This window comes from Poecilia mexicana, unplaced genomic scaffold, assembly GCF_051168715.1.
Source record: "Poecilia mexicana isolate PSO_F unplaced genomic scaffold, ASM5116871v1 scaffold_14, whole genome shotgun sequence".
Classification (NCBI taxonomy): Eukaryota; Metazoa; Chordata; class Actinopteri; order Cyprinodontiformes; family Poeciliidae; genus Poecilia; species Poecilia mexicana.
The window spans coordinates 26,883,874-27,172,231 of NW_028263383.1; the positions used below are offsets into that span (position 1 = coordinate 26,883,874).

Consider the following 288,358-nt stretch of genomic DNA (forward strand, 5'->3'; position numbering starts at 1 on the left):
ACTGAAAAAAATCATTTAAATTATGTGTGCTAAACATTTTCTAAGTTAGCAAAAATGCTAAATCAATGAACAAAAAAGTATCTCTTCTATTAGCGGTCTAGCAAAAGTATGCCCACCACAGATCTAAGAGCTCAGTAGTACAGGATCTAAATATGTTGATATTTACCACAGTTCTCTTTATTTTTTTAACTTTAAACCAGACAAGTTGGGAAATACAGATTTGTTTTATCTTCACATGTTAAACCTCAGTATGTAAGCCAATCTACATCTGTCCAGACCCGGTTATGTCTTGTCTTTTGGTTGACTTGGAGTGGTTTGGAGTGGTTTGCACTGGTCAATTGAAAATCTCAAATTAACCAAAATAAATGTAACTCTGTCCATGATGATATCTAGTAGACATGCTGTCAGCTGAAGCCCTCTGCGATTACTCCAGAGCAGCAGTCTGCAACCTTTGCAAACCAAAGAACCATTTGTATTTTCAGTCCAGCCAAATAAAACTTGTTTTGAGCAAGGTTTTGACAAAAGAAAACTCAAATTCCAGTCCTCCAGAGCTCCTGTCCCTCAAATCTTGAAATTATCTTACTTTAATTGAGAAATATTGACAAAAAGAGAAAAAAAAAACACATGGATGTGTTATTTGTGAGATGATGTGAAACCAGAAACTCATTTTGATAGCTTGGTGGAAAACCAAGCTTGGAGTATTTAAAAGAGCTGTTAATGGAGTTGGGGTGGATGATGGACTTAGCTGGTCAAGGAGATGTAAATAAAGTTTTCCTTATAATCTGTAACAGTCTCAGGTCGGCTGTAGATTGACTGACAGTAAAATACCTATTTATAATGACTACTGCTTCCTGCTCTTGAAAATGTATATTTACAGAACAATTACTTCCAACTTGAGGAACTGTATGCTACATTTAAATTAAGTATTGTATTATTTAAATGCAATGAAAAGCATCTGTTGTGTGGGATCATTTTCAAACAACCTTTAAACATCATTTTCATGTGCTGTGAAAACCAACGCCACTCTTCATATCTAGATCAGCCAAATCTGATGAAAATTTGTTTCTCACATGCCTCAGGGAAGGCATAACAAGGTGAAATACACAGCAGATTGTCAGTAGAATAAGCGATAAACCTCACTCTCTATTACCACCGTGATTTGATTTCATGCTAATACTGTACACACACCCAGCAAACGTTCTGAAGCACTAATGTAATTTTGCTTTGTATGAAGATGAAAAGTGATGAAACTTGAAGCGAGACGTGTTTTGAAATATTCCAGCAGCAGCTTGTCTTTGGCTATGCAGGGCTAGTTGATATGAATACACAGAGGGGAACTAAAAAAAAAAAAACTGGGAGTCTAAGATGCTAGTAATGTTTTCATGTTCAGGCTTGTTTTATACTGTGTGCATTTCAGTCTGCTAATTGAGTGATAATACAAACCCTTTTGAGATGAAAGGCTTTGATTGTTATAGAGTTTGGATCTATTAAAAGTTTATAAGATAAGGAATGGGCAGACATTTTCTAAATTGCCTAAATATAAAGCAGAAATTGGCAATAAGCACCCAAAATGCCAATATTAAATGTCTCATATTGTGATGATTATGTTTGAAATTGCAAAACAAGATCATTTTGTCTAATATTGCAGCTTGTATATTTCAAAATGTATTGGTAGACAAAATAAAGGGTATTTTGAATGTTCTGTATGTAACAAATTGAGTTAAATGCCAAAAAGCCCTGAAAAAAATACTGAATATATCTAGAAAAACTATATATCAGGATACTGTATTATCACTGCACAACCTCAATTGCATTAAAGAAATTATTTTACATTATTTTAAATTATTTTGCTGTGGTGAGGTATCGTCAAGGTGCAGAAAGTTTGGGGGCAGTGAGTCAGTGGTGGGGTGTGCGGTAGGAGTGATGGTGTTTTAGGATGCTTTGAGTTTCATCTTATTTGAAACAATGAAGAAAAGATGACAGATGAGATCTCCATGAATTATGATGTTTGTTGTAGATTACATTTTAATGTTCAATGTTTAGCGATGGTAAAAATCTGCTGGTAGGAAGCCTGGAATGGTGCACAGTTGTGTTCAACTGTTGGCAAAAATGTATGAAAACTAGATTTACCTTTCCTTTTAACTGGAAAAAATTATTCAGTTATAAACTCTGCAAACCTGCACTGCATCACTATCAACGTCCCAATCCTTATGGCAAAGAGCGGCTCAGAAATCCCAGTCCAAATAACCCAGGCTGTGCTCAGACCAGAGCAAAAGCGGTTCTGTTTGGGAAAAATCCCTCTAAACCAAATCAAAATTTTTATCCTTACCTTTCACTTACAGATATATTTACCCTCTTTGTTCTAGAGATCAGATTTCTGCCCTCCTCCTCTCTGTAGTCCTCAGACTCGGCAGAATGCTTTTATGTTTGACAGCTTTTGCATGGGCAGAGAGACATACAGTTAGGTGTTTTATTTCACTACGCTACAAGGATTTTCTTTTTCACCTTATTCAGTCAAATCCCTCGGAAGAAAAAAAAAACACAGTAGCACAAAAGATACTTCAGAGTTGGAGTGTTTGAGCATACCTTGGTAAAGTGAACAGGGTGGCTGTGCTTTAAAAGGTTATTTGAGTTAAAAGCACAACTTTAATGCGCTTTGTCCCTGGAATATAAAATTTATTTAAAAGGTTTTCTTTTTCAAATGTTTCCCATCTAAAGGCAGTTATCTGTCAGCTTACTGCTGTCCTGTTTGGTTTTAAAGCCATTTTAATCAAAGAAATCATACATGTTGTATTGTTTACATTGTGTTTTTATTTTTGGGCATTTTATCACATTACAACCACAAAGTTTGATGCATTTTAGTGGGGTTTTATGTGAGATAGACCAAAATAAAGAAGTGGTTAATTGTGAAGTGGAAGTCAGAAATGTGTTCTGTCTTTATATTCAGCCTCTTTTAATCTGATGCTCCTCAAGAAAGCCAATTGTCTATAAGTCGCCTAGTTTGTGATTTATAGACAATTAAGTCCATTAATTAGACTTTGTTTAATCCAACTGTTCTCTGATTCTTGGAGAATATTACAAATCAAGCAGCATCATGAAAATCAAGGTACACAGCAGACGGGGCAGGGAAAAAGTTATGTAGACGTTTAGAGTAGAGTTAGATTAGAAAATAATACCCAAGCTTTAAACTCAGACTATGTTTACACAGCAGGCAAACTCAGTTCATATCTGACATTTTAATGGCAGCCTGAACGGTTCATCTCAGATTTTTTCACCCCTCCCAAAATGTCTGATTTGAGCCAAATCCATATTGTCACCTTTCTAAAATCATGGCCTAGGCAATTTTTTGCCAAAAGTTTCTTTCTTTTCTTTTTTTTTTTTTTTTGGATCTAAATCGTCTTTTGGCACTAATGGAATCTGATATTTTTTAAAGTGTCTCATGTCAGAACCGTCACGTCTTATGAACTTTATTTAGAAAAAGGAACAATATACAGATCAAACATAAATGTCACCATTTCATTTGCTGCACCAGGTTGTAGCAAAAGCTAATTCACATCTGCACCCCTTTAAATATTACTATTCAGATATATAAAGAACAGTAGAGAAAATGATTGATCAGATGTTTTCCATCAAGTCTGACTCAGTTTGCACTTTTTCTTTGCAATTTGTTTTGTGACAGGATCTGCAAAAAAACCCTGCTGCTACAATATGGTTCTACAAAATATCTCAGGGTGACGGATACAAATGCATGCCACACTTCTCAGATCTGTTTAATTTCATTCCCTTTCATAATTATCTTTCTAGGTAAAAAAAAAAATATCTGACAGAAAACCAACAAAGCATTTGTGTTGTAATGTGACATGTGAAGCAGTTCACACCTGATGAATTTACATCAGCTCCAATATTTAAATGTACTGAGTTCAGTCAAAGTAATGTGATGAAATGAAAGGACCTCTTATTCCCTGACCAAAGGCACACATAGACCCAGAGCAGATGTTTCCCGTAATGGGAGCACAACAGGAAGTGATTCAATTCAATTTGGCCTGAGGTCTAATAGAACCTCCACTAAAGAAGGAGGCGATAAGGTTTCACAATGTGAGCCCATCTGTGCCGCTACGCCTTTTCAAATCCAGCTGTCCACTGATGCCGTTAGTGTGAAATGAGAAGAGCACACCCTGATGCATCATAGGTTGTAATCACCTCCTCGAAAGGGGCCGTAAGACCCCTGGCGTCAGACGGAGAAGGGGTTAGGATCTGTTTTGCTTTATTACATTCATTGCATGCATTGTCGTAGCACATTTTCATCGGGATGAAAAGGGATTAGGAGGCTGGCGGTGATAGTCAGGTGACCTTCAGGTCTAATGTGCGAATGTCTGTGTTGGTTCACGGTCCTCAGCGGTTTGCCTGACGCCACTGACAAGGTGCTTTTGGTTTGATCAATATACAGCCCAGTTATAGATCATACTACTGCATAAAGAAGCTCAATGAAATTAAATAAGGTACCTGATGGTATACGGGAACTACTGCTAATACAAATATATATGTATTTTAATGGGATTTTGTGAGACTAATCTAAAGTGGTACATCATTTTCATTTTGATGAAGAAAATGCATCATTTTCAAAAATGCCTTTACAAATCTCAATGTGTGGTTTGGATTTGCATTGAGCTCTCTTGAGTCAGTACTTTGCAGATTATCACAGCTGTAAGTCTTTTGGGCTTTCTCAGATAATACAATATTTTTCAATTGATATACAGTTGATGAATATTCAACTGTATAAAATCTAATCTGTAGTTTATCTGGATACTATCATTGTTTCCTCTAAAAACCAACAGCTCAGGTTCATGCATTTATTTCAGGTTGCTTCTTTGAACAGGTTAGGGTGGGTCTATTAACTATACAAAACATGTTCATTGGATTTTTTCCCCAAGCTTTTTTTTTAAGGTTTTATTGGCTCTAGTGGCCTTTATTTGATAGTTAATTGACAGGAAAGTGGGTAATGAGAGAAGATTTTCTTTCATTACCCACTTTCTCCTCTGTCTTTGCCACAAAGTTTGCTAGGCTGGGAATTGAACCTGCAACAGCCGTGTTGAGGACTAAAGTCTCCATATGTGGGTTGTGCTTAACCCCTGCGCCACCACAGCACACCCAACCCCAAACATTCTTAAAGAATGTCTGGTCTGGTCAGTTCTGCCCATTTTGAGCCTTTTATATGAGCTCTTGTCATTGTAGTTCAAAATAAGCTGCTGGCCCTGACTCAACATTTACACTCACATGAAAATGGCTGCAAACCGTATATCTTTGAAAAGCATTAGTAGAGTCTCCTGCACAACAAACAAGAATGCAGCAAGTGGTTTCTGGATGGTAAGCCAACAACAAAACACTTGTCTTTTCCTTCAGCCATTGTACAGCGCATACAGCTGTAAACCTAGCTCACCAAACATGCTGGAGCTCTGCTTGGGTTGCTAGGTTACCCAAGCATTGGGGGTTCATTGGGGTTGCTAGGTGAAGGACAGTGCCTGCTGATTTGTAATGTTACATTTGGAAGATTTTTTTAAATGGATCATTTTCCAGATAGCAAAATATATTAACTTATTTCCAAAAATAATTGTTGTTTTGCTTTTGAGTGCTTGGGCTGTTTTTAGAAGCAGTAGAGACCGAAATGGAATTAGAAAAACATGCAAAATGTGAATTTTGCATAATACATACCCTTTGAGCTCCTTCCATTTTCAAACATCAGAATATTATATTAGAGTACTGCTACCAGATATACATTTAACGTATCAAAGCAGTCTTACATTTCTCTGTTTATCAACCAGAATATTTATTTTCCAAGGCAGGCAGTTTGAAAGTAAGGTAAGACGGAATTAAGCAATATTTTCTCTGGACTTATGTTCTCCTTGCCTCATAGACTCTTTTCTTACAGGGCTTAGTCTTCAAAATTCAGATGTAGTCATTTTAAAAGTTTCTTATAAATCCTCTGCAGAGAATTCAAGGTCCTGCTGTTTTCTACAAGCTCTCAGAGTATTTTGTTGTTTCTCTCCCCTGTCAGAGTTGGAGGACGGCATTGAAGGTGGCTCCTTAGTTCTTCTCTCATTAATCAGACTGGATTGTTTTTGCAAGCTGAAGATGTTAAAGTAGTGAAAGCAACTAGCCTGAATCTTACAGTTAAAGTACAAACTTGGCAAAAATATTTTATAGTATCAATGAATACTGTTAATAAAGAACATTCGGATGATACCCATCCCGTTAACACTGATTAGTCATAAAAGCAAATTTAATAAGAGAGTTCAACCCCTACACAAGGTAATCCAAACAGTTTTACACTTAAGCAAAGCATTGCATGAAACAAACAATTTTTTTTCAGTTTGTTAATCAGATTGTTTGAAACTGATGCAAACATAAATTTATTCAGTCTTGATTTGAAGAACAATTTCTGCAGATCTCAGGTTTTCAGGGAGTTTGTTCCAGAGCAGAGGAAAATGGAAAGTAAATTCTACCTCGGCCTATTTAGTTCTAGTCCTGGGAACACTGAGGGAGCAGTTCCCATAAAGACCTGAGGGGTCAAGTGCTTCATAATAGAGAAGCACTCTACTACCAGTCTAAGTTAATTTCTGAACTTTTCTATGTATGTACTTCTTGGGTTATTACCAACAACTCTGAATATTTAATGTCAACAGCATCTTTTGAAATGTGTTTAATATAGAAATTGTGACATGTTCAATATTTATTTTGCTTGCTGTAAAATAAATATTGCTCCTTCAGGGCAAAATTAACATTACTTTGATATTTTTACACAGTTACGCAGCACCCAGTAAGACATATTGTACCTAAATTAGAATAGAGAAATATCCTATTGTTTCTCTAATCCAATACAAGACAAACCACTACTACAAATATCCATACACAAAGACAAAAACAAATGTTGGTATTGTGCAAAATATAAGGCAAGTCACCGTCAAAATGATTTGCTAGAAATAAATAGATGTTTGCCATTGTGCCTGTCTCTTCTGCTAAGTATGAAAAAAAAATCTCACCAAATGTTGAGCAATATTAAGTATTGTTTTGACCAGCTACAATGTAAACCAAGAACTATTGCACCTACAACTACTAATTACTATTAAGCACATTAGAATGCAATGAACACTGGCCAAGTTTAAAGATGAGTTGGCCAGTTTAACACATTTTTTTGCCTAGTCACCAACCAACTGAACCCAGTCTGATTCACAGAGGTGTGATACACTTTATTCCTTTGTTACAACTTGCACTCGCAGTTTTTGCATCATTTTGCTTTTGTACCCTAGAAGACGAACCCAGCGGTGTACATAATCATAAGGGCTCTGGATAAGTACAAGGACTTGTAATGGTACAAAGATGGGCACAAAATCCAACTGTCATGACAAAACGGTAACACCTGGAAGAAAATAAGAGCCAAGCAAGTCAGAGCAGAGATTGCCACATACCTGTGGGTGTTTTGAATTTAGTTTGGGTTTCACTTGTTGAGTTCTTACTATAAGGAAACAGAATTTTGAAAACGTACCTCTAGTTAAATAGAGACTTGAACTGTTTTTTATTTTCAGATCTATGGTATCTGGACTGAGTAGCTCCCTTCCAATTTAGTCTTTACGTTAAACCAAACAAAATGAACATATTAGTTCTCTACATACCTTTGGGTGCATCCATGTGTACACCACCTGGTCGTTATTTCTACTGTTTACATTCTCTCCTGAGATTTCACATTGCTTCAATACAACTTAAAGGTGTTTTGCTGGGAAACCGAAACAATTCATGTGGTCATGAAGTCCCACTGCAGTTGGTCTGCAAGCACACTGAGATTCATGCTTCATAATTTTCCATCATGTGCAATGGCTAGATGTTACTGCACACTTTTGAGTAGTGTCTGGGTCTTGATGAGTATGGAATATTGAATTGAATATGGAATATGGAATATTTTAGTTTCTAGACTTCATTCTCTGTTCTGTTTTCCACATAATCCATATAACTAAAAAGAAATCCCAGGTGTGGCAGTGGCGCAGGGGTAAAGCACTCGACAGGGGTGCTCTGACAAAACCTGTCCTCCACATATGGAGGACTAAGGCCTCCATATATGTGACAGGGCCATCACAAGTTTCAGCCCAATGACCTTTGTTGCATGTCTTCCCCCTCTCTCACAACTCACTTTCCTGTCTGACAACTGTCAAAGGCCACCAGAGCAGACAAATCCTTAAAAAAAATGAAAAAACTTTTTCCCAATTGTAGATTTTGCAAACTGCATGTTGACCACCTTTCTTAAAGGTCGCACCCAATCTGGGTCTTCAGTCTCCAGGTCTGGATCTTCCAGATCATAGGGTCTTCTTCACAAATGAGGAAAAATTGGAGCAAGAGATTGATAGGTCAATTGGTGCTGCATCTGCAGTGATGGAGGCGATGTACTGGTCTGTCCTGGTGAAGAGAGAACATGAGTCAAAGGGCAAAAATATTGGTTGATCTACTTTCCTACTCTCATCTATGGTCAGAAACTTTTGGGTCGTGACAGAAAGAACGTAATCTCTGATACAAACTGTCTCAATGAGTTTTTTCTGCAGGGTGTGTGGGTTCTCCCTTTGAGATAGGGTGAAAAGCTCAGTCATCAGGGAGGTGACTCAGTACAGTAGTGGCTCCTATTCATCAAGAGAAGCCTTCTTGTATAGGTGTTCAAAGCTTGTCCCACTGGGAGGAGATCCACAGGAAGACTCAGTCCTTTCATTTCTCGACTGGCCTATAATCACCTTGAAGCTTCACCTGGAGGATCTGACCCAAGTGACAGGAGAATGGGAAGCCTGAGCCTCTCTGTTAAGGATGCTGCCTCTGCAACACAACCCTGGGTTAAATGGAATTAAATGGAAGATAATGTTCAGATGGAACTGGAGTGTGTGTTCCAACTATCAGGGAATGTCTTCCCTGGAAAGGTTTACTCTAGGGTTATTGGAAAGATGCTCAGGCTTATTTTGTCCTGACTGTGGAACAGTGGACCAAAATTGCAGAGAGATCATGGTTGTTTGGTGTATGTGTACTTGTGGGTCTGGAGAAGGGCTGAAAGACACTTTGTGAGGTTGTGGGAGTGTGGGTTGCAGGAGATGCTTTTAATGTATATCTGGTCCTTGTAGGACCAAATCAATTCTTAGCACAAAGTCTGAATTCTTAGCACAAAGTTGAAGTTGTTTCTGATGCACATTGAACTCTACCACAGATGTTTCTTGCCACAAGCATGTTTGCAGACTTCATAGACAAGATCTCAGCTAGTTCTGCTCTCAATAGTTATTGAGAACATGAAACATCAGGGTTTTAAATGTACTTTTTGCACATAATGCACATTATGTGGAAAAAGTAAATTTGTGAATGTTAAGTGAATGACCTTCAAAAACCTCAAATAATAATAATAAAAGTTGTGTATAGATGTTGTTGGCCGAGTAGGCACACCATATGCAGAGGCTTTGTCTTTGGTTTGATTCCCAGCCTTCCCCTTCTCTCTTCCTGTCAAATTACTGTTCAGTAAATGTCACTCGTACCAAAAGAGCTGTATAATGAGGTGCTAACTTGAGTTTCCTTTGCCCTCCCATTAAAAAAAAAAAAAAAAGATGCACCTGCAGCAGGTGTTTTTCAGCCTTTCAAAAATGCTCTCCCTGAAGTGCCTTGCTCAAGGGCACCTCACAGGTAGCTAAAGAGCCAGGAGATCTGGGGATTCAGGTTTTGTCAGAGCTGAAGGCTACATCCACCTCGAGACAGTGAGAGGAATAAAGCAAAGTAGCAACGCTGTTTAAACACGGCGGTGATATCATATAGACCTTTAGCAGCGGGTAGGTAAAAATACACCACTTTGATTATTGGAGTTGGCAGGCAGACAGTGTGTGTATCCTGAAACGTGAGGCACATATTTGATCCTTTCCTGAGGCACGGATTAGTGGTGGAGTCTGAGTTTTATGTTGTTGTGTGGCTTGTAAAGTATGCAGCAGCACTGGTGGGAGCTTTGTATGGCGGACCCCAAAGCACGACTCGGTGGGATGTCTTCTGGAGTGGGACGTTGTGGATTTGTCAGTCGACCGAGACGAGAGCACACATTCCTGTGATTTAGAGAGCTTTGAGGTAATAAGGAGACTGCCTCTGTCGGGTCTCCTCCATGGGTGTAAGTGTCCGTCTTTTGTTGCTCCCTTTCAGCGTATAGACCCCCCTCCAACACACACAGGTCCGCGGATTCCTCTTTCACTATGGGAATTCCAGGCACATGTGAGTGAGGCAGCATGGCAGTGTGTGCACCCCTCCCCCTGTGCCGGTAACCCCTTGTTCTCATGAGGCCGGAGCATTCTGAAGGGGGGTGGATATATGAGAAAGGAGGAGCATATCTAAGCTAATTCATCAATAACCTTTATCTAATCCCTGCTTTACCACTTCTCCTCCTCACTCCTTTCTCTCTCTCTGTTCCTCTCTCTCTCTTTGCCTTAAGGCATTCAAGCAAAACATCCATCCCCCACCTCTTTTTCTCTCTCTGGCTCACATGAGTCTGCCTGAACACGTTCAGAGAGCCAGAGAGGGAGAAGATAAATCGGGCAGGAGTGTGTTTCTTGTGTGTGGTGTAAGTTGAATCCTCAGAGGGCTGCGGGTCCTGACTATCACCCAGAGCTAACACAGTGATTATAGACTGGAGACTAGGTGTGGCGAGATGTGGGGATGTAGAGGGGGTGAGAGTTGGGAAGGGGGGTGGCTAGCGTCAGAGGCTTTGTCTATAGTCCTCGTACAGCCCACCAACCGGGAGGAGGCTCAGTTTGTCTGTCGGGGTCTGTCCCGGAGCCATGCACAGTCTGGGACTCGCCGCGCTGCCGTGTGGGGCTGAGCCACTCTTTAACAGAGAGTTAGCTTCAAGGCGTCAAGAGAAGCACAAGTTTAAGGAGCTCTGTGTAGCTGGCAGCAAGGACAGGAGCGAGTGAAGGACTGCCGGCGCTTCCAGCTGTTTTGTTCACTCATTCATTCTTTATTCTACAAGGATTTCTTATTTTTAAGAGAGCCAACAGATTTACATGGAGTAACACCGCTTTGGAAGAGGATTTACTTCAAAAGGACACCTTTGATTTGGTTTTAAATTTGAATTTAGATTTAAAGGATGAGATTTCAATGATAAAACCACTTGGAATATGGGACTTTTAATCTCTGATTTGGACTATGGGGACAGGCAACTGTGTGTTTGTGCTCAACTCTGGATAATTCTCATAAGTATGTCTCATTTTCTTTCTTTCACTCTTAAGTTTTTTTACCTTACTTTATTCGCTCAACAATTGTAGGGTAATGGTGTTTGAAAATGAAGGATTCTGACTTTGTGACTTAAGGCTAGTGTATTATGTACAGTTGGTTGAAAAAATAATATTTGTGTGTTTTTTTTAAAAAGTGAGTAAAGCTTAAAAACCTTCAAGGCTTTTGTTTCCGTACAATCCTTTTGGGGACACTGCCAAGTCTGTTCCAGATCAAAACATGGCTGAATTTAATAATGGGCTGCTTACAAATATTTGGCTTTGTCGTCACTCACCGAACTAATAATTCATTGTAAAAGCACAGTCTCTGAGGACTTCTTCGCATCTGTTGTCTGAAGTCGACCGACTTCTTGCACTTGTGAACAGGTTTCCTGATCCAGGACGATTGGACCACAGTGTCTGTGCATGTCCTGACTTCTCTTCAGAAACAGGATGTCTGATGTTACATCATGAATTATGTATTGGGTTAAGGTCGAGGGCTTCGGCTGGTCACTCCCTAACATCAATGTTGCTGGTCTGGAACCAAGATGCTGCTTGTTTACTGGTCTCTGTTGGGTGGTCGTCTTGTGAAAACACCCATTTGAAGAGCATTTCTTGCTTAGCAAAAGGTGATAACTTCATATAAGTCATGTATTCCTGGTAGAATAGCATTAGAAACATCTCTGTATCATGATGGCTAAACCACCATGCTTCAGACTACTTTAACTTAAACATGGTCACCTGTTGGACTGCCTACGTCCCCTAGAACCAGTTTTTCATTTGACCTGTCGATGAGTGTTTTGGAAAACTAAACCTTTTCAGCAAATGCTGCTGTTTAATTGATTGGGGCTTCTTGCTGATAGCTTGGCTAAGCAAAGGTGTTTTCAAATCATTACTGCACTCATAGGTAACCATGGAATTTCGATTATTGTACCACTTAGCAATAGTATAGAAATGAGAAATTCTAGTTTTATTGTGAAACTGATAAACTCCACATACTCATCTAGTTTGGCCTTTTTTCCCACTCTTTGAGAGTATCAAAATATACCTGTTTTAAATCATTGCTTGTTCTTCAGTGAGAAAATGTTTATTGTAATGGCCCTGTAGTTATCTGTAAGATGTTCTGTGCTGGTTTGTTTTTGATCTTTTTTTTTTTTCCAAAAACAGTACTTATGATTAAGTAATTAATTATCTATTAAAATGAAAACCCATTACTTTTATCCCCTTTTATCATTGCTTTTATCACTAAGGCAGTAAATACCACAAAATATTCTGTTAAACTTTAAGTCCATATGTCCCATCTGTGCTGTAGAACTTGTTTTGTTGACCTACAGCTGATGAATGGCTGAAGAAAAAAAGAAAAAAAGCCAAAATGGCAAGAAATCAAGGCTTAGTTTCTAGATTTTTTGTCCACAATATTCTGGTTTTAGTTTTGATTTTAAAGCATTTTGCTGAGCTCAGACTCTTTTCTGCATATCTTGATAGGTTTTTCCTAGTCGTGCACCAACTGATCATCCACAGTTTCTGATTTTGGGTGAAATCGATCTTATCTTCATTTAAACTGCTGTGTTTGGATACTTTCTTTTTGTACTACAAGGAAAACTTAAATCACCAGTCACCTTATTGGTGGTTTAAATTGTTTTGTTTGTTGTCAATGAATCTCAAGCTTTGTGATTTTGTAAAGGCAAAATGCTGCTTTTGAAGAGGCTCAAAATAGCTCTGTGATCCAACCTGTTGTGCAAGTTTAGCTTTTTTTTATAATGTATTTATTTTTTTGGTTAATATAGTAGTTTGGAAAGCAATGCTCTGACATTTCATTTATATTTGAGAGCACTAAGTATTGTGACCCTTCAACATCTGATGTTTATAAAAAATAAATCAGTATCGGCCGAAATCGGAAACATTCAAACATTTTAAAGATCTTGATTGGCCAGAAAATGGCAACTGGTGTACCCCAAAAGTTTATTATTTAGAAAACATCTGGGACCTCATAGAGGAATACGCTCACACCATCCTGTTTGTTGTTTTGCTAATATTTTGAATACAAATTTATATTAAATTTAATTATCCTTGTGTGACTTGTTGACAGTTCAGTAATATAAACCAGACTGTTTGTTGGACGTGTGACAGCAGTAGATTATTATCTGATTAGCATGTGTTGACCTGTTTGACTCTGTCACTCATCCAACACAACAAAGAGGTCTCTCTTCCTGATTCATTTTTGTCAACGATTCTCTATCTACATAGTAATTATTAAGCAAAATTCACATTTTGCATGTTATACTTTTGTGTCTCAGGTGCTTCCAGCAGCCCAATTGCTTAAAAAAGCAAACAAAAAAAACAAAAAAAACATAGTCATTTATTGCCAATAAGTTGATGCTATTTGGTGTCTGGAAAACAAGTTGTTTCAAGAACCTCCTGGTTGGGGTGCTGTCATGGTGGAGGGGTAAAGCAGAACCCACATATAGAGGCCTTAGTCCTTGACGCAGAGGTCACAGGTTCAGGTTCAAGTCCCAGCCAGATGACCTTTGCCACATGTCTTCCCCCTCTTTCATTACCTACTTATCACCACTCTCAAATAAAAATCACTAAAAATAAATAAATAAATAACCTCCTGGTGGTTAACTCGCACTGTGCTGTTACCTAGCAACCCAAATTGCACTCTGCCCGTTGCCTAGCAAACTAAATAAAGTTCCAGTATGTCTGGTCAGCTGGTTTTATTGATGTATTCGCTGCTTGAAAAGACAAGTGTTTTGTTCTTGACTTGTTATTCAGAAACCACTTGCTGCATCTTGTTGGTTGTGTAGCAGACTCCACTTCTGCTTTTCAAAGAAGTATGGTTGTATTATTTTGTATCTATTTAACATGTGAGTGTGAAGAATAGGTGCATGGTCAGCAGCATCTTATTTGGATTTAAAGCTAAAAAATAGACAGAACTGAGCAGACTAAAATCTCATCTGAAAATGAACTTTTTGTGCAAACAATGTAATGAACATGTTTTGTACAGCCCATTGACCTATCCCCAAGGAAGCACAAGAGGTCACCTTTAAAGAATCTGTTGAATAGTTTAATCACCCTTGTTTTTCTCTTCCCAGCTCTTGCAGGTAAACTCTCCCCAACCAGCTCGGATGTCCTGTTCAGCGCCTCAGCGATGACAGCCAGCCCTCCACCACCCAGTGTGTATCTGCCTGCCAGCTTCAAAATGTCCAATGCACAACTGGCTTTCTTCTTGCGGGAGGCCCAGATCACAGGACAAACGGTTGGCGGTGGCAGCAGGAGCAGCAGCAGCAGCTCCGGACATCCGCTGCAGCGCTCTGAGAGTTTTGTAGTTTTCCAGACAAAAGACCTCCCCGCCATCAACATAAGCTTTGGGCCTTTTGCCCAGGACCAGGCTTTATCCAAGGAGCTGCTGCAGCCAGCCAGCCCTCTGGACATCCCGGGCCAGCTGACAGTCGGCTGGAAGGTGCGGGCCTTCATTGTCCAGGCGAGGGTCTTCTCCAACAACCCCATCGTCCAGGTGTTCTTCTACATTGCAGGCCGTGACTGGGACGACTTCAAGGCTCAGGACAACCTGCCATGCATCCGACTGCACGGCTTCAGGGACGTCCGGGAAATCAAGACGTCCTGCCGCATGAGGGGCAATCTGGCCAAGTGCTTGGCGCAGCTGGAGCTGCCTCCGTCCTGGTTCAACACCAATGTGGCACCGCTGGGCCGCAGGAAAAGCTCCGGCAACGGGCTCCTGGATGGATTAACCAGTGAGACGCTGCAGGCTGAGCTGTACTACACGCTGCACGAGCCCAATCTGGACGGGGAGTGCAGCGAGGGTCACAGAGGGGGCGGCGGGACCAGGGGAGAACCTCTGTCACAGCACCCTCTGCTGCGCATCGGGAGTATCAGCCTCTACCAGGCCAGTCAGGAGCAGCTGCTGGTGGACAAACAGCTGGACAAGAACATGTTCCTCAGGCTGCCAGAGAAACCACTCAAACCTGGAGAAACGCTGAAGATCCTGCTCTACCTGATGCCCAACTCCACTGTGGAACAATTCACCCTCAAGTAAGACTCATTTCTTTGTTCACTGATGCTCTGGTGGCTTGATAACACACACTTTCCATCTCTGATAGCCCATTTTCTGCTTTTTTTATTGAGAAACTGGCAAGTAGAGATGCACAACAGAGGTTCATTTAGTTTGTTTTTTTCTTATTTTAATGCATCACTAACACATGAATCTAACACATGAACATGATTTATGTTTTTCCAACCTAAATCATGGAATCTATTATGAAATATGACTAAATCTTACAAAAAAAATTTTTTTCTTGCACATTTTCTACTCAAACAGTGTTGTCAACAAGTTATTGAGCAACAGTACAATCTGGTACAATCTGGCCAGTCGGCTGGACATTTACACCATAAAACCATGGTGTAAATGTTGACTGCTGTCATGTGACCTCGACTGTTCAGAATAACAGTTCTTCACAAAGTATTTGCTCTTTCAGATTCTTTCTAAAATGTTAGATAAAAAAGTTAAAATAAATTTTAAAAATGTTCTAGTTAAAAGAAAATAAATAGTAGGCAAATACAACCAGAATAAATACAACACATTTTCAAATGTTGATTTTATCCAACTTTTACAAACACTTATTTACAATAAATGCTCCCTCATATCTTGCGATTTTAGATGGCCATGAGTTTGTGTGAGAAAATCTTATTTTCAGATAATAAATCATGACTTTATTACCAGATAATAATTTTTTTCATCACAATCCCCTCTTTAGAGTATAAGAAAATATTGAATATTTTATGTTAATTACATCAGATTTTATTCTGATGTGTTTTTTGCAGCAGAGGTTCTTTGGCCTTGTTCTTGACAGAAAGATTTTCTTGCTTGCTTAATCTAGCCTGAGGAGATAAGCAAGTTGATGAATTTAACTGGCAGCCAGTCATAAAATGTAAGTTATTTTAACTGTTTTATTTTTTTAAAAATGATTGAAAAACATTAAAAATTATGATTAAAAGCTTAAGTTTTTTTTTTTTCCTGTTCCTCCCTCTAACTTTCTGAGGCCCCCACAGCGCCGCCTGGTGGCCCTCACTTTGAAAAACACTCACTTGTCCCAGTTAAGGTCAGAGTTCAAGATCCAACAGTCTGGAAGAGACTCCACAAATATTATGGATGTCACCATCATATTTTTCTGTGCAGTTCAACACAGAAAGATATGACAAAAAAAGACCAAAACCGAAATAAAATCCGTAAGGGAGCAAATACTTTTCCACAGTTCTGTGTCTAAATGTTTGCAATACTCATCCCTGCTACGGGTTTCCCCTCTTCAGGCTCAGTATTCACACCCAGATCAACATTTTTACGTTGCCTCAAGATGAATTCCTGCATTCTTTGACGGCATCAGTTCATGGAGTGAATTGGAGTGAATGCATGTGCAGCTAATGTTAAACAACTCCAATTCATGTAGTATTCGCCATTTTGGCCTCTTACCACACGAGCTGCTTCGCTGTTTCTGTTCATTATGGAAAGATGAGCATGTAATCACGTATTTCACCCTTCCCATTAATTTCCCCTTCACTGCTCAAAGTGGTGCGCCTGCAGTAATTAAAGTCAGGTAAGATAAAGAGGAAGAGATAGTGTTATAGTAAAGCAGCTCTCTTGGGTTACCTATTTGAAATGTTGGCGTATGACCAGAGATTTCTTCTTTTCTTTTTTCCTCCCATTAGAACAAGCTGCTGTTCAGAGTAGGTTGTGTTTAAAGGTCAAGTCATGGCTGGAGGTGACACACTGGAGCATGCTACCCCTCTACTGCAGGATATTTCTGGCTCATATTGTGGAGAAAAACAAACTGAATCCAGGAGAAGATTAGAAATATTATTTATTCATCTTGTTTAGCTCATTTTCCTTTTATCTGGAGCTGAATTCAAGATACTAACTCAAAATTTCTCATTACAATAAGTGTTTCTATTTTCAGTATTTATGACCCAATTTTTATTCAGTTACTTAAATGACTTTAGATGCTAACAATTAGTATTATCTAAGTCAGTGGTTCTTAACCTTTTTTGAGGTACTGAACCCACCAGTTTCATATGCGTATTCACTGAACCCTTCTGTAGTGATAAATAAAATTAAAATCAGATTTTTTTCCCCCCCAAATTCAAGACATAGAGGTGACCCAACTAGAGTCTAGTTGCTTCACCCCAAGATCACTAAGTCTTCTTAAAAGGTCAGTGACGTGCGGTCAGGGAAGGCAGGTGAGGCAGAGCCTCACCTGTCATCATGGAAAAATATTACAGTCAGTGATTCTTGAGAATAGGGACAAAATGGGTTTTAATTTTCCCATATTTTTTTTTTATTATTTCTCAACCTTATTTATGCAAATATGACAAATAATGTTTAGAAAATATGAAGATGCTAAGGTACAGGCTCCCAGTTGCGAATTTTTTTTTAAAAATTACATTTTTAATCGACCTGACCCAAAACTTTGTCATCACCATCTGACAAAAATAAATCTAAAATGATTTTTAAAATACCCCATTAGTGATATTTTTACTCAATTTACAGACAAATGCTTCTCAAGAAATAAAATAAATATTATTTAAAACAAAAAACAAGAAAAAGTCCATCTGATGGAGTTGACAGTGCATGACGGAGTTGACACAGAACTGAAGGTGGTGACAAACTAGTGAATAAAATGAAAAACTTGGTACATGTGAAGTAATGCAATTCATGTAAAATACATTAAAATGAATTAATTGCACAATTAAGTGAGATTTGACAACAATTTCACTGAAAGAGTCAGAAAAACTCTGATGGAGTTGACATCTGACGGAGTTGACGAAATGCCAAACTACCTCAATTTATATGATGTTATTCTGAAGGAGGCCATATTGTAGCTCGTCAGGTCCATTAAATCTTTACAGTTTACCAAAATTAAGCTTTTATTTCGCAAAATTTCATCAAAGTTTTGTAAATTGTCAGTTATGGAGGTGACACATCATGGTTGTGACAAACAACTTAGGAATAAAACAGAAGAAAAAACTAAAGAATAACTTAAGCTAACCGTAGCTAACTAGCCCTCCTAGCAAAGGAAGAGAAAAGACAACGTCATGGGGTCCTCAGAAGTTCTGGTGCCCCCCAATAATGCCTGATTTTTTTACATTCTTTTCATTTCTGACGGTGTTGACAAAAACTAAGGACAAATTTTAACGGAGTTGGAAAATATCTAAAAATTATTTTTAATTCAATTTATCGATACTTTTATAATTATTTATATGACTACTTATACTTAATTGTCATAATATATAATTTTAGTATTTCTTTAATTGTTTTAAACTATAAGAATGTATTGAGTTCTGCTCCTGGACAAGGGCTTTTACAGGCATCATCCACCGACTACAATGTTTAAAATAAAAAAATATTCAGCAAAAAAAAGAAAAATATACATTGTTGTGCTCACATGACCCAGGTTAGTTTAGTTAGATATTTGAAAAAAATATATTTTGTGTATATTTTATTCAAATTTCATGCTTTATCCATAGGACCTGTTTTGTCCCTATTCTCAAGAATCACTGACAGTATATAATAATAAAACCATTTACATTGCTATTTTCACCCTGTGGTTTGTACTATAAAGTATCTATTTTTTTCTTAGCTTAACCAATTATGATGATTTTTTCTTCAAAATCGCTGGATTTTCGCATTTTCCCATTCAAATGCTCAGTAGGAAGCTGAGCCTCACCTGGGATTGCGCAACCTCTCGCTAACTACACTGGCTGCCATTCTATGGGAGCATGTTCGCCCTGTCTGTACGCCGGCAATGAAATGGCTAAAAAACATTTAATATATGGACTGATTTTCCATAATTTTGCTTATGTATATAATGTACAGTGTTTTTTGTCACCAACTGTGTGTGTATCGTGTTTTGTGTGCGGAGGAGTGATCAGGAACGGCAGAAAACAGACTCCAGGGGAGGCAGGCAGTTCTCTTGCCTCATGGCAGGGGGCGCTCATGATCCCAGATATTGTGACTCCACAACTGCAGAGTAAGACACAGTGAGCTAGCCATACAGTAAATAAGTAAAGTACAGCGATATATTTGTTTCCTCCTCTCTTCCGACGTAAACATGAAAGACTACATTTCTACACTTAAACAGTTTTCTAAAGTGGATTTCCATTTGAAGCAGGAGATTATAACTAAAAGAAGACCAACACCAGAGCTGAAAGCTTTGCTTCGAGAGTTTGACGATTCTCAAACGGAGTAGAAAAGACATGCCGAGGATAGACTTGGCTTTGGATGAACGGATATTTTTGTGCAGAATTAGCGGTGCATGCATTTCATTGATAGATAAAGGTAAGACAGCATAAAGATGTTTTTTTTAATGAAACGTGCGTTTTTTGGGGTAGTTTGTATGTCTAAATAATTCAGTAAAGTAGAAGCGGTAGCTAATCTACCACAGCAATTATTTATTTATTAAACATTAAGCCTAAAACATACTACAACAACCGACTGAATGTTCTGTGTGCAAAATTCTTGAATGTTTTTTTTAGTGTTAAATCCTAAAACATGAAGTGGCATTGTTGTCAGTTGCTATGGCAACGAATCTGCGTAGCTTGGCGAATACACATCACTTTGCTGTGGATCATAGCACGAAATCAATACCTACATTTCTAAGGGCGGCTATGGATGACATGTAAATCATTAGTCTTTTTGCCCTCCACCGTTGTATGCATGCGTGAAATTTCCGTACGTCAAATAATATGTGTGGTGTCCAGTGTTGTGGTACTCGAGATCGGTCTTGGTCTCGAGTCCGGTCTTAAGACCGTTTTCTGATAGTCTCGGTCTCGTCTCGGACTCGACCGCATTTGGTCTCGGTCTTGTCTCGGTCTCGGGCTCTGAGGACTCGGCATTTTATTTCAAGACCAGTCGAGACCGCAACTGTGAAAATATCACTAAACGTGCAGCATACTGTCCAGTTTATTTGTTAACATCTTTGTTTTCAGTGGATGCAAAACGCACCAATTAAAATCCAAGCAACTACGTGTTTCTCTCCCTCCCCCTTCCCTCCCCACCTTTCACTCGCACGCGGCGCTCCAGGACATGCGCAGTGGTTTTCTCTCAGCGGCAGAAAATGTCTGTCTAATCGTCAGTAATATAATAGCGCTGCATAAATAGTAAGAAATCCGATGGCCAGAGCTAACTCAGCAGCGCTTCCTTTCAGAGACGATGGGGACAACGTCTAACTATTTTCGTCACTTAGAAAAGTAGCTCAAAGAAGGTAAGCTCCGTTAACGTGATGTTAGCAAAGCTAGCTGTACAGAGACACATAAGAATTTGTGATGAAAAAAGTCACTCACTGCCTGAATTATTGTGCGGAGATGTTGACTGACTTGTCGCATATATAGGACAACGCTGTGTCCAAAAGTCTGCAATATAGTGATGTGACATTCAGAAACAGTCGATTCTTCTCCACGGCTCTTTATTTATTAGATAGGACTGGAGTGTCACTCGCTGAGAGCCGTTGTTCTATCAGATTACCATACGCTGTCAGAATAGCATACGTGCAGAGTACCATGCCTGCGCATGCGCATTAAGAAGTCCGACCGTCAGAGGAGTTGTCAGTTCACCATATGCAGCAAGTTATGACGAAAATAAGTCATTAAATTGTTTTCAATGATAACTATATAGATATACATGTGTTGTCATGGTTGCAAAGTGTATTTAAAGCAGGTCTGGCTGCAGCTGGAGTCAGCTACAACACACGCCCGTGTAAAACTCACTTAACCGCTAAGTCAGGATGCCATACAACTGTTAATAACAGATCTACGTCATGATTCTATGTTCCTAGCATACATGCAGTGAGTACCGTGCTAGCGCATGCGCCTTAAGAAGTCCGACCGTCAGTGGAGTTGTCAGTTCAGCATATGCGACAAGTTATGACGAAAATAAGTCATTAAATTGTTTATAATATGACATAATATGATAACTAGATAGATATACATGCCTTGTCGTGGTTTCAAAGTGTATTTAAAGTAGGTCTGGCTGCAGCTGGATGCCATACAACTGTTAATAACCAAGTGTATGATGATCTACGTCATGATTCTATGTTGCTGATTAAATAAAATCATATGGTAATGACAGCTTATGCATGTCTGAGCTATCTGACAACGTATGCTGATCTGACAGAACACCGTGAGTTCGTGCTAAGCATGACGATCTGACCTGACAGAACACCCGTTCTTTGTTCTAGTAATGCTCTGTGTACACTGCATCATTATTTAATTATGTACGTTGATATTTAAATGAACAAATAACTAAAACACAAGAACGAAAGAGCACGCAGAGCATGCACATTGCTCTTTGTTTTTGTTCAAAGTGGCAGCTGTAATGTCTGCCATGGTGTCAGACTACCTGGCTTCATGTACTGGGATAGAGAGTGAAAACAGTCACGATGAGCGCCTTCTGTTTGGTTACTTCTTGCTTGTTGCTCCTTGGTCAGTGTTCATAGTTGAGTGTTATTTACCATCAGGGCATTGCCTCAATTGCTATGTTTAATGGTGCAACAGTGGTGGATTCTTATATGAGCAATATGGGCAAATTCCCAGGGTGTTATGTTTTTAGGGATGGCACGAGACCATCACACATTGTAACACAGAAATGGAATATTTAATATTGGTAAAATGTATTAAGTATTTAATATCTAGGTGTTTTTATGGGAATATGGATCTTTCAGATTATTCTGAGAAGCAATTTCGATCATATTTTACATTTTATTGTGTCATGTAGCACGGCCGCTGGTCTTGGTCTTGACTCGGTCTCGACTTTCCTCGGTCTTGGTCTTGACTTGGTCTCGGACCCTAAAAGTCTTGGTCTTGTCTCGGTCTCGATACACTCTGGTCTTGGTCTTGTCTTGGTCTCGGGTTAGGTGGTCTTGAACACAACACTGGTGGTGTCTAAGTCATAAGTCAGTGCCTCACCAGCAGAAGTGTGTCTTTACCTCCGCAGCAGAGGCTCCGCCAAACCCCTGAGACCGACTCATCGAACCTCTGGTGTTCGATCGAACCCAGGTTAAGAACCACTGGTCTAAGTACTGAATGCTCCTCATCCAGTCTGAAAAACAAAAGATTTTCTGTTTTAAATCGTAAATGTTGATGTTCTACTCTGTCTAAAGCCAGATTTATTTCTGATAGACAATTTGTTACCATCACCAGTTTGTTCATTTGTGTTACCATCTGGAATTAAATTTTCCTGTGAATAATGTAATTTACAGTATTTCTGGAAGCATTCAAGATAGTTTTCTCTTCTTTTTTCAAAGCAATTGTTGAATTTGTTAGGGTTTCTGATATATAGAATTTTCAGCTCAAGTTTTTGGATTTAAGATATATAAAAAAGCAATGTTTTTAATACATTTTATTAACATTCCAATACAGAACAAAGTTGTGCAATTGATAAATAGTTTTATAGCAACCCACACATAGTTCCCACAAGTCTGAACTGGAAGTGATCTGTGCTACTAAACTGCAGCACAAAGCATAGATGAACTTTGGCTTCAATACCAACAAAACCAAACTACAGTACTCAAAAACTGCCGTGGAGTAATAATTGTAGTGTACTTATTGTTTATAAATTAGATAGGAACAAAAAGAGAGTTAGTTCTAAGCTTGTGGCTAGCTTATTGTTGCCATAGGAATACCATAGCAACTGTCATGGCGGTTAGTTATGGATACCTACCAAGATGGCTGTGAGCTACAAAGTTCCTGGAAGTGTGATGTCACGTGAGAAATGTGTATTAATACTGGTAATTAGGGCTCCAACTAATGATTATTTGTGATCTATTATTCTATCAGTTACTCTGATGATTAATTGGATAAACATCTCTAAAACTGACATGCCACTTCTGTAAACAAATCGCTGCTGAGTGATGTCAACATTTTCTTCTGCACATGCGAGTTTCTTTGATGTTGTAAACCGTTCACACAGAAGTCTCCCTGCAGTCGCATTTAATTAGTAGCATGAACAACGCAAATAAAATTGGATTTAAAAGGAATAGAATTGATCATTGAAACATTCTATGTGAACACAAGATTAGCATCTTGATCGCTCTGCTTCTGTTAGTTTTTCCATCATGTGAACTTTTTTATTTAAATTATGCATCATGGGTTTCATTTTTTTATATCAAGGATGGACATTTATCATATTTTATATTCTTTATTTTGATAAATTTATTAAAAATAATATTGATTTATTGTTGTCACAATACATTTCACTTAATGGAATTTAATAGCTGTAATATTTTCTCTGATTAATGAAAGCATCAGTAAATATCAATACATTTGAAAATATAATTAAATGCAGCTACCAATTGCAGTTTAATAATACAAATCACATTTCTTAGTGACTGGCGTCCTAAAGAACTAATAGGAATGTTTTATATTTTAAGAATGTGTAGTCGCTGTGACACAATTGCAGCTATTTAGGTTACTTAAAAAAAGAAGTAATAAATAGCCCTTAGTCACTATTGCAGTAGTACCACAAAATATCTTGATAAAAGTTTAAGTCCATATCTTCCACCCCAAGTATCATCCAATATAAACCTGGAGTAAAGTTTTAATGATGCATTCAAGGACTATTTTTGGATACCTCATGTTTTGTCACTGTACTATTTCTACATTATTTACCCTGTTTAAGACTCATCCGTGCTTCTTAGCATAATAAAACTCTTAGAATAAATATCGATTTTAAAGATGACTTAAATGAGATGTTCTAGGTGATTTAGGTGAAAAGAGATAATGGATCATAATGCAAGCTTTTATAGAAATCTCTCTAATAGGTGTCCATTAGTGGCTATCAATTTACTCTTTTTAACATTTTCTTGGCAGAGCTTCTCTCATTTCAATTGAATCGCTTTTGTTGCCTCTGTATTTGAGTTTTAGGATGTTAACTACCTTTCTCAGAGCATTATGCTCATTTTCCGCTCTCTCTGATATTAGAATGTCGTCTCAGAGGGATTTTAATGGCTGTGACGGTAAACGGTACTACTCTGTGTTAAATTCGAGTTTGACCTGTTCTCGGGTTGAAAGATGCTGAGGGAACAGGAGGCCCCAAATAATTCCACTGCTCTTTTCCACACTGTATTTGAAAATGGAAAATTAAAGATTGTTTGCACTTAACAAAGCTTGAGGAAAGCCGTTTTTTTTCCCTTTTTGTTCACTTAAAAGCCTGAAGGAGAGAAGCAAAGGCAGGCCCTCATTAACTAATTCAGGACTGATGATGAAACGCTCTGTAAATACGCTTGTTCTAATATCTTACAGACCTAAACGTGGAGCTTTGCAGAGCCCTAATTAAGACCTAGTTACTCCTATAAACCCTTCCCAAAGCCAGTGCGCTTTCTGCCTGCAGGTAGTCTTATACAGTAAATCATTTTGCAGGTATAAAAACAGAAAAGATAAGAACTTGTACATATTGAATCATTAAATGTTGGCACTAGAAAGTAATTTTTTTATTAAGCCTTGAAATGTTGTGGGTGGATATGATTGTATTAGATGAAGGATGAGAACATGTTGCTGACCTAACAACGCAGATAGAAATCATGTTGTCAGTAAGCAGGACGTTATGATTCTTTGGTTGTATTAGACAAAGACTATCAGGAGTAAAATCTTGAGGACTGGAGTTACAGACTTCTGCTGTACAGTAGCTGCGTTTTCACTGACCATATAATTGCGCAAATTGGAATTATGCAAATAAATTTGCTTTATGGAACGCAACAATTTAATTTTTTTAATACTTTTTTACACTACGATGAGGTGGTTTCCTGCTGTGTTCAAATTACTGTATTAAAACTGCAAAGGAAACACTTTTTTCACGAGTCACATGATCAGCAGCTGGATGTGGTGAAAACAACAGACAAGGGGAAGCAATTGGAGGATGATGGCGTGGCATGGTTTTCATTGAATTATTGCATTGACAAACTTATTTATATGTGATTTTAATGACATTCCTTATTTAATGGAAATACCACAATTTCAAAATTGTTAGTTTTTTCACATTATTGGAATATGGACAAAGTTTTGTCCAAATTTATAATGGAAACACAGGTATTGTTGATAGGCAATATGAACTTAAAATATTTCGACAACAATTGCATAAAGTGGTGCCACTGAATCGCCAACATTACAAAATAATTGCAATGAGTTGTCTTTTAATCAATGTTCTTTTGAAACCAACATTTGAACTAGAGATCCTCCAAACAACTAAAGTAATAATATTGTGCAAACATAATCAATTAGCTGGTCAGGGTCCAGATAAATCTAAATTCTTACTATAATTTTTTTCCCCAAGATAAACAGTAGGATAATTATTCACAACAAAATAATTTTACTGTGTTGCTGTGTATATTTGTAGCTTAAATAATCTCTCAGAAGTGTGGATGAAGTCCCAAATAACCAACATGATGCTATATCACTAAGAATTACAACCTTGAAAGCAAGTCACTGATTTTAGAAAGCAAAACGCCACCTTTTGTAATTCACACCATTAACAGGAAGGGTTATAAAACACTTCAGTATGTGACCCATCAATAGGGACATATCAGAATAGAAATAACAGAACCACTGGTGACACTAGTACCACAGTTTGAGAAGCATCGACCCGGAGTGTTCTGCTGGTGAGGGATCCAAGCCACTCAAGTTCTGAAAAACCTGATCTCTGCCTGTCTTTTAAACAATGAAACTGAAATCCTTTCTTTAGTACAAGCCCCTGTAACCAAGCAACCGTGACTAAAAGATACAGCTAACTTTGTAATGTGCTTGATTATGGTTTACAGATAAAGAAAACTAAAAATTCAGTAACTCAGAAAATTACAATTCTTCTATAAGGTCAAAAGAAAAATGTTTAATGTGAAATGTTACACTGAACAGTCATGGGAAAGCCTGCCAACATGGCATTTCTCCAAGTAGATGGTTGCTGTCACTCTGCATAAGAGTGCAGCATCCTAGTATATAAAAGGACAGCTTGGTGGGAGGAAAATGTGGTGGACAACAAGTACATCAACAGAGATAACTGCAGCCATTATAGGACTGAGAGATTAATCCTATTCAAGAGTTTGGAGCAGAGTTACAAGGCATGTGGACTTTGGCCGAAGCCATTTCTGAACCAGAGATAACATCAGAAGTACCTTTTCTGTGATTTATCACATTGATCCAAATGCACCTCAGTTCTCTAAATCTTAGAGACATTTCTGCAGACTGCGTCCAAAGCAACATATGAATCTCCTGCAGCTTTGCAAACATGTTTGTTTTCTTTTTAGTTCAAGCTACGTTCTTGTTCTTCCTCTCGTCCCCTTTATTTAAGGAATCAAACAGCACCTGGAAAGCCCACCACTCATTAGGCGAGGTGCTTCTTTAGCCTGTTTGAAGGTGTGAGATGAACTTGGCGACGGCAGGATGTTTTCGTGAAATGAGCTGGGCCCTGGGGGTAGCTTCCATCTGAAATGTTTTATTCAGAACTTTGGAGGTGTTTTAGATGTGCACACAGGGTTTAAAGACATTCTCACACTTCTTGTTGCAGTAAGAGTTTAATCATTAAAGCTCAAACTTTCAAGCATCAGAGTATACATCTGGTATACTTTTACAGTGTTTTCATACCTGAACCAAACCCCTTGGAAAACCTGTTCCTCTCCTCGCCCCTGGTGTTGCTGCATCAAGAACCACTGAGGGAAATGACTCAAAAACCTCTGAAGTAGACACTAAGTGCAATTTCCTTCTTCGCAAAATGTAAACTAAAATTTCGTAGCCACAGATTTTCGTGGTTGTAGGATTTCTCTTTTGTCTTGGGCAAAAGACCAGGAGTTATTTCTCCCACTAGCGCTAGACACTCGCTCTTGTTTAGGTTCTATTTTCCCAGAATGCCCTGCACCTTTGCTGCTTATGCAGCGGTCTCTGGTGCGTTTAGTGTTCACATACCAAGCAAATGTGAATACCGCTTGGTTGAAACCAAACCGAGATCTAGGTTTGTAGGCGGACCAGAGTTTTTGGTCCTCATCTTGGAACAATCTGGACTTTCTTGGCAAACGGACGGAGTTCGATTAAAGTGGACTAAACCTGACTGGTGTGAATGCAACCTTAGTGACTTATCAGAGAGCCAGATTACAAAATATTTCCTTTAAATCAAAGTGACACGAGGGTACAGCCATCCGAATCTGCTGGGGCAAAAGCTACAGCTAGACTTGTAAAACATGAAAAATGTGTCCGGTCCCCTGCCTGCTGGAGCATTTAGCTGACCGAGTGAGGCATCTGCGTCTCTCAGCCTAAAAAAAAAGAGGGGCTATAAAACACTAGAGGAGAAGAAAAGGCCAGATTTGCCCCTCCAGAGAGCGAGTGGCCTCAGCAGGGTGTGAATTCACCGGCTCTCAAGGCCAACCATCAGGCCTCCCTGTGCTCCGAGGAAGATGATTAAAGACGCAATAAGTGTCTTTAAAGATGAATCAAAGTGCCTCTCCTCCAGCTCTCCTTTCATCTCCTCCATCCCTTCATTTTCTGACACGTTTGGAGACGTGGAGCGAAGCCCGCATGGCCACTTGTGGAGTGACCCTTTGTCTTTTGCGACGGTTACGCTGTCAGAAATGTACAGTGTGTGTCGACATGAGCATACATCATATAGAGAAAGAAGAATCAACGTGTTCGAATTTGGTTACCATGGCAATGCACTGATGTATGGCATGAAGCTGTGATGATGTTTGGTTTATATTGAACTTGCTTGGAACAAGATTGCGTCTTTATTATCTGAGGAGTTTTTCCCATCCGTCGCATTAAAGTGATTCTACGTTGTTTTGAAGAGTAATGTTCACAGATGTTAGTCTGACAGCATTACAGCAGTACAAAGGAAGCCATTGGCAGGTAACACAGCAGGACTGAGCTCTTTATTGTAGAAAAATAAACCAGATATTAGTCTTTTTGGAACATCTGTTATGAAATCCTGCTGTGTAGTTGACAAACGACGCTGATTTAAAACTAACAATATGATAAATGCCAATATGATAAACTATTTAAAACATCCAATAAAGTGTAATCATTTAACATGATTTTTTTTATAAGACTTTGATTCATTGTCTTGATGTTAAAGCTGTAGTATGCGACTTGTATAAGAAAAAGTTTTTACATATCTGTTCAAATTGTTTCCATGTCATGATGGTATAAAATGAGACACAGGAGCAGCACCACACGGAGAGTGATTGTCAACGCTAAGACCTACCTCCTGCCTCTGATTGATTGTTTCTTGTTAGTTCTGGGAGAAAGCAGGGGAATTAGATTTTTTTTTACAGATTATCACAATCTAGTGACAGTTTCAACAAGCATGTAAAAAATATTTTTTATAAAAGTTACATACTGCAACTTTGAATGAAGTTGCAGCATTATTGTAAAGTTATTTTTGCTCTTATCTCCTCTGTTTCTTCCAAAGAGCATCAATAAATATTGCTTTGATAATGTGATTAAATGTAGTTAGTGTGAGCAGCTTAGTGATATAAATCATCCTGAAGAAGTATATTTCAAATTGTCTAAGAACAGTGTTTATGTTTATAGTGCTGTCATACATTCAGTCATACAGTTTCCTAAAATACAATAGTTTTTTTCATTCTTTTTTATAACATTATAACATATCTTTCTTCAGATCTCTGTCTTGGCTCGTTGAGATTGAAAACACACAGGCAAAGTCTACAGTCTAAACTTTAGTTCTTTTCAGTTTCAGTGGCCTCATTCAGAGAGTAATAATCGGGTTAGTGATGCTCTGACACTTAAACTCATTCTATCTCAGGCTCATTCAACAACTAAATGTTGTTTTGGAGCAACATGTTCTCTGTCACCGTCTTCAAAACGGTAACAGAGGACATGTTGCTGGGAAATATTGTTAAAATCATGCCATATCCAAACACCCATGTGGGCGACTGCTCCAGCTCACAACATGTGTTCTGCAGATGCAGAGGCATCCTCCTGCAGCTCTGATTAAAGCAGCAGTCACAGGTTTAATGAGTTTATCACTTTGTGTTGGCTGTGCGGTGCATTCGTGGTAAATCTGTCCAACCACACAGAACCACTATTGATGTTTCTATGCTGCTATCTAACAGCACAGTTACACCCAAACAGGCCACTTAATGGTGCTCCTATTTAAACAAAGCACTCTCACCATACGAGTAAAAGGTGTGCAACTCTTTGCTACAACAAGACAACTGTTCATAAATCTGACTTTTATGGAAGATTGACAAATTGCTGAATTGCTGAAATGACCTCTGATTTAGAATGTTGCAAATTTTCAACTGTAGCTGAGACAAATGAACACATTTTAAAAATATATATATATTTTCAGGCATGAAATTTTCTTAAACAGAAAAAGTTTAGTATAACACAAAGCATTTTTCCTTTATGTCTCATGTCTTTTACTTTGATTTAATATCAATGAAGTCAACTTTTTACTAAACAAACTCAGGAAAAAGACATCAAGGATTTTAGAAGAAAGTTCTCATTTTTGTTGCCAAGATTACACAAAAATATTTTCTAAGCCAACAAAATCGAAAATATTCGACCAAAAAAGTTAGAAATGGGGCTGTTGTAAAAGCATATTTTAGTAATCGAGTACTCTACAGAATCAGATCTCTCTCTCTCTCTCTCTCTCTCTCTCTCTCTCTCTCTCTCTCTCTCTCTTTCTCTCTCTCTCTCTCTCTCTCTCAGCGCCATTCCTACTATTTGCTCCAAAACCATGACAACGCGATTCTGACGCCACAAAAAATTCTCCCCCAAACCCTGACAAAACGCCGCACAAGTCAACACCATGATGCTAGCACTTCACAACAACTCGTAGGCGGAAGTAAGAGTGCTGCCCACCACAAATAATGATCCGGCCGGAACACGGTGTGCTACATAATAAAACATAATTTAACAAAGCTTCGAGGCAGATCAATTTTCCTCGAGGAATTTTAATAATCGAGGCACTCGAATCATTTGAGGAATCATTTCAGCCCTAGTTAGAAACCTGTACTCCTGTCTTTTAACTTGAACATCTGAGACAATTTTCAGAATTTACAATATATTGTTCTTTTTTACGTTTTGTGAAAATATTACGTTTAAATCACAAAAATTAAGCCTTTTTAATTTTGGAAAAAAATAAATAAATAAATAACACCCCGAGTGCTTTCAGTTTGTTGATTTTGGCATTCCGTACCTAATCAATAACTCCATTATGTGAGCATGAAGGCGCAGAGACTCGCCACTGACAAATCTCCAACACTTTTAGAATCGATACAAAGTGTTTTTTATTCCCTGACATGTTTATGTTTACCATGCTTTACACATTTATATAGCTCTTTTCACCTCATTATTCATGGAACACACTTTCAGAAACGGTTTTCAGTTCTTCACAAAGAGGAATCTTTAGGATTTATCAGCCAAACTGCCAATTATTTTCCTTTTCAGAGGTTTTCTGGAACCTGAAGATACAGTAATGAGAAATTAGTTCCTCTAAAATCTTGTTTCTTCATATAAATTTCCAGGAAGCTAATTCCGACCCAGCGCAGGCTGATGGTGATGTGCCGTTTTAATGAGACCAAACTGCCCCTTCTGCTGTTTTTACAATCTGACAGATTATTAGAAAGTGACTGTGTTTAAAGCATGTGTGTTATCCAGCCATGTGGCACGACATTAGCTTTTATCCCCAGATTTGCTAGGTTTGCCATCTGTGAACACTCGAGGGTGTTTCACTTTATTCCTACCAACTATTACTATTGCCAAGGATAATATAATTATTTCCACTTTGTTTTGCCAAAGGGCTGCAGCTAATGGTTTGCTACGAATGTTTTGTTCCATGGTTTATTCATAGGCAGACTTGAGTCGCAGGATACAAAAAGGTTTATGTAAGAGTGTAAATAAGAGCTTTGGCACTGCATGCATTTCCAATGATGAGCTGCTGTTTTATACCCTGTTGACTCACAAGTAAACATATCTGCACTGCAGCCCTCACATACGGACTGTTCTCATTATCCTCATCCGTACATTGCTGTTGGAAAAGCGGCATAGTGCCAGAGTTTGGGTACAACACGCAGAATTCAAATGGCTCCAAGTAAAGGCTGGAGGAGAAGAAAGCCCGCTGGAATCCAGGCAAAGTGACCCACATTCTGCTTTACTGGCTTCAGCCCCACAGGCTGAATGAAGCCCTGGGAAATGGTTCAATGATTTCAAGGTTTGGAAAGTGCTTGATTTCTGCATAGTCCTTGAAAGTGCACAGTTTTCTAATACATGCAATCTAACGTTTGATCAAAGTCCTACAGATGAAACCAGATATTTTCAAAGAAAGACAGATTTTTTTTTCTCACAAAATTTAAGTCAGATTAAACATTCCCTATTTTAGGTTGGTTACCGTTCCAAAATTATTTCCATTTGCTAGGTGTCAGAAAACTTAGCGGGTACAATTTTTAAGAGATTAATTGTAGCTTTGTTTTTCAGCATCCAATTTGATACGTTAAACGTTAGTGAAATTGGGTTATTTTTTTAAGTGTTTAAAACTTTGTTGGTAACACTTTATTTGAAGGGGGTTGAATAAGACTGACATGACACTGTCATAAACATGACAGTGTTCATGTTCATGAACCTGTCATGAACATGAATAAGCCTTCATGAATATTTATGACTGTTGTCATTGTCAAGTTAAAACAGCAAGTGGTGTATTGGTGTGAGTGCAATACCATCTCCACCCAGCTGGCACGTGCCTCACAGAAAATCAAGCACACCCGTCTCACTCACTCAGGCCTTCAGGAGCCTATAAGACAACTCAGCACACCTGTGTTTGGAATAATCTCTACAAACAAAGACCTCATCTTCAAGCTCCTGCAGAAACACCACTGGTAGGAACTGTACTTTAAACCTGCATTTGGAGGACTTAGCTGGCTTTACAAAAATGGACTTAAAAGTAATTTGTAATTTGTTTGTTTGTAGGTTTTCAACCTGCTTGGGTGTCATGTATTGAAAAGTACAGTGATTCAAAGAAAAAAAGAGAAAAGATGACACTGATGACACTTAAAATAAAAAGATGACACTGAGAAGAGTTGGTCCTGGATTTCTTGATGGGAGCAAGCCCTTTTCAAGTTTGGGAAGAAGCTAAGGTGATTTGTAGAGGTCAAAAAACTTGACAGTTATAAAGCGTCATTCGGTAAATTATGACACTTTTAATACAAAGTTGACATTATTTAAAATGTCTTTATGACAACTTGACATTAACCAAGAAATCATTACTGATATAAATTTGTTATAAAAGTATTACTGATTGCACTTTAAAAATTAGGTAACTTTATGTTATTAAAGGTAAAGTTTAAACAGTAATGATTTATTGGTTAAGAAATAGCTTTTCTTATTCTCTAGAAGCAGCCTTTTTTTAAGTTAGTATTTTTTTTTCTCAAATTATGCCTCAGTGAACAATTTGAAAACTTACCTTAAAATGCTTGAAAGGTGCTTGAATTTTACTAAAAGAAAGGCTAGTTGCAATCGCCTTGACCCGAGTCTCTGCTTCCTGCCGGCTCGGTAGTCGCCTCCCGTCCCGCGTGTCAGCGCCGCCACCGGAGCCGTCTCGTCTTTTCGTTGGCATGTTGATGGGAGATGTCAGCACCTCTCGCCGTGGATCGTGAGCATGTTTGAATCGTATGACTGAAGCGGCCATGCCTGCACCGGGGGCCGCCATGTCAGGTCGCATCAAGCGACACAGAGAACGGCTGTTTAACAGCTCACGTCTCTGAGAGAAACGGGGACTTCCTGCTCACCTTCAGCTGCTCCCATTCTCAGTGCAAAAGTCTTAAATCTCCTCGTATTTCTGTCAGGCAAGGCAAGGCAAGGCAATTTTATTTATATAGCACCTTTCAGTCAAAGACAATTCAAAGTGCTTTTACAGAGAAACAATACCAATCAGACAAGAAACACAAAAAAAAAAAAAAAAATTCAAGAATAGGCAACTTCAAATAGAAATGTTTTTAACCTTGTTTTAAATAAACTCAAAGTTGGGGCAGACTTGCAGTGAGCCGGAAGCTTATTCCAGAGGGCTGGAGCATAAAAACTAAAAGCTGCTTCCCCGTATTTTGTTCTAACTCTCGGAATGACTAATAGGTTTGACTCAGTTGATCTTAAAGGTCTGGGAGGTATGTAGGGCTGGAGAAGATCCGTAATATAATCTGGGGTTTTGTTGTGTAGAGTTTTATACACCAATAAAGAGATTTTAAATTCTATTCTTTTAGCAACTGGGAGCCAGTGCAACGATCTCAGAACTGGACTGATATGTTGATCTCTTTTTGTTTTAGTCAGGACTCTTGCAGCTGCATTCTGAAGAAGCTGCAGCTGTTTTATTGCTTTTTTTGATAATCCAGTAAAAATGGCATTACAGTAATCGAGCCTGCTAAAGACAAAGGCATGAATTAGTTTTTCAGAATCTTGTAGGGACATCAGTCGTCTAATTTTGGAAATATTTTTTAAATGATAATATGCAGTTTTTATGATAGATTTGATGTGGCTGTCAAAGTTTAAATCTGGATCCATCATCACTCCCAAATTTTTGGCTTTATCAGAACATTTTAAGCCAATCGATTGAAGGTGGGTGATCATTTGTAATCTATGCTCTTTTGGTCCAAACACTAGCACTTCAGTTTTGTTTATATTTAATTGGAGGAAATTTTGGCACATCCAGACATTAATCTGCTCGATGCATTTAATAAGTATATGTACCTGACTGTAGTCCCCTGGCGATAGACTAATATATAACTGTGTGTCATCTGCATAATTATGGTAATCTATATTATTTTGTTGTATAATTTGAAGTAGTGGAGTCATGTAAATATTAAAGAGAAGTGGCCCCAAGATGGAACCTTGGGGAACTCCACAAATAATGTCAATAAGCTTAGATTTAAAATTGCCTATGGACACATGAAAAGTTCTGTTGGACAGGTAAGATTTAAGCCAGCTGAGCGCTGTACCTGAAATGCCAACCCAGTGTTCTAATCGGGATAGTAAAATATCATGGTCAACTGTATCGAACGCAGCACTCAAGTCAAGTAAGACTAGTACTGTGATTTTATTACGGTCTGTATTTAGACGGAGGTCATTAAATATCTTCACAAGAGCAGTTTCAGTGCTGTGATGTTGACGAAAACCAGATTGGTAGACATCAAAACAGTTGTTCAGGGCAAGAAACCCATTAATCTGTTGAAATACAATTTTTTCCAATATTTTGGCTAAAAATGGTAAGTTCGATATTGGTCGATAATTGCTTAAGTCCGATGAATCCAGATTATGTTTTTTTAGAAGTGGTTTAACTACTGTAGTCTTTATAGCCTGAGGGAAGACTCCAGAAGAGAGAGACTTATTAATTATTTGTAGCAGATCCGGAGCAAGAACATCTAAGACCTTTAAGAACAAACTGGTAGGTATGATGTCAAGGGAGCAAGTAGATGGTTTCATATGAAGTAATGTATGAGTCAAATCTTTCTGGCTAACCAAATTAAAGTGACTCATCCTATGTAATTTTTGATTAGAGAAAAATATAGGTAATTGTTCATTTGCAACTGACGTAACGGAATTTACTGTCTTTCTTATTTCCATCGTTTTGTTTATGAAAAAGTTGGCAAATTTGTCACAAGCCTCAGAGGAGAAGAATTCACGGTTAACAGAAGATGGTGGATTTGTTAACCTATCCAGAATAGAAAACAAAGCACGAGAGTTATTAACAGAGGTGGAAATGATGTTTGAAAAAAAGGTCTCTCTTGCATTTTGAAGTTCAAAATTGTAAATTTTAAGTCTGTCTTTATAGAGATCCAAATTGGGTTGTATTTTGGTTTTGCGCCATCGGCGTTCTGCTTTCCGGCACTCTTTTTTCCCCTGTCTAACTGATTCAAAATTTCTCCAAGGTGATTTACGTTTCCCAGAGGTTACTTTTGTAATAACAGGAGCAATTGTATCAATAACTTTCTCTACTTTAGAAATGAAATGATCGACTAGATCTGACAAAGAAGTACAAGAGTGTGTAATAGTTGACGGAAAGGCCTGAATAAATTGATCGGCAGTAGCTTCTGTAATGCATCTTTTTGAAGTGACTTGTGTGGCGTTATCTATTTTAGCAGGCAGAAAACTATCCCAAAAAATACAAAAGTGATCTGACAATGCTACATCACGCACTAGAATTGTAGATATAATCAGTCCTTTAGAAATAATAAGATCCAAAGTGTGTCCATGATTATGTGTGGGTTCCAAGACATGTTGGATCAATCCATAGTTATTCAGGATCTGACATAGCTCTTTACTGCCTCGATCCAACGGATTATCGATATGAAAATTGAAGTCACCAACAATAAGTACAGAGTCAAAATCAACCAGAATAAGAGACAGTAACTCAGCAAAATCATCAAAGAAGTTTGCACAAAATTTGGGAGGTCTATATACATTCAGCAGCAAGATACGAGAGCATGAGTTTAGCTGTAAAGAAACATACTCAAAAGATAAAAAATTTGGAAAGAATATTTGCTTACAAGTGAAGGCGGAATTGAACAAAACTGCAACTCCACCTCCTTTTTTGTCAGTTCTGGTCTGGCTTATAAAGCTAAAGTTTGAAGGACATGATTCAATAAGAGTAGATGAGCTGTTATTTTGATTCAGCCAAGTTTCGGTCAGGAACAAAAAATCCAAATGATGATCACAAATAAAATCTTGAATTAGAAATGATTTTCCTACCAGAGATCTGATGTTTAATAACGCCAGTTTTAATATACAGCTTGAGGCCTTCAGATTCCTGATTGGTGTCAACTTTGGTAAAAGTGGAATAGACACTAATTTTTGCGATCTATAAACTTTTTTATTTCTTCGTGGTTTTACTGATCGTAGTCTGTTATTCATCAGAATTGGTATTAATGAAGGCCCCTCATGAGTAGTAGCTGTTTTCACTAAACTTAGATCATCCAGTAGAATCTCGGTAACTTGTACAGTATCATTCTGTAGTCTCTCAGTTTCGTGATGGGAAAGCACACACATAGTAGGAGAAATAGTAGAGGGGCTTTGCCCAAAAGCAAGCTGTGTTGAAGCACATAGTCAATTTTGACTACTTAAAGTTGTTAAAATACAATAATTCAAATTAGTTTTTAGTATCCTGCTACCATTATTGTTGAGATGAACTCCGTCCCTCATGAAGAGGTAACCACGATTCCAGAATAAGTTAAAATTATCAATAAAAGCAAAGTCCTGAGTTCTACAAGTAAATTGAAGCCAAGTATGTAGGCTGAGGATTCTGCTAAAACGCCCAGAGCCACGTCCTGAGGTGGGAATGGGCCCAGAAATAAAAACAGTTCGATCACAAGTACCTAAAAAACTTAAAAGCTTCCTAAAATTATTTTTAGTTTTTTCTGATTGTTGCAGTATTGTATCATTAGTTCCGACATGAAGAATAATCCTTTTTATAGAAGAGGGCAAAGAGGGGTATAAGTCCTGTAGTTTATCCAGGATGATTAAAGCTGTAGCACCAGGAATACTGTGGGTAATTGCATTAAAGTATCGTACTTTCCTGATTATGGAGTCTCCGATGATCAGTGTTGTTGGTTGAAATAGCGGTTGTGGAGTAGAAGATATTCCCACAGCATGGAGGCTATTGGCATCAAGGGAGACCTCGACCTGCTCCTCTCTCACACGAGTACCCAAATCTCCATCTGAGATGATCTGCTGCTGACTAGTGACAGTTTCTTGAATAGAACCGGTTGATTTCACAGGGGGAACAGGGGGAACGGGGACTTTTGAATAGTTCCGTTTTACAGCCTCACTCACCAACTGGTGACGTGATGATGAAGCTGGTCCCCGAGTCAACTCCCGATTTCGGTTATCCAAGGAAAATAGGTGAGCTGCAGACAGAGCTCCATCTGATGAAGAAAGCGGCGTCTGTCCAGATGAAGTTGAGGCTGCAGCGTTGAGCAGTGGACGGTCATCGGTGTCAACACAGAGCGGTGAGAAGCGATTCTTGACTTCAAGTGGTTGACAAGGGTGTTCAGTTATTGTAGTTTTGCTATTTTTCCCTTTACGAACAACATCGGTCCAAGATGATTCTTTAGAATCTTGAATCAGGTTAGGAGTGGAGGTAAGAAGGGGGGCTTTAGGTCGGGCACCCAGTCGAGGCCAGTCGGTTGACAGCTGATCCATAATTGATTGATACCGGTCAATATCCTGATTCGTGTTGATGTTTTGTTTAAAGTCCACTGATTCGGGTTGCAAGTGTTGTTTTTTTATAATGATTTCAGAGCTCTTAGTAGATGAGTTCCGGTTGATTGTTCCACAGGTAGGGAACCAGGGTAAAGTTGAAGCGGAGTCGAAGTTGGAGGGTGGAGTATGAGAAGACGCCGAAGGAACACGGGATTTCGTAAAAGAAGAATGCAAAAGAGAAATTTGGCTAGATTGGGCTAACGCGACCGAAATCAGGTCATTCAGCAGTTCATCTTTGCCTTTAATTAATTCCCCAAGCTGGTGAATTTTGTTCTCCAGTGATTGATATGATATTGTGCATGGATCACACATTTCCGGGTGTAAGGCTAAGTCTCTTCAGACGAGATGGATTCTGTCTGTCTCGTTTTTCCCTTCCAATCCGTTTTGCCGTCCCGACTGCAAAACACTGGCTAGTTTAAGTGATGTCCGTGTCTCGGCGGAGAGGAATTACTCACTCTTGGGTTTGCAGGAAGTAACGGAGCACAACAGCAGGTTGTGGAATCGTTTAGCAACGCTAGAAAAGAGGGAAGGGACAGAGTTGTTCTGATTTCACAGAGAGACAGAAAACAATTGTCCTTCTACTGTCTTAAGCTATTGTCAGGGTTTTTTCTTAAAGTAACCAAACTTCCTTGATCAAAAGTTGTTCTGATTTTTTTCTCTCCAGAGTTTGCATGGATGGTTTATATCCTTGAAAATGCTTGAATTTCAATTAGGTCTTTTCAAGTCCTTGAAAGTGCATAATCTTCAAATTGCACAGTTTTGATGAGTAATTGAAATAATGGTAGTCTTATATTTTCTGTGTTAAATAACTTTATTGAAATTGGGAGACTTTTTTGTAAATTTAATGACTAGTCAGGGGTATAAGGAGAGATATTTCAAAACATAAAATGCAACCCCACAGGATAATACTACCACCAACATGTTTCACAAGTGAAGATGATGTTCCTCCAGTTATCATGGAGCTTCTTCTCTGAATCGGTTATGGAGGCCGACTAGTAATGCCTCTCTGTTCTGATTAGTTCTGAATTGTTTTGTAAACCGTTTATCTTTTCCCTTCTACTTCCTTTACTATTTTGTGTTTATTTATCTCATAAAATCCCAACAAAATACATAAAATGTTATAGTTGTATCATGAAAAGTTTAAAGCAATATAAAGTACTTTGCAGGGCACGTCTTGTCACAATTAAATTAACACTTGTGTTAAAATGGTCAGGCACTGGAGCAGAAATGAGTAAAACAAGCAAACAGTAGGTGTAACATTAACTTCCTCTTTTATTCTCCTCCTCCTCCACAATGAGACGATAATTTGAGGTGAAGCATCAGAGGGAAGAGTTGGAACCACTCCAGAATCCAGCCCCCGACTTCAGCGTCCTTAGAAAAATATAACGAGAATAAACACCCCTTCCATCTGAACAGTTTTTAATAAACTGAGCTTTTTTGAGTTTTTAAAGCTTCTAGAAAGTTGCATGTGTCAGCTCAAAGCTTGACAAAGTACAGATTTTTATTCAGGTTTTCTCCAGAGTCTGAGTATCTCCAAGGTGATTCAGCTCTTTCCTGGCATTGGATATACACACTAAGTAGCTTTGATTGGGAAATTCCTTTTTTTTGTGCATGAAAAACAATTTTTCACCCTTTATCTATTGAGTAATGCATTTTTGTGTTGTCAGCATGTTGAGGTGAGGTTGAGACAAAAACTAACCCAAGTACAACTAATTAAAGTACAGCTAATAAAGCCACAAGGTTCCTGTAGGTCTTGCATTAAGTTTGGGTGGGAGGGGGGAAGTCATTAGTGTGCTGCATGTGCATGCAGTGCATGCACTGCATGCAAACTAATTTCGATAGGAAATAGTTTTTTCCCATCTACCAGAAAAACCTTTTAATATTACATTTTCTTTGGCAGCTAATTATATTCATTGTGTTTTGATTTAATTAATATGTAATATGGTGCTTATATTTAAGATGTTCTACATTAACTGAAAATGAATAATATATAGATGGATGTTTGTAAATCTACTCAGTCAAAAACTAACAGCAATAATTTTGGTTAAGACCTTCTATAAGAAAAAAAAACAGGATTTATTTTTCAGTCATATTCTCACCTCATTTCATTTATTCATTCATTTATAAATGTCAGTTTCAAACTAAATATTTAATTAGGATGTTTAAATATGTAGCTCTAAGCTGCAAACTAAATATTTAGCTCACTAAATACATAGTTAAAAGTGACCTAAATACTTAATTTGAAGATAAATATTTAGTTAAAAAAACAAAATATTAACTAGCTAAATAGTTAGCCCCAATTTAAATATTTAGTTTGAAGCTAAATATTTCAAGATAAATATTCAATTCATGCAAAATAATTAACATGCTTAATAGTTAGCTCCAAGCTAAATATTTAGTTTGAGCTAGTTAGCTCCATGCTACATAATTAGCAAGATAAATATCTCAAATTTAAATATTTTGCAATATTAATATTTAACTTCAAACTAAATATTTACCTCGCTAACTAAATAATTAAATAATAATTTGAAGCTATATATTTAGAACATGTATAACCAAAATGTGGCCTGAGGCCCATTTGTGGACCACGGAGTAACTAAGCTAAATATTTAGTTAGCAGCTTACATATTTAGTTTAAGCTACATATTTAGCTGAAGCTAAATATTGTGCTAAATTTTGTTTTACATTATTTTTTTTGGGTTGCTGTGTCTGATCCAGTGGGAGCTATAGCAGACCTTTGCGCCCTGCTTGTCCTGTGGGGGGCTGAACAAAGTTACTCCATGGGCACCAAATGGCAACTTTCACATATTTATTTTGCTGATGGATTCCTGCAGAATGCACTGTGGTACTGGAAAAAGCTAAACGTGCTGCCCTGTTCTGCCAAACACTAAATTAGATTGTCATTTGTATGAATGTCACTAACACATGTGACCTGCATTGGCAGGACTTCAGAGAGCATGCTAGGAACATCACCTGGTTACAGTGGCCGCATTCAGCTGGATAATGGTTCTGCTGCTCTGTAGAAACGGTTCAGGGACGGTTTTGGTTCTGTGAAAACAAGGTCAAGATCTTAACTTGTCAACACGACTGAGGGTCTGTGTGATGTCCAGGAAAAATATATTTAAAATAAAGGATGTAATGCACCACAGTTTACAGAAATGTAATAGTTTGCTGGTGCTGGGTTCCATCATGAAATAAGACGTGTCAAAAACCATCCAGCCATTTTTTTATTTTACTTTTGGGGCTCAGAAAACACAACCTATTTGAATGCATACAAGAATATAAATTAATTTGCAAGAAATCTGCAGGAAAAAACTTGACTTTCGGTGCCATCGTTTGGTTTTTTTATCGTTGCATAGTTCGCTTTACATGAATTAAATTGTTTTCTACTAAATATCAATCATTTTCTGTATAGTTTTGCTTTTTTGAAGCATAATTGAACAGCAACCATCCTGCAAGACGCTAGTTTAAAGATAAAAACCTGGGACAAATTGACAAAAGCTCAGTCCTCCACATCTCCTCAATCTTCTAGGTAATCAAAGTCGCAGCTCACAGTGTTCATCTGTTACAGTAACTAGGGCTGAAACGATTCCTCGAATGATTCGAGTACCTCGATTACTAAAATTCCTCGAGGAAAATTTACCTGCCTCGAAGCTTCGTTAATTTATGTTTTATTAGTTAGCGCACCGTGTTCCGGCCGGGACTTCATTTGCGTTGCGCGGAGCTCTCACTTCCGCTTCTGAGTTGTTGACAAAAGCTAAGTCTCAGCGGCATAAAGTCCAATCTTCAAGATTGGCCCGTGGGGATTTTATTGATTGATGATAATGCCCGACTTTTTATCGTTTTTGGGGAACCGATAAGCATCCTTAAAATGACTGGGGGAATGCCTGGAGTACGGCAGCATTTCTCCTCCGGGGCTGCTGGTTGAAAGCGAACGGCGGGAAGAGCGCTGAGGTGAGCGGATAGACTGAACAGGGCGGGCGGCTGAGTAGCTGATGCTTACCGTGTAAATGTAGCTTTACCGACGAACCGCACAATAAATTTCATATCCCGGTCTGAAGAAACGGGTGGCGGAGCGCATCGTACATGGCTGGTAGATGAGTTTCTGAGTGTGACCAGTGAAGGTGTCGTAAATATCCCGTATTGCTTCCCCCCGTGTTCGTCCCCCGGTCTAACGGTTCGTCAGTCCGCTGGTCTATTTCCTCCCCTCCATCTTACGTTCGTTCATTCGCCCTCTCCTCCCACTCCAGGCGGCATTTCCCGTATTTTCAAACCCAAAGCGTGACAGGTTAGGTGGCAAGGTGAGTTTAATTAATCTATTAAACTCACTGAAGATGAATACATAAACTAAAAGCTGGATTGTAGACATTTTTTATAAGCATATTTGTGAGCCTGCCTCTTTGTTATTAAATTCAATATAATTTCAGATTTTTCTATAACTTTTCTTCTGGTTAACTTAGAAAGTGAGCTATTATTGTTACAGGTTAGTTTTCTAAACTACAAAAAAGCAACTGTTAGGGATGCTCAAATATGAAAAATTGGACTGATATTGATATCTGATAGTAACACCGACCGGTATTATGCCAGATTTACCAATATTTCATTTTATAATTTTTTTTATCCGATTACTCGATTAATCGTAAGAATAATCGATAGATTACTCGATTACTAAAATATTCGTTTACAACAGCCCTAGGAGTAACACTGTTACAGTGATACTTTATCCCTGAAAATGAATTTTCTGTCTCTTTAAGCGAAAGTGATTTTGAATATTTGAATGATCATAATATTTATCTCCCCAAGCTCATCTGGTTATTTTTTTTTGACAGGTTTCACCCTCAATCATGAAAAAAATATTAGATTAGCACCGACACAGACAGTGCATGTCTGTGTCGGTGCTGGGAAATATTTTTTGATGTTTTGTGAAATGTTAAAACAAGTAAAATTACAACAATTTAGTTTGTTTAATACAGTGAAGGAAGGTGAGACTGCTCCTTGTTATCGAGACAAGACAAAGATTAAAGTACAAGTTCATCTATATGAATTAGACAAAAAAAATCAATTTATAATGGAAATTCAAAAGTGAAACTAGAAACTATTAGTCTGAGAATACAATTTAAGCTTTTTATTTCTGTTATTTTGATTTTGGCCTACAGAGTCGATAAAAACTTAAAATTCTGTTTATTGGTTGGTGCTCCTTTTGCATCAATTACTGCATTAGCTCCCATTAACAGGGCTGCTGGGGCCATTTCTAGTGACTATTGTATAAAAATATAAACATGTAATGTGATCACCGCATTTTATCTAGTGTGTCTAGACAATCTAGTTAATCTGACAGGTCAGCCAGACTTTCACTTCAAGTAAAGCAAGTCCCACTTTTCCCACTTACACCGATGCATACTACATTGTCACCTTAAGGAACAATTAATATTTCCTGTGGTAGTTGCTAATTAAATGAGCACAAAAATTATTTTCAAAGTCAAATTTTTCAAGCCTTTACTTTTGATGACTATGGCTTAGAAATGATGAAAACCCACAATTCAGTGTCATAGAAAATGAAAATATCACATAAGATCAATAAAAATAAAATTGTATTTTAAGTAAATGTTAATTTGTTTACACTTCACTTTTGGTTGGACATCTTTTTAGGTTAAATAATACATTAAACTTTTTCAAGACATTCAAATTTTTTAAAATCTAATATGTCCCTCCTCTTGCGCCTGTTCTCCGTCTCACTCAGTCAAATAGCAAAGGAGGAATGAGTGACCGCTGACATTGAGTACTTCTGTAAAATTTTGAACTCTAATTACATTTTCAGTGTTTTTTTTGTCTGGGGATAGAAAACTTGTTTCAAAACTCATAATTGTCACAGTAAATATATGATAATCCTTCATTCATTCACTTGAACATCCAAAGCTACGTCATAGAGGCAAGTGCTATAACACAATTCACTCCATCTCATATTAGGTAGGAGAGCTGAATATGGCAAAAATAAGATCCAGCTTGATTGTTGGTCTGCAGATTTTTCAGATGGAAGCCCAAGGCAGAGTATTTCACAGTTAGCAGCAGGGATGAAGTCTGCAGGCGGCTGCAGTACTGGCAGATCTTTGTCCAAGTTGAACAAATTTGTAATTTGAACTCAGCTTGGTGCATTAAGTAGACTGACAAAACTCTGACAATAAGTGTAGAGCAGCTTATAGTAGATGTGAAGCTGGAAGAGTAGATTGATGAGCAGCATTAGCCCAGGAAACCATGTCTAGACATCCACTCAGAGGGAAAGGGAAAGTACACAGGAAGCAATGGGAGATGGAAAGTTAGAAACAATAAGATGAAGTTTGATAAGGACCACAACACCAACCAGCTTCTCATTAAATAGTTTCTCTTTTTATTGGGCAATAGATAAGCTCCCACTGACCTCCACAGGGCTGGATGTATTAGACTTATCATGCTTGACCGTGTTGCCTCGCTGCAGCAGCCCTAAAAAAAGACATTTTGAAAACTTGTTTTCATCTCACAAATTTGGAGGGTTTTTTGGAGTATGGGGGGAGTCTGTTTGGGGCTAAAGGTCAGTTTTGGAGTGGCGTTTACTGGTGAAGACAAGTTTATTGCAAGATGTACAGTAAAGAATATGTCTCACTTCAGTTTTTAGGTTTTGTTTGGTATTTGTTTTTTGTTTTTTTATTTCTGGGTGTTCTTTCCCATTGCACTAAAATTATAAGTTTATTTATTTTTTTTATTCACCATCTCAATTAAATTTAACTTTTGACTTTCATTAGATCACTCCAAAACCTTTACATAAACTTCTATACTTTCTTTTTAGTTATTCAGAGGTGGATTGTTGAAGTGCAGACTTCATGGTTTCATCAGTTACATTAAGTAGGATCAGCACCTGAAGTAACATCGTAAGGGAAGCTCCAGCACATTTGATCAGCTAGTTTTACCACTGTATGAACTGTACAAGTATTGACTTACCATCCACAAACCACTTGCTACGATCTTGTTAGTTGTGCGGGAGGCTCCACTTTTGCTTTTCAAAGATGTATGGTTGTGTAATTTTACACCGAGATTTTTATGTACGAGTTTAAACGTTGAGTTGGGGGGTGTGACCAGCAGCAGCTTGTTTGAATATGAAGTGACAGAGCTCCTGAAGCAGCTCACAAATCTCATTATCTAAGAATGATTTTGTGCAAAAGATATAATGAACATGTTTTATATAACCAGTAGATCTACCCTAACCTGGTCAAGCAAGCATAATAAGTCACTTTAAAAACAAAATACATCAGATACATATAGTTTTTTTGTTCTAGTGGCCTTTATTTGATAGTTAATTGACAGGAAAGTGGGTAATGAGAGACGGGGGAAGACATGCAGCAAAGGTCACCAAGGCTGGGAATCGAACCTGCGACAGCTGCCTCTCCATATGTGGGTTGTGCTTAACCCCTTCGCCACCACAGCACACCATAATAAGTCACATTTAAAGCCTTTTCTTATTGTATTCATATATATTTCATATCAATCTACAGTAGTCTTTGCAAGTCACCCAGACGGTCAATAATAGTCTGAAGAAAACTATTAGGGTCTTCCAGTTCTTCTCTACTGACCTCATGCTGGAAATATAACAAACTAAAACAGGAGTTAAAATTAAATTAGAAGAAAAAAAAGGAAAACATTGTCAATGCTTTAGAAAAAGTTCTGCATGACGAACGAAGCAAATTGCCCCACGCGTCTGGGAGGCTGATTAATCCATCAAGACGTGTTTAGCTGCAGCTAAATGTGCTGTAATCAGTTACTGAGCTCAACGGTACACTTGCTCTTTTGTGCAGCTTAAATAGGTGTTGCATAAGTCCAGTTTTTATTCAAGACATTAATGAGTGACTGACTTTTCTCATTGTCTTTACATTGAGACATATCATTTACCTTCCATATCAGAGGGGAATAAAGTAAGGGTGGATAAAAAAGCCAGTGAAGCGTTTACTGTAAGGTGTTTCACTTTTTTTGCCTTCTTTCACACATATTGGATCATTTTCCTCCTGCACAAAGCAGCACTTCTCCACCACATATTGCCTCATGTGGTTATCTTTAAAAACCGTTATGGGTTTAGTGAACAAAAAAAAGAGAGATAAGGTGTTTTCCACTGCAAGCAGCTTCCATTTACCTTCCCCTCCCTCTTTCATGTTGTCATAGAAAGAAATCGGTGGGGTTTTATTACTATCTCTCCCATCTTTCCTCCTTCCTGTTTTTTTATGATGGCCTGCCAAGAGATTTGCTGAGCCAATCTGCAGTAATGGACATGGCTCTGCACAGCATGAAGGACTGCACTGCCCAGTGGGCTACAGTTTCAAAGGAACATGTAGTGTGAAGCAGTTGTGTCTCCCCACAGCAATGAACTCTTGCTTTTAATGATGTGCTCTTCTGACTTCAGAGAGGGCTTCTCACAGCTGTTATTTGCAAAGCTGAACATCAAATCGGCAACACAAACATGAATAGGCACTTCGTTTACCGCTTCCTCTTCCCCTCTCTGGCTTGATGCAGCTAAACTTTTTAATGAGAGGACAATGGAAGCTACAGCCGTATAACCATATTTGATTGTGTGATTGGGTTTTGAACCGGTATAGAAGCTACCTTTCAGCCGTTCTGGGAATGCTAATAGCAGGGCTAAGTTTTATTTGGCTCTTTACCACTTTTTCTAACTTTGACATAGGACAATAAATCAATGACAATATATGTCACAATAGACGTATCTGATAAAATATTCAATATATAAAATATTCAGTGAATTCTGATCCATAACTGAACAGCATTCTGGGGGATGTAGACAGAGGAAAGGCTTTAGACCCTCAACTTCTCACGGTCAGCTAAGCTATGTGGGTGGTATCAACTAACTCCCTCACTCTTTAGTTACCTAGCAACCCCTGCTGAGTAACAAGCAGTGTCAAGTCCCCCCGCCCCCAAACTTTGGTTACCTAGCAACAACCTGTTGAGTGTCTTGTTGAGTGGTAGTTGAGGTTTCGCCACTATTTCTCATAACATCTAAAAAAAATTTAAACTGGAATGTTTACACCACTAATTTGGTAGTATTTACGATATTTAAAACACAAAAACGAATCAGTAATTGTCTATAGACTGATATGAAATGTTTATAGGTTTTTCAGTCATATCATCCTTACCAAGGTAACTTTTTACAAAATGTTGGTGTTTTTGGCTTTCAGAGTCCATAGTGACCATTCTTTAATTAACCCTTAAGGTTTAATATTCTGCTGTTTTATTTGTATACATTCTGCCTTCAATGTATCGCAGCTGTTTAGGTTTGAAAGCAAACACATTGTAAAGAATGCATCTCTGAGCTTTTATAATCTTGTTTCTGGCCCCGTAAAGCAGAAAGAGGAAAACAGCAGTGATATTTTTAAGTACAAAACTATACTGGGTAAACCTCCCTATTACTTGAGTGTGTTTTTCACACCTATGAGGAGTTGTTACTATTTACAGCCGTTTTTTTCTGAACCTGACAGAAACGCTGTTGCTGAGCGCTGCGACCATGGGATAATCTGCAGATGACACTGATGCTGAATGCTTTTGTATCTCTGGGAGAGTTTAATTGCCTTAAAGAGTGGTTCAGCTGTTGTAAAATTAGACCTTGTGCCTGTATATTGCTAACTGCATATTGTTCATTGACCTTGTAACTTGAAACCTGTGATGGTGTGCCTTTCTAGCCAGAAGTTTTTGATCGGAAGAGACTGGAATAAAATGTTATGCCATACAATTGTGACATTGTGTGGCAACATAAATTCACCTTGGAAGTATTTCTCATCCTTTTAGTGCGGCAGTAAAAATAATAAAACATTAATGGATAAAATAATGTAGTGTTAGCCCATTAGAAACTCTCAATGGGAAGAATTGGGACAAAGACATGATGCATATTCATAAAGCACGGCAGGCATCCAGGACCGCTAATCTAATAATTGTTAATGCATCAATTGTTTTTTTCCCCTTTCTGCTTCTAGTGGCTCAATCAGCTTTATGTGCCTCATCAATTTTTACTCTCACCACATTTCCATTTGAACCGGAGCAGTCATCATTCTTGGATTTGCAGTAATGTACTTCAGCGGAAGAGAGCTTTTAACTCATGTATGGCACTCTGCCTGCCAATACTGATTTGGCACATAATCATAAGAGAAGTCAGATTGCCTAACATGATTATTTGCCAACTCAGTGAAGCGCAGAGCTTTAATATTGCCTTTATGTCCAAAAAAAAAGTAAACTTTGACTTTGCCAATTGCTTAGTTCTGTTCCCTGAACTATCTCCACTTGGTGTATCGATGCCTTAATCCACATTGTCCATGTAGGACAATTCCAATCTTTTCACCATAAAAAAATCTGATTTGTGCCATCAGTGCTTTGTTGATTTTCTCCAAACTGTCCAATTTGCATTTTCAGTTTTTTTTTCTTTCTCTGTTATGAAATTTTTAAAGTTTGCTCAGAATTTGCAGGACAATTGGCGGAAACATACATGTGATCCAATTGTAGCTCCAGCATCCGTGGGTGGGTGGATGGATGGATGACAAGAGGCCCTAAAACATTTAATACTGAAAGGAACTTGAAATAGGCACAACTGACTAGACTAAAATCTCATAATCTAAGAATGATTTTGTGCCAAAATTGTAAAGAACATGTTTTGTGTAACCCATAGACCTATCCTAACTTGTTCAAGGAAACATATTGCTCACGTTAAAGGAACTTCAAAGGGTCTATAGTGTCGTGTTCAAAGCTCCAGGCTTCAATAAGGTGACACCTACCTACAAATTACATTTATATGAGGCCAGTGTTATTTAGGGGGCCATTTTGTTTGCATCTCAGGCTTCATACAGAACAGTCGTTTCAGCCTCCACCCACCTGTGTCCATCCTCCATCCACTGGAGTCTGGTTCCTCATACCTCCGTGTGAAGAAACCTTTTCTTCCTTCCCTTCTTTCATCTCATCTTTGTTCCTGAGTGGAAACTCCCACTGCTGGAAGGATGTTATGTTAGGCTGATTTAAATTAGACTCATTTGAACACACTCCTCCGAACTGATGTCTTCCAGCAAACTGGAGCAGATTTGTTATGGTCATTTGCTTTACCCTGCCTTCCTCTCATAACGGCTGTTTAGCTCTACCCCTCACAGCTCTGAACTCAGCCATGAACTCTCACGTTTGTTTTTACCTTCCTCTATATGGAGTGGGCTTGGAGTCATTTGGCAGATCAGAAAGCTGCTATAAACCACACAGCAAAGTTGGAGGCACATGAACCTGCTTTCCAGGCTCGTCTCCTCGAAGTGGGTTTGTCGCATACATTTCTAAGAAACTCTTGTGCGCAGTGATGAGGCTTTACGGATTCCAGTTGTCTTTGTTTATTCCTTTGTGGGACGTGTTTTGTCTGAGAAAGCTTTTCTTTTCACTGCAGCACTAGAAAGCATGTTGGAGCTGAGGGAGCCAGAGAAGCAGAGCAGTGCTGCTATTTCAGATTAATTTAAGAGCAAAATTCACATGTTTTCTCCATTCTAAGTACCAAGAAAAACAGCCAACTGCAGCCATTTATTTTAAGAGCTAAAGCCGTACTTATTTAATTGTCCACATTTCCATTTTTTTCTCTGCTTTTAAAATATTCAAAACTAAAATTTAGCTTCTAGCTCAACTGAACAGAATATATTCCCTTGTGAGATATTATTTCCATAAAATTTGATCACACAAACCAAGTTAAAACAAACAGCGTTGTTCGTTTTGGGTGTTTCACCCCACAGACGGGTATTGATCATTATCGTCTTCCTTCAGTGGGTCTGAGGGGTGTGAAGGAAAGTTGTTGCAGGAAAATTAAACTGCTGGGTATTTGCTCTGACTGCAGTTAATTATTCCATCACTGCAGCCCCCATTAGCTCTCTATCCACCCACAAAGCAACAGCTAAGGACCACAATAATCACTGAACATTACAGCCCACAGACTAAAGGCTATTTGAAACGAATATGGCTCCAAATCAACATTTCCAACAGGAGAGGTTCCTGAATATTTATGGAAATCCACAGAGGCCTTTCTAATGGAACATTTTAGAACAAATGTGATAAAACTTCACATCGTTTCAGTTTTTTATTATCGATATTCACAGCCGTGCGAGTCTCCAAAGTGCTGCGTTAACCCACATTAAAGGGTCGTTTCCACTGTCAGATGTATTCAGACGGGTTTGAAATGATATTTGTGGGATATTTTAAAGCAGACCTGCCAACACTGCTGCAGAATGACTTAGCAGATAAACCAAGCAGTTTCATGGAAGGTGTTTGGATAAAAGGGAAATATTTCATCCATGCAAGCCAATATGAATTTAATTTTTCTAATTAAAGAACCTAATATATTTGCCCTAAGAAGTCTAAAACTTCTAGTGAAGTTTTTGGTGAACTAAAAGCTTCACTAAACTGGTTGCATTAGGTCTGTAAAGCTGTCAGCTGAATTATTGTTTCCTGTGCTAACTCGTACTGTGCTAGCTAGGTTCATAACTGACGCGTTGAACTAAGCGCATCGCTGAAGCTTTGTAACGTGCTGCGGATATGATCTTGGTATGAGGGCTCAGTTTTGGAGAATACTCCACCAACATATGCGTTAAAAGCTACCTGCTTGTTTGGTTCAAGCACGCTCAACACAGACCTCTAAAAGTATGACTACTGACCATTTATCTCGTAATAACATAATCAGTATCCTTAAATACATTTTTTCCAGTATTGATTGTATTAAGATATATTTTATTTCAACAGTGCTATTTGGATTCCTTTTTCTTTATTTAGATAAATAAAACTTGCTTCTGCAGTTGCTGGCCACATTATTGGGCACACCCACACATCCCAAAGTTGCTCTATTGGAAACAACTTAATGTAGTGAAAGACTTGTCTTTCGGTATGTTTAATTTTTAATAAAGATCTTGTCATATTGCCAAGTTCCCTGTTTGAAAAGTTGATTCCTAGAGGGGAAAAAAAAGAAAAAATTCTGTCAAAATTACCCTTCAACTAATCCTGTTAAATCCGTGCAGATAATTTAACGTATGATCACACACAGGAGATGGACCCTTCTGTAGTCCTCTTATCAGATGCTATGGGATTATAAATAGAAGAAAAAAAAATCACAACCTTGAGATCAAATCAGGATTTGCTTTTCCTTTTAAAGCTTGTTACCAGGCAACAACTCAGCAAGGTGTTTGGATGCATTTGTTCAGAATATTAGCGCTTCATTTACTTAAGGAAATCACTGCATGTCACCAGAAGGGGAGATAATTATTCCCTCCTGCTGAGAGTTGATATTGAATTCAAAGCGAGTGCCAGAGGATTGTTTGGTTTCAGTCTTTTCTGGTCCTCCTCTGCCATCAACACAAAACGTTCAGTTTCAGCAAAATCTTTGCACTCCATTCAGGGGAAAAGCTGCATCATCTTTTACTCTTTCCCCAGCAGCCTTAAGCTTACATGTTCATTAACGTGAATGAGCCTCTTATCACATGCTGCTGTTAATTGAAGTCTGATGAAAGCAGAAGGCCGAGGTGCCAACAATGTGGAGGAGGCTCGGCCCCTCCAGCACTTCTGTGTCTCACATCCATCCTCAACCAAGTAGGTGTGTAATTCCTCTCCCTCAGCGGACCTCGGAGAGCTCGGTGTGGTAGCGAGAGCCAATTGGACCTGACAACAGGTTTCTAACGCCGCTCTCCACCTCATCGTGGTGCCCTCTCCCTCGGGGCTCGGTGTTTTCTGCTGTAGGGGAACAGGGTTGTGTTCACACGGCTGCCTTTCATATTGGGAAAGATGTCCTTGTGTGGAATTACACCAGTCAGCTGAAGTGGGACCAACTAATGGAACGCAATACAGAAAAACAGCCTCTCATTTCTGCTTTTTGGCGTATTATAGATCCAGCGAGTATCTGTTATGATGTTTATTTTCTTACGGCGCATTCACACAAGCCCTTTTTAGTCCGCTTTATTCTAACCCTAAACTAGTAAATTAGTCCAAAAAGACAGTTTTTTTAGGAGCTGTAAATACATAATCAAACTTTGGTCCACCTACAATCTTGGGTCTCGGTTTAATTGAAGTGAACTCTGGTTCGGTTTGAATGCAAATGTGAACACTAAGCGAACCGGAGACCGAGCCAAAAGCACTAAGCAAACTGTAGCTCAGGGCATTGTGGGTAAATACAACCAAAACAAATACACAAGTCTAGCGCTAGCGCGCGAAATGGCTTGTACACCTTTACCAAAAGCAAAAGAGAAATCCTGCAACTGCTAAAATCTGACACCATGTTTACATTTCGTAAACAAGGAAGTTGTAATAATGTTTTCTTGGGAAGTTTTTGTCATTTCCTTCAGTGGTTCTTGATGCAAAGCAAAGTATTTGTTTTGTTTGATAGTGTAACGTGAAAGTGAATTGCAGCAGCTGTAAATGACTTGGTTTAATTGACTACCAGACTATCAGTTGGGAAAACACCCTTAATCTGTATATCCTGCATATTCCTTCATATCTAGTCCAGTTTCAAGACTGAACAATTATACCATGCTAACTATTGTAAAACTCTGGCTAAGGTGAAGGTACACCTTCCAGCTAAAGTCAGTTGTTTTAGTTGGAAAAAGCTGGATTGCACTACTTCATTCATCTGCCAAAACAGTATAAAGACCCATCAAGGTACATATTAGTGTTAGCAAATCATGTTTAGTTGTGTATCCATCCAATCAAATACATCTCTGTAAAATGATAAGTTGTTGGCAGAGGTATCACAACCAAAGAGAAGGCAAGACCAGGTGTTGGCTTCTATGAGAGGAAAAACTGAGAAAATATAGGGTTAAAAGTTAAAATAACAGAAAGAGCAATTCCTGCTGAAGTTAAGGTGTTATTACCTCGACTTAGCAGTGTTTTATGATCTTTATTCTTTAAAGCAACCATCTTTGTTGGTGTGGTGTTTCCATGAGATTATCCACCTGCCAATTTGTTGTTTACTCTATTATTACAAAAGAACTGAGTTGCTGAAAAACAGTTGAGTATTTTCTCCTCTTTCTCAGGCTGCACTGCAGATGACAGCCAGGCACCAATAAACTAATATGTTGCTCACTGCACTTTCTAAAACTAAAAAAGCGGCTTGGAAAAATCACGTATCAAGTGTTGCCTTTATCTATAGTGCACCTTTCAGCGAGCCAGCCTTTTATGTGGCTCAGAAACCAGCGGGTTGTCGCAGCCCTTTTCATGCTTTAAAAAAAATGCCACGAGCAGTGCGTCGTGTTTCTGCACCATCATTCACAGCACAAAGCGCCTCAGATACAGGTGTCCGGGGGAACAATGAGCGCCAGCGTGTGGCTCTCTGCCTGGAAAACCCGGCTTTATCTCTGGCTTCCTTCACCTCAGCAGCTCAGAGGTAAGAAAAGAAAAAGGTGTGAACTTGGGTGCAACGCAAAGGTATAAAAGAAGATGGGATCTATTTTTCAAAACTATTTCTGAATACTTAAAATACAGCTGGTCGCATGAGAAGTAAATGTTTGCCTGCTTAGGAATGGTTCGAGATAACAGCATGAAAGGTACATGTTATGGTTCTGTAAGCCAATTCGTAACATTGTAGTTAAAGGGAGGCACAGCTGTGGATGTATTTTAAGGCAACTCTGCAAACAAACTTTTTCCTGGTGATGTCATGGAAAAATAAAACATATCAATCCCTTCTTAAATTAATGGCCCACGTAAAAGTGATTTTTGGCCCAAAAGAATGAAATAATAATAATAAATCATCACTTCTTTTTTGCAATGATATCTTAGGCAATAAATAAATAAATAAATGAATGAATAAATAAGTAACTTTTGGCCAAAAATGATAGGTCATTATTTAAGGAAAGTGATTATGTAGAACTTCACAAGTTTGGTTCCTCTTTTCCTCCACAAGTGGCTGTGTGGACTTTTCACAATGGCTCCTAACTGTCATGATTTGATGTGAATATGGACCCAAATGCAGCAGGCGAGGAACCAGGAAGTAAGACGAAGTTGAGTTTAATGGTGAATAGGAAGCTCATACAATCCAAGGAGCATGCAGCGGGGCAGAGCAGAAGCTAGGCTCAGCACCGGTAGCAACAGTACAGGAAAAAACTGACGAAGGGAGCCGACGCCGTCACAGGACTTAACCAGTTCAACTGAGACGATGCAACGACAGACTAATGACACGACAGGATTGACACGACTACGATCCGACAAGAGACAAAGACAACAGGTAGGATTAAATATACAGGGAGAGTAATCAGGGAATGAGACACACCTGGGAAGCAATCGACAGGGAAGACGGGACAGGGACAGGACTAAACACAGAAAACCTCAAAATAACTACAGAAACACAGAACACAATACAACTTTGGCTGTAATCATGAAAAGCGTTTATATATAGCAGAGCTTCCACATAGCCTTACAAAGTCTTAAATTCATACATCTAAAATAAAGACCCTAAAATGTTTTAAATTCATCTGTTTTTAAAGTGTGGTGTGGGGGCCATTATGGCCCTTGGAATAATTTCGTGTGGCCCTTACCACAGTTCCTCCAGCCCTTCAGCATATGGAGCTAATGCAGATAAACCTTTTTGCAAGTTTTTCTTTAGGATGAGATTTTTCATGGCAAGTTCATATCTTAAAAGTTTGGACACGATTGTTTTAGAGCTGCACTCATCTGTGTCAACTGTTCACACATATTGAGGCTTCAGGTTGCTCTGAAAACTCTGGTATCGTCCTAGCCTTATTGCACAGCCAACATGAATCTGACCTCCTCCATAACTCTTCAGATACCCACCCTTTAGCATGATTGAAATTCTGGCCTGGTCCCTCACTAAGCCCTCGGTTGTTACGGCGACGGCCTCGACCGATTCTGCTGAGCTTCTCGTTCCTGTCTGGGATTTATCATCTCCCCACCCTGGTTGGTGTTTTACTGTTTAATGACCAGCAATTGCTCCCATCATCAGGGTCAGTTACCCAGCGCCTGCACCGAAGCAATAGGAGTTTTGTTTGATGCCTCTGGGATCCGTTTTGGTTGTATTAATATTCCAGAACTCACTACAAGAACGATTAAGAAACTGAATATCAGAGTCCCTCTTTGTGAGCTGCTGTTGTTTGTGGCCTTCACTTTGAAGAAGTGGCTCCTGTGAATTAGGAACTGAAGCAAGTCAGCGTGTTGTCCGACAATAGAAAACAGTTTTTGACGTCTTACTGTTGGAATCATTTTTCTCTCTGATCAGATGAAATCTACAAAAAAAAGTATTAGGGCCATACTAAAAAAATTAAAAACTAAAATTATGGGAATGAAGTTATGCTTCATTCTTTACGACTTTAATGTATTATTTTGACTTTATTCTTATTTGACTTTACTCTTGTGATGCCATAACTTTATTTTTGTAAATGTATGACTTTATTCCTTTACTTAATTTGCAATGTTCTTTATTTTTATTTTAGACCCACTGTAGAGAACAGGTAAGCTCATCTTAGCTGAGTTTTAAGATGTCCAATATGGCAAGCTTATCTATTTCATAAGTAGGCTGCCGATCTGTCAGCAAAATGGTACCAACCATAAAGATGCCACAGTTTGAGTTTGCACTTTCCTCTCCATATTTAATATTTTCGCACTCTGAACCTCAGTTCTCTCATATTTGATTTATGAGCAGCAGCTGCCTGTTGGTTAACTATATCTGCACAGAGGCAGGTTTGCTTGAAATAAACCTTATTTTAATTTACAGTTTTAATTTAACAAAACGTTTTTGTTATATTCCCTTAAGTTTCCTTTAATCATTTAGAGTAGAACTTTTATTGTATTGATGCCATTAAAGCCTTAAAAAGACCCCATTTACTTATTGATTTCATTTCCAATATGTTGAAGACATTGGATAAAAACGGCACTAAATTCAACCATAAAATGCAAAATGAAACCCTGAACTTGTGGTTTTATATGAGGGTAGTTTATGGTTTCTGCCCAGGTTGGTACAAGCTGCGGGCGGCACAAAAATACCAAAAATCTAATGTTTGATGCAGCTTAAAGGAGATTTTGTTTGCTTATTTGCAAATCAAAAATAACTTAGTTAAAAATATACTTTTATTTAAAACATTTTAACTTTTTATTTTAAAATAAATCACTTAAGAAGAAACTTGTTGACAACTTGTTGACCTATTTCATGTCCTGTACATTGATCATACCCATCACTTCTATTTTCGATCAAAGACCTCATTATTTGGGTAAATCCTTATTTTTCCTGTATAATTTGAACATTAACAGTGAAAAAGTTTTCATGAACCATGAAAACTGTCTTTTTATAAAATATTAAATTTCTGTCTCAGATGCTTTAACTCAATAACTAAGTGGAGTTTCTTGTCATTTTTCCGATTAAAATTATCACAAGTATTCATTTATCAGATGCTGCAACCGCCACATTTATCGACCCAAGCTGCAATCTTCCAAATGGCAGAAATGACTGAAAACGTTTTCTTTTTTTTTTCTGATAAATCGTTGTGCTGCTCATCAGTTCTCAGCTGTTTCAACTTCAGTTTTTCTCTCTCCTCTAATCTGTCCCATAATTCCCCATTTTCCCACTTCAGTTATTTTGACATCAGTGTCCAACTCATATGAGGTCATTTTTATCATTCTGCTTAAAATACAAATGCAGGATTGTATAAAATAACTTAACTTGCATAACTTAATGTACTTCTCAGCAATAATGCTTCCAGATGCATGTGGATCCATACATTACCCAACCTTCCCCTGCTTAGCACCACAGACCAGCATGCATCAGAGGTTCTGATCCAGTTTTACTCCAGCTGAAGACTTTTTAAGAACTTCCCTAATTTTTTCAGCTCCGATCTCTGAAGCTTTATAGCATTCATTAAAACTGGCGCATTACGCATTAATGTGAGCTCTGATTTCATTTGAAGCCATTTTTAAATGAGCAGAGCTCAACCTTTTTTTCATTAAACACATCTTTTTGTTTTCTGGAGTCTGAGAAAATCAATATCAATTTTATCACTCCAGTTTCTTGCACAGACACGGCGTGTATGTCCACCAGGCTGTAAAAGCTTCCTGATGAGCTCAACACACCCTCAGGTGGTTTCTCAACTACCTGTCAGTTTTCAGGCCATACATTGTGATCAGCTTCTGCTGTTTATGAATGCATTTCCTGCTTAAATAAAACGCCACGGGGTCTTTGGATGGAACAAATAGTTTGCCACCTGCTGATGTAAAAGCTGAAACTCCAACAAATCTTTAAATATTTCACCAAAGGGGGCGGAGAAAAGCAATAAATAAAATGGAAATAAACACAGAACAGAAACTATAAGTATAACAGATTTGGACATTTCTGTAAGCAAAATTTCCAGTCAAAATTAATCATCAGGATGAAAATTATTAAGCTCATTTTAATTTATCAAGCAGTTAATTGCTTTTTGTGACAGGCTGACTCAAGCGATGTTTTCCCGTTATTCAAGAATTTTGATGACATGTGAAGCACCACATGTCAAGTAACTGTCCTGACTTCTGCCTTCAGGTCAGTGCTGCAGATTGCTGTTTGACAAAACCAGCCACCCAGACAGCTTCTTCTCCCATCCTGGCTCTCTGATGAACACTAAATCTATACCATGCATATCTGCTATAGATCTGGAATTGATCTGGTTCAATTACCTGCTTTTAACAAAGCTCACGGAAACGTTGAGAATGCTTTTAACTCCTCGGTTCATGTCAGTCAGTATCAATAAACATTTAAAGCAAAGTCAACAAATGCGTCATGAAGAGGAACAAAACATACACAAGTTGCAGGACCAGCAGAACTAAAAAAAAAAAGTGAGACTTATGGTCCAGAAACTATGGTGCTAAAAGCCCCGATTAACATGGAACCTGCTCTTTGTTTAAATTTACTGCATGAATGTAGATCAGTGAGTCACGCAGAACTGGAGTTACAACCACCAAGTTAAACACCGGTTGAAGTTCAGTTTTTAAAGACTAGCTGTGTTTTCATTCACCATAAATTAAATTGGAATTACAAATATAAATTTGCTCAATGAAAACATGCCAATTTTGAAAAAACAAATTTTTTGGAAAAAAATAAATCTTTACACAAGGATGAGGTGGTTTTTCGGTTGCATTAAAATTTTTGTATTTTTCAAAACTTTAATGGAAAAACTTTTTCCAAGTCATCAACATCTAGATGTAACTACTGGTGGAAAAGATGAAGAGGACTAAAGCAAGTGGTAGGAGGATGATGTGTGGTATGTTTTAATGCGTTTAGAAATCACACTTTTAACACTCCTGCACAGGAGCTGCTTTGAATATTATAATTTGCTTAATTGTTTATTTAGTTGTGCAGTCATGTATCAGTGATGTCTGTGTGGGTGCGACATCGCCGTGATGCTGTGTTTCCATATTGCACTGACACTAGAAGTCTGTGGTTTACCATTCGCTCTATGAATTTCTAGGCTTTAGCACGTACAGATTTTTGATGAACTCACACAGAGACTCCTGTGTTTCCTTTTTTGCGGTCGGTTGTTCGGGTGATTTCTACAAAACATGCCTGACATTTTTGAAGACGAATCCTCAAACTCCACCGAGGAGTCGGATCAGTATCAACAATGATCTGGTGTTTGCAAACGCTATGAAGTCTGTGGCAGGGGGGAGATATTTGTTGAAGCTGTCTTGTCTGGGTAAACCAAAGTTCCCCGTTCTGTATTTTTATCGTCCTGTTTTGAAAATGTGTCGGCACCTGCACAGGAGCTGCTCTGTAGCTGTAGGGTTGCCACCAGCATGACTCCATAAAGGAGGACAACTCAGCAGGAGCAACTGGATAAACAACACGATTCCAGCTGCCGCTTGTGAGCGTAGAAATATAGCGAGCTAACGCCACGTCTGCCTGGCTGCTGCAAACTCAGTCAATTACTTTGATTTTGAAGTATTTTTTCAAGACAGAGTTACTGAAAGTAGTGTAGGCCAGCGCACAGCGATTGTTTCTGCAAAAAGCAGAATCCCACCCTCATTTTGCCTTCGGTTTCATTTGATGTTTTGTGTGCCGCTGGAAAATTTCACACAAAAACAAATGCTGGATAGAAGATCACAGTAATGGGGAAAAAGACATTATACTGCAAAAATAATTTTCTATTTTTAGACAAAAAAGTAAAAATTACGTGAGTCAGGCAAATAATGCTTTTTAAGATGCCTCTCCCACTCAGGACAGGCATCCTGTCCTTAGATCTGGATCAGAGTTCTACTTAGATCCGGATCTAACTAGATCCAGATCTGGATACTTAGAATGGAGCTGATTTGACTGCATCATTACTCCAGGCCTGCAGCCGCGGTAAAGCAGCGGTTCCTAAACACAATGACACGGTCTGCTCAAATATTATGTTTTATGGAAGACTTTGAAAAAAAAAAGCTGTTTTTATTTAAGAAAACAAAATAAATATGCAATAAAAAAATTGATTTGTAAATATAAACATGAGTAAACATAAAATGCACTTGTTAAATAATGATTTTGGATTGTCTTTTATATAATTCCAAAAATATTTAAAAATTGTATAACCATCTTTAAAAAAAAAAATCATACCATCATACCATTATAAACAATACAACCCAACAAAAAATTTGAAAATCTATTCCGAAAACAGAAACCTCATTTTACAGGCTAGTATAAATATATATATTTTTGAAAAACAATCATCAAAACATTTGCTAAATATTAAATGGTCGTGATGTTATTCCCCTAATTAAAAAAAATTAATTAGGGAGCTCTACCCTTTTCTTTCACAAGATCATCTTGCAATTCTTCTTCTTTTTTCAAATTGCACATAGAAAAAAATATATATTAATGCATTTTTTGTCAATTTTTTTTATTAACCACTTCTAGACCAGTCCAAGGCATCTAATACACAATATATGTCCCTGAAATATAAAATTACCAGGTATGATTTGATGAAACTGAATATTTATTTACTTGAAGTACAACACAGAAATATTAAATATCCTAACATTTACAAGAACGTCTCCGTAAATCACACTTTGCATTCTGATGTGGTGTTTGTCAGATTAAAAGTATTTTTTGTAAATAACTTTTAAGCAGATATTAACCATTCTTTTACTCAACTCCTCATTTATGTATTAAAAATACATATTTTTATTGTTTTGATATATTACTCCTGTCTTGAATGTCATGTTTTCAATTAACTGTAAGCAGAAAATCATCACAAGAACAAAGGGTTCAAACATCAGTGCATGATGAATCTATATAATCCTTCACTTAGTGAGAGTCACTGAAATAAGTCATTTTTTAAAATAATATAAATGACTGAGATTCACCTGTGCCACTTGTTACAGGTGTCTCACTCTCAAAGTATAAGAAGCACAAACTTTTTTCCTACATGCTAACAAAGCAGCAAAATTTCAAATAAGATTTAATTAAACCACCACCAATCAGGGATCTAGAGCTGCAGTTCAGTTTTAGTTTGTGTTTTTAGGCGTTTTGCATGATTGATAGACTTTAGGTGTTGTCTCGAACATGTAAATGTGTTATTATGGGACATAAAAATGAAACTAAAAGCACTATGCTACCATCTTTCTTTAACTTCTGCCAAAGTTGCATGTGTGAACTAATAGCTTTTATCACTTTGATTCCTGACCTTGCAGTTTGATCACGACACTTTTTCAACAGATTCTTTTGCTCTGCATGCATGAACAGCATCTCCTTGGCTCCTCCACTGTTTATCCTCCAGCAAAAGTCTCAAGGCGCTGTTTGAGAATTTATTGTGAAGCTCCATTTTGAGTCAAAGCCAGACTGGGAAAGGGTTTGTTTCTTCCCTCCATCAGTTACCCAGCGTGCACATCAACTGATGTATGAGAATGACATTGACATGCCGCTAAAAGCAGCAAAAGACGCGGGGGTGCCAGAAAGGAAACTCTCCTGGGATATCAGGAAATGATTGTACAATGCATCTCAACTGAGCAGCGAGAGTCATTCGTCTCTCCCAAGTCTTTATTTTAGCCCAACGAGTCGGAGGGACCGGAAGAGGCTGGGATCCTCGTCAGCTTTTAACCCCAGGCACAAATGGCTGGCTCATTTGGCAATGGGCGGCAATTAGGATTGCAGATAGCAGGCGGAGGAAAAAAAAATAAAAAGAAGGGAAGAGGAAAGCATGTAAGACTAGGACAAAGAGAAGCGGAGGAAAAGTCTGCAGGGAAGTGGAGCGGAGTGATTTAAATGTTGCCTGGGGAAGTACATTAAGGCTGGGTTGACACAAGGACAGGTCGGCAAGCATTAAAGCCAGCCATAAAAAGGTCAAAGCAGTCCGGCTGCAGTGATTACATGCTCAGTGTAATGGGAGATTATTTACCTTACTCTGCTTTCTGAGCTTGGTTTGCCTTAAACGTGTGCAGCTAGACTAGATAAATACACCACCGACTGAAACGCTGCAGTAACGGGGTTATCAAGTCATTGTTTGTAGTTTTACATCCATCCATTCAATCTCTTCCATCCATACATCCATTCTATCTCTGGACTTCCCCACCAACCAGTAACCTCCTGACACTCATGTTTGGACCCCCAAGACAATGGTCAAGCAATCACCTACGTCTTAGGGAGCAGGTGAATAATTTTCCTTCAAACCTGAGGTATCACTCCTCATGACCCTGCAAGGATAAGTGTGTTCAGGTAATGGATGGACAGACGGATGGACCTGAGGTGTTAGAAACAGGATAGCTGTAAAGGATTTGCATAACTTGTGCCTGATTGGTGACTGGGTCAGAGTCAAACACTTAACTGCTTATTTTATTTGTTCAAACACCTAATATAACTCAATATGCATTAATTCTGACAGTAGAAATGGTCATGAAGTGGGTTTTGGTCCATTTGCAAATCATCCCCTGAACAACATTTTGTTCTGGAGTTATTGAGACCCTGAATGTTCTCACCAACAATAAGGTCATGGGGACATACTGTGTGTTGTACCCCAGCTCTTTATAGATTTAATCCTTGTAGCTCTACATGTGGTTTTCAACTACTTTTCAGATGAATTTTCTCTTGCTTTTCTACCTTTTCCTATCTCTTGTTTCTAAAGCTGCCACACCACTTTGACTCTAGCAGAACACTTCCTGATTGTACATTCCCCTTTCATTTTCCCATCACTCACGCTGGACAGAAAAGCCTTCCATCCAACACTGGCTTTTTTAGTACCAAACAACATAAAGACAAGTTTGTGCTTCGAGTTTCTAATGTCAGAGTAAGAAATGCAGTTTATTCCTGTCTTGATTTAGTTCTGCTGAAGTCTGAGTTGTTCTGCTGTCTGACTAGAATAAATATCTTTTCAGTCAGTGTTCAGTAGGTAGGTGGTTTGGCATTTCTTCAAGACATATGTGCTCTGTGTTATGAGAGAGTCGTTTAAAAATAACTTTCCTTCAATTATATACAGTCATACTGAAAAGTTCATTTATTTCAGTAACTTAATTATCAAAGTAAAACACACTATGTAGATTAATTACACACAAGACTTTTTGTTTAAATGATGGTTATGTGACTTAAGATCAGTAAGTCCTGCCAGGATTTCACAATTGTTTTTGTGATTTTTTTCTCTTTTTTGCGATTAGAATCACATATTTTCTAGTGATGTAGGAGTATCTGCAAGGAATTTAGCAATACTTGTGCTTATATGTGATGTTAAATGTGATTTGTTGTTGTTGTTGTTACTTGGATGGATCACAAATTACAACTTGACATCAAGAGTGCCACCTGCAGGTGGGAGTTAGCGGTCACTTATAGCAAAAGCTTTCACCATTTTCTGGAAAATTTACAATTAATTCAATTATGCATTACTAAAACAATGCAGCAATCAGTTGATTTTTCTTGAATTTTCAAGATTGTGGTATTGCGTAAAAACTGGCGGAACTGACTAATAACATTAGACAGAAATGTCTAATGAAAAGTATGACTAATATACTTTTGTTTTCAAAATATACTTTTAATCTGAAAGATTCTTTGTGGCAAGGGACAACAATCACCATGAACGGCTGAAAAACTTGAGATCTCTATAAACTCTTAGAATTGCCTATTTTAATAGTTCAAGGACTAAATATACTATAATATCCATTAAGCTGGTTATGCTTTAAAGTTTTTTTGTTCTGATGAGTCATTAGCTTGACTCTCCAGACAAAACTTCTTTTTCCCAACTAATGCTAATACTGTCATCTGCTACATGTATGAAACATACTGAAAGCTGATTATACATCCCCAGAAATAAAGCTAGAAAGATTTCAAGCATCTCTGTTTTGTTATCCATAAGCATCTTTAGACCTTAACTCCAGAAACGGCTCTCGCTAGAAAAATAAACCAGTGACTCAAGTTTGTAGCATTTACTTCTTGACTCATTAACATTTGCTACCAGCTAGCTTAGCTCTGCCATTTTTGTTTTTTTGTGGTACCATGCTCTCTACTTTTCTCACTTTTTATCATCTATAGAATATCTACAAAGAATCATGTGAGATTCGTTTTCATCTCTCTGTTTTCCACATTTAAGTGCTTGGGTTTTGCATTTGTGTGTTTCCTATATATTGCTAGGTGGCACTCAGAGCAGACTGTGAGCATTTTCATTTAAAGCCGGAGTTATTTTAAAGGCCGTGTTTTAACAGTTTGATGATCTGTATAAACCGCTGCGCTTATTGCTCAGAGAAGTAAAGGTTTAATTAAACTCCTGCAGGTTGGAGTTGACTGTGTACTGAAGCGAGGCTGTAAAGGTAAATGGGGGGTAAAAGTGAGTGTTTAGCGGCTGAAAAGATCATCAGAGTAATGGAGGCACACATCTATGTCTGCAGCAGAGGTTTATTTTTTAACTCTGTAATAGAAAACTTTAAACAAGATCCAGCAGAAAGTTGGTAGTAATAAATGATTTGAGTTTAATAAAAAAAAAAAAACTAAAACATATCAAAAGAATATGTTTGCTCTTCAGAAATGATCTTCCCACCTCTGTTTCAATATGAGTCCATGTTCAGTATGCAAAGGAGAGACACTGATATTTCATTGATTTTCTTTTTTTTTATTATTCTGAAAGTGCTCAACCTGACATTTATATCTTCTCGAAATTAATGTGGCATCACCGTCTCTGCTCTTTGGTAAAAGGGCAGAGAAGCAAGAGTGCACATAAAGATGGATTGAAAAGTTATGTAAGCTGAACAAAAATAATTCAATTTCCATCAGATTTAACCACTATGGAGAAGCATTGCACCACATGTCCCTACATGCTGACAGCAGTGACTGAATCAGGTGACTCAGTCCAGATAAGCGAGACAGAGTGAGCAGATTAAGAGGAAGTTGTTTGGACAAAAATCAAAACACAATCTTGGTCTATTAGGGTTTCATCAATGATCAAAAATGTGAAGCTAGACATCATAACAGCTGTTCCAAACTGTAACCAATGTTACAGTTAAAGGATATTTTGTTCAAGCAGGCAAAAACAACGTTACTTCTTTCTTTCTTTTTTTTCCCAGTGATTGCAACTAAATAAAAAACGTTTAAATTGAATCTTAATTGAAGCTGTTTACATGCAGGGTAACATTAGCACTGAGGCACAGCTAGCTCCTGCAAGATGTAGCCTATAAAAAATACTTTAAAACTTCCACAAGCAATTGATTTAAAAAAGCTTGATTGTAAGGACTGGGCTTTTCTGTGTATTTATTTAGATCTCTGTGTTGTCCTAGCTACCCCTTCATTGTTTACACCTGTCCCTTGTTCCCCTCGATTGTCTCCCTGTGTATTTAATCCCACCCGTGTTAACTGCTCCTGGTTGGATCCTCATGTCTGTCTGCCGTCATTTGTCATATGAGTTACCAGATGCTACCAGATTCAGAGCTTTTGCCACTGCTCATCTGTGCTGCCTGGATCATTGTTTATCATTAAATCATCATCACTACTCAAACACCTGGATCCTCTGCTTCATCTTCACCACCTACACCTACCACTTCATGACATTGATAGTGTACAATCTGTTAATTTATTATGTAGTGGAGAAAAAAAAGTTCCTAGAATAATAGCTGAAATCTTCACTTGTTGCTCCTGTTTACATTGCAGATTACATTGGGCCCTACAGTATCGCTAACTGCTGCAATAAGGTTTAAACCCTTTAAGACGGATATTTTATACACACTACAGATTAAGAAACAAGAGGCGCATAAATAACTAACCAAGTTAAAACAATGTATAATCTTTTTTATATAAGAACATTTGCATGATTTGTAGTTGCTCAGTTTTTAGAATTTGTATATATGAGGACTGAAAAAAATATATACATAGATTAGCTCAAACCACCTCACCTCTAGCGGCTCATAGCCAACTGACAGAAAATGTTAGTTTTTTGCAATTTTCATGGGCAATTGCTTTAAAATTTATTTTACATCTATTGTAAACAAAAAGCACAGAAATAAAAAATACAAAGTTAAAACTAAATGTCCAATTGTTCCTTTAAACGTACAGCTGCAGCAGAACTCCAGCAGAGCTAGTCAATACAGGAAGCTAAGCAATTAGCTTGAAACTAACAGGCTATCAGTCAGTCTCTCAGCATTTGCAATGATCTTTTTGTTACTTCATCTCAACCATTTAGCCAGGTAATTGAATTTTTATTATTTTTATTGCTAAGGACGTTTCTTTCATTTTGCTAATAAGGCTCCAGGATAAATTTCCCTGGCAATTGGCCATATGTTACCAGTGCTGATGAAATGGCCAAGTCCTTGAAAGGAAAAACACAATAACAACCAACTAATGAGGTATATGTAGAATGTATCGTCTGCTGTTCAATTAACAAACTCTCAGTTCTGACTTTGACCACAGAATGCCCCAGGAACTAATTGCTCTGTGTTCCTGACCATAAATTTCCACTAAATATATAAAATTCTTTATTGCACAGAGAATGGGAGATAAAAAGACTCACTGAATCACCTTGGAAAAATACCAAGGAGAAATTCAGATGTTCAGCCTATGAAAACTTTGTCTGTCATCTATAAAACACCACTGGTTATTTTAGCACTTGAATCAGTTTTAATGCATCAACAAATTATGTTAAATGTCCGTCACTGACAATGTTGTCAATAAATTCTTTAATAGCAATGCAATAGTAACAGTTTGATTCAAGAAGCGTGGATGTGGAGGAATGTCAGTTCAGTGTACCTTTCGGACACAAATATAGTTTTTATTTGGCATTTTAGATTCATTTTCTCTTAACATATAAACCTTCCAATATTCACCCAAAGTGTGACATCAACAGGGATTTAAAAAAAAGTTTGAGGCTGCAGCTTTATTGTGGTTCCCTCTGCCAACTCAACACACACAGGACAAATAGGCATAATGCAAAATCAGCTCCAATGAGAATCTATATTTTACACCTTGATTCCTGTCTCATATAAGCCAAATGCATTTTCTGTACATTTGTAGCATGAATCTCACCATCATCTAAATAATTTGTTCCATGGGGAGTTTGTGATGGCACAATGCAATAGAAGAGGAAAAGTGTGCTTGGAGTAGGCAATCACAATATTTGCATTTTAATGAGACACCCACAGGGAGTCTTCCAGAGAAGCCCATGTACTGTATGTGAGGGCTGCTTTGTCCCTAATTGACTTTAGAAGTTAGAAGTTATAGATTGCTGCTAACCTTTTAACAATCCATGAAACTAATTACCCAGGCAGCACTTGAGGTGGTTTTGTATCGTCTGGCTTTCTCATGGAAAATAACCTTTTTTCCCCCAACATGTGCTTGGCGCTTTGTGCTGCAATTAGGATTTCCTTATTATCTTTAGAGATGCACGGTTCCCCTCAGTTTTTCTTCACTTAATTGAAGGCTGTGTTTTTGGATCATTTAGTGCTCAGAGAACTCTTTAATTATGGATACTTGATTAGCCATTTGGATATATGTTAGCAGAATTTACTCTGAGGCATTGAGATGTAAACAGTGAAGATGTTTCAGACATGAGGAAAATGAGTTGATTTTAGTCTCATTTAATTGAACTCTAGTTCCTTTGCCTAGAAAATCCCCTTCATTTTGGGAGATGTGAACTCTGATGCGTCTATAAACCTTGGTCTTAGTTCATTTCAAGTGAACTTTGGTACAGTTCAAATCCATAAGTGAACACCAGCAGACTGGAGACTGCTTCAAAAGCAGAAAAGGGACAACAACGCAGGGCATTCTGGGTAAATACAAATGTGCTGGTCTAGCGCTAGCAGGAGAAATGGCTCCAAAAAGACAAATTTTCATAGACATCTTTCTCTACACTTACTATTCTGCAGATAAGACACCTGCTGCTTCTGACTAACCCTAACAACTCCAAGTTTAGTGGGGTTAAAATAGCACAATCTGGTAACGGTTGCTGGGTAATAATTCTTTTTCCGCTCTTCAGTTCATTTTAGAACCACAACCAATCAACTCTGAAATGCCAAGGGGTAGTTGCCATGTATCCAGCACATGGCTTCACGTTTGCTGGAATCAATTTCTCGGCTCTTTACGTTCCTTTAGGCCTGTGTTTGAACTGAAAAAAAAAATGTAAAAGCTGATTAAACTGTTGGGAAAGCCTTTTTCATGGGCTTTGGCTGGTAGATTTGACCTGGAGAAAGGAAGCAGCCGCCTGTGGAGCCGTCACTTTTAAATAAGACGTATGTACAGGTTTTTTCCATGCTGCTGATTAGAGCTTGGGAAAGAGTTTTATTTAAAGCTCTGAAACTCCACAGATTTCCTACATTGATGAAAAAAATGTCAGTAATGTTGTTTGGTTCAGTGCATTGGGAAATCTGAATGACACATTGATATCTCTTTATTAAAATTGGTGATATTTAAAGTGCTTGTTAGGCTTTTGATGTATTTTAAATAGGATTTTCTACACTTAAAATTCATTCAATAAACTGCAGGAATGCATGGATTTGTAAGACCTTAGAGGCCATGAGAATCACATCTGTGTTGGAATATGATCACTCTGTAATGGGATTTTTCTCAAGATAATAAAAATGTGTCATTTTTCATTTGGGAAAGATGACTGAAATGTTTCCCTGATCTTGTTAAATCCTGCTTACATCCTCCTGAGCGCTGAGACATTCCTGCACATCCAGCATCACAGTTTCATCTGTTTCCTCCTTGGTCATGATGCCTGTGCTGAGGTCCAAACTGAAGTATTTACACAAAAATTAACGTTTCACATTACAGCCACTAACGGTGATGTATTTTATTGGGATTTTATGTTTCACAACACAAACTAGTTCTTTATGGTGAAAGGAGGGGGGGATGCATGTTTTTTTGTTCAATTTTTTTTACATATTAATAAAAATCTGGAAAGTGAGCAACATGCTTACCCCCTCGCCTGTGTGTGGATGGTGTTGTGTGAGGGTTTCCAGGACGACTCACTAACTTTGTGCTATTGCAATTGTGTTGTAAAAACAGTAAAATTTCTGAAACTCACCCCACGAGAGTTTAAAAAGTTTTCCTTCAGACATGAATGCCTCCAAACATTGGACGTTTTTTTTATAACTGGTATCTTTCTGCAGGGCTTTGTCATCTCTGAAGTAAGGACCGTATGCCTGTTAGCTTCAAAATGTCTGATTATTGTCATGTCCTATCAGTTTGTGGCTTTGTGACAGTGTGGACAACTCTCTTCTCTCATAGCATTTAAAGTCAGTCTTATGGATTTTTTTTCATTTTGCTGTCTTCTTAGAACATTATGATGGTGATAAGTAGCCATGCGCTACTTTCAAATGTTTTGCCAAAACAAACATTTGAATGGAAATATAAAAGCCAAGCGTGTGGTTTCATTCTGTGTAAATGAAACCAGAGCAAACTCTCTAGTCTGGCACTAAAATCTGACACCACTCCGTTTTGTATGCATTTCATAAAGAAGGAAGTTGTGCTCATTGTCTTCTTCAGAGGATTTTGTGGTGTTTCCTTCAGTGTTTCTTGATGCAGCGCCCCCACAGGTGAGGATGAGAACAGGTTTTTCAAAAAGTTTGGCTTGTTCGAAACAGTGCAGCGTGAAAGTGACCTGCAGCAGCTGAAATGTAACAAATCTTGCAATTTTGGTATTAAATTGAATGAAAACACTGTAATGTTTGGTTTTCATGACTTAGACTAGTAAATTTGTCAAAAAACAAGACGTTTAATCTTTTTTTTTTGTGCCATTTCTGCTTGAGTGACTTGTTCCTGGTTTTGCCATGACACATCACTAATCTTTATTCATCATGTTTGTTCTGTTAATATTCTAAGCCTTATAGGAGGGGATGTTGCAGAACCTTCTTTGTAATCTTTTTATTTATTCATAGTTGATGCATCTGTGTGCTTGTGTGTGTGTGTGTGTGTGTGTGTGTGCGTGGGGGTGTGTGTGTGTGTGTGTCTCGGAGGAGGATGATATTTCTTTTACTCCTGCTTCTGTGTGGGTGAGGATCTCTGGGGTGAGCTAGTTTTACGCGAAGCTGTCCAAGTTGAAACAGGAGTTCCTCAGGGGGGAGAAGTTGAGAACATTAGGAGAACTGACATCACCAGCTCGCTTGAGAAGATCTTAGAATTTAATCTCTTATTGTCTGTAGCTTGGAAGGAAGCTCAGTTTCCAGTTTACGCTTTGTCCCAATCAGTGGTGCAAAGGAGCGGCAGCGCCTAGTAGTAGCCTTCACTTTCTGCTTGATCTCTCGGTCACTGCAGACAGCATCTATTGCACCCCAAACTTTGAATATCCACACTTAACCTTGGCTGAGATATTATTATAATCATGTTGCATAGTGATATAAAAATGTCAGCAACTTGGGTTGCAGCATGGCACCAATTTTCCTCCCCTCTGCATCTGTTGGCGAGTGTGAGCTCAGCTTGCCTTATCAAATAAATTGGACAGTGGCTTTTTCCCCGATTGCCTCCTCAGAAAGGTTCTGGCTCACCCGAGGGTCTTCTGCTCATGGCTGGAGCTGATGGGAAAACTACTTAGAATAATTGTCTTTCAAAAGAGCACTTCCAAGCCAGTGCTGTCACCTCAGCGCTCCCGCATGTGTATTCAGAAGGTGTGTGTGACTGAGATGCAGGGGCTCACAGAGAGAAGGGGGGAAAAAGTAGATGGTACCGCTGTGATTATGTGTTTAACATGTTTTCACCTCTGAAGGCCAGATCAATTTGTGCACCAACAGTTTTTTTTTTTTGTTTTTTGTTTTCTTTGTCTTGATTCCTGCAGCAAAGTATTGCTAACTGCGTTTCCAGTATAAATGTGCAAAAAAAAACAAAAAAACTTTGTCGATATTCCGCTAAAAACACAAATTGGCAATTGCGGTGTTTCCATGAAATAAACAGAATTAAAAGCATACGTGAATAAGTTTGTTCACACAATAAATTATTAAAACCATGATGCACCGTCATCCTCCAACTACTTCCTGTTGGCTTCTTCATGGTTCATTACAGTGGCAATATCTGATTGTTGATCATGTGACTCATACTCAAAAAAGTATTTCAATTGTAGTTTTGCCTGTGAAGACACTGTTGCAGTAATCAGTGAGCCTAAAGATAAATAAATAAATTTCTCTAGGTCTTGCCAGGTTAGTTCTCTAATCCTGGAAATGTTCTTCAGGTGATAGAAGCTTGACTTTGTAACCGTCTTTATGTAGCTCTGAAGGTTCAGGTCAGAGTTTCTCACCACACCCAGATTTCAGCCTGATCGCTGGTTTCTAGCTATAATATCTGAAGCTGTGTGCTGAGTCTAGATCATTCTTCTTTAGGTCCAAAGATAATAACTTCAGTTTTTTTTTTTCTGTTGAGTTGGAGAAAGTTATGGCACCTCCACACATTTTTTTTTCTAAGCATCTGTTCAGTGTTTAGGTACAGCCTGCAAATATCTAGTCTATTAAAGGAAAAAACAGAAACATGACCATATCTAAGGGCAATTTAGAGGAACCAATTAACCTAAAATGAGTGTCTTTGGGGTCTGTGAAGAAAACAGAGCACCACTTTGGATTTTCTTTCTGCTCTGCCTTGCAGCCACACAATAGAAGTATCATTTATTGCATAAATATTGGGCGAGTTGCTCAACAAGAGGGAAAAATCTTAATTTGTTGCAAACAGGAAACAGGTTTTTGTTGTTAATATGCTTTAAAGTTGTGATAAGTGATTTATTTTACTTTCCACTGCAGCTAAAGAGAAGAAGGGACATCACTAGAATGTGGTCAGTCAGCTTAATTAGAAATGCAGATGTAAGGCTTGCCTCCTGCGCTCTGCTCAGCTGAGTTCACACCCCAGACACCTGCCTCAGGGTTCAATTAAATATGCTTTGTTTCTCACAGACTGCCTGAGAGCTGCTGTTGAACGGCACAAGTTGGCCAACAACTACTAAGCATAAACAGTTTGTTTCCCCTCGTCGTTCTGTGTGGCTGTCATCAGATCCCCATTCAGTTCTGCATTTGGTTGCATGAACTGATATAAACCTGGTTCTATCTTCTCATTCTGAGTCTTTTCTTCATTTTTATTTCCCATATTAAGAATCAAAAAAGACAGATTTTTCTCTGGAGCTGAGAATCGGTGGTGACAGATGCTGCGAGTGATTACCCGCCCTGCTCACGGTCCACATGCACAGATTGCAAAGCCGCGTGGAATTTCCAGAGAAAGACTTTGTAAAACCATCCGCCGCTTTCAAGGGGGGAAAACGCAACACCCTCAGCAGGCCTTTTTTTTCTTTCTCTTCTTTTTTTCATCTGCTGAAGAGACAAACATCCCCTGTTTCAGTCCTGTAATTGAATTTTGCAGCCAGAATCCAGTCGACTCGAGCAGGAGCACGACTGGGTTTTAAACTTCTAAGATGTGAGATCCTGAAAGGAAGAAGATGAGCTTGTGCGCGTTGTAATTATACTGTCTAGATCTTCCCCATAAACTCCGTAATGAGAGATCTGCACCGCTCTTCAAACCACTGAGTTTTTCTGTCCTCAGGGTTTCCTGATTACATCAGTCCATAAATAAAAAAATAAAAAAACAAGTCTAAATAAAACCTTATTAACTCAGCGGTTCTGAATCAGACCGTGGAGTTCTAAGAAAGATGCTGAATTATTTCCTTTTTTTTTCTCCTCCAGTGAATTGTCAGATTAAGCCATATCGTGTCTTTGAGCTGCACATTGTTGCGCCCTCTTTCCATTTTTTCCGGAACGGGCCGATAACGTCCCTGTTGGCTCGGCCCTGTTGTTCGGCCCGGCCTCTTTGTTTGCTGCTGGAGGAGAGCAGCTCTTTTATCTGCCTCTCAGAATGAGTGTGAGGGTTTTCTGCAGCGTTGGGCCGCAGTCTGCCAAATGAACATCTGTGCAGATTGCAGCTCTGCTCCTGATGCTGACGCTGTTATGCAGCTGTCTTACCAACTGTGACACCTCTTCTCTCTGAGGGTCGTAACGAGAAGCCCATGGAGTCATTTTTGGCTCTAAGCCACATGTGTCAAACTCCAGGCCCCGGGGCCAAATCCGGCCCCCCATAGCTTCTTATGAAACTCTCTAGACTCCAGAAGGATGACGTGAGAGACCAAAGTTCAACAAGGACAAAAGGTTTTCAAAAAAATTGGGAAAAAAATCTATTTAATAATACCAAAAAGTAGTTAACAAAGAACCAAACTCTAACATAAAATAAGTCAAATGATGAGTAACATGGATTTGGGCCCGACTGAGGTCAACTGAACAATAACTGGACTCAAGCAAAACTGATCTGTAGACAAAGAACAAAAGCTGCTGAGTAACCTATACCTGCCACATGAGGGAGGTACAACATAACAAAGGAACAAAAAATACAAAATTAGCTAATGCAACATAAAGCAAACTATTTTTAACGTAGCACAAACTGTGACAAAAAAACCCCATTTACCCGCTGTCATCAGTGACCATGCTAACTAGCCTTAGCATTTGCAACAGGCTATCAGGAGAAGCTATAACATAGCAGAGAGCAAAGAGGGGAACAGCGTGCACAGGGGCATGATTGGCAGTGCTAAGGCCCGCCCTCTGGCTCTGATTGGTTGTTTCTAGTTAGTTCTTGAAGACGGCAGAGATAATTTTTTCCCAGATTATCTGTCTCATACTGTACTGTGTCAACAGATATGTAAAAGTATATTTCTTATAAATGCAACATTCTGTGGCCCCAAACGACTGCCAACTCTCACCTACAGGTGGCAGTATTTTTTTACTTCTGCTGCATCAGCCTTACTTGATGTAGTCTGTGGTCAATATGGTGGGTTAAAAAAGGCACATTTACTGTACTATATAAGCACAAACATTGCAAAAATATTTTAAATTATTTCTAAATCAGCACCACTAAAACAATAATTTTCATTGCAAAATAATAAATGAAACAATCACAAAATCCTGGAGGGTCTGATCAGCGTGAAAAAATTTTCAATATTATGCCATTTTAATATGACCTTTTCAGAGATAACTATTTATAAATATGTTAGTATATTTAACAATATTTTAATGCCACTCACGATCTTAATATGGCACAAAATCAAAACTTTTGAGTCCATTTCATGAGTGAATAAGTTATTTCAGCTCTGCAGGGATTTGGGAGTAGTAAAGAATTAAGCATGTAAAAAATGTTCACAACAGTAATCGATTTAAGCTACTTGCTTGTGTTTGTGCTTGTGAGTTTTGCACTATTTTGCATGTGTGTAGGTGTACAGGTTCACCTTGGATGTTGAGTTTGCAGGGGTCAACGTATGTAGAATATTAATAATTTTTTCATCCAGAAATAAGTATGTATTTTCTCATTATTTTGGTCAATTCTCTCTTGAAAATGACGTTTGGCTATTATATATTGCTCTTCCCAGTGTGGCAGGCAGCAGGAATTGCTTCTCTAAGGTCATTGCTGCCTTTTCACCTTGTCATTGTGTTTACACCTTAGATAACTGCCCCGCTAAAACCTGGTTGATATTTTTTTTCATCTTCATTTTGAAACTAGAAGACTTTTAGTTTGTCCTGAGAGGTAAAACCCTGTAAATCAAAGAGGGTGTACTTTCCTTCTACACATGACGGTATCTGTATGGGAGTCATAAAGAGTTGTGAGGTGCAAGACATGTTCATCAGAGAAGTTCACCACGTCAAATTGCGGAGCTTTACCACGCTAAAAAAAACCTCCTACTTGTAGGCGTCGGGTTCCTGAGCCTTCTGTCATTCGTGTAAAGCGCTCATTACACGCTGGATCTTCTCACCGCGTCACCCGTCACAGCTGTCAAAAAATGTCACAGCCCTGCGGCAATTACCTTGACGTCTGTATCTTCACCCTTTTCCATTGATCGTCTTTTTGTATTTACACATTTACTTCATATCTGGAGTTGACTCACAGGCAGTGTTTGCACTCTGCTGCAATTGTCTTGTTTTGCAGGTTAACAGAAAACACATTTTTCTGTGGATCTGTAGCTGCATTTTCATTGCAAGTTTACACAAATCTGTGACCATATTCTGCTGATGTAGAATAAACACAATTTGGCTGTTTTGGCATTTCCATTCAATTCAAAATTAAATTGAAATCACATATGAGTGAGCTTGTTTACTCTATAAGTCAATAAAAAACATGCCAGCAATTACATAAACTATATCCATATTTCATTTTGATATCTATATGCTCCCACTGGCTCAGGTTATAACAGGAAATAAGATTAGTTACCATAACTACGCTGATGATACACAGCTCTACATCACGCTATCACCAGGTGACCTTTGACCCCATCCAATCACTGAATAGATGCTTAGAACAGATAAATGTGTGGATGTGCCAAAACTTTCTCCAGCTGAACAGAAACAAAACTGAAGTTATTATCTTTGGACCTAAAGAGGAGCAAACTAGAATCAATGCACAGCTTCAGTTATTACAACTGAAAACCAGCGATCAGCCAGAAACCTGGGAGTAGTGATGGATTCTGACCTGAACCTTCAGAGCCACATTAAGACAGTCACAAAGTCGGCCTTCTATCACCTGAAGAATATTACCAGGTTTAGAGGACTAATGTCTCAGCACGATCTAGAGAAACTCATCCATGCGTTTATCTTTAGCTGCATTGATTACTGCAACAGCGTCTTCACAGGTCTGACTAATAAATCAATCCCCCAGCTGCAGCTGATCCAGAACGCTGCTGCTCGTGTTCTCACTAAAACCAGCACATAACACATAACAGCAGTTTTAAAGTTCCTACACTGGCTCCTGTAGCTCAGAGAATAGACTTTAAAATACTGTTGTTAGTTTATAAATCACTAAACGGTTTAGCACCACAATACCTTAAAGATCTGTTATTGCTGTACCAACCGTCTAGACCCCTCAGGTCTTCTGGTTCTGGTCTGCTCTGCATCCCCAGAACCAGAACCAAACGAAGAGAAGCAGCATTCAGTTTCTATGCACCACAGATTTAGAACAAACTTCCAGAAAACTGTAAAACAGCTGAAACACTGGGTGCCTTTAAATCTCAACTTAAAACCCACCTGTTTAGAGTTGCTTATGGCTAAATTAGGATTAGAGTGTGGGTTTTGATGTCTTCGATGTTTTTATCCTTTCTTTTTATCTATTTATTAATTTATTTTTATTTCTCTTTCTCACTGTTTACATTTTAATGATATACACGAAAACAACAGAAATGTAAGTGAATTTTAAAAGAGCTATATCTAGAGGTTAGAGTCCTGGTCAAACGGCGTTTTGACTAACGTCCGAAGGGTTGGAGTCCCAGTTGACGGCGTCTCAACTATAGTCTACAGTTTTTTATTTCTCTTTCTCACTGTTTACGTTTTAATGATGTAAAGCCCCCCGGAAAACGTGTTAGAGTCCCAGTTCAACGATGTTTAACTGAAGTCCTAAAAGGGGTGCGGGTTTTAATGTTTGTTTGTTTTTATCTCTTTCTCACTGTTTATTACATGCTGTTTTTATTTTAATTATGTAAAGCACTTTGAAATGCCTTGCTGCTGAAATGTGCTATACAAATAAAATTTGATTGATTGATTGATTTCATGGTGTTGGCGCTCATGGCTAATACTAAGGCCATCAGCCATCAGAGGAGATCAGTATCTTGTTCAGGCGTCATCCTGATGATCTCCTTATTCTTGAGAGTGGTTGCAGATATGGTGCTTTGGAGAAATTGAAGTCAGACGTTTTGAAGAGCTATGGATTCATCACATTTGAATGACACAGCTTTTTATTAACTATGTGATTCTGTCAGAGGTCTGGTGGAGCCAGATGCACATTGTCTGAAAAAAAACCCAAACACACCATCATCCTCCTACTACTTCCTGATGCCATTTTTGTTGTTTCTGACAGTAGTAACCTCCAGCTGTTGATCACGTGACTCATGTTTCTAGTGCAGTTTGTGAAACGCTGATAAACCACCTCATTGTCGAAAAACATGTTTTTTTTAATCGTCATGGTTCCATTAAGCAAATTTATTCTAGTAAATTCAATTTGCGCATTTCTATGGTTAATGGAATTGCATCTTCTCTTCTTTAGCTGGCTGAACAGGTGGCGTATTCGTCTGTAGGAAACTGCATGGTCAGGGGCAAATGGAAGCAGTTTGTTGGAGATGCATGGTTGATTAAATAGGTCCATAAAGTTTCCCAAACAAGTAAAAAACTGGTTCTGCTTTTAAAGTTGCTCCTGCAGATGTGAAAAAACACAACCCATGCTGAAAGTTTGTGCATTAGAGGAATCCGATGTCATTGCAGACATAAAAGCTCCTCAAATACAACACCAAGGACAGAAAGAAATCTGCACTTATTTTAAATAATGCATGCTTACAAGGAATGGAACTGGTTGCATCTGCAATAACACAAAGTGGCAAAAACAGTTTGTAAAGTGGCCCCTCATCGGAGCCACAGAAAGGCTTTGCTGGCCAAATTTAGCCTGTTATGTGGAAGGGGGCCGTCTCTTTTCTGCTGCAATGTAAAACCGAGTGCAGCTAATGCCTCTGAGACATCCGAGTGCTGACATTTCAGTTGTTTATTTACGTTTCTGCTTTCATCTGCTCATCACTTAAGGGACAGCGGTGACGCCCGACTCCATCCATCAGTGTTGCTTTCACCGGTGACGGCACGACAAGCGTTTGGTGAACCGTTGTCACAGCCATCCGCGATCAAACGTGTGTTTACGCTGCGTCCCGGTCGGCAGAGTAACAAGCCACTTGTGAACACCAGATACCACAGCTCAATCTGTCTGGGCTGACAGATTGGAAGGAGCTCCTGGTCCATTTGATGATCAAAAACCCCCATGAAACAAACACTGCAGTTGATTTTGGTGGGTCTGCAAACGCATATGATGGTTGCATCACATACCCAACACGGTGACAAATCTTTGTTTAATCTAAAAGCATTACAATCATTTTACCCTGTCAGACGTATTCCCTCACTTGCTCACTGCTATCAGTACAAATGATGATGCAATCCTTTAGCAGAGCCCCATAGTGGCATTCTGACTTTTCATTAGTTACCACTGAAAATTAGATTCAGCTGAGCAGCAGTGGAGCCAATCTGTGGGGATTCCATTGGGAAAGCAGTTCAGGCGAAAACAAACGCTAAACTTTCAGAGTGCAAATGTTTAAATACAACTGCTGCTGTAGTTTAATGCGGAAAATGTGCATTTATCTATGGCGCAATACTTCTGGAATCTGAGCCGCTCCTGAAATGATTTCTGGCTGGAAATGCATTCAGAAATTGGCTGATTTTGAGCTTGATCAGCCATATCTAGTAAAAAGAAGTTCTAGAAACTGAACATTTCTTCCTATGTCCAATCAGGAAACAGACTGGAATTCATATAACTGACTCTAAATCTGTCTGACTGCATATTGCTGTGAATAAAAGGGATCTGTTGTTTTTTTTTGTTTTGTTTTTTTTAGCAATGTGGTGTTTATCTACTGATTATGGCAGATTAACAGGTTTGGTCACTTCTCTGCCGTTAGCACAACTGCAGCAATATTGAGCTTGAACAACAGTAAAGTATACCGAGGCAAATTTATTTGTATTGCAAATTTCATGTACAAGATAATTAAAAGTGCTTTACAGTTTAAAAACAGAGGTTAAAAACATTCCACATTCCATTTCACAAGATAAAACAAGTGAAATGCAAGAGAAATATAATTAAATTAGTAAAGAACTATAGCTAAAGTATTTTCTCTTGCCATACATACAGCTAAAAAGAACCATTTTGTTTTTAGCTGGGTCTAAATATTTTGAGAGTCAAGGACCTTCTAACTAATTCACGAAGATGGTATGTGCTGTGTAGGGGAGGGTGTGAGCGGCGCTTACTTGAGAATAATAAACAGTGGAAAGATATTCATTCTATTGACTTTCTGTGACTGGGTCCGGTACATTTCTGCAGATGGCAGTAGGACCACATGTTCTTGTTTTTCACAGATTATCTGTCACCGCACAGTGATTATTTTAACAAATATGTAAAAAAAAACATACTTTTATAAAAGTTACCTGCTGCAGCTTTAAGACGGAGGTATGTGGACTTTGAGCACTGTGACTAAACACCAAACATACAGTAACAGTTGTGTGCCATTTGTGTGTTTTTTTTTTTAGTTTTCTTCACTTCTGGAAAGCTTTTCAAAATCTGAAACTTTTCTGCTGGAACAAGACATCATGTTTTACTGTAAACTAAACATCTTGGGTGAGATGTCACCACTGATGCCGTTTTCTTTTTTCCGTTTCTTCTTATCGTGAAGTTGGTCTTAAATCATATTTAAAATGTCAATAAAAATGTGCTAAAAAGTCTTGAGTTTATCTTTGCCTTATATCTTTCTGCAGACAAATAAGCCGTAGATTAATACAGATCCTTCATTAACCAGTCAGCTTTGGCCTCAACAGCCCACTCCCTTTTTTCAAGGACAGTTTTGTTTACAGAGACTTCAGTTTACATTTTATTTGTCATTTTGTTTTGGATATTTAAAATGTCTTCCAGTGTTGAGTGTTTGCAAGAAATTAAAGTTTATACAGCTTTGGCAGGGTGTAATTACATTATTATTATTATTATGACATCAAAATATTTCTTGAAAATAATCTCAAAATAACATTATCATTTATCATGATAACTTCTGTGAAAATTTATTGTCCAGCAACAGGGCTATGCATGGCAATATGATGTTTTTTTCAAGGGGAAAAAAAATTCCACATGGCCCACAAAATAAATAACCTAAAAGTAGTGAAAAACTGTCCAATGAAATTTGGACTTTATGTAAGTGATGACACTAAGGTTCTCTAATTACACTTGATGATCTCCATGGTAACCTCCAAACCCTGCTTCTGTATGAATCGTACTTCCTGCTGCAGAATAAAACTAAAACATTCATTGTAGTTCAGCTGTTTAATGTTGCTTTCCATTGGCAAAAATACATATTTAACATGTTACTGTTGGGGAAACATTATTTAATATGCCGAGAGTAACTCTGACCTTCAGCTGCTCAAAAAACCATCTCCCAAATCCCTCTCTCGCTTGTAACACACCTGGTACGTTCCCTTAGGAATTTCTCTGCAAAGCGAATCCCAACGGGCAAAGACGTTTTTGGCAGTTCTGGCGTTCTGGGAAGGAAATTAATAAAACATCTTGAAAGTTTAACGTTTGCAACTGCCACCTCACAGCAGGAAGCTTTAGATTAAATCTTTGCTGTGATCCGTCTTCACTGTTGTTCTGGGGCCTTGCAGCTTCCTAGCTGCACTGCAAAAATTCAAACTCTGACAAAATATTTTGGTTTAGCCTCTAGTGCAAATATCATGCTACATTTGAAATTAGCAAAACTACCTTTCAAATAATTTTTCAGCAAAATATAAAAGCTTGGTTTAAGTGAATTATTCCCTCATCAATATCAAGGAATTCTTGCTTTAAAACAAGCTCCTATATTGATGTAAAGATACTTGTTAATTAGTTTTTGTCTTATTTTAGGTATACAAAGATATTACTGAGATATACTTTGTTTTTGCAGTGTTCAAATGATACTATTTCCTTTTGTTTGTTTTTATGGGAAGAATCCAGCTGCTTGGTGAGTGCCAAGCCAGACGGACAGCAGCCTTTGAATAGACCATATGTTCAATTAGAAAAGCGGCTTGATATTTTAACTTGTTTTGGAATCTCTAAGGAAATTTTTACTATGTTCCTGCCTTGTCTATAAGACATCATGGCCAAATGAAAAGCAGAGCAGTAGATACTTTAATTAGCCACCTACAGTACACTTCATCCTTAAGTCGTTACATTTTCTGAAACGTCCACCGTTGCTAATAAAGCACAAAAGATTTGATTCTGAATTTTATATTCAGTGTTGAGGTGTTTCAGCTAAGATTTATAATTTAGTAGAGACATGGCTATACATCATAACTCGGCCCTGTGGGTTAGGGAGCCTGAGCTTTGCTCCAAGAGTGCAGAGGGAACATCTATGTAGTTCAAAGTCACAGTGAGGAAATGTTTGATAGCAGCTGGTGGTGAATCCAGAGGAAAAAAGAAGTCCTTCCCCGGTGTCTATCTGTCACACGTGGAGGCTGGCTGTGAAGCCTTGTGATGAAACAGAAAGATAATACCCATGTTTAGGCATGTAGCACTGAACTATACTGGACGTTCTGCTTTTATGGTCCTTATGACCGACTGAGGACTTTAACAAGCTGTAACATCAGCTGTTACTTGGCTTATTTAAAACAGCTTGTGGTATGCTTACAAGTGCTTGATTTTACATTCAAGGTCTCATTGGGCCAAAGTTTCGTGCTTGCAAAAAAATTACCATCTATGCACGTTGCTACTTTAGTGGATTATTAAATCACTGGCTGCTTTAATTGATACACCATGCCTGCAGAGACGCACTTATTAGTTCTGACATGAATTCATTAATTTAACAATGGTCCATGTTAACATGATGGGATTTAATCCTCTGTACTGGATTGAGATGTTGTGACTGTTGAGGCTATTGGAGTGCAGTGGACCCCTGGTATTCCCAGGAGTTAGAATATCCCCAAATAGTTGAGACACCCTCTAGAAAAAAAACTTTGAAACTGCCTTTTTTAATAGTTAAAACATCAAATTTACTTTATTATGCATTATTAGTTACAGTGGAAACAATCTTGGCGCTACCACAGAAGCCAACATCCACAGAAACAAGAATTTTGAAGTCTCCGTTCTTTGCCTTGACAAGATTGTTGGGCATGTAATGGTTTAGTTGATGAATAGCAGAGATGCGAAGGCGGAGCTTGCCTCATGCTTGGGTTATTGGCTGCTGAGAATTTGACTTTGAAAAATGTGAGCTATTGATATTCTGCTATGAAAAGATAAAACTTGCTCATGAAGCACATATTGTTTCTGTAGCTGCAGCTCTCAGACATTATTTCCCCATCAGACTGCTCTGTGGTTGAGAGACCATTACATAATGAATAAGGACATTATAATTTGTATGCAGATAAAACTAAATCTGCTGCTAGAAAACAGGACACACAGACCCAATAGAGGACCAACCCTCCCCTGGACATGTGTCCTCTTTGTCTTGAAATTTAAAAGAGCATTTCGTGTTTTACATTTGGACTGAAAGCCTAAGAGGTCTGCATAAAGAACTATTATCTGAGTTGGTTTTTGTCATCTATTCATTCTTCTGTATGATATTATCCTTCATTTAATTAGTTTTTATCTAACCTTTAGCATTTTATATTAAAATTGGTCATTTTTTTCCCACAGTGGCTCCAATCTCATTAGCATTTACAGCAGGGTTGTACAAAGTGCGGCTCAGGGGCCATTTGTGGACTTTGGACTGAGTTTTTGTGGCCCCCAACTACAGTTCAAAACTGATGTGACTTTGATCCATCCAATAGCTCAATTAAATTCAGTTGAGTTTATTTCTATAGTGCCACTTCGCAACAAATGTCATATCAATGCACTTTACCAAGAAACAAAAACAGGTGGTTGACTTCTTATTTTTAAATCCAAGAGAAATAATTATCGACATAATTTTCATATAATGGATAAAACTGAAGTACAAATCAAAGTATTTTTCTTTTGATATCCAATCATTTTATAAGTAGAGCCACATTCCTACTTATTGTAATTATGGTTACAGAAAAACCATCTTAAATGCACCCAAATTAGTTTTTATGTAATTCACAAAATTTGTCTAAATATAGCAAGCATTTTAAAAGAAAGTGAGAACATATAACTGAAAATAAATGTATTAAATCGAGCAAAAGAGAATTTGAAAACTAGACGCCTTTCTTTTAAGACATAAACCCTCCAAAATCCGTTTTATGTTTTGGATCTATGATGAATTACATTCCTTTCCTACAAAAAACTAACAATAAACGTTGGACTATAAAATGTGGTCCAGAACATTTGGACACACCTGATTTACAGAAATCTGGAAATAGTGACTTTTGTTGCTTTTTAATTACAGCTCCAAAGGCAAAGCACAACTTATTTAACTGAAAAACACAGATGTGAACTTTTGAACTTTGGCTTTTTGTTTCTGAACTTTTTTTTTTTTGCTGCTTTGGTCTCTTTTAATCACCAAGAACATTTAGCCCACTGAGTGAACACAATGAATTCTCCAGCTCCTATTTTTTTTAATCATAAATGAACAAATAAAGCTTGTTCTTGGCAGACTCCCTCATCTTGTTTGGCTTTCCAGCTGCATGTCTCTGTTATTTTGCCGAGAAAACCTCAAAGCTGTTCACCCATGAAGATGAACAGCACAGATATCAAAGTGTTTGAGATGATTGATAAAATTGCTGCTTGTGTTCCAAGGTGGAAGACATATTTGTCGCTGAAGAGTTGCCATCTGTGGTGAGTTACGGGTTTTGCAGGGCCAAGGAAACTGTGGACGCTTTTAGGAAGGACAAGTTTGATGTTGAGCCTTAAAACAGAAGATGGTAGAAAACAGATGCTTTGCTAATACTGGGATTCACTGAAAGGAGGTTAGAAATGGAGAGACTAAATCTCACTGATTAATCACTATATGTTCACCTTTTTTTGAAAAGAAACAACCTAAACACAAAATATCACGCAGCCGACTTAAAAGTGTAACTAACTCCTAAATCAATGGTTTCTTTTGCTGATAGACAGTCGAAATGTGTTCTTAAAGGTGTTATCTGTTTGTTTCTTTCCTAATTTTGACATTTTTCTTTGTAAATGTGTTTACTTCTGAAATATTTGGACAAAAGCTGTCTCAGTGCTGCCCTCTTTGGGTTGAATGGTGAGTACCACAGCTGAATTTTCTTGTTGGTTATAATGGCACAGCTTGATTGATGTCTGTGTCTCACGGTGCTGTGTTCGGATATAAAACCATCTCACACAGACACACTATGACAAATCAGGAGTTGGAATACAGGGCGTTGATTGGTCATGTTTCTCAGCTTTGCATGTGTAATTTATTTTCAGCATGGTAACAGAGAGGAATCCGTCCTCAGCAAACTACCTCTGACTGCAGGTAGTTTGCTGCAGGACAATGCCATAAAGTCTCCAATAACAGAAAAAAGTTGCTGGATTTGTCGATAGTTGCTTTTTTGGGGAAAAAAAAAAGTCACTTGAGAGGTTTGAATTAGGGGTCGGCATTTACTGCTTATTGTTTATCATTTATCATGATGAGACAAGAATTTTCATTTATCATTCTCACACTAAATTCCAATTAATATTTAAAACCCACCAAAACAGGCAGTGAAAATTAGTGCATGTGATGGGGAGGTCTCTGCTCGGTCTTCCTGTTTCTTGTGTGAACATGAATCAATGTCCAAAAAACCTGTAAAATATGAGATAATTTTGTTTTCCAGATGACTGAATGGAGATTTTCTTTCTAAATTGCAACCATGATCGAACATAATTTTTCCTTGCATGCAGCCAATGAGCTCACTGACAGTCACTTTGGTTTGAAGTTCTGTGTCTCTAATGGCCCTGTGAAAATGAACTTTCCAGTTAACAGATTATTAAACATGCGTACTATTTTTACAGAGTCAAAACGTTCTAAAGTGAACTTTTTTTTTTCTTTTCACAAAAAAAATGTCCAGTGTTCAACTTGTGTCCCACTTGAGTCATTATTTCTAAACGCCTTAGACGAGTGCTCTTTTAAAGGGCCATTAAGAAATAATTAAAGACTTAAAAGCTGTGATTTGATTTAATACTGGTTTGCATATTTTATTTATTAAAAGCTGCCAGTTAGATTAAATTGCAGGGTGGAAAGACAGTTGCCAGGATTTCCTGCAGCAAGTGTCAGAAATGGATTTACATGGAAGGCAACAGACTTCAAATGAGGGAAAATGGGGAACGCTTAGCAACGGAAAGCATGTTCATCCTGATGAGGAAGAACATCTTTTGTGTAAAAATAAGTTTAACTTAAGGGTAGTTTAATGTACATTCTAACCTTACCTATAGTCATGAGATATGAATCATAAACAGAAGAATAAGATTCTAAAAGACGAGAAGGGCAGACCCAGAAACACTGAAGAGGAATAAAATGTTATTTCTGGCCTGAAAAAACATGCAGAGTTCGTTGCTAAGGAGAAGGATTCCAGGGTTTCCATCCCAACCCTTAACCTCTGAAACAGATCTACAAAAAGACCAAGGATGGATGGATAAATGAAGGGATGGATGCTTGTTTCATTTTAGGATCAGATGGATGGACAGATTTAAGGATGGAAGGGAGGGATGGAAATGGTCTCATGAAAGAATGGATGGATGGAGAAACAGAAGGATAGGTGGATGAATGGATAAAAAGAAGGAATGATGGCTGGTTGGATATAGGGAAAGAAGAATGGATAAAAGAATGAAGGGTGATGGATGGATAAAAGGGAGGATGGATGGAGGGATAGCTGGATGGATGGATTGACAAATGGAAAGATGGATGAATAGTTTAAAAAATTCCTCCAGAATGCATCATGTTTGTTGACATTTTTCAGACCTTTCCTTGGCTAACAGAAAACTAAATAGCTTGAGCAGCAGCAGCAGCAGCAGCAGCTTCAATCAGGGATCAAGGTGTGTTGTGGTCAACAGAACAAAACAGAAAATCTTCTAACTCCAGGGGGATTCACGAGGCAGCTCAGAAATCCGGCCTGGAATGTCTGGTCCAGAAGCTCTGCTGTTTAGCAGTCCGTCAGCCGACTCGGGCCTAATGGCTGTTGCCATGGCAGAAGGCGTCTGCCTGGAATGAGTAAGTAACAGCTGAAGTGGCTCATGCTGCCTTTCCGCCCGGCAGGACTCGCCGAGCTTCTGAGAATCTGGGCGTGTGTTTTCGCCGCCCGCCGCTGCTCGGCTCGTACATTAGCCATGCTCTTTCATTAATCAGCATTAACGCAGTCCCGCGGGGAGCCTGGTTCACGTGGTGGTCCCACAGGGAGCGCTCCATCCCCTCTCATTTGTGGTTCAAAAGTGAAGCGGAGTCTGTGAAAAGGGCCGTCTGATTAAAAGCTTTGCTTCTCCGCAGCCGCTCTCAAAAGATGATGATGAATATGTAGTGGCTTTTATAAGCTGCTGATGAAAGCAGGTAATGAATACAAATACAACTATTATTCATTGGGGTAGCACCCTAACCCAGGAGCAGCGTAGGGAAATGGTTATGCCTTACAATAATGTGTAATTATCATCTTTTTTGATCTGTATTTTTTTTACAAGCTGCACTTATCAAGCAGCAAATGGGTCACCTCATTTAGCGATCGTCTGAGGGTATTACGTTTCTCCTTTTCAACCCACATCAAAGGCAACAGGCTTGATCAAGATTCTTGTGTAAACGTTACATATTTCTCTTTTATCTCCGCCTGACGTGCCGTATCAGATAATTACTGCATTTTCTAATGTGGAGGATTTGATGAAAGAACAAAACAAGGAGTGAAATAAAGCTTTGAAAGTATGATTTCTGCTTCACGAGCCTTTAAAGAGAAGAAACAAAGACTTTCTTAAAATTAACTGTGGATTTTGTTAATTTTGCAGTTGGTATGACTTTCTCTCTTGGAAGAACATGAATAACCTGATGTGAAGCGATTTATGTAGGGGATAATATGCAGAAGTAAAGAATATTATCTGGCTGAAACCTTAAAAAAAGGCTTAAAAAGAATTTAAGTAATGTTTTTTGGGGGCTGTGTTGAGACATTACGAGCAGCAAATATGTTAAGTGGAACTTAAAAAATTAAAACTAACATTTAGTTAACAAATTTACACTTAAAATATTGAGTAGATATACTGCTAAATATACTTTATCAATTGCATAACTACAACAAAAAATTAAAACAATTGTAGCTACATCAACAAACAAAATTAACTATAACTGAAAAGAACATAAATTATGAATGTTCCTGATTGCTGTTACTGATGTAAAGAAAGTTGATCAATATAAAAAGTTGTTTCGTTTACTTATTTTATATGCATATATATGGCGTACGACTCTCAAAGCATCTTCGCATCTTCGTTTCTATACAAGATTAGCTTTCAACTTATTTTTATAGAGAAATTCTAAAACTGAGTTTCATCCATGTGTGTTTCATGCAGCTATGCTCAAAATTATTCAAACCCGTCATAAATGTTAATTATACAAACATGTTTCTTCCAGCTGGTGATTAAATTGATGTTTTGGAGATTCCTATCTAAAGTCCAGACTTGAATGAGAAAGTGAATACGTGGAGGACGCTAAATATTTCACGCCCTTATACGTGTTGAGCACCAGAAATAAATACAGTACCACAGCACAGTCAAAATATCACTGGAAACCTGTAAAAAGATGGTCATAAATTATGGGTGTTTTCCCACCTGCTAATCCAGTCGACTCGGTTAGTGTAGGGACTAAAATTGCAACATTTGTTACATTTCCAGCTGCTCCGGTTTTCTTTCACTCTGAGTCTTTCACCGAGTCAAACAAACCAAACCCTTTGGAAAACCTTTTCACCTCCTTGTCTGTGGTGGCGTTGCATCAAGAACCACTGAAGGAAACTACCAAAACCTCTGAGGAAGACACTGAACACAGCTTCCTTCTTCACAAAATGTAGACAAACCGTGGTGGTGTCAGATTCTAGCTGTTGTCTTTGGTAAAAGACCACAAGCTCCTTCTCCAGCTGGTGCTAAAGCTGTGTGTTTTTCTTTTTTTTTTTTTTTTTTGTATCTACCCAGGATGGCCTGCGCTGTGTGTGTATGAACAGTCGATAGATACTTAGACAGAGAAATGAGGTGAAATAGTTTCTGTCACAATGAAATCAGCCACAACCAAATCCTTACAGAGTGAGGGTAGGTCCTGGAGTTCAGTCCATCAGTATGTATGCAGTGCAAGTCAGCAGCCCTGCTGGTATAACAGCCTGGCCAAAAGAAACAGCCAGTGATACAAGAAAAAAAACCTCAAGTTCTACATTCTGAGATTACATGCTAGTCAGTCAGACGACGAAACAGCAAAGATTCTGGAATACATCAGGAAGATGGCAACAATTTATGTTTAAGGCTAGAACTACTGACGGACTGAGGATGTGGCCGATACAAGGAAGTCTCACCAATGACTACAGAAGGCTAAACTAAAGGATGTTAAGAATAGCAGTAATCATGGGAGTACGAGAAAAACAGAAGTCCTCAAGTTAATATAAAAAAAAATCCAAACACGTTGCAATGTGACGTCACATGCAGAAGATCCCGCTCTCAAGCTCCCTGTTGGAGGGTAATAAACTGTTGACGATGACTACCATTGGTTTATGTTGTCAGGTTGACAACATAATGCATAATGCTCTTAAATGTTCGCATAGTGAATAAAAGATCATTTTTCTACCACTTATCAACAGTTGGTACCGGTCCCCAATCCCCGGGCCGCAGACCAGTACCAGTCCGTGGACCAATTGGTACTGGGCTGCACAAGAAATAATTAAATATTTCCATTTTATGTATTATTTGAATCTGGAGGATCTTTTCTTTTGAAAATCCGTTAACCGGATTCTCTCGGTTATTTACGTGCCAATGCTGAGCCCACAAGCAGCAAAATGAGTAAGAAACAGATCAGGTGTCTTTGGAAAGTTTCTTTGCCAAGGGGAAAAGGCCCAGAAAAGAGACAGGAGAATGGATTTATCCCGGACCGGTAGGTGAGTCCCACATTACAAGCCGCTCTGTGTAACATGCGGCGACCGGCTGCTAATGAGGCAATGAAGCTTCAAACTGCTTCGCCACTTAGAGACCAAGCAGTGGTTTAGATGGCAGGATTTATGAATTATCGGCCGATTCTCCAAACCTCTGTGACCACAGAGCTGATAAAAGTACAACAGGTTCGATCGGTTCGTGTTCAGCCACAAGGCAGGAGCAACACACCACACGAACCGATTTCAGTCACAAACATCGTGATTCCAGAGGACAATCCAGTAAAACCCCCAACATAGCATACAGGAATTTAAAGTAACCAAACACGGATGTAGAAGCAATAGTGATAGTTTGTGGAGTCATTTTAAGAGATAAAAGACGTAACAAAAAGAAAAGGTGGTGGATAAAGGACAACGGGAGCAGCCGCTTTATTTGCTGCACTATAATTTGGAGGTGACTATGTTTTTTCATACTTAACATTTTTAACTGAATAAACATAATAAACATATATAATAATGACCTTTACATATAATAATAAACATTTTCACATATCATCTCCGATATCCACCGGACTCTGTTGCACAACATGTCAGCTGTTTGGGATTCCCCTCTGTTCTTACGTCACCAGCTTTCAGGATGCAATTTAGCTGCTCCTAAATGTCAACCCCATGACAACCTGTGTAAAAGATAAACAAACAAACAAAGAAATAAAAATAACACCTTCCTGCTATGTTTATGGTGTGTGGTATTTGGTATTTAGGGTCTTAATAAGCCCCCAGTTCTTACTACCTAAAACAGAAGCAAAAACATCCCCAAAAAAATAGCTTGAGCCAAAATTATTCATCATCTACTGATGAAGTAAATTTACATGAAAAACAACTTTGTGACCTAGTAGAGTAAATCTGTAGAAGAAAACGAATTAAACATTGACACAAATAATTCACTAGTTAAATTAAATACTGAGGAGTGACACTATTCTCACAATTAAATAAATTACTCCTTAAGTAATTATTACAGAGTATCAGATAGACTAAATACTATATAACTACACACAAACAAACCTATTTAAGCATATGGTCAAATAATTCTTTTTGTACACAATTAAATATTTGAATGTTAAATTCGTTCATAGAAAAAAATGAAATCAGTTGTTTTAGTTTCCTGTTTTAGTTTCTTGTTTTAGTTCCCCGCCCCCCGAGCTACAGCAACATTTCCAAGTCGTGACCTGTCCACGGTAATAAAAAGGTTGGGGACCACTGATCTGGATAACAAGACCTGGAAAAGTTTTTAATTAAAAACGATAGCAAGGGAGAGGGAAGTAGGTCAAATATGCTAGCTTGACTTTGACTATCTTAACATGTAGGTGTGCTGCAGAATTAAATGTTTTGATTCAGTTAAAAAAAACAGAGGCAACCCACAAACCAACACTCTGGCAGATCATCAGTAGTGCAGATGTTTAAATTAGCTAGTTAACCACCGCTGTGTTCGGATGATTATTAATCGCAAAAATAAACATCAAGCCTGAACACATGATACTGTAACGGATTGATACATTTGTGGATGCAAGGCGTCTACTCCTTTTAATAAAAGTATTTACAAACATAGCATTCCCGCTCCACCTTTCAGTTCCCTTTCAGTGCAGGCTGATATAACATGTATAGTTTTTGGCGTCCATTTGAATTTCTGAAGGTTTTGCAGGTTAATGTGGTTACATAAAGCTTGTTTGTAAGTATGCGCTCTGTGGTTTTATGTTGTGTAAGAGGACTCTCCAGACACTGCAAACTACTGAATGTGCAGCATATGTTGGTTCTTATGTAAATTGGTGTGTGCATCCATGCATGCATGTCTTTGCTTGTATTTAGATTGGTAAGCATAATTATAGGTGGCGTGGAGATGCACAGTAACATACTGTTACTTTTCTGCACTTATTATCCTTAAACCAGGGCTGGCTATGTGCAAAAATAAAGTTTGTTTATTATTATTATTTCAAGTTGAAATATACGTTTCACATAAATCATGAATCTCCTCTTTACATAATATGTTTTAGCTGTACAGTGAAGCGAATTTGGTTTTAATTAAATAAAACAAGCGTCCCTTATGCCAGTAAAATATTCAGTGTTCAATCTGTTCCATTCAAGGTTTGGTCGATTTTAGTGTCAATTCTGGAAGTTTCAAACATTCTCACTTCTGTAGGATGTTTGAGGAAAAATATCAACCATGTCCTCTCTTTAACCTTGACTTCCCTCTACAGGAGATTCTCCCCATGGAGCCGAAGGTTAGAGAAGCAACATTTCCCAAGAACAGAATATCATATTTTAGCGTCAGAAACTCAAATGATTGAAATTGGAAAGAAAAAAAATTGCGATGCAGGTGCAATGACACACAAGTCCACCCGGCATATGAATAGAGCCTTCATATGTTGCTTGTTAATAATGTAGAAATGCCCAGTGGCTTCTGTTTGGGGGTTGTGGAAGCGTTGGCGAACAGCCTGACATGCACTGGTCCCAGCCCACCGGCCTCATGCATCACCGCTCTGCCGTCTCCATTCATCTCTACAGCTGATTCATCTGTGGAATTGCTTTTGCTGTGATGCAACACAAGGTGGAGGTCCGCTGCAAGCACAGGGGGCGCTCACCCTCGACCCGCCACATAAATCATACCCTGTAATAAAACTGACTGGTGCCGTTCTTTTTCCTCCCCTGCCGTTTCCTCGCAGGGTCAAAGCGAAGAAAGGGGTGAACCTGCTGCAGACCAAGTCCAAGCATGCTCAGTGGAAGGTAGACTGGGAGGTGCAGCCCGGCGCCAAGCATTCCATCACCACCATCAACGTGAGCAAGAACAAGGCAGTGAAGCAGGGGTAAGTCAAAGTGTCTGCACTCTCCCAAGCTCCTCTCACACAAATACACTCATATTTGTCCTAATAAGAGACTCAAGGTCAATAAATATGTCATAAACCATTGGTTATAGTGAAGTTGGGAAAGTTCCCACCATTTTTTTAGTAGTAAAATACTTCTTTAGGACCAGGCACTGGCTGACAAAGTGCAGACAGTATTTCATAGGGCAAAGCTAAAAACTAGGACTGTCAACATTAATGCGCTTACATGCAATTAATATAAAAATGTTATTCCGTTAATATGACATAGCGCAGATTAATTGAACTACTATCTTGACCTAACAGCCTTTCTCCATGGGAGGGTTACCCAGTTCAAGCAGCACGCTATGATTCGATACACGAGGAATGACAAACGACAGCAAAAGGTGAAGGTTTTCCATGACAGCAACATAAGTTGAAAATTTTTCAGTTTTCTTGTATTGCGTCACTAATCTGAGTGTAAACATCTATAGTATGAGCTTGACATTTCACATGCACAAATTACACCGGTCACTCGGCTGGATGAGGACAAGCCACTGTCGCCTCATTGCACGAGTTCCAAAGGAAATGAATGGAGAGAAACAAGAACAAAATGACTTCCTTTAAACCTTCCTGAATATTAAATAATGGAAAACTGAGGATCATCAGACATGCTAGTCTGAGACAATAACACATTTTCTTAAAAATTTTATAAAAACCTTCACACAGTGGCAGTTTTTGACATGGGTGCTATGGGCAGTTGCCCCGGGTGGCATTGGAAAGGGGTGGGGCACCCAAAACCTAGAAAATAAATGACATCTTATCTGTCAGTTCTCCTCTGAACAAGTTTGATACTACTTATATGGATGTGTAGTGGAGCAAGTTTCCCTTAGTAGATGTTGAGTACTGACAGACTACATTACCTGCTTTCTACTGCAGAAAAAAATCAGATAAGTTCTTCTTGCATTTTAATTGGTTGGAGTGCAGCAGAGAATGTGATCAGTCTGATTAAATAGTTTAATTTAACCCTAACCTGTAGATATTTTCTTGGATTCTTTAAATGTTATGTTAAATTATTTGTTCATGAGGGAAAGTGAAGTGAATTTGATTAAAAATTAACTTTTGCCAGAGAAACAAATAAAATCAGATTAGCTTTATTTTGGTAAATTTACGATGTTACAATAAAATGACACAAAATAAGGCATTATTTTACAAACCAATAATTTTCTAAAAAAATGAAGAGGCTGAATAAACTACAATATGTAGCTACATTATTTTTAGTATCAGCTTCCTTTTTTTAGATTATCTATGTTTTGCAAGACAGTTTGGTTACCAGTGTTGCTTTTCTTTTTTTCTTTTTTTTTTTTAAAGGACTATATGGCTGTTTGCCCAGGGTGCCACTGTATCACAGGTTGTCTATTGGTTATTTGCAGAACAAAATTATGAGCACAGATTTTGGTCAAAATATTATAAATAACACACATTCAATAAAATAGAATAATATTGAAACCATTGATTTATTTTAGTAACTTAATTCAGTAAGTGAAACGTATCTAATCACATTTATTATGATTTTCTTCCTACAGCTAATGAAAACACAACATTTAAGATTAGAATATTAAATCACATCAGTTAAAAACAAAAACACATTAATACAAAAATGTGGGCTTAATGAAAAAATGTATTTAAACTGACTGTACAGCTTTTAAACTGGCCTATCAGAATTGAGGTTTCGTTCCATTTAGTCCCATTAAAATACTAATAAACTTTCTTGGATACGTGTTTTTATTTTTACATTTTATCTGATTCAGAACAGCTCTATGTGAAACATTTCTTCAAATATCAGTGGTTTTATTGTGGTGTTGAATTCAGGTAAATAATTCCTTCTAAAAACACACACAGAGAGAACATCCATCACGTTTTACTCCTGGGGCTTTACAAGAGCAAAGGTTTCCTTCACCTCTGAGCTCCAGCCACTGAGGGGAAGCAACTAAAAATTAGCAACCATCTATCAAACTTTGCAGTGCGTTCGGTTCATTAAGAACCGAAGCAATGGGAGTTTGACTGGAGACATTAGCCGCGGCTGCTCCACATACCAGCATCCCCGCGGACGCCCTTATGGCCGGAAGAGGAGTCGCCGGAAGAAACAGAAAAAGGCCCACCATTTCTCTCTTGTTTACACCTTTCCTGCCATATTTGGTGACCCGTGTCTGTAATCTTTGCCGCCCTGTCAACATGTGGGAAATGTCCAGTAGGGGTCAAGCGTGGATGGAGGAACCATGTGTCAGACTGCATTTAGTCAAAAACTAAAGCAGGTCTGTGTGAACCTGAAAGGTAAACGACCAAAGTTCATGAAACAAATCAGGTTTTGATGTTTTATTCAAATCAAGCTGACTGGAAATTACTTTAAAGAAGATACAATGACCAATTCCTTTTGATATTTCCATGTAAAAATTTGTTAACAGTCTTTGCTTAAAAATGTGGATGGACTTTGTGGCAAAATAGTCCAGGAGAACTTTGAAATAATTTCTATAATCTTTCTTGTGTAGTCTTGGTACATTCACACCCATTGTAGCATAAAGCATTCATGTACTTTAGAATAGAAATATGTAAAAATATAATATAGAAAATAAAAGGATGCATATTCAGTGTAAAGACATAAAAACATAAATGAATAAGAAACTGTGCCGAGCAAATTTACAGCATAGGAAAATAATACTGTACACTTATTAAAAAATATAGTAGAAATATTTTTTTATAAATCCACAGAGGGGAAATTCAGGTGTAATAGCATCAAATACATAGGTTCACACCAAAAGTTCCAAAAGAATATATAAAAGATTAACAATGAAAGTAATAATGATATACTGTACATGATTATAATGTAGAGATCTGTGCAGTTATTAGAATAGAAATAGTTTTCATAAAACAAAAGTAGCACACAGTTTTTAAAAAAATAACATTATGAGGAGGTGGCAAAATAAGGTCCAGAGGAATGGAGATGTATGAAATGAATTCAGTCAATCAATCAATCAAATTTTATTTGTATAGCACATTTTAGCAGCAAGGCATTTCAAGGTCCTTTACATAATTAAAAAAGCAAAATAAAAAGAGCATGGGACTTTGAATAAACAGTAAAAAAGAGACAGATTTTGGAAATAAAAAAGGATTTTTTTTTAAAAAGATAAAAACATACTTTTGTTATGGAATTTAAGCGCCTGTCGTTGTCGGACTCCACCGTCTGTATGGAATTCATGTATGGAAGGATTTATCAAGAATTGGAAGGAATTGAATATTTTTTTATATTTAGCATTTGTCTCTAAAGCTAATGCTTCAAAATTAAGTAAATGTAATAATTATTTTTTTTTCTCACACCTGACCTGTGATTTTGATCTGAATTATTTGTATTACATTTTCCTCATCATAGTCCCCATATATTCTGAAGTTGTACAATATGTTGTTTTTTTATCATGCTTGCTAAAAGAAATTCAAATCTAAGTTGATTAGTTAATTAATGTCGGTACGAAGCAAGTCCTTGAAGCTGAAGTCAGACTCCTTGTGTGTGAAAACACTCTGTGCTAATAAAACTGATTCTGATTTGTTTGGGTCCATCTCGGCTCCCCCCTCGTTAAATACACATTCATCCACCAGTTTAAATTAAACTTCAATCTAATTAAGGTTAAAATATAAACCTATGGCAGCGTTAATGCAGCTTTACAGTCACTTATGACTAAGTGAAGTGAAAGTTTTAGTTCTACCTTCTGCTAATTCTTTCATCATCCTCTCCATCTTTACTCTTCACTTATTTTTCTACAATCCCTCCTCTTTTTTTTCAGTTAAACTTTACTTAAGTGCTGGAACTGTCCAGCGTACTTTGTCTTTTCCTGTACCCATCCACCTGGAACAATCTCATTCTGTAATAGCAGCTGCTTGGTAACACCGCATGAACAAATGCATTATTGATCGCTGTCAGTGGGCTTGGGATAAATAATGCTCTCCAAAACAGCCTGGTAATATCGTCGTTGCAACATGCGCAAAGAAAAAGTCGATCATTTAATAAGATTCTGGGATTTTTTTTATTTATTTATTTTTTGCTTTAAGAACTCAGTAGGATAACAGATAAAAAGTCATTTTGTAAAATGCTGGTACTGACTGCCAACCACTCAGGAAATCTGAAACAGAGAAAATGTCTCTTTTAAAACAGCACAATTTGCTCATTTGGACGTCCACAATGTCTGTTTTGAGGATTTAAAACATGACTGAAAATGGCCTAATTTAGCTTCTTTAAAAAAGATGAGTGCTTTTCAAAAAAACATCCAAACAAAAATCTAATGCTCAATTAATGTAATTTTTGTTTTTTGAAGATTTTATTTTTGGAAAATAGTGGTTTTCTGTTTTTTTTTTTTTCTTTCACCAACGCACTCCTTCGGTTTCCATAGTTCAGAGTGATGTCACCATCCCCTGAGCCGCCATCTTGTTTGACAGGCACGTTTTACAGCTTTTACTTATGTGGACTTTGGATTCATATACCATCAGGTTAACTTTAATGGTGTATGGCTATGACTAAAACAGTTTTTTTCCCAAAAAATTTTATGACTTATTTTCTGATAAAATTCATCTTTATTCTGCTAACATCATGACTGCATTCTCGTAACTGAACACAGATTCTCATAGCCCGGCCTGCTAGCAGGTTAAATTTGCCAGATTTTGCCATCATCACTGCTGTAGGGGAGATTAAGATTATTTTAAACGTGAATCTTCAGTGTAGACATCAGAAGAACCTCAGAAGCAAAAAACACTCAAGTAGAAGAGAAAAGGTTGTTAAACAGGTTCATAACTGAGCATATTATGGTCTATTTAAGAGCTCCATTTTCTTTGTTGAACCATTTTAACCTCTGCATACATCGTTTTTATTCTCCTGCTGTTGTCGGCCTGCAGCTTCTTTGATCCATTGAACTCTCCCTTTAAATCAGTTCAAACAGACCTCTGATCAAAGTATGAAATCCTCCCCTCTGCTCTGAAAAACCCCCAAGCCCTGCTTTTTAATATACACACTTTGTCCTCTACACAATGTACATCGTTAACCTAATGGGAACAGAGCTCTGCTTTCTTGAATCATGTTGGTTCCTTCTGGCCTTTGCTATGAAGTTATCTTTCTTTTTCTTCCCCCATAGGTTGAATATAAATTTGTTTATTCATCACTTATCAAATCTGATTGTAGTGGAGAGGACACAGTGAGGCAGGTTAATTTATTGGAGGAAATGGAGATTATTGCACATAATAGAAAAGAAATATCACTTATTGTCCCTCAGTGGGAAAACTTAGCAAAGGAACAAGAGGAAGAGGAAACGTGTGTATATATATATATATATATATATATATATATATATATATATATATATATATAAAATTCCCCTCTCACCCTCCGTGGGTGGTCTTCTTTCATCCTCTGAGCTCGGGTCCTCTACCAGAGGCCTGGGAGCTTGAGGGTTCTGCGCAGTATCTTGGCTGTGCCTAGAACTGCACATTTCTGGACTGAGATGTCCAGAGATGTCCAGAAATGTGTGTGTGTGTGTATATATATATATATATATATATATATATATATATATATATATATAAGAGAGACTGGGGTAACCTGAGAAAATAACTCTGACATTTTAAAAGCAGCATTAAAAGAAATGTACAGCTGACTAGAGTAACCTAAAGAAAGTCTAGCATTTTTTTATGTTAATGAAGAGCAAACAGACTGTTTAAGAAATTGAAAAACTTTTTAAATAACAGCAAGAGTTATTTACTTAAAGGTCACGAGTCTCACAATAGTAATAAATTATTAGTTTAAAAGAAGCTCCTATATCTTTCTGAATAGCTACTTCTGAGTTAGTTTTGTCTTACTTCAAGTGAACTACGATATTTGCATGAGAAACTAGACAGAAATACTTGGTAAGATTTTGTATTTTTTTGCTGTGTATTTATTGTTTTGTTGTGTTTTATTTTGGATTTTTACAATATCCCCAAGTTCTAGTGTTATCTGTTCTTCTGTTCTTTACAAAATTAAAGTTTATTGGTCTTTGAACTGGAACCAGAAAGTAGTTTTAAAACAATGTCATCATTTATCACAATAAATACGAGGGGAAATTTACCATGACAGGCTTAGTTGGATTAAAGTGGACTAAACAGGGTTGGTGTGAGTGCTCTCCTGGATGTTTAAGTCGGCCTGCAGCAGGAATCATTTTCATGCTGATTCAGGAGCTCTTCACCTGGATAGAGGAGCCCTCTGTCTCTCCCTCCCAGCTTACAGCCAGTCGGCCTCATATGGAGCGACTGTACCTGCGCTGCCTCCCCTCCGGTGGGCCGCGTTCATGACAGCTCCACTGACTCACAGACAGACAGGGGTGTTTGTTTTCAGTGAGTGATGTCGAGACAAATAGGCAGAGATCTCATCACGATGTTCCAGGGAGAGGAACCCGGTGTAGGCGGAGGATCATACGGAGTTTGATCTCGCTTTCATTAAAAGCCTCACACGCCAAATTCAGGGGGCGGGCTCCTGCTTTTGTGAGCGAGCAGACAGCGGGCGCTTCACTCTCGGCGAAAGGTGACGTCTGGGCGGAACGACTCCCATCAGGAGCGGAGAGGGAATTAATTTGCCCCTTCACAACCGGCGAGACAGTTTAATGTTAGGCTTCTTGAACCCGGGGATTACAGGACCGGCGCGCAGGCTTTTGATAACAGGTCGGCTTTCGTTGCTTCTGTATCACCAGCGTGTTTTGCGATAGTAAAAATGAGATGAACAAACGGGAGGGTTTTTTTTTTGTGCCTGTTGCAAGGAAATGAGAAAACGCTACGAAGATGGAGTTGGAATCGAAAAGGAAACAACAAAAAGCTGCAAAGATAGAGTTGAAATCGACAGTTTATGAGACACCAAAATGTCTTAGGTGTCATTCTGGGCAACAAACTGAGTTGGAAGCCTCATATTGAATATTTTAGAAATAAAAATGCTACAACTATTGGATTATTGTTTAAAATAAAACATAATACATGTAAATATTCCTCATTGATGCAGTAGTTGTCATATTGCTCAGAAAGTCACAAAAAGAAGCTATTATGCCTATTAATAAAGTGATAATGTGAACCAACTCATGCACTTTTTATTCAAGTACTTTAAAATTTAATAACATTGTGCATATGAAATACTGGACATAATTTATTAAGCATTGAACAAAGTTTTCCTTCTGGAATTCAGAAATTATTTAATTTAGCAACTATAATTTACAAGGTTTAATATCTGAACATGCTAGAGATAAGCAAGGTAAAATATTGATGTGTTTCAGCTTTTTTGTGTACTTATTTATATATATGAACAGTGGATATATTTTTTCCATTTAAATAAAGTTAAACTGAAAATCTGAAATCGGTTTGCACAGGTTGCAGAAAACCTGCAGGATTTTCAGTTGGTGGGACTCTAAAGGTGAGAGGGACAGACTTAAAACTGAACCAGGATTAAAGAGCGCTGATTGTTTATCGACAAAAAGATCTTTGCATTTAAAACCAATCATTGGTTCATTTACGGTTTGACAACTTCTTTAAACGAGTAGATAAGGTGAACCAAACCAAAGCTCACTGGTTTCATGCATAAAGGAGAAAAAAACGGGTGAAATCGGCTTCCGTCCAGTCAGATCTTCTGCAAAATATTAAAGAAATCAGACTCATCTGAAACCATGATAGATTGGTTAAAAACCTAACCTTAAGCTCCTTAGTGCTATTCTTGCATGTAAAAACTCAGCTTAATCTAATAAAGTAAGTACACCCTAGAACAAAAATGACATAGTCAAATGTTAAATTGTACAGACGTACAACAGATGTTGTTTCAGGGGGTTTAGCATCCGTTTTCATCTGGGATTGTAAAGTATTATTCTGTGTGCTCCAGCAGGTTCCCCTGGTTCAGGCGGTCAAACACTTTGGTGGAAATCCTTGATTCATCAGAACATGAATGCATCCTACTTTGTTTTTTCTCATTTTGAATCAGAATTATGTTTTTAATCTCTGTGGAGTATTCCTTCCAATATTTTTCTTGTATTTTGACCTTTGTATGAACGTACAAACTTCATCTTGCCTGTCGCTTTGTTGCTAGAACACCTGAATTTTCCACACTGAGGGACAACAAACTGAAGATACTCTGAGACACCAGATTGATAGAGAAGTGTCTCTATGAATCTTCACTTAAAGGTGACCTGTTATGCTTCCAAGAACAGGTCAGGATTGCTTTATACAAAACATGTTCATTATTTTTTTTTGTACAAAATCATTGTCGGGTAATGAGATTTTAGTCTAGTCAAATCCTTCAGAATGAGCTGTTTTTTGGCCTCCGTCAATTTAAATCCAAATAAGCAGCTGCTGGCCACGCCCGCCCAACTCAAAGTTTATGCTCACAAACTAATGCACAATTATACAACTGCTTTGAAAAGCAAAAGTGGTGCATCCTGCACAACCAACAAGAATACATCAAGTGGTTTCTGAATAGTGAGTCAACAACAAAACTCTTGTCTTTTCCAGCAGCCATTGTACACCGAATACAGCAGTAAAACCAACTGACAAAATGTGCTGCAGCTCATCTTGGGTTGCTAGGTAACGGGCTGGGCTTAGTTGGGATTGCTAGATGTTTTTGAAATATCCCTGTCACAAGAAATAAGAAACATTAACTTACTGCCAAAAAACAGCAGTTGTTGGAAGTAGTTGATTTGAAAGTATAAAAACTTTCATTTGGGTAAGTTCAAAATATAAGTTTTGAATAATAGGTCTGCGTTAATGTGCACATCAATATTTTCTACTTCATTTTGGGAAATTTATAGACGTCCATTCTCTTACAGTAACTTTTAAATGTTTTCTACTCAACAATATTGCTAATTACTACTCCACTTCATTTACAGGAAGATCAGGGTTTCTTCCGGTGGTCTGCAGAGTTTTTTTTTTTTTTTAAGTTTTGACTGTGCTTTGTGTGCTTTCTTCTTTTTCATTAATCTGGCAGTGATGTGCTGGGGAACGTGGAGATGATGCAGTTGGATTTTGAGATGGAGAACTTCACCAGCCTCTCGGTGACCAGGAGGATCAACTGGAACATCGACTACAAGGGACAGAACCCGGTGCCGGACTCGGAAAAGGTCGTGACGGAGCTCACGGTGGTGCAGCGGGACATTCAGGCCATCATCCCTCTGGCTATGGTGAGTAGCATTTAAAAAAAAAAAACGCTTCACACAAGGTCTGCAAATGGACTTTTATGATTATTCCCAATCTTTATAAAGTTCAGAAAACTGAGTACATGTATAGGAAAGCATTTGATTTCCAAACTTCTTGGTAAATACATTTCCCAACAGAGAAAACTCAGCATTTCAAAACTGAAAGTATCTTATTCTTATTAAATCCTAGTTGAATTCAGTGAAATGGGATGAAATTTAAAAGCTGGCTTGGTTGACTGTACATGCCTAATGCAATTTAATTTACAGGGATAAATTAAATTGCTAGTTTTTACATAATCCTGCTAAAAGAGGCAGAAAAAACAACCTGCCTATACAGGTTTAATTTTGACTTTATTAAATTTAAAACAGATGGCAAAAGGATAACAGATTTTTTTTGCCTGTTTTTCATTGAAGCCATTAGCAGATATGATCTCATCAGCCTTGATCCTTTCATTTTATTCCCGCAATCCCTGTTACATTTGGGCAGCATGGAGATTATTAAAATATTTGCATTTGATGACATCAAGGTCTGTTGTTAATTTAAAGGTAATAAGTTGGCATTTTAATATAAATTTTTATGCCTTATTTCTTATTTAAGCTAAAACTTTTAGTTGTTTTTCCGTTTCCTTAGCAACCTGTGGGAAACAGTAAAGGTACCGTATAGTTACCTGATTCATGCAGCGAAATTACTGTGTAAACTGCAGCCGGTCATACTGTTACCTGTAATTGATTCATTAGGACTTGATTTACTTTTGCCAGCAAACTATTGATAGAAACATTTGAACATTTTGGGAATTCCAATAAATCATAAGGAAAATGTATGCAACCTTCTGAATTTGGAGAAGCTAAAAAAAAACATTCTTAATTCTAGTTAAAATAAATAGCTTTATTTCTGACCAGCCTAAAAGGAGAAGTGTTTAGCTTGATATATTAGCAGACAGGGAGGTTGTGTTTTTACAATGCATCAAGACTTTAGGTTTAACTGTGTTTAATTAAATTGAAACAGGAACATAAAATAAACAACAAAATGTAAAAGGTTTTGGTTGTTCTACAGATTTTCGAGGGTGAAATGATGAAACATAATAGTAATCAACACCTACGCTGATGACATGATAGTAATTATGAGCCAACAAGTCCACGTGTCCCCTGTATTTTCCTGGCACCAGGTAGTAATTACTGAAGGCAGTAAACAGATTAAGAAAACAAAAGGGCATTAATCAAGCCAGAGACGTCGGCAGCGTCAGACTCCTCTCTGCCTTTTGCCCTAATCATCATAGATTTAAATTGTTGGTTTTGGCTGTAATGACATTTTACTGCACTTGATAAATTATTGTGAGGATTAGAGGCTTGTATACCGTCGGGTTTCCTCCAGAGCACTTAGGTTTGGACAAAGGTCATCTCTGTAGACTGAGACCTCTCAGCAGGAGTGTTGAATTGATATGCAGCAACATAAATAATGCTAACAGTTTATTTGTGCGTAGCTGCAGTTCTTAAGGCCCAGTGCTTGGCTTGTCAGCGAGATAACTCCCAGTTGGCTGGTATTTGTTTGCATAATTAGATCTGCTCTGCATATGAAGCTCCATTAAATATACTTGAGCTCCAGTTATGATGTTGTGGATGGCCCATCTGCTGTAACATAAGGTTCACTTAAAATCTCTTGTCCTCCCTTGACACTCAGGATTTGCATGCATATTGTGCCCAGATGTGTTGAGCAGCGCTGCAGAATGAGAAGAGATGGGTGCTTCTACCACTTTGTCTTGTAAAACAACTTCAGTTCCTGTCAGACTCTTGTTTTTGTTTCATAATTAGAAATGTTAGCACAGTTTTCAGTTCATGAGTTCAGCTCACACTTTTGAGAACCTGGAACAGTTCTTTAAGTCTCATCGTGACGTCATTTAACGTCAACATTGCAGGTGACAGATTTGCGCCCAGCATCAGCTGGAAATAAGATAAAATTTTACAATCTTGAAATTTGAAGAAAGTAATTTGAATTTCTTAGATAACATGTGACAGTTTCCACAATGAAACAAATTAACCATTTGTTTGAGGTAATTTGATGGAATCTGTATTGAATTTCAAAAAAAAATCTCAACATAAAAGAAAATACAATTTCTCTCTCATTTACTCATTTCATTACAGCCCCTAACCTAAAGTCCAGTTAAAGTAAAAATCAAACCAAACATCTCTTTCACCAATTTATGTGTATGACTGACTCCCGTTTGGTTTGCATCGTGGCTTAGTCTTCAGATGCAGCATCTTTTGTCAAATATCTTGGATAAAGCAACTTTAACTGAGAAGAACCGTCGGTGTCCCGATGAGAAGCAACTGGTCTACCAGTTTCCAGTGATGTGCAAATATCTTGAGACCTGGTTCAAGTTTTGCTGTTCATAGCGATCAACAAGACTTTCATGTTATCTTTTAAGAGGTCCTTCCTGAAGCTTTCGTTTGAACTTTGGCTTCTTTGCATTTTTGAGCTTTTATAGTTTTGATCGTTTCATATCAGACATTTTTGTTCTGGTATAATAATTAGCTGTCACCACATGTCAGTCCATTCATGCTTTTACAACCAATAATTAAAAGTAATTTTCCAACATATACTCATGTTTTACATAAGGACAGGTGTTTTTATGGCTACAAAAAAATATCAGGAGGTGGATGGACATAGGGTTACCTGATTGTTTTCAGAGAAACTTTGCTCTTTAGGTCTTTTAAGTTTGATGTGTGAATAATTTTTGCAAATAAATTAAGCAGAATGTGAATTTGAAAATGGCTCATACAGCTACAAGTGTTGTCGGGTTTTGTTTCTACCAGCTTTGCCCGTCTAAAGACTAAAATCTTCTTCAGGACAACAAAACGTTTCATGATACTGAAGTTTGAACTTCTTATTTTTAAGGGCTTTCATCAAATGCAAACATGTCATAACGGCACAAAAATCTCTTATTCAAACAGAATTTTAGAGGATAAGTAATAATTCTGTATTACACTCACTAGCTATGTTACCATTGACCATATAAATGTGTAATTTATAAGTAAGTTTGTCATTTGTAAGTTTTTTGATAAAAAAAAAACAAAAAACATTGGCACTAAGATGAGGCGGCTTTTTTAGCTGTAAATTGGTTTATTTTTGTAAAACTGGAGTAGAAACACTTTTTTCACATTACATAACATGAACAACTTGTAATGTTGAAAAACAAAAGCCATGTTTTCTAATGACTTATCACCTGAACAAATGTATTCATGTGTGATTTTAATTGTGTTTCTTATTTAATAGAAATACTGCAATTGTAAAAATTTGTTGTTTTTTTTACATTAGTGGAATGTTGTCAGTTTTACGCATATTGTAATGGAAACACAACTATTGTTACAATTCATTCATTATATTTTATTTCCTAGTTTTAATCTTGCTTAAAATCAGCCTTCTTGCTCCTTATTTAAGAGAAACTTTTTGAAAACTAAACTACACATTTCTGCTTTTGTGCCCGAATGGCTAGCAACAGTACTGGTATGACAATACAGTCATCGCAATATTTCTAAAACGGCTCACTACAGTAACCCTGCCACAAGACAAAAATGCAAAAAATGTGTTTGTCTCAAGAAGTTGGACTAACTTTCAGGACAGAAACATTGATTAAAACGTGCTCCTTCTAGGCAAACTCTGAAATAAAGTGAGGATTTTACTCTGTTACACAAAAGATGATCAAAGATGTAACTTTGTTTTTTTTAGTTTCCAGGTGTTACTTTTGAACAGCTTACAGAGTAAAGATCTCCAACATGTTTCTGTTTTTATTTATCTTTTTACAAGAGCAAAGTCTGGTGTTCTGATGTGAGAGCGTAAAGTGTTGATCACTCGACAGTTTCATCTGAACATTTTTTTAAAATAAATGGACCCTATATGGACCATAAATATTCAGCGTTGCTTGAAGCTGTCATAAATGTATCAGTTTTTAATAAGAGATAAAGGCCGTTTTGTACATTGGAAATGTACAAAACCATGAATAAAAAGATGGTGTTTTTTTATTCATCTTCAGCTCCTGACTGGTTTTCTCTGGGTTTTCATCCAGTTTTAGGTTTTTTGTTTTTCTGTTATGTCGTTGAAAAGTATTTGGTGAAAAAGAAAAAAACAAAGAAGAATGAAAAATTAGACATTTTTCATTCTTTTCTTGAAATCTCTTTTCAAGAAAAGAGAAATCTCTTTTCTTGTTTCGAAGCAGATTGAAAAATGAACCCGGCCCTTTAAAGAGAAACGTTGTCGGTGTTGGTGTGAGACCATCTACCATATATATCATAAGTGACTATATGAAAAAACATTTTAACAAAAATGAAATTCTTTCCAACCTTTTGAAAAGCAAACTTTGTTCTGCCCAAGTTAAAGCTTAAAACCTTTACAAATAGATCTTGTGTCTGAGATCTTTTTGGTTTTGTTGGGTTACAGTGACTTACTGCTTCTGAATTCTCCCAACCAGCATCTAAAGGGGCTAAACTCTGTCTTTGTATGTTGCTGCTAAATATTGGTCCTTTTAAGTCTGCAGAGTTTTCTGTTGCTTTGTTTTCACAACACTCAGCGTTGGATGTTTCCTTCTTTAGTTTTTAAACATCAAAATACCGCAGCCAGGTTTGTGTTTGGAGCATCATCACTGCATGGTTAAATCGGCTGCTATCAGCATAAAACACCTGACTTTGCTTTTGCTTTGAAGAGGGAAAAAAATCCAAGCAAGAAGGAGCCTGGTGAATGGTGCATCACATGGGTTAGTGGCAATGCTCAACGTTAAGACATCTACCCAGTGTTTACTGATTTATTTTTTAAATTAATTGTTTCTCAGGCTGGTTGAACGCAAAGCCATAAATTTTATGCTAATATACATCAACGTTCATTGATAGACACACACAAACACGTCAGTGAAATGTACAGTTGAGGATTTAATGTCTGACTAAAATTTTTCGCCTCAGTACCCATCAAACAAAAAGCCAGAGGCCGGATGGAGCTGCTGGGTAATGGATTCCATTAAATACAGGGACAATAACTGCAAGTAAATGACTCTTATCTCTGGGCAGAGTTTAGACAAAACAGAAAGTTTTCACAGAGAAACTGACTCCATTCTGCACTGTATCTTCCAACAGGACAGAGGTTTGAAAATAGTCTTCTGCAAAGGCTTGAAAACAGGTTAGTGTATAAATGGTGTAAAATACTTTAAAAACATCAAATGTCTGAGGTTTAGTCTAGACTAAATAATTTAAGAAAGGTACAGATTTGGCCTTTCAGCAATGACATTTGATGTGAACTGACACTTTTTCTGTCATTACTTAAAAAGAAAATCATTTAATTGCCTTAAAATATTTTTGGTGCAATTTTTTGCTCCAAAAAATGTATCCCTGCAGCCTTTGCAGAAGACTGCATGGATAAAATGGCACCTGCAGGAACAAATTTGGCCCCTGTGGTAAAACATTAGGAAACCCCAGCTCTGCATAGTTAAAGACACTGAAGCAGCCAAGCTTAAATTAGTTCAGAACAGTATGTACCAAATCAACAAAGTCCGTTTTTGTACCTGGCAGGTATCTGGCTGCCTTTTGCAGACATGGTAATTACTGAAATTATAACTCTGTGCAGTGATGACTGTTTTTTTTCAGGTAAGCATAATTAGAGTTCCCATAGCAGCGTACATTTATCTGCAAAGTGTGCCGTGTGGTGAATGCGCTCCAGATGCCAAAACGGCGAGCAGAGCTTAGGAGGATGATCTCTTTCAATTAGGATTTTACCCCAGAGTCCAGTCTGTTACCCACACAGGATCCGCTGTGGAAATTAGACAAATTAAAAAAAAAAAAAAAAAAGTTAAAAAAATGACAAAATCCTTTAATCCAGAGAGAAAATAAAAGATACAGCTAAAGCTTAATATTCAGCACACAGCCTCCTTCTTTAACTCTACTGTGTTTGACACTTCATTCTTGATATAAGAAAGAAAAACCTGCTGACTAATGTTGGACAGTGATCCAGAAAATGCTGAATCAGTAGTTGCTATGGCAACTAAAGGTGACTAAAAGTCACTTCAACAGTGACCTTTAGCGACTAACTCTTCTTTCAGGGGAGTCTGTGAGTGCTTATATGCCTAAAGCTAAAATGTTTTTGCATTAAATATGATTTTTTTATGCATAGTACTCATGTGATGTCACACTTCCGTGAACTTTATAACTAAAATCAATCTTGACACCCAGTTGCTATGACAACAATAAACAAACCACAAGCTAAGAATTAGCATTTGCCTCACTTCCAGCTTATAAATAGTAGAACATTACATTGTAATCAAGGAATCAAAAATTACAATTTTGAGACAATACTGAGATAAATATCAGTGACATTTATGACAGTACTTACTGCCGAACTAGCAAAATTAGTTTAGCTAGCTTTCATCTGTAAGGTAAGATGGACATGTAGTGTACCTGTTACTACATGAACATGTTACTACATGAACTTACTCTGCCAGCAAATGGAGCAGTTACAATTGTAGTGAAAATGCTAAAAAAAAAAATAAAAATGTTGCTGCTGGAGTAGTTTCAATTTGACATTTTTGGCCCATGTTTCAAAAAATTTGGACACCTCTGTTGCAATAGAGATACACCATTACAAATATGAAGTTATGTATCTTTTTCAAACTAGATTGAAAGTTTACTCCCAGCTTGTAAATCCAGCTCTTTACAAATAAATTTGCACATTTCTAGTTTTAAGAAGTGCAAATAAATGCAAATTTATACTGTTTGACAGAGGCAGCAGCGATCCCAGAGTTGGGTGAGGTCGGCACAATAAATATCAAGTGGGGGTCAAACAGAAAACCAACAAAAAAGAAAAAAAAGTGTCATGAAATGTTTGTTTTGTGTGTTAAATTATAATAAGTGCAGAGCTTGCGTAATTCTCCTCTGACTGCTAAACACTTCTTTGCCTTGCAGTTTAGATTAAACCCACGAGGGGAGAGATGCTACTATACGCTCTGCAGACTCATTAAAACTGTAAAATGAGAGCTGCGCTGAAATTTAAATGTACTATTTTTAGTTTTAGGAGACTTTCATAAATTTAGACCGTCTCCAGGGTTTCTCCTTTGCCAAGAATGAGAAAACATATCCCCCCAAAACTCATAAATAAGTAATGTGCATATATGTTTAAGTAAATCAGTGAGGATTTAAAAAAGAGGATAATATTCCATTTGTAACAGTATTTATTCAGGGTTGTCAGGAAAAAGAAGGAAAACATTTATTTAAAATAAATATACCAAAGGTGATTTTTAAAAAAAAAAAGTGTAATTCTTCCTACAAGGATCATTAATTGACCGACAGATATCTGGAGGTTTATCTGATCTCAGTTTTAAACAACAAATGAGAACTGTCATGAAAAAACAACACTCAAGCAATATTGTTTCAATATTTATCATTTAGTATACACAATGTCAGCATGTGCTCAGAGTTTTTAATAGTTTGGGTCAAATTGTGAGTTTAAATGACTACAACAACCTCTAATTCTTCATTTTACAGACACTTTATGAAAATTTACTCGTCAGTCTATCTAGATGAAATTATGTAATAGATGAATTTTAAAAACTCCGTTCTGCTCTTTTTAGTTCTTGAATGAAACTATTCTACTTATGGTTTCTCTTTGAAAATGGCTGCTGTTGTTTTCTCTGGTCTACCCAAAAATCAGTTTGCGAAGGACGAAAACCTTTACCGAAGGGGCAGAACAAAATATACCATATGAAGGAAAAGGAAGCATTACTGAAACGCCTCATAAAGCATTTTCATTCGTGTTACGACAATGCGAAGCATCTTAAAGTGCTATAACTCCAATCATATAAAGGTTAGATGCATCACACCCTGTGGTGCACTACTCTAAATGTCTATCCTGAATTTTAGACCCAGTATGGAACCAAAACGACTTTCCTGTATGATTAAAGTAAAGGGTAATACTTTCCTGTTCTTTCAAATCTCATTTTCTGTTATTTCCACTCACTCATTGGGAGAAAAGTGCCCTTGAAATGATGAAATCCAAGGAAAGATATTTAAGTGCACAGAAACGAGCTGCGGTCTGGCTCTGAGAGCGTCACCTGGACGGCACGGGGGCCGCCATGGTAATGATTTTTAAATGTGGACTTCACCCACGCTGATGAATTATGGAGGAAAATCACTCCCTGCCTCACACTGTGTCATGAACGCCTGTTTTTTCCACTTCTGTCCCTACAGGACACAGAGATAATCAACACGGCCATTCTGACCGGACGCACCGTGGCCATTCCCGTCAAAATGGTCTCCATAGAGATGAACGGAGCCGTTGCCGACGTCTCAGCCTTTGTGCAATGCAAGTCGTCTAATGAAGACATCATAAAGGTACGGTAAACCACATTTCCCCCATGCCTGTGTCTGGGAGATGTGATTCGGGGCAAATGTAATCCCTTTAGCCCTCCACAGAACCACAGTCACATCATCAGGAAAGCATAAAAAAGACATTTCCAGCTGCCCCACATGTGTTTTTGATTTGATTCCTGCCTTGGATGCGATCAGGGGAGGTAGATATGATTCTATATATGAATCGATAACGAAACAAATGAACAGTAAAAGCTCCATTAGATGCTTTTAGAAGTGCCAAACCTGCAGAAACAGTTCCCACCAAGTTTCTAGTTGTTTCGACAGCAGCAGGAAAACAGTAAAACTCCACAATTATATACTTCAATTAAACTGCTTGAAGTTAGAACTCAACAACTTGTAAGCCACATCTACAACAGCGCGTTCGGGCCATTATAGATAGAAAAAAAATGGAGTCCATTTATGCCAAAATGCCAAAAGATTCAAAAGTTGAAAATTTGCAAGAAAAAATGTTGACATTTTGAGATTAATCTCAGAAAATGTTGACAAAAACTTGGAAATTTACGAATTTGAAAAGTTCTGAAATACCGATGTTTTTTTTTCAAAAATTTCTGAGATCTGAAAATTTCTGCATTGTTTCTAGCAAATTAATGACTTTCTAAAACTCAGAAATTTCCATGTTGTTTTCTAGAAATTTTTTGAGTTCAATCTCAGAATTTCTAAGTTTCTTGGCAGAAATGTAGACCTACAACAGCCCTAATACACAAGACGGTGCAATTGTTTTTACACTCCAGTCAACTACAGCTGTAGCCAAAAGATTCAAAAGTTGAAAATTTGCAGGAAAAAATTGTGACACTTTGAGATTAATCTCAGAAAATGTCGACAAAAACTTGGAAATTTACGAATTTGAAAAGTTCTGAAATACCGATGTTTTTTTTTCAAAAATTTCTGAGATCTGAAAATTTCTGCATTGTTTCTAGCAAATTAATGACTTTCTAAAACTCAGAAATTTCCATGTTGTTTTCTAGAAATTTTTTGAGTTCAATCTGAGAATTTCTAAGTTTCTTGGCAGAAATGTAGACCTACAACAGCCCTAATACACAAGACGGTGCAATTGTTTTTACACTCCAGTCAACTACAGCTGTAGCCAAAAGATTCAAAAGTTGAAAATTTGCAGGAAAAAATTGTGACACTTTGAGATTAATCTCAGAAAATGTCGACAAAAACTTGGAAATTTACGAATTTGAAAAGTTCTGAAATACCGATGTTTTTTTTTCCAAAATTTCTGAGATCTGAAAATTTCTGCATTGTTTCTAGCAAATTAATGACTTTCTAAAACTCAGAAATTTCCATGTTGTTTTCTAGAAATTTTTTGAGTTCAATCTCAGAATTTCTAAGTTTCTTGGCAGAAATGTAGACCTACAACAGCCCTAATACACAAGACGGTGCAATTGTTTTTACACTCCAGTCAACTACAGCTGTAGCCAAAAGATTCAAAAGTTGAAAATTTGCAGGAAAAAATTGTGACACTTTGAGATTAATCTCAGAAAATGTCGACAAAAACTTGGAAATTTACGAATTTGAAAAGTTCTGAAATACCGATGTTTTTTTTTCAAAAATTTCTGAGATCTGAAAATTTCTGCATTGTTTCTAGCAAATTAATGACTTTCTAAAACTCAGAAATTTCCATGTTGTTTTCTAGAAATTTTTTGAGTTCAATCTGAGAATTTCTAAGTTTCTTGGCAGAAATGTAGACCTACAACAGCCCTAATACACAAGACGGTGCAACTGTTTTTACACTCCAGTCAACTACAGCCGTAGCCAAAAGATTCAAAAGTTGAAAATTTGCAGGAAAAAATTGTGACACTTTGAGATTAATCTCAGAAAATGTCGACAAAAACTTGGAAATTTCTGAATTTGAAAAGTTCAGAAATACCGACAGCCGTAGTTGACCAACTGTATAGGGAGCATTGATGTGTCATTGTGCTGTTTTGCACTGGTCAGATTAATGATGTACGTTAAAACATTCAGTAGTGCGAACACCACCACTTCTGTTGGCTCCCATTTTCAGTTCCTTTAAAAAAATTCAAAAACTGACAGAAATGGAGATGTTTGCTCAAATCTTTAAGTTTCAGCCTCAAATGCAGTTAGATTTTAATTTTGACTCTCCAGTGAGCTGTGGTCCCCACTTTGAAAAACACTGTTCTAAACCACAACCACCAGATTTTACTGTCATTATTTATTGAGCAAAAATTAGAACCAAATGAAAAAAAAAGCTGTGTGGAAAAACTAAGTGTACCTGTAAACCCCCCTATCCACTGAAGCCCTGCTTATATGTGGTTCAATAGTCATACATTTTTTAATAAAATGCATCCAGATTATTTATGGAATATTTGTCCATTGGAGAACTTTTTCATAGTGCATATCTAATATATTCAAAAGAAAATGCAGCTTGGGAAGCTGAAATACCAAGATGCAATGCTACTTGACACACCATTGGCTGGCATTTGTAAAGCCACCAATCCAGAAGCATCATTTATTTCCTTGGCACAAATTGGCTGAACCGTCAAAAACAAAAGTAAATAAGACTATACATGCTAGCATTTATGGTCTCTACTGTCCATATTACGATGTCTTTGTTGTTTGAACTTTTAAAAAGGTAGTTTAGCTACTAATAGATTTCAACTGCTCACAAGCGACTGGAATCACTTTTACATAGTTTCTAGGAGTTCACAAGAATCTATGTAAAACTCTTGAATTTATTGATGGTATACTTTCTTTATGACTAATTTGTTAGTAAGTACCCATCAACAGGATGTTTTGAGTGGTGATGACGCACACAGAGCAGGTCAGACATAAAACTGCAGCTGCCAAGACATGCTCTTTTCCTCTGAATGTTCTGGCAGTTATTTTGCTTAAGCCACAATCAAAATAAAGCTTTTGACCTTGATACCCCTGAAGTAACTGCATTTTAAATGTAAGATTTCATTCAGCAAAAAAGAATAAACGCAAATCAGTGGGGGGGGAAATGAAATGTAATGAATAAGAATGATATTTTAAAACAGTCAAATTTGCATAAGAGATCTTATATGTTTATTTAGATTTAGGCCAAATATCTTTCATACATTTAATCACTCATAAATTTCAAGTGGCTGTTTAAATTATTGTAGAGTTGTGGAGTCACCATGGAGGAGCAGAACATGTGTGTTTCTGATCTGCATGTGTGTTTCAGAACCCAACATGTTTCCACACAAATTAACTGAATTACATATTATAATGTTTAACTAAATGCTAAATGCTGCCATTGTTGCTGCTGGTTGTTTTGGTAATCTGTGCAGCTTACTGCAGGACATCTCATAGCAACCATGTGTCGGTTCCTTCCTGCTGGGTTCATTCCAGCAGCTGCTGCTCCTCTTCTTTCTGCCTCTTTGTTTTACATTTTCACAACAATTGTACACCAATTTTCTTTTTTAAATGATTTTAATGACTGTTTGGAGCCAAAAGTAACAAAAATATGGATAAATAGCTCATCCCCACAGCCAAACCATCTGCTTCTCCAAAACCATAAGATAGGCAGATGTGTTTATCGTTATTTTATATGTAACACCCTCAAAGCTGTCTTATCACAGTTTGGATGTGGGAATAACTGCTGCCAGGAACGAGAAATCCATTGATTTTCATTGAATGACAAATACATTTCTTTTTAAGCACAAGATAATGACCACTTCAGTCCATTTGAGCATATTGCAGAATCTGGGTTGATGTTTTCCAATCGATGTTGCACCCTAGTGATACATTTTCAAACTGTGGCTGTGGAAACTGATGTGGGGGGTTTTCACTTTGATTTAAGGGCAGTTTTTGTTCAGCTGGGGTTTAACCAATTCATCTTCTCAGAAGTGACTTGTTCAACTTGAAACAAAGAGGATCCACACCACAGACACAGAAGTGACAGTTGAAACTCTAATGGTCATTAAAACTGATATAAGGCAGAGAACGGCCATTCAAATGTCCAAATATGTTACATTTCAGAGTTTTAATGCATGGGACTTGAAACGTTACAGTCAGACAAATAATGCATCTGCAGTTTCCTCTCCTTTTTGGCAATTATGACTGCTTTTCCTTGTGTTTAGTGTTGATTTTGTTTTTTAAGAAACTAAGGAGACTAACGCTTCAGAAAGCAGTCATTTAGAGATGAAAATAAATCACAAACTACCTTTCTTGTTTGGTCTTGTTTGTTTGAGAGCATTTTGGTTCTGCATCACAATAACCTTGTTAAACAAGATTTTTCTGTCTTTCTTTTTGTAGGTTGTACAATAAAATCTATTCAGTTTAGAAAAGAAAATGTAATTAACCCCAAACAAAACACATCCACTGAAGATTCTCTGGAGGTACAAACAAAAAGGAGCTGAAACCATATTTGTTCGTCTGAAAGAGTGTGTGCATAACTTTTAAAAACAAATCATCATTACCTTTAAATATAAGAGGAATTATAGTATACTGTGTTGTTTTTGTGAAGCTGATTCTGCTTTAAAAAGTCCAAACTTGCATGGTTATTTATCAGATACTGTATGGATACAAACAGCACCATCTCCTCATCATAGTAAAACCTATTTTTAACGTATGTTTCTGGATAAAAACATGCTTAAAGCATAACTCTGACAAATTAGGCTGCCTTTGAAGCTGCTTGTGAAGGCTTGTAACCACAGTAACTGCACTGACTCACTGGGGTTAGATGATTCTTCCAGGCTTTCACAAGTTTGTGCATTAGAGAGAGACTAGAAAATTTAGTTTTTCACATATCGTCTGCCTCATGTTTTTCAGTCAGGGCCGCAGTGACAGCTGCAACAAAAAAAAAGGTTGTTTTTAAGTCAACTTTCTGCCTTTACCAGAGAACCTGACAAGCAGCAAAAAAATAAATAAAAAAGAAATCATTCCTTTTGAACCTGTTTCTGCTTTATCATGTCTCCAACTCCAGGATCGTATTTAAAAGTTTTGGGACAGTTTGAACACGGGAACACATATATATCTGAGCGAGCAGGAGGTCAGAATGTAATCAACTTTAAGTTGTCAGGCTCGTTACTGGCTTCCCCTAAGTGAAATCTTTACATTTTAGCCCACTCATTTCTTCCATTTCAAGAATAATGAATCTGTTCTCAGTGATAATCACATGGAGTCAGATTAATGAAAGCTCTCTCCATGGTCGAGCAGCTCCTGAAGGTCGACTCAGGCAGATTTTACAGACCGGGGCCATGACGCCATTAGTTCTTATTGTGCTCTGTCTGCTCCTGCATATGTCCAGTGTATTCTCTTTCTTATCTACTGGACCAACTTCTCTTTGTACTCTTCGCATCTTGTACTAGAGTTTGCACCTGTTAATAACTTATATGCTTGGGAGAGAACAAATTAAATTATAAATGAGGGCCATGGCAGGATTTTGATCAATGTATCAACTGTATAGACTTGTGTCTTGAAGGTGGGGGTGTTGGTGCTTCGGTTGCCCTGCATTGTGTTGTCAATAGAAGAGAGCAGGTGTTGCAGGGGGATGGCTGGCCTCAGCACATCATTCATCATTTTTCATGATCCATTAAAGACAAGGCGGCGGGCCGTGTGATATTGAGTGGACTTGCTTCGACGATCCTGCCATTGAACATTCTCGGCTAATTTAAAATGAGCCCTTCAAGCCCAGGAAATACATGAGTCATGACAGTTCAATAAAACGACCCTCAGAATGGATAAAAGGGATTCTGGAGAGACTGGGAACCAACCCATGAAAACTGCTGGGTACCTAAAGGGTTCCTGGAAATAACTAGCAGGGTGCCTGCTTGGTACTTCAATGAGTAACAATGCAGATCTCAATACAATGAGTTCTGCATTGTATTGTGATGTGACTTACTTTTCTGTAAGTACCCTGTGGCTATCCTATCCTATCCAATATGTACCCAAAGACACTCTTTCTAGTTCTTTGCTGGGATCATATGGGTAACCTGTAAGTTAACCAGCAAAACCCTTGAGGTACAATGTAAGTACCCTTAAAAAATCCTGTAGGTATTTCTATTAGTACCCCATAGGTAGCCTAAAAGTCTGTTAGTTACCCAGCAAGTTGTCAATAGGAATCCTGCAGGCATATACCCTATTGCAGTGTTTCTCAACCCTGGTCATCAAGGCACACTGCCCTGCATATTTTCGGTGTTTCCTTACTTCAGTCCAGGTGATTTCAATTGACAGGTGTTTGCTGAACTGTGAATCAGCTGAATCAGGTGTTTCACAGCAGGGAGACATCTAAAATGTACAGGGTATTGGGCCTTGAAAACCTGGTTGGGGAAACACTACCCTATAGGGTAACCTGTAAATACCCTGGAGATACTCTGAGGTAAAATGTAGGTACCTGGTAAGGTCTGGACTGCTTTCATTACAAAGGCCCTTAGCTCAAACAGTTTAACAAAAACTACAACAGGCTTCCACTCTTAGTATAACCTTTTTTCAAACCTCTTGCTCTCATTTGGATATTTGCCAACCCACTGGCTGTTGTTTTTTTCCTTCAAACTCTGGGAGTAAAAATAGGTGGGAGGCTGTCATTTTTCTTTACTGTCGCTTTTATTTATTTAGTTCTTTCTTCTCTGGAAATAACTAAGCTGCAGTGTGCATGTAGAGCCTGTAGCAGATAAGCCAGTTTTTGTGTGTGCGTGAACCTGTGTGTGTTCGTGCACGGCTGCTGTAGAAGGTGGAACGACCAAAGGGAAAAAAGCGTGACAGCGTTTCAGGGGGTAGGGAGGATTTGCTGGCCGAGGTGGACAACTCTGACCGTCCCCCACTGATCATTGTCTCCTATGGGGATGTGACTCACGTAACCCCATCTGAGGCCAGAGATAAGGCCCTGTGTCTGCACATCACATCACACGCCTGTGTTCATCCTGCATGACTTCAGTGCCCTGCATGTTTTTCTCCTCCATGTTAGTGTGACACATTTACCTTTGGTAGTACCATGAATTTAATGTGGACCGTAGTTCAAGATCTCAGATTAAGGCCATGTTTGTATTTAATAATTACTGTGAGAACTGGAGCACACTTGGACATTTACAATCTCTGGAATATAAAACTAATATGTCCTGATGGTGAAATACTTGCAGAGGTTAGAGGAAAAAAATTCGGGTAGCCTCATGAAGTGATGATTGTTCCTTATTACATCTAAACAAACAGCTTTTAAGTTCAAAGATCACCCAAACAATGGATAATTTAAATCATCAATAATATCATCAACAGGCTAATGGGGGCTGCTTCATTTAGCCAACCGAGCTAAATGAACTCGCTGACAGTGCCGCTCCTCAAGCAAACACATAATATTCATCACAGAGAAAAAAATGTCAAAACAACCACAAGACACAGTCCCTGCAGAGCTAACCATATGTCAGCTCTGTCTGCACCGAAACACATGCATTATCCCTAAATGACGACGTCATTTGTTAAAATGTCAGAGCAATTAATTTAGTTCAACATTTAATTTTAAAACAAAATCTGGGAGGATTTCTGTTGCACTGCAGTGTGAGTGAGTGCCAAACAGGATGGCTCCATTTTTAAATGTTTTTTTTTTTTTACCTTTTTTTTTGCTCTTGTTGTTTTACAAACAATAAAGACAATCAAAGTGGAGCATACTAAACACAAATACAAATGAGCCATAAATTACTAGGTGGTTTTGAACTTTTTCAGTGTTATAAGGACATTACATGTGCGGATCACTACAAGTTACAAAAAACAGAAGAAGATTTATTCAGTTTTCCACAAATTCAATGGGATATGATGCCACATGTAAGAAAACTATTACAGAACCACACTAAACAATCCTTTCAGTTCATTTAATGGCAGAATACTGGCATCACACTGCTGTTTCTGCAAGAAGTGAGTGAACTAAGTTACATCGCATCATCAGCAATGCTGTGTGAGAGCTCTCATTAGGGTAAAATCACTGAAAGGACAGAAACTGCTGCCTTTATTTGGGAAATTAGTTCAGTTAATGTCACGGAATAAATGTGTGAAACACCCTTTGGTGTTTTCACCTTCACATTAACCCTACCGGTCCTCAATGTGGTGCTCCGAGATCAGCTACGGTTCTGACGCAGCGCTCCCACCATCCGTCTCCACCCAGGCAATCTGCCGGCCCCACGGAGGATGCCACAGAGCATTAGCGGCCGTGTGACGGCATGTGGTGGCTCAGAGTGTGAAAGCCCTCCTCAGCGAGCCCCCTCAGGACCACTGATACCCAGAGTTGCTAACAGCTTTTGACTTGCAATTAGCCAGCCAAGTTTATCAGCGGCTGTAGCTGCAGGAGCTGAAGGGCTCCTCTTCCTCTCCGGGAAGGTTTTTTTTTTTTTTTCGGGCAGTTGGTGGGGACGCGCCAGGCTCATGCTGTCAGCACTCTGTACTATGATTAATCATAGCTGGCTGGGGGTCATAGTGTTGAGTTTTCTGTTTATCTTGTAGCTCTGATCATATATATCGGTAGTTCTTATCGTTTTTGCCACCTCAGAAAATACAGCTTCCAATTCCCATCATAATGAGAGAAATTTTAACAGTAGCTTATGGTTGGGACTTTTTATATAAAAATAAAACACATATATTTACACATTTGCACTGGATGTTTGGTAAAAGGGGACCCGTTATGCAAAATTCAGATATTGTGCATTTTTGTAGTTTCATTTGGGTTTTTTGCTGCTAGAAACTGTCTAATCGATTAAAAAAAAATCAGCAGTCTTTGTAAAAAAAAACAGTCATTTTTTTTTTTAGGGTTTTTTTTGTTGTTGTCTGGTGAGCTGTTTCAAAAACTTTTTTTGAAACAGCTTATTGTTACCTTACCATCCAAGAACCACTTGCTGAATCGTGGTTGTGCAGGAGGCTCCACTTCTGCTTTCCAAAGATGTACAGTTCTCTAATTGTGCATCTGTTTGCAGCTATTTTCACTTCAAATGTTGGGTTGGTGGAGGTGTGGCCAGCAGCAGTTTATCTGGATTCAAAGTGATAGAGCCTTAAACAGCTCATTCTCATTGCAGCACTATCTTTGGTAAGCAGTTGGAGCCTCCATGTTAACCTATGTGAAATTTCATCCCTAAAGCAAAATAGAAATGCAATTGTAAAAGCCCTGAAAAGATCAAGACCCCAACTTTATATGGATTAAGTTTATCAACAGGTTATGAGACAGATTTGATTTTATAAGACCGCCATGATTGGTTAGCTTATAGATATTAAAGTCATATGTACGAAATTTGAAGTTTGTCTTTAAATTCAGTAAATAAATAAAAAATTGCATCAGCTGAACCGAAGAGAGGAACCCTGTCATCTTCCCAAGGCCTTCCACTCCAGCTGCGGTGTCTGCATGTGGGAAATTATATTACCCAGACCTCTTCCCAGTTATGATGAATCCCCAGCCCTGAGAAGACTGGCCAGGCCGACCTCCATTCGCCGCAGATTAGATCCTCTGATTACAATGCCAGCCACCTCCCAGCATCTGATAAATCTTTAGCAGGAACCCAAAAGCAAAGCCCTCCAGTTCCTCTGCAGTTAATAATTTACTGTTGGGGATAGAAGGGTGGGGGGGTATTTATTATAATTCAAATGAAGCTGTGGAGGATTTTCGATTTGATGGGAAATCTGAAAAATGGTTTAGAGTTAAATTTAGAAAAGTCGATATATTGAATTCATGCTCTCTGTGCCTCAAATGATATGCCATTACAGGAATGTGTCGTGAAAGGTGAAATGTGTGAATATGTTTATTTATGAGCAGGTCTAAGCAAAGTTCATCTTAAATGTCAGAAGAGTGACATGTTTGCCTAAGAGCTTCTTGTGGCATATTACGTGTAATTGTTCATAGACGATTACGGCGACACGGTTCTGATGTCAGGGACTTGGTGTAAGCGCCTAATTTGCTCTGCACAAGCTTAACAAACACTGAGGTTACTTGGAAGCACTAATTTGACTGTATAAAGGATGCAAATGAGATTAGAGAGGAACCCGCAGCCTGTAAGCATTTTTGTTTGCAGCAGTTGTTGTCGGCTTTGTTCTGCCGAGCCGAGGAAGCCTCCGGTTTCCTCACTGCGGCCCAACACAGCAGCTGATTTCCACCGATTCATTCCAGATTTTCCCTCAATGTTGGCAGGCTCCTGGAATGTCGTGTTGGTCAGAATATAAAAAGCTTCCAAACTCTTGGACCGCAAGTAAAAAATACGATTTTGTTTTTTTTTTTGTTTTTTTAGTTTTGGGTTTGCAGAGGTCATTCAGAAAATAGACTTTTTTATAGTGTGTAAATCCTGTGAAGTCATCTTTTGTCTAAATATCTGGAAAATGTGCACAGTAATTGTACTTTAATGATCTACAGTTGCATTTAAAATGTAACATCTCATTAATTTTAACAACTCAATAAAGTCAAACTCATGGATCAATTGCACTTAAACTAACATTTTTCAAGAATGAAATTTTGTTTTGATAATCGTGACTTCAGCTAACTTACCATAGAAGATCAATAAAAACATTTTATGTTCATGTTATGACTAACAACCATGTGGAAGACTTCTGATTTGATAGTAATAGAACAGACTGTCACTTATCAAGTGTTTTTAGTTTCTAGAGCAAATGTGTTGGTACACTTAAAGACTTCCCTCTTGTTGTTAAATGTAGCTTCCCAGTTAAGAAACAACAACCTTTTTGAGTTCTTTCTCACTTTTATTCACTATTCAATAATTATTACACCCATTTAGCATAAATACTGCCTTATATACAGCAAAACCCAAAATCTTACCAAGTATTTTTATCTGGTTTCTATTGCAAATACTGAAGTAAAGTTAAAATAAGGCAAAACTAAATGACATGTTAATGAATAAATGCAATTAAAGTAAACTCTGTTCCTAATCAATCTACACAATATTGACCAATCCATACAGGAATAGAAAGTAAAAAGAAATCAAATCTTCATACCTCTGGAGTGCATCTGATTACTTTCAAGGGAAGCAAATGCATGTTCTGTTTCTGCCCAAACTTATTAAGTGTTCTACTGTGATTTGTAGCAGAAACTCCACGCTGTGCCGTACGTATCATCACAAATCTTTGAGATTCTCCCCCCGGGCCGATGTGACCATTACCATATAGATGGCCTCTGACGGCTGACCGTGATCTCTTCCAGGTCTCCATGAATTGCGACTATGTGTTCGTCAACGGCAAGGAGACGCGGGGCTCCATGAACGCCCGAGTCATCTTCAGCTACGAGCACCTGAGTGCTCCGCTGGAGCTCACCGTCTGGGTGCCCAAGCTCCCCCTGCAGGTGGAGCTCACCGACAACGCTCTGAGCTTCATCAAAGGCTGGAGGGTTCCCATTCTGCCTGACAGAAGGTGAGGCTGGGCTACACACATGCGCGCACACACGCACTCGCTCACCAGTGAGAGTTCAGTCTCTTCCTTTTTCTCCAAGTTATGTTCCTGGGGTTCAGGGCACAAAACCTACTTTGGTGAAAGTTTAGTTTTCAGAGATGGATCCCCATTCATCCTATTCATGTCTTCTTTGAAAAATGAAAAATTGATAAATGTTAGTAGATGTCAAAACTTTCATACCATTGCATCATGTTGCATCCAGCCCTTTACATTCCTTTTACTTCCCTCTCGTTCTTTCTACTGACATTCTCTCTGTCTTTATCTGGTTTAATCCTAAATGCAGCTCTACTCATTCATATTTGTCAGTTTTATTCTCCATAAGTTTAAGAAAAATATACATTTCTGATTAAAATTCAATATTACAAGCCAATTTCTATCGTCTTATTAGAAGAGTTGAAACTAAAACTGCCCTAAAAAAAAGAGGGCAGCTCAATTAGGGTCTTTTCACACCATTAGACTTGGTGTGACTGGGGACCAAAATTGCAACATTTGTTACATTCTCAGCCGCTGTAGTTTTCTTTCACACTGCAGTATGTCAAAAGATCCAAACTAATTGAAAAACCTGTTCCCCTCTCGCCTGCTGTGGCATTACTCCATGAACCACTGAAGGAACCGACATGAAAACCTCTGAAGAAGACATTGATTGCAGCTGAAAAAGACATGGAGTGGCATCAGGTTTTTGCAGTTGTAGGATTTCTCTTTAGTCTTTGGTAAAAGACCATGCGCCATTTCTCCGGCTGGCGCTAAACTCTCACATTTGTTTTGGTTATGTTTACCCAGAATGCCCTGCACTGTAGTCCACTTCCTTGCTTTTGGAGGGGTCTCTGGTCCGCTTGGCATTCACATACGCATTCAAACCGTACCAGAGTTCACTTCATGCATGTCTTATTTCAAGTGCACTAAGATATTTGCTCTAGGAAAACACTTGCAGCTTTAACTGCAGAGGTACTGGCACTCATTAGCCAGTACATAGAGTAAATACTGGCTAATGATAAATGTATTCCACATGTTTTCAATAATTTCTTTTTAAAAGCAAGTGCAGTTTTACTTGCGCTTCACATTTATCTTCTACTTTGGGTTTTCTAGCACAAAAATCCATTGAAACTGTTCTTACTCTAAGAAAAGGGTGAAAGAGTTCAATGGGTTTAAGTACTTTAGCAGGGCACTGTATTATAGAGTGATTGTGGCAGTGAGAGTCCAATGAGCATGGACTTTTTTCCAGTCCAGGATAAAGTCAGGAGATAAAAACAGGACCCCTGGAGTCTTAATGCTTGTGGCTGCTCAGCAGGAAATGGCAGAGAAGGTTGAGGCGCCCCAGATAACACCAATATGGAGGAGAAACAATACAAAAAAGGCAGTCTGGACGGCATAGTGACACCATACTTTGAAAGTTAAAGAATAAAGACTTTGGGCTTATTCAGACAAAAATAAATATTGCACAAAGATGACAGGATGAATGGCATTTAAAAATAAGCTGGAGGTTTGATTGTGAGCGAACTGAGGGAACAGCTCTTATTTCTCAAAGAAAAAACAGAAAAATAAAAGAACTTTCTGGATTTTGCCTCAAAATTTGAAGCAAAAGCATATTGACACCTGCAATCCATGCTGTCCATCAGTCTCAATATTCTAACTTTCAAGCAATAGCTGCCTGCTGCCGTTGTCTGCAGAGTTTGTGCTGTTTATAATCTTTCTGAGAGGCTCATTTATTCTCTTTTTGCAGTGTCAGGGTTTCTGATGGCTACAAAGTGCTGCACGTACAAGTCTGTAACAAGATCAGCCAATCGATGTGGCAGTGAGTGATTATGAGTGGCGCTTAATTTGTGGCAAAAGCCAGAGCACGTAAAGACTTTGTGTGCACAAATGCAGCCTATTGACCACGCGGACAATGGCCTATATCTCCTTCCCTGTGACTTTGTCGTTTTTCCTATAAGTATCTGCAATATGAACAGTAGCTTTAGAAGGAGTGCTGCACTGAAGCAACAGTCTGTTTCAGTACTTTCATTTTCCAGCCACCTTTGAGTGAGAGGTACTTGGTACATCGCTAACAGCTGGTCTGTTGTTAGGCCAACTCTCAGCCAACGGTAGTTCAGTAGGAAGTTAACATAACATTCAGGTTTCTGACTGTTTAAAGTTAGAAGCACCCACAGATGCGAAACCCTCAACTGCAAACTCGACCACTGTAGAAGCTGTGCTTTCACTTAACCAGTGTATTAACATGCATTAAAACAGCCACTCTATTGATCCTTTGTAGCTACATCTAATACCTTTGAGACACCATGATGGACGTCAAAAATGAGGGATTGGAGTATTGAATGGAGTGACTGCGATTGTTTGCCCAAGTGTTTTTTGTCAGTATAGTCATGGTAAAAGTTCAACCTGTCAAGCTTCCCACTTTTTGGTGACATGGACGATTCTATAGTTTTGAAACATAGAAATTTGGTCCCATTTTAGCAAAAACTAAAACTCACTAATTGTGACCCAAGGAAGAGCAAATATCTGGATATTTATTTAGTAACTTCAGGAAGTACCTGGATATTAATTGTGCTACATAGGCAGGTTTGCTAAATTCTTCCTGCTTGTTTTCATGAGGAATTATGCAAGAAGTATATTATCCATGAAATGAGTTCTGAGTTTTAAATATAGTAACAAGTTGAGTTTTCAAAACCTCTCACAACTGACTCAATCAAGAAATGCAAAACCATATCAGAATGTGCTTCCAGTTAAACGACACGTCTCGCTAAGCTACAGCTCTTCTAGCTTAGGTGCCACATTAGTTCAGCTCTTACCTGTTGGATATTTTCCCCAAATGAATTTCAGTGTATAAACATCGCTCAATTCACCTTTAAATATAGTAACAAGTTGGTACCTGCTGCATCAGACAACTGAAAAACAAAACACGGCACGTAACATGAAAGGACATGTCCAACACTGACGACAGAATATCACTGAAAACATGGAGGTTCCTGTGGGAAGGCCATTCTAGTCGACATCAACGGTTTCATAGTCTGAATGTGGCATCATCAAAAGTGACTGGCAGGCTTTGTGTGCAGTTTCTTTATGTGGCAGAGAAACCCACAGAAAAGTAAAGGGTACATGCTGGTAGTAAAATCAAATGACAGCATGCAGGAGAGAAAAGCTTCACCTGTGGTGAGAGGAAATCCCGTGGCTTAGCTGTGTGGCAATCAAAGCAGCCAAAAAAAATGCTTCACTAAAGGCTCCTGATTACTGCTGTCATGAAGGCAGTGAGGAAGTTGGTATGCACAGAAAATGACTTGGGAAAAACAGGCCTGGACTGCAGCTGCATCTTTGTCAAAAACTTTCGTGATGTGAAGGATATTGAGGCCAGATTATTCACAATTAGGTTTAAAGTAAAGTTTTATTTTGAGCAACATAATATCAGACTTAGTCTGATGTAAATGATACAGTGGACAACCACTGCACACAGTTTACTGTGACTCTGGTGTAATCTTTTTATGGTGGGTGAAAAATCTAAGTGATGGTTAAAATTTGCTGGAGATGTTGGCATACTAAAATTAGGATTAGCATGCTTTGTTGACTCAGGCCACTGTTGTTTTTGTCAGTTTTTGGTTATATAGAGTATTACTTCTGTAAACTATGTTTGCTATTTTAGAGGGCATTTTTTACTGAACTTTGCATCCTGGGTGGAACATTTTACCTACAGTTAAAATGCACTAAATTTAACTGGATGGCTGGGGTGATATTAGCATGCTTGTTTTTTTCTTGTTTTTTTTTTCTTGTTTGTTTGTTTTTTTAATCTATTTTAAATATAGTATGCAACCAATGTGAAAATTTACCTAAAACTTAAACCCAAACGCAATTAGTTATTGACTTTAGCTTTTGCATGCTCGTATAAGGCTCTGTGTATTTTTAGCCATTTGTAGTGATAGCTCACAAGCTGAGTAAACCAGTTTTGTGGTACGAAATTATATATTTTTAGTGATCAGTGAATTAAAAATGCTTTGTTTTTGAAAAATAACATATTGGAGATTAATACAGGAGTGTAATCTTATCTGAAAGACTCATAGAAGTCTTTGTCTGGACTCAGTTTTATTAACAAATGTCAAAATATCTTTAATTACTACACATTAATTCCCTCTGGATAATTTTTTTTAATATTGTTGCTCTGCAATATGTTTTCCAAGCAGCCAGGCTCATTTACAATTCCTTCATTTCTCTGACTGCACCGTAAACATGCTATTTGTATTCAGGTTTGGGTAGAAATGAAATTGGTCTGTTGACGTTCCCTGGCAGTGGCGATGGTAGCCATCCATGTTAGTTCTAATGCCCATATTAAACATTTTGTTCTGGAATTGTTTTTGGCTTCTCTGTTTGAAATATTTTAATAAATCAAAGAACCGTAATGTAGGACTGCATTCTTTATTAGGAACCTGACTTATAGTCTTCTACTCCTCCTCGGCCCATTTTCTCACATCTCAGGAAAGTGCAACACACATTCATCCTGAACAGCTTTCTGCGTTCTTTACACATTGCTACATCAGGTCTGCATCTTGGCCGTGTTGTTGGAAATAGGTTAAGATGAGTATGACACACACATGGCCGCCTCGCAGCACCGTTTGCACTTGAGAGCATCATTTTGTGAGAGGAAGCGTTGCTGCTTTCCACCTGAGGCAAAGCATCTAATTGGACCAAAACAAGCAACTACCCGTAAAATCCCGGATAACAGATCGGAGGCTGGAAGACGTCGGAGCTCCGTGCACTTTGGATAACAAGCATGTGGTAATCATGTGCAAAAACAAAATATCTCAAATAGCTTCTGTACAGCAATGAAATCTTCCTGGTTCTTGTTTTGCCGCAGGGTTCAGATAAGAAAAGAAAAAATTGTCCATCATTTCCAAGGAAAACTACCATGACACGTTATTCAGTTTGTTTTAATCATGAGTTTTGCAGCATTGATTGTTGAAACAGTTTGTATTCAAAAATTGTCCAATATTTTTAAAGAGAAATATCACAACATGTATATGTCAATCTTGTCTTTTAACTTTTGTTTTTACTACTTCTAGCATAGCTACTAAACAAGGTTATAATAGTTAACTAAAGCTAAAGAAATAACAAAAACTGAACTTGAGAAAACATTTTCCTTAACTGAAATAAACAAAAATAGTAATTAATAGGAAAATTATAACTGGAGTTATACCATGCGTTTATAAAACTAGCTTTATAAATATATTCATTAGCCTTTCAAACTGATATGAATTCTGCACCTAAAAATTTATCAAAGTATGACAAAACTAAAATTACTTCTATAATTGATAAAAACTAAACATTTAATTTATAATAATTAAAAACTAGAAAACGCATTCTAAACTGGATTACACAAAGAAAAAGTCACAAAATAAGTTTAAACTATAATAAAAAATAAAATAAAACTATTATAACCCTGCTACTAAACTAGCAATAATAGAAAGTAAAATAGTTGCTTTTCAGGTTTTAGTGTCTGAAAACAGAGGTTTGAAACAACTATCAGCGTGATTAGCAAACTTTGACTATACCATAGAGGTCAAGTAACCCCAGCATCAACAATGGCACTAAATCAAGTTTGCCGTTTGGTACACTTTGGTCTTATTTATTTACAGTCATTATGATTTACTATGATAAATTAGATGTGTATAAAAGCTTCAGAGGTAATTGTAAATAATTATAAGCTATAAGATAGAAAAAAGATATCCAAGATAATTTATTGGACTGTTTACTGACCCTAACTAACTTCTGTAGCTCATCATCACAATGACAGTCTGCAATAAAGAGAGTTATTGTCTTTTTATTCATGTCAATCTGGCTCCCATTTACTCATCCCGTCTGCTGTTTTCTTCAACATGAGTCACTCTGACCCCTTCGGACGGCCCAGGGTCTCCCGGCCTGGAGTGGGCCTTTGCTTCGGCGCAGCAGAATTGCTCACTGGCTGAGTTATCCAGCAAGATGCTCTAAAAAAGGAAAGGAAGTGTAATCGAATGAGCAACCCATGTGCACTGAAGCTGCAGCTTTGTGTTCTTGTATCAGAGATTCTAACAAGACCAGACAATATGTTTCCAGAGGAGGAAAGAAATCACCTTTTCAGGTGCACAGTCTGGAAGGCAAACTCTCAGTGACCTGAGTCAAGTTGGTAAACTCTTACACTAACTCTTATTTAGGATCTTTCTGCTGTACACTGCCTTGTTTTTCCATCCCTTGAACCTTTTTTTCAATTTTGCCACTTTAGAACTGCACATTGCAATGGGTTATATGTTGATTTATTGTGATAGGCAAACACAGTATACCACATAATTGTAAAGTGGAAAGAAATTGTTCAAATATTAAGCAAATAAACCCAAATGTGCAGCAGGCATATGCACTCAGACCCTCTGAGACGAGCTTCAGTGACCTTCATTGCCTTTTTCCTTTTACCATCGCAATCACATAGAAACTGTGATTATGTACTTCACAAAACCCAACCTCATATAAACAGTAAAATATTTTTATAGAAAACTATCCTAATCTTTTACACATTTATATTCCTCTCAGATGGAACAGCGTAACTCATGAGTGAACTCCGTCTAAAATTGATCGAATTACTTTCAAATCTACTTGAAGTCATTCCAAAACAGTTTCATACCCTGGTAGGCGTGCAGCATGTTGTAGGTCGGTCCAAAGTTCAGAATAAAAAGTTTTGTTGTACCTTGCACAATTATTTTCAGGCCATGATTGCACAATATTTTTATTTAAAATATGAATTACATCTAGATTTGTATTATTGATTTAAAATGAAAGACCTAAAGTACAATCTGTGAGCTATTTTAATGTAATGTAAATTTTTTGTGTAATTGTTGGAGTCTGGCAACCTGATGTGGACCTTGTAGATTGCTGAAAACTTCCAAAACAGTCAACATTCTACGGTGGCCGACAGGTGCAAATGCGCAGCAAAAGAGAAAACATGCAAACAAAAGAAAAGACACACCCCCGAATCAAATGCAGCAAACAAAAAAGAAAACACCCCCGAATTAGAAAACACCCCCGAATCAAATGCAGCAAACAAAAAAGAAAACACCCCCGAATTAGAAAACACCCCCGAATCAAATGCAGCAAACAAAAAAGAAAACACCCCCGAATTAGAAAACACCCCCGAATTAAATGCAGCAAACAAAAAAGAAAACACCCCCGAATTAGAAAACACCCCCGAATTAGAAAACACCCCCGAATTAAATGCAGCAAACAAAAAAGAAAACACCCCCGAATTAGAAAACACCCCCGAATCAAATGCAGCAAACAAAAAAGAAAACACCCCCGAATTAGAAAACACCCCCGAATCAAATGCAGCAAACAAAAAAGAAAACACCCCCGAATTAGAAAACACCCCCGAATTAAATGCAGCAAACAAAAAAGAAAACACCCCCGAATTAGAAAACACCCCCGAATTAGAAAACACCCCCGAATTAAATGCAGCAAACAAAAAAGAAAACACCCCCGAATTAGAAAACACCCCCGAATCAAATGCAGCAAACAAAAAAGAAAACACCCCCGAATTAGAAAACACCCCCGAATTAAATGCAGCAAACAAAAAAGAAAACACCCCCGAATTAGAAAACACCCCCGAATTAAATGCAGCAAACAAAAAAGAAAACACCCCCGAATTAGAAAACACCCCCGAATGAAATGCAGCAAACAAAAAAGAAGACACCCCCGAATGAAATGCAGCAAACAAAAAGTGTTGAAAACGGAAGTGCTCCAGACCACTATGGGGAGTCTAACAAAAAATAGCTGTGTCCGAATTCAGGCTCTGCATCCTTTAAAGCGGGTGTTCAGAAAAGCAGCAATGGCGACAAAATAATTTTTGCTGTATTACACTTAAAATTACACAAAATTATTTTTTACAATGTTTTTAGGCGAGAATGTAGATGTATAGATCTGAAATATCTGCTCGGTTCATTAATAAATCACCTACTTCCAATATTGCTCCGACGTTTTCGGAGATGTCTTCTCCCGCTGCATTAACAGCCAGCTTCACTCGCAAGCTGTCAGCTGGCCGGGCGCTCCATGTAGATATTAATAAAGTATTTAATTTATTCCTGAGCAAATGGGTTTGACTGATTAAAGTTAAGCCTTCAAACATAGTTTATTTAACTGTAATGTCTTACTACCTGAGATCTGGAGAGTATTTGAAAATGAATAATATCCCTTGTATACATTAAACATTTTAGAATCAGACAGATTTTCTTTTTACTATGGAACAACCTTTATTACAAAAGGTGAAGAATAATACAGAAATAAAGAGTAAAAAACAACTGAGTCCGTTTTTTTTACTTCGTTGCTCTGTGCTTCACGTTGTCACGGTTGCTAAGCAACATAACGCCGAGATGGAGGCTAGGCAGCTAGCCGGAGGCTTCAGCTTCTCTCTTCTGGTCGTCCATATTCGTGGCCTTCGAAGGATCCGTCTTCTGTAGATCGGGCCGTTTCTCACATAGACATAATAAAAGGACAGACGCCTAATGGACCGCTCTCGTGTTATCAATACATACTTATATAAGTATACAAACATAAATAAATAATCATTAATACTGAATAATATACATTAGGCTATGCATGATTATGCACGCACACACACACACACACACACACACACACACACATATATATATATATATATATATATATATATATATATATATATATATATATATATATATATATATATATATATATATATATATATATATATAATGTTTTCCAGCCTACGAGTTCTGGTTTAAGAGTGATTCAGCAGCTGAGATTGGGTCCAAAATCCGATACGAGATTCATCCGTGCTGTGCAGTGAATCTGTCTCTTCCTTCTTCCTCACGTCGTAGGAAACCTTCAAAACAAAAACGGGACATTTTCGAGTTATCCTACGTTGACTGAGTTAAATAATTAAATAATAGCCATTGTCATCTGTGTAAACTTTGCTGGTGAATGTTATGATTTTTATAATATTGTTTCATTTCTATAGTAGGCTCTTGTATCAGATAATCTAAATGTTGGAGAATGACTGAAACATTTTAAGATTTACGGAATCTCGTTAGCTGTCAGAGCGGGGGCTGAACACCAAGCACTATAGCTAGCATTAGCTGGTATTTCGCCAGTGGACATAAATACAGTATAGTAATATTCTAATCACAAAAATACACAGTAATATGTCCATCTTACTTGCGAAAAGTCTGTCGAGCCCTCACGTCAGTAGTCCGTCGATCCGATCAACAATATTCCGCAGTGCTGAAGGCATCTTCTGCTGTTTTGGTTGAGCAAAGCAAAGTGTATTTGCGCCGGAGCAGCCAATCGTGGGGGGGAGGGTGTACTCTTTTATTATGTCTATGCTTCGAAGGATCAGTTTCTCAGGGCCCTTGAAAGGATGCAGAGCCTGAATTCGGACACAGCTATTTTTTGTTAGACTCCCCATAGTGGTCTGGAGCACTTCCGTTTTCAACACTTTTTGTTTGCTGCATTTCATTCGGGGGTGTCTTCTTTTTTGTTTGCTGCATTTCATTCGGGGGTGTTTTCTAATTCGGGGGTGTTTTCTTTTTTGTTTGCTGCATTTAATTCGGGGGTGTTTTCTAATTCGGGGGTGTTTTCTTTTTTGTTTGCTGCATTTAATTCGGGGGTGTTTTCTAATTCGGGGGTGTTTTCTAATTCGGGGGTGTTTTCTTTTTTGTTTGCTGCATTTGATTCGGGGGTGTTTTCTAATTCGGGGGTGTTTTCTTTTTTGTTTGCTGCATTTGATTCGGGGGTGTTTTCTAATTCGGGGGTGTTTTCTTTTTTGTTTGCTGCATTTAATTCGGGGGTGTTTTCTAATTCGGGGGTGTTTTCTAATTCGGGGGTGTTTTCTTTTTTGTTTGCTGCATTTAATTCGGGGGTGTTTTCTAATTCGGGGGTGTTTTCTTTTTTGTTTGCTGCATTTGATTCGGGGGTGTTTTCTTTTTTGTTTGCTGCATTTGATTCGGGGGGGTGTCTTTTCTTTTGTTTGCATGTTTTCTCTTTTGCTGCGCATTTGCACCTGTCGGCCACCGTAACATTCCCTCTTTTGACTTAGGTCAAGGTAAAGCTGACTGACAAACAGGGGGACACAATTTGTAAGAAGTTATCATTACATTTCAAGAAAGAGTATAAAGATTTTGAAATTGAGATTTTTCTAAAACTACAGAATCTCTTTAATATATGAAACTGACAGCAGTGGCCACACGTCTGCTAATGCTCTAGTAGTGGAACTAATTTTTTATTTAGCTCTTCAGCACTTTTGCTAACTTTGAACATGCTTATTGTACTTACCTTCCCCTTAATGAATGTTTCCACTACTTTACCTTTTGTAAGCCTACAGTTGAATTAAGTTCAACACCTGTGTTGAAGTTTTGGTTTTCGAATGTTAATAAATCTTTAAGTAGTTACACATTCATATTCCTGCTCGAATTTTGAAAATGGTAAAGAATGTTTATGCAACGAAGTTTTTTCCACCAAAACTTTATTTCAAACAAGAAACATACAGGCACAAAATAAAACCCGGACAATAGAGGATAAGATATGAATATAAATACAAAATCTAAGGGAATTGTTGAACATGTAAATTATAATGTCAAAATTAAGTTGGTGCCCAAGGGTTGTTTTCTTTCAAGGGCAGATATAATTTGAATTGAAGTTAGCATTTACCATTAGCTTCCACTAAATACTGTAGTGTCTTAGCATAGCTAATGTTTATGATTAATCCTTTAGGGTCAGAGCAGCTAACTGTTTAGTTAGTGGTGTCCACCACTGGGAACTGGCCAATGTGTAGCTGTGTTCTAGGTCATTTTTTTTCAGTGCTAATTTATTACATAAAATGTCAGTTTTTTGGGGGGAAAAATGTAATAAAAACGTTAGTATTTGAACAAATATCTTCTTTTAAGTTATTTTTAAGTATGGATCTCCCTCTCATCCAGACTGTATTGGTGTACCTCAAGGCTCTGTTTTTGGTCTCTGCTAGTTTTAATGTATGCATTGCCCTGTTGGATAGATATCACTGTGATGCAGATGACATTCAGTACGTAGATAATGCTGAAGAGTAAATGACAGACAGTTTTGTTCTATAGATAATTATCTATATCTATAATTATCTATAACTAAGGAGACAACTTGGGCCTCTTTGTTCTTCTGGCATAATTTTTGATTCTGGTTTTACTTCGGACGTACATACCAAATCTGTTTGATCCTATTGTAATTATCTGAGAAATATTACCATACTAATCTCTATTGTCTCATGTCCTGAACTGGAAAAAAGTATTCATGCTCTTGTGAAGGACTTTATGACTATAAGGTACTCTATAAGTAACATTCTATATAAATACTTAACTTTCTGAAATTTATGGATATGGATTTATTTAAGATATTGTGCTCTAATATTTCAAAATGGTTTTGAACAGCAGTTTTCCAGGCTTCTGGCAGTTTGACAGAAAAAAATATTTTAAATATATATTTTAGGGATTTTCGACTCTTTCAAAATGGTTACTTTTCATCTTTTGACAACTTGCCTGTATGGATTTGACAAAACCCTGGGGTAATAAATAAATGGATTGACAAAGAGTGACGAGGCAACCTATTTAGAGTCTTTGGAGTGGTTTTGTTTTCAGTGCAGTCTTTTGAAAGCAGCACTTTTTAAGGCAGACCTGGCAGATTGTGCAGCCTGTTGAGGGATGTTGGGTAATTCATACATTTTGATGTCGAGCAGATTTCACTTAGTGCGGGATGCACCTGGCATGCCTGACCTCGCTGCCCAAGGCTCCTGTGATTAAAAACGGGCATCCATCCAGAACCCTGCTTTGAGGTGATTAGCGGGTTTTTTTCTGCTGCCTTGGAGGACTTTGCCCTCATCGCCGTGAGAACGGAGAGATTGATTGATTTGTTCGGAGAGGTGCCAAGATTCTTCCCAGTATTATGATGTGAAATCATACTGTTATTGGAGGCCCTGAAGAACAGAAGGATCATGTCGCAAAGTAGACGTGGTGCTCGGGATAAGTCAGTGAGATTCTACTGGTTTTAAATAAGAGATGATGGAAATTAAAATTTTCTTCATAAATTTCTGACAAGTTCTGATATATTTCTTAGACCTTTAAATGGAGTAGCTTCTTAACAAATAAGCAATTTGTGATTGGGGATCATTAAAGTATATTCTGTTCTAAAATAGTGCTGGACCTCAGCTTGGGTTGCTAGGTAACAGGCTGGGCTTTGCGGAGCAATGTGTAACGTTTCATCCTGAAGGTTTTTGAAACTAATCAATGTTTTTTTTAAGCACGTGGGCTGTTTATAGAACAGTAAAGACACACATTTTGCGTAACAGGTATCCTCTGATACATATTTGGGTGTTTTTCTTCTCTCTGTCCAAGGAGCACTAGGGACAGCGATGCAGATGACGATGACGACGACCGGCGAACGAATCGCGGCTGCGCTCTCCAGTACCAGCGGGCCATGGTCAAAGTGCTGACCCAGTTCCACACCACTTCTACGGAGGGAACGGATCAAGTCATCACAATGCTGGGGCCAGACTGGCAGGTGGATGTCACAGACCTCGTCCAGGACTCCCTGAAGGTGGTCGACCCAAAGATCGCAGAGCTGGTGGACAGGACGATTCTTGTGGGCCTGGAACTGGGCTCCACTGTGCTGAAGGTGAACCAACTCATACATTAGTGACGAATGCAGCTTTATTGTTAACTAAAACCAATTAAACCTGCAGTATTTATAAAATATATTCCTTTACGAGCTCTTCTGCCTGCTCTCAGTGCTAACTTTAAACAATGAATGAGAGTTAGAAGGCGGGTCTTAGTGCTGTCAATCACCCTCTGTGTGGCGCTGCTTATCTAATTCACAAACTATCACCTTAACCTATTCAATTGAGGGTGGCTGAGGTTTAGATTTTCTTCTTCTGCGATCTTGTCGATGCGTCCTTAATGTGATCCTGGAGTAATTTTGGTAGACTGGCCTCTTCTGGGAATGTTCATTATTATTTCATATTTTCTCCATTTGTGAATAATTGCTCTCTGTGGTTTGCTGGATTCCAAAAGCCTTAGCAATGGCTTTGTAGCCCCTTTTCAGACTAATAACTGTCAATTACTGGATATTTATTGGTTCTTGAGGTGGTGTGTTGCTTTTGTTCTGAATTTATTTTTGTTTTGTTATGTTTTTGCCTACTTCATGATTTGAGATACGCTTTATTTAAGTGATTTCTTGGTTGTACACGACTGATAGTCATCAGGTCAGTGTGTGGATACTAAAAATGAACATGTGGCAGGTAAATTACGACTGAACATGGAGGATAACTATATTTTCACACCAAGCTAGTTTGGATCTTTTTAAATTATCATTTGAAATTTGCTTTTTTGCACTTACCGTTTGATTTTTATAATATGTTTTTTTAATAATCTGAAACATTGAACTAATCATCTTGTAGAGAGGCAATGCTTTTGCACAACACTGCAGGCTCTGGTGGCTTTGAAGGGAAACCTCACAGCACTTTTCTGCATAATGAGGATAAAGTAAAATTAATGCATGCACCTTGATGTGATGCAAGGAAAAGGAAGTGGAAATCTTTAAATGCTTTTTAAGAAAGTCCCCAGTGAAAAGGGCTGCATTAGGTAGATGGAAAATAAAACACTTAAAGACTCTGTCCTCTAAGTCCCCCTTAATGACATAAGTGATATCACTTAATGCTAGTTCAGCATCTATGTCTTTGAACATGAATAAAAACTGGAGATCCTTTGAATATTCTAGCCTTACATAATTTAAGTTTGATTATTATTAAAGGGGGCATATTATGCAAAATTCACATTTTGCATATTTTTTTTTCTTCCATTTGGGTCTCTACTGCTTCTAAACAGAGACTAAGCACTTAAAGAAAACATGAGTTAATGTTTTTTAATGTCTGGAAAACAAGACTGGGGGTTTGTTGTTGACTTGTCATCCAGAAGCCACTTGCTGCACTTTTGTTAGTTGTGTTGGAGGCCCCACTTCTGCTTTTCAAAGACGTATGGTTATACAATTGCACATCTGTTTGCAGCCATTTTCAACAACTTACTGGGATTTAAAGTGACAAGAAGCCCTAAATCGGTTCATTCTGACAGGAGTTCATCATAGACAGAACTGACCAGATTAAAATCTCATTGTCCAAGAATGATTTTGTGCAAAATAATCAATACATAATAAACATATTTTGTGTAACCCATAGACCTATCCTATATAAAATGTAAGGGTTTGTTAACCTCATACGTGGAGCAAAAATAAATTCCAGCTTAGTTTGTGGTTCTGGTTATCATCTTAATATTGAAAAACCTGCATAGTTAGTGATATTTTAGGACAAAGTGGCATAACAATAGATCAAACTGAACAACATTAGCAAACCGTGAGAGCTGTTTTGAAAAACAGCAACATTTTAGTCAAACTGCACAAAGCGAGAGCTCCTTAAATGTTTGTGATAATCCCTCATTATTGAGAGAGTCTCACACACAAACTACATCAGCTGCTGAAGACAGGCGATAAGCTGTGATGGATGGTTGCAACACATACTTTGGGAGGTAATTATAGTATTCATCTTTGTTTTCTCTGCTTTCCTTAGAACCGTTGTTTGATTGCTTGTTTTCTTGTCTTGTTGTGCCATCCTCCCTAATCTCAGCAACTAATTTGATGACATTGGTGTTGAAACTAAAGCTAGTTATAATAGTATCAAGAAGAAAAAATACATTTTCATAATTTTCTGTTCTTTCTCCACATCTAATCTGTTTATATTATGAAACCGAAGCCTGGCCCCTGTAAGCACGCTCTGCTGCTCCCCTGCATGTTAATGCTCCAGGTTCAGAGGTCCCTATAAAGGAAGCAGCAGAAGTTATTAAGCCAAGGCTGTGATTTACAGGTGCTTCAGCGGCCATTTATGGGGACAGAGATAGGTAGCGGTTGGTGAGAGTTTTGATCACCCTGAAAGATCACAGTTTTAGCCTGTCGAGGCAGAGAATTGTTGCCTGATGGATGCATTCCATCAAAGCAAAATAGGGAGAAAAGATGTGCCACTAATCCATCACTTTAAATGAGCAATAGCTTGTTTATACTATGTTGAAGGGTATATAAATAATTACGCATCAGTTGAACACCTGATGGTAAAACCTGCCTTGCCGACTCAATTTTGACCCAATAAATCGTCCAAATAAGATGTCAAGAAATCATTGCCTGCTCCAAATATCTTTGAAAGATTTTCAGCTCACAAATTTTCTGCTGTTTTGTTTATCCAGTCAGGTTTCACTTAATCAGACATAATGAATGTTTCATTTTTTTTGTCTTAGCCAAAAAAAAATGAAAGTCTTCAAAGACTTTTAAAGGCTTTTAAAAAGTCTTTAAACATAAGACTTTTAAAAATGTCTTACTGTCCTGATGTTCCCTCTCTCTGAGCATTGGTTTATGAGAAATTAAACCAGGAAAGGTTTGTACTTAAGTGTGGACATTAACACTAAAAGTAGGGCTGACATAAATGTTGAGAATTTAAAATCTACAGTGGCCCCCTGCCTATTTGTGCCTCTGTATTTTTTGTGGATAGTAAGTCCAAATTAATTGTAGAAAATTTGCCTCTTGGCCTGTTGTTTTCTGCAGAGCATATATAAATATTGTAAAGAAAATTTGGCTTGGGAATCTCAAATACCTAGATGCAATGCTGCTTGACGCACTTTTGGCTAGCAATTGGAAAGCAGCCAATCCACAAGTGCCATTTATTTTCCTTTCTGCTGATTGGCTGTGCCCCTAAGAGTGGAGATATGGAAAATTGTAGTTCTTAGGTTTTGTTATAGTGCCAAGACATCATATTGGGGTTTAAACTATTAAAATTATAAGTTGTAGGGTTCTCACATATTAGTGGATGATTAACTATTTGCAGACAGCTGTGGTTTGCTGAGGGTCCACTGTTTACACAGCCAATTCAATTTGAACTGATGAGGTGGAGCTCAGGCTAAGATAAAGATTAATAGTTGTATGATCATAAAGTTCTGCCTAAATGAAAGGAAAAAAAACTGATGATGAGATAAACTTGGACTTTTTGCATTTATATTATAAATTAATAAGTCAGCCTGCTAATATTAGCAACAAAGTTACAATGGAGCTCAGATAGTGATAAATATTAATAGTTGTATGATGCAGAGTGAAAGTAAAACCTGATGACACGGCATTCATTTTTGGTCAACACAGGAGGCAAATATGAGTTTATACTTTTATTGCTTATATAAAAGTAAGCAATACTTTTATGCTTGCTTTTATGTAAGCATAAAGTTAGCAAAGTAATATTAATTTAATCAATAAATTAACTAACTTAATTTATTTAATGTATTGATTAAATTAATTAAGTTTATTCTGAAATAAACTTTGTATGCGACATACATTTTACTGTCAGTAACCCAACACCAGATGTTTATCTCCCAAAGAAACACATTTGAAAGAAGAACCTACAAACACTTAAGATCCTTCAAGAATAATACAACAAATAAAATTAAGCACAGTGTCTGTGGTGTCACGGTTGGATGTCTGTGCACATTAATTCAGACATAAGTCAGAGTTCCCAGCAGGACGATAATCCATTATAGCTAAATAAAACGATCAGTGGCCACTCTCACAAAATTAAGAATCCAGCTGCTCTAAACTTCTCCTTTCATTCCTGTTTTTTATTTCCTGACTGGTAGGCCACCAAAAGATGTCTTGCCACTTAAATGCATTAGAAAATGTATTTTATTAAAGGTTTATGTATATGTGAACTGTAAAGCATTTTTTTCTCTAAACAAAAGTGAAAAAATCTAAAGAATAGTCTTGTATTCATTTGAGGATCAAATGTGGGTTCTGAGCTGTCTGAGAAGTTTTGATATGAAGTTGTGAAGCATGTCAGACACCTGAAATCAATTCATTTCAAATGGCAAATCAGATGAAGTGGCAGAATCTTTGCATCATTTCACATATATGAAAAAGTTTAAATCAATCAATCAATCAAATTTTATTTGTATAGCACATTTCAGCAGCAAGGCATTTCAAAGTGCTTTACATAATTAAAATAAAAACAGCATGTGATATTGAATAAACAGTGAGAAAGAGATTTTGAAACAAAAGATTAAGAAAAGATAAAAACAATAAAACCTGCGCCCCTTTTAGGACTTCAGTTAAACGTCGTTTAACTGGGACTCTAACCCTCAGGGACTTTAGTCAAAAACACAGTTTGACAAGGACTCCAACCTCCAGGTTTTTAGTTGAAACACCGTCAACTGGGACTCTAAACCCCGTAGGACTTTAGTTAAATGTTGTTTAACTGGGATGTTTTCCGGGGGGCTTTACATCATTAAAAATTAAACAGTGAGAAAGCGAAAGAAAAATAAATTAATACATAGATAAGAAGTAAAGATAAAAACATTAAAAACATTGAAGACATCAAAACCCACACTCTAATCCTAATTTAGCCATAAGCAACTCTAAACAGGTGGGTTTTAAGTTGAGATTTAAAGGCGCCCAGTGTTTCAGCTGTTTTACAGTTTTCTGGAAGTTTGTTCCAAATCTGTGGTGCATAGAAACTGAATGCTGCTTCTCCTTGTTTGGTTCTGGTTCTGGGGATGCAGAGCAGACCAGAACCAGAAGACCTGAGGGGTCTAGACGGTTGGTACCGCAATAACAGATCTTTAAGGTATTGTGGTGCTAAACTGTTTAGTCATTTATAAACTAATAACAGTATTTTAAAGTCTATTTTCTGAGCTACAGGGAGCCAGTGTAGGAACTTTAAAACTGCTGTTATGTTCTCTATCTTCCTGGTTTTAGTGAGAACACGAGCAGCAGCGTTCTGGATCAGCTGCAGCTGTTTGATTGATTTATTAGTCAGACCTGTGAAGACGCTGTTGCAGTAATCAATGCAGCTAAAGATAAACGCATGGATGAGTTTCTCTAGATCGTGCTGAGACATTAGTCCTCTAAACCTGGTAATATTCTTCAGGTGATAGAAGGCCGACTTTGTGACTGTCTTAATGTGGCTCTGAAGGTTCAGGTCAGAGTCCATCACTACTCCCAGGTTTCTGGCTGATCGCTGGTTTTCAGTTGTAATAACTGAAGCTGAGCATTGATTCTAGTTCGCTCCTCTTTAGGTCCAAAGATAATAACTTCAGTTTTGTTTCTGTTCAGCTGGAGAAAGTTTTGGCACATCCACACATTTATCTGTTCTAAGCATCTATTCAGTGATTAGATGGGGTCAAAGGTCACCTGGTGACAGCGTGATGTAGAGCTGTGTATCATCCGCGTAGTTATGGTAGCTAATCTTATTTCCTGTTATGACCTGAGCCAGTGGGAGCATATAGATATTGAAAAGAAGGGGTCCTAGGATTGAACTTTGGGGTACCCCACATGTGACCTTTGACCTCTCTGATGAGAAGTTTCCAATTGAAACAAAGAAATCCCTGTTTTTTATGTAAGATTCAAACCAGTGGAGCACTGGACCGGAGAGTCCGACCCAACTCTCCAGTCGATTCAGTAAAATGTCATGGTCAACAGTGTCGAAAGCTGCACTGAGGTCCAACAGAACCAGCACTGTGGTTCTCCCACAGTCTGTATTTATATAGATGTCATTGAACACTTTGAATAGGCCGTCTCCATGCTGTGGTGAGCACGAAAACCAGACTGGAAGGAGTCAAAGCGATTCATTATTGTTAGGAAGCTATTTAATTGTTTAAAAACAGTTTTTTCAATAATTTTGCTGATGAATGGGAGGTTGGAGATCGGCCTGTAATTCTGCAGTAGTGATTTGTCTAGATTGTTCTTTATCAGTGGTTTGATTACTGCTGTTTTCAAAGCCTGGGGGGAAACACCTGAAGAGAGTGATGAGTTACTATTTGGATCAGATCATTAGCAACGACAGGCAGGACTTTCTTAAAGAAATGTGTGGGTAGGACATCCAGACAGCAGGAACTGGAGCTTAATTGACATAATTTCTTCTAGGGTTTTATAATGAAGTAGTTGAAATTGGGTCATTGTTCCTGCATTTGTTTTGTTTGGGCACAGCATTGATACTGGCTTTGGAGTGGATGTGCAGATTAATCCTCTAATCTTTTGAATTTTCTCTGAAAAGAAACTGGAGAACTTGTTGAACAGAAAATTCCACGAATCAGAGAAACCTGGTGAGAGATGGAGATTTAATCTGAAGGATTAAGGAATTGAAGGAGAACTAAGAGGCCAGATTTGAGCAAAATTCACTGCTGGTCCTCAAATCAGAGATTATTCCTTCATATCTGCAAACATATCTCATCCACAGACAGACAGCAGGACAGAAATAAACTCATCTGCACGATTCATTCAGCTTTTGATGTACAAAGTTTAAAGTTTGTGCTTCAGAGTTTTTCTTTAAGCTGACCCACAAATTTCTCAGAGGATTTTATGCTAAAACAATGTGATAGTGCTCCGTCAGCAGCAGTAGGAAGAAGTAAAGTCTTGAAATATTTAAGTTTTACCATTTGCCTCTCTTACAGCTGCAGCTAAAATATATATGAGAGCATCTTCCTAAGTGATTGTAAACATGCTAATTCTTATTTGCCGCCTGTCAGCTTTCATCTTCCTCCGACTATAAACTTTGACATGTTCAATAAATTTGAAAGAGTCCCAAGAAGGCCGTTGTATCTTGGAGACTCTGCTGCAAAGCTCTGCAGCTGTCCGGGGAACTCTCTCACCACGCAGGTGGTCTGCAGTGGCTTATTTTGCAGTTGGACCATCTGCTTACTTTGCATTTGTGAGAAGCTGTACAACAGAAGTGAAGTTCAAAACGTGGTAAAAGTTTGTCATTTTTTTTCTTGCATTTTAAGTAGTTACATTTGTATTTCATCAGTGCATCCTCTGAAAGCGAAGCACTTTGTTTTGTGAGATGCGCATTGAGAGGCACGACGCATCTTTGTGCTCGTCATTGTTAATTACCTTGATGGAAAGCGTAATAAAATGCCCGTCATTTCTTCAGGATGAAGGCTGGAGCTTCCAGCAGACATGCTGTACTCAGGTAACATTGACCTGCCATTTAAGTCCACATTAACAAACAGGACAAGTTTCACATCAACAGACCTGTTGTGTCTTAAACTGCATGTTCTTTTGGGACTGCATGTTCTTTTGGGACTTTATGCAAATGCAGCATTTTGAAAATGATCTCACAGCAGCACGTAATGCTTCATAATACTTAAGCTCTGCCTTCATCTCCAGACATTATAGATTTATACAGATAAAAATTCAAATTATGTTTTCTTTTCTCATTTTGCTTGAAGCATTTTGTGTTTTCATGCACATCCGAATATGTTGGTATATCTTTTGTAATATCAAGGACAAAGGTTCAGTAGGGGAAGAATATCTGTGTTAAAAATGAATACAAGGCCACAAAACGATCAAAATATGGTCAAAAATATTGTTTTCAAAGTAATCTCACTGGGGAAAAAATGCAAGCCTAATTTCCAAGTTGCATAAATATGCTGTTACATTTGTAAAGTTTCACAGTCAATATTAACAGTAATAATTATATCATTTAGCCTTTCATGGGAGAAAAATAGGGGTTCATTTTTCAAAGTCATATTTTCATTGTTATTTATGCATTTATAAATATTTAGCTCCAAGCTAAATATTTAGGTAACTAATTAAATGTGTAGCTACCTAAATATTGAGAAATATCTGAGAGAGAAATATTTCGCTTACAAACTAAATATTTAGGTCTCTGCTCAGCCTTCCTCTGTTAGAATGGAAGTGTAACGTTGTTGGTTTACTGCTGAGAAAAATCTTGTAAATGTAAAGATTTAGGATCGTTAGCAGAAGCTGAAGGAGTCTGTGATGGAGGAATTTGTTTTCTTACGAGGAATAAATCTCTTATTTACATCAAACCCGTTCTTTTTAAATTCGTCTTACTAATTTGGGCTCTGAAGATTTATTTTAACCTAATAAAATAAATGGGATTCCATCAAGCTATAATTTGTTTCAAGACACCAGTGAAACCCACAGTGGCAAATTCATAATTTTGCAAAGACACAAGAAATTTCTGTTTTTTGTCTTTTACTTGCATTTAACAAAGAGTGCATAGTATATTCCTCTTGAAACAAGTTTTTCTTCCAAAATAAGTGAGACTTAAGTGTCATGGAAAATATTGTTTTTGTTTATTTTTATTCAGAGTACAATCCCATTTCCAGCAGGTGGAATCTGTCTGAATGCTCTTTATAAACTAAGATACAACCACATCTTCATCCTGGTAGTACCAGGAGGGAGCAGGGTGGGAAAAAAGACTTTGACTCTCAGAAAATATAAAGTACTTTCATGGTGGGTTCATATGTCAAATTCTGTTTGATAAGATTTCCCACCAGTTTCCCAATCAGGCGTTAGACCTTGTTTTGCAACATGCAGGGCAAATCCAGTCTCTCAATTAGTCTGAATGGCATTACTGCAGCTCGACTCTGACTAACAGAAACTTTTGTACCAAGTCTCACGGAGCACAACTCCAACTTTAAAGCTGCAAGATTTACATTGGTCTAATTAACTTTCTTGAAACTCACAAGTTAGAATTTTCTTAAGAGCCAAAAGGCTCCAGCAGAATAATGATCCCTTCTGGCGGTCTGCTTACAGTTTTACTTTGAGTTGATGTGTTACTGGTTGAAGGTGCATATGTAACGTTTATAAAAAAATATTTTTTACATATTTGTTAAAAACTGTCATCATTTTGTGACAGTATGTTATGAGACAGATAACATGTGAAAAGATTGATTTCCTTCACCCCCTTCCTCAGCTATTCTTGCTGCCTGAAGATATAAACAGCCAATCATAGCCAGGAGGAGGGTCTTAGTGCTGCCAATCAAGTTTACGTACTCACCGCTAAATGTGCTAATGGTGGAGAAATAACTTTCTGTTACAGGACAACCGTTTATCTGCAAACATCGGTGGCTATGCTAACTAGCTTAAGCAATCATGACAGACTGTGCTAGCTATGATTAACAAGCCTAAGACCCACCTCCTGGCTCTGATTGGTTGGTTCTATGTAGAACTAGGAGAAGCTGGAGGTAGGTTATTAAACTGTCACAACAGTTTCAACAAGTATAAAATAAATCTTTTTTTTCTGCAGCCTTAAAAGGTGACCCATCTCTACAATTAGCAGCAGGAACATGTTAACTCAGCATGCATGAATGAACTTTCAGCTGATATTCTGTAGCGACTTCAAGGATGACTTATTGGAAGCAGTGTTGGAGGAGAGAAAAGCAGAGGTGCATGAGAACAAGGTGACATAGTTTGACACTGTATGAGTGAGCGCTCAGCAAGCAGAGAGTCTCAGCTGGTCGGCGTCGATCTGCTGTTTGGGCTCATCATCCATCTTCAGTTTCGCTTCAGCATCAGTGAGATTTTGCATGGGATGAGCTTCACAAAGTGACAGCCGAGCTTTTTGTTTCTGGAGCTTCACTGACAAACGAGGAACTGGAGCGGAAAAAGCTAAAGGACCTAAACTCATAATAACATGACGACAGAAAGGAATGCTAATGACATGGTTATTCAGCAGCCTTAAATCAATATGTGTCATGTAGTGAATCTTCAGGTGAGAATCTGTGTTTGTTTTCAGGGAAATTTTCAAATGGTGGTTATCAAGACTTTATCACCCACATTTGTATCAAAAGTTCCTAAGTGAATCTATTACATACACTAGAGGTGTTCAAAGATGGCAACTTAACATTTTTGTGGGTCACAAAATTTATTAAGAATATAAATATGAATTTATTTTGACATCTCAGACAAACAGAAGATGAATGAATCAGCCCTAACACTCCGTCGTTCTCTCAGCTGTTTCTTTTAAGGAGCCAACAGACGTCTTTGCACCAACTCAGCTGTAATGATAAACCTGACCGTCTATCAAATTGTCGACTTTATTTGTGAATTTGTAATCGAACTCTAATGCAGAGAAATAAGCAAACTCCACTCCGTCTAAAATCTCGGCTCAGTTTGGTTGAGGTGAACTCTGGTCCGGCCTGAATGCATGTGAATCCCCAGCGGACAGGAGACCGCTCCAAAAGCAGGACGTGAGCTACAACGCAGGGCATCCTGGAGAAATACAACCCCAACAAATGCACGTGTCCAGGGCTGACAGGAGGAACGGTTCGTTGTCTTTTCCCAAAAACAAAAGAAAAATCCTCCAACCGCTAAACTCTGACAGCACTCCATTTTGGTTTACATTCTGTGAAGTCATGCTCAGGTCTTCAGAGATTTTTGTGTCGTTTCCTTCAGGGGTTCTTGTTGCAGCTTCCCAAAGGCCAGCATGTCGGCAGCTTTTCCAAAGGCTTTGATTCGTTTGAGACAGCGCAGTGTGAAAGCAAACCACACCAGCTGAAAATATGACAAATGATGCAATTTTGGTTGCTAATTGAACCAAGTCCATCAGAACTTCAGGTGTAAAAACATCTTTACTTTTTATTGATTTTAGCCACAATAGGATTCTTATGCACCAATCCTGAATAGTGTCTCACTTGTTTCTTGCACAAAGCCAACCACACTAATGCAATTATTCTAAATAAGAATATAATATGACCACATCATTTTACATGTGTTCAATTTGGAGTCATGATTGAGCTTTTTATCTTATTTATGCCGATGTTGTTCCAATCAGCAGCACTTCCTCCCCAGAACGCACCCCATCCCAAAACAATCTGTTTTTTTTTTGTTTTGTTTTTTTTTTTTGTGCAGGCACTGTGGGAAACATGGGAAATCAGTAACTGTGGTAAAAGAAAATGAGGCAATCTGGAAGAAAATGAAGACCAAATTGCTTGCACTTCATCGGCGCGCGCTCCTTGGAATACATCACAAACAAATTGTTAACAGTCAGGGAGAGAGTCTCTCCTGGGTTTTCATTTTTAATGTTTCAAATGCTCGTTTTAAGTCTAATTTCCGACTGAACGGAGCAGCTTTCATTGCGGTGTAATATTTTAAAATCAGAAAACTGCATCAGTGCCAGGAGAGTAAATAATAAACTTCACCAAGCTGTTGTGTTTTTGTTCTGATTTTTTTTTTTTTTCATCTCATATTCGCTTGTCTGAATAATTAGCTTGAAACTTTGAACATTAGTTATTAGTAAACCTTTTCTTCATTCACTCTTGGGTGTTTCACTGAACTCCAGCATCTCAGCCTCATTTTTATACCAATTATTAATAGATTTAAAGCTGACAGCCTGAATTTATTTGAATACTAAAGTTGTCCCAAATTTTCTCCAGCTTCAAACAATTAAAGTCCTATTTTAAACTCAGACTCTTAGATCATGTTGACTAAACTGTTTATAGAAAAACATTTTATGTCCCTTTCACATAAAGATGTGCAAATGAGTTCATTTCCTATGGGTGGGGATAAAACTTCATAGTTTTAACAAGACAAATATATTTATTTAGTGTTGCATGTTGTAAAAACCAACGTGTGGAGATGTGATAATTATGTGATCAAAGGCAGCTCTGTGAAAAGTTGAATTTAGGGCATAGTTATAAGATGGCAATACTGAAGCTTTGGATTTAACATCAAACAGGAGTTAATAAACACCATCTTAACTTTCATCGCTACATAAGTGGGTTCCAATTCACCATTTATAATTAAACAATCAATAGACTTTTGGAGCCAAATGACTTAATAGTCTGATTTAAGAGAAATTAATGTATATTTTTATTGAACAGTATAATAAAAAAAATCCAGATGAGCTCAGACTGAACCAAACCAAATAAACCAGAGAAAGCTGCGTAACAAAAATCACTTCTGAATCTGGGTGAGCTTTCACAGGGAAACGGGTCTCAGCTGTGAGAGCTAAGAAACGACCTCCAACTGAACAGGAAACGGGTCCTGATGCTCACAGTCCATTACAGCATAATGTCAAAAACTAGTCATGACAGCACCCTGAGCTCCTTTTTGCATTTGGGAGAAACTTCTGACAGAAATCCAGGGGAAATAATCAAAAACAACTGGTAAAGTCAATAAGAACCATATCAACAGGTAATAAAAGAGGTAGAAATTTGATGGTGAGTGAGGAAGACTTTAATGGCTAATAAATCACCTTCCTGAACACACATTGTTTCCCTGAGAAAAGCAACTAGAAAAGATGGTCTAGATAAAGTTTAAAATGTTGAAACATGAAACATTTCTAATTAAAAACAATGTTTGAGTCTTTTTGGGGTGAATTTTGTTAAAATTTTGTTACACCTTAAACTTCAGAGTGAAGTTTAAGGTGTAAATTTGATCTGCAACATGTAATTCATCATAAGAATTGGTTTGTTTGAGTACTGTAAAAACACTAAAACTTACCAAGTATTTTGTCTAGTTTCTAGTGCAAATATTTTAATACATTTGAAATAAAGCAAAACTAATTTACAAGTAACTTTTCAGCACAATATAGGAGCTTGTTTTAGGTCAATAATTCCTGAATATTAGTGAAAAAAGTTCCACCTATAAGTGAAACCATCTCCCATTGCAACAAGATTTTTTCCCATATCTTAATTAAAAATGTCTATTTCACTTATGGCAGACTAACTTGTACGTTTTCGTCAATATTAAGGGAGAATTTACTTAAAACTAACTCTTATATTTTTGGTGAAAAGTTACTTATAATAGTACGTGTCTTATTTGTGTAATTATATATTTGTACTAGAAACTAGATTAAAAATACTTGGTAAGATTTTGTGTATTTGCAGTGAATAAAAACTGAGAAATAAATATCTAAACAATATGCTTCAGATTGAATCATAACCTGGCGGAAGATCAGTTTCTGTGATTAAATTTCTCAGTTATATAATCGATGCACAATGTGGCGTCTCTTTTCAATTTGTTTTGACATTTGGACATAGTTCCCAGTATTGATTTTTTTTTTCTTTTTCTTTTTTTACAGTGTTAGATTTTCTTTTTAGTCACTTTAATTGGCCCTTGAAAGCATCGGCTGCGGCTGAACAGAATGTGAAGCAGCAGAAAATCAATTGCAGGCAAATATTTTTTTATTTTGCAGTCATGCTCCATCTGACCTCGTTTGGATCACATGTTTTCACACACAAACTGACAATCTGTTTGCTCTGAGAAATCCCTCATGTCGCTGTCCTTATTAGCAAATAGACTTTGGAGCTTCACTTAATTTAACTGTTGGGCAAATTTGTCCCCAGAAACAGAAATGGAAAGTTTTAAAATCAGGAGTTATGAAACGAACTCCCTGCAGAGCGTGATCCATCATCCAGCTGAGTTTTCCTCCAGATAGACTTTAAGAGTTTATTTTATTCATCCATTTACCATCATGCCTTGGGGTTTTGTGGTCTCACAATCTCGTGCACGTATGGGTTTGTGTACGAGACCATGTCTGTAACTCCCTTTTTTTCTGGCACATTAATCCATCACAACGATATGCCGATGGAGGTGGACCGAGGCGGGAGAATTTCATAGCCTCTAGGAATGTCCAACTATATAAATTTCCACTGATATATTAATATCTTCATATGTCCTGTGGTATTATTGATGCAGATAGTAAATGTGGTAGAAACAACGCAGTATTTCTGCAGTGTAGATGGTTTCCGAATATAGAAGAGTAGAAAACGTGAAAAAAAAACAACAAAAGTTTATGCTTGAAAGGAAGATGGGTGAAGCAAGAGGACTAGAGGTCACAGAGTTTAATTACCTGGGGTCAACCATCCGAAACCACAAAAGAGTGGAGGCAGGATGCGATTGTACACTGCAAAACGTCAAAATCTTACCACGTTTTTTTGTCTAGTTTTAAGTTTAAAATGTTAGTACAATGTAATAAGACACAACTAACTTACAAGTAACTTTTCAGCAAGATTTAGGCTCTTGTTCCACTTGCAGATTATTTCACTTAAAGCAAGACATTTTCCCGTGTTATCAGTGTAATAATCTGCCAGTGGAGATGGAACCTTTTTCATCAATATTAATGAAATATTTACTTAAAAACAAGTTTGCATATCTTGCTGAAATGTCACTTTGTGTTAGTTTTATCTTATTTAAAGTGTACTAAAATATTTGTAGTTGGAAGAAGACAAAAATATTTGGTAAGATTTTGTCTTATTTTAACTGAAAGCTAGCTGCAAGAGTGAAAGAGACTGTTACAGTTAGACCTGCTGTGATGTACGATTTGGAGGCGATGGTGCTACTGAAAAATACAGGAAAGGCTGATAATGTTCAGATTTCCATTAGGAGCAACACAAATGAAGAGGAAGATAAATGAGATCAGACTGAACATATGGAGACAAATTTAAAGGGGCAATGCTGAGGTGTTTTTAGCATGCTGCAAAAGCACAAAATCTTACAACGTTTTATAGTTTCTAGTGCAAATATCTTAGTACAGAAGTTCCCAAATGTTCCCCAAACAACACTAGCTTCTGGCTGGGCACCCCCTTTAGAAACCCTGCAATACAATACAAAGAAACACTGACTTTTAGAAGGTTTCTCACCTTTAGTCACTATTCAATAATTATTAAATTTGTTTGGCATAAATCCTGCCTCATACACTGCAAAAATACAAAATCTTACAAAGTATTTTTGTCTAGTTTCTAGTGGAAACATTTTGATAAACCCAAAATAAGACTAAATTAACTTACAAGTGACCTTTCAGCAAGATACAGGCATTTGTTTTAAGTCAATAATTCCTTCATATTGATGTAAAAGTGCTACTTGCACTGGCAGATTATTTCACTTATAACATGGGAAAATATCTTGCTTTAAGTGAAATAATCTGCCATTGCAAATAGCACTTTGTCATCAATATGAAGGAATTATTGACTTGAAACAAACTCTTATACCTTGGTGAAGAGTTACTTATGAGCTAGTGTTGTCTCATTTTAAATGTACTCACAGCATATTTTTAGTGTTTTTAATGTAAAATCAACAGCAGCAGTAAAACATGACTCAGAACATGTTGCAAAAAGAACAATCTGGGAAAGACATCAATTAAAATGGATGAGCTCAGTTTTGAATCTGACTACTGTAGTTTGAAATGCTGGTTTAGGTCAGCTTTGCTTCTCAAATGCCAAGGTTAAGAGCCGTTTAATGCATGAAAGCAGAAAGCTGAGGTAATGATGGCTGAAGGCAGAAGGTGACGGCGAGACGGCGAGGGTCCGCTGCAGGAGCAGGGAGGCCGGGGAGCGGACTGGGCAGAGGTCAGGAGGTGACGAGCTTCAAAACCATAACCTTAGCACCAGAGATGACTGAGCAGAGTGGGAGAAAAGCTCTGCTTCACGCAGGTAGAGGCAGAGAGGGGGAGTTGAGGAAAAACGGAGCTAACAGAGCTTCGAAAATGCACAAATAGAACATGCCTCTCTGTGTTCTGCCTCTCCAGACATCGAACAGATGCTTCAGAGCTGTCAGATAAATAAGATGTGGTGCACAGCTGGAACATCTGTCCATTGTCTCCTGAGTTATTTTATCATTCCAGTTAGATGTGCACAAATTCAGATCCAGCACATGAACCCACTTTGGCAGCTTTTATTCATTTAAAAAGTTAGAATGATGGTTTTGATGACAGCAGATAAAATGTACACTTTTCTTAGCTGATTAAGCAGTGAGTACATGAGGTTGATTGGCAGTGCTAGGACCCTCCTCCTGGCTCTGATTGGCTGCATTTCTTCAAATGGCAACAGCAGCACAGGGAGGAGGTGTAGGAGATCCATCTTTTCACAGATTATCTGCCTCATAACAAACTCTAACAGCAAAAAAAGCAGTTTTTCTAAAAGTCTCATACTGCAGCTTTAAAGCTACATTTTTGTTTTAAAAATGTTTTTAATTGACCTGTTTAAAATTAAAATGCAAGGAAAAAATAAAAAACAGGCAGGTTTAATTTTACGTCACAAAAAATTATGTTAATTTTTTTTAAAGTGGCCCTCTCTCCCAGATTCCGGTGGTGGAGAGGAAGACGGGCCCCAAATCATGTTCTGCTTAAGGCCCCATACAATCTTGGGCCGGCCCTGCCCGACCCAGAAGCTGGGGAAGAATGACAACATTGACCCTATGATGGGCTCTCTCAGGTGCCCCATCTTTACCGCTTTGCTTCCATCAGATGGAATATTTGCTCGTCATATTGGCTGTAAATCAGATGAGGTTCGGGTGTGTTTTGATCGGCCGCCGGTTGCTTCAAGGCTTCGGCTGGTGGTGATTTTGGAAGCTTGTCAGACACCGAACGCTCGGCTGCCACCACAGCTGCAGCTTTCACACGCTTTCCGACTCTGGAGTTATAAAACGCTCCAGATGAAGCTGGAATTGATTTCCCCGTATGACTTTAAGAGCGAGGCCACTGCTTGGCTGAATGGCTCTTCTCTGCGATAGCTGTCCCTCATGACCTCGGCCTGCAATGGCGAAGTAAAATGGTGATATTTTATAAGTGGCCAAAGGGGCTTTGTGCAGACGCCTATCAAAGGGCTGGGATTATCCATGACACTCAGATGTGTGTGTGTGTGTGTGTATTTTTTTTCATCCAGTCGTCACTGTGAGACATGCGTTTACAGCTTCACGTTGTTATTTGCTGTCTGGTAGCAGCTGATGGTGATGGACTCCGTCTCAAGTGGGGGTTTTTTATCGTTCGGTTGTTGTTGTTTTTTTTCATCCTCCCACTTTGATAGACTGAGAGGCATTGACACATGGATTCAAGACACGCTGCAACAAACAGAAGCACACAGCACTTTAATCTAAAATTGGCTTGTCATGGGCTTTATGAGTTTCACAAAGACAATAAAGCTGTTGTCTATTCTGGACTAAAGCGACGTTCGTCCCCCCCCTCCTGTCATGTGGAGACGCAATAAATAAAAGCACTTCATCTTTTCTTCTCCGCAGGTGGAGTCTCCGCTGGCAGTGGACGCGGTGCTGGGCGAGGCGTCGTTCTCCGTCACAGATGACAAGGTTTCCATCACGGAGCTGCGGGTTCACACCGTGTCGGGCCTGACCCTGTCCCTGCAGCCCAGCCCCGGCAACAGCCACACCATGGTCGCCAAGGCGTCCGGTGTCCAGACACTCACGGCCCTCAAACAGGTAACAGCAGGAATGATCGGCCAGAGAGGAACAGGCAACAGCTGTTTGGATGAGGGAAGTAAAAAAAAAAAAAAAAGTATCTGAACTAATCTGACCCAGTATGAAAAAGTTAACAGCAGGGATTGTGTGTGCATGTGTGTGTGTGCATGTGTGTGTGTGCATGTGTGTGTGTGTGCATGTGTGTGCGCGTGTGCGCGTGTGCGTGTGTGTGTGTGTGTGTGTGTGGGGGTGTGTGTGTAGGTGTGTGCGTGTGTGTGCGTGTGCGTGTGTGTGTGTGTGCTTGTTTATGTTACCCATTTAGAAACCTATTGATATAGTCACTCACTTTCTAAGGAGACAAAAGTTCATAATTTCATTTTAGCATTACATTTGTTTTAGCAAACAAAAAAATAATTTTTACCATAACAGTTTAGCTTAAATTTTATTATAACATGATTTCCATGTTAACATAAACTTCTGTTTTTGTTTTTTTTTTAGCATAAAGTTATTGTTACCATAAGTTTTATTTTTGCCATAACTTCTGTTTTAGCATAAACTTCCATTTTTACATGGGTTTCATTATGATTTTGTATTTTGTTGACCTTCCTGGGCCACCGTAACAAAATGAAGCTAAAGCAAAAGACTAGCCAACATTAAGGTGGATCTGATCTTTTGAACCATGTCAGACTGTGCTCTGTCACTACTGGAATTAGTGTTAACATAAAAAACAACAAAAATTCAGATTCAAACATTCAAAATTTGCTGCAGTGTAATGCCATTGGCTTACTATGGAAAAAGAAGCCCAATCACTTTTTGTCCATGAACCAAAGTTAGCCTTTTCTCTAACTCGTTCTGTTCACACTCCGCCTATCTGCAGTTGTTTGGCTACACAGGGAATGTCTTGGTGAAAAGAAAACTGGGACGGCTGCGTTGCTGCAGGCGGACCTTGGTCAGTGAGAGGTTTTTGGAGAGTTGAATGCATGATTTCTCCCTGGACATCTGGAGTTGGCCCTTTTCCCAGTGACAGAGATGCTGCAGGGGTTGCTCATCTGGACACTGCACAAACACCAAATCTTACCAACTATTTTTTTTGTCCAGTTTCTAGTGCAAATATCTTGGTACACTTGAAATCAGACAAAACTAACCAGCGTGTAAGTTTTCAGGACGATTTAGGATCTTGTTTTAAGCCAATAATTCCTTAATATTGATTTTTAAAAGTGCTAGCTCCACTTGTAGATTATTTCACTTATAACAATACATTCCTCCCATGTTATAAGTGTGTCGATACTTTTTCATCAATATTAAGGGATTATTTACTTAAAACAAACTCTCATATTTTGTTTTAACCAAACAATATATAGTCAGTTTAGTCAGCTTAGTCTTATTTCAAGCGTACTAAGATATTTTCCCAATAAACTATGTAAAAATACTCACATTTGTTGTTTTTGCAGTCCAGCCCAATCCTGCAAGCATCACCACCACATCATGTCGATGTCCAGAATGCTTGGTCATTTTTATCAACATACAAATGAAAGATGATATTTAATTTCTGCTTATTTAAGTATTTAATTCCGATTCATGTTTTTACTGTCCACAAACTTGAACAAAATTATATTATAAAAAATGCAAACAAACTAACTGGTCACTAATAAAATACAGAATCCTTCAGTATCAAGACCTCAGACGTTTTTATAATAATTCCTTGTCTATTTCAACCGAGTGGTGAAATAAATTTGTTCCAAAGGTTGTCAACAAGCATGCAGCAGTTTCTCTTTTAAGCAGTGAAGTGCTTAATGTGCTGTCAGTGTTCGGCAGCAGTCAGGGAGGATGTCAGATAAAAGCCGAACTAATAAGTTTCCACTCTGTTCCTTTACAGCAAACTCAATACTAACTGAGCCTGGAGCAAAAACACTCCTAAAATATGTCCAAATGTATTCCACAAGATAGATTTTGCTCTTCAAATTAACAGCAACAATATGTAGATTTTGTTTTATTTGTTTGTGCAAAGCAAAAGGCAGAGAGAGGGAGGTGGATCTGTGGGAAGGATTAATTAGGATCCTTGCTTCACCCAGAATAGAACGTGAACATGTGTTCGCCCTCCTCCAATGTTGCTAAAAATGCAGCAACATCCACACTGAGCATGAGTGAAGGAGAAGCAGGCATTAAATCCCAATTTTTCCTGCTTTCCGCTTCTTGGCCACCTTGAAATTTAATTATTGTAATGTATTGTCCTAAGTGCTCTCCAAGGCCAGGCCGTAAAAGGCAGCCAATTCCTCCGGCGGCACATCTCTCGCCAGGCTGCTGGCTGAAGCTATTTCAAGCCATTTGACTTCGTTTCACTGGAAAACTTTCTAAATGTCCACTATTACTGTAGAAATGAATGAAACACATAAATCCGGATAGACGTTTACCAAAAAAAGCCACCTTTTCATTTTTCTCCATCGTAAACCAAGTGCAAGTTAACCCCAAATCAACTTTCTTTTGCTGATAAACTAGGTTATCTAGGGTTCTATCTTTATGTTTCTGTGCAAATTATGACTTTTTTGTTTAAATTTGTTTAGTTCTGCTATAAATTGCCTAAAATTATCTCAGTGCTGCCCTCCTTTGGTTGAACAGTGGTTACTGCAGATGAATAATCCTGTGTGTTTTAGAGGCCCAGCTTGGTTATCGTTTTTGTCTGAGACATAGAACTATCTCACTCAGACACAGCACAAGTGGAAAGTCAGGAGTTGGAGTAGTGAGCATCACCGTGGTGATAGTCGCTAGCTAGACTAATCCCCTCTGCTCATCCCCACACTTGACCACGCCCCCTGTATGTCTTGACTCCACCCACTTTGACATTTTTCTAATTTTGTCAGGGTGGGTTATGCTTCCACAGGTGGATAAATTACACTTGAAATAATAGAATCCAAGTCATTTTATTCACAATCTAAGATGGTACAAATATTTGCTCAACTCATGCATATTTTATAATGCAAGCTGTTCCGTTTAGGCATGTAATAAGAGTGAAACTTAATCAAATGAGCTCATTGAAATGATGACATTATATGGATTTATAAAAGCAAATGGTTCCGATTCAGTGCATTATTTATAATCAGAGCCAGATTATAAATAATTGAATTGTGAATTATTTTTACAGTGAATTATTTTTACAGTCACAATTTTTACATAATAACTGGATTACTTCAGACTTAAGGACTGGGAAATATTTTTCACTTTTATTTTTACCTTACTTTTCTTCATCTCCAAGTTGAGCTAGGGCAAAATGCCCCCGTCCGACCCCAAGGACATTAACAGTATTCTACAACGACTTCAGTTTTTAGAAACGAAGATTCAACGGCTGGAGGTGAACTTTGAGATCAACGCTACCTGTGGAAATGAAACAACTCTTCCTCAAATCAGCGGTGAGGTCGTACACCCTGCACCAACCAGCTCGCCCTGGATCGCTCAGGGTGCCAAACCAAAACAAAAGTCTCACACTGCAGATCCCATGAGACGACTAACAGGGAGAACACCTCACCTGGACGAAACAGCGTGGCCAACTCTGAGCCGAAACCCACCTTCAACTTCAACACCTGCTCCGCCAAAGAACTGCAAACAAGCAGCTGGAACAAAAACGGCCCCACCGACCCCGCTCCCAAGGACAAAGCGACCAGCCCAAGCCTCAAAATATTCCGACTCCGTGGGAATCCCACTGAAAAACAGATTTTCTGCACTCCAGCCTGAGCCTCTGAGTAAAAACCCATCTTCAAACATCAACAATGAGGCGAGACCAGCACATCCACCCTACAAAGCTCCGAAGGACAAAATGAACACCGGGAAAACAAAAGGTATGCAAAGAGTGCTTATTGTTGGAGATGAGACAGTAAATGGAATCAGTCATGTTTGCAATCCCAAGAAAACCAGAGTGGTTTCTTTTCTTGGTGACACTGTATCTGATTTGACTCGCAAAGTGCACTCTCTAACCGCTGATCAGCCAAACATGGAGACTTTAGTTGTGCATGTTGGAGCCAACGATCTGGCAAAGCAAAAATCGGAGATTCTAAAAAAGGACTTTAATATTCTTCTGGACACTATGGGAAAATTAAAAATGAAGTTATTTCTCAGCGGTCCAATTCCATCGCCTCAATGGGGAGACGAAAAACATTCCAGGCTGGGCATGATAAACAAATGGCTGATTAAAACCTGCTCAGCCAGCTCAGTGACCTTCATTGATAACCTCTGGATCTACTGGCAGCGCTTTCACCTCTTTGGAAGAGGAGGACGCAATCTTAACAAACATGGGATAAGGCTGCTCACTGCAAACATTTTTCATTTTATCAACAAGAACAGCAATGTGACCATCGCTTCAGAAGAACTGGCTCAAGGATGTCTGACTAGGATGGAACCCTCCGCTTATCAAGAACAAACTATTCCAATACAAACTGATAAAACATCGACTGGTGACAGATTGACCGGTTCCCCTCCTCCATCCCCCATTCCTCTCTGCTCCTTTACTCACTCACAAGAACAAAGTTTCCCAGGAAGTCAATCACTAAAGAGAGTCGGGCTGCACCTGAGCCGCCTGAAGATGCTGGTGGAGGACACGGGTCAGAAAGGAAGGCGGACGGACTCTTTCTCCTCTCAGCAGGCTGGAATAGATCAACAGGTTCGCCTCGGCACGACTCTCCTTAGCGCTAACATAGCAGACCTCACTTCATCTAAGCCACCTGCCTCTGACCTCCCTGAGGATCCAGCACTCTGCGTTTCTGAGGTCTGAGACCGGGGTCCAGATATTATTTTTACAACAGTCTTCCACCAGAATGTGTCTGGCCCCCCGACATTTCATAGCAGGACATTACCTGTCCGGATCACTAGAAGAAAAGTTAGAAAAAACAGAAATACAAAAAGCAGCGGTCTTAATTCAAACCTCAAACTGATCCCCTGCATACAGGAACCTCAGACTGAAGAACTTTCAGCCTCCAAGTCACTTAAACTGGCTCTTTTAAACACCAGATCTCTTTGTGCTAAAGCTCTATTAATTAATGATTTCATCACCGAGCATAATATTGATGTTTTATTTCTGACAGAAACATGGCTGAATGACAATAATGAAGCAATCATACTAATTGAATCAGCGCCTCCTACATACAATTTTTTAAGTGAGAATAGAAAACATAAAAAAGGAGGAGGCGTGGCTTCAATATTTACGAATACCATGAACTGTGGCAAAATCTCTCTGGGTCATTTTATGTCTTTTGAGTATCTTGGAATTGAGGTAAAAGGCCACAAAAGAACTTTGATACTAACCTTATACAAAACTCCAACATATGTGGAAAATTTCTTTATGGACTTCAATGAACTTCTATCTCTCATATGCATTGACTACGATTGTTTGATAATTGTCGGTGATTTCAACATTCATGTTGACAACCCCCAAGACCGAGGTGCAAAAAAGCTATTTGATATATTAGAGAGTTTTGGTTTAACACAACATGTCAAACAAGCAACACACACTCATGGACACACACTGGACCTGGTTATCAGTAAGGGTGTGAATATTTCCAATGTCTCTGTAACTGATGTCGCCTGTCGGACCACTTTGCTGTTATCTTTGAATGTTCTTTATCCATTAACCCACTTGGACAAACAGCTACTATCACAAAACGTACTTTCACAGAAAACACAGCAGAAACATTTAATCAAATCTACTCTGCTTCCTCGCCCTTAAACTATAATAACGTAGATAAGTTGGTAGATGATTTTCAGTGCAAACTTTCAGATATCATTGATTACATTGCACCCATTAAAGTGAAGGTTGTGTCTGGTAGGAAGAAATCTCCATGGAGAAATGCACAAACAGTTCTGTCTGCAAGACAACTCTGCCGTAGAGCCGAACGGAAATGGCGTAAAACTCAACTACACGTTTATTATGACATCTACAAGGAAAGACTACGTAACTATCACACAACACTAAAACTTGCAAGAGAGGCTTTCTTTGCAGATGTCATAAACAAAAACACTAACAACGCCCGAGCTTTATTTGCTACTGTTGACAGGCTCACAAATCCTCCTGTGATGCTGCCACCTGAACTTCAATCTAATGCCGCCTGCAACAAGTTTTCCAGTTTCTTTTCAGAGAAAATTCAAAAGATCAGAGGATTAATCTGCACATCCACTCCAAAGCCAGTATCAATGCTGTGCCCAAACAAAACAAAGGCAGTAAAAATGACCCAATTTCAACTACTTCATTATAAAACCCTAGAAGAAATTATAAGTCAATTAAGCTCCAGTTCCTGCTGTCTGGATGTCCTACCCACACATTTCTTTAAGAAAGTCCTGCCTGTCGTTGCTAATGATCTGCTCCATATAGTAAACACATCGTTGTCTTCAGGTGTTTTCCCCCAGACTTTGAAAACAGCAGTTATCAAACCACTGATAAAAAAGAACAATCTAGACAAATCACTACTGCAGAATTACAGGCCGATCTCCAACCTCCCATTCATCAGCAAAGTTTTTGAAAAAGCAGTTTTTAAACAATTAAATAACTTCTTAACAATAATGAATCGCTTTGACTCCTTCCAGTCTGGTTTTCGTGCTCACCACAGCACGGAGACGGCCCTTGTAAAAGTGTTCAATGACATCTATATAAATACAGACTGTGGGAGAACCACAGTGCTGGTTCTGTTGGACCTCAGTGCAGCTTTCGACACTGTTGACCATGACATTTTACTGAATCGACTGGAGAGTTGGGTCGGACTCTCTGGTCCAGTGCTCAACTGGTTTGAATCTTACATAAAGAACAGGAATTTCTTTGTTTCAATTGGAAACTTCTCATCAGAGAGGTCAAAGGTCACATGTGGGGTACCCCAAGGCTCAATCCTAGGACCCCTTCTTTTCAATATTTATATGCTCCCGCTGGCTCAGGTTATAGCAGGAAATAGGATTAGCTACCATAACTATGCGGATGATACACAGCTCTACATCACGATGTCACCAGGTGACCTTTGACCCCATCTAATCACTGAATAGATGCTTAGAACAGATAAATGTGTGGATGTGCCAAAACTTTCTCCAGCTGAACAGAAACAAAACTGAAGTTATTATCTTTGGACCGAAAGAGGAGCGAACTAGAATTAATGCTCAGCTTCAGTTATTACAACTGAAAACCAGTGATCAGGCCCGAAACCTGGGAGTAGTGATGGACTCTGACCTGAACCTTCAGAGCCACATAAAGACAGTCACAAAGTCGGCCTTCTATCACCTGAAGAACATCTCCAGGATTAGAGGACTAATGTCTCAGCAGGATCTAGAGAAACTCATCCATGCGTTTATCTTTAGCTGCATTGATTACTGCAACAGCATCTTCACAGGTCTGACTAATAAATCAATCAAACAGCTGCAGCTGATCCAGAACGCTGCTGCTCGCGTTCTCACTAGAACCAGGAAGATAGAGCACATAACACCAGTTCTAAAGTCCCTGCACTGGCTCCCTGTAGCTCAAAGAATAGACTTTAAAATACTGTTGTTAGTTTATAAATCACTGAACGGTTTAGCACCACAATACATTAAAGATCTGTTATTGCTGTACCAACCATCTAGACCCCTCAGATCTTCTGGTTCTGGTCTGCTCTGCATCCCCAGAACCAGAACCAAACGAGGAGAAGCAGCATTCAGTTTCTATGCACCACGGATTTGGAACAAACTTCCAGAAAACTGTAAAACAGCTGAAACACTGGGTGCCTTTAAATCTCAACTTAAAACCCACCTGTTTACAGTTGCTTATGGCAATTGATGCCTTCTATGTATTTGCGAGTGACTGGGAGTCATTGCGCGTATATAAAACCCTGTAAATTCTAGACTAACAGGTAACCAATTAATGCACAAAATCCGCGTAGGACAGCGAAAGTCCTAGCGCAAAATTTTCGCGAAACAGGCGGACGGAGCCTGGTGCTGCAAGGCTGGAGGCCTTGTCCTGTTAGGCTGTGATTTTATCTTTTCTTTTTATCTTTTTATTACTTTCTTTTTTTTTCTCACTGTTTAACCCTGTAAATTCTAGACTAACAGGTAACCAATTAATGCACAAAATCCGCGTAGGACAGCGAAAGTCCTAGCGCAAAATTTTCGCGAAACAGGCGGACGGAGCCTGGTGCTGCAAGGCTGGAGGCCTTGTCCTGTTAGGCTGTGATTTTATCTTTTCTTTTTATCTTTTTATTACTTTCTTTTTCTTTCTCACTGTTTAAAATTATGTAAAGCACTTTGAAATGCCTTGCTGCTGAAATGTGCTATACAAATAAAATTTGATTGATTGATTGATTATTGCTTTTTTTTACTGAGATGACAGGTTTGCCTTTTTAGAATCGTGTCTCCGAACCAGAAGCAAAGTGGGTGTACATCTGCTAGACATCTGTCCGAATGGATGTTAGCTGACATTTAAGCAAGCTGCTAACAGAGGACACCATCAAACGCTGCCTGATTACAGGGATGGCAGGACTTTGTGGCACATTTTCATCCAGTCTTTCTCCAGAGGGAGTACGGACGTAAAGAGTGAAAGAAAAGAAGAGATGAGACCATCGTGGTAGATAAACACAAAGAGACAGACTCATCATTTGATACACGTACTGATGGTGCATCTTTGTCGGCACCTCTTCTTTACCAGCACAAAGTGAACCTTTAAGTTGGTTTGTTCTTCTGTGCATCAGAGACAAGAAGTTCCTTTGCATGTTAAGACTTTAATTTGGGGAGGACTGTCCGGTTGTTTCAGAAAATCTCCTGAGGTTTAGGGTAATGGACCAGACTGTCAAAGATGCTCAGAGTTGGGAATTTGAAAGTTCCTCTGAATGATATAAATACAGGAAGAGTTCACAGCTTGTCATCAGAACTGCTCTCCTCTATTAACCCTTTAACAAAAATTTTACCAGCATTTCACTGAAAAGTGTAGCTCCTACAATGAGCTCAACAGATACGCAGTTCCACCATGTGTTTGCTCATTTCTGCTGGCTAGTCTGAAGGAGCTAAGTCAGGAAGGGCTGCTTTGTGAGGTAGAAGCTTGGAATCTGCAGTTCAGAGGAGGAGCTGTGCCTCAAAGGCGGGGCTATGACCACCCAGGCATTTTGCTTAGATGAATTGTTGCCTTGGCGATTAAAGGATTTCTTAAACATGCATAAAAGAATAAACGCAACTCTTCAGGTATATTTTTTGTGTGAGACTAAGTTGATTTTACATGATGTTTCCCCTTTAACAAAACATTGGAGTTAGCCACGGTCCACGCTGAAGAACTGGGTTTTCTTGGTAATCGATTTTCAGTTGTGAACTGATTTAAACAAAAAATAGTATCTAATGAAGATACACTTTAAGCCAAGTATCCTGTATGAGTTGTATCTTTGGTGCAGTAAATGATGTTGCTGCTCTGTCTCGGCTACAAGTTAATGACGCAACCAAGATCTGATCTGGTTAAAACTTGTGTTCTCTTTAATTCCTCTTGCTGCAGAACTCGACAGCCATGACACGTTTGTTTGACAGTAGTCTTTGCAAACCTGATGCTGTAGCTCTGCTTCCTACTTAGAAAATAAAAGAAACCATAAAGAGAATGCCTGTAAATAGTTTTGTGCTCATTCACCCTTCAGAGGATCGCAGTGGTAGGGAAAATCTAACTGAATTTATTCACTGAGATCGCAAATGGAAACATTCAAAGAACCGATACTAGCTAATTTAGCAGTTACTAATGAGATAACGGTTTGTTAAATGTCTTCACATTTACAATGTGGGTTGGGCCATCTTATGGTCATCTGTTTATTGTCCTCTAATGCTATTATGACCAAATTTAAACATGCTTTAAATAACCCATAGACCTTTTCTTACTTGTTCAACGAAGCATAATAGGTCATCTTTAGCACTTGTAATTAAATGGAACAGAGAAACTTGCATTCATATGAAATCCTGCAAAGGGTCAAAACTTATTTTTGTTGAAACTAAAAATGTAATCTGTCTCTCTTCTCCCTGACAGGAGGCCAGTTTGTCTGTCTGGATGCTGTTCAGTGACAACACCGCCGCCCCCCTGATTTACTTTGATCCCAAAGACTACAACCTCAATGCCTCTACTCTGGATGACAAAGTTGTGTCAGTATCCCAGGAGCCGCAGCAACGGTGGCCTGTGGTGGTAGCAGAAGGCGAGGGATCAGGAGAAATGGTGCGTGTAGAGATGACCATCTGCGAAGCCTGCCAGAAGACCAAACGCAAAAGCGTCATTGCATCTGCTGCAGTTTATGTCAAGGTCCGCTTTGGCCCCGAGGAAGACTCGGAGGAAGAAACGACCACAGAGGGCGAGATTGAGCTGGCATCTGTCACCAGGCGGACAATCATTGATCCCAACATCAGTGGAAGAATTTATGATACCTCTAATGAGCAGCCTGCCAGTGTTCCCATTGATTACACTAATTTCCCCACCATTAGCAACCAAGAGCGGCCGACTGAGAGTGATGAAGAGGAAGGGGACGATTTTGTACATTCACCACGCAACATGACTGATCTTGAGATTGGCATGTATGCTCTACTAGGTGTCTTCTGCTTGGCTATATTGGTGTTTCTAATCAACTGCATTGTTTTTGTGCTTAAATACCGCCATAAGCGCATCCCGCCTGAAGGCCAGGCCAACATGGACCATTCTCACCACTGGGTGTTCCTTGGAAACGGCCAGCCGCTCAGGGCCCAATGCGACCTGTCTCCACAGCAGGTGGAAAGTCCCAGCAACCCTTTGGAGGGGGTACAAACTTGCTGCCATGGGGACCACCACAGTAGTGGCAGTTCCCAGACCAGCGTTCATAGTCAGGTCCATGGAAGGGGTGACGGCAGCTCTGGCGGTTCAACGAAGGATAACGGCGAGGAGGCCAGTTCACCCACCTCCAAACGCAAGAGAGTCAAGTTTACCACCTTTACCACCCTCCCCACAGAAGAGCTGCCCTATAACTCCATCCCCATAGCAGACGAAGAGGACATTCAGTGGGTTTGCCAGGATATGGGCTTTAAAGACCCAGAGGAACTCCATGATTACATGCGCAGAATAAAAGAAATAGCCTAAGATTGGAGGTGCATTGTGAAAGCTCTGCTCTCGACTTTCTAAAGAGACGGTTCCTTTCTATTTTTCCCTTTTTTTCAAGCAAGTGAAAGATGGTTTTTCACAAACTTTATGGCCAACAATGGTTGTTCTGGTTAGGGTTTGTTCCATGTAGTTTGCACAGTGCTGTAATCTCATACACCCTCACACAGGAGAGAATGCAAGAAGCCAAAGACTCGACCAGAGGATCTCAGTCACAAGAGACGTCTGTAAATCTTGGCTATAGGAAACATGTTTCACTTGGAAGCTGAGCCATGGAGACATATGAGAGCTGCTCCAGCTCCAGTTTTTCAGGATTTGACTTTTACAAAATCCTGACATGGACAGGAGTACAACAAGGGTTAATGTGTTTCAGTGGCTCAGCAGGACTCTGCAGTACTGTACCTACTCCAAACAAAGAGGCCTTTGATGAACAAGTAACTGTCAAAGACTCTAATTAAAACCTGTTTTAAAATAATTTTGTTTTTGCCAAAGTAGAGAAAGCATTCTTTTAATGGCAAAACCTTTGTTGTTGTCGGTGTAGCACATTCATGATTTGTACTCATCTTCATTACGTACATTTTCTACATTTAGTAGGTAGATGACAGCAGTGCCCTACTACAGTTCCTGGTGTTCCTGACAAATCTGATGCCTTATAAAAACGGTCACAGTTCACTTATATCAGTGCAGACACTGTTTTCTCACTGTTAGGAGGCTTGAGACGGCGTAGTACAGCATTAAAGTAAAACACTACAGCTATTCTCCAGCCTGAAGAGACGAGTGTTGCATGAAAAGGTAACCTAAGGCACAATCAGCCAACTTTTTCCAAATTTGTACATGTTTATAATGTAATTAAACAATCATTCATACACATTAATAAACTAATAAAATGTTGCCATGCTTTACTCGCATGTCATGTTGGGCTTACATACATACAGACATTCCTCTTTGTATATAATTCTGTCAAACTGGAGTTGCTTAAAATGTTGCAAGTTTCTTTCTCCAAGGAGGAGAAATGGGAATCTGGTTGAACTCTTGGGATCTTTATAATCTTGTGGTCAAAAGTTTCTCCACTGTACTGCTGTGACAGATGTAGATTTTTATTGCTCTGGAATCTCATTTGACTGTTCGATGTGGGAATTTGCTATGCATAAGTTTGAACAGATCAATATTTTTGATGATTTATTTCCCTTTTCAAGTTTTGCAAGCCTAAAGCTTCTGAGAATGTAGGAAACAGAAATACACCAGTTGAGCTGTGTTTGAATCGCCTAGTCATTCACTCTTAAGTCATACATATTGTAGCAAAGTTTAACTTTCTCACCCATTAGCGTTTCTGTACCACCAGGAAGCTAAAGATAACACAAAAAATATATCAGGATTTTTCGACTTGTTAATAATGTCCAAAGATGTTTATTGTCTCAAGTTCAAAATGCTCAAATTCTGTAAAGTTAAACTTGAAGTTTTTGTCAAAACCGCAAAATTTGCTGACCATCAGCTCAGATTTAAGTTAGCATTTTGAGGTTTTTATTGCAAATAACTGGGAATATCCTCCACAATTTTGAAGTGTTGTGGCAGTGAAGTAGAGTCTGTGCCGCCATCCACTGCTTGGTTCTCCAGTGAAAATGTTATTTTGACTGAGTGAACATTTCAAACACAGCTCTGAATACATTCAGACTGACTCTCCTTCTCTAAACTCCACAGAAATGTGAAACACCCTTAAAGAAGGTCACCGAATATATTATTGATTTTGTTTCATCATTTACATCACAGCCATTTCATGCTGTCCGATTCTTTTAGCCGCATCACGGTATATATGAATTCCATGTTTTATTAATAAGTTCCAATAAACTTGGAATAAATAAGCTAAAGCTTGCAAAGTTGCCCCAAACTAAACAATATGAGCAGGACCACAGCGTGTTAACGAACAGCGAGACAAGGAGGAAGAAAAGAAAACGTTGCTGCTGGCTGTGTGAAATGTGTGTGTGTGTGTATTTGTGAGGTTGTGTTCACTCTACAGACAAGCCAGAGCAGGGGAGATCAAGTCATCTATTTTAGTTGTGTTAATTGTTGCCTTTTTAAATGTACCTGACACTGAACATAAATATTAGTCGGAGAATTAAAGAACTTTAGAAACTGAGAGTTCAAACAGAATATCACCGTCCAGACAGATAGCTTTCATTTCAGACACCGTTTCTTTTTTTTAGAGATGACTTTTGAAGGTTAACATTTTTCCAGCTCTGATCTCACATGAAACATTTTCTACTAGGGACTAATGAGACAACCATGAGATCAAAAATTACTTTCTAGGATGGTTTCCTCTAATTCCCTACTCTGGATTTTAAGGGCTTTGATTTTTTTGATTTTTTTTTCCTTTTACCCAACTTACTGACTGATTCTGGCTTTGTCCCTTTTATAATCAGCATCATCTTACCTGCTTTTCATCCCCTATGTTCTTAAATTAGACACAATCCAGAGATATTATGCAAACACATGTTTCACAGGAGAAACTGAACTAGACATATTTAATTCTCTCAGCTTGTTATTTACTATTTGATTGTGTGGCAGTTAAATGGTGGAACTGTTTGCTAACAATGTAAATATTGGAACAAAACCGGCTTTAATTTAGCTTAACATTTACAACTATCAGTAAAATATTGCTTTAGCCCGTCCACATGTACATAGACTCACAGCTGATATTCATACATCCTGGATTGAGTTTACTGTACTTGCTTTACTGCATGTCCTCTTTATGTTCTGTGTGAGAAAAATGAGTGAGTTGTAAAACTGTTTTGATTGCAAGGTGAAACATTACTTTTGGGTGTCTAAAGGTGCGTTTCGACTGTAGACTTTTTTTCTAGAATCTACGTTCTCTCGACATTTTCCCTAAGGGAAAGTTTCAAGAGAAGTTTAGCAGCAGAAAACAGCCCTGGTGGTCAGGTAGGATTTTTAAGATCACACCGAACATTCAAGGTGGGTTTACAGTCTCTGGTTTTAGTCTTGGTTCTCTCAGTAATCTTTATTACAGCAGCTCATAACTTCATTTAATTCGTTGTGGAATTATTAGTGTTTGTCGTCATGCAGAATATAACGTTTCATAGATATTACATTTTAAAACATCAGAAAAATGTAAGTGGAAAAGAGCAATTGTAAAACACTTTAAATTAATCATGGACTACTTTTCTGTTGTTGAGGGATTTTACTTGTGTTTTGGCCTTTGCCTTTTTCTGTATCAGCTGCCAAAGTCGCAGGTAAATAAGGCCGTCTGTAGCCTCTCCATTACAAATGTGCACAAAACTTAGTCGATATTCCACTAATGTCGACAAAAACAACATTTTGCAGTTGCAACACTTCCATTAAATAAGAAACACAATTAAAATCACACATGAATACGTTTGTTCATGCGGTGTCATTAAAAAAAACGTACTGCTCCATGTTCCTCCGACTAACTACTTCCTGTCGTTTTCTCCTTCATGGTTTCTTCTTCAGAAGAAACCATGAAAACTGTAAAACTCCGATTTCTAATAACAGCAAGAATTTATTTTTCTTTTCGACATCTACCGTTAGAATTCATTTTAAAAAGTCGCACAATTTTATGAACTTTGGTTTTACTTATATTTTAGAGTGTAAATGCTGTAGAAGACCAAGAGGTTCGGGGCTGAAGTAAACCTGAAAGATTATAACAGATACCTACAGTAATTACAGTCGAAACGCATCTAAAGTTTGCTTACTGTTCAACCAGCATGAACTTCATTTGTCAGTTTCAGTTCAGATTGTTTCTGTTTTTACTTTAAATCTCAGGATGAATGTAGACGACCCAAACAAACCTGGCAGTTCTCTGTTAAATGTGACTATGAGCCCAAACTGGTGACCGTTGAAACACAAAGTAGAAAATATCAAACGGCTTCTTAAATCTGAATTTCCCTGACTTGTTCGTGCATTAAATATTCAACAGTTAGATTTTTTCCTCTTCATGCATTTTGTCTTTTTTTTTTTGTATCTTGTTCCTGATTTTGTGTTTTCTTCAAGCTGCTAACAGAGACTCCGTACAGTATGTAAATGAGAATTTTGAATTGTATTCCCCACCTTCACGACCACACAGTGAACTGTGCACGACATTCACGGCTCCAGTTTTCCTGGACCAAGTTACCACCACACTGACTATAATATTGTAATGTACAGAGCACTGTTAAATTTCCTGTATCCTGCTGAAAACAGACCCTTGTATTTTCCTGTTAAATGTAAAGTACTAAAGAGAATCCAATACATAAGTGAAACTGTGTCTGTCTGACTTTCTAAATAGTGCAAAACACCCACAAAGGCGAGGTAAGCGTTGCTGCTGATTTTTGTGTTGGTTTTCTGTTGGAACAGTGGAGTAAGTAGCCTCTTGTGAGACCAATTTGTCCGTTTTTCTCTGCCTGGTTTGATCATATCCAGGCTGACATCCTGCTGGTTTTTGAAGTGCATATATCATTGCTTTCCGCCCCTCGCTGTGCACAGTTTGAGGACCATCCAACAGTTCCTGCAGCAGTGGGAAGACGCCACAGGTGACACTCTGATGGACAAAATCCACAGTCAGAGGTGTGTACTTTAACTCTGGGGTGTTTGGTCCTCCTGGTCACTTCATTAGGTCCCTTACATTAAAGAAAATTAGTGATTTATTTGAAAAATAACAAAAATATTTGCCCTGTGTAAACGTACCAAATTCAGAAAATTCTATATTTCCAGTTGATGGTATAAGAGAAATAATTTAAAAAGCACAAAAATGTTTAGACATTCTCTGATTTAATGTTCCCTTAGACCTCATCTAAGCTTTAAAGATAAAATTAGACTTGCAAAGTTATACTTCTATAGCTTTATAATATATTTGTAAAGCCCATGTGAAAACGATTGATTCTTCTAAAAAAATTGAGCGCACCTACATAGATACTTTGCTTTCTGTGCTTTTGTTAATGCAGTTTTGGGGATCAAAGATTACTGAGATGCTACACAAAATAATTATAAATTATACTGTTCCAGTGAAAATGCAAGATCAGCTGTACAGTAGTCGTATCACATTTTTTGCCATGTCTTGCTGTTGTTTTTGGAGAGCAGAAACGGATGACAGCATCTGGATGGAAATGCTAGAAAACTCTAAACAGAGTTAGATATCTAAAGAGACACTTGTGAGCAAAAATCTTGATTTCATCCCCTATTTGTCAATATTCTACTGTGAGACTTTCTTACCTTTTCAACAAGGTTTTAGTATTTCTTCTCCCTTTCTGAGAATGTTCTCATGTAGACTTTTCAACTTCAGTCCATATTAAGGTGAATATTTCCCTGTTTACATCCTCTTATCTCTGATTTATGAATTTTTCAGGCATTCTACCCAAAGAAATTAATCAATAAACTGAACGTGTGCATTGATATGAACTGGTTTAAGAATGCAAAGCAGACATACGACTTGGTAAAACTCGATAATCTTTGTCCTTCTCAAGAGATTTCAGGTGTATTGAAGGTGATCAGCTGAAGGATGAGCTGGACTGAATTTTAGGCCTGACTTTTCTTCTGTCCTTCATCCTGTTTTTCACCTTTACTCGTGTTTTTTTTTTTTTTGGCCTACTGCCCAACATGCTGTCACTAAGACAGAAGAATTAGAAGGTAAATAAGCAAACAGGAGGAAAACCGGACCAGTGTGAGGATTTAGAAAAAGTTCTTTCTCCTTTGAGGAAGATTATGAAGAAATGAAGTGTACTGTACTGTCAGGGTCAGAGGTTTTATTAGATTTTTTACTGTATTGAGTTGTTGTTTTTTTTACTGTTAATCTTCTCATCTAAAGGGGAAACTTTGGTATTTGTAGCTGCATTGATTCTTTTGGTGCAGCAAATTGTTTCTTCATTTTTTTTTATTTTCCTTTTCTAGGTAAGGCTGCATGGAGTTTCAGAATTAAAGCTAAACATGCACCAATATTTTATTTTTCTACAGTTTAGGACAGTATCTGTTAAAATTAAATGAAGTTCTATGCAGATACATGTTATTTTTTCCACTAAAATATGCAGCTTATCTATCTTCTGTCACTTGCTGTAGTTATACTGTATGTAGTTTTTAAAAGTTTAGCAGCACATAAATCCTTGAGGGCTGATAATGATGGAGAATTTATTTAATTTCATTTCTTTAAAGCAACAAAAGGGTTCTCAACACTAAGTTTTCTGTCTTTTATTGAAGTCTGAAAACTAATCTGCAGTTCTTCAGAAGATGGAATAAATAACATGGTTCAACGTGTTTTTTTGTTGTTGTTGTTTTTGTCAAAGTTTATGCAAAGATTTAGACGTTCCAGTAGAAATCCTTTTAAAATGAACCTCAGGGAGACTTGGCAGACAAACAGGTGAAATAATTTCTCCAATCAGATTCACTCTTCAGTGACAGCCGCCGCTGATAATGAAGCTCTCCTCTGGTAAGTCTGTTAAACTTTGTTCAACTTTTTTTCTGCACTTAAACAACTAAACTCACCATCATATAAAAACCATACATTCTCCTTATAGTTTTATTGACATCAGGGTTAAGCATCCAAATATAAAAATGACAATTATTGCTGGTGTCAGACATTAAAGCGACTTTATTTTAATCTCTAGACATAAACCTTACTGTGTTTCTTTTGCTTTGTATAGTTTGAAGGTTGATTTCTATTGTACAACACTTTGTGATTTTATGTCTGTGAAAAGTGCTTTCTAAACAAACTAGTATTTGTTTTAAATCCTAAAATGAAGGCGTTGTGTATCAATTCCGATTTTACATGGAGCCCAGAGCTTACATGATCTAAATGTTTAAGTTTAGCTGTCGAGAGTTTCCCTTCTTAAAATGTTACCTGAATGAAGTTTGGAAAAACACAAGAGGATGGAGAATTGAAAAATAAAATCAGCAATCAGTGCAGTGCTTCCTAAAGGTTGGGAAGGGCTTTTATTTTGCCCAAAACAAGCCTGTTATCCAAAATGGAGTTTTATCAGATTTTTAGAGGTTGTAAGATTTTTCTTTTGTCTTTGGCAAAAAACCACCAGTTATTTCTCCTGCTAGCGCTAGATGCACATGTTTGGTTGTACTTACCCAGAATGCCCTGTGCTGTAATTTGCTTCCTACTCCAGTTCACTTGACATTCAAACCACACCAAAGTTCACTTCAACCAAACCAAGACCTAGGTTTGTAGGAGGACCAAAGTTTCCTCCTTTTTATTTTGGGTCCACATTAGAGTTTGATTATGCATTCACACCTCCCCAAACAAACTGGACTTTCTGGACAAACAAACTGGAGTTTGGTTAAAGCAAACTGAAAAGGGTTGGTGTGAATGCACCCTTAATTTTCAAATCCAACAACAATGTGGATAACTACATTTCTAAATTCTTTTTGCTGCCGTACAAAGTTGTTTGTGTTATTTTTCGAATGTGTGCAGCTGCTGTTGAAGGTTGTGGATAGATTTTCTGTCATGCATTTTAAACGCAGTATGGAGGAAATTCAAGATGAAATGCATTTGGATCCTCTCAGCAGCTCTGATACTGCACACTGGATAATTACCATTATTTTCATAGCTTTAAATGCATTACAAATGGCAGCTGATGTTCAGTGAGAACTCCCGAAACTTCATGTCATCCTGCTGCTTTGCTGTCTGCATAAATTCATCTCTTTTTCTTTTCTTTTTTTTGTTTTGTTTTTTCACCCTCCTGGACTAGAAGGAATGTCTTTTATTCTGCAGCAAAATAGCCTTGTCAAAAAGGACAGCAAAAGCATTATTCATCATGTTGAGGAAGACAGCTTTTTAAAGTTTCATCGAGGCTCAAGGTAGGCCTTTGTCAGCATGTTGTACTCCCAGCTGTTCCATGTTTGAGCCTTGGAAGCTGAAGGAAAGACGAGCTTAACTTTGGGAAGGATTCTAGCGATAAGTCATCCCCAGAGACAGTCATGTGTCCTCAAGGTACATGAGTCTAGTCCTGGATAAGCTAGTGGAGGGTTGCTCCAACCCAATCCTGCAACTTTTAGATGCATCTCTTCTCCAACACACCTGAATCAGATGAATGGCTCATTATGAGGCCAAACTTGATGGCAAGCTGAAGAAGTAATTCAGACATTTGGTTATGGTGTTGCATAGTAATTAAACCTATAAAGCAGATCTGAAGGACTAGGACTGGAGACTCCTGATCTGTTGCAATACACTGAGTAGCATTCATGTGATTGTCTGATTCTGTTTCTTTTACAAAGCAACTGGTTTTCTGAAATTTTGAGCGTTTCATCTGAACAGCTCACAGCTGAGACAGAGTAATTAGGAATAGATATCCTGAATCCCACCTGATGCCCAGTCCTTAGAGGAAGCAATAAAGGCCCAGGATTAGATGGAGGATTTAGCCATCAATACGGCTTTTAAAAGAAGGGCAAAGGTCAGAGTTGAGATGTTCCTCCTTTGAACTGAGACTAGAGAGCAGAGGAGAGTTTAAACATCTGGTCAGAATATATTTGTGCGTCTTCTAGGTTTGAGGTTTGCAATGGGCTAATGGACATTCTTAGCATTTTTGTTGGCAACACCACAAAGATTTTCATTATCGAGTGAGGACAATGGTAGAGGCAGATGACTGGTTCTTTGAAACCAGATTAAAGAACCACCAGGCCTTCCCTTCAACTTAGCTTACATTCACAGAACAGGCAAAAGTGACTCTGAGCCAATATTCTTGCCAATCTGTGACCCATGTCAGACTTGTTCATGGAAGTCTGTACTGTCCAGTTCTGATCTATTCACCCACCAAAACATCTGATTTGTACTTCCATATGTGGAATTGGATACATATTTATTTGTTTTCAAAGTGTCTTCGGTCTGAATAGCCATGTTGCATTTTATCCAACTTTTGATGTGAGACTTGGATCATCATTCTGCACCAGCTGAAGTCGGACACAATAAATCTGGACATAAACAATGGCTGAAAATTAGGCCCACCACTCTTGGATCCGACTTCGCGTCCAGACAGACTTCTCTATAGACTTTTCAGTCAATGCTCCGCAAAAGGCCGTTGATGGTAGTTGTGCTGTATTTTGTTAGATTCCTTCATCTCCTTGTCAACTATCTTAATATAGATGGCGTAGATTATTACATCCTTTAAACGGAGCACTACTGTGTGATGACAAGGTTCTTCTTTTTTGCATGCATGGAGTCAGAAGCTGTTCACACAGAAATCTGACTTCAGTTGCTTTTAATTGGTAGCATGAACAGCCACACACACACACACACACACACAAAATCTGATTAGAGCAATAATTTGGAGTATCAAGACCTGCTGTGTGAACATAGCCGTTCCCCTTTCCTCTGACCAGGGAGCGGGAAATGTTAAGACACAACCAGTTTGTCAGTGTTTTGACTGTTAAGCCAAAGGAACTGGTGCTAAGCGAGCACTAGCAGCACCTTAGCACTGAAAATGCAGGAGAAACTCCAATCAGGTGATATTTGAAAAATGTTGGCAACCAAATTTGTTTTTGTAGTCCTTAAGTTAGCAACCAGTCGAACTGTGAAAGATCAGAGGAATTCCTCTGGTGTCGTTTAAAGCTCCTGCTAGCATTGATTGAATAAATAGATGTTCTTTTTAATAGCTTAGCAAAAGATGCTGTTTATTTATTTACAAACAATGTACAACATTTCATTCTATTTTTAAAAGAGCATGGTTCCAGCTTTTAGCAAAAAAAGAAAAAAGTGCTAATTTCCACCTGCTGTCCCTGGAATCAAGATGGATATGAGATGAAGAACACTCAAATATTGTTTACAAAATTATAAAAAGGTAATTTAATTGTATCTTAAAATCACCTTGTGTTACTTATTAAAATAAAGATGTCAAAGAAAAAACAGTTTGTGTTAAACATTTTCCACAAATCTAGCAGCCAAATGATTCAGTCTTGGACTTTGAACCCCATTCCAGAGCTCTTCGCCTACATCTTCTGTCAGGCTATCATGTTTTTCTCAGAGACCAAATCTTTACTCCTTCTAAACTTTTCACAAATGGTTAAAAACTGCAATCCTTCCAAGATAAATTGTGATCATCATCCAGGAGCCACACATGACAGAGCAGGTTTGGGCTGGATTTTGAGGTGATCAGGAAGCAAAATCCAAAAGTGGTTCTAGTCTGATATCATGCTTACTTCATAGCTCAGCCGAATGTGGATAAAGTAACGCTAAGAATTCAGAAATATGTTCTCGGCAGCCACAGCAGCGAGTAATTGGATGCAAATGTAGCTTTCAGACAGTGAAAATGTGTTCTTAGTGCGTTTCCACCTTCACAGCAGGCAGGGAGAGTCGGTGCGCTTTGAAGTCTGGGCTCAGCTCATGATGTGTTCAGGTCATGTTGGAAGCCATCGCAAGCTTCATCATGAATGTCATGAATTTGTAAAACTCCCATCATAACCAGCAAGTATCCCACTAACGCTAACAGTTCTTTGAATAATGATAAAATAAGTTGCTTTCATCATTAATCTTGTGTATATAAAGTAGTTTTCATTATCATAACTTGTCTTGTGCATATTCAATATACAAACAGACTAGAGTGTTTTAAATTATTTTTAGAGCTTCTCCAGCTTGCAGCAACCAATCAGAGTCCCTCGTCGCAGCAGTAACCTCCGTTAAATAGCTGGGAAATCGTGGATTTACAACCTCAGTGGGAGTAGAAATCTTGTCTGGTTCCGTCCACAGTGAGTTCTCCGCAAGGCGCTGATGTGCTCAGGGCTTTCTTCATGCACCTGTAATACGATTTGACCTTAAAAAGGAAATGTAAAGATAGAATAAAAGCTTTTAGCTATAAGAAGCAAACTTTTATCATTTTTGTTTTTCCGCATGAAAGCTCACTGCGATGAGTTTATGAATATTCAATCAGTTGGGGAAGTTGTTTATATCTTTATTTCCTCAACCATCGCAAGTCCCTCTAAACATCGTCTAGTAGTTATCTATTGTTGCCAGCCTTGAACTGAAGGTAATTGTATTATGTTTGAAAAGTGCAGAATCAGGTGATCATGGGGCTCTTTTATTCGTCAAGAAGCTGTTTAATGCTTTGTTGTACAAAGCAAAGACGACTCAGGCATATCTTAGCTAATTAAAACGCTATACGCTCGTCCAAAAACCGTCATAAAATGACACGCAGGTATAAAACCTATGAGCTGCTTTAATTGAAAGCTTTTCCAATTAGGAAAAAAATCCTCCTTACATTTTTATGTTCAGAACATTCTCTTAAAGACCTGCGATGATCTTTTGTAAACGTTCCTCTGTAATTTTATCTTCACAAAGAAGCCGGCAGACCCGTCAATGCCAGCCTTATTAAGAAATCTAATCCAGTTCAACGAGACGGGTTTAGGTGACTGACATGGGATTATGTGCCACGTTTGGGGCATTTTCAGTTAAAACAAAGAACACAGCTCGTCTTTGGTGAAGGAGATTAATGCTATTGGATTAACAGAGGAAGGGTTGTAGAAATACAAGACGAGCGAGCCCGGCCTGTCTGTTAGGTATACCATCATGATTATTAAATATTTTATTTGATTTATACTCACATCTGACTATAGGAGGCCTACTAGACTTTAACTGAACTATCTGAACATAGGATGTCTTAGAAAAGTTTTTTACTTGAAATCTTGGAAAAAATTATGATTTCCCCTGAGAAGTTTAGTCTAGTTAGTATTTTGTGCTCAGGTAATTACATTTCTGTTTACAATGTAGCCTAAAAATGGTAGTAGAAATTAGTCTAATTTAAGTGATATATGTTGCAGTTATGTGGTTGTCATTAAATAACTGGACAAAGTGGATAGACAGTAGCAAATAATCCTAGTGGTAGAGAGATGGTTGGCTTGTAAAGTTGCAGTGAAAAAGGTAAAATTGCACAGCAATATTACAAAGTAACACGTTATGGACATCACTGCCTACAAATGCTTGCAAAGATGAACAAACAGTGTTTTTAGTAGTGTGGAAGTAGGAATGGTGTGGCATAAGTTGGTACAAAGTCTCAGAAGGAGGGCACTGCACTGAGCCAAGGGTCAGAGGGCAGAGGGGCTGAAAGATCAGAGTCCCATGGAGGACAGATGGGCAGATGGGAGGGACGCAGAGGTGGACCCAAAGGGTTCAGCAAGTTCTGTGAAATACGGAGGGCTGGGATTATGAAGGGCTTTGAATATTACAAGTAAAACTTTAAAGGGAACCTATTATGCAAAATTCCCATTTTGCACATATTTGTGCTTCACTTGAGAAACTACTGTTTCTTAAGCACTTAAAAACCAAATCCAAACATTTCTTCCACTAAACACATGGTTGATTTGGTTGTATTTACCCAGAATGCCCTGCACTGAAGTCCACTTCCTGTTTTTGTTTTTTTAGCAGTCTCTGGTTCACTTGGCGTTCACATCTGCATTCGAATAGCACCAGAGTTTACTTCAACCAAATCAGGATTGCAGGAATACCCGAGTTCAGTTTTTTGACCCACATCAGAGTTTGAGGCAAATGAACTAGAGTTTGATTACAGTGGACTGATCAGGGCTGGTGGGGATACATCCTTACAGGTGTAAATATTCTGTCCATTTTACATTTGGTGGCAATGAAATCCATCCATCCATTATCTATGCTTGCTTATACTTGCATGGGCAAGAGGCAATGTCCAGCTCGGACATGTCGCCAGTCCATCACAGTGCAACACTTTTATATTTTCAGCTGTGTGTGTGTGTGTGTGGGTGTGTGTGTGTGTGTGCGTGTGTGTGTGTGTGTGTGTTGTTCAGCGATCCAGCATGAAATTCTCCTGCAGAGTACTACGAGTCTCACCGTAAATTACAGACTTTGTAAAAAAGAGGTTGGTACATGCTTTAGTTTTCAAAGACAGACTTGGTTTAATTAGGAATAAAATCAATTGTTTGCCTTTATGCAGGCTGCTTAGTTTCAGCTTTAAAATAAATAACCAAGCGGACAGTCAGGACAACACAATGTCTTTCTGCTGTAAGTTCACCTCATGCTGCGGTGATGGACTATGGATGCTCCAACCCCATCAATAACTCCTTGGAATCCAATAAATGACTTCAGTAAACTTAATTCATTACCGATACAACTAATATTGAACAATGCACACTCCTCGCTGCTAAAGTAGGTCATCTTCAGTGGGCAAATTGCCTGGCAATGCTATAAACATTCATCATATGTTGGCTGTGATAAATCATGGCAGAGGTTAAAGTGACCGCGTTGCTCTTCAGACAGAACTGCCCCGGCTTTCTGTTTTATTACACACCACATTTATTTTGAAAGAGGTTCAGGGATAAAGATGGTCATTTTAAACTGACCACATGTTTCTGTTAATGCTATAGGCTTTATGCAAACCTGCTGGTCAATTGGTCAATTTATTAGGTACACTATGTTATTACTGGGTTGACCCAAAGACATTTTATGAGATTGAGATCTGTGTGCGAAGGGAAATGTTTTCTATTACATTAATCTATCACTACCACCAGCCTGGATATTCTGCTGGGTTCTTTTGTAACTTCCTGGACAAGTATTTGATGTCCTCTTGGCGAAATTCAGGTAGACAATTCACCACTGAGAAAATTCACCACTTTTCAAATCAAGATATTTACCTCTAGTAATGTAAATGGGTAAACTTTAGTTTTAAATAAAAAAAAGTACACCTGTAACTGCTGTTTCATAGAAGATAAAATGCTTGGGTTGGCTCTGAACACTTGCTGAAATAACTGACTTGCTCTGTTAAACTTTCTTTATGTTAAATACTTTGGCTCAGCTAAATGTTTCTGGGGCTTTCTCTGATTTCTGAAGTGGCACTGCAAAAGGAGCCACTTTTATTTGACATTTTGTTTCTGAAGAATTACTTCCCACCCTCTTGTCTAAGATAATTATCTGATGCTATGCTGCTTTTACTTCACTGACTTGCAGAAATCTCTAATCTGAGACACCACATGTAGAGCAGCTGTCACTTTCTGAAATTTGGGTGAAATAGGTTGATATTTGTGTTGCTTTTTCATAAAAGGCAGGCTGTGCAAAAGTAAAAATGACTGACAAAATAAGTTTGATTTGTCATAAATGGAACAGAGCCATTATTTAAATTATTTTGTACCCGGTTGACGTGCTGACAGATCACAGGAGTGTTTGTCTTTCTAGTAGTGTTTCTGCACCAAATGTTGAAGACTTCTGAAGTTTTCTTTCTTTCAGAGAGCTCAGTTCATTATTAAGGTAGAGCACGGGTGTCTCTGCTACCTCTCCACTTCTCTTAATGTGTTATCAACCTTAATCTCAGAGACTTTTAATCTTTTTTTCTTTCTGCCTGCACCTAAAATTGTCTGGCTTTGACTTGCTCGCTGTGGCACGCTCGTCAAAATTCTTAAAAATCAAGAATGTTTGAAAGTTTGAACTGCTATCCAACAGAAGCTCTTTTTTATATTATTCTGAGCAGCTGGCATGTCACTGACGGGTAATTAAGACCACCACAGCCAGACAAGAAGAATGGACCTCATGCTACAAACTCTTTATTCTGTTAATAAAAGACGTGCAGGTGCACAGGATGAGCGGTTTTCACATAGCTCTTGACTCATTCAGATAATTGCTTTGTTGGTTTTAATGTTTTTCTGCGGTTTGTTTAACCTCTATGCTGGAAAAGAGTACGTTGGTACAAAAGAGTTCGTTTCTAACTGCCGGTCTTTGCTGTTGGCAGTCTGATGCAAAGTAATGTTACTCCAGAAAAAGAAACACGGCAGTCCTTTCTGAAACTTATAGGTTCTGTTTTAACATAATCAAACTGCTTTTTAGACTACATATTGTTTACATTCAACAGCCAACCAACCGGTTGGCTAACTAGTTAAAATTCAACCATTAACAAAATGTACCATCGGTCAATAAATCGGCTGGGAAAGTCAGTCAACTAGCAAACCAACCTGCAAGCCTGTTAACAAACCAGCTGTCCAACCAGTCAACAAATCAGCCAACTAACAAACCAGCCAGTCAACCAAGCTGCTAGTCAACTAGCCAGCCAGCCAGTCAACCAGAAAACCAAATTACCAAACTGTTAGTCAACTAAAAGAAAATCTGTCAGTCAAATGAACACCCAGATACCAAGCCAGTTAACAAACTGACCGAGATTCAATCAGCCAGTCAGACAGACACCTAACAAACCAACCAAGCAGCAGCCAAACTAAAGTCAACCAGCCCAACCAACCTAAAATACAGGCAGCCAGTAAGCCAGTCAGCAGAGTAAGCAACCAAGTTGCCACCCAAGCGACCAGCTAACAAACCAACCAACCGTCCAGCAGGTCAGCCAACCTAAGAGCCAGCAAACCAATCACCCATTTAGTCAGCTATAAATAAAATGGAAAATCATTTGTTTTACATCCAGCTTTGGCAAACAATTACCACAGTACCACTGAGCCCTCAGCACTGTTAACTGAGGTGAAATTATATTAGCGTTTGAATTATTATTAATGGATCCCTAATTGATCCCTGAGAGAATCATAATTTCTCTTCTCTTCCAGGAGGTGTTGCATCATAAAAGCCAATTTTACCTATTATGCATATCTTTTATTACATTTGAAAGTGATTCAACAGGGGAAAAAAAATCAGTTATCTGTAGAAAAGGAGAAAAGGAAAAATAATTAGCTTCCATTAAATAAAGAGATTACTACCTCTATGTACAAATTTTGAATAACCTAGAATATTAATTATTGGTCCAACTAGGCTAGGCTATAGAGGACTTGTCTCTCTGTGACATTCTGAACACATCTTTGGTATATTCACTGAACCTGAATATAATTTGATTAAAAATAGGTAGCTTTTGAACAATGAATACAAACAAAGCTTTTCTGAGTCAAAGTCTATGTGCTTTGGAGTCATAGAAGTATTGAGGATTTGATTGGTCACTATATTTTAAAGTATTATGCTCTTCTTACAGCACAGATCTAGCAGAATAACAAAGTACTTCTGATTCTTGGTAAAGGATGCAGCATATGAAAAGTGGCACAGGCTTTTCAGGTTTTTATTTGTATAGTCATTTTTATACCCAGGTGTAATATTTACTTTCACATCGCAATAAATCAGGCACTACTTTAGATTGGTTTATCACATAAAATTTAAAAGAAATACAATGAAGTTTGTGATTTTTAACATGGTAGCAAATATCATACTTTCACATTTGAAAGCCACAGCTTTATTTTTTTTAACAAGTGTGAGACGCAAGATTAAAATCCTTAAAGAAACAGTTGGTGGCTGAAAGCAATATTTTCAAAGGTAAAGCCCCGAAAGCGTGTTTGGGGAGCACAAACTACATTTCCCTAAATGCATTGAGCGGGAGCTACGGCAAACACAATTTTTTTTGACACGCGCTCCTTGCTATAACGTTGAACTCTAAACTCTAACTTACGCTTATAAAGTTACTCAGAACTGATATTCCTCCTAATAAAACAATCAGTTTTTAAGAGCAAAGGTTTAGTCGGAGGCGACAGGAGCGCATTTTAAACGTTCCACTTTCACATGGAAAAGTTCGCTAAAGTTAGCCGGGAAGCTAAAAACAACTTGAGCTAACGTTAACTGGCAAATGATGCTGGCTGGTTTCTCCTAACGTCTCAGAAGTGAGTGATGAAGAACAATGGTGGTGTTACTGGTAGGAATGTGTCCTGGTCTGGATGAAGATTTGCTGCAGAGTCTACGGGCAGCTGATATCAGAACAGGTTGGTGCGGATTTATTACGTTTTAATGGTAAATGACGAAGATTTGCAGCTTCAGTGATGGCTTCTTGTTTCCTCAGTGGAGGACCTTGTCTCTTCTGACATAGAGGATCTCGCACAGAAATGCTCCGTCTCCTATAAGGTATTTATAACTCAATCAGGTTAATTTAATATGATCAGTCATCGCTGAAGTATGGAGGACGGTTCCTCCCAAAATTGGCAGAATTGAAATAATTAAATGGCTAGACGGGGTGCCTTCTATTTTTACTTGGCTGAAACACTCCAGCCAAACAGCTGGAGTGTTTCACCTAAGGATTAGGGCAGTTTCAATTTAATTTCAACACCTTTTCTCCCACATGCAGCACATGTTTTGTGTTATCATTTTTAACATCAGGTGAGATGCAGAAAGATTTATAAAAGCTGCTTTTACTTAAAATGAAGATATTGTTTGCTGTTTATGATCAAATAACATTTTAAATGTTTCAGTCATTACATATTAAACACATAGATCATATTTGACTTGACTTTTTTTCTTTTTTGAAGAATTGACACAATTTTCTCCAACCTGTATCCACAGCTACATCTTTATTCTATTATTTATTTGACTCTGCTTTGATCACTCCCTCCTCCCACATCAGCTAAACTGATGTAACAGCTACATGTAGAATTACAAGAAGCTTAGGTTTTAAGATGTATAACTGAGGACAATAAGCATTTAAACCTTAAGATCAGGGATTAAGAATCAAGGTCAAACTCTGCAGCAAGTGTTTTAGTTTTAGGCCACAGGAGAAGGAGAGCACAGTTGTTTTCTAGGAGCGATTTGCTGGATTTTCAGCCAAAAGGTTGCGGTCAAAGGTGGTAATACCACTAATCTAGCAAAACATCCACTGATCCGGCCCTTCACCTGACGCATCGAGGTTGGAGAGGCAGCTGGAGGCATAGATTTATTTATGTCACATCTTGTCCTCTGGATTTTTCCCAAAACACATTTCACACTAATCTTCCAGTGTTCAATGTGTATAATCATATCTGTGTATTTTATGCCCACTTTCCAAAGCTTCAACTGCCAGTATACCGACTGTTTGAGTGTGGAGAAATTTAAAGTCACTATTAAGGTTGCACAATATCACAGCAACATATCATACTTATGTTAGTAGCAGCAATAAGGTCATTATTAGGAAATCATAAACAAATTCTTAAACTATTTTTGAGGTTTATTGAAAAAACAAACTGTAAAAATTACAGTAGACCGCCTTATTTGTTGAAAATTGACAGATTTTTTTGTAGTTCATATTAAAAATACTCTACAGAACATGCAGCTTGGAAAGCTGACATGCATAGGAGCAATACTACAGGACTGTTCTTAAAGGGCCGGTTATGCCAGGACGCATCGACACACCGTTACAAAAATTAATAAATAGATGTCTTTACATTTGATAAGTACGTCTTTAAATTAAATTTTGAACATCTTTTCCCTAATGGTCCCTAATTGGCACTGATACCAGGAGGCTAGTTTAATCTGTTTCAGATATTGGGTAAACATAACATAGTGATTCATCAGAGAAATTGCATACAAATGTAAGCTTCTTATTCCTTCAATTCCCCAAGACAAGCAAAAAAAATCTGAAATTGGTAGATATCTTGTCAACGTGCATTTGTAAATTTAATTGGTCAATTTTTCTGTGTGATTGATCCTGATTAGTGACCCACCGATCAGAAAATATAAGTAAAAATTTTAAATATATGTAAAAATATGCAAAAGTTTCCAAATAGCACTGGAAGTCCTAGTGGGGAAGTTGTTGCTGAAGGAAGACTTCAAATTTAGCTAAAGTACAGTGTTACAAGTCTTTTAAAAAGAAACCAGTTGTCCATGACATGCTGCAGTTCATTTAGGCTGCAAGACAGCGAGAGAGAGCAAACATTTCAGCAGATAATAGGAAGGCTAAAAAAAGCAAAGCAACCGTTTCTACTTTTTGATCTTTCAACCCATCTGTTATGAAACGTGCTGTGTTTGGAAATGTTGACAGGCTTTTTTAAGTTAAGGATATTCGCTCTTCTCAGTGAAATGGCTGTTGTAGTCATGCTAGCCAACCAGCTACAAAAGCTAACGCCGGTCTAGGATGAGTCTGCTCTTCAGTAAACATTACTAATTGCACAAGCTGTTCATTGATGTATGTGGAAAAAAGATTTCATCTGCTACCGTTTTAGTCAGGAGACCTAAAACATTTTTTGTGTTTGAATCCTTTTAGAGATGCAGAAATGATAGTCTAAAAGCTTGAAGGGCTAAGCGACTCTTGGGTAAAATATTTGTGTTCAATGTTTTTTAGAGTGTCTTCATTTTTCCAATATTAGCATGCTCATTTTGTCGACTTGAGCTTACCAAAGAGTAACGTCCTGCAGAATAATTTGAAATCCAAATACGTGAGCTGGAATCCTGCAGAAGTAACATCCAAAATGCATTTTTGAGTGAAGGACAACTTCAAACATATTTCCCCGTGGGATCATTGTGTTTTTCAAATATTACTTTTCTCCTCCTCGCAGCCTGCAGAAGGTTCAGGTTCACCTCAGTGACCGAGCCAGAGTTTCTGCCCTGTGTGTGTTCATCCTGCAGGCATTTATCTCCTGAGCTGATAACCGGCATCCCGGTGGTCCGTCAGCCTCCCGCTGCACATCTGAGCCATTGTTTTGTCCGCAAATTGGAACGCCTCTGAGGTCATCGCCGGGCCGCCTGTTGACAACAGCAGTCTGAAAGTTTAATTAAAACTGCTTAAGGATTTTCCAGTAAAACACACCTATCCTATGATACATGGACAGACTGGAGTGCCACCAACGTCTGAGCTAATTGAGACCCAGCAGATTTGCTTTCTCTTCCAAATGAATATACGGTCGAGTTCAGAAGGATCCGCTAATCAAGAAGCAAAACTTTTAAGCAATTTGAAATGCTTGTTCACAATTTGAGCAAAAGAACTGGACAGTGTAACGCTGTTGATATAGTCCTTTCTGAATCTGGTATTGAAAGGGTTATTAACAATAAATAAGAGGAAAAAAATCACGGACATCTGATTTGCACACTTCATTATTCATCCATATACATTTTCAAAAAGAAGTGAAAATGAAAAGTTTAAGTGGAATATTTACATAAACATCATGAGCATGACTTTGTTTATTTAGCAAGACTGATGAGCAAGTTTCAATTAATTGTGCATTTGCACTAATCCACATAGTTTCTGCTATGGTGTATGGAGGACCCATCCTGCCATAATTCAGAATAAATACAGAAATACTCGTTGGCTGGAGTAACTTGTAAACTAATAAGCAAATTCCCTTTGGGGATCATTAAAGTTTATTCTATTCTATTCTATAAATTAATGCTCAATTAATAAGCATACAAGAACTGAATGTGTATTAAAATGGTCCAAAGTCTTAAAACTGATGAGAGGTGGGAGTTCATGTGGACCACATCTGCCAGCTTGAGACCCTCTAAAACTGCATATTACTGCCTATTTTAATAATTTAAACCACAAATATGCCTTAATATTCATTAATACACACAAACAATCTTGGTTCTACTGGAGAAGCTAATATCCACAGTCTTTCTTCTCTCTGCTCTTTGCAGTACAACCAATCAGAACCAAGAAACACGAATAATGCTCCTGGATTGGCTGCCCTTGCAAACGCCAGCCAATAGCGAGACGAGTAGCATTGTGTCTGTGTGTTTTCTGTCAAATATTTTAGATATGCGATTTGAAAAAATAAGTGAATAATAGAGGTGTGCCGATCGATCGGTCACCGATCATAATCGGGCCGATTTTCGTGAAAAAGTGCATGATTGGTGATCGGCGATCATTGGCTCTTGTTGCCGATACCGATCATCTCATTTCGCAGCCTGCCTGTGCAGCTGGTCTCCTCTTTCCTTCACTCTGCGCAAACGCGCAGCAACAAATCCTAAGCGATGTGGAACTACAACGCACTGAGTGAATGGGGAAGTTTGCATGTTGCGGCGGAAAATTGAAGCAGTCAAAATGCATCAACACAACAAAGCTAATACGACATAAAAACAATGCCATACTTGACGGGGTTTGGCTACATCGAGGCTCACTGCAGTAAAAAAGACATACGGAGCGATCAGATAGCAGGTAAAGCAGCGCACAGCTACAAACACTCACCCAGATTAGCATGACGGTCAGAAAGCTAAACAAATAACCCGCAAAATTATTTAAGTCTTCGAGCTGCGATGTAAGACGCTGGTTCTGATCTCGCTGTTGAACCGCTGCTACGCTACAGGTAATATTTCACAGACGGAGCGCCGCTTCTGCTCCTCCTGGTAGTGACTCTCACACCGAACCTCTGATTAAAGCTGCAGCATCTAACTTAAAAAATACATTTTACATACGTATTAAAACTTTCGCTGTCCTAACATGAGACAGATAATCTCTGAAAAAATAATCGATCTCCTCCCTGATCTGCATAATTACTCCGCTCAGTCAGAAACAGCCAATCAGAGCTAGCAGTAATCAGCTAGCCGCCATGCTAACAGGAAGTTTTCATTCAGTAACTCTGTATTGTTTATTGTAATGGAACCAGTTTTTGCCTTTGAATGTTAAGTTTTATACTTGAATTTTTTTTGGCAATGTTGAGAGGTTTTATTTTGGCTCTTTGCATTTTTTAGCCTCTTCAGAGCCTTCATATGTTATCAGTCTGTTAAAGATAGTATTATCAATAGCAGTACAATTTGCACAATGCCTGTTTTGTTTAGTTTTCTTCTTGAAAAAAGTTATTAAAAACAAGTTTTTGTCTAAATTAAGGCGAATTCATGGTTCCTTTTTCCACATAATGTAACCGGTAGTGTTTATGATTAAAAAAATAAAATAAAATAAATAATTATGTGATCGGTATCGGTGATCGGTATCGGTGTATCGGCCCTCATGGGTGATCGGTATCGGCAGGAAAAAACCTGATCGGCACATCCCTAGTGAATAACGTTACATTCTACAGAATAATCTCCAAAAACTGCACCACAAATGGGTGGGCAGGACCATAATGTTGGCTGAATGTCGATTTAGCAAATTGAGCCTCAACCACATGCTTTTTGTAACTCTAAAGAATCTGGCATAATTCTGACTGGATGTTTGACTGCTCTTCTTGGCAGTCAAAATGTTATTGTTCAAAAGCATGAACAATAGAAACTTCATGCTTAGAAACTTTTTAAACGATTTTGGTCCACACTAGGACTCACTAGTCAACAGATTCTTAATGTGTTTATGTTTGGGACTTGAGGTTGTAAAATTCTGCTTTTTTTATCTGTAGAGCCTTTCTAATCAACTTGTTCTTTACTTGAGGAGTGTTTAAGGCAGAGATGCATCTACAAGTTGCTGGAGTCTTCAAGGACTTCTGGTGATTCTTTATTGTGATCACTTTGTGGCACGTTTATTTATGGGAAAATTCAAAATTATCTGCTCACACTTACCCACTCTAACAACTAAAGCAGAAAAATGTAAGTAAATGCAGTTATTTGGTGGGGAAATAGTTCCAAATTAAATAAACTTGAACATATAAGGAGAGAATCAAACAGATACCATTAAGTTGAAAATTCGTGACATGCTCCAGTGATACAGAACACTGTACACCATTTAATAGACCAGCTAATATCATTAGCTTCTTTAAAACATCTACAACAGCTTCATATTTTTTTTGTAAATATCTTTTTTATGTATATAAAAATATCCTATAGGTTAATCTGTAAAAAGCCTCCAGAGATCACCTTAAAGTGCTCTGGAGTTGTTTATAGTCCTAAAGCATCCAAACTGATTAAGAGCTTGGGAAAAAAAATAAATAAATTACACCTTTTTTTCTCATGTTTTAGAAATATAAGGCACGTTGTTGCAGAGTTTAGAAAGCTAATCAATTTATAGTCAGATTTGGTTAGACCTGTCTCTGTGCTGGACCTGAAATGTTTTATTTTTTAGTTCTACGACCTTTTGAGGTTACTTGTAAAAACTGGAAACAGGATATCTTTGAAAGCTGATTGATTAGTTGGCGTGAAAGCCTGTCAGGTTAGATCTTCTCTGTCATCACCGTCTGTTCTAGCAGTTGGTGTCGGTCGATGCCTGTTGTCTTGCTCTGCCTAATTAATGAGAAAGTGAGACGTGTGTGTGTGTGTGAGATTCAACGTAGAAGTTTTATTGATATGCAGGAGAGAGTTTCTCCATACCGTGTGGAGCAGCGGTGGCGAGTCAAGACTTTGTTGAAGCGCAGGAACCTTCCAACCGACAGCATGTTTAAATGAGCCTCGTTTCTTGGAGGGAAATTTTCAAAGAATAAACTTTTATAGAAGAAATTCAGCTGGGCGCTCCATGTGGTTTCCTAACTAGCAGCTTATTCTACTGGAGGATTCCCGTTAGGAATTAAACATGACACCAGGAGGTTCATTTGCGTGTTTGAACTACTTCTAAATGGCATATTGTAGTATAAAGTTAATAAAACACAAGACGATGTCAGCTGGGAACCATGTCAAAGCAAGGATACATTAGTGCATTATTTGTCAGACTGTAAAGCATGGGACTCTAAATATCCGTTTTCCCACGTAGACACATAAACATACAGAGTTTTCTCAAATTTCCACTTTCATCAGAGTTTATTTTTGTGATATTAAGCTGATCAGATATCTAGGTCTGAGATATATCTAGGTAGCAGTGATGGTTTTAAAGTCTGGCAGCTACCAGCGGGATGGATCTGCGATGAAGAGCTCTCTGGTTCTGAAACGGCTTCATGCATGTGGAAGGAGGCGTCATCCAGTGGTGATCCTCTTTTTCCTCGAGTTCTTCTGTCTCCTACCACCTACACTGGCTCCAGAGAACATTCTAGGACACTTAAATGAAACTGCAGACCAGTAGAATCATTCAAATTTCCTTACATTTGGCCTATAGGACAACTCGACCATCAAACATTTAGTCATTTAATATACAGACTTTGCTTTCCTGTTGCCAGTATTCTTTGCATACGCATGAACACACAGTTATTTCAAACATTGTTTCTGGAATTTATCAAACTTGAGTTAAATGTCAAGGCAATATTGTATGTACAGTTTTTATTTCAATATACAAACATAGAAGAAGAGCCAAGAGTATATAAAATTACATCTCTGGTCTGACAGCTAATATTACATCTAATTTTAAGTGCATCCACTTAATTATCTTAGAAATGAATTTAAGTTTTGTCAATATATTTTCAACAAACTGCAGTCACTCTGTATTAGTTGGCAATAGAAAACTCAGAGGGATTAGTTGTGTTGCAGACAACACAGAGCAGCAAATGTTGACTTTCTGAGCGTGTGTCCAAAACGTTCCCACGCAGCTCTTCCTCCTTCGGTCTGCTGATGCAGAATTGATTAAATTGCTACAGACAGCATTTCCAGAGCAGAATATGTATGCAGCTGACATACATATTCCGCTACAGTCCCTTTTTTTTGTAAAGGGATGTTACAATGAAAACATTCTAATATCCCTTTATAGTCATGCAGCCTCTGGAACTACAGCACACACTTTCCGCTCGCTCATGACCAGACGAGGTAGAAACCACATCTGCCCATGAACAGTTAAAATCCACAGATACTTTGACTCCTCCTCTAAAAATGCTAAGACCTGCCTGTTTAATAATTCAAACACCAAATATGCCTTAACATGCATTATGGTAGAGCTGCAACTAGAAATGAATTTAGTGATTATTTTAACGGGTAATCTAATAAAAAAAAATTGGCACATTCTTCAGATATTTTAGCTTATTTTATACAATATCAGAAATACATTATAAAATACAAATAACCTTTAATAAAATATCATGTTATATAAATGGAATAATATAGCATTAGTTAATTGATCATTTGCAGCAAACGATGCAGCTGCCATTTAATAAATACTTCTATCAACATGTGAAAATCTCAGCCCTTCTTGCTGCTTGACTTAACATCAACATCAACCAATTTATAATTGAATAGCAAAAGAAAGAAAGACAGCAGAATTACATTCAGGTTCATTCAAATGCCTAATAGGAGGTTTTTTTTAATGGAATTTGAACTATATGAAAGTAAAACTGCCACTTGAGGAGTTCTTTGTAGAACACAGTTACAAAGAATGTTACTTTAAATGCAAAATGTATCTATTGTTCAGTTTTGGCTTAACTGCTGCTGAGTTTGTTTTGTCAGCTATTGGCCTAATTTAGTTGGTATACTTCAGTTAATGATGGATCAATTACTAAATTACTTTGCAATTATTTCAATAATTCATTTCTCACAATATTTCGATTAAGACCATCTTAGCCTTACCACAGAAGCTAACATCCATAGTCTTCCTTGCATGTTTTATTTCACATGTTTTTTTACATGTTTGACCAAACTTGTGAAGTCATTAGTGCATTTAAGTGTGCTGTAGTTGTGCAGAGTTCTTAACACAGAAATAATTCCCCAGTCACAAAATCAACCTCGTGTCACGGCTGTTTTCCACAAAAAGTGGCTAAAAGTACAGAGGTTGCAGAATTTTGGTGCATGTTGTAGCTGATCTCTGCAGCGTTGCTGTGAGTTTGTGTTTCCTGCGCTTCAGGCTCTGTTCGCCATCCGCCGGGTGCTGCTGGCCCAAAACACGGCGTTCCCAGTGTCGGGCGCCGATCTATACGAGGAACTATTGAGCTCAACCGCCATCCTCTCCACTGGAAATCCCAGGTAAAGTCAATTCTCCACACACTGCTTCACCTGTCAGGGCCTGGGGGATTTAATGGAGTTCAACACCATCACCGGGGCTTACAGGAAGGCTTATCTCCAGTATCAATACTCCAAAAGAAACATTTGTAAGGTTTGTGATCCTGTTCCAGAAGCTTTATCAGTCCCATCATATTGAATCCTATGATTAGTTCCATTAAGCATACTTTTTTTTTTTTTTTCTGTTGTAAAACAGAAAATTAACTTTTTGGCTCGTAACTTTTTAAATTTTGCTGCTCTGCCAAATTAATTTGTGCTGCTCCGATGAGACGCTTTAATAACATTTTCACTTATTGCTGCCTGGATTTACAGACCAGTCATCAATTGTATTTAGAGTTGCACCAATTAGACATTTTGTCTTTTTTTCTCCAATTAAATGCAGTTTTTTCTGCTTTCTGGATAAACTAATAATTATTCCATCTTAACAAAATGGTCTCTATAAATTAAAACTGTGATATCTGTCAAAAACAGAACAAGGTTACAGTGCTGCCAAAGTTTGCTTCTCTAGAAAAGTAATAACAGTACAGAATAACTGTCCAGGTCATATAACCATATTATTCGGATGCACATGTCCATATAAATAAACCCTACAATACAGCATTCTAGTATGGTTTATTGTTTCCTGTTTTAGAAGTCTGTATTGTCTTTAGTGTCTCTTATTCTGCTTTTAATGTTTTCATTTCATTATTGTCTTTATCTGTTCCTGTTGTATAGCACATAAAATTGAGTAGATTGGACTAACCTTTTTTCACGTCTAAAAACACAGAATTGTTCCATAAAATATATATATTTTTTATGCACTCACATATAGCACAAGCATGAACTGTAGTAGATCCATTTAACATCACGGTCATCTTGTATCTTTTATTACTGTAGGCTGCTGAGTCTATAAGCTTTTTTTTATTCGTAAGTTATTGGTTTGTAAAATAGTATTTTGTTTTCTTTTTTGTGAAGTTATTAATTTATCAAAAATAAAGTGAATCTGGAAAAAAATGTTTGTCCAGATGCTACTGAAGACTGGAGAATATAAATATCACTGAGATGTTTTATCATTTTTATTGCAAACATAGAGAAGCCATGAGCAGCTTTTCAATGGTCAATGATTTGTTAGTTATTTTAGGAGCAGAGGTGATGTCACACTGTGCGTGTAAGGGAAATCAGTTGTCGTTACATAGGTCGTTTTCTTTTAAACAAATATTATTACAGAGGTGGCATTTCAAACTATTATTAGCATTCTTTGTTAGAGGTTAGCATAGTTAGCATGGGTAGTACTACCAGCTGTAAACGTCAGTCAATTGTGCATTCCCTGTAGAGTTGGTAGACTCCAAAAGTAAGGCTATGCTATATCATTATATACAATGTAACATTGCAATGTCTAAAATTACAGTTTTGGTATGACTTGCCATGGCAACCATTGCTCACCTCCATCTATTACCCATTTCACTCTGAATTGGGATTTTAATATTGCAGCGCCCAAGTAGTAGACATTGTTTATAGAGCCTGTTTTAAAGATCATTTTAACCTTTACTTTCCATGAACAAACACCATTTTTAATTTTTTCAATTTAAAGTTGCAGTCGCTACAAATGACGTTGACTTTAGGCTCACTCGTATATGTGTGTCTCGTAAAATAAACATGTTTAAAACAAGCTTGCTTTATCCGGATGCGAGGAGCGGCCATATTGGAGCGGCCATATTGGAGCGGCCATATTAGATCTTGAATTCTCACACTTCCCAAGTGGAGACTTTTCATGAACTCCCTCCATAGAGGAGTGAAGTAGTCTACAGGTATGAAACCACACATGCAGAGAACTAAGGGGAGTGCAGGATGAGGTGGAGGTCAAAGGTCAACCAAAACCTATGTGTGTTTCAACAATATGCTAAAATCACATTGCCTATTTTGTCCTTGGCATGACAACAATAACAAATTCAAGGTGTCTTGGTAGTCTCGTCTAGTCTCCGACAACAGAAAAAAAGTTGTTAAATTTGTCATGTTTTTTTTTTTTAATAAAGTCACCAGAGGTTCTGAAAAGTTGCTAAATAAAGGTAAAGTTGATGTGGGGTCAACATGCTGCTCTCACTCTGACCACAGAGCCTTGTTAACCTCTGCTCATCCCCACGTTTGGCCACGCCCCTCAGTGCCGCCCATGTTAGTGAGATTTTCTTTAGTTTGTCTGGGGTTGCTTTTTATTTAATAAAGACTGAATCTGTGCAGTCTCTGTTTTTATTCACTTCGGGTTAGGTTAGAAAAAATACCAGAACCTTTTCATTTTGTTCTGATGCATAAAACCCTCAAATGGTAATAACACTCTGAGTTTTTAGCCTGAAGCAGATCAGGACACATTGTATACTTTTAAATGAAATGCTTTTGACCTTGAAAAATAGTAGTTCTAGTAGTTCTTTTTTGTTGACATTCAGGTTAACTAAACTGAAACCGTTGTTTTCAGTTTTGAGCTTTTTACTGACGCCAGCAGAGAATGTGAGTTCTGTTCAGCCGCTGCAGTTAGAAATACAGCCGAGTGAAAAGTGCTGCAGAAGAGGTGTGTGAGCGCCAGAGCGCTCACACCCCTGAACCGAAGGAACAATTTGGCAGCTGAAACTGCCGTCTTGTCCTGTCGCTCCATTTGGCTCGTAAAGTCGTCCTTAAGTGGCTTCAGATATATCAGCTGCATTAACTCCGCTCTCTACTTGACCACCTTCCACTGAAAAACACAACAAACACTGCAGAGGAGAACATTAAAACATTTCATCGGCACATCGCACAATCAAAATTTAATGACTTGGAAGGAAGCAGCGATGCTGTCAGCATGGCATTGTTGCAGCTCTGGGAATGGCAGGTTTGATGTCTGCAGCTGCTTCATGATTCTGTTGTCTGTATGGTGAACCGTGGAAGGGTGAATATTCATCTTTGAAGGGGAAAAAAAAAAAACACAATCTTGTCCTGACAAATATGCGAATTCTTCCAGCAAAGCATAATTTATAGGATGGGACCTTTACTACATTCAGGCCGACTGTTTCAGCATAATTAATGACCACAGGTGTTTCCTCCTCTCTCAGTGGCTCTTTTTAAGTGGTTTTTATGAATTAGTTAGAGAGTTGGAGCAGTGATATCAAGCTAAATCATACATGTTGGTGAAGCTGCTGTGTTGCAGCGTGCCTTGGCTGCCCTCTAGTGGTCTGTAGCTGAACAGACAGGTGGTGATCTCAGGTTTGGAGGTTGGGGCTCAGGGCTCTGCAGCCTGCGGCTCCTTTGACCTTCCTAAATGACTCTCAGTAAACACTTACACAATGACGCTCAAAGCTCCTGTAATATATTTTTTTAGATCTCTTGTCTTGTCATAAGGTTAGAATATATGTGGTTTTTAGGGCTGCAACTAATGATTATTTTAGTAATAAACTGCATGACTGAAACCTTGTGAAAACCGATGATATTCAAGGCAACTTCATTTCAGAAGAAGGAAGTGGAGCTGCTTGGAACGAGAGTAGATTTAGTTAAGCTAGTTTGCACAAGGATTTCTCAGTAATAATCAGGACAATTATACAAAAGTAAAATGTGCAAAACATTGTGGAAATATTGAACTAAGAGATAAGACTCTACTAATGTCTAAATACTGTATTTGTCCATTGTAGACTGAAATCCTCCTAAACGTATCCAACCCCTTCCCTTCACAACACACTTAAATCTGAACTCTTACATGAATTTTCCTCCAATCAAATGCCAAGATGAACCCTTTCATGTCCAAGTGTTCAGAGTGCGCTGACGAGTGCGGCCCGAGGGTTTTCTCCTTTTTAATCTGTGACTTTTCAAGGGCAATCACTTTCATCTCGCCGAGTCCTTATGAGAACACAATTTGATGTTCCATCAACAGCGCAGCCGTCTCCACAGTACTGTCACAACAGGCAGCAATAATGCAAATAAGTCTGTCCACACAGATTTTCTTCTTTTGACAATCTCACAGTGACATTGGGGGAACTGAGTGCTTCACATTCTAGTTGGAGGACCTTGGCTTTGTAAATTCAAGTGGATTCCTGTCACATTTCTCACCGCAACTAAAAAGAAAGGAAATAAAGATCTGCGGTCTGTACATAAACTACAACAAATCCAAACACTGCTATCATAGAGAATCGGAGCGATCAAGTGTTGCATGAAGAGACTAAAAGAACCGCTTTTATTTCTCTTGTTTTAAATTAAAACACACAAAAAAACTGACAAGGAACTTATTTATATCGTGCAAGTATTTTGTCATTTGACAAGAGTCCCAAATAAAGTACAGTGACCCATAGAGAAGCTGTGAGACAAAACACTTCTGCTTGAGTTTGCATTTATTCAGGTATATGAAACATCTATGTATTCATGTTTCCATACAACCCAACATGCAGCAAACCACCAAAATGGATCACCTGCTACTTTCACAGACTTCTCATTAAAAAGTTGTGACATTGTTTTAAATGATCGATACTGTTGTTTTTCTAAGGAGGAGACCTTTTGGAGAAGGTCAGGTATGTGGAAAAAAAAATCAATGCTGAAGCTATATCTCACATTTGCTGTTTCTATTGTTTTAGAAAAGTTTCAGAGCTTAACAATTTTATTTGTGCAGTAAAAAAAATAGACTTTCAATGTATGGACTTATTTATGTCTTGCAAGTCGGCAAGTTGTTTTAATATTTCTGAAGTCCATCTGTCCAGGACAGTGATGGTTTATATTTACATAGATCATCTTGACAAGATGTTTCTTTAATTATGCAGCATCTATATCTGTACTATTAAGCAGCTTTGCATTATTTTATCTTATCTTAAGGATATTTTCACATCTGATAATGTGGTGGAGTCAGTTTTATTGGGGACCAAAGTTGTAACGTTACATTTTCAGATGCCGTGGTTTGCTCTCACATTGCACCGTGCCAAATGAACCAAACTCTTTGAAAAACCTGTTCACCTCCTCACCTGACCAAGAACAACTGAAGGAAACGGCACAAAAATCTTGAAAAAGACATGATCGCAACGTTCTTCATGAAAGCTAATCAAAAATAGAGTGCCGTCAGATTTTTGGCAGTTGTTGAATTTCTCTTTTGTCTTTAGTAAAAGCCATTTCTCCCGCTAGCACTATAGTGCTCTTGATTTGGTTGCATTTACCCAGAATGCCCTGTGGTGTAGTCCACTTCCTGCTTTTGGAGCGGTCTCCCATCATTCATTGGGACTGCACCAGAGTTCACTTCCACCAAACCGAAACCCAGGTTTGTAAATGGACCAGAGTCCACTGTTTTGGTCCACACTAGAGTTCAAATACCCATTCACTCCTTTCCAAACGTACTGGACATTCTAGACAAACTAATTACCATCCTTAATTAAGGGCAGACCTGCACCATGTAATGCATATGAAAAGGATTCAGCTTCATCCAGCTGCATTGTCTGTCTTCAGTTCACCTGAAATCTTCATTGCAAATGTTCACCAACTTGTTCAGAAGCTTCACTCTCGCCAAGAGACGGAGATTGTTCCTGTTTTTGTCTCCATTTTATCCTCTCAGTGACAAACTCTTGACGTTCCTTCAATGCCGTCACGCCTCGCTTCCTAATCCCAGACCAACGTCTTTTTGCGTCTCCTCGTTATTCTTCATGTTCAGCTTCATATTTAGTTTCCATCTCGCAGTATTCAGTCGCTGCGTCTCGCTGCCCAGAGTTGAAGGAGTCCCTTTCACTTTCTGACAGGACAAGATGAAGAATTAGGAGCCAGTCGTAGTGAGAGCTCCTTTAAGGGAATTGTAAATGTCACAGAAATAGTTTGATTCAGTTTGGCACACTGAGGATTTATCAAACATCTTTTTAAGTGATGCAGCAAAATGATGCTTACAGTGACTGCTTCTCTCCCACATCCAGTTTGGATGGATTAGTTAGTTTTATACGTGATCAAAAAAGCAAAAGGCTTTTAAAATGTTCTCAGCTTGGAGGACCTCCTCAAGTAGTTTTTCTAAGATTATGCATGGATTAGTCATTTTCTGGATGGCTTCATCAATTTTAGATCTGTTGCTACGCGTAAAAGAAGAACTTCCAGCAGAAAAATGACTACTTGAGTCAGACAGTATGTGCTTTTAATTCAACTCAATTGGATGTAAAATCCTGAGTCTTTTGCTCATAAATAAACCTTTAAGTGCAGATAAAGAATCAGCAACAGCAGAACAATATTTAGCTTTTAGTGTTTTAGATTCTGGTATTGTACAATAAGTTTTCCAGACGGGTATTAAACATTTGAATAGTTGCTCCTAGGGTTGGGCAATATGACTTAAAAAAAAAAAATCATACCAGTCAATTTTTATTAATTGTATTTGTTTTCTTGCTTTCTTTTCCAAAGATAAAAATTACAAAAGACAGAAAATATTTTCAAAAAGTCTTTTTTATTTGAATTGCAGTCATAATAACTTCATGAGGTTTGTGGCTCTAACTGCCTCCTCAGGTTGTGAAGGTTGCAAACTCCTGCATTTGTTTGAGAGAAGAAAATAAAAATCTCCAAACATGACAATTACCCAGAAGTGCAACAAAACACATTAGGCCCATATTGTTCTCTAAACCAATCAGGGATGGTGAAGAGTGGGACCTCCCTTTTGATTGGCTGTGGTCCAGGTTAGCGCTAGGCTTTATATTCAAGCCTTCATATGCAAAAAAAAAAAAAAAATCGGTTCCTTTTTTAAATAAGAAGATTGTATTTTGTAAAATGCAACAGCAATGCATTGCTTTACTGAATGCTACATCATTTGTAGCAATGGATGCATCTGGAGCCAAACAATATTTCTGACATCAACATGTGAAAAGCCCTTTCTGCTTGATTAACATTAACATGGTGTAGAGCTGATCTGGTCATTTGTAATGACAAATTAATTGTTGAAGCTAAAACTGCCACTTGAGGAGTTTTGGGTATTTACATATTTACAAACAAAGGTGTTTTTTTTGTTTTTGATTTTTTGTTTTGTTTTTTTTGCTTTATCTTTAATCATAAATGCAAAATGTACATATTTTTCTGAAGTTTGAGCTTAATTACTTTCTGAGCGGGGTGTTCTTTTAGCAATTGGTCTTTCTTTTGAGTTTGTATACTTAACGATGATTAAATCAGCAGACAATTATTTCAATAGTCAATTAATCAGATTCATTGTTCCACCCCTACTTAAAAAGAAGAATCTACATGTTTACCCACCCAGAGTTTTTAGTGTGGTTTAATCTGAAGCTAATAGTTTATCCCCCTGCCTGCCAGGTGTGAGTAATGAGTTGTACCTGGTTTCTTGCAGCTTAGATAAACTGCTGGACTCAGGCTTGTATACGGGTGAGATAACGGAGCTGACGGGAGGTCCAGGAAGCGGCAAATCTCAGGTGAGCACTTCCTCGACCTCTTCCAGTAACGCAGATCATTTCAGCCTCATAAACTTCCCCTCCAGCCAGATTGAATCTCTTCTTCTAGAGCAGAAACGATGCTCTCGTTTCAGAAAGTTTCACCGGTTTGTGTGTGTTTTTCAGGTGTGCTTCGGTGTTGCGGTGCACATCGCCTACCAACTGAAGCAGAGCGTGATCTACATCGACACAACAGGTGGGCTCACCGCCAGCCGCCTGCTGCAGATGCTGCAAACCGAAACCAACAACACAGACGAGCAGGTGAGCTGCTGGATGTTGATTAATCTGTCCATTATTCAGACAATTAATGGAATGAAAAAAATGGCACACTCTGCTGATTTTTCATTAAACCGCTTAAAATATGGAACCTGATTCAAATTCCTTATGCTATCCAATCGGCTCATCCATAAGAGTCAACAGATCAGTTCCACGCTGTATTGATAAGTCAAGCAGAAAGAGCTGAACTTTTCAAATGATAGTAGAAGTAATTATTTTTTGGCTACAAATATTCAAGTGTTCACTAAAGGCCTGCTATGTTATTGCTTTTAGGCTGTAAAAGATTTTTTTGTATAAAAAAGAATTTAATCTTTTTCTTTTGCATCTTTTAATGTATTTTCTAATATTTGTATTAGAAAAAAGTTTAAGTGAAAACTGCAGAATATTGCAGTCAGAATAATCAACTAATTGATAAAGCCCTATATTAATCATTTCAGCCTTTGTTGTTTTACACAAATAATAATATTTTAAGGTGAAATCAGCTGACAGTGAAAACTTCGTTTGCAGATGGAAGCTCTTCAGAGGATTCACACCTTCCGCCTGTTTGACGTCGGCGCTCTGCTCGACTGTCTGTACGGGCTCAGCGGCGGCGGCCTTCACAAGGTTTGTTTGCATAAAACACACCAGCTGCACCTCTGGGACCTGCAGGAAAAAGGGGATGGGGGGGGGCTAAACCTTTCAGCTGACTAAATGTGTCACATTCTGTGTCGAGGTGTGTGTCGGCGGCGGCTCTGTCAAGGCGCTGATCGTGGACTCGGTGTCAGCCGTTATCACTCCTCTGCTGGGAGGCAAACAGAACGAAGGTGAGCATCTCTCTGCTGCTCTGTCACACTCAGGCGCACCCCGGGCTGTGTTCGCTTCTGCATGGATTTCATCTGTGGTTAGAATGTGGAAAAAGGAGCCCTGCATGTTTTCAGAAGTCTGACATTTACATAAAAAGAACGTTGAAAATAACAGCAGCAGCACAGTGGAAGTGAAGGTAAAGTAAAGTAGAGCAATACAGAAGAAAAGGATGTTTATTAAGTTAGATGTTTGAGCTCGTCTTTTCTCTTCAGACTTGAAATGAATTGAACTCATTCAGCTTTATTGCTTATTCATTTAATGTATTTATTGAATCTCGATTAACAAAGTTCGTACAGGTGCTTGGAATCCTTGAAAATGAATTTCAGCTAGATTTTTTTTCAAGGTTTGTAAAGTGCTTGGTTTCTGTATGAAGGCCTTAAAAGTGTGTGATGTTAAAACTGCACAGTTTCATGAAAGCCCAAATTTGGAAAATATAATTTCTGGTAAAAGCCGCATATTTTCATAAACCTAATAAAAAAAAATCCACTTTTTTTTTTATCTCGCTGCCTGAAATTGAATTAGACTGAACTTTTCTTCCTGCCTGAATTACCAAAATTCTGCCTGACCTTACAGAGGCATGAATCCGTTTGATTTTGTGAGGAACAGAAGTCCTAGAAACTTGCTTTTAAAGATAAATTCTGCACTTGACAGCCTGAAAATATCATAGAAGGTAAGAGTCCCACCGTTTCCCCCCGACTTGTGCGTCTCTACAGCTTCAGCTAAACAGTCGAATGCAGCAGCAGGTGGTTAAAGTTCACCTGTGAGGGTAGTAGACGGAGGCATAATCTGATCACCTGCTTGGTTTGCTCCTGAAAGCATTGCTGTGGATGACTTGCGCCTAACAAACCTTCTGTCACCTCAGATGAGCTGTTAAAGGCGACCCATTGTGAGAAATTCACATTTTGCATGTTTCTACTTCCACTTGGGCCTCTACTCAAGTGCTAAAAAAAAACAAAAAAAAACACCCAGACATTTATTGGCAATAAGTTAATGATTTTAGTGTTGGAAAACATGTCATTTCAAAATCCTCTTCATAAGTCACATTTTACAGACACTGCCCCGTCTCCTAGCAAACCAAGCTGAGTTCCAGCATGTTTGGTCAGCTGGTTTTACTGTATGTGCTGTACAATGGCTGCTGGAAAAGACAAGTGTTTAGTTGTTTACTTCCCATCCAGAATCCACTTGCTGCATTCTTGTTGGTTGTACAGGAGGCTCCATGTCTGCTTGTCAAAGATGTACAGTTGTATAATCGTGTATTTGTTTGCAGCCATTTTCACATTGTTGAGTTGGGGGGAATGGGGGCGTGAACTTGTGCTGTACAGGTTTTTAAAAAGCAACTAAAAACATTTTTATTTTCCCAGACTTTTATCTCTTGATTTTATTGTGTTTCTTATGTTGGATTTATGTTTTGTATGGTTTTAAGGTCAATTTCTATTGTACAGAGTTTGTGAAAAGCGCTTTATAAATAAACTTTACTTGCAATTGAAATATCTAAAACTAAAAACAAAACAACTGAAACAAATAAAATAGACACTGAAGTCTCTCCAAACAAAATTGTCCTTCAAACAATGAACTAGTTGAGTCTGAAGAAATTCTTTAGTAGCAAAAGAGACACAAAAACCAAACATTCATACAAATGGAAATTATTGAGCTTGATTTAATTGAAATTATTTACTGCTTATTAAGACAGACTTACTAAACAATCTTTCTAGTGAGTGTTGACTTTTACCTTACAAAATAGTAAATAGAAATATACCGTATATAATAATAATCTGTTAGAGTTCTTCTTATTCTGGGTAATACTCAGTAAAAATTGATGTCCAAACTTATAATATTATCACTTCATGTAGAGCTTTATCTAAATCCTGGCTCCAGTATAACTTCAGGATGATGAACATATTCTCTCCGTGTTCCAACCTCTCCAAAACTTCCTGCGCCTCCAGGCATGTCCTTGATGATACAAGTGGCAGCAGCTCTGAAGACGATGGCCAAGGACTTCAATGTTGCTGTTCTGGTAAGGATGACTCAGTCCTTGATGTTTCCTGCTCTGAATGCAGGCTTCATTTCCTCCGCTGGTGCAGAAAAAACAAACCAAAAAAACGCCTTCACGCCTTTAAAAAAAAAAAAAAAAAAAAAAAGCGTGCAGCCTCCGTAATTTAGAACTGTGCTGGATTTTCCACAACAATTTGAGCCTTCCTTTCATGTGTTGAGCCGGTTTTATCTGTTTTAAAGGTGTAATAAGCCATAAAACACTGAAACGGGATGCCGTCTGCGCCCACAGGTGACCAACCATGTAACGAGAAGCAGCAGCGGGGAAGCGCAGCCGGGCCTCGGCGTGTCATGGAGCCACGTCCCCAGAACCAGGATCCTGCTGGAACGAGTTGAGAGCGGCGCGTCGGGTCGGCGCTCGGCGACGCTCATCAAGTCTTCCAGACAGGTGCGCCAGGAGCAGCGGCGGCGCCGGTTCTGTCAGAAGAAGCGTTCTGCTGTTGTCAAAATATCTTGTTAAAATGGAGAGCACAAAGTTGTTTGCCCACGGGCCCAGTTTGATAAAGACTCCTGATTTCCATTTAAAAACATCTCCAGGCTGGATTTTAGCAGAAAAGTACACCAGACGCATCAGTCTAATTCATAAAGACAGGCTGTAAATAATGAGTCATGCTGCTCATTTACATGCAGAACACAGAGGCTGTTACCTACAAGCTGGACCCACATGCTGACTTTGTGCAAAATGCGAAAGCAGGCAGGTGGGAAAGGACGTGCCACCATAATTAAAAATAAAGTGTACATGCCCTAAATCACTTCTAGACGCATAGAAATATGAAATAACTTGCTGCAGTGACTTTTTGTAGACTCCTGCTGGTATTTTTAGCCAAGTTTTCTTCATCGGTTGTTGGAAGGCAGCTGAACTTCTTTTGGTTCTTGGGGATTTTTTTTCCTCTGATCCAAAATGCTTCTTCAGTTCTGAAGGTGGTTGGAAGGTCATATGCCCCATTGCTGGAAAAAAACACCCGGGGAGTTAAGGTGATGTTCTTGAGAACTTGTTTTAACTCTACTTTTATTGATCTGACACTATTAGACAATTTCGTTGTAGAATAAAGGTTTATTTTACTGCAATAACTGCAATTCAAAGTCCTGCTTATTTTTTTTAGTTCTCTGTTTACTCTTTGAGATTCAAGTTATTCTATATTTGTTGGATATTTTAACAGCCATAGTCCTCCATTGATCTCATTAGTTTTCTTCAGTTATCTCTGTTCATGACAGATCTATTTATTATGTTGCAGAACTTTAATCAAACCTGCAGTAGAAGAGCAGATAGCATCTAACTTCTACTAAAACAAAAAAGTTCAATACTGTAATCTGAATCATGATACTTTAAGTTAAACAATAAAAACATCAGATGAAACAAACAAGCGTCCAGTGAATTAATTTTGCTTTTTGTGTCAGGCTTGTCTCATCAAGGAGGATTTTGACCTGCAGTGGTGGAGTCGAGCTGAAGGAGAAAAAGGAGGAGAGACGTCAGGAAAGAGGAAACTGGATGAGACCGACACCTGACCGGAGGAACGCTGCAGCAACGACCAAAAGGTTCGTTTGGAGTTTTTGATGGACTGGTTCAGGTGCTCCGTTGAAAAGGTACAGATTTAAATGCAGCCGATTTAATGACCTGACAGTTATCTGCTGAGTGTCGGCACATTTACCTGAGAGGAAGCTGGAACAAGGAAGGAAAATTCACTCAGAAATCCACATAAATCAGTTAAAGATGGATTTTAAATAATTTTTTACATTTTGTTGCATTATAATAAACTAATGTATTTTGTTGGGATTTTATGTGATTAGCAAATTAATTCATAATCGAGAAGTGGAGCAAAACTGATTTTGTTTTCCAAATACAAATCTGAAAAGTTTGGCATGCACCTTTGCGAAATAGCTTAAGTGCTGTACGATTGGTTGGGGAACTGTTAACTGATTTTTTTTTTTTTTTTTTTGTTGGATTTAAGTCCAGACTTTGATTAGGTCATTCTGACCTAATCGTTGTCCGGCTGGAAGGAAAACCTTTGTGTAGTTCATGTTTGAACAGTTTGTGTAGTTTTAGCAATGAATTTCTGGTTTCTGAGTTCATTCAGGAGCTTAATGTGGCCCAAAATAAAACTAAGTAACTTTTCAACACAGTACAGGATTTTGTTTTAAGAAAAAATAAAATCCTTAATGTTTATGAAAAAAGGTCCAGTTCCATTGGCAAATTGGTTCATTTATAATAAAACCTTTTTCTTATAATTTCCCAGTATAACTGAAACATTTTGATCAGTGTTATGGATTTTTGTTAAAACAAGGTCATGCTGAGAAGTTATTTGTAAGTACATTTGAAATGATTCAAAACTATATTTGCACAAGACTAGAACATACATTTTTGCAGGTTTTCTTTCCTGTAAAAAAATAAAGAAAACAGACGTCACAAATGTTTTCAGTTTTTTTTCCAACAGTATTTATTTGCAGTTCATGATCTTTTTTGCTTCTGTAGTAAAAAGTCAACTCCTGTTTAGTTGCGACCTCATTTTGCTCTGCAAAAGTTTAATTGGGATCATTATTCTCCAAACAAAAAGCCTCTAATCTAAATCTTAGTGTCTGCTGCTTAAATAAAAAAAATGACCTGAGAGAACGTTGAACTGAAGAGCTGCCCTGCGACCCGACCCCAACACTCATCGTGTCTTCCTCTCAGCAGGGAGGAACGACGCGCCGCTTTCGGATGCATTCCCAGATCCAGCTGGGAGAAACCCTCTGGGCCCGGCTGCCCCCCTCCGGGTCGCCCAGCGTGTGTGTAGCCGAGGCGGAGTCGTAATCCGGCACCAGGTCTCCGTCGTACGCCACAAAGTACCGCCGCAGCCTGTCGAAGTCCTGAACGGAGTCGGGGAGGAAGAGCTTGACCCCGCTGAAGATGTCCAGCAGCGTCTGGAAAGAGCACAGACTCTGATTCAAACCTGATGAGCTGCAGGTACAAGGTTCACTGCAAAACTGAAATCTGCTTGATCCTACGTTCAGTTGGTTTTCACTTGTTTTTTTCCCCCCAAGACCTACTGTCTCACACTGAGGTGTTCATTCGTGAGCATTTCTCTTATCTTAAGTGTGTTGTTAAAATTTTAAATCATTTAAAAGAGCTGAAAATACTTAAGGAAAAAAAATGTCATGTTCACTGAAGTTCCTAATAGAAATAAACTGAACTTAAATTCTCAGTCCAGCTCCAGGGAGAAACAGAACAACCTTCACATCGCTTTAATCGGAATTATGTTTAGTTTCTAGTCAACTTTCCTCAGATCCTTGTCTTGTTACAACTGTCAAATATTCATATTTCTTCTATAAATGAAGTATTTATCCAGATTTTAACACAAGCAGAGGAGTTTATAGCATATTTTGTCCCAACTTCCTGTTCCCTACTAAAGTACACTGCAAAAACACAAAATCTTACCAAGTATTTTTAGTCTAGTCTCTAGTGCAAATATCACTACTTACTTTTACTGAGACTAAACTAACTTACAAGTAACTTCTCAGCAAGATATAAGAGCTTATTTTAACACAATAGTTCCTTAATATTGATCAGAAAAGTACTAGTTGCACTGGCAGATTTTACAGAGAACATAGAAAAAATGTCATTAAAAATGAAATAATCTGCCAGTGGAACTGAAACTTTTTTTTTTTTTTTATAAATTTTTGAGGAATTACTTTTACTTAAACTCTTGTAAGTCAGTGCAGTTGAAACTAGACAATAATAATTGGTAAGATTGTGTTTTTGCAGTACAACTCAAATGTTGCTCATTAATATTGTGTATTTAAAGTTAAATAATCATAAAAAAAAACTTTCAAATTTTATTTAATATCTGAAAATAAGTGAGCAGCAGCCCACTGGTAGATATGACTATAACATTTCCTTACTGAAAACTACCTGCAGATCATACATAATTACCCAAAGTCTGTTAAATAAATGTTCCTGAAAAATCAGTAGCTGTTTATTCCCCTTCAAGTTGAGAATTTAAACGTGACGATGGATTTGTCATAATAGAGAAAATGTCTAGACGATTTAAACTCATGTTGGACTTTTATATATTTTTAAGGGAGAATTTTAAATAAAATCATTGAATTTTATTCATTTTGGTTTTTGACTTAATTGAATGTACACGTTAAAATAAATTTCTATTGCATTGAAACTACCACTTCTCTTTCTTTGGTTCTTTGGTGTTCAGGTTGATGAAGACATTTTGGACCAACCTTGTCGTTCCTCGGCTGCAGCAGCTGGGAAGACGTTTTGTTTTGTCCGTTGCTCTGAACGCTCTCCTCGCTCTTCTTCACCTGCAGAAAAGGGACACCTTATTGCATCTTCCCGCGCTGTGTGTGTAAATGTGAAGTGTGTGTCACGGTGCAGCTGGTACCTTCTTGACACTGGAGGCCTGAGAGGTGGGAGTGCGAGGTTTTGATTTTACAGCCTTTGGTTTGGTAGGGGTGCTGTTACCTGTGAAGGGAAAGCAAGAAGAAACCATTTTCTACTATTAATTTAGGCGATCGACCACTAGATATGTTTCCATCGAATTTTGAACTTGTAAAATGTCGCAAAAAAGAAAGTAAAAAATCAGTTGTTTTCAACCCCTTTGGTCAGAAACAAACTCTACTTTGAGTTTTGCAGAAGTTTCTTCCCCTAAAGCAAACCTGGACCTCTTTAATAAAACAAGAGAATGTTTGGAAATCGTGCTTGGTGTACCTACAAAGAGGTTGAGGACCAACATCAGCTGAAAAACTTCAAGTTGCCTCCTTATAAATAATCTAAAACACCGCTGAGCCTGAGGACAACGACCAAAGTTGGTTCCCATCGCAATTTCAGAACAATCTGGAAATTCAGTTTTCAAAACTTTTTTTTTTGCTTGTTTGAGATTCTCACTGAGCTGCCACAGCCTCCCACCCTGTTGACAGCACCCAAAGAGTAAATTAACCATCTACTGCAGCAGTCAAATCTCTAATGATCACTGTTGCCACAATTATTAGCTCGCCAACATTTTCAATAAGATTAACTTAATAAGAAGCTGCAAAGAGAACTCTTGTTTATCAAGACCTCATAATAAAGAATCATAGCTTATTTTCTGAAGGACCATGTTGCTTCCACAGCTTTGGACCAATTACTGAGAGCCAAACAGAGTTTCTGCACATTTTACAAACTCAATGCAAGACTTTTTATGACCTTTACAAACAAAACTTAAGACTCTGTATCACGACAGAAATTGACAGAAGAAAATAACATTTTGCTGCTCTCTAACCTCATAGAGGTTAAGACTTTTTTGCACAGAATGAGAAAACTGGTGATAAATTTGCACTTCTCTATGACGGATGCAAAAAAAAATAAACTAGCTAGCAAAGGTATATTAGCAGCCAGTTAGTGGAAGCCTCAACTGCCTTGAGTCACAGAACATAATGAAGATCTCTGCACACAACTCAAACCTTTGCCTGACACAAAAATCCTGCAAGAAAAACAATAAAAACTATGTAGAATATATGAGATTAAATAGCCCTGCCACCTCTAAATTAACTTATTTTAAACCCACTTACAGTGTAAGGCCTTAATTTTCAAAACACAAATGTAAGACTAAGGATGAGGACACCCTTCCAAAACGCCTCTTTGGATTATAAAAGTTTCCGACCTTATCAGTTTTTTTATTACGTCAAAGCAGAGATGGAGGCTGGGTGGTTCAGTCCTCTTGCTGGAGGGAATGCGGGGTGGTCTCTGCAGACTGCTTTCATATCTTTTGGGACTGTCTGCAGCTAAAGATCTTCTGGAATGATGTTACTCGAATGATCTATGAAATTCTGGGCATAACTTCAGTCTTTTCATTTCCTGCCATGTACCTTGGAATACTTCCTGAAGGACTCAGTAATAAGGACACATACATGTTGAAGATATTTATGATTGTAAGCAAGAAGGTGATTACTAAATGTTGGCTCCAGCAACCCCCCCCCCTCCCAACTCTGAGGCTTCTTGTGAATATTATAAACCTGATCCACAATATGGAAATGTTTACTTTTACAATACATCTCCAGATGGAGAAAGGAGAGACTTTGGGGAAAATGGGATCGTTTTATCGCCAAAGACATGTAACTTTTGTGATTCCACGCCATTCTGATTGACAGGCACCTGCAATTCTTCCTCTTTTTTATTTTTATGACTCTGTATAGTGAAATGTCTGTAAAATTATAATGGTCATCAGTGTGACTGTCTACCTGTCCTAGCCCTGATGTTTGGTTGTGTGCACTTGTATGCATAAAAAAAAGTAAAAAAAAAAAAGGTTTCCACTTTTCTGTCATGCACAGTATTACCACCAGGGGGAGCAATTATTGTGGCAGATTTTAAAGTGATTTTCTTTCCAGGAAATCAATATTCTGCTGCAATGAAAACAGATCTGAAGAGATTTCTGAGATTTCCACCAGAGGTGCCATTAAATCTGACCGCCACTGTGATAATCTGACCAATCAGACTCACTCGTCTTTTTGGCCGGAGTGCTCCTGCTGGATGAGGACGACGGCGAGTTTCCCCCGCTGTCTCCTCCCGATGAGCCTTTGTCATCGGACGTGGAAGGACCCGCCGTCACTTTAAAGTCGCAGTTCTCCTTGGAAATGCGAAACAGCTCCTGGACAGAAGGATGGAAAGGTCAGAGGGCAGGTGTCTTCAACCCTTCCATCAAGCCGTCTGGTGGCCATTTTGTTAAAACTAAGCAGGAAGAGGCTGGGTGAGTCGATGTTGAAGTGGTACCCTGAGCTGGTGCAGGTTGGTGGCCGTCTTCCAGTCCTTATCGTCGCGGATTCGCGTCATGCGGGGGAAGCGGATGGAGATGCCATCAGCGGTGTGCATTTCTGATTTGGAGAACTCGGCGCCTGTGATCTCCCAGACTGGAGCTTGCTGCAGGGAAGGAAACGGAGACAAGCAGGTAGATCTGAGACACGGCGCACCATTGACGCTTTTAACAGTTATTTCTCATCAAATAGAACAAATTATTTTCTAAAGTATTTAGCAACCGATATCTCTTACAGTAGAAATTATGTTAAATTAAATTATTGTCCAATATAAATGCATAATGTTTTTAGTACTCTTTTACATGTTGAGAGACCTGACAGAAACCAAACTGTTCATAGATTTATATCTAGGAAAAATACATATATTACATATCAAAACTTTTTTCTTTTAGTAATTTCTTATGCTGTCACTAACTATGTTTCTAATACAAGTACGCTCAAAATTTATCGATATTCTGCTAGTGTCAAAAAGACAATTTCGCAATTGTGGTGCTTCCATTAAGTAAGAAATGAAATTAAAATCACATTTGAATAAGTTTATTCACATAAGTCATTTGTCTTCTCTGTAGTTTGCACCAGTGGCAACATCCAGTTGTTGATCATGTGACCCGTGTGGTGCAAAAAAAGTGTTTCCATTGCAGTTTTGTGAAATAAACCAATTTCGATGCAGCTAAAAAAACTAAAAAATTCACCTCATCCTACGGCAAAAACTTATCAAAAAATTTTTTTGATATGAAAACTCAGCTAGTGACAAAGACTATAATGATGAGCAGTTTTCTCAGCGTTCATTTAAGTCATATTTTATACAAATCTGATCATAAACATTTTTGTGACAGATTCCTGCTCCTCCTCCATGGGAACAGTGTGGTTTAGCAACCATGACTCATTGTGTAGTAATGGCACCAGCAGATCCACGTCACTAGCCATCGTGTCTAATGGATGCTGTCCTATCTAGTAATGTACATCTATACATCTAAAGGTTCTACAGGACTGGACTTGAAGACCTCTAGTCTAACCCAGACTTCAGCATGTTAAAATCTCACCTCAGGGTCACGAATAATGAAATCAGGATAATAGTTCTTGACAATTTTCAACCAGCTGGGGATTTTCCCGGGTTCCTACACACACAGCGACATGACAGATTAATATTTGTCAGTATTACATCAGCTCCATATTCCAGCAGCCTCAAAGTGGGCCCTCCTATGACCTTGCTGATTTTGATCACGTCCAGCTCCTTCTGGAGTCGGGCCAGCATGGCGTCATCATAGCCTCCGGAGCACTTGGTCACCGTGCACCACTTCTTCGAGTCCGGGTCATAGCAGCCCATCAGAAAGCTAGACATGATGCCCCCTGGTGGACAAGAAGGGGAATATTTATTCTTCCCTCTCCTCTACATTTGTTGTTCCTGCTTTTTTACGTCGTCTTTAAACCTCATGAGATGTTTCATTAGCCCTGCTTTGAGAGTTGAACCCCCGTTGTTGTGTTCCCAGTTTTATTTCACACCCATTGCCCCCCTCATAAATCTCCCTCCCCCAGTGGCATCCTCGCCTTATGCATTACATTACATCTGCATATTTTTCACATGAAGTGCTCCGATGCTCATTTGTATTCCCAGCGCAGCACTGTGTTGCACTGCTGCCTGCAGAACGCACAGTCCTTTATGCACTCAGTGACCACAAAAAAGTAAAAGCACCCCCACAAAAAAAAAAAAAGAGTCCTGAGCAGAACAGACAAATATAAATGATTAAATTTGCAAGGAGTTGGTGAGAAGGTGGCACTGCAAAAACACAAAATCTTACTAAGTAATGTCTAGTTTCTAGTGCAAATATCTTGGTACACTAGAAATAAGACAAAACTGACTTAAAAGTAACTTTTCAGCAAGCTATAGGAGCTTGTTTTAAGTCGATAATTCCTTAGTATCGATGAAAAGTGCCTGTTCCATTCAGATTATTTCCCTTTTGACATTTTTCCAAATTTTTAAAATTTAATATGATGATGAGGACAACTAAACATCTCACAGGAATATTTGATCTCAACCGTTTACAGACCGTTTGATCCTTTTCCATAGAAAGCACCGAGCACCACCAGGTCTGCTGTGTCGGCCATGGCTCCCTCGTTCAAATAATCCTTCTTCACCTTCAGCCAGTGTCGCTTCCCCGGCTCATAGCTTCCCTGACACACAGAAGAAGCCCAGCTGGATTAATTCACCACTTCAGCTGAAACCAAAACCTTAAGAGACACTGAAAACACATAACTTTCACCATGTGACATAAAATCAGACTAATGTCTGATGTTAGGATCAGCATAATTAGTTTTATTGTGTTACTTTCTGCAGCTTTAAAAGTTTCCACACACTAAAGAGTGTGAATGCGTAACCGAACTCTGTTTTTCAATGGAATGGGTCAATACTAATCAAAACTTTTTATTGGAGATATTTTAAAATGCAACTGTGCCAAATACTAAGGAAATGTGTGTAAACTTCTGTTTGAAGGAATTGAAGAAGAAAAAATTTGCAAACGGACATCATCTTGCTGATCCTAACAGACCGAAAGCAGGAAAACAACCTGCAGGTTTCAACTGTTCACTCACAGATCAACCCGACGTTTTTCTCTCCACTGACCTTTACGTCTTTCAGCACCAGGCCTTCCAGTCCTTCTCTGATGACGCGAGTTATCATCTCCGCCAGGTCTCCTGCCCTCTAAAACGCACACAGACAGGATATAAATCTGCAGGTTTATGCCGGGACGAAGCAGAAAGCCTGACTCAGGACTTACCGTGACGTGCTTCATCTCTGAGAAGAGGATCCTGTTTGGGACTTCCACCATGTTGTCGTCCAGGAACTTCCTGCGTTCGCAGAGTGGCCTGGAGGACACGGCACCAGTAGAGAAGAGTAAGCCAACTTCACATTATTCATTTGATTATTCATTTGTGTGTGAGATCACCAAACCGCAGATTACAGCAAAGTTAATTCCCTCTAAGTTTTCCTTTTCAAACTCCCAAACCTACATTTTCTGTTATTTCTGGGCTATTTTTGATCTTAAGATATAAACGGCCACAAGTAGAAGAAGAGGGATTGACTTAAATGTTTTACAAGTTTCGTCTTTACTTAACTTCATCTTGACAGTTATAAAGATGAGGGAAACTAATTTATGTTTTTTAGTAAATTTCTGAGATTGAAAAGTCAAAAATTTTCTTTAAAAAAAAAACAAACAAAAAAACTTTGAGTTCCAAAAGTCAAACTTCTGATTTTTGAAACTCAGAAATGTTCAAGTTTCACCTACAATAGCTCTAACATGCAGCTATAATGTCACTTCCCCTTATATATATTACCGCTAACCATGACTTTAGCCAAATGATGCAAATAATACTAGAATGGCTCAGTTTGACTTAAGGGTAAAAAGATGCAGTATAGTTGATGACAGGTGTGAATTTAAGGAGACTGCAGGATGAAATATAAGATCTGGTAAACTGTTTAGAAATATGAGGATTTGTTTTTATTCAGTTAAATCCTAGACTATTTCCTGGAAAAAGGAGAAACTTACCTTTCCATCAAACTCACACCGTTGAAGTAAATACAGTCAAACACAAACAGACACACGTTGGCGTCTTGAAAGGCAGCTTTCTGGAAGAAAGAGAAGTTTGAAGTCTGACTACAATGAGTGAATCAATAGAGAAAAAGAAAAGAGCAGGAGAGGTTCTTACCTTGTGAACACCCAGAGTGCCAAACGGCAGCGGTTTGCTGGTCTTTGTGTCAATCAGCAGGACTTCAGCGTCCAGAATCATGCTGTGACCACCAGGGAAAGCCTGGGGGATGTACTCTTTGAAGTGGGCCACCTGAAATGCACAACTTTTATTTTATTGCTCAACATCTGGGAGAAAACATTTCTACATCTGGTTGGATTCAAATAGTTTTGATAATGACTGGTTTTAGGATTTCAGATTCACATTTTAGGATTTCAAAACAGTAGCTAATTTCTGTCAAAGGGTTTTAAACTGAAGAGACACCAGGGAGCGGAAGTGAAACAGCTAAAATCCCAACTCCAACTCTGCTTTTCTCGCTGGAAATAATTCAGCCATTTCTTCTGTGTTTCCATTAATCAGAATAATTTTTAAATTACAGAAAACTGTTGTAATTACTCTGCATTCTCTCCCCCACTTCACTAACCTTTCATTAACATAAACTGCCTAATTACAGACCTTCAGCACTTAATCAGCTGTTTGGATGACAGGCTGAATTGGTAAGGAGCTTCCAAGGAGCTAAAACTCAGACACCAAAATTAGTCCAAATTCAAGCTTCTAGAAGACATTTTCACTGCACTTTTATATTTTAGTCCACACTGCACCTCCATCTAGTGGACAGAGAGCGCAAACGCATGACAAGTAACTAGTTTAGGTGATGTAATGTTGAAACGTGGGACTGTTAAAGTTGCAGATCTTGCAGAGACAAACTGATGTCAGACTAACAGGACCGACCTTGTGGGGCAGCACCGGCTTGAGGCTGCGGCTGAAGTAGCTGAAGGTGTTTCCATTCTTGTGGACCTGAACGCGCTCGCCGTCGTATTTTATCTCGGAGTACATCCCGTTGGGACATTTCTTCATGGCGTACTCGATGGATTTACATGCCTCGGCCTGGAATCACAGAAAAAAAAAAAAAAAAACACAGACAAGCTTCAGTGCGTTTTATTGGATTTTATGTGACAGATCAACACAAAGTTGGGAATATTTGTTACGTTTTTCTTATGCGATAAGAAAAACGGATGATGAATAAGTGTCACATCCGTTTGTTTTCACCACAAATTAAAACTAATTACAGCTGAAACGACTATTTAACTAATCGTCAACTACTAACGACATCACTTACTGATTTAGTGTTAATTAATCTTAAGATTAATCTAAAATTTTCTAGAAAAGAAAACTAGGAAATTTCAGAGCCTGATAAGTCAATTTTGAGTATTTTCAACTTTTGAAATTCAGGGGAAAAAAAAGGATTTCTGCCAAAAAACTGGAAAATTAGTATCTACAGTGGCCCCAATACGCTGTCATATTCAGCTGTACTTCCCCACTTGAAAGAAATAATAAATGTTAGAACTAAAGAAAGAAATAAGCTTAAAGAATGAGGGAATAACTTAGCAGTCTATTAACTTAAGCCGTGATAGAAAAGGAAACCCAGAAATGTTCATAAAGTGTGATGTCACAGAGTCGGGTCTCACCAGCATCGGCTGGACGGGAGTCATGAGCGACGCCTCTATGGTCAGGAGCTTCCTGGGTCCAGAGCCGCTGGAGGCGTCCTGCTGGTTCCTCAGAACCCTCTCGATCACGTCGCCAAGGTTACGGGAGGCCTTGAAGGCATCATACGCGTTTGGATCTACCGCGTCCAACCTGAGTGAAGGAGCAGAAGTTTATAAACTCAATCTGTTCATGTAGGCGGCGCACCGGGATGAACACTTACACGTGTTTGGCGCCGGCGTTCATCTTCAAGTCGTGCTTAATTAGCCTGATGATGCATTTCAGGTCGTTGCTGGTGCATCTGGGAACGAGAAGCAGGAAATTCTAACACATGGTCAACAACTGAGCGACAGACTGCAGGAAGCAGAAGAAAGTTTGTGTGCATAAGGTTTTTACAATTCAAACTAAATACAGCAACCTGAGCAGTTATTGGCTGTTAAAGACATGGAAAAATTCTGAAATGCAGCAGGATGATCTTTAACTGAAAAAGGCAAAATATTAAAAAATAAAAAACCTACTTGAATTATTCAGTGGAGAATTTTAAAAATAATATAGAATACGGATGCTGCCAAAATTAGCAATAACTATAGAAATAAATAAGACTCGGTAAGGAATTATTGTGCCAAATATATTCAAAAAATTAAGAGATTTACCAACTTATTTGATTATACAATGTAACATAATTTTTTGTCATTTAACGGTGTTCATTTGCCTTTTCTCGTCTTTGTTTTTCACTATTTTTTTTATTTTTCTCATTTGTTTTCCCCTCTGACTTAATAAAAACTTCGTCTAAAGCTCAAAAAAGTCAATTTTGCAAAAGTTTAACATGCCCATACATTCCTCTTTACCCTCCCTGCAAATAATTTGAGAAGAAGAATCTGGCATCTTTTTCTAAATTAACCACATTTCATTTTAACTACTTTAGCAAATTCACATTAAATACTTAAATACTTAAGCAGATCTTTGCTTCATGGTCACATGAAGCTCAGTCATACATTTAGTCCAAACCTAAATGTATGACAGATAAATCCAGTCTGCCATTTCTTTCTGATGTGTGGGTTAGAAAGTCACATAACCCTGTCTTTATAATAAATACATGAGTGAGTGTAGGAGATGCTGGAGGCAGACATCAAAAGCAGGAAAAAAGCAACAAGAACAAGGAGCAGAGATGAAGTGTTGTATCCATAACAGGAGCAGTAACAACAGTGGTTTTACAGGGTGATCTGCCTTCCAGTCTGACAGGACAAAACGTTACTTTTTGGCGATGTTCTCCAGCTCGCTCTGCTGCTCGTCCTCCTTCGTGAGCTGAGCGAGGCGCATCAGGGACGCATCTACTTCCTGGATTGTTAGGAGGCTCTTGGCAGCAGGAGGAAAAGATTTGCTCTCCTCGAAGAAAATCCTCACAGTTTCTGACACGTCGCCCTTCAGAAAACAACACAAGAATGGGAGCAGTTTAAAATGGGGATGAACAAATATGACTGTTTGGGCTGATAACTGATGGACGTTTTTCACTCCGCTGACATCGCTCCTCTTTTTCAGTTAAACACGCCACGATCCTGCACTGCATTATCACTAGCCGTGCTTCCATTAGAGGCGACATGAACTACAACGTTCATTGTTATGCTTAGCAGTAGCATTATAACAATAAAAAAGTGACAATAAGAACTATTTATTACATCTTTGTTAGTCAACTGTATGGCTCTGTGTCACAGCATCACAGCTCCAACACAAACTCTGCTCCTGAAAACATTCCCATTTGTAATGTGCTTCTTTAGGACACCAGTTACATAATAAAATGTGATTTGTATCATTAAGCTGTTCATAGTAAGTGCATTTAGTCATATTTGCATATTTATTGATGCCTTCATTAAACAAACAATGGAGTAAAATCAATCTTGATATATGGACAGTTTTGGGGACTTTAAACAAATGGAATTCATTGTGACAACAAAAAAGAAGTTAATTCTCATAAGAAATTTATCACCAATGAAGTTTTTTTAAAACAAGTAAATTCACATGATAACTGGATGCTACTGTCCCATAACCAACACGGCGCTCTCCAGAAACACATAAGGGCAACAAAATGAAAACAAACATCGGTTATTAGTATCAGCCCAGTTTTACTTATCAGAACGATACTTTTATGCAAAAAAAATAACAATAAAAAGAACTAAGAAAAAAAAAATCAACCGATGGATATTAATGTTGATATATTGTGCATCACTGGTTGAAAAGATGCATTTACAGCACTTATCATATCATTTATCATAAATTTCTTGAAATAATTTTAATTTATCATTATAAAAGAAAATCCAGTTAATGAAGCTTAAACCCCCTAATCTGTCCATATTGTTGGGAAGTTTAGTCTGTTTTCCCCACTGGTCCTTCAATAAAAGCACCAATAAGTTTAAAAATCTGATTAAATGCAGTTATAATTCACAGTTTAATGATTTAGATTTAGATCTTGGATGCTGCTGGACAGACCTGCTCCAGATCTCGCACCATGTCCTCCTGGTTGGATCTGAATATGCGGCTGAAGAGTTTTACTATCTGCTTATCATTCAGGTTGTAAACACTTTTCACCACGCCTGGCAGCAGCAGTTTCACCGTCAGGTAAAGATCTCCGTGGAATTTATCTGTTATAAAAAAAAATAAAAAAACAAACAAACAGGGTAAAATCTCATAATATAAGCAAACACAAAACAAAACAAAAAAAACAGTAAACTAAATTTAAGGCCAACCTCCTCCTGTGCCCTTCTTCAGGAACTTCTCTATAATCTGTGTCTTGCTGTTGTAGCTGTTGTTCTCAGCCACCATTGCGCAGAGTTTGCGAAACTCCCTGAAGAGGCAGTCTTTGTGCTGGGCATCACAGAGCTGAGTGGACAGGGCGCTGCTGGAGCCGGCTTTGGCCGCCGGGGACGCCGACAGTCCGGGGCTGCTGGAGCTACCGGAGCTGCCAGCCTTTGCAGCTGATGGCAGAATGAAGCAGAGCGGTAAAAAAAAAAAGAAAGAAAGAAAGAAACCACATTTTTACACTTTCTAACTCTGACAAATCTGCCAGTTCTACTCCCTGTGTGGTTTTAGCTTTGAGGTTATGGCCAAAGTTTCAAAATTGAAAGGAATCATGTTATCAATCTAATTGTACCAACAGGAAAAAAAAGAATCAAACATGAAACACAATCAGTGTTGCCAGATCTCGCGAGAGAAACAAGCAACCAGCTCTATGAAATCAAGCCCCAAAAAAATCTAAACTGGCAACCACGCAAATCCAAAAGATTTTACAGTGGTTTTACATTTTTATGAAAAAAGTCAAACCCAAATAACAATCTTCACATTCAAAAGGAAACCCCCAAAAAAACAACTCAACTCAATACATTTGCAATTGACTTTCAGAAAAAGAAAACAAACAAGACCAAAGTTGCTTTTAATAAAGCCAGCTTGGCAATACTGAACACAATATCTGCTTATTCATGGGCATGTTAAGGGTGGAGTCATGTGTTTTCAATTTCACATTGATTGAAAAGTACAAAAGAAATGTATTTGGATCCGACTGGTTCTGGTCCATTTAGGCGGCCAACAGGATTCAGCGAAAATCCACAGCTGCTTCGTACCTGAAGCCCCTGGTGACCAGTTCATGTCTAAACCATTTGTGTGAAAGTAATTTCAAACTTAATGCCGTTTGTTTAACTTTCACAAAGTTTTAATTCTGTTTTAACTAAAACTTTGCATTTCTGTGATTATGTTTACAGCAAACTCCAAGTATTTCCTCTAAACCGCATCATCAAAATATAATGTCAGGTAAGGGCAGCACTGAAAGACACTTCAGTTATGTTAATCCAGGGTGAATGCATTTTACCTGTGAAGCCAGAAAACTTCCTCGGAGCATTGACAGAAGGGTCAGCAGGGGGCGCCATGAGCTGACCAGTGGTGTTCAACTTGGCCTGGACCTTCTTTTTAGGACTTGCATTGACTTTGGCCATCAGGTCTACAAAACAAGAGGTTTGACAAGTAAAAAAAAAAAAAAAAGACTCAAGCATTAAATTTTGATTAAGCGAATAACTTCTAAATGCATTCATAAATGTTTTGATTCTCAGTCATTTCACCTCAACCTTAAAGGATGTTATGAAGCCAAACTTTTTTTTTTCCTACCAAAAGGTTAAGAAGTTAACCTTCACGCCAAGTGTTATTGATACACCTGCTGATTTATCAGGTAAGATGGCAAATCTTGAACTAGCAACATTTAAAGATTCATAATGGAAAAAAAGTCAGTGGTTTAACAAGGTTGCTCAAATTTAAGACTTTTAAAGACCATTATGAATATAATGTAAGACCTATATCCCAGCAGAGATGTACAAAAGAAATGCAGGAGGCAAAACTTTGAAATTTCTGCCATCTTTTGTAGACGGCAGCAGATTTGTGCTTCTCACATTGCTAATGACTCTTTAGCTAGCTAGTAAGTATAAACGGCTTGCTACTGCTAGCCTTAATCGCTCTGAGTAATAAGACATACTGAGTGAAAATGTCTGCACATAATGCAATCTTTTGCATTTTGCCTGTTTAACCTATATAGAATGAGATTTTCATTAACTTAAGGTCAATTTACATTTTCTCTGGCAAATAAGATATTTTAAGGCCTTAATTTTAGATAAAAGAATTGAACACCATGTTTAGATTTAGATTAAGCAGTAGGTGATTTATCGGCTCTCTGCTGCACCTGAAACGTGTTTATTAATGAGCTCTTTGTCCTCGTCCTGCAGCTCCTCCCAGCCCTCCAGCTCCGTCAGGTCCTCGATCTTCTTCGTCGTGGCTCTGGCCCTCTCCAGCTTCTCAAATATGCACTTCACGTGATACCACTCCTTCATTTCGCCAGCAGACTCGCTGAAAGGGTTTGGCACGATTTTCCCTATGCGCACGATGCCCTTCTGGATTTTGTCCTTGCATTTCTTGCACCCTGCCGTCCCACGTTTGGCGTATTCCACAAGGAAACGTTGTTCCGACATATCTGGCCACTCAGAAAAGCACCGGCAAATCAAAGTCCAGGGAGCGTGTCTTTTTTGAAGATGGTGTTTATGGGAAGCTAAGGATTTTCGCTGATCAGAGGTAGATGAAATTAGAAATGTTCTGCAAAACGTTGAAGGTTGTTTACATCGGATTAGTGTACCAAAAGGTTGTCGGCCCACACAGACAGTCTTCTGAACCAAGAAAATTAGATGTCTCTGCATGTAGTTGTGACTGTGGGGAAGTCGGAGCCTAAACCAGAAAAAAAACAAAAAGTTACAGAAGAGAATCATTTTGATCCGTTTCTAATCAAACATGAGCAAGAACCAGATGCAAGCTGAAAGTAGCTGGAAGAAACAAAACAAATGAAAGGTGGTTTATCAACAAGTTGAAAAGAACAAATATCCAATAATCAGAGAGGATGAAGTTATATTTGAGGCTGTGTATAACCTTTCACCCTCAAAGAATTAACGAAAAATTCATAAATTAAAACTTGTGCACTCAATTCAAGTCTTCAAAAGTCATCATTTCTTTTTTGCTATTTTTTTTGAAGAGATTTAACTAAATTTTTTTTAACATTTTTTCACCGCTGCTGAAAACAAAACTCTGTAAAGTTTACTACTGTCTTAAAACAAAACTGGTTCACCTCTTAAATTTGGATGTCAGTTTATTGACAAAGGATTCAGTATCCTTTACAAATATCACACATTCCTCTGAAAACTTTAAGAGTAGGAAAAAGCTGCCAAACTCCACAGAAGAAAGTTGGTTTAAACATTTGATATACTGTTTGCAATGTACCTCATATATTTTAACTGAATTGTCTTTTGTTGTGAAGATTTAATTTATGAAACTTGTATTTATTTTTCAATCTTTCGCTGTTTTGACTGAAATCTTAGTATTTCACTTGCACAGAAATTCAGCATAAATGTGGTAACATTAGTATTACTAGTGATGAATCTTAGGTAGTGTAGCTATCCAATTTAATGTATTTTTTGGTCACGGTCTTTTATTTTGTAAGCGAAAACTTTAATAATTATAAAAGTAAGCTGAATGCTACAAAGACAACTGGAAGTTAGCATTAGCCAGACACTGTCCTGTACTGGCTACAACTGACGTGACAAAATAAAGAAAATATGACATTGTTGAACATTATCTAAAATTTAGCCGATAATTACACTAGAATGCTTTTACTGTACCGTGTAGAAGATGCGTAAAAGGAGATGATACAACTGAATCTGCTACCTCCTCATTGTTATTTAGCAACCAGCTAGCTGCCCCGTGTCAGTCGTGTATTTAGACCTACTATATAGTTGTTAGTACTTCCGGTTTGCATTTGCAAAATAAAAGTTGTTCATGAACTTAAAATAAGATATCGTATATTATGTGAAATCTTATGTCACATACCGATGTGACATGATATGTTATGTATGTTAAAATTATGCTACGTATACAAAATAAATTCTCCCAAGATTATACAACTGAAAAACCGCGCAGACAATGAGTGTCTCTGTGTTTGTGCCAAGCCACTATCATCCGATAACTCCCAGTGTGACGTTCATTAGCTTGATGCAACACAAAGTAACTGCTAGCTACAAGCTGCACTGCAGACCATAGTGTGGCAGAACGGACGCATACCGCCCTCTGCTGTAGCGGAGGAAATAATGGTTAAGGCTGAAACAGTAAACATGTAAGTAGAAACCAAAAACTGATCAGCCTGGTTGTTTAAAATGTCGGCAAAGTGTTGATGTAAATCTCATTTCAAAAATAATATAACATTAAGACAACATTTCAGTTGCAGCAAGTAGTTTAAACTGTTTCGATACAGGCTCTGACATAATACAAATACAGAGGGATAATGAACAGAATGCTAATTTTCTTATTTAATTCATATGTTAAATATTGCATTTCCCATCCATGCATTTTGTGAGTTATGCTATTCTCTGAAAATAAAAGGTCGATATTCTGAGGTATTTGCTTCTTTTGAAAAACAAAACCCCTTTTGCTTTGTCGTTTTGACAAAGTTAGACATCTAATGTTTTGTTGCTCAAGAGTAAACTGTTGTGATCAAGTTTATACATCAAAATGGCAGAAATACGTTATTTACAATGAAAATTGAATATGGTGTGGGAAAAGAAAAATAAATGTACATTCACCCCCCCTACCCCCCCCCCCCAAAGATTCTTTATTAGATTCAAATCAGAACTTCAAATAACATTGCTTAGACAGAAGAAACATTTTATTACTTAAAACCTAATTTTACCATGGTATATTTACGATATAAATACTGCGCTGGTCTCCATACATATTTATGTTTGAAAAAAGGTGATTATTATTGCGTTGCTTTCAAAGAGTATCGGGAATCAGAGATGGTAAAACAGAAAATGGACTTTAAATTTATCAAATGATGCTACAGAAAATATATAAACTCAACAAAACCAGAAAAAGTCAAACTAAAAAAACAGCACAAAACAGCACAAAAATACACAGCAGGCCTGTGTGTCCCTTTCCCGGTGACCTTAAGGTTTCCCACGGTAACTTAACGCAACCACAGCCCCCAGCCATTTGTAAACACGCTAAATGCGTTATTGCTACGTAAATTCCATACTCCATTCTGTCCTCTACAGTCAACCGTAAATTTTCGAGCGTACATCTTGCGGGAATAACAAGACCGCGACTCTTCTCCCTACGCAAAGCGAGGACGCGCGGATCAGATGTCGGCAGGAAGATGTTGACGTTATTCCAAACCTAAAGATGAATATTTGTTTCTCTGACGAGTCACGGAAATATTAAAGGCGAAGAATGGGAAGCAGTATATGCGTTGTCTCGTATGCTGAAAACTTAGAGCGCAGACTTTTGTTTCTCGGCGATAAATTTAGAGGAGACTAGCTGCGTTGCAGCAACCTAGCTAGCGACATCGCAGCCCTTTTTGTGGCCCTCAGCGCTCCCTCCCAGCTACACCTAGCATCCCGTCGCTTGCACAACAAGGAAAAATGGTGAGTGGCGAGCTTTTTATCTAACTTTTATCACGTACGACATTTTCTGAAGCCTAGTTTGGTCCTTGCAGCAACGCCGATAGCTAGTTTAACCCGACAATTGTTTAACGAAACTAGCTAAACATGGTTCTTAATTAATATTTAAACCTGGGTAACAGTGTCATTTTTGTCTTAGCCAATAGATGAGAAGATCGTGTTCTCTTTTTATCTGTAACACTAGACATGCGAGGCTTATTAATTAGCCTATTACCTTGCTTTCTATATTCATATATTCCCTTGCTTTCAAATTTGAATTAGTATTTTCCCCAAAGGGAAATCTCATATCATCTAAGTATATTCAGAAAGTGGTTGTGGCTGGTGATGCTGTAGCAGTCGGTCTTCCAACGAACCTGAAGAGGCCTCTGACTGACAGTTGTTGCTGTATGACAGTCTGGTGACTCTGATGAAATATGACACATCTATGAAAACAAATGGGTTAAACTGGATTTCATTTAGTGGGATATGCATGTTGTGCCTGTCACAATAACAAATTTTGCTATATGATAAATTGTCCCTCAAATTTTTTTGTGATAAATGATAATATTGTCACATTGACAATACTGGGAGAGTTAAGGGAGGGAGACGGAGTAATTAGCATTTTTTAATGTATTTATTGTATTTAAGTTCTTTTATTAGACCACTTTTAATGTGTGTGGATGTGAATTAATGTGTGAGCAACAGACAATCTTAATTTCCCTATGGGATTAATAAAGTTTTTACCTTACCTTACCTTGAGACAATTTCCAACTAATATAACATTGGTTATATTAGTATTCCCACTCAAAGATAAATAAAACTTACATTTCTAAAGAATATTTAACACTGGACCTGGGGAAACATTTTAAATATCCAAACTATAAAAACATTCAAAACAGTAATTAAAACATATTATGAAGTCTGTCTAACTAAAATTGTATTTCAAAAAAATATTGGCTTAGATAGCTTTGACTTCATAACTTTGCACTACTTTGTTTTGCTCTATCACATAATATCCCAATTAAATACACTGAAGTTTGAGGTAATAGTTTGGCAACATGTAGAAATGTTCAAGAGGGTGTGAATACTTTGCTAAGCACTTTCCATGAATTATGGCTTCATTTAAAGGGTTTGTTCCTGACCTATGCTCCGTCTAAACAGCTTTTCCAACCAGCCGTTGATAAATGTGTGCAGCAGTGAATGGAGCTGCTGGTTTTGTTCTCTCCTGTGTTTGTGTATGCTATGCTTTACTTATCTGTTACCATGGAGATACCAGTCCTGTCATCGTTATTGTGAAATATGAGCCACATATAAACATGGGCATTAACTTGCATTTGTTGCTCAGGTCTGCAAATCAAATGCTGCTCCTTGTTTTATCATAACTGGGGCAGTTTTTAAGCTAAATAATATAAGAATGCACTGATGCATTTATATTACTGTTAAGACTGATACCTGATATATTTAACTGCATTCTAATTTTTTCCTACCTTTGGAACACAGTGAACAAACACAAACAGCAAAAAGATGGACATAAGTATCAGTTGGTAGTATCTGCCCCGTTTTACTTATCAGACCAGTACGTACCGATATGTTAAAAAAATCACCAATATTGGCCGATGCTGACATTTATAGCAATAATATTGTGCATCTATTATAATATATACCTTCCTGGATTGAAATCTTGTGATTATTACTTCAAATCTACAATGTCGTATTAGAGTCAATGGAGGTAGAAAAAAAAGAGTAATTTTTCACCAAAAACTCTCAAATTCTGTAGAAAAACTTGGTGATTCCTGAGTTTCAAAAGTTTACAATTTCCTAGTTTTGAAACTTAGACATTTCCATGTTTTTTTTTTTTTTGTTTTTTTTTTTTAAGGTTCCCAGTTTTCTACCTTTCAAACTGGGAAATGTCCTTGTTTTTTCTGGCTAATTTCTGAGCTTATTCTTAAAAATTTGAGTTGTTTTTTTTTTTTAAAGAAATGTTCTTTTTTTCTATCTGGAATGGCTCTAATACGCCATCATACGAACCTTTTGTTGACAGTCCATATAGTATTTAACCTACAAATGTTTACATACAAATATGAAAAAGAAAAAAAGAAAATTGTCTAAAAAGGGAAGCTAATGTTGGCACAAGATGGTAATATTATCGTTTCTGGCTTTGTAGTTGCATAAAATAAAGTAGAAAATATGAGTAGCATAGTTAATTGCAGTTTTAGGTCGTTATTGATTCTCCTTGCTGATAATGTGTGGTTTAAAGCAAAGCCACATTGAAGAGGCAGAGCTCTGCTATGCTAATTGTTCTCCTTCCATGGAACAATAAAGCTGGAGTGGTAACTTGTCAAAGCAGACTCTATTTTTTTTTGTGTTATATAGAAACATTAAAACCATTTATCAAAAATGAGTCATTGTTTTAGTTTCTGCCAGGAAGTGTCTCTGTGGCTGTAACTGTGATTGATCTTTCTCTAGTAAAGGGATGTGATGATGAATAGAAAGCAGCTCACTGGGAAAAAAAAGTTTCTGAATTAATGAGGCAGAGATGCAGCTCAGTGAAAAAGTGTTTGATCCCCAATTAATTGATGAATTGTCAGAATAATTTATTAACAAAGTAATTTTTTGTTGCACCCTGATCAAATCACCTTCATACCATTAATACAGTCCAGTGACCTCCAACTGGTCGACACCTTTTAATATGTTGGGTATGAAATGTTTTTTTTTTTTTTTTTTGTAGGTTTACCTGCTAAATCCCATAGAAAACCTAAGAGGCTACATCACCAACCGTCCACCTCTGGTCATTTTCATGATCAGTGTCAGTGCGGTGGCCATCGCCTTCCTGACCATCGGTTATTTCTTCAAGATTAAGGAGATAAAGTCTCCAGAGCTCACAGAGGTACGACAAATCCACATCACTCTTTAAAAAACAGTTTCCATTTAATTATCGTAAATGTTTTTCTCCAAGTTGCTCATTTTAGGAGGATAATTAGAGTGAAGTGTATGAAACCTTCAGGGTCTGTACAGGTGCTTGAAATTGTTGAAAATACTTGAATTTCTGTTGGGTGACTTTTTTTCCAAGCTTTTCTTACAATTAGGTGTTTTCAAAGTTTGGAAAGTGCTTGATCGCTGTATAAAGCCTTGCGTTATTCCAAATATAAAATTTTATTTTAGATTTTTTTTTTCTCCCTGCCTGCTCCAGAATGTAAAATACTATCACATGACATTATTAGCAACAGCAGTAAATGATGTCATTTAATAGTGAATTGAAACTGTTTGCTTTACTTTATTTGTATATTTTTTTTATCTCCAAACTGGACCTGGAGATGTTAGAAAACTTACTTTGAAATGCTTGAAGTGCTTGAATTTTTTAGTTTAAGGGGGAAAAGTGGACAAACTCTGATCTTTGCTTCATTGACTTTGTAAATGTGTAAAGCTGTAATTGCAGACTGCAGAAAGTGAAAGCAAACTCTGATGTTGTGCTGTTCTGTGTCTGAACACCCTGAGCAGAAGCTGCATGAAGGATTTGCATTTCAGTGTAGGCAGGATGCAAATCTCAACAATTCGGTGCAGAAAACCTCAATTAGTTTAATAAGTTTAGATTTGTGCCTCAGGACTGGAACACGTTCCTGTTGCGCTTCAACGACCTGGACTTCTGCGTGTCGGAGAACGAGACGATAAAGCACGGCCTGAACGAGTCGACCACCCCGGAGAGCCTGGTGGTGACCAGCGGCCAGGCCCGCTCCAGCACACAGCCCCCCCTGCTGTTGGAGGACTCGGGTCCCATCAACATCTCCGTCTCCATCACCCTCACGCTGGACCCTGTGCGGCCGTTTGGAGGCTACTCCCGCAACATCACCCACCTGTACGCCACAGTGCTGGGGCAGCAGGTCGGCCTGTCAGGTGGGTGTGCAGCTAGATGGATGGAATTCATTCCTTCTGTCTGGGTTTGTCAGGTGACTGTATTTGAATGTAGCGAGCCAACAATAGCTGCATTTCCATTGACCCTATAGTTGCACAATTTGACATGGAAAATAAAATTGCTTAATGGAAACGCCAATTTAAAAAAAAGTTTCTGAACTAGTATGAGATGGTTTTTTGGCTGTATCAAAATTAGTGTATTTTACAAAACTGCAATGGAATCACTTTTTTTTCATCACACAAGTCATGTGATCAACAACTGGACGTTCACACTGGAGCAAACCACAAAGACGACGACAGGAAGGAGTGGAAGGATGATGCTGTGGAATGTTTTCAATCTCTTATCGCGTTAACAAATGTGATTTTCTTCCGTTTCTTATTTAATGGAAACACTGCAATTTGAAATTGTGTTTCTTTGACATTAGTGGAATATCAACATAGTTTTATGCACATTCTATGCTTACACTTTGTGCTACTGCAGCATTGTGTAGTGGTGACACAATGCTTGTCTATTTGTGGTCCATTTCCCAATAGGGAAGCGTCGATCTACCGATATCAGAGGTTTAGAACCGGCCAATACGATCTGTATAGAAAAACAGCTGAATTGACTTAAAATGTTTCCATTTCTAAATGCATAGATATACTGAGTAACAACTTTGTTTGATAAACCTGCACTAACACAGCACACTCAAATGCACCAATTGCTTTACAAGCTTGGTCAAACAACACAAGTTTAATTTGTTCAGTCAGTGCATACAACTAGAACAACCAATGTTAAATAAATAATAAAGAAACAACAGGTTGGCTACTTTGGTCAAACATGTAAAAATAAAGAGCAGCAAACCTTCTTTCAAATGGTTCAGAAAGTATACTTAGGAATTCTAAATATAATGTAAAATAAATAATAAAGCATGACATCACTCAGAGCACAAAGCATAGAATTAGAACAGATCTGCACTTGCGGATCTGGCACATTGTCACTGACATCTGATCTAGATTTTGTTTCTATTTCAGGATATTAATATCTGATTGGTTCACTTCTAGTTGCTGCTGTAGATTTTTACTTTTAAGGTCTTGAGAGTTTCTCAGGCAGCATATGTATGTTTTTGTGGTCAGGAATCAAACAGGAGCTTGAAATCTTTGAAAATCCTTGAATTTCAAGATTTGGAATGTGCTTGATATTCAAAATTATAATAATGTCCAGTCTAAATTTGGAAAACGATACTTACAATTGAAACCAAATGTTTAAAGAAAAAAAAATGCCAACACATGTTTTTTCACCATCTTAAGGTAAATCAGACTAAACTGTTTTTTGTCTTAGGTCAGTTAGAGTTACCAAAATAGTTCCTATTTGCTAAATATCAGAAATCTTAGCAATAATATTTTTTAGAGATTTTTTTGTGACTTTTTTGGACCAGTCAGCTATATAGGGTGTGTGTGAAAAACATTTCAAAACATACATTTTTATTTTATTTTTTGCCTTGTCCCTGCTGTAGGATGTAAAATACCAGCACAAGATATTAATAAATTATATAACGTAATGAATTTAAACTTCATCTTTAGTTCATTTATATTATTTTTATCTACAGTGTGGTGCTGGAAAAGTTTCAAAGCTTACACTGAAATTCCTTGAAAAGTTCTTGAATTTTACTGTGGGAAAAGTGTACAAACCTGGTACGATACCTGAGTGAGTGTTTTCACAACTTTTTTGTTTCTTTGGTTTTCTCTGCTCACAGCTCGTCACAGTAAAATACTTTAATACTATGCCAAGGCAGACCTTTTTACTCAGCCTGGTGTATGTAAACTTCTGGTTTCAACTGTAGATGAATGATTTGGCTTTAACATCTAAAACTCATGTTTTAAAACGGATAACCAAAGCAAATAGAAAGGCGTGCAAATATTTAGCGTCGGTGTGGATTTAATCTAACATCAACAGGATGAGCCTGCTCTGATGAAGGTGTTTTTCCTGGGAAAGGTCAACCTGCTCTCTCTCTTATCAAGTTTAAAACTGCTTTAAATGTCACGCACACTTAGAGTCAAACACATTTTGCAAGCATGTAGATAAAATCCGCTGTGGGAAAGTGAAGGAATGTGGGAAAATGTAGCATCTGCAGGCAGAAACTTGACCATGGAACTGAAACCCTGGAGGTGAAGCAGACTGCAGAGTTTCTGCTGCGGCTGCATCAAGCCACAGTTTGAAGACATCAGATCGAAACTGTTACTTTCTGGCTTTGCTATTTGTTTGGGGTTATCGTTCCACCGGAAGGGGAACCTCCAATCTTTTCTGGAGAATTGTTCAGGTTGTCATCCAGTTTTGGTCTTTATTTAGCTCCATCCATGTTGTCAATCCACACAGTGATACCGCCGCTACCATACTTCCTGTGAGAATAGGTTGGTTTTTATAGATTTTGATGACTGTCTGGTGGGTTCCCGGGTATTTATGGTGCTGTTTATTCTCTAACAAATCTTCTGATTTATGAACTGTAACTTAACTTAAAAAGCTTGGCAGGTTATAAATTACTTCTCAGTCACTGCTCCATGGTCTCCATCTAATTTTCCTTTCAATCCTCTGTCATATCCTGTAGTCCACCTGATAATCTTCTTAAGTCCTTTTTCCATTAAATAAATCTTGCATAAGCCCACAAACCCAGTCTGTCATTCATTATTAAGGAAGTAGTTTAATAATATTGTTGCTGAGGCTCTCAGATTTTCTGCTTATGCAACTTGCTGCTGCATTAAAAGCAGGTAAAACATTGCCCCTGCAAACTTTTATGCAGTTTATTGATTGAGTAGTCTCCTCTGTACTTCATCAACATGTTGGCATTTAAAGAACGCTCTGCTGTGGTGTCTGTGATTTCAGGCCGGGAAGCCCATGAAGAAATAAACATCACGTTCACTCTGCCCGTGTCCTGGAACTCGGATGACTGTGTGCTGCACGGCCACTGTGAGCAGGTGGTGTTCAGCACGTGCATGACCATCACAGCAGCCAGCAATATCTTCCCAGTCACAGTGTGAGTTGGACGGTTTCCCACAGTTTGCTGTTAGCCTCTCCTCTATGTGTAGAAAAAAAATGCTTGTATTTCCAGATTCTTTTCTATTAAATAAATCAGAAGTTAAATATCCTATCTATAAATTTCTACGTCACACCTTCCGTTTAAAGGGACAGTGTAATGTGAAATCAACTTTATTGAGCTTTAAATCATTTTATCATTACTATGTTATTCCCTTATCAAAAACATACCTGGAGTGTTGCCTACTTTCATGCATTTTTGAGAAATCCTTGAATCTCCATAGCAACCACTCAGCTCTGCAAAACGCCTGGGTGGATCTAGCCCCGCCTTTGAGACGCAGCTCCTCCCCAGAACTGCAGATTTCCAAACTTCCGCCTCACAGAGCGCAACTCCCCCACAAAGCTCCTTCAGACTAGCCAGCAGCATTTAGCAAACACCTGGTGGAACTGCGTATCCGCTGAGCTCATTATACAGGCTACTTCTCAGTGCAACGCTGGTAAAAGCATTGTTAAAGTGTCAATAGAGGAGCCATGTTTGATGACTTCATGAAGTCATCACAGCATGAAGTCACAGTTGGAGTTTCAGAAAGAGCAGGAGTTTTTAAAGAGACAGGCCCAATTTCAAGATGTTAAATTACGATGTAAAATTTATTTTAAGTCATATTTAATATATAGCATTTTCATAACAACTGAAGGTATCATTGTTACTTTACTGAATTAGCATTTTTAGAATTTATCTGAAAAAAATAATTTAGGGGAAGCTAAGAGTGTTGAATGTTTTCAAAGTTAACAAAAGCTAAAGCACTAATCAAAAAATTAGCCTAGCTAACTACAACTAAGTTGGATTAGACAACACTGAACACCAAATTCTGTAGAAGCTTTTATTTACTTTGACTTTCAATTCAAGTCAACTTACAGAATAAATTACTGAAATAAAAGGCAGTTTTTTGTTTGTTTGTAATTTTCTTAAAGAAAAAAAAGTGAGAAAATTAAAATTGGATTTGGTATTAAAACAAATCTGAGATTTTATTTTTAAGCTGACCATACTATGAGTCACAAGTCATTAGGTTGGGGGTCCTGAGATCCTCTTTAGAAACTAAAGTATAAAAATGATCTCGTTGAAGCATATTCATGCTATAACTGCAGGATTTACAGATTTATTAAAGGAACATTTAAAAGCTCCGTGAATCTCTTCTGCTGTTATTTTATGGGTTTGTTTCTGAAAAGTTTGCATCATGTTTTTGCCTCTATCCATCCCTGAGAGTAGGATAAAACCCCAGGGTTGCTGTTTCACTCTTTTACCCCCACATAACAGCTCCTCTGTGATTTACCAACAGCTTATGTAGTTGTGGTGTTTGATCTCGTCAACAATTCAACACCTGCAAATCTTTCTGCTTTAATCCGTCCTTCTGCACAGTGAACTGTTACAGCTTTAGTTTGAAATGTAAGAGGGAACCTGCGTCAGATGTAGCATCAGATATGCTGCTGTAAATTTGCAGAAGCAAAAAACAAACAATTATAGATAAGTAAATAAAAATAATAATAAAAAAATTGTAAAAACATGCTCCAGGTTGTTAGAAAACCTCAGGGATGTGATGTAGCTTTCTGCAATTAAACAGTAACTGTAGAAACAAACATGAATAAATAAATACATAAATAAAGATACACAAATATTGTGGTTTAGAGTTTATCAGCTTTATTCTGATGCCGGGTGGTGTTTTATTCTTAGAGTTGAATACTTAAAGTAGATTATTATTTTTTCTGTTTCACTTTTAGTCATTTAAGAGAAACATATTTGTTAAAATCTGTTCATTGGTCCAGCTTCTCCTGCCCTGCAAGATGCTTATTATCCACTGAATGAACTGCAATATGAGAATAAGTATGCCTGGAATCTGCTTCTATAAAAATTTTAATAAAAATATTTGAAACAAAAAAAGTGTGCCTGGAATCTACTTAGACTTCCCAGTTTTTCCCACTTACTCTTCCTTCAGTTCCTTTTTAAAACAACTTGATTCATTGATGCCAAGTCAATATTTCATTTTGAAATGGTCGCTTCAAAAGTCAACAAATCACTTGATTGTGTGTTTTGTGTTTCCCTGTGCAGGCAGCCGCCGCACTGCGTCCCAGAGACGTACACCAACGCTACATCCTGGTACAAGGTGTTCACCACAGTCCGTGACTCGGACACCAAGTACAGTCAGGACTACAACCCCTTCTGGTGTTACAAAGGAGCTATCGGCAAAGTGTATCATGCACTCAACCCCAAACTCACCGTCATTGTCCCAGATGTGAGTTCCAGGTTTCCATTTTCAAGAAGCTCAAAAAATGTTTTTACTTTCTTTTAAGTTGACTATTAAAAAAATGTAATATTAAAATCTCACATGCCTTTTACTTCATGAGTGACAGAAGAGGAAGGCTGGTTTGCCTCCTTAACATTTACACAGACTAAACTAGGTTTGTCTCTTGGAGAGGTAAATAAGCTGTTGGAAGTCTACCAGACAGGGAGAGAGGTTTTTGATTGCATCACATTTTTTTATTTCCTGGCACCAGCTGACCTTGCACCATCAGCAGCAGTGTGAAAAAGCCTGCAAAAAGCTGCTAAAATGACAGAAATTCACTGTAAAAACTCCCATCATTACTTGTTTTTCTCTCGCTGCTCTGAAAGCCGAGAAAAGCACAGACTTTAGCCGCCAGGATTTATTCAACTTCACAGCTGCGATCCTGGTGATCCTGCTGTCCTGGTCAACAGTTCAAGCTTTTCCATTGTGCTCACTGGTCAACAGAAACTGGTTCATATTGAGTTTTATTATGGAGTTACTTCTATTTTAGTGTCTATGATGATTTGGATTCCTAAAGTATGGTTGATAAATTGAATAACTCAGATTTAAACTTTTCAGATGTTTAAATATTTATTGGATTTTTTTGGAAATCCAATAAATATTTGATGCCAATATTTGGAAATTACAGGATAGCTTCTTATGAGGTCGTACTGGGATATATTTAGAAAATTAGGGGAAAAAACCTAACCTCAGACAAACCTGAAATAGAAGATATAAATCTTTCAACTTCATGTCTTTGTCTACATGTTAGAAGGTGAGCAGATTAGAAGGATGAATAGATGACGAGCGGATGGATAGATGGATGGATGGTTGGTTGAACTTGTTTATCCTTGCAGGCAGCTGTGGTGACTCTCAGATCATTATTTTTATTTGACCAGGAAAATTCCAATCCCAATTAAAAATGTCTTTTACATCAAGTCGCCATGCAGTACTGTTTCCTAAAGGGGGCGCTAGTAAAATATGTAGAGCTTTACCTTGTACTTATCTCCCTCAGAGGGAAATTTTAGTAATTTGATCAATGAGGGCATATTTATAGACTCTTTTCTCTCCAGGACGACCGCTCCCTCATCAACCTGCACCTGATGCACACTAGCTACTTCCTGTTTGTCATGGTCATCACTATGTTCTGCTATGCAGTCATAAAGGGGCGGCCTGGCAAGGTGCGACAAACCATCCCTGACTTCTGTCCTGAGAAGGTACAACAGACACCAGCAGTGCTTTATGACCTCAACAGGTAGTTTCAGCCAAGCATCAGCTGACCTCTGATTGGTCCTAAGACACAATCCAATCACACTGCTGCTTTTCTTCTCATTTCTTCAAACCTGCTTATACTACCCACTTTCATCTGCTATTAAAGGAGTTTAAGTGGAGGTGTTGTCTGTAGTTTTGTTGGAATGTAATGAAGAAGCTTCACTTATTAACCCCCAAAGAAAAGCTCTTCGTCTTTTTCTTTTTCAACACTTCATAAGGTTGACACCTACAGAGAGATGAACCTTTGACCTTTACCATGTTTATCACTTTTGTTGTCGATGAGTCTCCTTTGGCAAACTGGCTGGAAGTCATAAAAGTTCATAGCAGAATAATTTCATTACAGATATAATCATTCTTTTTACATTTTCTTGCCTTCCCCTTATTCATCCTGTAAGTTCTTTCTTCTTTTTTCTTTTCCTTTTTTCCATTTTTCCTTTTTTTAAGCCTTTTTTTTTGCCTCTTTCCACTTTTTTCTTTATTTCTTTTTCCTTTTCTTTTGTCTTTTATTTAGTTTTTAATTCCTTTTTCTCTTTCCTTTTTTTCAGTTTCTCTGTTTTAGAAATTTTTCTTCCCTTCATTTTTTTCTTTTTCCTCTTTTCTTTTTTGTCCTGTTTTTGTTTTTGTTCTGCTTTTTTGTTTTCTACCTCTTTTTTTGTTTAATCTTCTGTGAAGTTGCCATTGTTAAACTTGACAGACTCTTCCAGACTTTGATCTGGATAGTTTTACTTGTTCTAGCTTCTGCTAGCCATGCTAACATCATTTTTAGGTTTGTTTTCCACCTTAACATTGAACATTTGTTGAATTTTTCATCTTTTAACTATTAGAGACTTTGACAGCATAATTGTTGGAGATGGACTATAAACTGCAAAGCATGTCAAATATTTATTTAATGGCAGCCATGCATGCATTTTTAGATGTTTTAGTATTATGTAGAGTACATTTAAGCTGCACACTGCATCACTGAAAACAATGCAGTCTCATCCCCTTTATTTTTTAATATGTAGTTAAAATAAAATTGTCCCATTGACTTTTAAGAGGAATGCAGTGTACACCCTTGAATTTAGAGTTTGACCATTTATTGTTTTATAGTCCTTTTTATTTCCTCCGAGTCTGTAGAGGTGATCCCACCATTAATGGTAAAATCTCATCGCTCTGCAGTTCATAAAATACACAACCTCTAAAAGTCTGGGATCGAGTCAGGTTTAACACTGAAGACCTTCAAAAGAAGATTAATTTAATTTCTTTTGGTTAATTAACATATTCTTCCATGACCGAACAGTTTAGTTCACAAGAGCAGTAATGGTCAAAACATATTTCTCTGGTCTACTAAAAAAGAATAAAAAGGATTTCATAAGATTGCATTTTTCTTTGTCAGTATTTTGAGTGTTTATCCCTTTTTATAGATTCTGTTATTCTGTCTGACCTGTTTAAAATTGACTCTTGCATTTTTGGGAGGCAACAATAACTTTTTAGACTCTAATGGGGAAATACTCTAAATGTAAAAACACTGAAAATGGAAATACAACATTTTTCCCACTGAAAAACTCTTTTCATCTCGACTGTAAATTTATAAAAGTCTAATTTCTCTCACAAAATTGTCTCTTAATTTTATGCTTTTCTAACACTGGATAAATCAGACCAAACTGAAAATCAAAGAAACCTCTCTGCTTCGTTTTCTGTCGAAAGCTGAACTAACTTGCATTTATTTCTTGCTTTTTTTGACAGGTGGCGCTGTCAGAGGGTTAAAAAGACAGCAGAGAGCTCTGCCAGAGGTTACCTGTAACATGGACTCAGAAACACAGAAGAAATGAAAAAAATACATCCCAGTTGCCTAGTGATCCCTGGAAATACATGAAGGGGTACAAACGCTCTGTGAATGCATTACTCTCGCAATGTTGGGGTTTCTCCAACCAAAGATATACAAGTGCCTGTATCTGTGGTGTAAATATTTGTTGGTTTTCTTGATTATTCTGTGCAAAAGCTCTTGTTTATTTTTGTTTGGGATTGTTTAGCCCCCCTTCCCTCCATGTTCCCCATGTGCCATCCCAGGACCGCTAGATAAACACAGATGAAGGCCGGACTCAGTAACTTTACTGTGAATTTTCCCTGGAGCCGCTTTTAAACTGATCTTAAAAACTTGGTGGGTCATTTGAAATGTAGTTGAGTAGTTAGAGGTCCTCTCAGATCAAACAGCGAGGAGAATGAAAGAAGTCAGAAAAACAATTTAACTCTTATTTATTTTACACCTACAATCTTAAAGAAAATCTCATCCATTAATATATGGGTGGTATCCGATCAGTCCAATCATTTCTGCATATTTTGGGTTGACAAACAGATTTCACCCAGAAAGCGTCTTTGCCTTATTTTTCTCCCTCATCACCTATCTTGCTCCCATTTCGCCTCACTTTGTGTAGTTTTTAGTGGACATCTTTCCAGCTGCACCTGGAAACATAACGCAGTAACATCTTGCCTTACCCGCGGTGGACCAGCTGAAATCAGACGAGACCTGACCCACCTTCATACCTTCACAGACCAACGTTTATTTTGGATGTTTCCTGCTGATTATTAGGCCTGTTGTTGCTAAATGACTGTCTGCTTTTCTTTTCGTCTTTGTTGTTCTATTTAAAGCTCCAGTGTGTTGTGTATATAGTGACACCCGGTGGCAAAATTCAGAAATTGCAACAAAATGAACTCCCAGAAACTACGTATCAGCGAAAGAATAATAATTTTTACTTATTTCTTCATTTTTCCTCTTACCCCAAAATGTCACACACTGGAACTCAATATTTAAACCATCCATCAATTATATTCTTGAGCCACTTGAAAGTGCAATTTCACACCAGTTGCACATCTTCAGTTTTTTTTTTTTTGCATATTTGGAGCACCTTCATAATTCTGGCACATTTTGTTTTATTTTCATCGAGATCACATGTAAACTGTCTCAAATTCAATAAACTGGTCTGCATCTGTGTAAAAAATGATCATATTAACTTACTAGCTAGTGCTGTCAAAACGTAAATCCAGATTAAATCAACCGCTTGACAGCATCATTCAGAGGCGGTGGTACATTTATGTCAGGGGCTATTTAAAAAAAAAAAAAAAAAAAAAGCTCGTCAGCACTTAACAGATGTATTTCTACATAACAGTCTTGCTGACCATTTAATTGCAACCGCTTCACTGCATTAATACTACCACATATTTACCATTGGACATAAATCCTTTAGACAAAAAGGGGCAAAACCCCACAGCTGTGTGAATAAGCGTGAGTGGGTTTGGGATATTTGTAGATTAAAAAGGTGGCTGTAGACTGACATGCTCTGAAATCTCCTTCATAGAGACTTTTTTTATAAACACCTGGAAAGATGTTCTATCACTGAGTTGGCCTCATTCTTAGATCAGTTACTGTTATTCACTATGATCCTGACATTTATTGTCAGGAAATTTGAGCTTTCTTATGTTTAGAAATGTACAAACAAATCTAAACAAAATGTGACTTATTTAGAAATGGTAAGCTGTGATTTATTTTTTTATTTTTTTTTTTTTTTTTAAGCAAAATTTTCTTGTTGACCATATTGCGATCTTGAGAGTAGTGAGAAACCCCAAACCTGGATGTGATTATAATTTGACAGGTAAAAATAGTACGAAGGATGACGGAGAAAAAAAAAAAAAACGTCTAGCGCAACCTCTGGCCTGGACTATACTGGACTCTATTTGCATTTCAATGCCTAGAGTCACACGCATTCTGGCATCTTATGAAAATTTTCAATTTAAACCGATTTCATGCTTTTAGTTTTATTACCACATCCACAATTTACACATCAACATGTAGGCATTTTTCTTTATTTTCAAAAAATGTGTCTATCATTCTTCTATGACTCGCTGTTTTTTAGTAAATACCCCAAGACCGACGAGCATGCATTAAGCTTCATTTACTCCCATTATATTTCTATGGTGTTTGTTTTCCAATTGGTTTCTTTGACTCGTCATATCTCCAACTTTAAACACAAAAGAGGCATAGAAATTCACACGTAGCCACCAGAAGGTTCTTCTAGTGACTGTTCATGAATATGTGCAATATGGCTCATAGTTTAGGCGCTGTAAGTGTTTATTTGGGGGTTAAATGTCTTTTTGGTAAGCTCTCCACGGCAACCGGCGACTCAGCAATTCTTGTTTTCATTTTTTTTCCCTCGGCTTGCTCAGCATGTATGTTTTGGGCAAAAGTTTCATTGGTTTCCTTCCAAATTTATCGCATATTATATATATATATATATATATATATATATATATATATATATATATAGTACAAGAACACAAACTCTGTTAATTTAAGTGTGTTATCACAACCTAACCTCCCAACAGTCTCTATGGAGGAGAAGCAGAGTTATAAGATCTACTGTGTGCCTGCTTGTCATGTTGTATGGTTTTGTTTCCCAGTTGTGGTTGCCGGTAACTTTGACTTACCTCTGTACTATAATTTTGTTTCATATTTAATGTACCTGTTGAATGTACTTTTTTATAAGCAGCATAATCTAAATCTGAGATGCAACAATTCCAAGTGAGTTTAAACTATGATATAATTTGTTTTTCTCTTTATTTTGTGTCAGTTTGAAAGGCTTTACTTGAATCCAGTTTTTGTTTGAGTGGTTTTTACATGTTATAAGATGTATCTTTTTGTGGTAAGATTTAATTGTGTGGTATCAGATGCTCTATTTTTCTTTTGGTTTGTGTGTTGGTGAATGGTTGAAAACTGTTTTTTGTTTTCTGAACAAAGTCTTCCTGATTCAGATGTATCACAATCTATTTATCATCTCATTTGCTTCCACTGTTGTTGCTTTGAAGTCTAGTAGCTCATTCTTGACAGACCTGTGTGATGGATGGAAACTGGGTGTGTGGTTGATCATAGTTGCCAAACTGTCATTATTATCATGTGTAACCTGAATTTGCCTGCTTCTTATCCATGTTTGAGTGATTTTATTTTTTATTTTTTTGCTAGAATTGCCTCTGATTTACTGCAGATTGCCTTAACATTGTCCAGTTTTACTTTTCTTTGCTTCACATATTGTAAATCACGCCGACTTAAGAAACAAATCAAGTGTACACTTAAAGGTTTTTGGGTTTTCAATGCAGTTTTACATGCTCCTTTTACGTTGTTCCGTTTTAAAATGATGGTTGCTCTACAAAATAACCTTAAATGCAGTGCCGTCATTACACTCCCCTATCCTCCCGACACGTTAGCAGCGCTTTTACGCAAGTATTAAGCCAACTCTGTGCCTTCTGCACTGTCCAGCTGCATCCTCCTCCCTGTACATACACTAGATAGGACCATAGGTTTCCATGTGGCTAAGGTGTCATTCAAACCCCTATTTCTCTTCAGTGGAACTGCTGTAAATGAATTCAAATTTAAATAAAGAAATTGTCTCAGAAGTTCAACGTCTTTGTCTCCCTGACTGTTCTTTAATCCAGTTACTTTGCTGTTATCACGGTTTCTGTGGGAAAATTAATGAGCTGTCGGAATAAATGAAGTAAAACCAATAAATTAAATGTGGTGGAAATATTGCGTTCTGAAAGTTGGATGAGTTTTGGAATTAAAAGATAAGAATGGACAGATTTTTATTTTTGAACATTGTATTAAAAGACTAAAGCTGACAATGTTCTTGGAACCGAACTTCTATAATTTTCATTTGATTAAGAATTATGAGTTTTCTCAAGGCCTGTGAAAAAGTATTAAACATTCCCCTCCAGATTTCTTGTCTTTGGTCATAAATGTTTCAGTTTATTAAACCAGTTTGAAAATCATGCAAAGATATTGTCATTAAATACAATCTACATTTGTTGAATGATGAAAAGCTAACCAAGTCATCCCAGCACTATGTCAAATATTAAAAATTAAGTGCCTCTCTTTGTTAAATCAAGAATTAACTGAGACTAACCATTTTAATTTTCTAGAATTAAGGCATTACTTGCATAGAACCTGTCTGACAACATGAAGTAGGCTACAAAGGCTTAAAAAGAGACCCATCATGCTGCGATATAAAGAAATTCAAGAACAGATGAGAAAAAAATAAATATTTCAAAAGTCAAAAGTTTTCAACTTTTTTTTTTTAGAAAATTTCTGAGATGAATCTCAACATTTCTGATCTTTTTTCCTAGCAAATTTTGGACTTTTGAAACGCAGACATTTCCATGTTCCTTCTAGATTAATCTGAAAATAATTAACTGCGGAATTTGACATTTTGAAATTAAAATCGATTAATGGAAACTGGACAATTATGAAGAAAAAAAATCGTTTTCTGATTAAATGTTTTGGCGCTAGGACAAGGTGAACTTTTTAAAATTATTATTTCGCAAAACAGCAATGGAAACACTTTTTCGCGTCACACGATTCGCGTGATCAAAAACCGGTTGTTAGAACTGGCCCAAACCACGAAGAAGACGACAAGAAGTAGTTAGAGGATCATGGTGCAGCATGTGTAAAAAAAAAAAATCGCGTAAACGAACATATTCACGCTCTATTTTAATTGCGTTTCTTATTTAACGATGTTAGCGGAATATTAACAAAGTTTTGCGCACGTTTCTAATGGAAACGCAGCTATTGGTCGACACACAGATGTCACAGTTGCCTTGTGTTGAAGTCAACAGGTATGTGAGGCCAACATCATGCACTTTATTGAACAAAAAAACACGTAAGCTTAATTCCTCCCGAGGTAAAATGGGGGTAATTTCCGCAGATGGTTTGCAGAGGACTCTGATGTTCATGCGGGAGGACTTTAAGAGGAAATCAACAATCAAGTGAGACATTAAAAAGCTGTCATCGTTAGTCATCGTCTATTTACATCTATGATAGAGTGGTTTCTGAAACCCACTGGGTGTCATCAGCCCTTTAATGTTATTTTTAAATCGTCGTGGCTCGGACACGTGAATTGAAAGTCAGCAGTAATGGAGTGATTAAAATTCAAAAATCACACCCTGGAGGAGAGATGAAAAGACACGTGCAGGAGTCTGAAAGCAGTGGTTGCCTAACCTGTTGTTATATTTGGCTTCAAGTCCTTGAATTATCTGTCAAAAATATACCCGAAAAAACACAAAGCTAAAGCTTACTGTCAATCCCTTCTATAGGTCTGTACATGGGGGGAGGTCTGTACATGCCTTCAACACACCTGAATAAAATGAACCGCTCACTACCAGGCATCTTGGAATAAGGTATGTTGGAGTGATGCAATTCTTTCTTTTATTTATTTATTAGGCCCGAGCAGCTAAGCGCTGCGAAGGCCTATTGTTATTGTGCTGTAAATTATTATTTTTTATCTGTCTTGTCAAGTTCAAACTTTGATCATTTCTTGCCTAAAGAGTCATGATTGCCTCTACTATCTGAATGATCAGAAAATAGAGGCAGGATTTGGCTTCCACAACATGAAAGCATATATACACCATCAATTTAATTGAAAGGGCATATTTAAATGATTGTCAGTTCAGTTGTCATTTTCACATGAGATTCAAGAAATAGGCTACACTATCTTTTTTTTGTATCACCAAAATTCAGACATTTATTAAACGTCCCGTCCCGACTTAATTTGACATGTTTTGTGACATGTGCAAAATTGTATTCCCTTGTGAAGATTTGTTCCCCGTGTGCTGGTGCGCGCAATACAAGCATCCTGCATGTTTTAGTTCTCTCCCTGGTGGTAGTAACAATCTTTTCAGCATGTTATGTTCTCCTTAGGTCTCTAATGAGCCATCATTTGATCCAGGTGAGTAAAACCAGAGAGAGAACTAAAACATGCAGGATGCCGACCCTCGAGGACCGACTTTGGACACTCCTGACTTAGAACAATGGCTCCTTGTTTTTAAAGTGAGTAAAAGTTTTAATAAATACAGTTTTCGCGTTCCGCTTAAGAAGAGTTCTGCTAATTGCAAGAAAGTGAAGGCTAACCTTGTTCAATTTTACCAGCTTAAGCTAACACTAGCTAGTCTAAAGAGATATTTAGTTTCTTTTTAGCTAATGTTAGCTCAACATTTGTTTTTTTAAATTCTGAATAATCTGAAAGTGGAACATTTTTACCTAATAATATTATAAATTATGACTGGGTGTGAAATGGGCCCAAACTAAATATTTAGATGATACATTAGACTTTATGTATATTTTCGACCACATTTTTAAGACAAACATGTTCAAATATCTCACGCAAGGACATAATTGTTCAAAACTAAATGTTTAAAACTTTATATCTCTAGCAAATTATCTTTTTTTCTTATTTCAATGTCGCCAGTTGGAACAAAATATTGAATGAAAATAAATAACTGTGGACTAATTAAAGAAAAAAGCTAACGGTTGGTTACCTTACTTTAAGCCCACTACCTTTGTTAAAATTGTTTTCACAAAGGCAGGATAATTACTTTTAAAAAGGATAATTATTGTCTAAACATATTTAGACATGTTTAGTTTTATGAGTGAGATGCATGTTTCTCTTTTGAACACCAGAGGGCAGCAGTATGTTACAAGAATAGAGCTACCGGTAAGATGTAATCACCACAATAAAAAGCAGAACTCAAGTAATTTTTTTTGTCTGTTTTTATATCATGTGAGTTTGGGGATTTTCATTTAATCTAAGCATGGAGACTATTTTCTATTTACACATGTAGGTCGCAAAATCCATCAGTGTTTGTCCTTTTAGAGCTAGATGTTTTGAAAATTGATTCAGCTTTAATTACATTAAAAATTAATAATGTCATTGATCTGTTTATGACATCAGTGCTTGGTGTTTTGATTCTTGAAGAAGAAAAAAGTCTCATGCTCAAAGCTGAAGATTTTAGAAGATTTAATTTACCTTAATGGAAATCAGACAAAATTAAGAGCTGAATTTCAGACGCTGTTGTGAACAAAAATTATTGAAAATTTTTCCAGAAGTGACATGCTTTTTCTGATAGCTGTCACCATTGGGTTATTAGCACTCAGTAGTATAAACAGTAACTTTTACTGAAAGTAAAAATGCAGTCAACTAATCAGGAGTTAGCAACTAAATGACATATTAACTTATATTAACGTTTTGTAAAAGACCTTACTAAAAATATGAAAGGGGAGGAACTCTTCTCAGTTCTAACTTAGCTAGCAAAGGTGATACTGTTCAGTTTAACCTTATTTGCATGTAGACTGTGGAGCTAAATTGGAGCCATAAAGTTTGTTAAAAATGTTTTTGAAACTGAAAAAAAAAAAAATTAAAACTTAAACTCAACAGAAAAGTTATTTGAAACAAAAAATTATTTTGAAACCTAAAATGTATTTGAAGCTGAAAACTAATTTTTAAACTGAAAAACAAAAAAAATACTTAAATCTGGAAAAACTGCTGATTTTTTTTGTAAACACAATGTAAAAACTAAAAAAAGCTGACACTGAAGAATAACATTGAAATGTTAGAGAATAATTTGAAATTAAAAAATTATTTGAAATTGAAAATTATTGACTTCAAGCTGAAAACAAAAAAAAATCTAAACTGAAAAAATGAAGCTGAAAATATTTCTTTAAAATAAAAAATGAAAATAGAAACTGAAAAATGTTGAAATTTAAGAAAAAACATATGCGAGACAAAAAACTAATTTTTCAACTAAAAATTAATTATTTGAAGCTGAAAAGTATTCTAAGCTGAAAAAATTGGAACTGAACAAAATGCTGGAACTTAAAACAAAAATAACAAGAATCTGAAAACTAGTTTTGAACTTTATTTTAGTTTAAAGCTTCTTTTTCAGTTTCTTTTTTTTTTTCTTTTTTTTTTCTTTACAAACTTTATGGCTGCAACCTTTGAAAACTGCTATGGTGTGTTTACTGAATATGGACCAAATCTGTCTAATAAAATAATAACAGAGAACCCATGATCTCATAAAATTAAAGGTTTTGGCTCAGGACTTCATTTAAATTAAAGAAAATAATTGCACACAGAAACTACTGGTGGTATATTGTTTTTCTTCCACACATAGAGAATATAACATCTGTAGTGATAACGTTTTCTCTGAACCATGGGCGTAGGTTTGGGTAGGGACGGTAGGGACATGTCCCGACCAATATTCACGGGATATGAAAAAGTCCCGACCAATTTTTGCCATATTGGCTCAAAGAACGTGGATCTACGATCTTTGATTAGCAGCAACAGGCGGTGCGCGGAACGGAAGCTTCTTAGTTTGACATTTATTATGAGCCTCCGAGACCGTGTCGGAACGGTGCTGTCGGGGGGTGGGGGGAGGGGGAGTCAGTTGAATCGTCGGACCTTCTTTGATTAGCAGCAACAGGCGGCGGCTAGCTGGGCACACGCGTCTCCTTCTGAGTCTCCGAGACCATGTCGCCACCAAAAAAGAAAAGGACAGACATTAGAAGTTATTTCGCTATGTCGGCTGTAAGTACAGTGAGTGGACCCATAAGTTAGATATCTATCACGCAACGCATTTGTTGTAAAGTCCGGTGTTTAGTAAGGTCAGCACTGAATGTGAGGTAGAATAGGTCTGTTAATGATGTAATATTTTTTCACATAGGATGCTCAGACAGCAGAGCAAGGGGCAGAGCAGAACGATGGAGAGGTGGCTGGAGCTTCAGGGCTCCAGGTGAGGTGTTAGTTCTCAGATATGAAATATACTGTGAAATTATCTCAGTAAATATGGCATTTGAAGTGTTAGTCTTAAATTAAGTTAAGCTAGTGTGAATACAAACCAGGTTACGCTTTGTTTGCTCTATAGGAGGCAGTCAGTGTGAGTGCCAGTGACCAGGGAGTATCCAGAGGATTTCTTTTGATCTTACTTGTAACGTTTGCTGAATTTTGTAAAGGAAAAAGTAAAGTGTTCTTGAACTGATCTGCTGAGTATGACTGTATCTGGTTGTATACACATTACACAAGATGTATGATATGGTTATGGTTGGGGGGAGGGGTTATTAAGCCAATGTGGTTCCCCCCCCTTCTCAAAAATGTTCGGTGCTCTTCGGCATTTCACTGTGCTGGAGGGGGGGGGGGGTGTCAAGGTCCCCACCAAAACGTAGACCAAACCTACGCCCTTGCTCTGAACTGCAACCACGGGTCATTGTGTATTTCTCTGCCTTGTGCTTTAATGTTTCTGGTCAGAATAAACTGGACTTTTCTTTGCTTGGTGTCAGTGTTGTGGTACTCGAAGTTGGTCTTGGTCTTAAGACCGGTCTTAAGACCATTTTTTGATGGTCTCGGTCTCGTCTTGGACTCGACCGCATTTGGTCTCGGTCTTGTCTCGGTCTCGGGCGCTGAGGACTCGGCATTTTATTTCAAGACCAGTCAAGACCGCAACTGTGAAAATATCACTAAATGTACAGCATTCTGTCCACTTTATTTGTTAACATCTTTGTTTTCAGTGGATGCAAAACGCACCGATTAAAATCCAATCAACTACGTGTTTCTGTTACTCCCCCCACCCTACCCACCTTTCACTCTCCCTCCTCCCCTCCCCACCTTTCACTCTCCCTCCTCCCCTCCCCACCTTTCACTCGCGCGCGGCGCTCCAGGACATGCGCAGTGGTTTCCTCTCAGCGGCAGAAAATGTTTGTCTAATCGTCAGTAATATAGTAGCGCTGCATAAATAGTAAGAAATCCGATGGCCACAGCTAACTCAGCAGCGCTTCGCTTTCACAGACGGTGGGGACAACGTCTAACTGTTTTCGTCACTTAGAAAAGTAGCTCAAAGAAGGTAAGCTCCGTTAACGTGATGTTAGCAAAGCTAGCTGTACAGAGACACATAAGCATTGTGATGAAAAATGTTATCACTCACTGTGCTGAATTATTGTGCGGAGGTGTTGACTGACTTGTCGCATATAGGACAACGCTATGTCCAAAAGTCTGCAATATAGTGAGGTGACATTCAGAAACAGTCGATTCTTCTCCACGGCTCTTTACTTATTAGATAGGACTGGAGTGTCACTCACTGAGAGCCGTTGTTCTATCAGATAGCAATACGCTGTCAGGATAGCATACATGCATTAAGCATTAAGAAATCCGACCATCAGAGGAGTTGTCAGTTCACCATACGCAGCAAGTTATGATGAACATAAGTCATTAAATTGTTTTCAATGATAACTATATAGATATTCATGTGTTGTCATGGTTTCAAAGTGTATTTAAAGCAGCTACAACACGCGCCCGTGTAAAACTCACTTAACCGCTAAGTCAGGATGCCATACAACTGTTAATAACAAAGTGTATGACGATCTACGTCATGATTCTATGTTGTTGATTAAATGAAATCTTATGGTAATGACGTGTCTGACAGATATAGCCGTTGTTCTATCACATAGCCAGACGCTGTCAGAATAGCATACATGCAGTGAGTACCATGCCAGCGCATGCGCATTAAGTCCGACCGTCAGTGGAGTTGTCAGCATGCAGTGAGTACCATGCCAGCGCATGCGCATTAAGTCCGACCGTCAGTGGAGTTGTCAGCATACGCAACAAGTTATGACAAAAATAAGTAATTAAATTGTCATAATATGACATAATATGATAAGTAGATAGATATACATGCGTTGTCGTGGTTTCAAAGTGTGTTTAAAGCAGGTCTGGCTGCAGCTGGATGCCATACAACTGTTAATAACCAAGTGTATGATGATCTACGTCATGATTCTATGTTGCTGATTAAATAAAATCATAGGGTAATGACAGCGTATGCATGTCTGAGCTAAGCGTACGACTATCTGACAACGTATGCTGATCTGACAGAACACCGTGAGTTTGTGCTTAGCGTATGATGATCTGACCTGACAGAACACCCGTTCTTTGTTCTTGTAATGCTCTGTGTACACTGCATCATTATTTTATTTTATTATGTACGTTAATATTTAAATTAACAAATAACTAAAACACAAGAACCAAAGAGCACGCAGAGCATGCACATTGCTCTTTGATCGTTTTTGTTCAAAGTGGCAGCTGTAATGTCTGCCATGGTGTCAGACTACCTGGCTTCATGTACTGGGATAGAGAGTGAAAACGGTCATGGTGAGCGCCTTCTGTTTGGTTACTTCTTGCTTGTTGCTCCTTGGTCAGTGTTCGTAGTTGAGCGTTATTTACCATCAGGGCATTGCCTCAATTGCTATGTTTAATGGTGCAACAGTGGTGGTTTCTTATATGAGCAATATGGGCAAATGCCCAGGGCGTTATGTTTTTAGGGATGGCACGAGACCATCACGCTTTTTAGCACATAAATGGAATATTTAATATTGGTAAAATGTATTAAGTATTTAATATCTAGGTGTTTTATGGTAATATGGATCTTTCAGATTATTTTGAGAAGCAATTTCGATCATATTTTACATTTTATTGTGTCATGTAGCGCGGGCCGCTGGTCTTGGTCTTGACTCGGTCTCGACTCCCCTCGGTCTTGGTCTTGACTTGGTCTCGGACCCTAAAAGTCTTGGTCTTGTCTCGGTCTCGATACACTCTGGTCTTGGTCTTGTCTTGGTCTCGGGTTGGGTGGTCTTGAACACAACACTGCTTGGTGTCTTATACAATCATTCCTTACTTTAAAAATAAAATGACAGATGGTAAATTTCACATATCCTGTGGTAACAGTTTTCCAAAATTCAGCACATATTACATGCTTATCCACTGGTAAACGTAATATTTCCTCTAAACCAATAAAGTTGTTGTTTTGACTGGCAGGAAAGCTTTAGGAGCTTCTCTGCTGAAACCAGCTTGTCTCTCATTGTTTACACTACATAGCTGTTGTGTTGAGTATAAATGCTGGACTGAAAGTAATTTAATTTAGAAGCTAATTAATTTTTTAATAAATAAAAAAAGAAGTAATTTAACCTAGTGGCCTTTTGTTTCTCTGACGTCAGTGTCTGCTGCTGCTTGTTCATTTATACACTTCAACTCTGAGCCATCAGCATCCAGAATGAAATTGCTATTGCGCATCATTTCCTCCTGAAAAACAATGTCACTGTGCTGTTTGCATTTTCAGCAACACACAGTCCAATTCAGTGAGCAAATCATCTCTTCTGCTCACATTTCATATCAGATTGAAGCGTCTGGAAAAAAATAACCATTTATTTAAGTCTAGTCATTATTTTTAATGCTCATTTCATGAAGATCTGATTCAGTTTGTAAAACAGATGAACTTTTGTTAAATAATCTCTGATCTCATCAGTTGGTATTGTAATAAACTCATATTTGCAAACTTTGATACTGTAACCATGGTAGATAATTTTATAGATGGAATAAAGATATCACTTTTATTGAAAGCAGCTTAGATTACAATAGCGTTGCAACTAACTACTTTAGTCATTGATTAATCTACTGATTATTCTGATGATTAGTCATACAGAAAAGTTGAAATATTTGCAGATTTTTACATTTAACCACTTAAGATGATTTTATGCAATGTTAGAGTAAATATATATAAAATAAAAATAAAGAAATTATTTTGTACATTTTTAAAATAAGAAAATAAACATTTGTTGCCTAAAATGCAACACCATATCCTTCCTTTAGTGAAGGGACCGCTTGATTATTTGTTGCAAAGGATGCATTCGCAGCTAAAATGAAGAAATTAATAAGATTTGCCCTGTCTGCTCGACAAATCTGTTGACTTTTTTTTTCTTTTTTTTTCATTTAAAAAAATAAATACATTTTATCTTTTGGATAAATATATCAATAATTGGATAGGAAAAAGTGCCTATCCAACTTTTGATACAAAACACCCTTTGTGTTGGAGTTTTTTTTGTCTTAAATTACATTCAAGTGGCCTCTCATTGATATGTTAAGATCACTCAATCTTTGTATTTCTGTGTCTTTTCTTGCAGAATGTAGCCGTCAGAGGAGAGGGCGCTGTGATCGTACTGAGATGGACGGAACAACCAACAATACACCGGTAGGCTGTCGTGTTTAAACAGCGCTCACTTGAATCTGAATAAATCTGCTGAAATCTCTTAAACTTATCCCACATACACGTCCCAGTATTAGTGTATAGAGGTTTGAGGAAAGAGATTAATGTAATGCAATTTGTAAAATGGCTGTAGCTAAACAAAATGTGGAAAAAGTGAAGTGATGTGAAAACATTCCTGAAAAACTCAAACTCTGAGATTAATCTCAGAAATTTTATATTTTTTCTAGAAAATTTCTAAGTTGAATTTTTACTTTTCAATCAAAATTTCCTTGGTTTTTCTAGAATTTTTCTGAGATTAATCTCAGTTTTTTCTACCAAAATTTTGACTTTTCGAACTTAGAAATCTTGTTTTCCCCAGAAAATGTCAGTGTTTTGGGAGAAATTTATTTCTCCTTTTTTATCTTGTCTACAATGGTCATTTCTTTCTTATATCTTGTACATTTCTTCTTTTTTTTTTTTTTGGTGGAATTTTTTTTTTTTCAAAGGTACATCATTGAAGTTGACAGTAAATTGGTGCCAACTGCAAACACAAGATGGCGCTGTTTTATCTGTTCTCTTCTAACAATGTTTGGTCTGTTTGTGAATGGGCAAATGGAGAGTTTCTGCTAAACCTGGAGGGAGTGATTGCAGTGTCATTTCTTTTTTTCTTCATGTAACACCAACCACCTGAAGACCACAGACCGTTGCTGGCATTATTAGTATAAAGTCGTGTTTGTCAGATGTGATCTAAATACACAGACAGGAGGTACAACCGAGCTAATCACTGTGTTCTGCGCAGTTGACGTGTGATCACCTATGTCCGGTGAGAAAAAAGGTGTAATTTTACAGCGGCATGGACCACTGCAGCTTCAGCGTGAGCGAGTCTGCTGCAGCCGGGCGCATGCACACTGACAGCCACGTCCACGTTTGGAGCAGATGGTAAGCAATTATGAAATGTGTGATAACATCAGGGTATATAATTGGAGCACTGGGAAGTGGAAATGACTCTGTGGTTCTTGAATGAAAGACCGAACAAATGTGTTTATGTATTTATTAGGGCAAAGAAGATTAAATCTTTGAGTTAAACGTTTAGTGACAGAAAAGAGATGAAAGGATTGGATGAAGTGAGAGAAATTGAGGCTTTAAACAGAATTTTTGCCACTTGTCGACAGCTCTGCCACTTGTTTATAGTTTGTTTAAATTTCCCCCTGACAAGGAAGAACCACTTTATATGATTTATCTTTTATTACACAAAAGCTTTTTAAAAACCCTAAATGTTTGTAGACGGCAGATTGGACATAAACTTTTATCTTAATATTCTTTTTTACTTAGTTTGGTGACAGTATTACGATTTCACCATTTCAAAAGGCAGTATCCTAATAAAACGGAGTAATCAAATGTTTGTATTAATGGAGTCAATGGAGTTTATTATGTTTCCTGATTTAAAACAAAAGTACAAGTTTTCCAGTTTTTTGCTTTGAATGTTTTCTGTTTTGTTCATTGTTCTTAATCTGTTGTCTGTAAGAACAATAGGTCTCTTATTTTTGGAAAACACTTTTATTTTTTAAGTTTTTTTAACAACTGCACCAAAGTTTGTGTTAGAGTAAAATTTATTGGTTGTCTGTGGTCTAAAAATTAAATTAAAATGGGGGGAAAAAGTCTAATAAAAGACAAAAACTTTTATAAAAAGTTTTATACCGAGTGTTTTCAATTTTAAGAAGATTTTAGTTGGTCATTCAGAGTGCGTTCACACCAGCCCTGTTTAGTTTGTTTTAATCCAACTCCAGTTTGTTTGCCTTGATAATTAAACTCTTAAAAAGAGCAAACTCTGGTCCGTCTACAAACCTCGGTCTCTATTCAGTTGACGTGAACTCTGGTGCGCTTTCAATGCATATGTGAACACCAAGAGGCCTGGAGACCGCTTTTAAGAGCAGGACGCAGACTACAGAGCAGGGCATTCTGGGTAAACAGCCAAAATAAATGTGTGTGTTTAGCACTAACAGGAGAAATGGCTCATGGTCAAAAAAAAGAAATCATATAACCGCTAAAATCGGACACCACTCCATTTTTGTTTGCTTTGTGTGGAGAAGGAAGTTGGATTCAGAGTCTACTTCTGAGATTTTTGTGTTGTTTCCTTCAGTGGTTCTTGGTCCAGCGCCTCCTCAGGTGATAAGGGGAACAGGTTTTTCAAAAGGTCTGGTCGGTTTGACACGGTGAAAGAAAACTGCAGCAGCTGAAAATATAGCAAATCTTGTAATTTCAGTGCCCAATTGAGCAAAGTCTCCTGGACTATTAGGTGTGAAACCGTCTGTGTTGTCAGACCAAATTTATACCATTCTTGAATTGCAGTTGGCGGGTGGGTACTAAAGGTACCACTTTCCCAGATACTTTCTTGCAAATTTTTAACTTTTCAAACTCAGAAATTAAAAAAAAAAAATTGAGAAAATTTTGGAGATTAATCTAAAAATTTCTCAACTTTTGGCGGAAACATACTTTTTTTATAAATATGTCTGCATATACATCAACTTGTCTACAATGACCCTAATACAACATCATGGTTTACTGACTGAAAAGCAGCAAACAAACTGAAATTGAGTCACTAAACATCAATCTATGGATCATTTTCTAGGTTATCACACACACACACACACACACACACACACATTCCTCTGTTTGAGTGTGGCATGTTTCTGGATGTCCCCTCCCACTGACAGATGGATGGGGTTAATATCATAATTAAGCGCTGCGGCCGACGGTTCCTGTTTACCACTCGGTTGCTAGGCAGTGACATCAGCTGATCCCTCCCTCTCTCCTCTCTAATCCCTTACGCTCTCACTCGCCCGTCTCTCTCAGCTCTGTCTCTCCCAGATAGGCGGCGCAGACACGGGCAGTGTGGGGGTATAGGACGAGTAGAGAGCAGGGGGTAGATAGTAGCGTGTGTGTGTATGAGAGGCTGGCGGACGGCATGGTCTGGGTGTGAGGACACACTCCGGGAGCCTCCATGTAGAGCGACATCACCTGGACCTGTCCAGCGTTCAGAGAAGCAACAGGCAGCAGGAGCGCTCCCAGCAGCTCCTCGTTTTTTTACCTTTTTTTTACCTTTTTTTTTTTTTTTTTTTCTTTTTGCGTTGTTTTGGGAGTAAGCTCCGGGCTGGACCGCATGCATGACACAACGCAAAGGCGAGAAACCCACCATCAGCATCCAAGAACACATGGCCATTGACGTGTGCCCTGGTCCCATCCAGCCCATCAAGCAGATCTCCGACTACTTCCCTCGTTACCCGCGGGGGCTCCCCCCCACGGCGCCCCAGCCAGCGGGCCACGCCGGGCCCCTGCGCTCTGCCCTCTCCACGCCTGCGGCCACCGCCGCCACCTCAGAAAGTGATCGCCCCAATGAGGACAGCCCTGAGCGGGCGTGTGCTGGAGCCTCCGCCTCCCTGCAGGCCGTCAGGAGGGACGAGGAGCCGGACGTGGAGGGATACGACTCAGACGACTCCAGTGAGTGTTTCATTTCTTACTGCATCTCTTTTTCTGCCACCAGTTGCCAGGCATCCCTCCAGTCTGATTTTATCTCCAACCTTTTATTTTTTCTCTCTCTTTATCTCCAATCGTCTGATTCGAACATGAACGTAGTGTCTCTGCGCCGCCGATAACTCTTTTCGTCTCAGTCGACAGGCAGCCAACTGTTGCTGCTTCTGCTGCGAATCCAGCCTCTCCCCCCCTTCCTTCTGCTGCTCAGCTCTGTTTCCTCTGAAAGAATGATGCGTGTGATTTTTTTTTTTTTTTTTTTACTGCAACAAAGCATCGCATGAGGCTGTCTGTGTTGATAAGAGTGCGTTTTTTAAAAATCACCTATGTCTGAGGGGGGTGGGCTAGGGGTTTGGTCTCACCAAGCCGAGTGATTCATGGCTTCTCAGATTAACCGCCCAGTGGAGCTCATCCACATACTGTACCCAGAAAGCAACTTCTGTCTGGCTGGCTGGTTTTTGTTTGGGTTTCTGACGCATGAAGATGTAAGGCTTTTTTGTGAATTTAATCTTACTGGAGATTTATGGAAATATTGAACCGTCGAACACCAGGGATCCACTTTTTTTTTTTCACTTCCAAACCCACTACAGACGTCTGAGGTTTAGTTTCGATCAATACTGATCCAATACAGAAAAATATTGCTGAGTTGATTGAAATCATTTCACATATTGTTCCCAGAAAGGCAAATTCAGTCTTATGGGCTTGTTTTAATTTATTTGTAACACTTTTAAGACGGTAGGCTTTTTAAAAAAAAATTTATCTCGCTGGATATTTTTCTGGAACGACTTACTGTAATTAATCAGTTATTGAAGTAATTTCCAACTAATTTAGTAATCAATTAATCATAGTATACAGACTCAAAAGACCAATTGCAGAAAGAACAACTTACTCGGAGCAGTAATTAAGCCAAAACTACAAAAAATATATACATTTGGGTTTAAGATTAAAAAACACCTTCTTTGTCTGTTTATATGTTCTACCCAGAATTCCTCAAGTGTCATAGTTTTAGCTTCACCTGCTTCAAATTCTGTAAATGTATATAAATAAATCTCCTATTAAGCACCTTTTACTATCTTTTATTAATCAATTAATCCCAAAAATAATCAACAGATTGGCCTTACATCGAATTGATGTAAAGTTGAGCAGAAACCACTGAGCTTTTCGCATCTTAGAAATATTTTTAGCTGCAGTTGCATCCTTTGCTACAAATGATCAAGCATTGACTAAAGTAAAACTATATGATTGCATCTTAAGCAATAAAATTAAAATTTTCTTCTTTAAAAAATAAATGTTTAATTTTTTTTGTATTTCTAGTGTTGTATAAAATAAGATTAAGTGGTTAACTGGAAAAATCTACAGAATGTGCAAACCTTTTTATATGATTAATTTTCAGAATAATCAATAAAATCATTATTTGCAGTCCATGGATATCTATGAAAATACTAAACAGTCAGAGATAAAAATGAAAGCAAACTGCTTTCTCAGCAGTTGCTTTCAACACTTGTTCCATCTACCTGAATCTCTTTATTTTTCCAGCGCTGGTGTCTGATGGATCAGAAGCAGTGAAGGTATTTCTGTTGCCTCCCATCATGTTCGACTCTTACCGAACGTTTGCTGCAGGCATGCTTTGCAGAAAGGGCTTGTGATTGCAGGTTAATGTGTGACAGTAGTGTGCCTTCTGCAGGAGTTAATCCACCCAGAGTGGCATGCTGTGGGGAGGGTTAGGCCAGCTCTTAATCCAGAGCTGGACAGGAGGGTTGGAGGGCAGAGATGGGGGATGGTAGGCAGTATAAAGGGTGGATTCTCCTGGCAGATGTTGCTTTATGACCTCCACTGGGCAGCCAGGGTTTTACTCAGTGAAGAAGCACAGAGTCTGTTAATCAGTCAGACCAGTCCTCAGCCTGTCTGACAATTCACTTTTCTGTGGAGAGACTCTGAGGATTTTTGGCTTTGGCTGGAAACTTGTTTTCTGACTCAGAATTAAAAATATTTCCTGCCAAGTGATTCTGTTTGCTTGAACGCTTGTGTTTTCCAGCCATTTACATACAAACAGACCAATTAAAAGGTTATGGCAAATTTTAGATTTAATCTAATGCTTGGATGTGCCAAGGCTGATCTTTTTAAATAATTTTTTTTTGCAGATTCAGATTCCTCTTTAAGGAAGCATTTACACCAGCTCGGTGTAGTCCGCTTTAAGCAAACTCCGGTTCGTTTTTTAATAAAAAGTCCAGTTCATTTAGGGAACCGGACCAAAACTCTAAAGTGGACCAAAAAAGCAAAGTCTGGTCCGCCTATGAACCTCAGTCTGTTTGGTTGAAGTGAACTCTGGGGCATTATGAACGTATATGTGAATGCCAAGAGGACCAAAGACAGCTCTAACAGCAAGAAGCAGACTACAGCACAGTGCACTCTGGGTAATACAACCATAACAAACACGAGAGTCTTGCACTAGCAGGAGAAATGGCCTGTGATTAGAAAAGATAAATTTTACAACCCCTAAAACCTGACACCACTCCATTTAATTTACATTTTGACGGAAATTACTTTTAGTATCTTCAGAGTTTTTTATTGTATTTTCTTCAGCGCCCCCCAAATGCGAGAAGGGGAACAGGTTGCTCAAAGGGTTTGGATCGTTTGACGCAGTTGAGTGTAAAAAAAAAAATGCAGCAGCTGAAATCTACAAATATTGCAATTTTAGTCCACAATCAGAGTACACCGGACCTATTCTTATTGCGCATGAAATAAAAATAAACAAAAAGCTTTTAATTGGTTTTATAAAACCTAAAGTAGAAGGGTCAAAGTTGGAGACCCCTGAGCTCGACTATAAGAAGATATACGAGCAGGACTGAAAAAAAAAATAGTTTTAACCTTTGAGCTCTGAGTGGTTAGTAATTATTTATAATTAAAGCTGTAAGAACAGTTGCTGTTCAAGAGCAAGAACAGAATTGACATTTTGAATTTTCTTTAGCATCTTATGTTTACAATTACTGCAATTAGCACAGCTAGCATTATTAAAACAGCAGCTTCTGTGTGTGTTCCCAGGAAGATGTAGATCCTTACCTTAAAGGAGGAGTAATATGTCTTTTCTAGGCACATAGTGCCATTTTATAGCACAATCAAGTAACTGTGTCCTTCAGTTATGAAGTCTTAATTTTTAGTTGAATTTTGACTTTGCATCATAGCTGTTTCTGACTACTTGATGGGTCGATTTTAAAGTTGTTGAGTCTGTAGTAATGTCACCTGATCATAAGATGGAGGAGTCTAAGAAAAATTAAAACATTGTTTGCTTCAGTCATTTTTTACTTCTGTATTTATGTCTGGTTTCTTCTGGTACAAAATTGTGACTCGTCTCATGTCAATAACGAAAAAGTCAGATCAAATTCGACACGACCATTGAGACTTCAGACGCTCTGAAATGTATCCAATTTAGTACCACTTATGGAAGTGGCACAAATCAATTTTTTGGGGTTGGTGAAAAGATTGAAATTGGGCGGTTCAGACATGAAACTGGCGTAAAGGCAGAAACTATGATTTTTGCCTACTGTGTGAATGTAGCCTAAGTAATTTTTGGTCAGAGCTGCACAGAATTACAAGTCATTGTTAAAGTTAAAAAAAAGAGAAAAGTAGAAGAGTAGGGGAAAGAGAGATTGTAATAGTCATTTTTCAATGTTTTAACTTACCAAACATGAGTGATTGCACTACAAACATGAATGTTGAGTTTGAAAGTTCAGTTAACACCAACCACTATCATGAGGACACAGTGACACAACACTTACAGTACAGTTGCTGTGGTTTTAGCAGCAGAGAGCAGCTGCATGTGCATCAGAACGAGTGTTTCCCTGATCCTCTAAAGCAGCTGAAACATCTCTGAAACTGGAGCACTGGAGGAAGAGCTTAGTCATTTGTTGTGGAGGGGGAGAAAATCCTGATGCCAGAGCTTTGAAGCTGCATTTTAGAGCTGCATGTTTCGCTGTCGCTCAGCATCAGGGCACCTTGGTCCACTGAAGGAATATGAGCTCACTATATATGTATGAGTATGAAACAACTGAAGAAATGTTCACCTCAGGGTTGTTCAGCTAGAAAGATTACCGATTTGTTCAGCTGATAGTTGTTCTTTTCTCTATCTCAAATTGAGATCTGTTTGAGCCTAGCTTGATCACCATGGTAACATAATCTAAACTCATCTACTCCACATCCCTGTGCTGTGTATGTTGGACAAAAACACCCCTCAATATTTACTCTCAAAAAGTAGTGATACCTATGTTGAAGATGTGTAAGAACAATTTCATATTTAAGAATTTAGAAAAATACAAACTTTATTTATAGAAAGAAACTGATTGACAATAAAACTGCAAAAAGTTTTATTGTTTGCACACTAAAACAATAAAACTGTTTATTGTTGTGCAAGTTTTTCGTCATTTGGAATGATGAAAGCAGTGATGTAAACGTCCTTCCTCACACCTCACTGCAATGTAGAAAGCCTTTTTTACTGAACTGTCATGTTTTTACACTGTAGAAGCCGGAGTGCCCAGAAAGAATTCACGCAAGCACATGGAGAGCTTACATTTTTTGGTTTGGCCTTCTGTTTATTTGCTGTAATTTTTTCATCAACATTATTTTTAGAAGTAGAGAATTTCCACACCTAAAAATCTGCATCTCTGCTCAAATAAGAGCTTTCAAGAAAATAATTTAACTTTCACTTTCACCGTCAGATAAGGCTTCTGCATGTTGGTGTTCCCGCTAAACCCTGAATATACCCAATTTGAGTTGTCTTGGCCTGTGGGGTTTCCTCTGTCTGGGAACGAGAATACACCCTGATGAATGTGACAGGTAGCCAATCAGAAAGCGCGGTGACGTAAGAACAGAGGGGAATCCCGAACAGCTGACATATGGCGCAACTGAGAGTCCAGTGGATATTGGAGATGATATGTGGAAATGTTCATTATTATATGTAAAGGTCATTATTATATATGTTTATTCAGTTAAAAATGTTAACTACGAAAAAACACAGTCACTTCCAAATCATAGAGCGGCTGCTCCCGCCGTCTTTTATCCACCGCCTTTTCTTTTTGTTACGTCTTTTATCTCTTAAAATTAGTTCACAAACTATCACTATTGTTTCTACATCGTCATCCGTGTTTAGTCATTCTAAATTTCCGTATGCTATGTTGGGGGTTTTACTGGATTATCCTCTGGAATCGGGATGTTCGTGACTGGAATCGGTTCGTGTGGTGTGTTGCTCCTGCCTTGTGGCTGAACACGAACCGATCGAACCTGTTGTACTTTTATCAGCTCTGTGGCCACAGAGGTTTGGAGAATCAGCCGACAATTCATAAATCTTGCCGTCTAAACCAGACTTAAGACTCACAAGCTCTACTCATCTTCTCTCGACCACTGCCCAAACACTCTCTGACTCTGGTCGCTATGGTAACGTTTACATATCCCTTCAAAATAAGATACAGATGCACCACAAAAATGAACATTTTACTTTCATGAAAATTTTAACTCACAATAATGACTAACGGGAGCTCTGAGCTTGTTTCTCTGCAACAAAACGGTTCCTTCTGGGAGTGATGGGAGACAATGAGACCCAAAGTGTTACTTATATCCACAGCCTGCTTGGTCTCTACGTGGCGAAGCAGTTTGAAGCTTCATTGCCTCATTAGCAGCCGGTCGCCGCATGTTACACAGAGCGGCTTGTAATGTGGGACTTACCTACCGGTCCAGGATAAATCCATCCTCCTGTCTCTTCTCTGGGCCTTTTCCCCTTGGCAAAGAAACTTTCCAAAGACACCTGATCTGTTTCTTACTCATTTTGCTGCTTGTGGGCTCAGCATTGGCACGTAAATAACCGAGAGAATCCTGTTAAAGGATTTTCAAAATAAAAGATCCTCCAGACTCAAATAATACATAAAACTGAAATATTTAATTATTTCTTGCGCGGCCCGGTACCAATTGCTCCACGGACGGGTACCAGTCCGCGGCCTGGGGGTTGAGGACCACTGTTATAAAATATTTTGCACATTTTTGGGCAGACGAAAAAAACTCTTTGGTTATGTGAGAGCGAGTTTTGTTAGTTTGTTTTTACCTCTCTCGCCATCTTCCTCTTCCACCTTTTGTTGAAGGAACTTCATCTGCCTTACCTGAATGTTGGGGAATGGCTTAGAGCAGGGGTCCCCAAACTACGGCCCGTGGGCCAGATCCGGCCCGCCTCCTCATTTGGTCCGGCATTCAGTGTTTTTTTTCATATATATGTGGATTTTTCTTCAACCACCAGGGGGGCTCTTGAGCAGATATGAAACTTAGTTTCCCTCAATGGAATATAAACTAGTCAGTACCAGTCACCGTTTCACTCACGGTTTTTTTCCATTTGCATTCTGGGTAAAATTGTATCTACAAACGCGAATATGTCGTCGGCAGTAATCCAACACCCCCTCCCCCCCCGCTCCACAGTTTCACTCCTCTCCTGCCCCTCCCACCCCCCCACCCCCGTCAACAAAAGTTTTCTAAGGTTTCTTTCTCGAAAAACTAAGACCGGCCCCCGACCACAAAAGGGAACAGTTATGTGGCCCTCGCAGGAAAAAGTTTGGGGACCCCTGGCTTAGAGAAATAAGCCTATAATTAAAATAGTTTAAAGCACACGGACAATCTATGATCAGTTTAAGAGTAAAGTCTAAGTAAAAAAGGATCCGTTATGTTTATTTTATAGGAAGTCATTTTGTGAATGAATTATTTTTGAACATGGGAGTTTCTTCCCTACAGAATAAATATGTTGTAATTGTAAGCTGAGTTTTTTTCTAACTTTGTCAGCAGTATGAGAAATAACCACAGCAGTAACGGATGAATTTATTTCAAATTTTTGACACATCTTTAACAAGGGTGCTAAGAAGCGTGGGGAGTGTGTTTCTCTGTAAAATAATAGCATCTGTTCAGGTGTGTTACATCAGTTTGTTTATGTTTGTGTTGACAACGGCTCCGATCGGTTTCCTGGAAGCCACTTTTTTTTTCCCCCTGCAATTTTGTGTTTCCAACATTTTTTGTAGCAGCACAACTTATCTCTGGAGAAATAACAGAAACCAGTCTGATCTCTCGTTCAAGCTGAGCCAATTCCCTAAATGTTAAAACAAATTTGTTTTGGTAACACCGATGTAGCAAGCATTTCATCTGCCTGGAAACGGGCTGCACAAGTTCAGAGATCCCCGTTGACGCCCACATAGATGTCCACCACCGTGTCACAATGCTTTTAGCTATTGTCAATAAACTGAAAAAACACAGCCGTGGATCACAGAGCTAACATTTTACAGCCGAAGTTGCAGATAAATCAGCTGAACATCAGTTTATGCAAACATCAAACCAAAGTTCCTCTCCATCCTCTTGCTAATAAGACTATTAGACAGAAACATCTGCCGGAGGATCATACTAATGACTTTGCAATCACCTGAAGAGTCATCAGTGTGGCAGGATAATTACAATGTCAGCTCCGCTTCCCACAAGGAAATAAAATTTTAAGAATCCCAAGCAGGAAAGCAAGGACGCCAACAAATAAATAACCAAAGCAGGAGACATTCCTTTGCTTGTTAGCAACTAAAAGTAGTATCCAATGAGCGCAAGCAATATGAAAATATGATGCATTGTGAAAGAAATGAATAACAAGTGAGTGAGTCTGATGCAACGTCCCAATAATCCCTGGCTGCTGCTGCTGCTGCCATGGGAGCTGAAAGGAGACGGAGAAACATAAGCTGCAGAAACGGGACTGCTTTAAAGGTGGCATCACAGACGTCTTTATTAACGCAGACTCTTTATTATGTTGGTTGAAGCTGATTAAGGTGCTTATTGCTGTGTCTGAAGTTATACTGATTCTATTCTTTTAGAATCTGGTTGAGATCTGCTCTTTTCCACTGGGGAAACATATGAAGTTATGGGTCAGTTCCTGACCAAAAAAACAGCCTGGTGCTGTAATGACCATCTGATTTGAATAAATTAAGTTGACTAAGGAAAAAAAATGTAATACTTTTGATCATGTTTATTGGTTTATCTTTTCTGCTTTCTTAAACCTTTGTGCTCCACAGGGTGATGTAGGGCCGTATGCTGCTGCGTAATCAGTCAACACAGATTTCAAAATAAGAGCATGAATATACACGTCTAAACTAAAACCTCTGCATAGATGTGAAACTTTATTCAACTGAAAATTGACAAAAGAGCCAAGTAAATTGGTGCTTTAGAATTTATCCAGAAAAAATAACTTTGGGGCGGGGGGAGCTAAGTGAGCTAAACATTAAAAACAGATAGCAAAATGCTAAGGCGTTAAAGTAGGGCAAACACTCTCACATATAAGTGCAGTTAAAGGACACCAATGACCCCAACAGTCATGTTTTTAGACTGTTGGAGGAAGCCAGAGTACCTGGAGAGAACACATGAATGCACAGGGAGAACATGGAAATTTCATGCAGAAACACCCCAGGCCGAGGAATTTCCAAAATGTTTCACCCAAATAGTAAAAAAGCAAATATTTAGGAAATGTGTTTAAACTTTTAAATAAATCAAAATAGATTTGAGCAAGTTTGACAAGAGACAGATTACAATGCGTTGACTTCTGGGTCAGAGAATGCTGCAGCGGGAACAGAAGTAGACAAAAGAAGGAACAGAGGTGAGCGGGGTCATGGGTTTTCAGCCGAATGGGGACAGTTGTACACAGCCAACAACTAATCAGTGGGTCTCAGATTCAGCTGTGAAAAACAAACCAAAACATTTTGCATGTACAAGATGTCTTGCAGTTATGTATGAAAAATGATTCAGCTGTATGTGATTAAGAAGAACCACTTTGACCTTTCCCTTTCTGGCAACAAAAACGGCTGTTATTACTCATAATGCTCTTGCAGGGAAACAAAAGAATAGAAATCTGTTTCGAATGATTTATGGCTTGAAAATGTTTGGCGGCTGTTTGATGTCTCACAGCAGGGATTTGAAAAGAAAACAAAGGGAAACAATGGAGGTGAGTTTAAAAGTAATTCTGTTTTTACTGCTTAAATGATTCATGTCAGTAAAGTTTTAAAATGTTATAATCAAAGATAAACTGAGGAAAACAAAAAGCTGCTGCAAATGTTATTAAGGTAGAAATCTCCATTGTGGCTTTATTTGAGCTTATAACTGTTCAGTTCATATGAGAACTAAGTGATATGGCTTAAAATGGTGAGATTATTTTTTGTACCAGATCAAATTTTTTTGCTTTTTTTCCTGAAAAAGAAATTCCAAATGACAAAGTATTGTCAAAATGTGGCTTTTATTTCAATCTCCCCTTCTGTGAGTGCTGCCACAGAGTATTAATTCATGAAAACTTGTTTAATTATGAGAATAAAGCCATATTTATGTCATAATATTAGCAGAATTAAGGAGCAATCTTACCAAAAGAACACATTCAGATTGAGAGTAAAAAGTTGTTTTTCAATTAGAAGAGTAGCTTCTAGAGTTAGAGTTATCAAGATCAGTCTATGTGGTTTTCTTCTAAATTAACGCTGACGTTTGCATGATCATTTCAAAGTTCTGCTACCGATACTTTGATGCTGTTATTAGAAGTATTTTCTTATTTGTAAAATGATACCAAAGTACAACTTCACAAGATGCTCAAAATTCATTTTAAGTTTTTATTTTTCCTATTGTACTTCTTATGAAGTTACTGCTTTATTCTCCTAAAATCATGAGTTTAATCTGGTAATTCTCATAATTAAAAAAGTAAAATTAACTATAGTCTGGCCCTAATATTCTATTATAGACTTCACTTGAGTTCAAAGTCCAAATAAGTAGAAGCTTTATCACACACTTGTCAGACAAGATGGCCGCCTGAACTATGGAAACCAAAGGAGTGCATTGGAGAAAAAAATTTCCGACTTTCTAAAATAAATAAAATTGATTTATTGCCTAATTTATATTGTGACTTTTTATTATCAAAATAGTACCACAAAATATCATGATGACGTTTAAGTCTATACCGTCCACCCCTAATAGTGTGGAAGCCTGTTTTGTTCAGGCCTTTTTAATTCTCTTTGATTTAGTTAGTAGTTTGCTTGTAACAATGAAAACAAACAAACTGCGTTGAATTTAAAGCATGCTCAGTTACCAGTTTAGCCTCTGTGTTTCTCCAGGTTGCAGAGTCGGGTACTTTTTTATCACGCTGGCTGCGAGGCTGATCCGATCATTCGTGGACTCCTACATATGAATCACACACTGAGGTGAAGTAATTCCTCCCTCCTGGCGGTGTAGCAAGCACCGCTGTGGTGAAAATGAAAACACTGCCTCAGTTTGAATTTGCTAGTCTATCAACAACTTGGGAGAGATATCGTTCAACGTATTTTTCTGCGCCAAATGCAAAAGAAAAAGCATCGCTCGCCTTCCTGTTTGTGATTTTAAAGCAGCCACTTGTGTCCCAAATTGGCTCCTCACCGTCCTGCGGGATGTGATCCAGTATCTGTATGCTTCTCTCTGGGGGGTGGGTGGAGTTGGGGAGGCAGTGCTCTCCCTCATGAACCAAATCACACAGGGACATCTCAATCCTGGCTAAAAACCTGCTGGCTAATCAGCATAACAGCAACATTTTCTAATTTATTGTGACTCAACCTTGAGTTTAATTGAAAGGGAAAAGTGCATCCCCCACCAAGTGTCCAGTCCCACCCACGCACACACATACACACACACCCAAAGGGGGGGTAATCAAAACCCATTTGAACATGAGGATCTGAGCCACATTAATTAATGAAGGTTTGTAGTGCTTGTTGAGGGCCACATGCCAGCCGGGGCCCAGAGAAGTGACCGCTGTGACCCACATGGCCAAGCCGAGTCTTGTGTTTTTCAGAGATAAGAGTCTCCATCCATGAGCTGAGCACCAGCGTTCGTTTATAACAGGCAGCCAGGGAAAACAAAAGTGATCCATGGAGGATCTGAACATGCTTAGCCTCTGTGATAAATGTGTTCTTTCACATTTATCAGAGATTTATTCAGAAATGGAAAAACATCTTAGATCCCCAAACTGCTTGTTAGAAAAGACGTCTTGAAATCAACTTTTGCACCAAAATAATCAACAAGTGATTGATTATTAGCTCAAAGTCAAATTCTAGCCTTTTATTCTTTATATACTGAAACAATCGTACGTCCTTATAAAGCTACTGCCATGGGTTTGTGTGCTCATAAAGTGCTTGGTAGGGGTGAGCATTTGTTGCATTATCATTTTTTGTGATAACTAACTTACAAGATTTTCATTCTCACAATAAATGTAATTGAGAAAAGTCATTGAGAATCTGTTAACATTAAGGCAATGTGTAGCAACCTAAAGCTAAAAACTGTATGTGTGCATCTCATGTTTATAACTAGTAATCAGAGCTGTGTTCACATTCACTGTTTACATAATTTTAAAATTTTGGACTGGAACGCCATTCATGAACACCGGCGTAATGGTTTAAAAGTTCTGCTTGAAGCTGGTAGTGTAACAGCCATTTAGAAATGTAGATCAGGAGTCTCATGACACATTGTACAGGATCCATACTAAAAGTGAACGTACGGTCAGAAGCTGAAAATTGCGAATGCCAAAAAATTTATTTCTAAAACCATGGTTTCCAGAAAGCAATTTCCCTATGTAGATCTTAGCTGTACCTCAGTTTGTGTGCAAAGTTCCTCCTCATGTTCTGCCCTCAACATGCCCACAGTCAGTGCAAATTCAGTGCAACATACTTTATGAATGTTGGGGTGTAGTAAAGTGAGCCAGCCCACCAATGTCATTTCATTGTGTAAAATGGCAACCATAGAGAAAAGGATAAAGAAATACAATTTTATCTAATGCACTAATGGCACAGGCAAATTTTTTGTTTAGTGCTTTTGCTAACTTTGAAAACATTTAGCACACTTAGCTTTCCCTAAATGGGTTTTTTCCAGATAAATTCTAAAGCGTTATTTACTTGACTGTCTTTTAAACTTTACGTTGAATAAAGTTTGACAGCTGTGTTGAAGTTTCGGTTATCGACTGTTATAAATTCTTCAATAGTTACACATTTATGCTTGAAGTGTGGGAAATCTGTTTATGCTGCATTTCCATTTTCTCTCCTCATGTTCTCTCTCTCTTTTTCTCTAACTTTAGAAGAACTAACTTTGGCAATAATAAAACAGTAATTTGATTCCCTGCACTGAAAAGATTGTTTACATAAATTGTTAAACTTTGTTCGCAACACATTCACAGTAAATCGGTTACCCAATTTCTGAAGCTTTCCTTTAGAAAGTCAATCATTAAAATGCCATCTGTTTTACTTTTTTACATGCTGCCCCAGATCTTTCGAACAAAGCAGCGGTACTGTGAAAATAAATGACAGTCAGGGGTTGTGCCATGCTCTGTGATGTAGTTAATTAAAATAATTTGGAGATCTGACTCTAAAACAAAGTGGCTAAAACCAAAGTAATTTTCCTCCTAAGCCTTTAGAAGCTGCTGAGTGGCCCAGTGAGAGCACTTTTTCACAAAGCTTTGATAATGTCAGGAAAAGAAACGGCAGTTGGATGTAAGACAGAAATAATCTAATATTTCCCAATTCACTGTCCTCATTTAGATCCAGAAAATGAGTAAAACTCTTTTTTTTTTCTCACTTTTTTTATCTGGGTTATGCAAGTGCAAAATCTGCTGGGCTAGGTTATGTTTCAAGTTGAGCGCAGACATCTTTTAGCATAGTGTACCTCCTAATAAACAAGTTGGCAGTAAAGTCCACTGGGGATAATCTCCCAAACACTTATCTTCCGCCTTTTTAGGGAAACAAGAAAAGGAAGCACAGAGCCATCTGTTGCTTCTCCCGTAACTGATCTGTTTCTAGACCTCCGTAAAACAGCATCCTCCTGAAAACATCCCCCAAGCCTCATAACACTCAGTTCAATGTAAAGAGCCATTTCAGCGCTGCAATGCCCAGCACAGTGGAATCCTATTAAGAGTGTAACTGCAAGCTGCCAAGCAGTAGTAATGAGTCACTGTGGTGTCCCATGTTTTGTTTTCTTGTGAATGACCCAACAAAGCCGGATAGATTTCAGCGAGGTCACATTATGGGTTATTATCCTCCCGCCTCTCAACAAAAACAGACGAGTGCTTTAAGTTGGCTGTCGCTCTGCTGCAGAAGCAAACTCTGCCTCTGCCCTCACTTCATCCCGCTAAGCACATTATGTAATGATAATGCCAGCTATTATACAGATCCATTTGACGTCTGGCGCTGTCATCAGCTGGGAGGAATGTTGTTCGGCTTTAGATTCTCACATTTATTTGAACACAGATGAAGACATTTTGAAGCGTTTCAGCAGCTTTTAAAATGTAAAATCCACCTGCTGTTTATGCAGCATGGCGGCCCCCGTAGCGGTGTTTCATCTGGGAAAAAACAAAACCAAAAAAAAAAAAAAAAAAACAGTTACTCAATTTGCCCAAATTAACTCCCAATGTCTGATCAGTTCTCTGCCCACGGAAAACGATGAATCAAAACTCACCTAATGTAACCACAGCTACTCTGAGTGGGCAGTCTGTCCTCTGAGAGCTCAGCACACCAGTTTTTAAATTCTTGCTTTTTGTCTGTTTTGTATCCTCTGGCTGGAAGCATGAAGGTACCGTGTACGGTTTAATGAGGTACATTAGGGATATCTGAGCAGGCAAGTTCAAAGCTTTCATGTTTTTCTTACTTCCGAGTGACTCTTGCAACTAAGCGAAGAGTTGCCTTATGCACTTGATCATTTTAAGATGTAGCGTCAGAATAAGCTACCACGGAATAAATTTTATGTAATTGACTTCCAGATTTGAACACTGTGGTTTAGACAGTGGACAAAGTTAATCGAAACCCTGAACAGAGGCTCAGAACAAATCAATGCATGGAGGTGCCATAACTTTCTTCATCTAAACAGAAACAAAACTGAAGTTATTATCTCTGAACCTAAAGACTCAGAACACCGCTTCGGCTATTACAGCTTGAAACTAGTTTTCAGACCTGAAAGCTGGGTGTAGTGATGAACTCAGACCTGAACATTCAGAGTCACATAAAGACACTTACAAAATCGGCCTTCTATCAACTGAAGAACATTTCCAGAACTAGAGGACTAATGTCCAAGAAAGGTCTAGAGAAACTCATCCATGTTTACCTTTAGTCCCATTGGTTACTGCAACTGTACCTTCACAAGTCTCTTTACAAATAAACTTCACTGATTTGATTACTTACTCCAAGTTCAAATTCAATTTGGCTGCCTTGCATACAAAACCTTGAGTGCTATGTACCTGCACATCTAATAGTGCCAATACACAGAACCTCGCTGTTTAGTATCTTTATTGAAGCATGTTACATCCTGTACAACATCTTATTTGTGAACATGTTGCTGTTGAGAAATGTTAGTTCTGACTTCTGAGAGAGATGGTTCTCAGTAAAGGCTCATTGGTCTGACATACACAGCTTAGATACGACAGAAGAGGTAGGAGGCAGCACCGACTCTGGCATGTGATGAAAGGGAATCTAAACCAAAGGAAGAATATGTTGGACAGTTTTTGATGTTTAAAACCTGTTGTTCCCTGGAAAGCCTGAAATCTGCTCTGCTCTGAGATTTTCATGCCTTGTTTATAACATTTGAGAATAAAAGGTAATCATTTTATATTTAAGAATACTATTCCAGCCACTTATCACCTCGTTGAATTTGGTGAAGAAACGTCTCTGATTAGTAGGGATGGACCGATAAGTCGGCTGACTGATAAATCGGTGCATCCCTAACGATTAGTGTTTTTATCCCTTTTGCATCTAGCTTTATGTATTTTTGCTTGGCCTCATCTCTGAGATCTTCTGATGGTATTTAGTAAAATAAGTAACCTTTTGTCACAGACCATATTGCAACATTGAGTCAAACACTACTTGATATAAGAACACACCATATGGCTACAAATTGGCATCTGTTCTGTTATCTTGTGTTCTTGAAGCTTTACAAATAAAACATTTTTTATTTTCTGTAAATGCTAAGAAGCCCATCAAGTTCTCAAGCTTCACCTCCTTTTTGAGCATCTTGTAATTAGTATCTGCTTTCACTTTCTTCAAGCTTTTTAGGATTCCTGTTTATGTAACAGAGCAGGGAACAACTTGTGTTGCTGAGAGATTTTTTTTTCTGCATATTTAATTAGCACTCCAATCTTCAGATAAATTGTACTTTCGTTTCAACCCCTTAACCTTTAGAGCATCTAGCGTTGTGTTTATACTTGTAATGAAACTCATCAGTGCTACTTAGAGTTTTCCACTAAACAAAGGTTGGGTTCAGCAAAAATGAAAGTGTTTTTACCTTGTTTTCTTTCATTTGAGAGGCAACCGGTTGTTATAAACCCACCAGCCTATAAACAGGCTTTACTGTACAAGTTCAGCTTTCCATTCAGGGAGGAAATGCTGAACTCTGTTCTTGAAAGTTTATTTTATCTCACCTCTGATGGATCAATAATAGACCTTTTCCCTACTCTAGAAAACCTCCGGCTCTCAGTTGTTTTTCCCTTAGCAAGGTAAGGTCGGTGAGTAGTTCAGGACAGTATGAAGACTCTCATTGAGCCAAGATGGACTGATACAAGTCAAACAAAGGATTTCCTTTTATGTTGTGTGATTTCCTTCGACTCTACTAAGGTGGATTTGATTTCCTCCGAGGGCAGAGGGGGATGTCTTTCTTGCCAGATGGTTGCCTGACTGCTGAGGGTTTAAAGATTATGCATGTAATCTCTAATCTTGCTGTACCAAAGTTGCAGTGGTATTAAATGTGCATGTAATCTAGCTAAAGACATTAAGAGAGTCATACTAAGGAAAGTAAAATACAGGAACCATCGAATCAAGAAGGGGTTATTTCTTGTCGGTAATACTTGGGAAATGTTACATGTTGTTTTTAGATGTTTTGCCAAACTTTATTATTCTGATTCTGTCTTAAAGATTTGATGCTAAATCTGAGGATTTCTCTGGATTGACACCAAGGTTAACCAACTTATTTAACACCTGGTACATGGTGCAAACCTTAACCACCCAACTGACATTTTATGGTAAGAGTTGAGGTTAAGCCAGATCACAAAACTGTGAAATATTCACATTTAATGGAGTGGAGGACAATGGATAGAGGACAGAAGCAGAAAAGTTGCTTAAGGTCAAGCCAAGTTTATTTGTGAAGCACATTTCGACAACAAGGCAGTTCAAAGTGATTTACACCATAAAAACATAACATAGTTACCAATTATGAAGCAAGCAACAAACATTTCACTTTGTTAAATACCATCATCAAAATAAAGCAAATGTACATAAAAGTAGGGCTGCAACGATTCATCAAATGATTGACAAATTACCTGCATCAAAGCTTCATTAAATTGCGTGTTACTGTTTAGCACATTGTGTCTGGTTCAGATTATTATTTGTGTTGCGCAACGCTCTCACTTTCGCTAATGAGTTGTTAACAAATGCTAAGTGCTAGTAGCGTAACATGTTGATGTTCCACTTTCCGGTGTAATTTCACTGGTTGATGAAAATGTCTGGGTTCTATTGCTTTTTGGGGAACCAAGAGGCTTCCTTAAACTGATGCTTAGCACAACGGTAGCTTTACAGATGAATCAGAAAATTCCCAGTGTATTTATAATTGACTTGCTTTTATTTTTGCGCTTTCATTTAACTGAAATGTTGTGAATGTTTTTTTTCCCGTCCGTGTTGCTGATGAATCCTTGTATAAATGCTGTGAAATGTTCTTATAGCAGGTGTAACACAGTAATGATGAGTTATAGTTTTGATGAATGCGTTTAATTATAAAACTGTAGCTGCAGCTGGTCTGTTTACTTCTCGGTGCTCATACAATCACTCATCTTGAGTTTTATTATGACTTGAATTCATTCACCATAAAAATACCATCGTCCATGGTAACAACTCTATATTGGGATTCCATCAAATCTTAAAATATTGTGTCTATGGTTGTTCTGCCTTCCTTTAATCCCCCACAGATGAAAACAGATGATGCATCTCAGTGTTGTAAATGTCCACAGAGAGTTCAAGTCCATTAGCAGGTCCAGCTGGATCAGTTGTATCATTCATCAGATACTTCAGAAGTTTTTTGTTGTTTTTTTTTTAGTCAAATGGATGCTCCATAAAAACATAAGCCACTGTTGAGATTTATTATTATTTCTGCTGCAACTTTCTGTTGAAAATGCCAAACTTTGTGAGGAAGTGCAAAAACGAAATCAAATGGATGAGAATGTGCTTGTCATAACAAATTTTGTCAGACAATAAGCTGGCCCACAAAATATTATGATAAACGATAATATTGTCACTTTGAGAACATTTTATAATGCAGGTTCACCCTCTCAAACACCGGTAAACCGTAACTTTGTAAAGGATATTCAATACTAGAATATTGAAAATAATATACAGCAAACAAAAGCAATAAATAAACTGTAAATAAGGAACACTTACAGGGAGAACCATAAATAAGATTGATTATGAAGGCTTTGTAAACAAAAAATATTAATTGTCAGAATGGAAATGATCAAGTTCATTTTAATTTATCATGTGATTAATGATTAATTGCTTATTGCGACAGATTTAATCATACCAAAGTGTATAAAAAGTGTATTGAAACCCAACTCTTGCTGAAAATAAACCCTTTTATCTAAATGCACAAAACGTTTTGACTAAGCCAGAGGTTCCCAAACTGTGGGGCGCTCCCCCCATAGGGGGGCGCCGTGTCATTGCAAGGGGGCGCGGGAAGCCGTCTGGATGAAAAAAAGACAAAACATGAACACTGTATGCGCTGGGTTTTTACCTTAGAATGGCCAACTCTCTGTTATTCCTATATCAATTTGATACAGTAGAGGCTTCCACACTTCCCATATTTGTGTCCTCTGTCACTTTTATCAGCAGTTAAAACTGTTTAATCCATTGTTAACATGTTGTAACCTGTTTATCCGAGCCGCCTTTAAACGCAACATGAGCGCTTAAGAAAAAGTTTGGGAACCACTGGACTAAGCTGTTAGAAATGAGCTGAGAAACAAATTCATATTTAGAAACATCAAAGGTGAAATTGGAAATATAAATACAGTGGACTGAATGATTAGAGGAGAAGGATATTGAAGGCAGGAAGATGATGCTAAAAGATCATCAATAAAACATAAAGATAACCATCATCAGTCATTAATTTATTTGTCATCTGGATATTACATTTAGACTTTGAACTCCATACAGTTTCATCATTCTGTCAAGTTTATCGCTGATGGGAAAATTTATCAGTATAAGGAAGCGTCTCAGAACAAAGAGCGCTTAGGCTTTTCTTTAAGAACGGCACGTCGGCTCTAACACACATCCTGCAAAGAGCCGAACGTTTCATTGGGATTGGAAAGTTGCGGTGGAAATGGAAAAGAAATGGTGCATGACAAGTCTCCATCCTGCAGAGCTGATCTGTCAACTGCTCCAGCAAAAAGTTGGAGGCTGACTGATGGACAACGTTGCTCTTTACGAGTGAATATCGAGCCTTAAAAACGTTGAACAGAGAGGCACGAAAAGAGCAACTCGGTGCTTTTCATCTGTGATTTCATATTTTCTTTTAATGTTTTCTCTAAATGCTTCTTTTTTTTCTCCAAATACTGTCAGAATTGTACATGGAGGCTCAAATATTTATTATTATTCCATAAATTAGAATATTTTTGAGAGCTTCCTTTATTTCAGTAAAGGGAGTTAAACTATTTTGAGCAGTTAAATAAATAAAAAATGAATTAATTGAATAACTAAGCTTATTAATAAGAAGTACATTTTACCAAAGTGCAAAGCTTGGGTAAATAAACATTCACCTCTGCTGAGATGTAAACTTTTTCATGAATAAGGGAAACAGCCGGCAGCTCTCTGATCATCTCCACTTCATTGAACATTTCTTCTCACTCTACCAGCTAGAGCTGTGTGAACAGAAGTCCCACACAGAGATTCAAACAACAATTCACCAGTCTACTTCATCACACCTTTTTTAGAATTTATTTAATGTTTTTTTTTTTTTCCTAGGGTTTGATCTCAGCAGGCTCCCGTCTTTCTGTCCGACTCGCTTGAAAGACTTTCACTTTCTTGGGATACATTTCAGTTTATTTACAAGTTTGTCTGCATGCAAGTGTTTTTATTATCCAATCATGAGACTAATTTTGGAGATGGGATGTGATGGATTATCAGCTTCACCAAAATGAGTGTATTTCTTAAAAAAAACACACACACACACAATGAAAACACTTGTTTTGCATAACTCGAGTCACATGATCAACAGCTGGACATTGCCACTGGTGAAGCCGACAGGAAGTGATGGGAGGATGATGGTATGGCATGTTTCCAAATGAATTATTGTGTGAACAAACTTATTCGCATGTAATTTTAATGAAAACACTGTAATTATTATTATTTTTACATAACCAATATATCAACAAAGTTTTGTGTACATTTGTAATGGAAACATGTGTATAGAGTTCACTAAATATTTGCTCCTTAAACTTAAACAGTGAATATGAAAGTGTGCCCTCTGTAGTATTGATGAAAAAATAAAACAAAACTTATAAGATGCTTTGAAATTATATCTCGGAAACAAGAACGCTGTTTTTGCTGTCATTTATTGATCTTCTCAGATTAATACCTTAAACTCCCATATTGTCTTTTATAATCCTCATTATTCAGCAGAGCAGCACTAAAGACTCATTCAGTATGTTTTAACCCAAGCAAAGGATTATTTTCCTCCCAAAAGCTAAGCAATTAGTTAATTAAATCTGCACATAAATTCCTGGACAGGTTACTGCTTCAACAGCCTCATAAGGAGGAATTAACATTAGTGTCAGGCGTCGGGCCAACCATGGCATGGAGAGTCAATGAAACAAGCAAAATTCCTTGATAAACACACCTTCAGGCTTTTAACACATAATTTCTTGCATCACAAAGTAAGGAAGGACGTCCTTACTTTGTGGATTCCACTTTTTGTAAAAAATAATGACTGAACATGTGAGAGTGTAGTACGAGTTCTGCAGTTAGCGTTGCGTTTTTATTTATATTCATTTGAAGTCCTAAGTTTTCTCCAAAAGTCCCAAGAAAGTCGACTGCAGAGAAGCATCAGCAGATGGCCAACTCAAGGGAGCAACATTTTCTGAATGAAAGAACAAGTTCACATTTCAGAGGATGCCAAACAATCTGTGTGAAAATGTGCTTGGCCTCAACGATTTTCATACTTTGCTCAGTTTGTGATATCAGGCTCTGACTGCCAGTCAGAAAGCTTCCTAACATACTTCATCTGTCACCATTTCAACATGAATGAGGCCAATCAGTTCTGAACAGCCTGCCAGCTGAGAGTCAGTCAGCCACTATTTAGTTTTAGCTACTAAAATAAAATCCACTTTGGTAAGTCACAACGTTAGAAGTGTTCGTTTCTATGCGACTTCTGTTTGAACTCCATAGGAATTATGCCAGCATTTACTCAACGGGAGATGATTAAGGCATCACACCGCAAACAGGTGGAGTTACGATTGATTTCTCCTTCAACTTGTGGTGATTGTCAGGGGGGAAAAAAGCTCAAGATTACCAGCTCTGTATGTAGGCAGAAAACGGCTCTACTGTACAATGGAAATATGTAATTTCCAGAGTAGGAATGCCCAATGCTTTGCTTTTGAGATATTTTTATTTAAAAAAGCTTTATTTCAAACGAATACATGGGACAGAAATGAAAACTCTTTTTAAAATTAGGTTTAAAACAGAGAAACTTTGATTTCTCTACAAACTCAGACTTGGACATTAAGTGGCAGATTCATTAAGTGGAACTGTTGCTTTCATGAAAACCTGAAGCTTTAATTATGCAGTTTGATTACAAATTTTGCAGGATGATAAATTGTCCCAGAAAGTATTGCAATAGACAATAGCATTGTCATTTTTTAAGTACGGTAATATAATGATAATGGCATAATAGTGAAAGTACGCCCTATTAAAGATTGATGAGCCTTAATTTCTAAAGAACAATTAACATTCATTGTTAATATTAACAATTAATATTAAATAGTAATATTTTAAACATCCAATATAGAAAAACAAAACAACCAAAAAGAGTAAATAAAATGGAAATAAAAACCAAAAACACATATACAAAGGATTACAAAGTCTAAACAAAATTGCTTTCAAAAACCATTAATCAAAAACTGCAAACAAGCATTTTTAATCTTTTTTGCAAAGAAAGTATGTAAATATAATTCAACGTTATTGGTGTTTATGAAGACTTTATCCAACATGTCATTTGATGTTTAAAGTTATTCTGGGGTTAGCAGACATAAGTCACAGAGGTGTTTTGTGTTTTCTGGTCCGCCTCGCTCTGGGAAACTCGGATACAAGCAGAGTAAAGGCTGAGGAAAGCCTCCTACCATCCCCCTGACATTTATAATCAAAGCAAACTCATTTCACAATAACTCACCGCAGCGCCTGTTTATTTGATAAATGTTAGACATTCCATAGAAGCAATTTTATACTGTTTTTATGCACATCGACAGAATTTCCTGTCTGATTTTACTTCCTAAAGTTTAATTTTTAATTCTTTCTCACTTTGTTGGTTTCTCTTGTGTTCATTTTAACAAGATTTTGAGTGCAGAATGAACGGTGGGAGAACGTGAGGAGTACCAACACAATGCCTCTCAAAACAATTCAAATATGTGAATTTTTGCATGCGTTTGTACTCTTCATTGTTTGTTTGTATAAATGTGACAGTTTGCTGAATACCTCAATTCCTTTGTTTTTATACTTGCCACTTGCTCAGTAAAGTTTCTTAAAAAAGGAAAATGTGAGATGGGGAAATGGAAGTGCTGAAACAGACTTTCAAAGTAAGAGTGTGACTATGAACGTCTATGAATTCTTAAAGGTCAATAACCAAAACGTCAACACAGAAGTCAATTTTTTTCAATTGAAAGTTTACAAAAAAGCCAAATAAATTTAGCATGTTAGAATTTATTTGGAAAACTTAATTTAGAGAAAGCTAAGTGCGCTAAATATTTTCAAACTAAGGAAAGTGACTGAAAATGACGCCTGTTTTCTTGTGATTTTCATTTCCTTTCTAATGGCAACACTCAAACTGTGAAATTGTGTTTTTGTGACGCTGACCAGGGAGCTTTGGGAGAAACGCATTCATCAAAGCTTGGTACATTGTTTTAGAACCTAAACCTGCTTTTTCCAGGTATATAAAAATATATATATAAAATATTCACAGGGTAGAAATACTTGCTTAATGCACTGTATAATTTGCTGCTTTTCAGAGATAGTTTAGATAGAATCAATATATGATCACTGAATCCTTATTTGATATTCTATCAATAAAAAAACAGGTTTGTTGTAGTTTCTTGTTTTGTTGAAGATGTTGTTGCATTCATGCTGATACTCTAGAGATTCACTTCCTGACATGCTGTTGCATTTCTGCACGTTCTGCATTCCTCCACATTCTTCCAGCTAGAGCTGCAGAAATCCAACGTAATTTATAGAGACAACTTTTAAATCAGAAAGTGGCCAGTGCATCTCCAGCTGCTCGCTGGCTTTACTCCGGAGACTCCACCAAGACGCTGTGATGTGCTCTCCATGCTGGCCTGCCTTATTCTGTGCAAGACCCTCCATGTTGAAAATCAATTATTCTGCCAGGAGTGGAGCTATAATGAACTGTGGACTACTGTAGTGCTCCCAGGTTAAATACGCCCCGATTGGACAAGAGTGAGGAAGATTCAAAGGTTTGGGAATCAAACACTGTTGAAATCTTATCACAGCACCGGATTTTCTTTTTCACTCGTGTAGCAAATCTTTGTTGGATAAAAATACAAAGCAGCAATTATTACGGGCATATCTGATGGTCCATATCTAATGATGTGTAACTGAGCAAGAGATTAGAATAAAGAGTGGACCAGTAATGTCTGCTGTTTGGTGTTTTACAGGGCTGGTTTACTCTTACTTAGAATTGAAATGTCATCGTGCCGTTGTCCTGTAAAGTGATTAGATGTTGGAAGTGGAGGTTCCCTCATGGGTTTTACCACTGTTTGCGCTGTACAATGGCAGCTGGAAAAGACAAGTGTTGTGTTGTTGACTTACTGTTCAGAAACCACTTCTGTTTTCCAAAGATGTACAGCTATATAATTGCATGTGTGTTGGCAGCCATTTTCACTTGAGTGTAAATATTGAGTTAGAGGATGTGGCCAACAGCTGCTTCTTTGGATCTGAACTGACAAGATGCCCTAAAACAGCTCAATCTGAGAGGAAGCAGAATGAAACCTCTTTATCTAAGAATGATTTTGTGCAAAAAATGTAATGAAGATGTTTTGTTTAGCCTATCCTAGCCTGTCCGAAGCAACACAATAGGTAACCTTTAAATAACACAAATCTACAAAACCCTTACTATGTTTTGGATGTTCAATGATTTAAAGACCCCTGGTCCTCAAAAATATTCCACTTTTCCAATTTCAGGAATGGTGCATATCTAGTGCAAGAACTTTTGATGATTTTGGTCAATGTGGTAAATAGTTTGGACACCACTGGTGTATGAAATAACTTCTCTGCAAAAATGTTCATAAAACACTGATGTCTGGTGTGATTTCTATCAAACATTTATTCCTTTTGTGACTGACACAAACATCACTTTTCTGGCTACTTTGTTAGGAAGTGCATCTCAGAGTTGAAAAGTCATTTTCCTGTTAAGACAATGAAGTTTATTCTGTTCTATTAAATATGACAGACGGCTGTCCTTGTGGTGATTCCCACTGGGCTAAGTGAAGATTCATTAATGTCAGGTCTTTCAGGCACTATGCGACTCTTAAGTGACCTGTGGTCACACCCTTCCACCATCTTGTTTTTTGTTTAAATCTCAGTGCCGTCTGATGCCTGAGGGGAAGTAAACATGACATCCCCGGTTTGCTCCCAGCCCCCAACATCGCTGCAGGTTCTCCTCTTTTACTTTAATAGCATTCCCTCACCTTCTGAGTATCACACACAAATGAAATGCCACATACAGGAGCAGGATGGTTAGGGGATCTCGAAACTCATTTAGAATGGGCCAGAAACAAATTGGGTATGGATTTTAAAACGTGTAGTTTTCGCTTGAAGAGGGGAACAAAAAACCGATCCACCTGGGGGTTTCCACCATGAACTGTGCCCCAGTAATGACAGAAAACACAGGCTGTGAGACAAAGCCTTCATTGATAAAAACACATGAAATGAAGCAGAGAACAGTAGCAACAGTGACTGCAAGACGACGCTTTCATTAGGCGCCAACACACACCTGAACCCAGCGAGAGTATTTAGAGGCTGTGCTTCATCATGCGGTGCATTCAGGCAAGACAAGTCAGCTGCAGACTGTGACATGTTCAGTCAGTCAATTCATGTTGCTGATTGAAGACACTGCAGCAATGGTAGACAGCAATTTTCTATTCTCTATTCCCTCCTGCAACTGAGGAAAGCAGGAGCAGCAGGAGCTCTGGTTCGGTTACAGGAGGTTCACTCATGGTTGTTTCATAGTATTGATATAAACCTAAAATCACCTGGGCATCATGTAACATAAATGCAATATTTTAACCTGCGAATAAAGTGTCACTTCTTCTCTTTTGCATGTAATGTCGGGTCAAGATGCGATGAGGCATTTTCTGGACATGCTGACACTGCAATGATGATAAATCTGTGATGTATTCTGTAGTGAACTCTTAAAAAATAATTTTCTGCTCTGGTCAAGTCATCTCAGTGAACCGATATGTTTACAATCTGAGTGTTATATACTCTTTTTTTCTATTTTTGTATTTTATGTATTTGATTTATTTGAATAATAAACTTTATTTGGAAAGGGACAACATACAGCTCAAACATGAATGTCACCATTTGATGCTCTGTACCAAATTGTGGCATAAGCTAATTTGTATCAGGAGGCCTTTGCCAGGTTATAAAAATCCATAAACAATACAATAATAAACATAAAATATAACTACAAATTGCTTTCTAATAACACACATAATCACCGGTACACTCACATACACAGAATCATGTATTTAATGAACTAGGACAAAGAGATAAATCAATTTTATTGATTCATCAAATTTTTGGTTGTGAAGATTAAATTTATGGAAAATTTTGATCTTTATTTTCATTAATGTCTTCTGTGGGTTTCCTGAATTCATAGTGATGTCATCGCGTCCTAGACCACCATCTTGTTTGACAAGTATGTTTTATAAGTAGTACAGTAATATAGCAATTCTATTAGAAACAGTAATCATTATTAATTTGATTTGTGAATATTGAGCATTAAAAAGGCGAGATGCTATGTGAACCTCCTAACAACTGGTCATTTGTCCTGTTCTCTGCATTGCATTAAAAGACAAGATTTTGGTTTATCTGCCGCACAAAGATGGTAATCTTGGAGGAACATGTCGCCTCTTCCCAGCCCTAATCTGAGAGTAATGTTGGAACCATAAACTCAAATACCAAGAGGTAAACTGAATGATTGCAATGTCACTCAATATATCTCACTTGAAGAATATATCTGATATATTTGACATGTTTTCCCCACTGATAAGTTTTGTAATGATTTATTCAAAACCAGAACGTATTTGGAATAGTCTGTGCAGGTGGACGGTAATCCTATTCACACTGTGCACAAAAATGTTGTGAGAGAAACATTAATTTATTGCAAGATTTACTTGAATGAATAGTTGGGTGTTCCTGTAGGTTTCATGTGAGAAGCCCTATCATTATTTTCTTCCTCTGACTAAACTTTCTAAAACATCATAATTGTCCTATCTTGCTTGGAGCAAAGGAATATGTACATTTTTGAATTTTAAATCACACAGTAGTCGTTATGTCTTTGATGTTTGCAGTTCCAACAAAGACATTTGTAATGTGCTGGCTGAGCTGCAGCCTCGGGCCGAGCTCTGAGAGCAGCCAGGCTCCTCTTGTTACCTCTGTATTAAATCTCTTGAAGTCCAAAACCAGCCAGAGGCAGGAATCTACTGACTACACATATATGCTGTTTGAGATCCTACATATTTGCTTTAGTTGATTAAATCTTTTTCCCCCACAATGAAATAATATACACTCGTCCAGTTAAAGAGCTGCTTCCTTTGTGTTCTCAAAAATACTGCGACTTACAATAAACATGGATATTTAATTCCCTTTAGATGTCTTCTTTGTTCCTTTTTTGATTATTTCTAAGGCTTAAACGTTTTGTAAGCATTTAAGCTGGTATTTTGTGGGTTTTAAAACCTTATTTGGAAACAGGATTTAGATGGGAGTACAAGAATTTTCACTGCAGGTATACAACTAAATAAGTTATTTGCTGTGGATTAAGCTGTTGTTGTTCTGCAAAGAAACAGAAACCCGGATCACTTCAATTGATTCTCTTCACTATTCTGACTATGAAAGACTCAATATAAATCATTTGAGTGTGAAAGCTCACACATAAATCCAAGCTTCACTCTGTCTTTGTTTGCCTGGAATTGCATTTACTTTCTGATTTGCACTGAAAATAAAGTGAAACACGTCTGAAACTGAAAGTGAACTTGCTGGTAGGACTGAAACAATAAATTGTGAAAATCAATTGAGATAATTGTCAACTTAGTAATCAATTAATTGCTAAGTGGAGCATACAGACTCAAAAACAGGCCATTTACTGGAAGTACACACTCAGAGCAGTAATGAAGCCAAGGAATTTATGAGAAAAAAAACATATTTTTTAAGATATGAAATGTCTTACGATAAAAGAAATGTTTACCTTAAATATGTTTTAGCCAAAACTCCTCAAGTGGCAGTTTTAGCTTCACCTGGTTCAGAATCAGTAAAGGAAAAAATCTCCTGGTACCCTTAGTACCCTTTTCTTACAATTGATCACTTAATCCAAAAAAGTAATCAATAGATCAGTCCTACATTGTATTGATAAGTCAGACTACTCCAACAATAGGAAGTGGGCTACAGCGCAAGGTATTCTGGGTAACTATAACCAAAATCAAACATGCTAGTTTTGCGCTAGTGGGAGAAATAGCTTGTAGTCTTTTGCCAAAGACAAAAGAGAAATCCTATGACCACTAAAATCTGATGCCACTCCATTTTTGTTTGCATTTTGCTAAGAAGGAAGTCGTGCTCATGTCTTCTTCTGAAGTTTTCATATTGTTTCCTTTAGTGGTTCTTGGTTAAACCCCACAGTAGATATAGTCGATGTCTCTGACTGAAACGTGCTCCATGTTTTGGGCTATCTCACTCATACACACTTCATTCTTTCTTTCACTACCGTTTGTTTCTGTTTTTATTTCTTTGTTGCCGACAACGCTGCACAAAATTCAGTGCTTCTTGCTGCACAACAGTACTGCCAACTAAATATGTGTAAGTGTTTCTGTAGACGGTAAAGTGTGAAGGATGTGACACTACGCTGTTGTTACTGACAGAACCCAGAGGAGTTTCAGCGGGGCTCCAGTCTCTGTGCTGCCGGATTAATAGCAAACCTCCAGTCAGCTGCAGCTTAGTGAGATACGAGTATGAGAATGTTGATGTCTGAACCGCTTTGGAGGCTATATGATCTGTAGTAGTCATAATGCTATTATTATTTCTCCACAAATCACAACCAGAGCTTCAGATGTGTGATTTCAGTGCATAGATTGTTTACACCTGAAAAAATATTTTAAATCAAATCCCAGGTTGAGGGAAACGAAGGCTTATCAAACAAATAAAAATTTAATTCATCTATGTTTACTTGTTTCAAGATGTATCAAATGAATGAAAATCAATATTTAAAGCCACTAAAATGTCCCATCACACCATTCTGGTGGTGCCACAGAAAGTGTTGGTGGATAGCATTGCACCTTCCTCTCCTTGCTGCTCACTACCAGTCAGCTCACTGGAAAAAGGATACAATGTCTTCCTTCACTATAAAAAATAGAAATATTTCTCTATACAAAAAGCACAACCTTTCAGATCTTGGAAAAGAATGAAGTCACACCCATTACTCTTTAGGCTTTGTTTACACAGCAGGACTTGATGCTTACTTCAGATTGTTTGGCTTGGTGGTTCATACCTCCAGTTAAATGCTGGTGATGTTCTTTAAAAGAAGCTTCTTTTGTTTTGTTTTGATGATCTTTCCAGGTTGTTCAGCAGAAGTTTTTACAACAAAATTGCTTGAAATTCCTACAAGCTCCGTTCATTTGTTGAGCAAATTGTTGAATTGATTTCTGGATGTTTTTGTCTCTTGGAAACCTGGTGGTTCAGTTGGAATACAAAGTGAGTTGTGCTGCAGCAAGGCGCTGCCTCTGTTCTGGTCAGGCAGTGTATCTATTGTTATCCTCCCATGTTGTTGGAGATTGTATCTTCTGCAGGATGGTGCCTGACCAGTGCTGATTCAATAAGATGCAGCACTGATGGCTCCTCCTTCACTGTGTGAGCCGGGTGAACGCCGGCATCAGTCTCCCTTTGGCTCCTTCCACAAATGTAGAAACTGCTTGGAGAATAAAAGCAGTGGAGGATAAAAGTAATTAGAGAATGAGGTTTTTTTCCCTCCATTGTGACTGTTTCTCATTTGCTCTGTTGTTCACAGCATAAATCCGTCTTTGATTTCTCACTTTCTGGAAGATGAATTGTGTTATTAATTGGAATTGAAATGCTGAACATCCTAATGAGCCCCTGCATACATTGTCTTGCTCGTGCTCATTTTTCATGAGCCAAAGCACTTTTTGCGTCAAGCCCAAGGGGTCATTTTCAGTTAATCCCAAGCCTCACTGTAATTGGCTCCCAAATTCTGAGTCTTTAGAAGGAGAAAGCCCATTATTTCTTTTCTTTTCTTACACATCGTTCGCTCGGAGGCTTACTTTTGCCTACTTCCTGCCAATAAAAAGCCTCCCATGGCTTTATTTATTAAACGTGAGGTGAAAGGTATTAGTAATCATGAGTCATGTTCTCGTCCTTTCCCCCCACCAGCTGACAGATTAAGCCTTATGTGCAACAGGAGCTCAAACAATGACCTACCATATTTTCTTATGTCTGATGTAATGTTGGATTCAAGACAACATAGATGCTACAGTGAACGTCTGCACAGCCCTGTTGAAATGTTTAATTTCTTTACAACCTTTAATACAACTTTTATCCTCAACTTTTAAACTATAAAACACTTCAGTCAAGTGACTAAATGTAAAAATGTAAGAGTTCATTGACCTGATTGTAAAAGTATGCAAACCCTTAAACTAATGCAGTGGACCCCCTCCTTTTTGTGTTTCAGAGTTTGCAGATTAATCTATTCACAGATTGTTTTGAAGAGCATATCTAAAATATTCAAAAAGAAAATTCAGCTTGGGAAGTTAAAATTGTCCACAATGCTACCTGACATGCTATTGGCTGGCATTTACGAAGAAGCCAATCCAGGAGTTCAGTTCCTCTTCCTTGGTGCTGATTGATTGTAAACTTAGCTAAAAAAAAGGGGAAATGTGCAGAGAATGGTGCAGTAAAAACCTTCGTTGGTAATTTGGAGAAAATATGGGTTTCACTGAGGAACTGGTTTGGGAGGCTAAGAAACTTACAGCATCAATGAAGTGGGTTTTGTTCTACATGAGACCACGTCTGAGAAAATGAGTGTGGTTGTAAAGCAGAAGCATTTTCTTCCCAAACGAACCATCCAGACCTAACCTAGCCTACATTAACTAGATTTCATATGAAGGAACTGAACTTAAACTAGTAGGTTTACAATATTACTCTGAACATTATGAAAATAACACCATAAGATATAACAGTGGCATCAGGATGATCTGGATTTATTTTCCTCAGATGGAGCTGAAATTTTGTCGAGGTAAATAAAAACAACAGAGCTGAGGACCAGTTTGACCCAAAATCTTCAGACAACCTCTGAAGAAGAAGAGGGGTTTTATTTTTCAACTTCGGTAAATCCAAACTTGCATCAGAATCAACAGAAGGATGAAAAAGTCTGACAGAAAATATGTTCAGTCATCTGAAGAGGGCTTTGGAAACAAGATGTTCTCATAGTTTAAAAGATTTGGGAAACTTTTGGAAAGCAGATTGGACAGATGTTTAAATCAAAACTAAAGCGTCAGTTTAAGGATTAGTTCCATATACTACCAGAATATTGCACTTCTTGAAGTTTTCTTTTCCCTCTTCACTGATTTGTTTTACAGGATGATTGTTGCACTATTTTAACATTTGAAGAGCTGAAGCATTTAATTCTAAAAAAAAGAAATCTGTGAGAGTAAATACTTTTTTCTGGCTCTGTGCAGAGGAATAACGCCTCTATTATGCTGAAAATGACTCTCAATTAGTGTTGTGCACATTTTTGCAGATCTTGTGGGTGGAAAAGTTGGAAGCAGTTAATTTAATTTCCTTTTTTTAATGGGAGCGCTCAGAAGTTCCACCTCTTTATAACCAGTCCACTTAAACAAGCTCCACCTGAACTCATCACAGCATCTCCATACCTCTATATTAATAAACTCTCTTTTAAGGGAATGTCATCACATCGTTGCTATTAGTGGTGAGACACGTGAAGAAAAGAATAGACTGTAGTGGGTGTATCTCTAGTGAAAATCTGTTACAGCCCTGCTGAAGCTCTCAGCAGGCATTTTCCTGCTGCCTTGTACAACACAGTATCTGACCACACACTCCTGCTGGCGAACATAATGTAATCCGTCTGTCTCCTCCTCCAAACACACTCCGTGCTCGCAAATCCCTTCCCCTCTTCAATTTAATCAGGAAACACTGCAGCAACAAGCTTTTCTGTTTCATTATTTTTATTTTATTTTTTTGTAAATCACTCCTTAACGCAAGCGCACCAGAAAGCATTAACGCGCCATTTCCCAAGCCCATAGTTAGGAATTACAGTGGATAGTTATCATTAAAGTCAACTCCTGTGGTTGGTATAGCAACAGGCTCACAAGGTGCTTTAAAATAAATTCACTTCTTAGTCATCCTCTTTGGTGCAAGATGAGGCCCTTTTTTTTTTTTAAACCTCTCATCATTAGATGCTGTGCTACCCCTCGGCGAAAAATAACTCAAGAAGAAGAAAGCATGAGTGGAAACCACATCTGGACACTAGTGTTGTTTTCTTTTTTACCCCCTTATTAGAAGAACAGAGATCCTCCTCCAGAGCCGTTGAGCTGCGTGTGTCACTCATATCTCTCGTGGCTCAATGTGTGACTGAAGGAGATGTGCTTCAATTAAGTCAAATGAAAATGAATTGAGGGAAATAAGGTTTATAATAAGTTAGTTTCAATAGAGATTTACGGTTGGGACTTGAAATGTAATTTCAGGGGGCTGCAGTCAGGCTCCCAGTTAATCTTATTTGTTTCTCTGTAATTGTCACAGAGGACCTCACAGCTATGATGTGTGTATCTAATAATTCTGAATGCTGAGTTTATAAAGTAACTATGGAAAGTATTTTATTCACTGTGATAATGAAGTTGTGTTTTCAGATTTGCGTGAAAGTTCGGCAGCCTCTGGACAAGGTTGAGAGTTTGTTTGAGATTCTCCTAAAGTTTTAGAAACGTGAAAGCTGTGGACAGCTTTAGTTTGATTACAAGTTCAAGGAGTTCCCACAGTAATCACAAGTCGTTCCAAGTGGAGTAGTTCAGTGGCTGACGGGTGCAAACATGCAGCAAACACATGAATAATTCAAACTCTGCAGCATGCAAAAAACCAATGCCACAAAATATGCTGCAATCCTCCAAAACAGAGCAGAAAACTACAACCAGCAAAAAAGAAACCAAAATCACTGTATATGAAAAATGCTGCAATCACATCAAATAGAAGCAAAAACTTACAAAGGACAAAATTAAAAAAACAGAAAAAAATATTACTGCTGGAAGTAATTTTTTTCCCCAAAAAAGTTACTCGAGTAAATATATTATGCAATATTAAAAGAGGTTTTAAAAAAAGTGAGAAAAAGGGCTGAGGAAGGACAGAGCCCAGTTCAGCTGTCTCTGTGTAACACATCCTGCACAAGTGTTGAATGGGAACGTTCACTGGCTGCTTGGTGTCTGCAGGCTGTGATCACAACTCTGCTAAGCCGTCAAATGGAGGTGCTCAACAAACTGAAACGGGACGGAGGGATTTTAGGGTGCGATGTCCTGATATCGCTGCTCTGGGCACATTCGTTTTTCTCCTTCCTGCAATAAATAGTCAAAATACCAGCAGAAACATGCAAGAATCTGCTAAACAATTATAAGAAAAGCATAGATTACTATTCAGAGGGATATAAAATCAATAAAATCTAAATGAAAGAGAAAACTTTTCAATATTTTTTTAACTCTATACAAGATAAATGTACAGATGTTTTCACACCTGACTTCGAATGGGGACCAAAGTTGTAACATTTGTTACATTTTCAGCTGGTGTAGTTTGTTTTCACACTGGACTGTCAATAGACCTAAACTTATTGAAAAATGTGTTCCCTTTAGCATTAGTTTAGTTTGCACAGTGGAAACTATCTTGACACTATCGCAGAAGCTAACATCCATATTCTTCCTCATATCCACTCTTATGTGTACAGCCAATCAGCCCCAAGGAAAATGAATGACGCTCTTGGATTGGCTGATTTGTAAACACCAGTTCAGTAGTGCAAAAATTTAGAAATGAATTTTTTTTTTCAAATTATCCCTAAATATGTAAGCTGTAGGTCCTTTTTCTTTTTGTCAGTTCTTCTCTCATAATCTGTGCAAAGACCAGATTAAATCAGAGTTGATGGGCAGAGGTCTTATTCGTTACCTGACTGTATCTGCACTGGGAATAGCGGCGCTAAATGCCAGATCGTGCAGTCTGGGCATCTGAACCATATGTCAGATTGACCTAGCACAGACTGAAGTAAAGTCTAATCAGCTACTGTGAAAACAGGAGGTCAAGGGGCCAATCAAATGCTCAAAGAGAAAATCACTTTTATGGTTTAATTTTTTCTGGCTGTCACGCTGCAGCATGTCAGATGAAAGAAGAAAACCCTTTTCTCTTCTAAAAGTGGCCTTGAGCTCGCAAAGCTGCGATCTGTGCTATAAGGAATGTTTTTGACGCGGTTGGAGAAGAAAAACATTCAAGATGTTCAGCCTTCAGTATTCATTGGGGTCATTTCATTTTCTAGTCAGAAGTCACTGACGCAGATGATGCTCTTTGTTAAGGCTGGGTGGGTGAAACATAAAAGAAGGCTTTCGCTTTCCACATTAATTGGAGCCTTTAGTAAAGCCCAGTAATATTTCCCTTTACAACAAGGTACAATGATTAAAATCAAGACGTAGGTGTAGCTGGAAAGTGAACTAGTCAGACAGCCACAATAGTATTTCCATTTTGAACCGGTCAACCCTTCAGTATCATTTTTCCTGAGTGAAATACACTTCAATAACTATATTTTCAATAGAATCCTGACTTAATATCCTTCAGTTTCACTCTCTACTGAAAGTGCGTCATTTTATCTCTTTTTGCAACAGCATCCTCAGTGAACCCTTGTTTCCAACGATCTGTCCAATTATCTGAGGCCAAACTTAGCTAGGCAAGGGCCAATCAAATAATCACTTTGAAGGACGCCCATTCACTTTCATTTTGCCTGAGGATCACACCTGGGTGTTATTACCTTTTCTATGCTGGAGCCGCTCTGAGTCACTTTGACAGTTTGCATCAGTGGCCTTGAGACAGAAAATCGTTTGATTTGATGGGTTCTTTTCAAAGCATTGAGAGCTGGTTGCTCAGTGTAGAGTAGAAGATGTTGCCGTTTCAGTAAATCACTGTATCTTAACATTTTCACAGCTACTTATATAGGCCTATAACATAGTTTTCCTTTTTTGAAGTCAAGGTTATGTATAAGCTCATCTTCTTTAATCATACAAAGTTGTTTATAATATTAACCACCAGAGTCCAGTGGACAGGTTCCAGCAGCTCTGCATTTGCCAACGTAGCAGTCCAAGGGTGCCATTCCTGTTTCAATTTATCACCTTCTGTCTTTGAATTCATTTATGAGGATGAGCCAATTTGTGACTGTATGTTCATCATATTATCTGCCATATGTGAGGATGCAAGTGAAAAGGCTTGTGTGGGTTTGTGCTTACATATCGACGAGAACAATCAGAGGAAATAATTCGCGCAAAAAAACAAAATCTGTTCTCGTTGATCTCTGGGGCTGATCACACTGAGGCTTAAACACATGAAATATTGTTTATGAACAGTGCTACGACCAAAACCAAATATTACCTTTTTTTTTTCAAACTTTATGAGCTGGAATCCTTCACCTTTTGTATCTTATCGTCTCTAAATATGACACTGAAGACGCTCTTTTGGTGGTTTGACAACTTTTTTTATTCTGTCTCTCTTGCTCTTAATAGCCTTGTATGCGCAATTTGGAGATGTGCATGTTTTTATTATCTGTTCCCAGCTAAAAAAAAAATTCGGTCAAAAATTTTGATTTTTCACTAAAATCAAAATTTCGTCCTCCTCTCTTTCTTCTGTTTGTGTTTAGTTTTGACTTGGAGTTTGGTTAATATTTTTCTCACTTCCTCTTGTGTTTTGTACACCCTCTCTGTTTTTCTAGATAACGGTAACGTTCATTGATACTTTAATGCTACCATTAGCATTATACATTAGCGTTCATTAGCAGGCTCTTCACACTGACCCAAAGCAGAAACTGATTTATGTATCTTTGAGCATCTGCTTCTTGGAGTTTGCACAATTGCTGTTTCCTGTAAAAAAATACTTTAGGTTTTTTATCATGTTACATTTTGACAAGGTCAAAGTGACACTTTGCACAACTTTACTTCTGTCTGAAGCATTAATTGGCTACTTTTTCCATTGGTGGCTGCTCCATTTACCCTGCAGCACATCATCTTGAAGTTGATGGTAAAAGCAACAGTTGCTGCAAAGAATGTAACGCAGTGTTTCTCGACCTTTTTGGGCCAGCGCCCCCCTAGCCTTTATCCAGGTCACTCACCGCCCCCAACAAAGAATTTTCAGGCTACTTTGCACTGACCATTATTTTATCATTAATATTACTGTCACTTTTGTAGATGCTTTGATTTTTATTCTTGTTTCTGTATTTATCATCAAAAATCATTTCCCAGAGAACAAAAAAGTAATGAGAATAGAAATAATTTTCACAGGTGTTTACAAAAAATGCAATGAACATTCAAGTTAAAATTGGTAGACCTAACAGCAGCCAATCAGAGTGGAAAAATATTCTTATTTTGTGCCATTTTCTAGTTGTTAAATCTTGCACAAAAAGATCAGATAAAAGATGTACAACATGCCAGTTTAAACTTTGAACTATTTGCAAAACGACTGAGCTCTGCAACATTAAAACATGGATAGAACTGTAACTACATTAATCATAGCTCTTCATGTTGGTTTCTGGTGGTGCAGCTCTGTGCTGCCTTCAGGAGAATGGGACATCAGAGTATCATCCATAAAACTTCACCCACATGGCATTTATTGTGCAAACCAGAGCTTTCAGTGGAAAAACAAAAGTTCCAGGTCCTTTTAATGCTGTACAAATATGAGACAGAAACATGGATTATATCTTTATATATATATCTTTATATATATATACCTGTCTATTGATTTATAGATTAATAGTTTTACTGGACAGAAATTACAAAGAACAAATCTGGTTCTTAATCAAATCCAATGAGTCAAATTGAAAGTGTCATGGAGTCATCAGCTTCATGACATTAACAGTGACATGAAAAATAATATTGAAGAAATAAATGTATCAAATCTAATTAAAACCATAAATAAGTGATCAGTTTCTTTACTGTTATGGTCTGTAAGATATATTTATTCTCAGTACTAGATAAGGTCTCAACAAACCCATGACATTTCAACAATATTATTTTACCTTTTTCTGGAAATGGTGTCTGTTTATTCTTGCCATACTCTCCTCTGTATTAATTATTGATCGAAAGGTCTTGCCATACCAGTTTATTCCTCTGTATTTACTTTAGTTTCTTAGTTTATCCTTGCATTTTGTTCTTCATTCATTTCTATTTAGTTTTCTCTGATTAGTGTTATCCTCTCTTGGTTTATTGCTATGTCCACTTTAGTTTCTTTCCTGTTGCTAGATTTATTTTATCGTTTATTGACCATCAGTAATCTTCACTCATCACCTGCTGCGCCTCGTCATGTGTTTCACATCATGTGTTGATTTTTTCACTGTTCAGCGTCGAGTAGTTCATCGCTCCGTTTTATGTCCCGCTTCTCCTGTTTCAGAGTTGAAATTTAAATTATTGAAATTTAAAAGTGCTGTGGTACCGTTGTTCTATCACACCCTTTCATACCGGACCACTTACAGCACCGGTGTTAACGCTATAAAATGAATGCTCTCTATCGTGGTATCACCATGGAGGGATTTCTTTATTTCTTTATTTAAATGGGATCATTTTTCAGAGGGATACACAGTGAGGTGATTTTAGCTACCAGTAGCACGAGAATGGAGCTGCGCCAAGAAGCTACAAACACTAAATAGAAGAAGAGCTGCCATCGATACAGTTGCAGCCAAGCATGGTTTAATGTTACACAATACAGTTTTACCAAGTTGCTGAAAGTCTAAACTGGCATTGTTGTGCATTTAAGGTGTAAAGCTTACCTTCGACCAAACGCCCCCCAAAGGCATCCCAGCCCCCCCTTTTGTAAAAATGTCCGCCAGCGCCCCCTGCTGTCCTCTGAACGCCCCCTGGGGGGCGGTACCGCCCACGTTGAGAACCGCTAATGTAACGTTTTGCCTTGCACTACAGACACCAACCTCTGTTTTCATGGAAACATGCCTGCTTATAGAGATAAATATGGGCAGCTTTATTGTGGATTTTTTTTCTCTGTTTGTTTGGACCTTTTCCAAACTAGCTGTGGTTCTGTTGTGAATGTTTTTTTCCAGATGGGAAAACAACCCGACTGAGCCAATCAGAGTTCTGCAGACAGGAAGAGAGTTCTGCCTTGATAATGAGCTGCTCCGCTGCTTGAAAAATTCAAAACACTGTCTCCCAGAGAAGTGTTGGCACTGATAATTTCAACTGTACAAACACAGATAGGATGAAACTGCCTGAAGTGACGTATTTTTTGAAATGTAAGAAAACGTGATGTAACTTTCAGGCAACCTGTTTCGAGAAGCTGCTGTGGCCAATTTCTTCACTTTTAGAAATAACTAGAAAAAAATGACTTTTCACACAAAGTATAAAAGTAGAATCACGTCATAAATAACATTATTATAATCAATATTTTCCACTATTTTAGCAGCAGTTAGAACTACTATTGCTTCCTTGTGTGAGATATCAATTAGCTCATGTAATGATAACCAGAAACTCCTCCTGTCTTATTTCCTGTTCATTTTTAAAGCCTCACTGACGCTGAAAAGTCGAGTCGAATTCACTCAAAGAATCAGCACAGAATAGTGCTGTTGTGTTTTGTTTGGTCAGAGACGATCACACTGGTCCAGTCGACAGTCGGTTTCTCAGTGCATCTCAAAAACATATTGGTGGAAGTATAATGTGTCATTTACACATATAAAGTCTTCCAGCATCTTTTCGTAAACAGAGAATGCTTCTCCCATTTCCACTAATAAACAACAGTACAGTAGCATCACTGCAGTGGCTGGCTGAGGCACAATGACTTCATAAACCGGGGACGGTAGTGGATGGTAACTCCGCCCACAGAATCCTCCCACTTCTGCATTTACTGATAAAAACGCTAAAAACAAATTATTTAAGATTTAGGCCAGAGAGATGGATCCCTGGAATATTTTGTGGAAGAGCTTCACTAAAATGAGATTTGTTGAGATTCAGTTCTGCTTTAAGACTTTTTGACTCTTTCTTTCGACTTCCTGTTGCCATCTGCTTTATAAAGCGTAGTTCTTTGCCATTTTGTATCGGGTAATTTGGGTCAGTCGGATCTAATTTTAACAAATCAGGCGTTGATGTGATGAAAAGCTAGAACATTACTTTTATTTTTCTTTTGAGTCACTTAAAGGCATTTAATATTTATAAACCTGATTGCTGCTGCTAATCTGCCCATTTAATTATCAAATGTAAAGCCTTTTATTGTCGATTGAAGCAGTATGTATTAATTAAAGATAACTGGTTTGACATTTCTTGAAGATGATTAACACGTCACCACAGATGATGATATCCAGGTACATAAATATCTCCATAAAACCACCTGAGCTAACCTGTGTGAACCAACTCAGAACAGTTCAGGTCGTCTTTCTTTTATTGACGAGCCTAATGAGCGAGTGGGCGGGCAAGACAATCAACATGCAAATGAGAAGTATCAGTGTGACAGCTTCTCAAAGGATGAGCCGTATTAAACACACAGATTTATAAATAACAATCACACATTTCTGTGATTTTGTAAACACGGTTTTCTGTTTTTTTTGCGAAGCTGTAATATTTATGGTAATTACCTGCCTGAACAGTCTAATCCAGATGTGCGGCAGTAAAACCTGATAATGGAAATCTGAGACTTTCCTCCAGGCTACGACAACAGAGATCAGACATATTTCTGCTCAGCAGCATTTACAGTCTGTAGTTATTTTCATATGTTAAGGATTACATAAGCACCAATAAAATAGGGACAGCTGGGAATGAATTGGCCTTGGTGAAAGCTTTCAGTATGACCCTTTTTTATTAAATTTACATCCAAAAATATATATTAAATTCACCTTTTTCCCATGTGCACTTAAGATCACAGGTGCTTTTATTGCCTTTTTCTCGTCTTTTCTTTGAGCTCTTTTGCTAAAATATGATTTTTTAGTAAAAAACAATATGCAGGTATCCGATTTCCCCCCCGCTTTTAGCAAATCTACATAAACAAAAACAGAATCAACAACAAAAAAAAAGTTTAAGGTGTTGATTCTGTCTGCATAGCCCTGATTATCACAGAGCTGCTGCTGAAGGAAAAAAGCCGCCCACACAATCAGAACCCTTGGTCTGGTTTTGATTATGTTGGGAGTAATCATTTATTAGAAAATAGGCTAATCTTACAAGCTTTCAAATGCTATTAGATCTGTTTTTCCGACATTGTAGAACATTTTTTCTACATCAAGTGGTCTAAATAGTTAAAAAAAATCTATTATACCAGTACTTCTCATGAGGTTCAAGAAGCAGGAGGACTTAGTTCATGCTTGACTGTAAACAAACCTCCGGTCTCTAGGTGGCATCAGTGTTCAAATTATTCCACAGGCTGCTGGCTAAACCCAGTAAAAGAAGTAGCCTATGCAGACACACTGATGTACAGAGCTGATGGAGGAAGAGAGATGGAGAAGTTTGTAACAGTGAAAAGAAAAATGGCGGCAAAGGTTAGTACAGAAAGTATGACGGCATATCAGGGCCAGACTTAGAGAATTATTTTTATATCTTTGAAAATACAAGAATGGTCATATTACGATAATAGTTGTGCTATTAGCATAATAAAGATGGAATATTGCCACAAGAACTTTGTAAAATTATGAGAAAAAAGTTGATTTAATGACTAAAAAAGCTCTGATATTGCCAAGATCTGATGTGACCAACTCGGCAAATCCGTGGTTTTCATTTTGTTGCCTAAAATCCAATAACAGTATTCCGTTAGTGGACACTTAATGCAAAATGTGAATGTTTTCTTTTTTTACAATTTTTACTCAGTTACTGTCCTGACTGTGTTATTTAAGCAAATAACCTTTTTTGAGTCAGTCTACTCCAGATAACAATTGATAAATCACTAAATTAGTTGGAGATTATTTTTATAATCGATTAACATTAATCGTTTCAGCCCCAATTCAACCACATTTATTTAATTTAGTTAACAGGTTCTCTTCCTATTATCAAAAGCAAAGACTCAGTCTGGACACATTAGGTCAGTTCAGAGGAGAAAACTAGTGTGTCAATAAAACTAAGGAATCCACGGCTCGGTGTGGCTTGAGATGTTTCTGTATTCACCCCAGGCGTAAGAACAAAATTATTTCAGTCGTGTCTGCCAGCAGGTTATCGATTGAGTTCTTTTTTTTTTTTCTGTTGCCTGGAGAAGCCAACAACCCCCTCCTCACTTCATTCAGTATCTAAATCCTATCACCTCCACACATCTCTAATCAGAGAATATCTCATTAGGGCGTTTGACGTGTGATCACCAACGTTATTATTCATCTTCACATCTGCATCTACAATCCACTAAAAAGCTTCATTCATTAATTCATTCACACAGACACAACAATGATTATACATCTGGAAGTTTCCTGATGGTTTTTTTTTTGTTGTTTTTTTCACACCTCGGTCCTTTAAACACAACATACTAATATTGTTTTACTTTTAAACAAACCAGACTTATAAAACCACGACATTAATTAAAATCTGTCTTGTTTCGTAATGAAAGAGGTTTTTTGATCACGTCTGATAAGAAAATTCATGTTCGGTGCTGAAACCTGGTAACAACAGCTTTTACTAATTACATCAGCAGGGTTGTTAGGATGTTGTGGAAACAAGCCAGTGAGTCATTTCTATTCTCTGCCTTCCAGCAGCTAATCTTTGCTTTTAAATATATATTTTTAAATGATGTACAAGATGATTATTTTTCATAGAAACTAGACATGTTTCATAAGGTGAGACACTTTTCCTTTGATCAGCTTTGATCAAATACAAAAAAATCAAGTTCACCCCTATCTTCCCTTATCATTAAATGAGACTAAACAAAAACGTTATGAACGTTTTTACCAAGTTCATGTACTGGTTGGCTGTTCTCCTAAGAGCAGAGATAAGGAAGACTTTTGATATTCACTTCTGCAGTATCATAAGACAGTTTCCACTGTGTATTAATGCATATTAGGGTGTATTTGATGTTTGAACTTTTAAATTAGGCTGTTATAAGAGTTTTTAGAGGGAGCCTGTATCTAAGGAACATATGTGACAATTAGAATGTCTTTTTTGTGCCACCTTTATATTTTTAGATTGAAGAAAATCCAGAAGACATTTCAAAATAGAATAGATTTTGCATTGAATGCTCTGTTTTAAAATGTTATTTTTCCTAGTTTCTATTAACATGTTTCAATCAAAATAGAAGTTACACAATCTATTGAAAAAAAAAAACATAAGATGAAGAAATGACATTGGCTGTTCTTTATGATTCCTGTGACTAATCTTTCATTAAAGCAGTCTGCTAAAAGCTGCTCTGTTTCTGTTTCTACCTTCACATTCCCCCACAGCCTTCTTGTTAAATCCACCTCTGCTTCCTTGTGGTTGTTTACAGCTGTGCGGTTCCTAATAAAATGAACTGTAAAGGTGAAAGAGTATCATGAGAGAGGCTAACAGGGCGGGAAGTACAGTAAATAAGCCAGGGGATGAGCACAGCTGAGACCCGGGGAAGATACACATGTTTCCGCTGGCTGAGGTGGGAGTTGATTTTCCTGCCCCTCTGGAGGAGTGGGACTCATCAGAGAGGTTATCTAAAGAAATCCAATTCAAAGTGTCATTCATGAAAGGGATGAAGTGGAATTAGAGAATTATATCAGCTCTCTTTGCTTTTGTTGCATCAATTCACAACGAATGTCATCTCAAAGCAACACGATCCAATCCATATTCAACTACATAAAATCGCCCTCTCTTCAAATGAAATGCATGTTTCTGCATAGGCCTTTAGCAAGAAGCAGTAAATCAATTAATTGCATGATAAAATAAAACATGCTCAATAATTTCCATTTGTATGATTTATCAATTTCCTCTTTTCTCTCTTTCTACTAAAAACTGATAAAAAAAAAAAAAAAAAGATTAACCCTGCTTTAATCTTCTCCACAACTTTACATTGAAAAATGACAAAATGGGGAAAACTTTAACTTGAATACACAGTTTTTCAAGGCTCTGCACGTAAAGTTCTCTTTGAATTTTTTATTAATGGACAAAAAATTCCACCCTATATTCATAGAAACGACTTAATGAATCCATGAAAATTGATGAATGTAATTTTCTCTTCCTAAGCTTCTGTCATGGATGAAACCTTTGCTCATTTTCATGCGTCTCCTGACCACAGCTTACCCTAATCACCCGGCCACGCAGCGACCACATGTAGCGACGACGCATTTTCTAATATGATTCTTTCCAGCCAAATGCATACTCCCCGTCCACAGCTACTCATTTGTCCCCTGTTTGATATTAGATCAAGTCGAGCTCAATGTGGTGAGCTATTTGATGGGGATACAAAATTGTCTGCCTCGTCCATTCCCCAGCTTGGCCAGTTCCTAGCAACCAACGAGATTAGACTGTCTGTTTCTGTGTGGTTTGGAAAGAACCGGAGTGCAGGCAGATACCATAATCACATTATACAGATCTAATGCATGCATGCAAGCACACCAGATAAACACATATGTGCCTGTGAGTACACACACTTACAAACACACACTCTCACCCACAGTCAACGATTCAAAACCTGAGGTAGAAATAGTAAAAATAAATCCTCATTTCTGTTTCTTTTTATTTTATCATGGGATGGATGTTTAAGGTCCTTAAAAATGAGGAGAAGTGAGTGAAAAATGAAACTCCAGGCTACCTAAGCGCTCAGTCATTTGTTTGATCAGCAGCGCTATCAGGCCTAACAGACACCTTATCGCAGATCGTATTGTTCAAGCAGGGAGAACATCCAGGATCAACAAGAGGAGAAACTGCACAATGCATAACAGCATGGAGGCAACCAGGCATGAAACACATGACTGATGGATTGGACTGATGCAAAATGGGCCAATCTGCGACAACGTGTAATTACTGTGTGACAGAGAACAGATTTACATTCATGGTGCTGTGAAGAAGTTTGAAACCAGTTCCTTTTTTTTCACATTCTGCTTATAAGAGGCTGGAATGACTCTTAATGTCATGAGTTGTGGTAAGTGGTGGTGAGAACGAACGCTGATGACCCAGGTTGTGATGAAGAAAATGAATTTAATGATGAATGTAGCTCAAAACAGTCCAGATCAGGCAGCACGGCATAGATAATAGCACACAGTAGCAACTGACAAAAGACGGAGCAAGGTAACCTCAGGACTTTCCAATTCAACTGAGAACTACTGACTAAGACGACAACTGACAAGGATCTGACAAAGGACAGAGACAGCAGGTAAATACACAGGGAGGGTAATCAAG

The 288,358-nt window shown here is 38.0% G+C and overlaps 4 protein-coding genes across 5 annotated transcripts; 3 read left to right on the forward strand and 1 right to left on the reverse strand.

Moving 5' to 3' along the window:
• The first annotated feature begins 9,068 nt into the window (after positions 1 to 9,068).
• Positions 9,069 to 164,685, forward strand: tmem132e (transmembrane protein 132E). The gene is made up of 9 exons (XM_088012438.1): positions 9,069 to 11,244; positions 14,354 to 15,311; positions 90,215 to 90,355; positions 99,375 to 99,567; positions 107,800 to 107,943; positions 119,084 to 119,289; positions 131,724 to 132,003; positions 149,167 to 149,361; positions 159,326 to 164,685. The coding sequence occupies exons 1-9, from the start codon at positions 11,166 to 11,168 to the stop codon at positions 160,394 to 160,396; spliced, it is 3,267 nt and encodes a 1,088-aa protein (XP_087868564.1). The 5' UTR covers positions 9,069 to 11,165; the 3' UTR covers positions 160,397 to 164,685.
• A 12,045-nt stretch (positions 164,686 to 176,730) lies between these two features.
• Positions 176,731 to 200,535, forward strand: rad51d (RAD51 paralog D). Its single transcript, XM_015010953.2, has 11 exons — positions 176,731 to 177,097; positions 177,175 to 177,236; positions 185,689 to 185,807; positions 193,117 to 193,198; positions 193,343 to 193,477; positions 194,000 to 194,095; positions 194,205 to 194,295; positions 196,279 to 196,349; positions 196,617 to 196,772; positions 197,783 to 197,920; positions 199,056 to 200,535. Exons 1-10 carry the CDS (start codon positions 177,016 to 177,018, stop codon positions 197,888 to 197,890), a joined length of 1,002 nt encoding a protein of 333 aa, XP_014866439.2. The 5' UTR covers positions 176,731 to 177,015; the 3' UTR covers positions 197,891 to 197,920; positions 199,056 to 200,535.
• On the reverse strand, positions 198,795 to 214,704 carry lig3 (ligase III, DNA, ATP-dependent). Its single transcript, XM_015010952.2, has 21 exons — positions 214,579 to 214,704; positions 213,099 to 213,634; positions 212,241 to 212,369; positions 211,126 to 211,353; positions 210,869 to 211,020; positions 209,640 to 209,806; positions 208,608 to 208,685; positions 208,369 to 208,537; positions 207,632 to 207,787; positions 206,861 to 206,992; positions 206,701 to 206,780; positions 205,933 to 206,020; positions 205,779 to 205,856; positions 205,207 to 205,330; positions 204,366 to 204,508; positions 204,202 to 204,276; positions 203,118 to 203,264; positions 202,848 to 202,995; positions 200,755 to 200,834; positions 200,594 to 200,674; positions 198,795 to 199,282 (listed from the first exon to the last, which is right to left on the reverse strand). Exons 2-21 carry the CDS (start codon positions 213,604 to 213,606, stop codon positions 199,049 to 199,051), a joined length of 2,997 nt encoding a protein of 998 aa, XP_014866438.1. The 5' UTR covers positions 213,607 to 213,634; positions 214,579 to 214,704; the 3' UTR covers positions 198,795 to 199,048.
• Positions 214,705 to 216,007: 1,303 nt separating this feature from the next.
• Positions 216,008 to 232,329, forward strand: tmem248 (transmembrane protein 248). Of its 2 annotated transcripts, none has more exons than XM_015010948.2 (7): positions 216,008 to 216,375; positions 219,119 to 219,277; positions 219,993 to 220,281; positions 223,160 to 223,310; positions 225,414 to 225,597; positions 226,701 to 226,882; positions 228,625 to 232,329. In XM_015010948.2, exons 1-7 carry the CDS (start codon positions 216,373 to 216,375, stop codon positions 228,680 to 228,682), a joined length of 1,026 nt encoding a protein of 341 aa, XP_014866434.1. In that variant the 5' UTR covers positions 216,008 to 216,372; the 3' UTR covers positions 228,683 to 232,329. The 2 variants fall into 2 exon arrangements, with proteins under 2 accessions (XP_014866434.1, XP_014866435.1); XM_015010949.2 differs by having other exon boundaries at positions 216,009 to 216,375; positions 226,701 to 226,844.
• The last annotated feature ends 56,029 nt before the right edge of the window (positions 232,330 to 288,358 follow it).

What these genes read in the sequence shown, in the direction of transcription:
- tmem132e (XM_088012438.1), top strand. Translation starts at nt 11,166, where the DNA reads ATGGGACTTTTAATCTCTGATTTGGACTATGGGGACAGGCAACTGTGT. An exon ending in ACTCTGGATAATTCTCATAA is followed by an intron (nt 11,245 to 14,353) that starts GTATGTCTCATT and finishes TTCTCTTCCCAG; the next exon opens with CTCTTGCAGGTAAACTCTCC. An exon ending in TGGGCTCCACTGTGCTGAAG is followed by an intron (nt 132,004 to 149,166) that starts GTGAACCAACTC and finishes TCTTCTCCGCAG; the next exon opens with GTGGAGTCTCCGCTGGCAGT.
- rad51d (XM_015010953.2), top strand. Translation starts at nt 177,016, where the DNA reads ATGGTGGTGTTACTGGTAGGAATGTGTCCTGGTCTGGATGAAGATTTG. An exon ending in AATGCTCCGTCTCCTATAAG is followed by an intron (nt 177,237 to 185,688) that starts GTATTTATAACT and finishes CCTGCGCTTCAG; the next exon opens with GCTCTGTTCGCCATCCGCCG. An exon ending in CTCTCCACTGGAAATCCCAG is followed by an intron (nt 185,808 to 193,116) that starts GTAAAGTCAATT and finishes GGTTTCTTGCAG; the next exon opens with CTTAGATAAACTGCTGGACT.
- lig3 (XM_015010952.2), bottom strand. Translation starts at nt 213,606, where the DNA reads ATGCAGAGACATCTAATTTTCTTGGTTCAGAAGACTGTCTGTGTGGGC. An exon ending in GAAGTTTTCTGGCTTCACAG is followed by an intron (nt 211,354 to 212,240) that starts GTAAAATGCATT and finishes TTCTGCCATCAG; the next exon opens with CTGCAAAGGCTGGCAGCTCC. An exon ending in AGGCCTCCAGTGTCAAGAAG is followed by an intron (nt 200,675 to 200,754) that starts GTACCAGCTGCA and finishes CCTTTTCTGCAG; the next exon opens with GTGAAGAAGAGCGAGGAGAG.
- tmem248 (XM_015010948.2), top strand. An exon ending in AGTCTCCAGAGCTCACAGAG is followed by an intron (nt 219,278 to 219,992) that starts GTACGACAAATC and finishes TTTGTGCCTCAG; the next exon opens with GACTGGAACACGTTCCTGTT. An exon ending in GTGCTTTATGACCTCAACAG is followed by an intron (nt 226,883 to 228,624) that starts GTAGTTTCAGCC and finishes TTTTTTTGACAG; the next exon opens with GTGGCGCTGTCAGAGGGTTA.